Source organism: Amyelois transitella, chromosome 19, assembly GCF_032362555.1.
Source record: "Amyelois transitella isolate CPQ chromosome 19, ilAmyTran1.1, whole genome shotgun sequence".
Lineage (NCBI taxonomy): Eukaryota > Metazoa > Arthropoda > Insecta > Lepidoptera > Pyralidae > Amyelois > Amyelois transitella.
Genome location: NC_083522.1, coordinates 1,300,313 through 1,588,670, shown reverse-complemented (window position 1 = coordinate 1,588,670; position 288,358 = coordinate 1,300,313). Strand labels below are relative to the sequence as shown.

At 37.8% G+C, this 288,358-nt stretch overlaps 21 protein-coding genes across 36 annotated transcripts in view; 9 read left to right on the top strand and 12 right to left on the bottom strand.

The window, feature by feature from the left end:
• LOC106139344 (translation elongation factor 2) overlaps positions 1 to 8,204 on the bottom strand; it is a 14,917-nt gene extending 6,713 nt beyond the window's left edge. Inside the window, exons 1-7 of the mRNA XM_013340772.2 lie at positions 8,049 to 8,204; positions 7,501 to 7,715; positions 6,948 to 7,141; positions 6,375 to 6,572; positions 4,299 to 4,434; positions 1,557 to 1,779; positions 583 to 729 (exon numbers count right to left, since the gene is read on the bottom strand). Coding sequence (XP_013196226.1) covers positions 583 to 729; positions 1,557 to 1,779; positions 4,299 to 4,434; positions 6,375 to 6,572; positions 6,948 to 7,141; positions 7,501 to 7,715; positions 8,049 to 8,051 — 1,116 coding nt within the window. The 5' untranslated portion in view covers positions 8,052 to 8,204. The remainder of the gene's footprint in view (positions 1 to 582; positions 730 to 1,556; positions 1,780 to 4,298; positions 4,435 to 6,374; positions 6,573 to 6,947; positions 7,142 to 7,500; positions 7,716 to 8,048) is intronic.
• A 48,279-nt stretch (positions 8,205 to 56,483) lies between these two features.
• On the bottom strand, positions 56,484 to 58,914 carry LOC106139341 (transcription factor JunD). The gene has a single exon (XM_013340768.2). The coding sequence runs from the start codon at positions 58,793 to 58,795 to the stop codon at positions 58,070 to 58,072; it is 726 nt and encodes a 241-aa protein (XP_013196222.1). The 5' UTR covers positions 58,796 to 58,914; the 3' UTR covers positions 56,484 to 58,069.
• A 9,191-nt stretch (positions 58,915 to 68,105) lies between these two features.
• On the bottom strand, positions 68,106 to 77,352 carry LOC106139350 (DNA repair protein RAD52 homolog). 2 transcript variants are annotated; one of them, XM_060949697.1, is made up of 6 exons: positions 77,301 to 77,352; positions 75,503 to 75,641; positions 75,185 to 75,339; positions 74,263 to 74,640; positions 71,228 to 71,333; positions 68,106 to 68,527 (listed from the first exon to the last, which is right to left on the bottom strand). In XM_060949697.1, exons 1-6 carry the CDS (start codon positions 77,328 to 77,330, stop codon positions 68,346 to 68,348), a joined length of 990 nt encoding a protein of 329 aa, XP_060805680.1. In that variant the 5' UTR covers positions 77,331 to 77,352; the 3' UTR covers positions 68,106 to 68,345. The 2 variants fall into 2 exon arrangements, with proteins under 2 accessions (XP_060805680.1, XP_013196233.2); XM_013340779.2 differs by having other exon boundaries at positions 68,107 to 68,527; positions 77,108 to 77,347.
• A 260-nt stretch (positions 77,353 to 77,612) lies between these two features.
• LOC106139351 (RNA 3'-terminal phosphate cyclase) lies at positions 77,613 to 87,086 on the top strand. Of its 2 annotated transcripts, XM_013340782.2 has the most exons (9): positions 77,613 to 77,823; positions 78,005 to 78,122; positions 79,267 to 79,393; positions 80,245 to 80,430; positions 81,411 to 81,549; positions 82,460 to 82,578; positions 83,200 to 83,323; positions 84,663 to 84,797; positions 85,232 to 87,086. In XM_013340782.2, the coding sequence occupies exons 1-9, from the start codon at positions 77,701 to 77,703 to the stop codon at positions 85,316 to 85,318; spliced, it is 1,158 nt and encodes a 385-aa protein (XP_013196236.1). In that variant the 5' UTR covers positions 77,613 to 77,700; the 3' UTR covers positions 85,319 to 87,086. The 2 variants fall into 2 exon arrangements, with proteins under 2 accessions (XP_013196236.1, XP_060805774.1); XM_060949791.1 differs by lacking the exon at positions 84,663 to 84,797.
• On the bottom strand, positions 86,458 to 96,653 carry LOC106139349 (minor histocompatibility antigen H13). The gene is made up of 6 exons (XM_013340776.2): positions 96,370 to 96,653; positions 93,597 to 93,778; positions 92,727 to 92,901; positions 90,599 to 90,782; positions 89,846 to 90,155; positions 86,458 to 89,144 (listed from the first exon to the last, which is right to left on the bottom strand). Exons 1-6 carry the CDS (start codon positions 96,559 to 96,561, stop codon positions 89,081 to 89,083), a joined length of 1,107 nt encoding a protein of 368 aa, XP_013196230.1. The 5' UTR covers positions 96,562 to 96,653; the 3' UTR covers positions 86,458 to 89,080.
• A 191-nt stretch (positions 96,654 to 96,844) lies between these two features.
• LOC106139347 (WD repeat-containing protein CG11141) lies at positions 96,845 to 111,507 on the top strand. Its single transcript, XM_013340774.2, has 9 exons — positions 96,845 to 97,254; positions 98,546 to 98,709; positions 99,110 to 99,233; positions 99,970 to 100,133; positions 102,236 to 102,377; positions 102,834 to 103,033; positions 103,709 to 103,806; positions 108,527 to 109,013; positions 109,236 to 111,507. Exons 1-9 carry the CDS (start codon positions 97,030 to 97,032, stop codon positions 109,660 to 109,662), a joined length of 2,031 nt encoding a protein of 676 aa, XP_013196228.2. The 5' UTR covers positions 96,845 to 97,029; the 3' UTR covers positions 109,663 to 111,507.
• A 2,733-nt stretch (positions 111,508 to 114,240) lies between these two features.
• Positions 114,241 to 127,714, bottom strand: LOC106139354 (uncharacterized). Its single transcript, XM_060949686.1, has 11 exons — positions 127,570 to 127,714; positions 127,191 to 127,476; positions 125,407 to 125,635; positions 122,033 to 122,184; positions 121,491 to 121,567; positions 120,794 to 120,906; positions 119,964 to 120,220; positions 119,503 to 119,593; positions 118,313 to 118,474; positions 117,089 to 117,328; positions 114,241 to 116,457 (listed from the first exon to the last, which is right to left on the bottom strand). Exons 1-11 carry the CDS (start codon positions 127,630 to 127,632, stop codon positions 116,256 to 116,258), a joined length of 1,872 nt encoding a protein of 623 aa, XP_060805669.1. The 5' UTR covers positions 127,633 to 127,714; the 3' UTR covers positions 114,241 to 116,255.
• A 330-nt stretch (positions 127,715 to 128,044) lies between these two features.
• Positions 128,045 to 128,960, top strand: LOC106140679 (ER membrane protein complex subunit 7). Its single transcript, XM_013342303.2, has one exon. The coding sequence runs from the start codon at positions 128,211 to 128,213 to the stop codon at positions 128,886 to 128,888; it is 678 nt and encodes a 225-aa protein (XP_013197757.1). The 5' UTR covers positions 128,045 to 128,210; the 3' UTR covers positions 128,889 to 128,960.
• Positions 128,961 to 129,769: 809 nt separating this feature from the next.
• LOC106140680 (CD109 antigen) lies at positions 129,770 to 174,207 on the bottom strand. Of its 2 annotated transcripts, XM_060949715.1 has the most exons (35): positions 173,998 to 174,207; positions 173,173 to 173,521; positions 172,261 to 172,441; positions 170,921 to 171,092; positions 170,185 to 170,297; positions 163,855 to 163,995; positions 162,258 to 162,397; positions 161,658 to 161,743; positions 160,980 to 161,158; positions 158,836 to 158,994; positions 157,739 to 157,963; positions 156,369 to 156,546; positions 155,847 to 156,022; positions 154,968 to 155,078; positions 154,313 to 154,456; positions 153,004 to 153,054; positions 152,648 to 152,746; positions 151,478 to 151,617; positions 150,317 to 150,483; positions 148,611 to 148,756; positions 147,484 to 147,561; positions 146,735 to 146,911; positions 145,791 to 145,973; positions 145,095 to 145,331; positions 144,284 to 144,468; positions 143,686 to 143,788; positions 142,779 to 142,937; positions 141,946 to 142,047; positions 140,837 to 141,023; positions 139,371 to 139,597; positions 138,577 to 138,738; positions 137,570 to 137,766; positions 135,901 to 136,075; positions 134,863 to 134,968; positions 129,770 to 132,655 (listed from the first exon to the last, which is right to left on the bottom strand). In XM_060949715.1, exons 2-35 carry the CDS (start codon positions 173,490 to 173,492, stop codon positions 132,450 to 132,452), a joined length of 5,412 nt encoding a protein of 1,803 aa, XP_060805698.1. In that variant the 5' UTR covers positions 173,493 to 173,521; positions 173,998 to 174,207; the 3' UTR covers positions 129,770 to 132,449. The 2 variants fall into 2 exon arrangements, with proteins under 2 accessions (XP_060805698.1, XP_060805697.1); XM_060949714.1 differs by lacking the exon at positions 153,004 to 153,054 and having other exon boundaries at positions 152,648 to 152,797.
• A 2,952-nt stretch (positions 174,208 to 177,159) lies between these two features.
• On the bottom strand, positions 177,160 to 186,197 carry LOC106136176 (CCHC-type zinc finger nucleic acid binding protein). 2 transcript variants are annotated; one of them, XM_060949712.1, is made up of 3 exons: positions 186,022 to 186,197; positions 178,828 to 179,008; positions 177,160 to 178,051 (listed from the first exon to the last, which is right to left on the bottom strand). In XM_060949712.1, the coding sequence occupies exons 2-3, from the start codon at positions 179,004 to 179,006 to the stop codon at positions 177,796 to 177,798; spliced, it is 435 nt and encodes a 144-aa protein (XP_060805695.1). In that variant the 5' UTR covers positions 179,007 to 179,008; positions 186,022 to 186,197; the 3' UTR covers positions 177,160 to 177,795. The 2 variants fall into 2 exon arrangements, with proteins under 2 accessions (XP_060805695.1, XP_060805696.1); XM_060949713.1 differs by lacking the exon at positions 186,022 to 186,197 and adding an exon at positions 185,766 to 185,905.
• Positions 186,198 to 186,593: 396 nt separating this feature from the next.
• LOC106140232 (peptidylprolyl isomerase domain and WD repeat-containing protein 1) lies at positions 186,594 to 197,181 on the top strand. Its single transcript, XM_060949706.1, has 11 exons — positions 186,594 to 186,872; positions 187,151 to 187,311; positions 187,902 to 188,040; positions 188,841 to 188,928; positions 189,353 to 189,680; positions 190,489 to 190,607; positions 191,759 to 191,951; positions 192,577 to 192,811; positions 194,614 to 194,802; positions 195,986 to 196,137; positions 196,991 to 197,181. The coding sequence occupies exons 1-11, from the start codon at positions 186,758 to 186,760 to the stop codon at positions 197,132 to 197,134; spliced, it is 1,863 nt and encodes a 620-aa protein (XP_060805689.1). The 5' UTR covers positions 186,594 to 186,757; the 3' UTR covers positions 197,135 to 197,181.
• A 640-nt stretch (positions 197,182 to 197,821) lies between these two features.
• Positions 197,822 to 212,064, bottom strand: LOC106140233 (homeobox protein TGIF2). Of its 4 annotated transcripts, none has more exons than XM_060949521.1 (7): positions 211,714 to 212,064; positions 205,424 to 205,698; positions 204,755 to 204,928; positions 204,166 to 204,362; positions 203,261 to 203,363; positions 203,019 to 203,143; positions 197,822 to 201,234 (listed from the first exon to the last, which is right to left on the bottom strand). In XM_060949521.1, exons 1-6 carry the CDS (start codon positions 211,862 to 211,864, stop codon positions 203,021 to 203,023), a joined length of 1,023 nt encoding a protein of 340 aa, XP_060805504.1. In that variant the 5' UTR covers positions 211,865 to 212,064; the 3' UTR covers positions 197,822 to 201,234; positions 203,019 to 203,020. The 4 variants fall into 4 exon arrangements, with proteins under 4 accessions (XP_060805504.1, XP_060805505.1, XP_060805507.1 ...); XM_060949522.1 differs by having other exon boundaries at positions 203,261 to 203,351; XM_060949524.1 differs by having other exon boundaries at positions 203,261 to 203,351; positions 204,235 to 204,362.
• A 2,453-nt stretch (positions 212,065 to 214,517) lies between these two features.
• LOC106141065 (lipase 3-like) lies at positions 214,518 to 216,374 on the bottom strand. The gene has a single exon (XM_013342718.2). The coding sequence runs from the start codon at positions 216,372 to 216,374 to the stop codon at positions 214,518 to 214,520; it is 1,857 nt and encodes a 618-aa protein (XP_013198172.1).
• A 3,750-nt stretch (positions 216,375 to 220,124) lies between these two features.
• LOC132902877 (uncharacterized) lies at positions 220,125 to 225,566 on the top strand. Its single transcript, XM_060949728.1, has 2 exons — positions 220,125 to 222,087; positions 222,169 to 225,566. The coding sequence occupies exons 1-2, from the start codon at positions 220,125 to 220,127 to the stop codon at positions 225,564 to 225,566; spliced, it is 5,361 nt and encodes a 1,786-aa protein (XP_060805711.1).
• A 3,860-nt stretch (positions 225,567 to 229,426) lies between these two features.
• Positions 229,427 to 231,326, bottom strand: LOC106141717 (lipase 3). Its single transcript, XM_013343350.2, has one exon. It carries the CDS (start codon positions 231,218 to 231,220, stop codon positions 229,808 to 229,810), a length of 1,413 nt encoding a protein of 470 aa, XP_013198804.2. The 5' UTR covers positions 231,221 to 231,326; the 3' UTR covers positions 229,427 to 229,807.
• Positions 231,327 to 234,246: 2,920 nt separating this feature from the next.
• LOC106135652 (uncharacterized) lies at positions 234,247 to 243,970 on the top strand. 7 transcript variants are annotated; one of them, XM_013336011.2, is made up of 7 exons: positions 234,247 to 234,403; positions 237,107 to 237,170; positions 238,532 to 238,796; positions 239,747 to 239,876; positions 240,614 to 240,666; positions 241,047 to 241,141; positions 242,938 to 243,970. In XM_013336011.2, exons 2-7 carry the CDS (start codon positions 237,114 to 237,116, stop codon positions 243,826 to 243,828), a joined length of 1,491 nt encoding a protein of 496 aa, XP_013191465.2. In that variant the 5' UTR covers positions 234,247 to 234,403; positions 237,107 to 237,113; the 3' UTR covers positions 243,829 to 243,970. The 7 variants fall into 7 exon arrangements, with proteins under 7 accessions (XP_013191465.2, XP_013191468.2, XP_060805451.1 ...); XM_013336014.2 differs by having other exon boundaries at positions 234,260 to 234,348; XM_060949468.1 differs by lacking the exon at positions 234,247 to 234,403 and adding an exon at positions 234,443 to 234,528.
• Positions 243,971 to 244,370: 400 nt separating this feature from the next.
• On the bottom strand, positions 244,371 to 247,186 carry LOC106130042 (THAP domain-containing protein 5). The gene is made up of 5 exons (XM_060949470.1): positions 246,894 to 247,186; positions 246,220 to 246,406; positions 245,618 to 245,902; positions 244,986 to 245,105; positions 244,371 to 244,442 (listed from the first exon to the last, which is right to left on the bottom strand). The coding sequence occupies exons 1-4, from the start codon at positions 246,971 to 246,973 to the stop codon at positions 244,998 to 245,000; spliced, it is 660 nt and encodes a 219-aa protein (XP_060805453.1). The 5' UTR covers positions 246,974 to 247,186; the 3' UTR covers positions 244,371 to 244,442; positions 244,986 to 244,997.
• A 428-nt stretch (positions 247,187 to 247,614) lies between these two features.
• LOC106135653 (uncharacterized) lies at positions 247,615 to 251,645 on the top strand. Its single transcript, XM_013336015.2, has 2 exons — positions 247,615 to 247,772; positions 248,554 to 251,645. The coding sequence occupies exon 2, from the start codon at positions 248,557 to 248,559 to the stop codon at positions 250,921 to 250,923; it is 2,367 nt and encodes a 788-aa protein (XP_013191469.1). The 5' UTR covers positions 247,615 to 247,772; positions 248,554 to 248,556; the 3' UTR covers positions 250,924 to 251,645.
• A 1,249-nt stretch (positions 251,646 to 252,894) lies between these two features.
• LOC106135651 (E3 ubiquitin-protein ligase COP1) lies at positions 252,895 to 258,920 on the top strand. 2 transcript variants are annotated; one of them, XM_013336009.2, is made up of 2 exons: positions 252,895 to 253,214; positions 256,243 to 258,918. In XM_013336009.2, the coding sequence occupies exons 1-2, from the start codon at positions 253,080 to 253,082 to the stop codon at positions 257,701 to 257,703; spliced, it is 1,596 nt and encodes a 531-aa protein (XP_013191463.1). In that variant the 5' UTR covers positions 252,895 to 253,079; the 3' UTR covers positions 257,704 to 258,918. The 2 variants fall into 2 exon arrangements, with proteins under 2 accessions (XP_013191463.1, XP_060805691.1); XM_060949708.1 differs by lacking the exon at positions 252,895 to 253,214 and adding an exon at positions 253,221 to 253,353 and having other exon boundaries at positions 256,243 to 258,920.
• Positions 258,921 to 260,621: 1,701 nt separating this feature from the next.
• LOC106139701 (serine/threonine-protein kinase NIM1) lies at positions 260,622 to 272,927 on the top strand. Its single transcript, XM_060949645.1, has 11 exons — positions 260,622 to 260,826; positions 261,565 to 261,693; positions 262,831 to 263,009; positions 264,083 to 264,141; positions 265,174 to 265,303; positions 265,914 to 266,062; positions 268,969 to 269,120; positions 270,586 to 271,229; positions 271,690 to 271,773; positions 272,229 to 272,289; positions 272,834 to 272,927. Exons 1-11 carry the CDS (start codon positions 260,698 to 260,700, stop codon positions 272,912 to 272,914), a joined length of 1,797 nt encoding a protein of 598 aa, XP_060805628.1. The 5' UTR covers positions 260,622 to 260,697; the 3' UTR covers positions 272,915 to 272,927.
• LOC106136562 (nucleoporin SEH1) lies at positions 267,726 to 281,839 on the bottom strand. 2 transcript variants are annotated; one of them, XR_009657268.1, is made up of 9 exons: positions 281,645 to 281,839; positions 281,076 to 281,232; positions 280,212 to 280,365; positions 279,523 to 279,630; positions 278,330 to 278,443; positions 277,175 to 277,333; positions 276,346 to 276,506; positions 273,653 to 274,772; positions 267,726 to 268,340 (listed from the first exon to the last, which is right to left on the bottom strand). XR_009657268.1 is itself a non-coding variant. In XM_060949644.1 (9 exons), exons 1-8 carry the CDS (start codon positions 281,777 to 281,779, stop codon positions 274,627 to 274,629), a joined length of 1,134 nt encoding a protein of 377 aa, XP_060805627.1. In that variant the 5' UTR covers positions 281,780 to 281,839; the 3' UTR covers positions 267,728 to 268,340; positions 274,622 to 274,626. The 2 variants fall into 2 exon arrangements, 1 of the variants encoding a protein (XP_060805627.1); XM_060949644.1 differs by having other exon boundaries at positions 267,728 to 268,340; positions 274,622 to 274,772.
• Positions 281,840 to 288,358: the final 6,519 nt, after the last annotated feature.

Sequence of the window (288,358 nt, the reverse complement as noted above, 5' to 3'; positions counted from 1 at the left end):
TGATTATATGTCTGTAATTCATTTGTATGTCAGATTCACACGTCGCACTTATCGGAAAGTTATTACGTTTAGAGCTTGTATCTCAACTTTCGTTGCAGAAACCCCACAGGGAGGTTTCCACCAATCCATGTTGAGAGTTAATTTTCGTCCTGGTCTGCCGCTGGTGTATAGCATTAAAGTCTTTACCCAGTATCAATAGGATGATGTGATTAAATTTGTGCTATTATTAGACATAGTGACATGCAGAACTACATTGTATATCCAGCCTGTTATTTCCTAAATTATGTAACAGATAGAATCCAATTTCAAGTACTAAATGTGTGACCAAGAAACTAACTATACATTGAATTAGAAAATCCTTTTTATGCCTTATGAGATAGGAGTATGAAATAGATATAATTTTGTTGTACTTATGTCTATATTAATACCTATCCTAGTGATTTTATATGTAATAGATTGAATTGAAAACAGACTAAATATAATAATAAATAAAAATCCTCATTCAAAGAATTCACTTTCAGGCATCTTACCTACACATAAAGATTAATATAAAGACTATAGTTTTAAAGATGGCAAACTGACCTTGATGCCGATAGCGGCCTCATCGTCATGGGGTCCCTCGTACAACATCTCGAGACGGTACTTCTGCGCCACCACGGGCGACGGCAGGTGGATGGCGATCATCTGAAGCAGGGCTTCTCCGGCCGGCAGCCAGGTACGCATCACCACCTAAGGCGAACATAATGATAGAGATTAGAATAAGATACATATACATACATACATACATAAAATCACGCCTCTTTCCCGGAGGGGTAGGCAGAGACCACCTCTTTCCACATGCCACGATCTCTGCATATTTCCATAAGATACATATAACTTGGGGATTTTCAAGGCAAGAGTGAATAGGCGTTATTTGAACTTGCGTGCACTACCGTAGGCATCATCTTGCTTATCACCAGGCAGATCAAAACAAGTGATGCTTGCAAGAATTCTGAGTTCCCAAAATTTCCAGATTAAAGCTGGTTCAAATTAATAATTAAAAAATACTTTTTAGATTTTATCATTAAAATGTAAAACAAGATTTGCTTGAACATTTGAATTAATATTTTCCAATTTTATGTACAAATTGTATCTGACATTTATGGGGTTCTGAACCAGATTGAGTCCACAACCAATTCCAGAAAGAGTTTGCTGTCAGTCCACTTTGACACCCAGAAACTCATTGTTAAGTAACTGGCAACACTTGGGACTACATAATTGTTAAACAGACAGACAGCCATGAGAATCCCGGCACTAATAGAGAAAAGAGTAGAACCACTCCATCTCTTTCCCATGGATATCGTAAACGACGATGAAGGAAAAGAATTATAAACTTGGGATTCTTCCATAAGGCGATGGAATAGTAACCTGTCACTATTTTAATCACAATTCTATAATTAAACCAAACAACTGAATGTGTCCTTATCTGTCCTTTCAAGACTTGGCTCTATCTATACAGGCATGATTAAACGTATCATGTGTGTAGGTAGACTTGTAAAAAAATATATTATAAACACCTTGAGCAAAGCCTTGCCGTCCTTGTCAGCGTCCTCGTGTTTGAGCGTGACGCCGATCTTCTTGAGCAGACCGTCGATCTCCTCCTTCTTGAAGTTCATGATAGCGTCGAACACCTTGTAGATGGGGTCCAGCACGTACATGCAGAACGAACGCTTGTTGTCGCTGTCCTTCTGTTTCGACCACTTCTTGGTTTTGGCGTTGAAGAAGTTCTCTCCCCACAGTCTGGATAGAGTTAATAAATATAAATATTAAATATAATAAATAAATATATAGGGAATTACACTGATCGCGTTAGCCTCGAAGTAAGTTCGGGACTTGTGTGACGAGATACTAACTCAACGATACATTTTTTATGATAAAAACTTAAACAGATAATCATCCAAGACCCAGGCCAATCAAAAGTTTTTTTCTCATTACGTCCGGGATTCGAACCCGGGACCCCGGTGTCACAGACAAGCGTACTACCGCTGCGCCACAGAGGTCGTCAATAGTCAAAAGAAAGATTGGATAAGATTTGCAATAAAAATATTATGTAGGTCATAACAATTAAATGTCAATCTTAGCCCAGTGAAGCCTTACAATGAAAAGGCTAGCACCTGCACAGATCATTTCGTTTTATTTAAAATGTTTTTTTAATTAAAAGTAAACATAACATTTCCTGTTGTGGGCCTACTGGAAGTAATTTCTCTAGACATAAGTATTGCCCTTGTACTAAATTTCTCTTTAGTTAAAGTTTTATTCTTACTATCATAAGTATATTAATAAATAACTAATCATTTTTTTTTTCATTTCTATTTTAAAACAATAATATCAGTACTTTAGTATCATCAAAACGGTTTTTACTTAAATTTTTAATAGTGTGTCGTTGGATTACTGGTGTGGCAAAGCTGGACTACATTTTATTTCATATTTAAGTCGTCCTGTCGCCATTTTTCCACATATTTTTCGTATTCTAAAATATTTGGAATGTTTCTAACATTTATGGGGTTCTGAACAATGTCAAGTTCACAACCAATTCCGGAAAGATTATAATGTTAGTCCTCTTTGACACCCAGAAACTCATGATTAAGTGACCGGCAACACTTGGGACTGTATGAAATGTTCTAAAAATTTTAAATAAATAATACATTCATATAATCAAGTCTATATCCCTTAGGGGGTAGACAAAGCCAGCAGTCTTGAAAGAATAACACACGTTCAGCTAATTCAGTTAATAAATAATTAATGATTTTATATACATTGAGTAATTTTGTAAATAAACAAAAAGAATGATTTCAAATGTTAATTTTTCAAAGAATTTTTTTTTATCTTAAGTCCAAACAAAGAGTTTATTCATACTATTCTTAAGTTTGAATATTCAATAGGACTAGGTAAATTTTTATATGTAACACATTTTCTACTTGGTGAAGCATAAACCGACCCTGCATTCGCCAGAATCGATAAACTAGTTCCGAGAATCTAAACAAGCGTGTTTATTATGCAACCAGTTTGAATTTCTGCATGTTGCTTTTCCGAAACAGATGAACGGTTTAATAAGCGGAGTAATTAAGCTATTACAAATTTCGTACTGTTTTATTTACTTCATTCATATAATCACGTCTTTATCCCTTGTGGGGTAGACAGAGCCAGCAGTCTTGAAAGACTGATAGGCCACGTTCAGCTGTTAGGCTTAATGATAGAACTGAGATTTTAATAGTGACCGGTTGTTGCTAGCCCATCGCCTAAAAGAAGAATCCCAAGTTTACAAGCCTATCCATTAGTCTTTTTTTTTTATTCAAAAATCAATTATGACAAACGCGCACAAAGATTTCATGACTTATTTTCCATAATGAGATGGCATCCAGACAAAAATATACCAAATATATACAAGTTATAAATACCGAATATTTTATATCGTTATATAAATCAATCTAAATAGGTACTTTACAACGATGATTATGTTAACGATTATAATCATTAAAAACGAGTAGATATATCGAACAGAAAACGTGTAAAACGTGACCATGTTGACACAAGTGGTATTCTTTAGATTGCGGTATTGTGCTAGTGACTTTGTAATTCCGAGGTGTTATCGTGCGTCACCGCTCGTGATATACTTATAAATAATTTGATAACCGAGTGTTTTCTACGATATAAGAGGTCCTAAGTCTAATGCATTATCTGGTAGATTGAAAACTGTGGACTTGTTCTATATCATTTAAATATAATAATGAATCTATGTATTAGAATTATACGATTGATTACCAAGGCATCGAAAGTACTAAAATAGTAAAACACATTTATTCAATAGTAAACATTTTTAAATCATTTTACTCATTGCAAGACAATCACAAACAGTAATTTCTGATAAACTTTTTTAGTCTTTGCATCAAATTAATTTTTTTATTTGCTGAGGTTATATAACTACAACAAAGTAAATTATATAACAGATCTTCAAATCCTTTCGGATATTGCAAACATTTAAATATCTCTGGTCAATAAAAAAAACCAACTGAAATCTAAATTATGTGAAAAATATATTTCCAACTTTTTTCTGATTGCATGGCTTCCCAATATGGGCCGCCAAGAAAGGATCTTTAATGTTTAAACCTTCATTAGCACCACTTACATATATCGCACGACTGTATCCCTCACGGGGTAGACGGAACTAACCGCCAAGTCAAGAATCAGTATACAATAATTTTGTCATTTGTTATTGAAAAAAAAAGAAATTATAAATTAATAAACTTCCAAATCCTCACCTGTTCATCAACTTGACGAGGTCAATCTTGAACTTGTCGGCGTACATCTCGGAGAACTGCTTGAGGGTGAACGCCCAGCCGTGGAGCCCGGAGCCGAAGCCCACGGAGCCCTTGCTGGGGTCAACACGCACCTCACCTATTGAGAAATATCACTACATAGTATAAAACAAAGTCGCTATTTTAGTCTGTTTGTCTGTATGCTTAAATCTTTAAAATTACGCAACGGATTTTGATGCGGTTTTTTGTAACAGGTAGAGTGATTCAAGAGTAAGGTTTTTATGTATAATAACATTTATAATTTTGCACCCGTGCGAAGCCGGGGCGGGTCGCTAGTTGTTTATATAAATGCTGAGTAATAAGCATCATGGTTGATATCAGACTAAAATAGTGGCAATGTGCGCACGGGATGCGCATTTGACCACAATCCAAGATCTCGGGCAAAATGCTCATCTATTAACCTCAACACGTGGGTTCTGTAGGTTTCACAAAAAGAAACTACAAAGAACGAAGTTTACCTGTAAGACCATGGAACCAAGCAGGATTATGTGACCTACTTACTTACTAATGATCTTTTATGTGATTGCAAAGATTCTAACAACATAGATTTAAATGGTTTATTTTGGGACATAGTGCAAATACACAAAATACCTATGCTTAATTTTAGTATATAATTTAATTATTATAGACACAGCCAACACAGTCTTAAAAAAAATTAAAAGGCCACATTCAGCTGTATGGCTTAGTGATGAAATTGAGAGATCAATATGGTGACAGTCTATGACAAGTTGCCCATCACTTTAGTTATCCCAATTATACCTATAAAGCCTACTATCCCTGCTTAGTCGCCTTTTACGACATTGATTAAAAATAGTGTTGGGCCGGAAACCACACGACACGGCAAAGATAAAATATGTAGGTCATAAGCATACTATCTGCCATTACAAGGGGCATAGGTAAAATTCACGAGACCAAATCGAGATATGAAGATTTTGCTGCTAAAACCCATCTATACATGAGATAGGTATAAAGGGTTACGTCGCAAGAATGGGCCACATAATCTAAACAGCTGAGAGACGTCAATGACCTTGCTCGGTATTGTATCGATCGGGCGGCCACGTAAACTCGGTGTTACCGCGGGATTCCATAATGCATTCACTATGCAATCTCAGCTTTTGGCTTGCAAGTAACGATGTAATGGTAATCCCAAAAGGGAACAACAATAATATTTGTTTAAACTTTTGTTATTATTCATTAATTTTATACTTATTTACTTATTTTTAATGTAGACAATGTGCATTCGTCTACGATTTAGATTTAAGAGATAACTATGTTAGTAAATTGACGACCGGTGAAAATGTTGCCGTTTAGTATGTTCCGTCACTTCTTCGACAAATGCGCTTTTAAAGTTGATGTCAAGAAGTGATGCCTTTTATTCAATTTTGAAAATAAATCTATTTTAATCTAGACAACAACAATGTAGGATTGTTTGCAATAAACGGGAGTTAGAAGCCCTTTTTAAAGAAAAAGGTTTATTGACTTGTGTAATTTTCCTCGTGATCAAAATCACCAAATACTAAAAATACAAGTCATGATAAAATTATCTATGGATATCTGATAAAAAGAAAGCTTAAGCTATTTTGTTATAACCTTGCTAATCTTGTAGATTAAAACTTCATGCTTTCATAATTCAAACAAAGAAATTAGGTAGCATATTGTGAAGATTGAAACTTCAAAGTCTAACAATGAGAGACACATTTTAAGCAGGTACTGCATTTTTTTTTTCTCAAATCCTCCTTTTCATTCCTATAAGAACAAAATGGCGTGGCAATAGATTTTTTATGAAACAGTACCATTCAATACTTCTTCAGGTGATTGGGTGAGTCAGGTTTTTACACAAAAGGATCCTCCTCCCTCCTCCATTACTTTACATAACCAGCTTTTATTTTGTATAAAATACATATTCATACGATGATTTCTTTAACCAAAAGGGGTAGAATGGGCTGTCTATCCACAAACCCCAGTGTATGCGATCCACATTGCCATTGTGTAAGTAAATTTTTAAGAAACAACACTCACCCATCGGTCCACCGTCATCATTGTAGGTGGCAATAATTACGTTGACATTCTCAACAATACGCTGGAAGGTCTGGTAGAGCTCCTCTGACTCTAGCTGCAACTCAAGCAGAGCACGGTCCATCTTGTTCATGAAAAGGATGGGCTTGATACGCTCGGCAATGGCCTGACGCAGCACAGTCTCGGTCTGTACGCACACACCTGTAGGAAATTTGTACATTATTACATTGAACTTTGGAAAACATAAATGGCCACAAGCAAATGAAAATATGGAAAACTAAGTCTAGGATTTTAACTTTGGGAAACAAAAAAAGGGCAAGTGAAAACTATGGAAAAAGTTAGTCTAGGATTATATGTCATTAAAGAAATGAGTCAATAGTACTTTTATAAAAAAAGTGCACACCCTTTCTGACACTCAAGACCATTTTCTGGATGAAATATAACTTACTGTACAGGAAGACCAGTGCAAGCTATAATAGAGCTTTTTTTAGTCAACTACAGGTTCAATTTAGCATACAATTTTGTTTTTGTAGTCCTTTCTCTAAAAAAATATGAAATAATTAAAATACAACATACCAGAGACACAGTCTACGACGACAAGAGCGCCATCAGTTACACGGAGAGCAGCTGTTACTTCAGAGGAGAAGTCAACGTGCCCGGGCGAGTCAATCAAGTTGATCAAGAAACCCTTTTCATTCTTCTCACGCTGGTCCGGGTTCGTGATGAAAACTAAATCTTTCTCTTCGAGCTCGAAGAACATAGAGATGGCTCTGTGAAAGGTTTGGACTTAGCTGAATGCATTTCTACTTAGTAATTGTAAAAATAATATGAGTGAAAGTAAATCAGATGGCCGTTCTAAGAATCTTCACTAATTCTCAGTTGCAATGGTAAGAACAATCATCATGAGAAATAATGTTATGCAATAAATTGCAACATGAATAAAAGTTTGATGACACATTATGTGTTTGCTATTGTATACAATTTATTATTGCACTTGAGGCTATAACCTAAAATTCCAGTTATTATGGGATAGACTATCTCTTTCACACACAGTTGGCCACGCGCCTGGAGAGAGCGAAAGGGTCGAACATATGTTAAACAAAGGTTAACTTCACCATGAGGTACTCACGTTGATTTGATTGTGATGCATCTGTCCTGTTCGTCTTTACGGGTGTCCGTGAAGCGAGTTTCACCGGCCCGGGCGCCGGCAATGATACCGGCCTTTGATACCAGCGAATCCGTCAATGTAGACTTGCCGTGGTCGACGTGCGCAATAACGGACATGTTGCGGATATTCCGCTTTTTGTCCATCATGGCACGGATTTCGTCTACCGTAAAATTCACCTGCACAAACCAGAAAACTTGTCGTCAACATATTCCACAACACAACACAGATGGTCCAACACTTATCATAAGCACGAATCATTTTTGAGATTTTATACAATATAATTAAAGCAGTATTATTCATTTTGAACGAGAAATGATGATAAATTTAACATTATCACAAATTTCACTGTACACTTTGAAAACGTCATCGCACGACAAAGACCACGGCCGAGAACATTTCAAGGAAAATTACTCTATAAAACCACAGAATAGCAAAAATAATCACACGATATATTAGCTCATTAACACTGCTTCACTATTAGAAACACTTTTGTGATGTATAATACTCACCATGTTGGATGGTTAGTGATTTTTCTTTCAACAAAATAAACTACCATACGCCAGCAATGGCGTACACTTGAAAAAGGGCCTTTCTGACTTTCGTGGACCGGATGTAGCATTTGCTGTCAAACGACGTATGGCATAGCGGTTTTTAACTCTTTGGTTCGCACCATAGACAAAAAATGTTGCCAGTAAGCTAAAAATAGAGGGCCCACTGACGTGGTATAATGATAGATAGATAATAACAATGTGACAATCGCACATGAAAAATGCATGTAAACTAAGATATGATGTGGTGCTCAATAGATATTTATTCTTGAATTCAAATAAAATCGGGCGTGGCAGATGGCTGAGTAATACTGTAATCTTGGGAAAAGCCTGATAGGAAATAAAAAAAAAACCTAGAAATATTTCCTTTTAGCTATTACCCAAGAGATGGCAGTAGTGCTCATTCATAATTTTTGTTAAGTTATTCGCTAATAGATGGCATTATGTAATTCATTGGTGATTCTCTCTCTATTTTATACGACGAGTAATTACCAACCCGACTGCAAGAAGAATTAAATTTCATTTATAGAAAAATTGTTTGGAATATTCGGATACGAAGATACGGATATAAAAGTACTTATCAGAAGTTAACAGTTAAAAAAAAAACGTTAGCCAAACAGCTTCGCTCGAGGTCAGGTAAATTTTCAACAAACTAATTCTTTCATAGAAAATTCATTTACTGTGCCGAGAACCATACGGTACAACCATCACTGTGACGTCTAACTTAATTATTATTTCGAATTCTATGGCTATTAGGTAGGTATTTTTAGATAGATAGATAGATAGATAATTCATTTATTTGATTTGCTACACACAATTTACAATGAACATACGGAATACAAATTAGTTAGGGTGTGAGTTGCAGCAATACAAAAAGGTCACAACTCAACGAATTTATTGCTATAGAGCAATACGCTGATTTTCAGTTTGTGCATATGATCACTCTTTCTTTATCCATTACGGGGTAGACAGAGCCACTACAATATCAAAAAGACTGCGGAAGGCCACGTTTAGCTGTGTGGCGTATTGTATATGCATTAAAGGGCTCTATAAACATTTTCGCTCATTTACAAAATCTATAAAGTATGCTAAAACGTTACGTAAAAATACCAAACAAATATTATGCTATATCTTGGTTCACTATCATCGCAAATGTGGTCAAAGGAAATAATAAAAATATTTCTAAAATACGAGTTATATAATTTTTTCTATTCTCGTACAAAAAAAAAGTTAAAAAAATATGGATGTCACTACTTATTTGTAATAATGGAACATAATAGAAACAAGCTACTTAAGAATCATTAACATTACAAAAGTACCCAGAACGTTTTTTTTTAAATTATTTTTTGTGAAACCACTTATTTACTTACAGCGTAAACAAACAAACAAATACGTGTGATAAGCGTTATATCTTCGATCTTTAAAGCTTTGGAACCGGGGGACGAAACATAGGCGGTCGGGGCATGGGGCTAGTGTTATTGAGGGTGTCTTTAGGGCTGTCGAAAATCTTTTAAAAATAGGTTGATGATATCAACAGGTACTTAACAAAAGGAAAGATTTGTTTGTAACGTAAAAACTTAAAAAGTACTGGACCGATTTTAATGATATTTGGCACAGAAATAATTAAACATCAGGAGTGGGGTGGTTTTTTTTTGTAAATTTCTACGTCAACAAGCCCGCGGTAGAGACCATTATGTGTCTTTATTGCACTTTAATTATGAGATTTATATTTGTCAGCTATTTTCTAGTGCACTCATATAACAACTACATAAGTACCATAGCATATAATAAATACCTTTGAAAGCTTAACTAAACAGTGTTCTCTAATATACATAAAGATTATTATATGATGAAATTGAGAATCAATAAATAACAAGACATAATAATAAGAACACTCGCACATAACTCACCTTTAATACAAAAAAAAACTAAATTGAAATCTCTGCATGCGTTCGGGAGTTATGATGACACAAACTTATAACACCCCTCTTTTTGCGTCGGAAGTTAAAAAAGCATACCTACAGCCTTTCAATCATTTCGAGACGGTCAGCTCTGTCTTCTTCGCAAGGGATATAGACGTGACTATATCCAGTATATAAAAATATTATATTATTTTCCGGTAATTATACGAACATCCAGTGGGAGTTAATTATATCGAGCGCTTCACTATTTTTACCGAACAATTGCAGGCAGATGTTTCTCCCGAATGTTTCTAGATCTCAGAAAAGCTGCGTCTTTCATCGCGTCCTGTGATTCACGAGCTAAACCTGGATTCTGAGGATCCCTTTACTAAATAGAAAAAAAAGAGAATGTTTTTATTTAAAGATCTTTTGAAACAAATAACAGAATAGAGGTTCAGTACAATGCAAAGATTGAATTATGACCCTCATTTCAATCATAAAATAAAATTCTTGGGTTTTCTTACCTAATTTCATCGATCCATTCCATTCGTATCTGTTCCTTGAGTAGGTACATATATGTAAGTACTTACCTACGCCAAAAATCATCCAACCATTAGGTCCTTTAAAATATAACCATACATTGTACAAGTACAAAAATAAATTCTAGCAATAGAGTTATGACTTGCTTTACATTCCTTATCGAACGTAACGTCAATTTTTTTTGTGTTTTATTAATTGTATACATTTTATAACAATCGATACCTGCTATATCATTGTTATATTAAGTACACATACAAAATTCATAATGCCGTGTGGTTTCCGGCACCAATAGAAAAAAGCAATAGCAATAACTCCATCTCTTTCCCATGGATCTCGTTAAAGACGACTAAGGGATAGGCTTATAAATTTGGGATTCTTCTTTTATGCGAGAGGCTAGCAACCTGTCACTATGTATTTGTATTTAAATTCTATCATTAATCCAAATAGCTAGCTTGGCCTATCAGTCTTTTCAAGACAATTTGCTCTGTCTACCCCGCAAGGGATATAGACGTGATTATATGTATGTATACAAAATACCAAAAAAAACATGTTTTCTTACAAAAAGCAATACTCAGGATTTCCTATGGATTGCACTCGGCGGTAGCCCTACTTAGTTCGCAAGGGGAGCCCCAAGGTCAGGGGGTCACAGCGTGGGAGGACAAATTGACCTCCGGCCCTTCGCACTGCAGTGCAAACGTATCGTTATTACATAATATGAAAAACATTGTAGCTAGGCATAACAAGGTCTGATAATAAAAATCACTATCACTACATAGTATAAAACAAAGTCGCTATTTTAGTCTGTTTGTCTGTATGCTTAAATCTTTAAAATTACGCAACGGATTTTGATGCGGTTTTTTGTAACCGGTAGAGTGATTCAAGAGGAAGGTTTTTATGTATAATTTTTTCCGAATTTTGCACCCGTGCGAAGCCGGGGCGGGTCGCTAGTAATATTATAAAAAAATATGAGTGAGTGCAGATAATATACCAGACGTAGACCCAGGATTTTTTTAATTTTCCATAAGTATAGGTATTATTTATAACACTAAATGAATACCCACAAAGTTTATTTTTCCAGTTCATATTACAAAGTGTCGTGTGATTTTCGGCACTTTAGAATAGAACCGCTCCATATCTTTCGCATGAATGTCGTAAAAGGCGACTAAGGGATAAGCTCACATAGGTACTTGGGATTCCTTTTGTAGGCGAAGGGTCACTAATTTTGAATCTTAATTCCATCATAAATCTATACAGCTGAATGTCTTTTCAAGACTGTTGACTTTGTCTACCCCGCAAGGGATATAGAGTGACCATATGTATGTATATCAAATACGATTTATAAAAACGAAAAAAAATATAAAGAGCAGAGCCTCCTGAGTTATTATTTCACGTTCATAGCTGATGTGGCACAAGTATATCTTTTGATTGGATAATTCTTTTCCTCCAATACTTACACCTATAATCACGATCCCGCACTGGGTAGGTTCGTATTGACATAATTAGTTCTACATTCATTCATGTTTTTTAGTGAAGACAATGTGCATTCGTCTACGATTTAGATTTGAGAGATCTATATTTGTGAATTGACGTCCGATGAAAATGCTGCAGTGTAGTTTGTTCCGCCGCTTCTTCTACACATGCGCTTTGGAAGCGGCAGTAGTTATAATTCGATTTAAGTGATGTGACGCCAATAAGTGATACCTTGTAACCAATTTTAAAAATAAACTTATTCTACACCATGTAATTACCCAAAACGATCTATCGTCTGACCTTTCTGACCCTTTAAAAAAAAACCAAACACATTCTGAAAATCAAAGCTATAAATGAAAGTGCTATAGTTCCCTTTGTCACCACGACATCCACTCGAATATGGTGTGGTCCTAAATTTCCGGGAACCCCACGTAAAACAAACATTATAATAATGTAATGTGTTACTAGATATGTGTATGGGAATTTCGTTGAGTAGGTATGATGAGTCAATGTTGGGTAGCAACGGTTCTCAACAACAGATGACAACATTTCGAAAAACAAAATTAGTGTGGTTATTTTTTTTTTTTTTGCAACTGTCCCTGGAAGTATGCCAGAGTGTCACATCTCAGGAACTTGACTTCCGTGGAAGTGGAATTGGGACTGCTGTAAATATGGAGCAAAAGAAAAATGGTAAAACAAATAAATATCTATCTTTTTAAGTTGCCTTGGCTCATAATTTTTGGTTTGTTAATTTTTGGCGAGTTTCATGTAATGACATTGACAGCAATCTGTCAATGTCAATACCTGACAGTTAGTATAGTAGGCATTAGGGTAGTGACAGGTTGCTAACCTTACATGAAACAACGTACGTAACTATTCCAACATTATGCCATTGAGCGGAATGCCTTTCACTGTTTTCGAGACTGTTGTTTCTGTCCACCCCGTAAGTCACGACAATATGCAAACCTATTACGTAATACCATGATGCTCCCTGGTCGTGTCGTCATCATACGAATCTTAGGACTTACCGGGGAAAGTCAGGACAACACCAGGATTTCTACAGGACAGGTGGCATAACCGCGTGACGTTGACCACGCATCTTACCTCTCTGTCTAACTTGAGATAAACCAAAAAGAAGAGAACAAAAGATCTCACAGGCGAAAGTTACATACATACATATTATCGCGTCTGTACCTATCCCTTGCAGGGTAGACAGAACTAACAGTCTTGAAAAGACCGAGAAGCCACGTTCAACTGTAAGTAAAGCTTTTTATAACGAAATTGATGCGATTTAAATAGTGCAAGCCCATCGCCTACAAGAAGAATCCCAAGTTTATTAGCATATCCCTTAGTCGCCTTTTACGATATCCATGCGAAAGAGATGGATAGTCCTATTCTTTAGTGCTGAGAACCACACGTCGAAAGTTAGTAAAAATAATTTCAGTACAAGTTTAGACTTTCAGTGGTCATCTTTCTGGCAAAATGTCAGAACGATCTCCTCATAAAGACCTTGAAAAGTTTATGGGACGTGTTTTATTAGCACCTTCGAAGAAAACGATTATATATCATGGTTTTATATTGATGGTAACACTAATTTATAATGTCTTCTTTGCTCCCGTTATTATACAAACTTCCAACCGGCTAAGCGGGGTTATTCACGGTCTTTGATTGCCAACCATGCATCCATCCAATAAAATGATAATTTAAAGCAATAATTAAGGAGTTTAGTTTCAATAAATGCCTAAGTAATAAGGTCATATATCCTTTATATCCTCTTTTATCTCTTTTAGCTATGCTTTGGAGCCCGAGGTCCGCCCTGGAACCTTTATTTTTCCCAACTTTATCTGGTTGTGATGTCGTGCCGTGGTCGCCCCTGCGCCTTCTTCACTTCCCGGGGACCCAGCGCCCAGGATCTTCTTTGGTCTACTCCCACGCTCCCCAAGTTAAGTAGCTCGCTATCCTCTGACAACTACCTCTTAGATCTCTTGTCTATAAATATTACCACACCGCGGCACTGCCTAAAAATTTTAACTTGTCCAATAAGATTGTCGTTACTCTATGATTTTTTTCATTATCACTCATCACCCTTTCCCACGACGTTTTACTTAAACGTCACAAGGTCTTGCGCATGCTCGGCCTATTTGCTGTTCAATCATCATTTTTATGGCACGAACATACTTAATGTAGGTATCTAAGTAAATTTTATTAGCGTCCACAGCAAATTGTTGTAAAGTTCTGTTCTTTTTCACTAGCTCGTGACAGGATATAAATTATGTAAATTACTATCTCACATTAGTGTCTGTTAGTCATCTTACAACTGTAGTTCAACGAATTTCTTTAGCAACAAACTTCAATGGCCGCATGATGAATGAAGACGAAAAATCCCAAGGATTGCGCAACGATGCTAATAACGAAATGAGATCTTATTTGTAGAATAGTAAAACATAAATTTCATTGTAATTGACGATCGGTGGTGACAACGGGCCGATTGCCAGCGCTTCGGGAAACTCAACTAAATAAATAAGTAGATGATGCAAGATTCTAGAAGAAATATACTATGCCATCAAAAACATCCTGTAAAAAAACCCAAGTCTCGCAGCTCAGTCTTTCTACCGTAAAAAGTTGTGAGATGTTGTGAGAGAGAAAACTTTGTTTGTTTGGTTGTAATGAATAGGCTCAAAAACTACTGGACCGATTTTAAAAATTCTTTCACCATTCGAAAGCTACGTTATCCACGAGTAACATAGACTATATTTTATTTTGGAAAAATATAGGTTTCCGTAATATATTTGGATTTTTCGGACACAAACTGAAAAAAATCAACCAAAAAGTTACTTATTTTGCGTACGCTGCCTAAACTACAAAAGATTTAAAAAAAAATATTAAAAATCTTGAATTTTTTTTGGTCTACATTTAAAAGCGTTTTTTTTTTTACTTATGCTATTAATCCTTATCAAAATAAATAATTTCATCAATAAGTACAGTTTATGTAGATAATATTTGGTCTTTGAATGATTAAAATTGGACGTTTGGTTTTGAAGTTGTGGTGAAATTAAAATATTACGATTTCTGCTGCACGGCCCGTTGCGAAGTGAGCAAGACTTAGCCGCTTTGCGGGCGGTCCTTTAGTTAGTTCTAATAGAGATATACATATTTAGCATGCTGTGCATCCGTGCGAAGCCGGGTCGCTAGTATTACATAAGTTATTATCATGCCAATTTTAAAAATATTTTACGTTTTAAACAAATAGATCGACTTAGACATTCAAACACAACGATATTATAGGGGGGTCGAAAATAGCCTGAATTGCTTGGTAAAGAAGGTTGGTGAGAAAAGGATGGTACGGCCTTGCCGCTTTTTTTGCTCGACTTGGCGGGGGCACTTCCGTGCCCCCAGATTTAAAAAAAAATCCAAGATGCAATGGGTGTAAGGTCGTGACTGTAAATTTCCGATGTTTCTGTTTACAGTTTTGTTGTGCAATACCTATTTTTGTTTTTGAAACGAAAAAAACAACCAAAAATCCAAGACTGATGTGAAGAATCCAATTTCTTTCGTGTCATCTGCTATGTACTCCTACTAAGTCGTTACGGACATTAATAAATCAATCGGACAATTCCATCATCAGTGCCGTGTGGTTCCCGGCACCAATATAAAAGAATGGGACCACTCTCCATCTCGTTCCCATTGATGTCGAGGCGACTGAGGAATAAGCTTATGAACTTGGCATTCTTCTTTTAGGCGATGGGCTAGCAACCTGTCACTATTTGAATCTCAATTCTATCTTAAGCCAAACAGCTGAGCGTGGCCTGTCAGTCTTTCAAGACTGCTGGTTTTTAAAACTATCCCTTTATCACCTTTTACGAAATCCACGGGAAACAGGCGGAGTGGTCCAACCACACGGCACATATGATTTAATAGGCAAAGACATGATTTATGTCTGTAGGTATAGCACATATATACCCCTAATCTAATTATGTATTTCCTATGTAACTGGACAAAGTACTATTATAATCTATACTAATATTATAAAGCTGAAGAGTTTGTTTGTTTGAACGCGCTAATCTCAGGAACTTCTGGTTCGAATTGAAAAAATATTTTTGTGTTGAATAGACCATTTATCGAGGAAGGCTCTACTCAACTATTAGAAGCGCAGAAATAATGAAAAATGTGAAAAAAAAAACGGAGGCAATTATTCATCCTTGAGAGCTTCAATGATACCCAAAATGTCCACGCGGACGAAGTCGCGGGCACAGCTAGTCTATGCTAATATTATAAAGTTAAAGAGTTTGTTTGTTTGTTTGAACGCGCTAATCTCAGAAACTATTGGTTCGAATTGAAAAAAATATTTGTGTTGAATAGACCATTTATCGAGGAAGTCGCGGGCACAGCTAGTTATGGTATAAATTACTTGGCATGTAATGTGTGAGGGTAAAGTGCACATCTGGCACCACACCAGAGTCTTGTGTGTCTGTTCGTTTTGTTGTTTATTATTAGAATACGCACGATCACGACACATATGTATTACAGAGTTAAGAAACTTTGGAATTGCTTAAATAAGTAGATTAATAAAATATTATGGATGATACAATTGCAATTCTTGTTTAAGGTGATGGGCTAGCAACTGAACTTGGCCTTTCGGTCTTTTCAAGACTATTAGCTCTGTCTACCTCGTAAGGGATAAAGATGTGATTATAATTAGGTAACTATGTATGTATGATGAAATGTTATGAAAGGAAAATGCTAATAGACTTGGGATTATTCTTTTAGGCAGAGGGCTAGCAACTTGTCGCCATAAGAATCTTATCTATCCATAACGCTGAACGTCTTTTCGAGACTTGGCTCTGTCTACTCCGTAAAGGATGAAAACGTGATACATGTGTTGAATACTGGTTTTGAAATGAAAGAAACCATAAATGAATAAATAAGAATAGGAGGAGAAGGTGTCACCTATCCATTTGTCAAGATATCTCTGCATATTTATGTTGCTTCATCCACTTTCGTCAATCTTTTCATGCAACCTCGACTACCTTCATTGTGTACCAGTTTAGTATTTTTGACCTATCACCATAGCTTCCCCGATTTCATCTCAGGATCTCCTTAATTACTATTTATCTATAGACGAAGTACATACAATAATAATTCCCTGTAATTCTGTGTAAGAACAGAATTTATAAATAGAATGTTACTAACTTTGTGAAAGGGAAAAGTTTGTAACTAGTCTGCGCGAGTGTCCGCTATAAATCTAACGGCGCCACTGTCGTGACTCAGAGTTCGGCGCCGGCAATTTTCAGTTTCAGTCTTTTTCAACTTATCTTAGCCTATTTTCAGACCACAGTGCAAAGAAAACAACGAAGAAGAAGCTACAGTGCTCTGTGTTTCTAGGCTACAGAATTAATGAGCGAGTCATTGTTACTTGGTTGTTAAAATAATTTGTTATGAGTGAGTATAGGAAGATTTGATAAGCCTCTGTGGCGCAGCGGTAGTGCACTTGTCTGTGACACCGGAGGGCCCGGGTTCGAATCCCGGCCAGGGTGTGATGAGAAATGAACTGTTTCTGATTTGCTTGTGTCTTGGATGTTTATTTATATTAATGTATATTATGAAATATATTAACGGTGAGTTAGTATGTCGTAAAACAAGTTTTTAACTTACTTTATTTGTCGAGTATAAAATTATTTATTATGAATATTTTTTCGATGGAACAGTAAAGAGGTATACGTTTTTCCTGATCAAAGTAACATGTTATAATTATCAGTACTTTAGCTTTGCGAAGTTTAAAAAAACGATTGTGGTAAAGTAGATCCAGGTTTAAATCGGGGACGTTCTCGTGAAGGTCAGGTCGAAAGTCCCTTACGTCGACGAGCTTTCATGAAGATTTAAAAAAGTAGTCTAAAGCGTACATATGTATCATATGTTTTATGGCAGTTTCATGGCAGTTAGTTATCAGAGAGAGACAAACTCATTATTATGTTGGGATTGTAGGAACTTAATCAATTTGCGTCTACTGGAAGATATTTCTTTCGAAATAAGTAGCACCTTTGTAGTTTAATTACTGTAATAAATGCTCCTGTATATAATTTTATTTACATAAATAAATAAATAAAAATTACTTAAGTTTTAAAAATAACGATATTTGATTGGAAAGTTATAGAGTGCAATTAAACGGAATAAGTGTAAATGGCCTTACGCGTGGATAAGTGTACTTAATAATGCGTCTCCGTCAGGGCTGTGACCTCTACTCTTGGTTTTTATTCATAATTTCTCCATTTGGGTGATATAAATATATATACGGGACGAATTACACAGATTGAGTTAGCCTCGTAGTAAGTTCGAAAATTGTGTTACGAGATACTAACTCAACGATACTATTTTTTATGATAAATATTTATATAGATAAACATCCAAGACCCAGGCTAATCAGAGAAAGTTCGTTTCTCATCATGGCCTGGCCTGGATTCGAACCCGGGACCTCCGGTGTCTCAGACACTACCGCTGCGCCACAGAGGCCGTCAGAATAATAATATAATAAGAAATCCTTAAAACCTTAAAAGTTATCAATTTAAGAACTACGGGTATTATAATAAAGATAATATGATATCTATCTCAAATATTTTAATGGCCCGCAAAGAAAGTTCTCAAAATCGAAATAGAGTAGGACCAGTTTTACAGGTGCATTCCTAGTACAGGCGTCAGCTCTTACAAACTCAAGTAGTTAATTTGGTACTTTAATTTAATGTAATTAGTATTAAGATTTCTTGTTTTGTGGAAAGATATAAACTTTTATTATTATATATTATTACCAACGGTAGGGGCTCCCCCATCAGAGGGCGAAGGCGCCGCGACGTCGCGCCGGTCCCGGCGCCCGGCGGCCGTCCCGCTCGCGGAGTACCCACCTAAAACGATATAACCATGATAGGTTGATACCTATAATTCTTTTTTTTTTATAAGTTTGAAAATTATTACATAGGTAGTGAAATTCGTTGTCATCACTATTTTATTTTTTTATTGTTATATTCAACATAATAACCGACATAAACCTGCCCGCCATTCCATATTATTTTAAAATTGCGATGCCCAACACGGTTCATATTGTACCTATTTTATAAGCAGAAACTGTAATTCAACTGATGTTCTTTATGATACGCAATAAGGATTTTGAATTTGCATTTGAATCTGTCGGATCACTTATTTCGCCGATTTCTTTTCATATAGGTACTCCCATATAATAAGCTCTAAAGCATAACATGAGTCCAACCCTGCAAGCTTTCATATACCTGCTTGAGTAGTGGTCACAGCTCCCCAACACAAGAACTCACCGGGACAATAGTGAAATGGACGATGATCTCGTAGCATCAGTAACCCTCTACGACTGCGTAGCGCTACGTAGCAGGTCTACGTAGTAGTATCACGCTACGTCACTGCTACGCTACACTATTACGAAGTTACGCCAAATATTTGTTCAAAAAAGACGCGGAGATGCTATTCTGCACAATTTGTAACTATGTAAAAAAAAACAATTAACTAATGTTATTTTCCTGAATAAAGTAGGTATTGCATGTTCAATATTTATCTTTTTCCTATTTATAATCGAAATGCGGTCGTCACTTACGCACACGCATTCAATAGCATACTTAATATTACATACATATATCCAATATATTATAATTTTTCAACAAGCTACAAACTACCTAAGCTCTTAACCCCTTTAGGCTAGCGTCCTTTTTAAAGAGGATAAATCAACTTTTTTGGCTCTGTTTTCCCCGCAGGGTATAAGACGTGATGATATGTATATTTTCAATTAAAGTGAAGAGCAAATCACGCTAGCTAGGGTTGCCTTACTAATGCGCAGTAACATCTCATCAAACCCTATCCCTTTTTTGTAAATTTAGGTCACGACGTCATAAGATGCGCAGACCACATTGCACTCGCCACGAAATCTGCGCAATAACACGATAAAGTTACCAAACTAGGCCGAATTATAAAATTTAACTTAAGAATAAAAAATAATATCTAATAATATTTAATAATAAAAAAAACGTTTCTAAATTATAATTTAAAAAAAAACATATTTAAATTTCGAGTCACGGTCAAGATCATAAATAATACCGTACCTATACCTACTGTACTGTACTGTATGCCGTGTGGTTCCCGGCACAAATATAAAAAAAAAAGAATTGGATCTCTTTTCCATGGATGTCATGTAAGGCGAGTAGGAGATGGGCTTATAAACTTGGGATTCTTCATTTAGGCGAAGGGCTACCGACTGTCACTACTTGAATCTCAATTCTATCAATAAGTCAAACACCTGAACGTGACCTGTCAGTTTGTTTTACCTTTTAAGTCGCTGGCAAAAACTTGTTTGTTTGAACGCGCTAATCTCAGGAACAACTGGTTCGAATTGAAAAATTATTTTTGCGTTGAATAGATCATTTATCGAGGAAGACTTTAGGCTATATAACATCACGCTGCAACTATAAGGAGAAAATAAATAATGGAAAATGTAAAAAAAAACGGGAAAAATTATTTATCCTTGAGGGCTTCAATGATGCCCAAAATAACTATTCCACGCGGACAAAGTCGCGGGCACAGCTAGTTCACCATATTTAAAAACACCACACCTTTATTTTGATGAGTGCGTTCAATTTTAAACTTATCAAAACATAAGTACGTAACACCAAAAACATTTGAAGGTCCTATGACGAAAAAAATTTAATCTTAACACATAGATATAAACAGAAGGAAATGACAACGCATTTTATAAGTCTCCTAAATCTTAAACTAAATACTTGTTAATGACTGACTTACTTTTCTACTAGAGCCGTGTGGTTTCCGGCACCATTAGAAAAGAAAGAATAGGACCACTCCATCCCTTTCCCATGGATGTCGTAAAAGGCGACTAAGGGATAGGCCTACAAACTTAGGATTCTTTTTTAGGCGATGGATTTGCAACCTGTCACTATTTGAATCTCAATTCTATCATTAAGCCAAACAGCTAAACGTGGCCTACCAATCTTTTTAAGACTGTTGGCTCTGTCTTCCCCGCAAGGGATATGGACGTTATTATATGTATGTATGTATGTTACATTTCTACACACACTCTTTTTTTATAATATGCTTTTTTTATATATTACCACTACGCCACAGAGAGGCAGCCATCTGTAATTTCCAGCAAAAGGTAAAAAGTTAAAAAGACTCGCTGGCGGAAATGTCTGCTCTATAAAAAATGTATTCAATGTTAATCTGTTTACATTATTTTAAAGCAATTATATGATATTTGTATTTATACTGTATGTAAATGGGAAAGATTAAGTCTGTTGTGATTATTCTTACATGCTATTTAATAGGATAATAATATAAATCGCATATAGATACATTAATATTTAATAGCGTTTTGATCTCTTCCGTTTTGTTCTCGTGTTGAACTAAAAAAAAATTGCTGATTCTAATAAAAATAGCAAGTCATGTTTTTATCGCTATATGGGATAGACAGAGTCACGAACGTTGAGAAGTCGTAATATTTTTTCTCTTTTTAATTTTTTTGGTCAAACTCAAGAAAAAATATGCATATATGCCTTGTCAAACTGTTAAAATCACGTTAAATCAAGGGAAAGGCTCAGTCCATTATAAGTAAATAAATATATTCAGACTAATTACACAGACTGAGTTAGCCTCGAATTAAGTTCGAAACTTGTGTGACGAGATACTAACTCAACAATACTATATTTTATAATAAATACTTATATTAACATCCAAGACCCAGGCCAATCACAATCAGAGATTTGTTTCTCATCATTAAGCCATGCAGGTGAACGTGGCCTTACTCTTTTTGATACTGACTCTGTCTACCCGTAGGAATAAATACGTGTTCTTATGTTATAAGCCTTGTCTCCTTTCGTGAAGGTGCTGGTATTATCTCTACCGTATGCCATACCCCAAACATACCAGTGTAAATTTAGTGTAAAACATTAAATGCTTAACCTTAGTGCATAAGAGATATCTTGATACAAGCTGTGCACCTTGACCCGCCTGTGGCCTTACTTGAAGTTTAACCATGTACAAATCAACTTACACGATTTAAGTTAATTTATATTTCAACTGTTCATTCATTCGAGACAAAGTCTTTGATAAAAATTCAGTAAAATCTATTAGGAAATCTGTTCACGAACAATATAATAAGTAATATTAAATAATAAATAAATATAATTTAAGCAGATTTTTCTTTTCTATTAATGATATAGAAATCAAGAAAAATATAATTAAGCCTCGTTTAATGAGTTCCCGACGATCACACATTCTTCTATATTTTTTTTTTGCGTGTGTTGCCACATTAATAACTATTTTAAGCTACCATTGATGTGTTTATTTTTACTTCCAAGACCAAAACGACACTATAGGTACGGTACTTAAACCCTCCGATAAAATGCATCAGACCACTTCAATCTTGTTTGTAACAGTGATATATGGCTTCTAAAAAAACTTTGGAATTCCTCCGTCATAAAAACTCGAAATGCATCAAGGTGTCAGGATTGTTAAAAGTAATTATAATTAAACATTTATCACGAAGCCATAAGGTTTAAATTTGTGGAATTTTACCGAAGATTTATAAATGTCAGTGTAAAGTGCTCAAAATTCCGAGAGGATATAGAACGTCGGTTAGAAAATTAACAATGATGTATTTGTCGTATTTTTAACTGAGGAATGTGTTATTTGGTTCCATGTTCAGAATATAAATTATTGAGTTTTGACAAGTTTTTGATGGGAACTGGAGACTTATATTATGTGGTCCTGTTGTCGTTGGTTGGACTGTTGAGGGGTTGATAGTTATTACTAGATGTGACTTCGTACGCAATAGGTATGCATACATATATACTTACATCAAATCAAGCCTTTTCCCCGGAGGATTTAGGCAGGGACTACATCTTTCCACTTGCCATGATCACTACATACTTCTTTCGCTTCATCCAAGTACATAACTATCTTCATGTAAGCTCGGCGGTTTCGGGTACTCTTGACCTATGTACGCATGGAAGAATGAAATCATGGTAGATGCGTAGTGTTGTGTATCAGATGTTTGAGATAATAAAATGTTTTGTTCAAGCGTAAAACAATAAAAAAAAAGTTTTATCAAGTTCCATCCGTAGACATGGAAAATAGCGTGTATACAAACAGATCCATCCATCCATATAATCACGTCTTGCCCTTGCGGGGTAGACAGAGCCAGCAGTATTAAAAGATTGACAGGCCACGTTTAGCTGTTTGGCCTAATGATAGAATTGAGATTCAAATAGTGATAGGTTGCTAGCTAATCGCCAAAAAGAATAATCCCAAGTTTATAAGGATACCCTTAGTCGCCTTGAACAACATTCGTGGGAAAGAGATAGAGTGGTCCTATTCTTTTTAATATTGGTGCCGGGAACCACACGGCACAACCAAAACACTTATAAACAGATAAACTTATTTTTCTTGCCTGTGCCGTGTGGTTCCCGGCACCACTACAAAAAAGAATAGGACCACTCCATCTCTTTCCTATGGATGTCGTAAAAGGCGACTTAGGGATAGGCTTACAAACTTGGGATTCTTTTTTTAGGCGATGGGCTAGCAACCTGTCACTATTTGAATCTCAATTCTATCATTAAGCCAAATAGCTGAGCGTGGCCTATCAGTATTTTCAAGACTGTTGGCTCTGTCTACCCCACAAGGGACCATATATATATAATTATTTTTCGTTTTGAGCTTTGGATGATACAAATTTTACTTTTTGACATTTTTCCAAAGGAAATAGGTACGTACCTACCTAACTTTTAGCTGTACTTCTGAATCACCAAGTCTGATATACAAGTGCAAACTATCAGAATTAAAGAGGAAGTGCTTATTTGTTCAGTTTGCTATTGTTATTGACAAATTATGATTCATTACAGGAAACATAATTAAAAACGGCCTTCAGCATGCATTTACGAAGGAATTTTTTTCATATATATTTTATAAATGGAAGTGCCGTGTGGTTCCCGGCACCAATACCAAAAAAGAATAGGACCACTCCATCTCTTTCCCATGGATGTCGTAAAAGGCGACTAAGGGCTTACAAACTTGGGATTCTTATTTTTCTTATTCTCGGCTCTGTCTACCCCGCAAGGGATATGGACGTGACCATATGTATGTATGTACGTTGGCTCAGTTGGCTGCCTTGGGAAAGACCAAGATTGTAACTAAGATAGGTACTAAAAGCAACCTTAGAAACGTAAGTACGTATCTAAACCTAATCTGACCAAGTGTAAAAAAAATATATCTGGATGAATCTGGAAGTGCCGTGTGGTTCCCGGCACCAGTACAAAAAAGAATAGGACACTATTTGAATTTTAATTCTATCATTAAGCCAAATAGCTGAACGTGGCCTATTAGTCTTGTCAAGACTGTTGGCTCTGTCTACCCCATATTTAGACGGGATATAGACGTGACCATATGTATGTATGAATCTGAAAGGGTATAGTGGAAAGCAGAAGTTTCTGCCTACCTCTCAAAGGAAGACGTGGTTTCTTATGTATGTATGAACGCCTTGTAATTACTATCTACGACACTCCATAACAGAAATTGTGTTTTTTTTTTAATTCTATCGTAAACCAAACTCGGCAAAGACGTGAGAAAATGTATTTTATATCTTCTGTGTTTTGTTTTATTGCATCAGACCACGTGACAATGATGATTTGACCTTGCCTGGATGATAAATAAACATGGACAATAAAGTAGTAATAAACGTAGGTACTACTAAACAGCTACTAGTTAGGTCAGTTCTCTTTAAGGTAAGGTGTGTTACTATAATAAATAAGCTGAAAATAATAAAATATTTGCGCTGGTAAAGAAAAGATGATGCACGCTCAAAACAGACTGTCATTTATTTTTCTTATTTTAAATTACAAAATGTTTGTCCTTTACAAAGGAGTTCGGAACACTCTAAGGAGTTCGTAACAGTTTACCATATAGCCAAACTCATATTAGTAAAGTTATGCCCTGTATGTTATATTTTTGTTGTAAAATTTCTATTGAGTTTATTATTGAGTCTAACTCTCACATGGTTTATACATATATACCTCCGATAGGTATTATTATAGCAATTTGACTTCAAAAGGTCAATCGATCGTAAGTTTCTGAGTTTCAAGAACTGACAAAGCTTTTGTCTCGAGTTTTAAAAAACTTCATATGCAGGTCGCAGGTCATATATGACTTATGGAGAACAATTTAATATAACCAAAACTTATTTTAGAAATGTATTTGATACATACATATGTTCACGGCTATATCCCTTGCGGGGTAGACAGAGCCATTAGTCTTGAAAAGACTGAATGACCACGTTTAGCTATTTGGCTTAGTCATAGAATTGAGATTAAATAGTGACAGGTTGCTAACCAATCGCTTAAAAAAGAATACCAAGTTTGTAAGCCTATCACTTAGTCGCCTTTTACGACATCCATGGGAAATGGAGTGGTCCTATTCTTTTTTGTATTGGTGCCGGGAACCACACGGCATTTATTTAATTGTTGAAAAAATATGGAGGTGTATCAAAATTTTACACCCCTTATTTCAGCGTTCCCAAAGAAATGGATTAACTATATGTTCTAAAATATGTTAATTCCAATAACAAGAACAAATGACACACGCGCTTTTTTGTGACAGTTGCGAGCATAATTAAAAACATAATAAATTAACGATTAAATCCGTCATCACGTGTGGAAGTAGCGCCCACTGGTTATGGGACCCCAAGGTTTTTCACACGTTCATGGCAGTTCGCGTGTTTTCACTAATGTAATTATTATTCGTTATGTGTCTTTGTAGTAAATATAGATAGAAATAGACCGGGCTTTAATAAAGTCACGGAAGTCAAACGTGCGTCGCTTTGATTTCTTCTTCCTATATATATATATATATATAGGAACTAACTATTTGACTTCAAAAGGTCAATCGATCGTAAGTTTCTGAGTTTCAAGAACTGACAAAGTTTTGTCTCGAGTTTTAAAAAACTTCATATGCAGGTCGCAGGTCATAAATAACTTTTGGAGAACAATTTAATATAACCATAGAAATGTATTTGATACATACATATGTTCACGGCTATATCCCTTGCGGGGTAGACAGAGCCAATAGTCTCGAAAAGACTGAATGGCCACGTTCAGCTGCTCGGCTTAATGTGGAATTAAGATCGACAAAAAGTGACAGGTTGCTAGCCCATCGCCTAAAAAAAAGATCGCAATTTTATAAGCCTATCCCTTAGTCGCCTTTTACGACATCCATGGGAAAGAGATGGAGTGGTCCTATTCTTTTTTGTATTGGTGCCGGGAACCATCATGCATTTTAACAGGATGCCGTGTGGTTCCCGGCACCAATAGGAAAAGAATAGGACCACTCCATCTAAGTTATGAAATAAAAACAACGATTTGTAAATATGAAAAAAAAGACTCGTTTTATAACCGTAACTTCTAAATATAGCAATGACAACAAGTTATTCGGTTCAAAATATAATAATTCTAAAATATCAGCACGTATTCGCGAAACGCGAATATAATGTGTGTTCTTAGGTTATATGCCAATATTTACGCATCATAAATGTCAGTCAGTCAGTCTATTTATCCTAGTAATAAACCTATTGCTACCGGATAAATTTGACAGTAAAATATCTATATAAATAATACTAATATGTAAGACCGAGAGCAATCAGAAAATGTTCGTTTACCATCATGCCTAGCCGGAATTGGAACCCAGGACCACGCTGGCAAGCACTCTACCACCTGCGCTACAATGAATAAACTTTATCGAACAAAGGTAAGGCCGCGTACCGCACCACTTAGGTAATTATGGTCTAGATTTGTTTATGACTAGCCTTATGACCACAAAGTAGATAATAAACCCCTGCTTATCTTATATCTGCCATTGTCTTCTTTATCATTAGAATATTTAAAACAGGTTTGAATGGAACTTCGAAATTTGGCTTTGATACTATTCTGATAATTTCAACTATGTCAAAATTTAAAAAAAATACCATCCAAGTGATCCACTGTCCGGATTTTAATTTCGTCAAAAGCGCCAAAAGGATACACAACTGAGAATTACAAAATTACATACATACATAAAATCACGCCTCTTTACCGGAGGGGTAGGCAGAGACTACCACTTTCCACTTGCCACGATCTCTGCATACTTACTTCGCTTCATCCACATTCATAACTCTCTTAATACAAGCTCGGCGGTTTCGGGTACTTTTGACCTGACCCTTTACCAGGACGTCCTTAATTTGATCAAGATACGTTCGTCTAGGTCTTCCCACTCCGACCTTTCCCTCCACACTCTCCTTGTATATCTGCTTAGTCATCCTGCTTTCATTCATCCTCTCCACAATTACAAAATTATGTGTTATATTTTTTATCCATAATGCATGCTTTTCTAATAATGCATATTATTATAGCTTCAGTTATTTCCCAGGCATAAAAACTTTATTAACCCCATATGAGACACCATAAGCAGGCACACCTGGCTATGTCACTCCTCCATGTACAGACAGACACGCAATTACAGTCACTTTATATGTGTAGGGTCACCATGAATCAGATAGGATTTTGAAGGATTTTGCGTGTCTGAAGTATAATCTATTTACCAAATATAAATAACAAATATCATGTGAAAATTAAACAAATATGCCATCCCTGATTGTAAATCGTACAAAAGATCTCTAGCGGCATTGGCTCTTTAAATAGCAATTAATCTTACGGTGAGGGAAAACATCGTGAGGAAACCTGCACATTCGGGCTACTGGATCGATACAATACGGATTAGGTTTCCCTGCAAAAGTTGCGGAGGCCAGGTCGGGAGTCGATTTGTGTAAAAACCTGACTAACCCAATCCTGGATCCATGGTCAAAGGCATACACCGCGCTCCTCTCCAGGGTGGTGAGAATGCAACCAGGACTAAAGCCAAATACACGCCATAAAGCCAAATAAAGGAGGAAGAAGGAGAAGAAGGTAGTCAAATACACTTAGAAACTTGTGAAATACACACAAGGTGATTCTTTTTATTCTTTTCTTTGTTGTTGCAATCAAAATTCTTAATGAGCTTGTTTTTGCCAGTGTGGAGTTTTAGTCAGTCCCCGTCCCCAGCTAATACTCAACAGCTGTTCTTAATTAATCTTATTTTGGTTTAATAATAGCCGTGGATACTTTACGTTGCACTTTTAGGTACAACATCAAAAGTCACTAAATCCGTTATTGTAACACTCTCCAACATTCATGCTTATCCATGAAAACTTATTTATCAATAGTCCATTGCAATTTATTTTAATAATTTTAAAGTCCATCAAAAACACATTTAAAAAAAAATATGACAGCACAAACAATATGACGTTTGGGTTCCCGCCAAATACTGGTGGTCTGCCTAACATTTGGTCACCCCAGTGTTGCACATTGTTGCATTCTACTTGCCTATTCTATATTGCACGTGCGAATTCGCTGTTAAACTTTATATGGTTATTGCCACAAGTATCATATATGGCTACTTCCCCTATGTTCATTTATCTACTATGTAGATAGATAGATAAAACTCCTTATTGCACCACAAGAGTAAAATATACAAAACAACATAAATCAGACAGTGATGGTTCCTAATGCAGTCTCTTCCAGTTAACCTTTGGGTCACCTTGTCCAAATTTATAAAGTAATAAGTGTTTATATTTTCTTAGACGTTCAAAAGTTTACATAAATAATAATAAAATGTAGGTATCTATGTAAAATCTTTTGTAACGTTTCAATGAACTGACTGACCCAGTTATTATGTATATGCTGTAGTTCCCTACGCGGAAAACTAAATAACTTTCGTTATTTCCCGTTCTTGAGGGATTTTTTTACATTTTTACCTACATATATACCTGATTTGACCTTCCAAACTTAGAAGTTACGCAATAATTGTTTAATAAATACTACTTTTGCACACAGTTTTGTTCGCGAGCACTGTCTTTAGACGAAAATTCCACGGTAACCTTATCTTTTGACCCTTCTCTGGGATAAAATTCTAATTGTGTATGTAAGTACGTCATAGAGATTGCTATAATAGATAAAGCGTGAAGAGGCAACAAGCTAACAAATAAATTTTCTATTTATAATATTATTATGATTGGATGGATTGATAGTTGATAAAAATTGTTTAGGTAGTAGAATAATGCGGGCCGTAAATTATTTTTCTTTTGTGTATCTATTGATTTATTTGTCCTCTGAATAAAGTTCCTAAACGAGTTAACTACAAGACTTGCTCATTGCTTCGCTCTCAGGAGAATTTCTAGATAAAAACAGCCTTGGTTACTCCAGAGGGTCTAGTCTTTAAAAAATCGTGTAGACGTATTGCCAAAATCAGTGCAATAGTTTCTGCTAAATCCTGTATAATTGTTTAAAACAATCTTATAAAACCTTTTTGGCATAAGTAGGTAAGGTTGCACAAAAAGCAACACCTATTTACTTCAAAACACTAACAAAATCTTCCACTTGGAGACATTTAGTTTCTCTTAAAAATAAAATTATGCACTTATGATTTTGGCGCCCAACGACAATTTAAAAAAATCTGCATGAAAAAGCCGTCCTTATTATAATATAATAGTATATTAGAGATTAATTTTACTCAAGCATTTACTACAAACCGGATATGGGCCGGATCGAGAGTGAATTCTTTGAAGCGTTTCTGAGAAAATGACTCATATTCGAGCGTAACGGGTCTCCACGGACGTATTACAACGTTTTTTTTAAGCATAGGCAAGAGGTATCATGTTTAGTATGGGCGAGGTGCCTTTACTTGCTTTTCGTTGTTCTTTTTCCAAATGATTTTACCTATTTTTTTTTAATTTACAACAACGTTGAAATTTAAACCTTACGCGGAACGAATCAAAAATATATTCATATGGACTTTCGTATGCTATTTTTACAGACGATTTTGATCAAACTCTGTGTGTAGGTAGCTAGATATTTTTTCTGAGTAGAATACGAAGATATTTGAAATGACTTACCTGGCTATTAACATATGGAAATTAATTAAATAAGTTTAAAGATAATCATTTATTACCCGTCATTTACACCGGCCAGAAAAATGTGAAAACTTACATAGAAGTACAAATCTAGATACATTACAGACCCTTGACCATGTGAGAGGAACAGTTACTTAACCGTTATTTTTTTTTTTAATTCTACTTAGAACGTCTACGTTATTATATAACTTACATTATAAAGCTGAAGAGTTTATTTGTTTGTTTGAACGCGCTAATCTCAGGAACAAAAAATACTGGTTCGAATTGAAAAATTCTTTTTGTGTTGAATAGACCATTTATCGAGGAAGGCTTTGGGCTATATAACATCACGCTGCAACTATTAGGATCGCAGAAATAATGGAAAATGTAAAAAAAAACGGGGTAAATTATTCGTCCTTGACGGCTTCAATGATGCTCAAAATAACTATTCCACGCGGATGAAGTCGCAGGCACAGCTAGTGGATAAATAAAAGTTTCAGCCAATTTTAGCGTCGGACAACTAACTCTTATTCGTCCATTTTTTTGCAACCAAATTCTATAGCTACTTTTAACTGTTAGTACGCAATAAATAGCAATTTAATTTAATTACTTTTGGTCCGAGGAACACTCGTAGTTAGCAAAACAACCGACTTCGTGTGTTCAAATTTAGCCGTCCATTAGCAAGTCCGCAGTTTCTACTATTTACAATGCTGTACAATGATTATTGTAAGTTACTGGATATGACACAAAAATATATTTAGAATCAATCTATTTTAGGAATAGTATCAATAGCATTTGAAACAGACAAAAACTATTTCCAGCTAGGGACATATGCAATATCCAAATTTGTTTTAACGGTTTTTTTTTTATTATTACTTTTAAGTACATATTTAATAAAATATATATATATATTTCTGGTTATTATAGGATTATAGGTTTTTGGGTAGGTACAGTGCGTTTGTTTAGTAAGCAATGTAAAATTTTTCGAGTTTTTTTTTTTTAATAAATTCTATTTAAAACGCAACTTACATACTTACATATAATCACGTCTATATCCCTTGCGGGGTAGACAGAGCCAACAGTCTTGTAAAGACTGATAGGCCACGTTCAGCTTGCAAAACGCAACTTACTTTAACTTATTACGTTTTCGCAATGCAAATCAACCGAATGAAATCATCGGCTGTTGAGGACACGTGAACTATTCGCATCACGTGTTTTCAAACTATGAGTTACTACATACATACATAAAATCATGCCTCTTTCGCCGAGGGGTAGGCAGAGACTACATCTTTCCACTTACCACGATCTCTGCATACTTCTTTCGCTTCATCCATCTTTTCGGGTACTCTTGACCTGACCAGGACGTCCTTAATTTGATCAAGATACGTTCGTCTACGCCTTCCCACTCCGACCTTTCCCTCCACACTCTCCTTATATATCTATGAGTTACTTATTATAATATTTATACTCTTCTACCTCTTGGCGTAATACCCTGTTACATCTTACACTTTAACTAGCCAGTGATCAGCCCCAGTAGTAAAAAACGCGCGACGCAGTTTTTATCGCGCGACAAACTATCGCTGTCCTGTTTCACGTCATAATATTTTTTTTTTTTTTATTTATTATCATTCCAAAAAAAAAACATCAATTACAATGGTACACATAATGCATTAGGTTAAAACCACAAAGGTTTGTTGTGTACTAATGCAGTTAAATACATTTCAAAGTTTTGTTGACAGTTACATACGTAAGAAAAAATAAAATAAAATAATAATAAACAACGTTACTAAGGTAGTTAGGTATTTAAAACATTTAATAAAAAGCGAAACAGCGATAATCTCTCGCGCAATAAAAACGGCGTAGTACGTGGTCTGGATGAATGAGGGCCCGAGGCAAGCCTTTTGATCATAGGTACCTATTCTTGGATTGGGACGGATTTTACACGAAGCCAATCCCGTCTAACCTCCAAAAAAATTGTTGGGGAACCTAACCCATACCGGATCATGGTATAAAGGGGCACTAGATCAATGTACCATTTCCCTCAGTCGCCTTTTACGACATCCATGAGAAAGCTACGAAGATGACGATCCTATCTGAAGTTGCCAAGTGTGGTCGCGGAACAATTGTCTTACAATTCTATAATTCAGTACCTAGCCAAATGCCATATCCATTGAGCGATGAGTTAGTGTTGCCAATATTTACAATGGCGGAACGAGGTTGAACAAATTAGCGATGGACTTCAAAATTCGGCACCAAGCCACCGCCGCCGGTTTTCAAAATACACAAATAATGGCGTTAATGTACTCGTATACCTATTTACTGGTTGACCTATCGGTCTTAGACAAGTTATAAAAAAGGAACACCAAAAATGAAGAAGATATGAAGATACTTTTTTTGAAAACCTGTTGGTTATTTTTTGTTTGTATCTCAGCCCGGAAAATGTATTCGGACCTACCTTTAAAAAAAAACAGTTAAAAAATAACTTATTGCAGTTTCAAGCTATTTAGTCAGGTTTTTTTTATAATAGGATCACTCCATCTCTTTCCCACGGATGTCATAAAGGGATTCATCTTATCTTTTAGTTTAGGCGATGGGCTAGCATTGTCTGTCGCTATTTAAATCTCAATTCTATCATTAAGCCAAACAGCTGCACATGGCCTACCAGTCTTTTCAAGACTGTTGGCTCTGTCTACCCCGCAAGGCATATAGTCATGATTATATTTATGTATATATGGGTTAAAATTACAATATTTGTATGGATTGGAGGAATCATTGCTCCACGGGCCTACATTTATTATCATCAAACCCAACATTGTTTCAATTTCACTTCTTGAGCAATTCAGTTACCATAATATCTAGATCTAGACAATCAGGGAGCCATAATACCCAGAAGTTTACGAGTAATACCAGTCTAGAACCTGACAGTAATGGTATTACGAATGTAATCTGATATAGATTTCGCAATCCGACAAATTGGGCTGCTATTGGGAGGCCAAATGGAGGTAAAGTTTATCAATTTGAAACATTAGGTCTTGATTTTTTTTTCTATTGCTGCCGGGAACCACACGGCACACATTAATAATCTTAAAAGTGGTTCATATCAATCTTAAAATTCGTTTAAAAGTATTGAAGTGGAAAGAATAATATGTACATAGTATCTGCCTACCCCTCCGGGTAAGATGTTATTTCATTTAAGTATATGTATGGAAGTTATGGTTAACCGTGCAATGCCGCGTGGTTCCCGGCACCAATACGAAAAAGAATAGGACCACTCCATATCTTTCCCATGGATGTCGTAAAAGGCGAATAAGGGATAGGCTTACAAACTTATGATCCTTTTTTAGGCGATGGGCTAGCAACCTGTCATTATTTGAATCTCAATTCTATCATTAAGCCTAATAGCTGAACGTGGTCGATCAGTCTTTTCAAAACTGTTGGCTCTGTCTACCCCGCAAGGGATATAGACGTGACCATATGTATGTATGATTAACCGGTGTATGTAGGTGTAAGATAATTTAATACCTAAACTATACACGACACCCGACATTAATACACACGTATCCTAATCTTAAAATTGCCGAAGCGAAGCGAAGGCTACAAAAACAAATCATTCACCTTGAAAGTCTCGTTTTTAGGTAAGAACACATACATAACTACAACACATCGCATATTTTAAATGTTTTTATTTATGTGATAATACAATTTTGAGCCGTGCGGTTCCCGGCAGTGGAATCGTGGCAAGTGGAAAGAGGTAGTCTCTGCCTACCCCTCCAGGAAAGAGGCGTGATTTTATGTATGTCTATGTATGTATGGTTCCCGGCACTTCCATATATTAAGACAACTCCACCTCTTTCCCATAGATTTCTAAGTCTTATGTTAAATTCCTTATCAAAGGTCGCGAAGTTCAGACGGTGTTTCTTCGTGTAAAAACTTGACTTACCAGATCCAGGATCATTGATCAACCGTTGGACCACCTCCTCCTCTTAAGAGAGGACTTATGTAACCAGGAATAACCCTAGGAGGAAGAAGAAGAAGAGTACTTATATGATAACTAGCTGTGAACGCGACTTCGGCCGCGTGGAATAGTTATTTCGGGCATCATTGAAGCCCTCAAGGATGAATAATTTTCCCCGTTGTTTTTTCACATATTCCATTATTTAGACAGAGCCAACAGTCCCGAAAAGACTGAAAGGCCACGTTCAGCTGCTCGGCTTAATGATGGAATTGAGATCCAAATAGTGACAGGTTGCTAGCCCATCGCTTAAAAAAAGTATCGCAATTTTATAAGCCTATCACTTAGTCGCCTTTTACGACATCCATGGGAAAGAGATGGAGTGGTCCTATTCTTTTTTGTATTGGTGCCAGGAACCACACGGCAGCTAGGCGGAAGGAAGTCCACGTTGGTTATTTTATATATAATTTTTTCCTTAAAACTAAACCAATTTCTGATATCCACTTACAACAATAATTATTTCTAAGAAAAACATCAAAATTGCGTTTTAATATGGTCACGATCCGGAACAGTAGGTAAAAAATTGTAGCAAGCAAAAGTTAAATTTTGTAGTTAGTTATTTTTTATTATAAACTGGATTAATGTGCATATACATATTTTCACTAACATAAGGTTCTGTAGAAACCTGTGACGTATATCTGTGAAATTCCTATTCTGGTGGTATATCCCGGTAGCACCTGGCAATAAGAAAATTAATTATTAATGCACATAATTTCTATTTTATTAGCTGTCAAGACTGTCAAAGTTATTAATCGTCATTTTTTTCGGCATGCATTGGAAAGACCATAAGCGATCCTTTTCTCAAGAACCGGGTTCCACACGGCACTGCTGGTAACGTAACGGAACCCTAAAAATTATAAATAACTAAGAGCATAAAGGTATAAATAACCTACATTTATAAAATATCTCGTATCGTCCTTGTAGTCTATGGTCAAGGTAATCGTTATAATCAGGAAGCGCTGATTTATGATTCTGGCTTGATTGTCTATGGTCCGCGGGAGATAAAATCGTAGGTAATGACTTCAACACGTTTTGCATAGTGTGTGCAGTAGCGAAGGTCAGACCGACGTTGTATCTTTTGCAAATCAGATAGAGTTTCGTATTTTTTATTATATTGTATTCTGCCAGTACTTACTACACACGTTTTATTTTGGTGTAAAAAATACATTTACAAGTGAAAGTACCCCTTTGTCCTTTTCCGTGGACATTGTATGTATGCAATATTTCATAGAGACCGATAACTTAATTTCACATTTAAAATATACATACATATGGTCACGTCTATATCCCTTGTGGGGTAGGCAGAGCCAACAGTCTCAGCTATTTGGCATAATGATGGAATTGAGATTTAAACAGTGTCAGCTTGCTAGCCCATCGGCTGAAAGAAGAATGCCAAATGACCCTATATAAAGGCTGATTGAAGTCAAACGCACTCATATTATTATATACTATGAGGCCGCCCGCGACTTCGTCCGCGTGGAATCAATCCCGCGGGAACTCCGGGATAAATGTTATTCTGGGTCTTCAGCTACTTACATACCAAATTTCATCGTAATTGGTTCTGTAGTTTTTGTGTGAAAGAGTAACAAGCATCCATACTGACATCCTGACATACGAGTACTCACAAACTTTCGCATTTATAATACTAGTAGGATATATATATATATATCTAAAAATATCATCTCTTCAGCAGCCAAATCAACAAAATACTCCTAAACATACAGAAGATTAATGACTAGTTGTCGGAAGAAAAATATAAGCTTCTTGTGTACTTGTCCTGACGGGTTGACCTCCGAAACTAACCAAGGTCCAGCCGCGCCTACTCAATGTGAATAGTAGATACTTAAGTCTAATTTCAATTATAACTAGCATCCGTCCTCGACTTTGCTCGTTTTAAATGTCCATGGTAATAATTCTGATATGTAAAAGATATGGATACCGCACTTCTACACACACACTATCACGTCTATATGCCTTGCGGGGTAGACAGAGGCAAAAGTCTGGAAAAGATTGAAAGGCCACGCTCAGCTGTTAGACTAAATGATAGAATTGAGATTCAAAAAGTGACAGGTTGCTAGCTCGTCGCCTAAAAGAAGAATCCCTTAGTGTATAAGCCTGTCCCTTAGTCGCCTTTTACGGCATCCAACGGAAAGAGATGGAGTGGTCCTATTCCTTTTTCTATAGATGCCAGGAATCACACGGCACGGCACGGCATGTATAATAATATAAGTTGGGAGTAATGATGATATTCCCTATGGACTGATAAATCAGCCGTCACGAGGCCCTAATAAATAGGTCAAACGTTACAAATTTCAATTTGTGACCACACCAATTTAATTAGCGAAACTGGGTATTTATTGCCATTACATTTGTGACTTTATCGTAAGCCGGTAAGGTTGAAAATTTAATAATTTAATGTCAGCAGCTGCAAATTATATGCTTGGATATTGCGTGACTCATCATAGTTTGAGTTTGTGGATATCACTGGATGGATGTAAAAGTAGAATTTTCTAGGAATACATATATATAGATTACGGGGTAGATTGAACCTTTTTTCGTCTACCCCGTAATCTATAATGATAATTGAAATCCCGATAATCATAATGCCATAAAGCTGAACGTGGCCTATCAGTTTTTTTTTCAAGACTAGCGGCTCTGTCTACCCCGCAAGGGATATACTTTGATAGTGATAGATCCACAAAGTAAATACCCAATCACCTACCATCAAGAATCTCAAATTTAGAACCCTTGACTGAATTCACAATTTTTGTGCACCGTCCATATTAATCTGAAATTATGTTTTAAAGGCGACTAAGGAATAGGCTTATAAACTTGGGATTCTTATTTTAGGAGAAATGGACTAGCAACCTATAATTATTTGAATCTCAATTCTATCGTTTAGCCGAAAAACTGAACGTGGCCTATCAGTCTTTTTAACCCTGTCGGCCCTGTCTACCCCGCAAGGGATACAGACGTGATTATATGTATGTATGTCTGTACTTACCTCGCAGTAGGTCAAGGCGCATAGCCGTCCAGCGCATACGCAAGTAAAGAGACAACTTCGGTCACTTTCTGATCGAAGCCTTACAGTCAACTTCATATCAACCTACCCAAATTCACTGGAAAATTCGCCTCTATATTACTGCGGTATAGAGTTCCATGAAAGATATGCTGTTGAATGTACAGGTAAAACATGAAATACCTATCTTTTTTTATTATAATTGATAGTTTTAATGTTAAGTTTCTGAAAAAAGAAATTGTGGAAGAGTTTTTAATCTATTGGTAGAATAATATCAAAATACCTTAGTAACGAAAATCTCTTACGTTTTAAAATTTATTACATAAACAAAGCATTCATTCATTCTAAAACTAAAATACATTCATACCCTTACGGTTAGACAGAGCCAAACGATAAAGCAAAAATTATGAAAACATTACCCTACTTTAGCTGGAGTCGGTTAACAGTTAATCTGTGTATTGTGTGGCATTACGTGAGTTACCGAGAATATTATAACATATTTTCCTTGTTTTAACTCCCATCGCTTCGCCTTGAAACTCGGCCGTTCAAGAGCATAGCAAGGTTTCCATTATTTATGTACTAGCTTTTGCGTGGGGCTCCGCTCCCGTGGGAAATTCCAGAAAAAAAGGTAGAAGATCTATTTAATATCTATGCCAAATTCCGTGAAAATCAGTTAAGTAGATTTTGAGTTTATTCGTTACAGACATACAAAATTACAAATCTTTTCTCTTTATTATTAGTGTCGATAATAATTTTTTTATTGAAAGTAAACTTTAACAAGACCCTTATTACTAGGTTTACATCCAGTATAGAATAGAATAGATTCAAAATTGGATACAAGGTATCACTTATTGACGTCACATCACTTAAATCTAATTATAACTACTACCGCTTCCAAAGCGCATATTGTGTAGTAAGTAAGAAGGGAACTATAGTACAAACTATAGTTCCCACGGGATAAGCGAAAATCCTGTTTTCTTGTGGCGCTAAATTCACGCGGGTGCAAGTAAACTATGAGTTTAGGACCGATTTAAAAACAGCTCTTATAATTAATCACTTTAAAAGTAAGAGTATATGCTAATTAAAGAGAAATTAGAAGAAACCAAAGTTATTTCTTTCTTGCTTCCAAAAAGGTTTTCACTTGGCCAATAATTTACTAAGAAATGACGGAATGTATTAAATTACAATTCGACGCAATTTACAAAAGGTTACTTGGCCAGATTGCATAATGCGATAAAAAAAACATATTTTGCGCATCTCAGTAATTTATTTGCTGCAGTCCATCCATATTGGACTATCCAATGGCATTAATTCATTTATTAAGTAGGTACATAATAGTAGTGTTCACTTATTATTAATAATTCTACTAATATTATAAATGCGAAAGTTTTTGAGTATGTCAGGATGTCAGTATGGATGTTTGTTACTCTTTCACGCAACTGAACCGATTACGAAGAAATTTGGTATGTAGGTAGATGAAGACCCAGAATAACATATAGGTATACTTTTTATCGTGAGATTGATTCCACGCGGACGAAGTCGCAGGCGGCCACTGGTAATAAATATATACGGGACAAATTACACCTATTCAGTTAGCCTCGAAGTAAGTTTGAAAGTTGTGTTTCAAGATACTCAATAAACGATAGGTACTATATTTTATACTAAATACTTACATAGATAAACATCCAAGAATGGCAAGTGGAAAGAGGTAGTCTCTGCCTACCCCTCCGGGAAAGAGGCGTGATTTTATGTATGTATGTATAAACATCCAAGACCCAGGCCAATCAGGGAAATTAACACTGATTGGCTGGAATTTATCTAGCTCATTGGCCATATTCAATGGCACCTGATCCTGGATTAAAAGTCAAGTTTTTACACGAGGCGACTTCAATCTGTCGTACGCAGAGAACTTTTCAAGAGAACGAAAAGCAATAATAATTATGGTTACATGGTTATTCATTAATTGTGCAGATTCCTCACACTGTAGAGACCTTTCAGCCTCCATAGACAGACAGACACTTTTACTTGACTTTTAGATGAACCAAACTGACTGACATATTAATGAAAAAAGGAGTATGTATCGAATTTTGACTAAGACGACGACGAGACAAGACGCCTTGAACATCCAAAAATCTGACTGACCACCATCCGGCCCTCCCGTTCACATACCGATACCGGTTATCACTTAAACTAATGTATACTAATATTATAAAGCTGAAGAGTTTGTTTGTTTGAATGCGCTAATCTCAGGAACTACCTACTGGTTCGAATTGAAAAATTCTTTTTGCGTTGAATAGATCATTTATAGAGGAAGGCTTTAGGCTAAGTATATAACATCACGCTGCAACTTTAAGGAGCAAATAAATAATGTAAAATGTGACAAAAAAAAACGGGGTAAATTATTCATCCTTGACATGCCCATAAAAATGCAAATCCACGCGGACGAAGTCGCGGGCACAGCTAGTGTACATATATAATTAAAAAACGAGTTGTTGGTAACGCTGAATTAGATTTTGAAGCAGTGCCTTCACAAGTATTAGTTACGCGTTTCTGTCGCTCTGTAGTTAACTATAATACCTATATTGGCTCAGCCTAACTTTTAAGGTTTACATACGTAACATGTATATGTGTGTGTGTGTGTAAACACCTATTTATGAAGCGTGTAAAAGCCGTCTTCCTTCCTCAACACTTCTAAGAAAGCATTAGTGGCCGTTATCAGTGGCCATAATGATAATCTGTACAAACAGCAAAACCTTATCAGTATGTGTGTAGTGCAGTGTTCTAAGAAAGTAATCGGTATGCTCTACATTCTGGGACAAGGTAATTATTTCCATTATTGCTATCACGCGTTATTCTCGTGGGGGGTAGGTGGAGACTATGGATTTTAAATTGATATTATCCGTAGTGATGAGAATTATAAATTGATAATTTTTTCAAAATCCGTTCAGTAGTTTTTTGTGAAAGTCAAAAACAAATCCTAATTTTTGCATTTATAATACTAACTGTCACCCGCGACTTCGTCTGCCTTGAATCTGTATAAACTTGATATTATAATGCTATTCCAATGTCTAAGCTATATATCACTGCAAAGTTTCATGTAAATCCGTTTAGTAGTTTTTGCGTAAAAGTGTAACAAATACGTAGATCCGTACAATTTTTTTAACCTTACATTTATCTTACATTCGCATTCATAATATTATTACATACATACATACATACATATGGTCACGTCTATATCCCTTGCGGGGTAGACAGAGCCAACAGTCTTGAAAAGACTGAATGGCCACGTTCAGCTATTTGGCTTGATGATAGAATTGAAATTCAAATAGTGACAGGTTGCTAGCCCAACGCCTAAAAAAGAATCCCAAGTTTGTAAGCCTATTCCTTAGTCGCCTTTTACGACATCCATGGGAAAGAGATGGAGTGGTCCTATTCTTTTTTGTATTGGTGCCGGGAACTACACGGCACATAATATTATTGAGATGAAAAGATTGTTGATGAGATGCATCTCATCTCATCGCAGAGTATACATGTATCATATATATATACTCTGTCACAGAGTACTCTACTACCGGTACCTAAATGAAGTTACTGCTAATTTTGCCAACTAAGGACGGAGCATAGTAATTACTTACTATCTGTGCATAAATTATTACTAAAACTACTGACAGGAAGGAAAATATTAGATTTGGTAACGTATTTTCCTTTTATATATTTTAATTAATAATTAATAGGTTAAACAATAGTTTGCTATATTGAATCGTTGACCTTCCGGCAAAAGGTCAGGTCAAGTCAAGAGTACCATAATCAGAATAGAATAGAATAGATTTATTTTCAAAATTGGATAAAAGGTATCACTTATTGACGTCGTTATAACTAGGTACTACCGCGCATGTGTAGAAGAAGCGGCGAAACAAACTACACTGCAGCATCTTCACCGGATGTCAATTTACAAATTAGATCTCTTAAATCTAAATCGTAGACGAATGCACATTATCACAGACAAGCTGGCATGAAAAATATAGAAGAAACAAAAGAAGTACCTAGGTATACAGGGATCGTGGCAAGTGTATGTAAAATACCTACAACACGAGGAGAAAGCAAGTTAAGTTACTTGCGCCCACGCATATAGGTATCGTTTATGAACGCGTCCTTATAAGGCCCGGGTTTATGCGAAAATTCGCAATGGTGTCCACTCGACTGTAATAAAGTATAATTGGCTTTTATTACTTGTGGCGATTATAATACTTAGTAATATAAATTATCTGAAAACCTTTATTCAGAGTGTCAATCAAGATAAAGATTAATAAACTCGAGTTAACTTTTTTAAGACGATGGCCTAGTGACCTGTCACTATTTGAATCTCAATAAAATAAATATGTATATACGGGACAAATTACACAGATTGAGTTAGTTTGAGACTTGTCTTACGAGTTACTAACTAAACGACACTATATTTTATAATAAATACTTATACAGATATACATCCAAGACCCAGGCCAGTCAGAAAATGTTCATTTCTCAGCATGCCCTGGCCGGGATTCGAACCCGGCACCTCCGGTGTCACAGACAAGCGTATTACCGCTGCGCCACAGAGGCCGTCTAATTACCTACATTATTAAAAAAAACATAAGGTTTTTGATCAAAATAAGTTTGTCTAGGCCTTCCTATGTCAACGTTCCCATTAACACTCGTCTTGTCTTCTTCCTTCTCACTTTAGTCCCGGTTGCATCCTCATCACTCTTGTGAGGAGCTTTGACCATGGATCCTGGATTGGGTGAGTCAGGTTTAACATGAAGCGACTCCCATCTGAGTTCCGCAACCATTTCAGGTAAACCTAACCCGTATGAGGTATGGTTACACATCCAGTTGTCTGAATGTGCAGGTTTCCCTCATCGTAAGAGCATTACTTAGTATTCAAACTAATGCATAACTTCGAAAATAATCATTGGAAATGGCCGAGCTGGGATTTGAACGTGTGCTTCTTGACATCACGCATTTTAACCAGGCACCTTACCGATTCGCCCACCGACGCCTTGTATATTTGCTTTATTCTAAAACATGTCTAAACATGTTTCAAATTGGCGCCAAAAATACAAATATTTCCTCAAAGAAAAACAACATTTGAAATGCAAATTGGACACCTAAATGCACGCAAACAATCCACTATAAATTAATATTCAATAACAACAAATGGAAACTTCGTTTGTTTTCGAGCCGAGCCTTGCCAAGTTATTTATACATTTATGTTTGTGACTTGAGTATTTAAACAACCTACCTAATTACAGATAGTAGCATTTAACTCACATTTGACCGTAGAAATATGAATAGTAAGTACTGGCCTGGTAGTGGTTGTAGCTCGACATTTTAAAATAAGATCACCTCATTTCTTTCTCGTGGATGTTGTAGCCGGGTGGTTCTCGACACTTTAGAATAGGATCCCCACATTTCTTTCCAATGGATGTCGTAAAAAGCGGCTAAAGGATATGCTAATACACTTGGGACTCTTCTTTTAGGCGGTGGGCTAGCAACCTGTCACTATTTTAATCTCAATTCCATAATTAACCCAAACAGCTGAATGAGGCCTTTTAGTCTTTTCAAGAGTGGCTCTGTCTTCCTAGCAAGGGATATATGTACGTCATTATATGTTTGTAAGTACTATTACAAAAGAAGAATTAGACATAGGTAGAATAAAACTAACAATATCTTATATATAAAATTCTCGTGTCACAATGTTCGTTCCCGTACTACTCCGAAACGGCTTGACCGATTCTCATCAAATTTTGTGAGCATATTGAGTAGGTCTGAGGATCGGCCAACATCTATTTTTCATACCCCTTAGTGATAAGGGTTGTCCACCCTTTTTTTTTAACTAGAAATTACTTAAAAATTATTTATATGGCAAAACAACGTTTGCCGGGACTACTAGCAGCTTTATTGTATTCTCATTTTAATCAAAGCTAAGTACCTACATAGTATAATATGTATTTTCATATAGTATACCCGTCGTAAGAGAAGGCTGGTCCCTGATAATGAGTCTTATGACTTGGACGCCTGATAACTGATAAGCCCCTGATAAGATAATCCGCAATCAGCTCGCCACATCCGAATACTAAATATTATCTCCATTGTTTTCATAACAAAAACTTAAACATCAAAGTTTCTAGAAGATGAAATATATGACATATTTTAAGTAAAGACTTCCCCTTTCTAAAACTGTAATCCTACTAATATTATAAAGTTTGTGAGTATGTCAGGATGTCAGTATGGATGTTTGTTACTCTTTAACGCAAAAACTACTGAACCGATTACAATATGGTATGTAGGTAGCTGAAGACCCAGAATAACATATAGACTACTTACTTTTTATCCCGGAGTCCGCGCGGGAATGTCTTTATTTCTTGCGGGGTAAACAAAGCCAACAGTCTTGAACATACTGAAAGGTCACGTTCAGCTGTTTGGCTTAATAATAGAATTGAGATTCAAAGAGTGACAGGTTGCTAGATCGCCTAGAAGAAGAATCCCAATTTATAAGCCTATCCCTTTAGTAGACTTTTCCGACCTCCGTGGGAAAGATGAGTAGACCTATACTTTTTTCTATTCATCCCGAGAACCACATGACACAAAATTGGGCATTTATGTTAATTTTTTATTTGAACGGGATGTAAATATGATTTTTCGTTTTACACGGACAGAGCTGCGCGCATAAACTGTATGAGAGCCAACACTCATACGTCAAAGAGGTGACCAAGGTGTATCTATTTGTGGTGATAAAGTCACAAGGTCTCAAGTCTACGAGATAAGCCCAAGATGGCTTAAGGACGTAGATAACCGTAATCAAGCTAGTGTAAATAAGTTTAAATGACCTGGGTGTAAGACTTGACAAACAAACTCACGGTACAGTGGACGGCAAATAAATTTGATCCTCTATGGCATTATACAAGGTGAGTGTGGAGGGAAAGGTCGGAGTGGGAAGGCTTAGACGAAGGTATCTTGATCAAATTAAGGACGTCCTGGCAAAGGGTCAGGTCAAGAGTACCCGAAACCGCCGAGCTTTCATGAAGAGAGTTATGAATGTGGATGAAGCGAGTAAATATGCAGAGATCGTGGCTACTGAAAAGATGTAGTCTCTGCATATCCCTCCGGGAAAAACGCGTGATTTACCACCGTTTATACCTAATAGCCAATAGAAAACACAATTGTATACAATTGGATGTGAGTACCTTTGTAATACTCGTATTACTAACGGTATTGCTTTTAAGTTAACTGTTTTGACAAAAAAAGTCTTTTAAAAGTTCATATTTATCATTAATCACAGTAGACAGATTTAATTTATGAGATAATGAGCTATTTGACATTCGAATTAAGAAGCCCAGCCTATACTATGCTATATAACTAACTTAATGACGTCGCAAATTTCGTAAATTGTGGCTTAATAGTGTGGCTTAATAATGGCTATAGTAATCGTATACAGGACTTTACTTGTCATTCATTCATTCAGAAAAAAACTAAGTCTCTTTCAAAAAAGTAAGTGAATGTATTAGTAAATCACTGCGGAACAATTATTAGGTAGTTGTTGGTCACAGCGCATCGGCTGACTAAGGTTGGAAAATAATTACTGATTAATTGTATAAGATTTTATAATAAATTATCAAAAAGTGTGCTAGAAATACGTGATAGAAAATTCAAAAAGTACATTAAAGATGCGCTTTGTAGGAAATCCTATTACAGCACGGCGGATTATATTAATGATAAACATGTGTGGCCCGTTGACATCATGTTCTCTTGAATGAATGTGAATTTTTAACAGGACACATAATTTGTACAGTATTACGTATCTTATTAGTACAGTATTACGTATCTTATTATACTATTTGATATTATGTAATTAGATTTAAGTGATGTGACGTCCAGTGATATCTTGTATCCAATTTTGAAATACATATAATGTGTTCTATACCATTCACGATGCAAACTTATTCTTAAAAAAAAACAACTGTCATTTGTCTGCGGTCGTGCCGAATCAATCTTATGATCCATTACACTGGTCGTTACGAGTATTGTCCGAATTAAAGCCATTAACCGCGACACGGGTAACCGCCACAGGGTTGCCACCATGGAGGTTTCATAAGATAGTTTGTCGACAAAGAACGAAGAAGAAATTTCTTGTGGTCAAATCAGTTTGTCACCGTAGTTTGACCATGCAGAACAAATTATATTTGTTCTTCAGTTATGCAGCTACCTGCATGATAAGAAATAGGCCGGGAATCCAAAAACATAGATAATGTCAATGTTTTTGAAATATGTACTTACAACTTTAGTTCAAGATTTGTCGGATTGATCAATTTCTCTGGTTTTGAGTTGTCTAGAAATGTACATTTACGTAAGTACTTACGTTTTTTTTTTCGTATTATATCTATTCCAAAAAAAATTTCGTAGTTTACATCTCAAATGAATGTTTAAAAATATTTAATTGCCTGTTTTCAACAAAAAACAAACTGTAATCAAACTAACTATGATTAAAATCACGGCATCATTTTTTTTGGCATATCTATAAGAAAAAATCATATGAAAACTTTGTAAGATCAACGATCTTGCCTTTTTTTTATTATATTTTGAGTCTGTTGAATCATTTGAGGTAAAATAATATACATACCAACGTAACGGTATGCGACAACCCTATAACGGGTCAACACACTTCAGTTAATTTTTGTATATGGATTACCGTGATAGGCTCCATACGATTCACATAAAGAACACACTGTGAGTTCAACGACTTCCGAATTAGACGTTGAAATGTTTAATGGATGAATGAAATCTTTATTCGTATTCAGAACTAGCTGTGCCCGCGTCTTCGTCCGCGTGGAATAGTTATTTTGGGCATCATTGAAGCCCTCAAGGATGAATAATTTTCCCCGTTTTTTTTTCACATATTCCATTATTTCTTTGCTCCTTATAAATGCAGCGTGATGTTATATATCCTAAAGCCTTCATCGATAAGCGGTTTATTCAACGTAAAATGAATTTTTCAATTCGAACCAGTAGGTAGTACCTGAGATTAGCGCGTTCAGACAAACAAACTCTTTAGCTTTATAATATTAGTATAGACGAGACATTTGCTTGGTGGTTTGTCTTCCTTGACCGGCCCTGACAGGATAGAAAGAGCCATCAGTCATGAAAAAGAATCCCAAGTTCACAAGCCTTTCTCTTGATATACTTTAACAATCTGTACTAGAAACCAGGATGTCGTAAAAGGCGACTAAGGTATAGGCTTATAAACTTGGGATTCTTCTCAGGCGATGGACTAGTAACCTGTCACTATTTGAATTTCAATTCTATCATTAAGCCTAACAGCTGAACGTGGCCTATCAATCTTTTCAAGACTATTGGCTCTGTCTACTCCGCAAGGAATATAGACGTGACTATATGTTATGTGCTATGTAATGTTATGCTAGAAACCATGCTTTTCCTTTTGTCACCACCAGACGAGCATCATTTTGAGAATAAAGAAATTAATTCAATAAAACAATTTCAACAAAATCGGCCTATTAGTTCGTAGGAGAATTCTATGTGGTCCACTAAACTGTGACACATTACCGCAACAAACAAATATTTCTTTTTTACATCCGTTACCTTATCTGGTTTATTATGGTTGTTCGTATTGTACTTACATTAAGGTGCAATTAAGTTTGAATAAATAAATCAATAATAATAAAAAATATATATATGGGACAAATCACACAGATTGAGTTAGCCTCGAAGTAAGTTCGAGACTTGTGTTACGAGCTACTAACTCATCGATACTATATTTTATAATAAATACTTATATAGATAAACATCCAAGACCCAGGCCGATCAGAAAAAGTTATTTTCTCATCATGCCCTGGCCGGGATTCGAACCCGGGACCTCCGGTGTCACAGACAAGCGCACTACCGCTGCGCCACAGAGGCCGTCAAATAATTAAATAAATAAGGTCTTATCTTTTATAGATCCTCTTTGGCAGTGGACATTACAAAGTTGACCTATTTACCTATAACTGCGGTGGACAGTTGCCAAGCGAGTTTCTTGAAAATAATTTACCCGTTACCATAGTGGTATGCGCAGAGAGTGCCGTGCGGTTTCCGGCACTTTGAAATAGAACCATACCATATATTTCCTATGAATATCGTAAAAGGCAACTAAGGAATAGATTTATAAACTCGTGGTTGCTCTTGTAGGTGATGGCTAGCAACCTGTCACTATTTGACTCCCAATTCCATTATGAAACGAGAGTTATTATAGCATTAGAGCTGAACGTGGCCTTTCAGTCTTTTCTAGATTGATTATATTTCTAACCCACCCTTTTTTATGACATTCCCTGCGGATCAGTGTCCCTAAGTTACGCCCACCCAGCCCCACATATATTCTAAAAATTAAAAAAAAAATTAAAACAAGGGCGAACTGTTTGTAACTTATTTAACTGAACCGTGACGAATTTGACGTTTAGTCGCGCCAAATGTCAAAACGGATAGGTGGCGGCGCCAACCACGAAATTTATGGACGCTTTTAACAAATAAACAATGTAATAACAGTGATCATTTCTGGATACAAATGTTTTACGATCGGTTGTTAGAAAACAACCTTCTTTGGACTACCGCTAGAGAAACCATATACACACACCCACACATTTCTATTAGGTATTTACATTTAAAAAAAATATTGAGTAAAAAAAAGGTTGTAAGTCTTGTTCTCGTTTTTTTTTTTTATTTTGTTTAAAACGAATGAACTCAAAAAATACTGGCAATACTTTATTGACCAATTATATATATGATCCACAATAAACTGAAACATACTGGAATGCTTCTTTGTCAGAAAACCAGTCGACAATGATTATTTCCACTAGGTAATATACATAGGTAAGTAAAGTACCTGTTTTATATACATACATACATGCAGTCACGTCTATATACAACCCAACAGTCTTGAAGAGGCTGATAAGCCACGTTCAGCAGTTTGGCTTTATACAGGTTGCTAGCCCATCGCCTAAAAGAAGAATCTTAAGTTTATAAACATATCCCTTAGTCGCCTTTTACGACATCCATGGGAAAGAGATGGAGTAGTCCTATTCTTTTTACTTTTGGTGCCGCGAACCACACGGCACACTATTTTAAATGATTTTAATAAGAATTTTATTGTAATAGGTATCTTTTATATGTAGGTAATTATAGAATTAAAAAGACATTTAATTTATCTGAGTTACACTTATGACACACTAGCTGTGCCCGCGACTTCGTCCGCGTGGAATAGTTATTAACACGCGTATTAGAAAGAACGCTGGTTCGCCGTATCAAATGTTTCGCTGCAAATTGCTTATAACGACTATATCTCAAAACCTATTCGTCTGATTTATATACTGTAAATTTTAGTCTACATGAAAAGCCGAAAGTAATAAACATATTTATTTGGATTAATACTGAATTAAAGAAAATTGGTTTCAAAATAACTTATGTTTATAATGAAAAAATAATCTTAAAAAATGAACATAAAAGTGGTTATTGTAAGTAAACCTTAAGAGATAGATATATGCTCTCGCGGACTTTTTTGTGGCAAAAAATGAGTACTTCACATCTTTAGTACATTGTTTTACTATATCTTTGTTGGTTTGCGCAGCGTTCGCGTGGAAAGCTCGCAGATGGCCGACTCATTCAACTTTCACCTGCATTGTTGACGTTTCCCGTAGGAAATCCGGGATAAAGTGTAGCCTATAGCCTTCCTCGATAAATAGACTATCTAACAGTGAAAGAATTATTCAAATCGGTTCAGTAGTTTCTGAGATTAGCGCGTTTAAACAAACAAACAAACAAAACAAACTCTTCAGCTTTATAATATTAGTATAGATCCAGTAATAAAATTTGGTAAGCTCTACCTACCTACCACTCGTGGTCATTCTTCTTTTGGAACAAAGATAGGCTAGACCTTAAAAGGTAAGTAAGCATACTTTTGTGCGAAGTCAAGTCCCAGTCAAAAGCTAGTTTATAATAATGAAAAAACGGGCGAAACGACGTAAACCTACCTGTTACCGTTATTAATATTGAACAAGAAACACGTTTATTGCATAGGGAATATCCTTTATATTTTAATTTTTAGTATTTGTTCGGAAATACATAACTTGAGAACTTTTAAGCTTTCTAGCTATCACCGTTTGTAAGATACAGCCTGACAGACAGACAGACAGCGAAGGCTCAGTAGTTTTTATCTTTTAGGTACGGAACCCTAAAACGACTAAACTGTTGACAAAGACAAATCAACTCTTATCAAACTTATCTTAAAAATTGTTTCGGCTAGTCTTATTATGTGGGTGCACCGCTCCTACGTAAAATATATTGGGTGTTAATACGATTGGTACACTCAAAAACACAAAGAAAATGTATCTTTGTTTATTTTTTTTTTATTTATATTACTTCATATTTTTTTGCGAGAGTTCAATGCACTTTTACTAAAATTACCTGTTGTAATTTTTTGATAAAATTTTAATTCAGAGAACCTAACAAGTTAAGTATTTACTTAGCATTTCCTTTGATTGGCTGTTACAATCTGCGCGGCTGAGAAGCAGCTGGCGCGTAGATCATATTGTAAGACAAGACAATTGATCTGTTATGGTACAAACTTGGTTTTTTTTTACTACTACTACTACTACTACTGGACCATTGTGATAACTATATTTACTCGTAATTCTAGTTCATTATGTCCGATCCGAACGTTTGAATTTGGATTGCAGAAAGAAAGAAAAATACCAAATAACTTGTTTAATTATTATTATATTAGTTCTTACTATAACTTGTTTAATTTTTCTTTATATCTGTACCTGTACATATGGAGTCAATCCCCCTTTACAGTGACAATGAAAGATCGGCTTAGAATATTTTCGGAGTGGATGTCGTTGACTCCTGCGCAAGGCCCTACCACCATTTTTCTTGTCAAACAATAAAGTTATTTGCTTGCTTTTTTATTCGCTTTTTTTTGTCAGCTGTAAATTGAAAAGCTAAACAATTATTCTGTATTGCTGGGCTATAGGTACATGAATGTTTTTTAACCTAAACTTACAATACATACATAAAAATAGTCAAGTATATATCCTTTGTGGGGTAGACAGAGCCAACAGTCTTAAAAAGACTGCCACAATAGAATTGAGATATGTCATATAGTGACAGGTTCCTAGCCCGTCGCCTTAAAAAATCCCAAGTTTATAATCCTATCCCGTATCGTCTTATACGACACGCATGGAGTGGTCAAATTCTTTTTTACACGGCAATACATCGACCACCAAGTTATCATAAGTAAGTCGGAACACCACTATATTTAGTCAGTACCTAGGTAAGTACTTAAAGATACTGTAGACTATCATCAGTAGACTAGGTACTGTAATATATATATAGGTTAAATATGTACATAACTATATGTGAAGAACAAAAAGAAAAATCCTTCCATTGTTTATGAAATAAAAACAAATGCAAATTGCAACCGTGACAAAAGGTTTCACGACACATAAAATGTTTTTATTGTACTGTAACGCTAACAAAAGGATTCCCAGTAGGTACTTATTTAGAGAAAAAAAAACAAAGGCATAGACAAAACATGATGGTAAATGACTTTACTAACATACACTTATTTCTAATTTCTTAATAAACTTTTACAATCTGCTCGGGAGGAGAAGCAAGTGACACAATTTTTTTCACTAACAGACCAGCATGGATGATGCAAAAGTTATTATTGACTACCGAGATTTTAAAATTAATGAAAAGAAACAAAGCACTGATAAAAAAATATATACAAATAAATAAAACTTATTTTAAGGTTGTTATGTTCTGTTGAACCGTGTCATTGTCATAAAACAAAACATAAAAAAAAATATACTCTATGGATCTACAAAAAAACTTTTGCGCACCAATAATTCCCCGTCGCTTGTGAATATAATTCAAACATGGAATAGGTATTACTTTTAATTTCAAAATTCGAACAGTTTCCTAATCAGCAGGCGTGTTATGTTTGCGTTACTCGCACGTGTGCACACACACACACACACACACACACACGCACGCAACCCTTTGTCCGTAGAACAAAGAACGCTCCTATCGAATAACACCAACCATTCGTTTATTTTAGCGGTTAGTGGATTGTATTATGGAAATTATAGCTAATTAGGGTTGTGGTCCACTAAACTTGTGGTTTTATTTGTTCTTTTTTCTGTTTCTTATAAACAAGTGCACTTGTTTACTTAACTGAACAAATGTTCGGAAGTTTCCATAATTACCTTCTTATCATGCTGGTCCCGCAATGAAAAAAAACGTAATTCTTATGTTGTCATATGTTAGACGCCAGCTTCTTCTCTTTCCACGCAGCAGATTTTAAAAGCCAATCAAGAGAAAAGCTTGTAAAGTTGCGATTCAAGTTTTAGTTTTGGAAAAATCATTGAAATTAAGACCTCATGACTTAAAAATGCTCAATAATTCTGAATTTTTTTTTGTTTACTCCTCTTATTAATAAATGTCATTAAACTTAATAACTTTCCAAAGAAATCTGCTACTTAAATTTTTATTTTGCGATAATTAATTGCGACATCATGAGGTCCAAAGTTCTTGTGTAAGTAACTGAACTGACTATTCGTTTTAATAATATGAACTCTATGTGAGTAGATAAGCGTCATAGACAACAAAATAAGAAAAAGTGTTTATTCAGAAAACAAAATATGTAAGTGAATTGAGAAATATTATAAACGAACAATGGTGCAGTTATACCTATTTTTCCCAATGTAGGTATTCCATATAACGCTGACGTCATTATGCGGTATATTATAATTAATGTATCCTATTTTGAAAACAATTTTTTTTATGTCTTGACATTTTTATCGGATATATAGAATTCCCGGTCTATCTCACCACCCATATTAAAATAATAAAGAGAAAAGATTATTATTTTATTTTGTAGTACAATATTTGATAAAGTGATAAAGTTGATCGTCAGGAGTAAGTAACATAAGCTTTTTTTTTCTGGAAATTTCCACTAGAGCGAAGCCTCGCGAAAATGCTATATACATTATAGCCCAAATCAGGTAGGTGCTATAATTATGTAGGTGTAGATATATTTTATTATATAGTTCTCTAACTTTCTTTTGAATGTTTATTTTTAATTCCCCTTTTGTCTGATGTTTTTTTCATCTATTAGGCATTCATTTATTATTTCATTTATATTCACTTTATTTCAGTTTTGTTCTACATACAGCTTTTTATCTACAACTAAAAAGCGAAATTGTGTTTACTAGAATTATATCAATATTTTGTTTGGCAAACAAGAAAGCAACTTTCTTGGAACACCTCCAATGACTGACGTGTCAGTAAACATACTACTATGTTAAAATATATCTCTTCACTTATCTAATATTATGCGAATATCACTACTTCACTTCTTTTAGACGATGGGCTAGCAACCTGTCACTATTTTAATCTCAATTCTATCTTAAAGCCAAACAGCTGAACGTAGCCTATCAGTTTTTACAAGACCGTTGGCTCTGTCTACCCCGCAAGTGATATAGACGTGATTATATGCATGTATGAATGTATCACTGCTAGAGTCTTGTTTCACTCAAATAAAAAGAAATAATTATTACTTACTAAGGTAAGTAGATATTGAATTTGGTATCATTTTCCTGCTCCTGGCGTTACAGTTACCTACCCTTGTTACCACAATTCTGAATTGTGTAAGTTTATATAAAAAGCGGCTCTCGTCCGACCTCGCAACCTTTGCAGGAGGACCTTAATATGGATACATACATTAGTACACACATAAAATCACGCCTCTTTCCCGGAGGGGTAGGCAGAGACGACCTCTTTCCACTTGCCACGATCTCTGCATACTTCCTTCGCTTCATCCACAATCATAACTCTCTTCATGCAACCTCGGCGGTTTCGGGTACTTTTGACCTGACCCTTTACCTTAATATGGATAATGGACAATTGCCTGAATGTGCACTTTTCCTCGTGATGTTGTGAACTTTGTTTTAAATACAATACTAATTTAAATCTATATTGAAAACCAATAAATGATTTTAAATTTGGTGGAAAAATCGAGAGATCATTATCCTTTTGCAGCCGAGCCGAGACCCGTTTCGGCTGCGCGTGGGCATGCCCGCTGCAAGCAGTAAACAATAAAAGGAAAGTGTGCCGGCGCAGGATTGCAACCAGCTTCCGCGGTGTTATTGTGAAATTTCTAGAAAGTACCGCGAACATCGCTGACTTTTAGTCAACATGTAGTAATACATACATACACACATATGATCACGTCTTTATCCCTTACGGGGTAGACAGAGCCAACAGTCTTGAAAAGACTGATAGGCCACGGTCAGCTGTTTGGCTTAATGATAGAATTGAGATTCAAATAGTGACTGCTGGTTGCTAGCCTATCGCCTATGAGAAGAATCTCAAGTTTATAAGCCTATACCTTAGTCGCCTTTTACGACATCCATGGGAACGAGATGGAGTGGTCATATTCTTTTTTTTATTGGTGCCGGGAACCACACGGCACTGTAGTAATATGATGTACCTATATACATAATCCGTATATTATACCTTATTGATAACAATTTTAAATATGTACTTAAGCAGGTATTATTATTAAGAATTTGAAGAGAATTTTATGTAAGCGGGATTCCCCGTTAAAGCGGAGAATTATCACATTTTGAATGTTGATAGGTTATTATATCTTTTTTATATAATTAGGTACTATAATAAGCAAAAAAAAATACTACTTATCCCAAAAATATTCAAATATAGTACGGGAGCTTGAAATATTTTGTCACTTTTTTTTAACTTCAACTAAATGACAAATTCGAATAATGCTGCACGTATTTTTTTTAATACAATAAATAATAAAAGCAAATACGATAATCGTATCAAAGAAAGTCTTTCTTCCCCGTGGGCGTGACGGTGACAAGAATAGGGACGGCACAAATCTCTTTAATTACATAACGCGTTTATTTACAGAAGCGAACAGCGGCACAATGGTGCAATGAATCTTCGTGATTTATTTACACGTGGCAAGTGAGAGTGCAGGGCTGCCCCTGACGTATAGCCATAATCTTATAAGTAACTGTTGAAAGAATGTTTACAGATGTCAGTTGAGAATATATTGCTGAGTTGAGATATATTGAGAAGCGCATGTGTTGAATTTCTTGTTTTTTTTTATTTAATAAAGTGACATATTTTGTTCATACGTTTTAAGTAATCATTTCCAATTAAAAATACACATTTAGGATTATAATCAATGTTTTTTTATAGGACTTTGAAATAAATTTTTAATTTATCTTTCTTACCCTAAACATAAGTTGTGTGTACTAAAATTAAAATTTAAGTTTACCTATTGAACTTATCGTTTTAAATGTGAATGCAACGAGGCTCGCAGTGGAATGCACTTCCGATTACCTTTATTATTCCCAGTCGTCACAGAGGAGCTCTTGGAAGATCGAAATCAGCAGTAATTATATTGTTAAACTTAAATTATTTGAATTCTTATGCTGGCAACCCTGATAGCACGTGCGTTGGAGATGGGCCAGTCGATCCCAGTGATTGGTCCGCAAGTCCCACCTGTGCCTGGACTCAGTGGAACAAACAACCAAGGTGACACTCTATGTGTTGACAGATCCAATTGCCAGTTGTTGAACTCATCTATGATGAAAATGATGAGTGAAGAATTACAACATTATCTAGCTCAAACCCGCGTCTTCGTAAACGTTAAATCACATTATTTCCTCCGTTTCTGCAATAATTAAATAGTGCCGCACATTATTTGATTCTCAATTTTAGCTTCAGCGATCATTAACTTGCTTGCATCAGTCCTATTTAACCCTAATTATCTTTTAAAATCCTGTCTGACTTGAATCTCATTGGGAATTTTTTTGTCGGTGAACAAATATTAACAAAGAAATGTTGTCGGTAAATTTAATTTACAGTTAAAAATTCTTCTAAAAGACTCCCAATACACCTTCAGAAAAGCCATAAACAAATCCTCATGAGAATATAGCGGTCGCCTCGCCTCAAAGGCCGGTAGTTCTATGTAACTTTCTCTGTAATATTAGAAAAACCGTACAATTTTCCCCGAAACGTGACCGACTCATTGTCCACCGGGACACAACGACCTCACACGTTGGTTCTTCCTGGAATCGTTCCAACGAAGATCTCACAACAAACAATATTACCCACCGCTTAATATTGTCGCATTGACAGGTAGGTAGACAGGACGTTCTGTTCATTAAAACGGACCATAATTGCCCAACCCATACGGCGAGCGCATTAAAAACATCGTTAACATAAATACGCTTGTTTATATAACATACGAGAAGTATGTATTGCATATAAACATGGGTATGTTAGTAAATATTCCACCGTGTTTGAGGGAGAACAATGCGTTGGCCGTGTGTTTACTGTTCGTCAAACAATTGACCCATATCCAGATTGGTTGTTTGTCCAAGATAGTTTCAGTCTCAACTCGGATATCCGATGGTGATGTGTTGCCATCCTGACCTTCACCTGCCAAGTTTTCTGGCTCACGGATCTTTTTAATATTTTTCTCGGAATGATCTGTGGCAATAAAATTTATTTCGTAGGTGGGTTAAGGTCTTGTCATTGCATTTTATTGCATTAGAAAATTGGTTCAACCATGATGGTCAGTTATGTATAGGATTTAAGTATTTGATTTTATGTAAGAAAAAAAATATAAATTTATGTTTTTTTTACCATCGCATTTATAAACCTAAACTTTTTTTCAACTGCGCAATCAAGATTCTGCAGAAGTGCAACATGCTTCGGGGCGAAAATATCTGGCAGAAATTTCACAAGATGTTGACATAAAATATAACATGTAAAGAAAGACAGGCTTATGGATTTGTTTTTGTGTAAGTTTAATTGGGTACGTGAATTTAAAGCAACGTCAATGTAAAAAAATAACTCTAAGTGTCATTGTACTTTTCACTTACCACCGATTTTAAGAATAAAATAAATCAGCTGTCACGTCTTTTGTAGATTTGATTATGTAACAGCTACCTATATTACTTATGATGAAATCAAGGTCAGGTCAATAAATTTGCTCAGTTTACTGATATAATAATACTATTACGTTGTGATATAAATGTTATAATGCGATTTTCTCAAAGAATATACAAATACTAATATTTGAGGTTAAGTCTGTTTTTAATCCTCAATAGAAACAGTTAGTTCGTTATGTTTCGCCTTTTAAGTTTTAAAACAGTTTTCATATAGCCTAATAACTGTCGTTGTTATAATTATTATCATTTCATTTTACTGCCAGAGGAATCCAAATATAAAAATGATGATCTATCATGTTTTTAATGATTACCTTTTATGAGAAATAGGTAGGTTTCGTAGGTAATGAAACATAGTATAAAGGATATAATAATCTTCGTAATTTATTTTTCTCTTCATTCATTTTATGATACAATATGTTTTCAGTATAAAACAATATACTTTGTTAAATTCATAGAAATATATTATTTTAGTATAACTGTTCTCTATCTTTTATAAACTTACAAATTATTGTTAACATTCTGACGAATCATTTTTTGTATAAAAAAAATACAAATAGGGAAGGGCCGACAATGCGGGTCACTTGGGAAAACTCGCGCCGTCGGCCCTGTCCCTTATAACAATTTACATTTGTTAATTGGTATTACATTACCTATAGTAACCTACAGAAGACAATGGTACAGAACATTATTTGCTGTGTAGCACATTATTGGTAACAAAAACAATAAAATTACAGGCTTTAGTTTACAAAGCGTAGGCACTCGAGATTGCTACTTCATCCTTAATGTAAACATCATCACGCTCACCAATAAATACTTGCGTCTCTCATTCACTCATCTTCATGCACAAACTGTCGCTCATTTCGAAATGCCCTCCCATACTTTTACAAATAATATTTAATCGGACGGCCTCGCGATACAATCGCGTCCTCTATAATAGTAAAGAGCACCGGGTCAGTTCTCAGAAAACATTTTAAAATGTACCTATCGGGAAAATAGGTTGCGCAATACACACGCTTTCTCTTTCACGCAAGGCACACATGTCTCGCACACGATCCCAGACTCTCGCAAGCACATTTTTGTCTTAAGCCTAAATAACAAAGACACCTCATCTCACTACAAAGGCAACGCCATTGTCGCAATTAATAAAATTTAACCTTGTGCAACCAAAATGCTATTGGGAACGTCCGACAAGCGAACACATGGCCGCCATTCCGCGAGGGCGGCGCAGGCGGAATTTTAATTAGCAGAACATCCGCTCGTGACTTCGTTTGATGCGTTGTTGCCACTTTTACAATAGCGCCGTCTCGTTCACACCTATTGCTTTGTCGTATAATCTGACAGATATCTTTGCTCTGTACAATGTAATCATGACCCCGATGAAATTGTCATAAAAAACGGTGCGATTACAATGTTATTGCTCGGTCAATTCGACATGAATATAATAAAATTCAGTGTAAGTGTGGCAACAAAGCCGAAACGGTAAATTCGCCGTAGAACTGGCAACGCTGCGTCCATCTAGCTCAGTTTGCACACTAATGACGTTGCACGGCTATCCTTTCTAGTTTCTACACTATTCTTAATGAGACAATGCAATACTGATACAAGGAAAACAACAATTTTTCAACTTACAATGCAAGCTAAAGCTTTCGAAGTTGTGACTTGCGCTAAGTACATTCATCCCTAAGTAGTTTCATAAACAACATACGTGCACAGTCGGTATGACCGAGCGGAGGTTCTGCCTCAGCGTATCACTGGCATCCTAAACTCTCAAACTTAACGATAAGTCCACAGCATTCTTAACGTAGCGACTTCAACACCTTACACACTAGTGTTCATTAACTATATATTACACAATAAAATTAAGATCACAAATCGCTTTGTATGCTGCGTCCTAGCGGGCGCGACTAGCATGGAATGTGGAGGAGCGGTGGCGGTGGCGCAATCAGTAGTGGGACTCGATGTGGCAGCCACCATTCGCATGCTCCAGCACCTGCTGCTTCAGTCTGTGCACATGGTCTTTTAGTTTTACCACCATCTGCGCGAGCTCCGCGTTCTCGCCCTTCAGGATCTTCACTTTGTCCTCCAGTTTAGAGATACGTTCTAACTTTCGCCGCCGGCATTTGGACGCGGCCACTCGGTTCCTTTGCCTCTTCCGCTCCAGCTTGATACGCTCCTGAGTGTCCATGTCGATGGGTGACAGCGGCGGCGAGCTAGCCGCGCTCGGCACGGTCTGCGGCTCGTCTTTGACTACGGGCGTGGGGTACCGCTCTAGCGGTCGGTCCAGGTCGGCGTACACTCGCCGGCCGATCGGCGTTGACAGCTGAGGGTCACTATGGTGCAACTTATCCAAAGCCTCCACGAAGGGTCTCGCATACATTTCTTGTTCTTCCGTAGGTGCAACTGTAGTAAAAAGCGCCGCATTAGGTGTAGGTGTTGTTGTGATCATTCCGTTTTGAATTATCATTTTCTCAAGTTCTGGTGATCCCAGCTTTAGAAGCTGAAGATCTGGGGATGACAGAACGGGGGCGGTGATCCGTGATCGCTTCCCCCCTCGGCTCAAATCCAAGTCCAGGGTTAGGGAACGTTTCAGGTTCTCCACTGGTACGTTGAGGGGATACTGATCTTCATAAAATGTAGTCTCCATGCCGTGGCCGGAATGGCGAACCATGTGTTTTCACTAAACTCTCCTGTATCACTGAACTCACTGCGCGAACTTCAAAACTTTCCGGCAACGCTGCACACGTCCCGCACTCTCCGCGTTCTACTTGTTTCTAAACATTATTCAGAAACAACCACTGCTTTTATTCCATGACTCAGATAAGCTATTTTTAGCGATCGCGTTATAAAAACAGTGTGTGATTGGTCGCATATCGCGCGATCGCAGTAAAATAAGCGATCTGATTGGTGGACGAATACGAAGTACAACGCGAGGCCTCGGCGGGCTGTTTACGACTTCGTGCGATTACCGAGAATCGACGGATTCGTTTCCATTGTCCCGCGAAACCAACGTTTATCTTTCCCATCATCGACAGTCAACACATATAATAAAACAGTAAAAAATATTTTTTTATACATTAAGTATATTTAAAAAAAATTATTACGATGAAGAAATAGTACCTAACTGAACATGAATTAAAAAAAAAGTCTCTCTGTTTGTATGTTTATATGTTTGATTGTACTCGCTAATCTCCGAAACTACTGAACGGATTTTAATGAAACTTTTTTTGTTGTATAAATCTATAACTGGCCAACATATAGGGTATAATTTATTTTGTAATTTGAAACACCTGATGTCGAACCAAAACAACTAAGCTTAACTATAGAAAATATCGAAAAGACGTCTTCACAAAAGTTGTTCAACCTGATGAGCATTTTCTTTTGGCGATAAAGAAAATGGAAGATCTGGATCAAGTGATGTGGAAGCTAAAGAGACCAGCTCTTTAATATGAACGGATATTTGAGTAAATTTATTTTAATTACTCGCAAACGGAGTTGCGAGCAACAGCTAGTATTAACTATGTCATTAATTTATGAGTTCATTATATTAATTAAGCTATTTTTTCAAACATTATCAAATGTAGGTATGTTTTAAAACTCAATTTTTTTGGAAAGGCAGAAATTTTAAAAAGAATACATGCTAATTACAACATGTATTCATGCAGAACATTATTACTTTCAGGAAAAAAAAAATATCTTTAACGAGTGTAACTAGTTCGAAATTTAGCGGATTTTTTTCCCCCAACAAATTTTGACACTAGCTCTTCGTCTTTTTTATATTTATAACAAATGTGTAAAAAATTTTCACTTGCCGTGCGGTTCCCCGCACCTATATAAAAAAGGATAGGACCACTTCATCTCTTTCCCATGGATAATAGGCGACTAAAAGATGGATTTCATAAACTTGGGATTCTTCTTTCAGGCGATGGGCAAGCAACCTGTGACTATTTAAATCCCAATTCTATCATTAAGTGAACGTGGCCTATCAGTCTTTTAAGACTGCTGGCTTTGTCTACCCCGCACGGGATATAAGTGATTATATGAATAGGAATTTTTCACATAACCCTTATCTAGGTAGATTAGTTGTTTTTGATTTTGAATAAGGTAACAAGTAGACGTCCAATTAAGTGTTGGAATAAATTAAAATAAAGCTTACCTACCCGTTAGATGAACGTTTTGATTTTGTGGCGTATCGTTTGAATTTCGAAAATGAAGAATGATGTCTGCGCGCGCTAGACGCCGGTCCTCAGCACATCGCCGAGCCGATCCAAGTACATCAAGTACATATCGCACGTTCTCGCTTTACTGTATTAAACATTTTTTCATTGATATCTCTTTCAGTCTTATTTTTGTAAGAAAGTTGTGAAACTTAAACCTTAATTCGAGGCATCACAGTCCTTCTACAATTTTGAAACTTTTAACGCGATAGAGTTGCGCCATCAGAGAAACACGTTAAAGCTTAGATAACGGCCATTAACTTCTTTTAGGATTAGGACCATCTAGACTGGTCTGGACTTGGGTATAGCCATACATGTGCTTATTCTTCGCCTCGTTCTTAGATCTCGCGAGCACTTTATTTTTTTACAAAATTGTGAATATCTCGTTATCTATTACCGATTTTGATGCCCTACGGATTTAAAAATGCTATTGACAGATCCATCACAGATTTTAAATTTCTTAAATGGAACAGTCCGAAAGTTACTTTCCAAAAAATTAATTTCGCCTCAAGTTGATATTTTTTTTTTTCACATGAGTAGACTAATGTAAAATAATTTAAACGGAACAATATGTTGTTAAAAATATAGTTGGGCCGTACACTTAGTTGTAATAACACTAAAAATATTACACAGCACAATGAAAACACTCACTGGGCGAGGCAGAGGCGGGGTAGCCGTGCTATAAGATATATATGCGGGCCGTCAGACAAGGACGGACGATACGCGTAACCAGTTGGTGTGAGGGAGACAACCATACCGCTCCACTGACTCCAACAACTTAATAGGAAAACAAAATGCAGCAAAAATTTCGTTAATTCGTGGCCTGGGTGGCTATTCACGACCTTTTATAATAAACCACTAGCTTTTTCCCGCAGCTTCGCCCGCGCAAATTTAGTGCCACCTTCACAAGATTTTCTTCACAAATCCTACGGGAACTTTAACTTTGCCTTTGCAGTTTTTACCGGCATGAAAGAAACCTATGTCCTTCTCCAGACTCATTATTATATATACGCAATTTCAAGATTAGTTCAGTAGATAACGCGTTAAGAGGCAACAAACAGACTAAGTTACTTTCGCATTAATGATATCAATTGGATCTTATCTTTCTTTCCCTAAGTTTTCTGCTATTATTTTAGTTTTGATACTCTCTTACTATAATTATATGTACATACCTACATATACCTAAGTGCCGTGTGGTTCCCGGCACCATTACAAAAGAATAGGACCACTCCATCTCTTTCCCACGGATGTCGTAAGAGCCGACTAAGGGATAGACTTGGGATTCCTCTTTAATGTAAATCCCTGCCAATCTAAGGTCTGCCGCGCCGATGGATGCATGGCTAGGGGCGAGCCTAGTCTCGAGCGTGCCACTTCCGCCATGGGGTTGGGCGACCCCCAGGTAATGGCTAGCCTTACCCTGGCATGCGGGGCTCTGCTGGGGCGGACAAAATTTTTCCCTAGCGTCTCGTGGGAATCGCATTATGAACCTTAAAAAGCATAGAAATGGCGGCGATGGTGTCCGCACCCCATCACGTCTCGTTCCCGGCGGGAGCGGTATGCGGTCTGCTGAAAGCCGCTTTGCGACGATGAATGTAAGAGGAGGAATGAAGGATAAGATTGAGGAAGTATGCCAGATGATGGATGAAAGACGTTTGGATGTGTTGTGCGTGAATGAAACGAAGCGGAAAGGATGCGACGCGACGCAGCACGGCCCTTACACGGCGTATTGGTCTGGAATTTCCAGTACCAGCCGAGGCTGTCAAGGGGTCGGTCTAATTCTTTCTGCACGAATGGCTGAGTGCGTGAATGAGTATGAGTGTGTCAGCCCTCGTCTTCTATGGATTAGGCTGAAAGTTGGAATCACTCGGATCTTCGTTCTAGGTGTTTATGCACCTTGGGATGTGGGTTCGAGGGGTACAACATCAGCAAAAAGCGAAAACGAGGAGTTCTGGAATAGTGTAAGAGAAGTATTGAAAGTTACCAAGCCAAATGAGAAGATTATTATGTTAGGTGATTTTAATGGATGGGTGGGTGTAAAGCGTGATGGATATGAAAAGGTGCTTGGTGCGTTTGGTGACGAAAAGGTGAATGATAATGGAAGAAGTGTATTAGAAATTTGTCTAGAGTGGGATCTTTTTGTGTCGAACTCAATGTTTCAACATAAAGAGATCCACACCTACACAAGAGTGGAAGGTATTTTAAAAAGTATGATAGACTTTGTGATTGTAGATGAAAGATTGAAGAACAAAGTGCTGGATACCCGTGCATATCGCGGTGCTGGCATTGACTCGGACCATTTACTGGTGATATCCCGGATAAGGGGTATCTTCAATCGCTGGCGGCACAGGGTAAGGGAGCAAACCAGCGCTTTGGAAAGAGTAAAAGTGGAAAATTTGCAAGATATGGATGTAGGTAAGAAGTATATTAATAGACTGAAGGATGAATTTGAAGATTTAGATGAAATGAGCGATATTGAAGATGGATGGAAGGAACTTAAAGAAAGAATTGTGAAAGTAGCTGTTGAAGTGTGTGGTGTAAGTAGAAGAAGGAAAGGAAAAAATCACAAAAATGCGTGGATGAGTAAAGATGTGCAAGAACTTGTGCGATTAAAGAAGAAAGCATGGCTGGATTTGTTAGCAGCAAAAGCTAACTTAAGAATGCAAGAGGTTATAGATGAAGATGTGAATGAAGCACGTAAGGAATATAAGAAAATGAAAGATTTGGTTAAGAAAGCTGTGATTAGAAAGAAAGAAGAGTATAAAGAGGATTTTGATAAAAGGCTATCAGAAGACTTTCAGTCAAATCTGAAAGTATTCTGGAAATCCGTAAGGTCAGCCCGAGGAAATACTATAACCAGAGAGCTGACTAGGATCAGATGCCAGGATGGTAGCGTTGTGAAAGGAGAAGAATGTGTACTAAAGATATGGAAGGACTATTTTGAAAGTTTATTTGAAAAAAAGGAAGGAAATAAGAAAGATTTCTGCTATAGCGAAGAAAAAGAGAATGAGATGGAAGGCGAAATTGAAATGTTCGAAATTGTGGAAGCACTTAAGAGTATGAAAGCGGGAAAGGCTGCTGGGTGTGATAGAGTGTCGGTCGAGATGCTTAAAGCAGGAAAAGGCGTAGTAGCTAGTCAGTTGTACTGCCTTTTCAATTTGTGTTGGAGAAGCGGCCGAGTACCAAAAGATTGGTGTAAGGCTGTTATCGTGCCACTTTACAAAGGAAAAGGGTCACAGCTGGACTGCAAAAATTATCGTGGTATAAGCCTGCTTAGCGTCGTCGGCAAATTGTATGCTAAGGTATTGATTAATAGAGTCAGGAATGAAACTGATGACAAAATATGGGATGCTCAAGCGGGATTTCGAAAGGGAATGGGATGTACTGATCAGGTCTTTTCCTTGCGGTGCATAGCCGAAAAGTTTTTGGCCAAGAGTCAAAAAGTCTATTGCACATTCGTAGATCTGGAAAAGGCCTATGACAGAGTTGAGAGGAATGAATTGTGGTCAGCACTTTCTATGCATGGGGTGAGCAGTCTCTTAATACGAGCACTGAAATCCTTATATGAGGATTCGAGTGCTTGTGTCAGGATAAACGGAGCGCACACTGAGTGGTTTAAGATTGAGAAAGGCGTTAGGCAAGGATGTGTTGCGTCACCGTGGCTGTTCAACCTATTTATGGATAGCTGTTTGACAGATTTAAAAGAGTCTAAAAGTGGATTAAGGATGAATGAGTTACTCGTCAAATGTCTGCTCTATGCCGACGATCAGGTTATACTGGCGTCATCAGCGGAGGAGTTACAGGAGATGGTAAACTGTATGCATGAAGCTTTAAAAGAGAAAGGAATGAAAGTGAACGTAAGTAAAACTAAAACACTGGTTTTTGAAATGGAGAAAGAAATGACAGCATGTAATATTTTGATTGGAGGAGAAAAAGTTGAGCAAGTGAAAGAGTTTGTATATCTAGGATCAAAGTTTACATCAGATGGCAAGTATGATAGTGATATTGAAAGGAGAGTGAACGTGGGGAACATGGTGAATGGAGCTTTGCATGCCTTTATGAGCAGTCAGAAACTATCCAAAAAGGCTCGACTGGCTGTGCACAGGGGCGTGTTGGTCCCGACATTAATGTATGGGAGTGAAAGTTGGGTATGGCAAAAGAAGCATGAAAGCAGAATAAATGCAGTGGAAATGAGAGCGTTAAGGAGTATGATGGGTGTGAAATTGAGTGACAGGATAAGGAACAGCGTGATAAGGGAATGTTGTGATGTGAAAGAAGATGTAGTTACAGGAATAGAAAAGGGTATGTTAAGATGGTTCGGTCATGTGGAGAGGATGAATGAAAGCAGGTTGACTAAGCAGATATACAAGGAGAGTGTGGAGGGAAAGGTCGGAGTGGGAAGACCTAGACGAACGTATCTTGATCAAATTAAGGACGTCCTGGTAAAGGGTCAGGTCAAAAGTACCCGAAACCGCCGAGCTTGTATGAAGAGAGTTATGAATGTGGACGAAGCGAAAGAAGTATGCAGAGATCGTGGCAAGTGGAAAGAGGTAGTCTCTGCCTACCCCTCCGGGAAAGAGGCGTGATTTTATGTATGTATGTATGTATGTACCTACATGAAATCGTTGACATAACCATACATACATCTGTATCAAATAGCAGAGACCCATCAACGCTACATTTATCACACAGCTAAACAAAGTATACCTATTTCATAAATAATCTATTGCCCAACAAATAAATTAGCGTCTTAAAAAAAAAAAAAAAAAAAAACCATACATACATACATATAATCACGTCTATATACCTTGCGGGGTAGACAGGGTCTTGAAGACTTCATAGGCCACGTTTAGCTATTTGGCTTTAAGATAGAATTGAGATTCAAATAGTCACAGGTTCACAAGTTTATAAGCCTATTCCTTAATCGCCTTTAATGACATCTATTGGAAAGAGATGAAAGTGGTCGTATTCTAAAATGCAGGAAACCACATATCCGCGAACCACGCGTTACTAAATTAACCCGCCCTTAATCGTCTCTAACGGCATACAAGGGTAAGGAAAATGCCGAATCAAACGACATCTCAACGATTTAAAATAAAATATTTAAAACTTAAAAAAAAAGATGGTACTTACAATAAACAGGTGGACTTAACGCTAATTGCATTATCTACAAGTCAACCTTTAGAAAAAAGCGTACTGCCGGCCTAATTATCTTACCGTAATTTACAAATTCATCAATTAAAATTCTTGTTATTGTTAGTTAAATAATAGGTTTACCTGTTATGTCTAATGATAAAGGATATAATCTTGCTTTATCTGATAACATTACGTTAATCTTTCTAAAATATTCGGCATTGTTCCATTGATAATTGTGATAATATTTACAAGGATTTAACGAGGAAAAAATAGAAATGGTTAGGTTAGGTAAGCTCGTTTTTGTAAAATAAACAAAGATGCGACTCCAATCGATACTTACAGTACTTTTTTGAAGTCGGTTAATTTTCTTTAACCTTCTCCTGAGTGTAACAAACGATTTTCTGAAAACCTCATCAAAATTGGTATACATACGCGAGATGATCGCGAACAAACATACATACAGGTCAAACTGAGAGAGAACCACCTTTTTTAACGAAGGCGGTTAAAAACAGGTTTTGTCTTTTCAATGCAACCATGATAAAATCAATCTAACCCCTTGTTTAATAATCAAAATGCCGTTTTACCAAACATGGTTTGATTGAAACTATTTTATTATAGAAATATGTAGTCTCTGCCTACCCCTCCGGGAAAAACGCGTAATTTTATGTATGTATGTATATATAGATGCTTTAATTAAATCATTAAGCCATACTGACCGTAGACATTCTGTTGGCTCTGTCTACCCCGTAAGGGATAAATACTTAAGTGAACATATTCGGGCCGTCAGACAAGGACGGAAGATACGCGTAACCGGTTTGTGTTCCCGGCTCTTTAGAATAGGAGCACTCCATATCTTTTCCTATGGATGTCGTAAAAGGCGACTAAAGGAAACGCTTGTAAACTTGGGATTGTTTTCGTAGCCGATAAGCTAGCAACCTGTCACTATTTAAATCTCACAGCTGTTGGCTCTGTCTACCTGGTAAGGGATAAAGACGTGATTCTACGTATGTACGTCATAAGTTAATTAGTAATGATGATTTATACCTAAATCGTATTTACCAATTTATTTGATATTTTCACGATGCCAACTGTGACGTAGAACTTACCTAATAAACGACAAGATAATTTAAATTATATGACGTGCATATGAATTATTATCACGTTTGTAAACAAAATCTAATTTTAAAATCAATACTTCATCGTATTTATTATTGCCATTGTCCATGGATCTTCCATATACATACATACATAGTAACCATCAAGCCTGCCTCCCATTGGGGTAGGCAGAGACTACGGATTTCCACTTGCTACGATCCTTACAGACCTCTCCCGCTTCCTCCACACTCATTACTCTTTTGATGCATATTGGACAATTACGGATATTCCTAACATCTCTTTAAGACATTAAAATCGTTCAGTATTCCATTCAAGGATCGGTAGGTCCTTACACAGAAAATCCCAAAAGTTAAAGAATATTAGCCGTCAACTATCAAATATACAGACGAAGAAAACTTTGCTATTTATTATTTTTTTATTATTAACTAACAATACATACATACATACATATGGTCACGTCTATATCCCTTGCGGGGTAGACAGAGCCAACAGTCTTGAAAAGACTGATTGGCCACGTTCAGCTATTTGGCTTAATGATAGAATTGAGATTCAAATAGTGACAGGTTGCTAGCCTATCGCCTAGAAAAGGATCCCAAGTTTGTAAGCCTATCCCTTAGTCGCCTTTTACGACATCCATGGGAAAGAGATGGAGTGGTCCTATTCTTTTTTGTATTGGTGCCGGGAACCACACGGCACTATAACTAACAATTCATTTTAATTTACGCGGGTGAAGCTGAGTAATTATAATATTTCCCTCGCATTTTTGTTTTTGTGACACATGCTGCCATCTAGTATTCGACAGTGTAAATTTAATTTTTTTGCAAAATGTAATATTTTAATTTACATACTTTACAAAATAAATTATCACAGTGTTAAGATTGTCATTCCTAACAGAATCCAAATACTTTTTCTTATGAAACTAATTAAATTTTTGGGGCAGAAATTAAAAAATGCGTTCAAGTAGTGCGTAAGTCAAAACAAATGTTACTTTAAATAGTTGTACTATTCGATAACAGATGGCGCCGTACAGTAATTTGTTTTCGATAAAAGATACGAAAACTTGCATTAAAATAATTTTTATTTTACATATTTTAGTATCATTATCTAGCGTAGCACATTTATCTCAATACGGAAAAGTTTTTGTAGATTCTATAAAAATTATACCACACATCTGAGCCTAGATTTCGAGTCATATGACTATCTGACCCGTAAAGGATAAAGACGTGATGTATGTATAACTCTTACTAACATAACTTATAATCACATCCATATCCCTCGCGGGGTAGACAGAGCCAACAGTCATCAAAAGGCTGAAAGGCCACGTTCAGCTGTTGAGAATTGAATAGTGATGGGTTGCTAAAAGAGGAATCCCAAGTATATAAGCCTATCCCTTAGTCGCCTTTTACGACATCAATGGGAAAGAGATGAAGAGAGATAACTCTTACTACCCAGTCAATTTATTACATTATCAAAAATTTTATACAAATAATTATATTTGTGACATGTACATACATGTATATTTTAATTAACACTTACAATATGTATCCAGATGAGAATGTTTATCCTTCTACAAATTGAGGTATTTAACATTTGTATAACAAAGCAAACAAAAGAAAAGAGGCAATAAATAAGCAGATTTAAAAAGCTACCTTTCTTATGCAAACACAACGTAACAATGTTATCGGGTAACGTTTAAAATTCCACAAAGTAGGTACTTACTTTACAAAATTACAAAACCAAAGTTAACAACTACCCTCAATCGGCAACGATATCCAGTCTATTTAGTACGCTAGTCCGCCGCTTGGCAGCGCCACCGTCTGCTGGGGATTTCCTTTTGCCATCTTCCGTCCCGCTCTCCTCTATGACTATATCCTGAGTAGGAATGTCCATCAGCATCTTGTCTATACTGCTGCCAGCTTTGCTTAGCTCTTTGTCATCTGAAGATAATTAACGGCATCAGGTTTCATTGATAACATACATACATATAATCACGTCTATATCCCTTGCGGGGTAGACAGGGCCAACAGTCTTGTAAAGACTGATAGGCCACGTTCAGCTATGTGGCTTTAAGACAGAATTGAGATTCAAATAGTGACAGGTTGCTAGCCCATCGCCTAAAAGAAGAATCCCAAGTTTGTAAGCCTATCCCTTAGTCGCCTTTTACGACATCCGTGGGAAAGAGATGGAATGGTCCTATTCTTTTTTCTATTGTGCCGGGAACCACACGGCAATCATCATCATCATAGGATAAATCCTAAGCTTATATTATTATTTAATTGACATTTAATTATAAACCTAATGCAATAAAGAGAAATCTACATATCTATCTAACTCTTTGAGTGTGTGTTAATTCCTTTAGAGTCCGGGCTCTACTGCTTAGCCTTTGTGGTGTGATGAATTACTTTGTTATGAGAGATACGAGTGGGGCCTCCGTGACCGTAATTTTTGACCTATTTCAGCGAATATATACAATGACAATACTCATTTCAAAATTTTATTTCCATAAGTTGAATTCGATAAAATTTTGTTACATTATTAAGCCAAGTTGATGAAATAAGTAAAACTTAGATTTTTTAAGTCCTAAATTTCAGACTTCAAATAGGATACTACTTTAAAATTGGAAGATATAAAAGCATTCTTATTATTTCTCCAATTTCTACAGTATTTATTAATTCTGCTCTAGTTGACAAACGCTTTGGTATTTTCTGGAGTTCGAAAACTTCTCTTACTTGGGCCCAAAAAGAAATGTGTATTTTCCTTCTCATTATGACGTAGCAGAATATAATAGAAGATCTCAAGTCGGACAATTATCATCACAGATTTTTTTAAACCCAATTTGTCCCATTTCTGAGCTCCCAAATTTCTTCCCAATTGTGTTTCTATCCTATGCCAATAGGTAGAAGCGTTTATTTTGTAACTGCTTCAAGTTCGGAAACCAACAACTATAACATAATAAAAAATGCTAAGGGAATAAATAATAATATATAACTAAAGTAGCTTATTAAACTTTATTACAAAAAAAGATTAAAAATACCAGTACAAACATAACACACAATTGAAAAATCGGAATGTTTAAATGAATAAAAAGTATTTTTAAGAATTGAGATTATTTAATAAATCCTACCTACCTAGTTATGAAGTAAACACTAAATAACAAACCTTACATAACCGTAGATCACAATAAAATTGTACATCATTATTCCGGCAATAAAAAGTAATTAACCGGTATTAAATTAACACTGTGGTCCACCATGTCCCAACTCGATATGAAATAAGTAGGTACCTAGTAATATAAATATCAGATTAAATTCAGTAAACATGTTTTAGGGCAGATTTAGTATTTACAACACAAATCGATTGTCAGATGCTCAATTTGAGAACAAATTTTTTATCACACTTCGTTACGTGAAAAAAAAATGTCCTTTACTAACCTTTAAAGTGTCATTTGAACCCCAATCTACATTCAAAATATGAATGCCATCATTTTTAGTTGAGTTTAGAACAATAGTCACAACGTTTTCATTTCTTTAAATATATGTAGATGTCTCATATTTTGTAATATAGGTATTGTGAAACCACTCAACCAATATTTGTTTGAGATATAAAATTTAAAAACAATAAAAGATCGGTTCACAGACAGATCTCAGGGCCCTCTCCAAAAAGGACGCAACCAGAGGAATTAGTTCGGGTTTTACGCGATAAAGCGAATCACGAGCACGTAAACGGGAAATTCCTCTTTCGTAAGTCGCCTCAACAATATCAACATCGCAGAATAGCGCATCTATCCACCGAAATAAACCGAATGAAACTCAATAAAATAACTATTTACCTTATTACAAGAAAATCAATTTTAAAATCCAAACAGAAAATGTCGCTTGATATCTCGCTCCTAACAGAAGTTCAATTCGCAGGTTCAAAGGGGCACAGGGGGGCCAGCAACTTAATACACATACATACATACACATGGTCACGTCTATATCCCTTGCGGGGTAGACAGAGCCAACAGTCTTGAAAAGACTGAATGGCCACGTTCAGCTATTTGGCTTAATGATAGAATTGAGATTCAAATAGTGACAGGTTGCTAGCCCATCGCCTGAGAAAAAGAATCCCAAGTTTGCAAGCCTATCCCTTAGTCGCCTTTTACGACATCCATGGGAAAGAGTTGGAGTGGTCCTATTCTTTTTTGTATTGGTGCCGGCAACCACACGGCACCATCAGCAACTTAATGGTCGCACATAACGGCAAGATTCCCGGCACAGACGCGCCGGGCATCGTGGTGAAATACCTGCGATCCCATGATGCCCTCAAAATGGCAAAAAGGACGCACGGAGTGGTTTTAATGGGTAGGCTGGTTCATTAGGTGCCAGGAGTCCCACACTCTCCCGGGTGAAGACCTGGGAGGGAAGTCCGTAAAAAAGATTTCCCCTTCCATAACAAAAAAAAAAGGTTCAAAAGGCGCGCTCTGATTGGCTTAACTGTTTAAATAATTTCGCGCCATACGAAAATTAGACTTCTTGCGCAGGAGTACATCGGTATCCCTTATAAAAGTCGCACTGTGTAGTGCTCGATTCGTTTGATCGAGTAAAACCCACAGGACCAACTACATGACAATGATACAAAAAAAAAAAAAATCTAACCGTTTCCCGCGTTCTTGGCAAGCTGTTTCAACCGGAACTCTTCTTGTGCGAGTCGCTGTCTGCGCTTGCGCTCCGCCCTCGCTTCCTCTTCGCTCATCTCCGCCTCCTGCACGGGAACCGCAGGTATCATGCCTGTTTTATACTACACTAGCTTTTGCCTGCGACTTTGTCCATGCATGATAATTACCCATGACCGTATTCCACATTAATTCTTTGCTTTTCATGGAAATCGGTTCAGCAGTTCAAATGTGAAGAGGTAAAAAACGTAACCTTCAAATTAAGTTTCGTTACGCCCAAAAAATCCCACGTCGCGGGAATTCCGCGAAATCTTAGTACACTTCTACATTACTAAAGGAACCTTAACCCGAAATAAACATACAAAAATTTTGCAATAACCTTTCTCACATCTCCGCGTTTCGATTGCACCTTCCATCACTCTACGAAGCCCCTTTACTCCGCTTACATTTAGGCATCAATATCATTGCAATAGTTATTGGGATTTCCAAATGCATTGTTGAACAATAGGGAAAATGCATTGTTGAACAATTACACTCAAATTCGTAATTCAGCCACGCATCACGAGGTAGTTATCGCTTTATTCAGTACAGCCTGCAACTATCGCACTGGTGAGCGTGCGAGGTTGCGTACGACACCATATAATTTTAATCTCTAATTCTCTCTCTCTTTAATTAATTTTGTGTTTAATAGACCATTTATCGAGGAAGGCTATATAACATAACGCTGCAACTATTAGAAGCTAAAAAAAATAATGGAAAATGTGAAAAAAAGAACGGGGGAAATTATTCATCCTCGAGGGCTTCAATGATGCCCAAAATAACTATTCCACGCGGACGAAGTCGCGGGCAGAGCTAGTCTTAACATATTTGTCAAAACAAAAACAAAACGAACAGGTATTTTTAAACAAAACTAAAAACATAACAAACAAACATGTTGGCATTTCAAACAATTTATTACAATAAAAACATGGGTAGTGTCCTCCACACATTGCTTATTCTACGACCTCTACAAAGACACCTATATACATGGCAATTCCGTGAATATTTTGATAACGTCACAATCTATTTTACTATGGCAAAATAGCAAAATCAGGCTCAATGCACTCTCTATAATACAATTCATAAAACCGACCTACTTCATTAAAATTAAAAAAAAAAAAATGTCTTTTGTATCCGCTCTCCTTTCAATCCTCTCTCTTTTTTTCTCCTGGCGTAAATCCTGGTTACATCCTCACCTCTCTGGATAGGAGCCCGGGGTGCGCCTTTTTTAGATAGAAGATATTTCAGGTTTTTACACTAAGCAACTCACGCCTGACCTACGCAACCTTTTCAGAGAAACCTTACCAATACTAGGTCAAGGTTATACACATATCTATACCTTTACCACATAGTCACCGTAAACCATTCGGTTAGCACTCAAACTAATGTACATAACTCAGAACAGAGTTATTTGTACATATCAGAGGTGGGATTTGAACCTGTGTCTTCTTGCGCATCACACATTTCATCTCGAAAAAGGGCCTAATTAATTCCTTCAATAATCCTTATATGTCTGCTTCTTTAACGCTCGACACCTAAATTTAAACAGCCAATAAATCTTAACACTAGCAATATCATAACTTGGAAAAATTCGATAAAAAATAGTGAATATTTTTAGATTTGCTAAACCTCCAACGAACACCACTACCTACTAAATTATTCTCAGATATTTCCCAATGGATCACGATCAACTGACAACATGGTCTTTGTCCCATACGGGATAGGCAGAAGTAGCAGTATCAAAAAAAATAAAGGTCGCTTCAGCTCTTTGGCTTAATGATTTTATTGAGATTCAAATATTGACAGCTTGATAGATATTTTGAATGGGATAATATCTTTAAGCATATCCTTTCATTATTTTTAATTCTGATAATTCCCACGAGAACGGGAAAATCAGGTTATTCCGATCTACGCCGGCGGTGATGCGGGCGTAACATACCCTTCGTATCACGTGATCAATTGAGACATACCGCCGCTAAAACTTAGAAATACAATAAAGAGGATTTTAAATCAACGTTAGCAACAGTTATGAGAATGCAGCTATCTCATACCTTATTTTTAAATGCTTAAACGTGCCTCAGTTTCTTAACCACCCGGCTTTTATTGTACACCTATGCTCTGATAATACGAGATGAAACTCCAAACCTACAACAAGTAATAAATAGTTCTAGCCCTAAAACTAGTCACAAAAGTGGTAAAAATTCGAATGTGTACTTACATTAATGTTCCTAAACGCAGTCCCGGACTACACATGCTTAGACCCACGGGCAACTCAAATTTAGGACCCCTTATTTAGCACCTTAGCCTCGATCCTACTCTTCAGGACAACGCCATCTGGCGGTTACAAAACAAACCTTATGAATAATCCGGCGCTGCCTATATCTACTAGAATTTAAAAACCACTAAGATATGGCATAATACGTTCATACAGCACGCTCGAATGAACCTTAATTCGTAATGAGATTATGACCGAAAATCAGTCCGGGAGAATTTCATACAAATCTGTTAGGATTTAGTGGTGGGGGGTTCCATCTGCCCGCCGGTGCTAGGAGACGAGACTTTGTTGGACGCTTCCTCCGGGAACTGCTTCTCGACTTGCTCCGCGACCCACTTCTTCACTTTCTGCTCCGTCCAGAAGCCGTCATAGAAAATGGTGGGTTTGATCCAGCAGCCCTGGTTCTGCGGCGGCGGCGCGTACTGCACGGGCTCCCCCTCGTGCGGGGGCCGCACGCCGCACGCGTTCTTGCACTCGACGGAGCCCGAGCGGCTGTTCACGACCAGATTCTTCGGCGGGATGTTGAAATTGAGGTTGACGTTACCGTGGTGGCGGTCGTAGGTCTCGTACGTGAAGTGCCAGGGCCCGGCGGAGTACTCGTAGTAGTTGGGGAACACGTGCGGCGGCGGCGCGGCGTGCGGCGGCGCCAGGCGCGGCGGCGCGTACAGCGGCGGCGGCAGCACGGGCTGCAGCACGAAACTTACGTTGGAGTTGGGGCGCGGCGGCGGCGCGGGGCCCCGGGGCGCGGCCCGCGGCAGGCTCACGGGCATCGGGTGCGCCTTGGCCACGGGCGGCGGCGGGGGGTTCCCCGCCATGTTCTTGATCGCCGGCGGAGGGTGCGGCCGCACGTTCGCGGGTGTCGTGCTCTCCTCTTTCCTTATAACCTTGTTGACAGGAGAATTCTTAGGCTCGATCGGTTTGTTCGGTAGATTCTGGTTGTTTTCGGGCTCTACGGGGGCGGTCGGGACCGGGTTCGGGGCGCTGGGGGCTTCGGTCTTTATCTCTGAGAGTTCCATCAGTTCTGTGGCGACGCTGCCGCCGAAACTTAATAACGTTTCGCGTAGAGCATTCGTAACGGCGCACTGAAACATAAAGTTAATCTATAAATCTTTACTGAAAAATCAATCACTTGTGTGGATGTCTTAAAAGTCAACTAACTCAATATTAATGCCTGTAATGTGTATAACAATTTTGAACATATGCTATTTTGCATATGAAAACCATGTCACTAATATTTCAAGCATGGTCCAAGGATATATGTATAATATATATCAATGTATAATAATCATGATATATCTGATAAATATCATATAATTTTTCATAATATATAAGAATACAAAAACATTATGATTATAAACTAGAGGCCGCCCGCGACTTCATCCGCATGGAAACCTAATTAATCCCAGGGGGAACTCTGGGATAAAAATGAGCCTATGTGTTATTCTGGGTCTTCAGCTACCCACATACCAAATTTCATCGTAATCAGTTCAGTAGTTTTTGCGTGAAAGAGTAACAAACATCCATACTGATATCCTGACATACTTACAAACTTTCGCATTTATAATATTAGTAGGAGATTGGATATTTTCGAACCTAATTTTTTGTTATAAAATGACAAATCATCACCTTTCTAGACTTGTAAATCGCCATTCCCTTGCTGTTAGCAACAGAAGTGGCGTAGCCAATATTCTCCCTTTGGATGTCAAAGCTTTTCACTGTAATAGAGACAAACGCCACCACACCCGCTGTGTACTTCCCATTGCCGGCGGGGTCCACAAAATCTGAAAAATATTCATTACATTGTTTATTTCTGTATTTAACACCTTATTATTGCTCATGCAATGTACTTAAGATTTCCTGAAAATGAACAAATTGCATTCATTTTGATTGGGAACTATCAATAGGAAAATTTCTAGAGATTTAAGACATTATTTTCTATCAAACCTAATTCTTGTTTGGTGACAGTCCAACTCCAGTTGTTGAAGCCCCATTGTGAGTGTCCAAAGTTGATGAGCTGTTGTCTGCGGTGTTCAGTGTCCTCCTCGCAAGGTTGAGGCTCTGAATGGGGCATTATACTGTCAGGCTGAAATTAAAGAAATATATTTAGAAAACAAATTACTCATTTCTGTATGGGCCAGTATGACCATGTTTGAAAATAGTGTTTGTTTGTATAAGTAGGCAAGATAAAGATCACTTGTATCTAAAAGTTTGTTACGTTATTCTTAGCACACTGACATGTAATATTAACTGAAATGTATACATATAATGGCTTCAGCTTAAAGTGTGTTGCGAGGTCAGCGAAATATGTATGGCGGTAAGACCATACAACTTCTGTTATAAATAAAATCATGGTAAAATCGGGGACATTTTAAATCAAGGTTCCTAAGCCCTAAACAGAGGCTATATGAAAAGAGAAACAAAGCAATTGATTTCTGTGAAAAAATAAATTCAAAACATTTACATAGGTCAAAAATATTCTTCTATAGAGAATTGGTTTGAAACCTGTCACATACTCTGAATCCGAATTTCACAAATAAAGACATCCAGTAAAAAGGCTTTTGAGACTCTTAACCCTTCTTTGCATGGTGATGGAAATTTCAATCATAACATTTAGTGAAGAAAAAAAGGTACTCAAAAACTGTAAACTTTAAATTTGTTGTTGCTAGCAACTTTATAAATGACTATTGCGTACAACAAAACCCTAGTACCAGTCTACTAGAAGAAGAATTACAATAAAAAAAAAGAAAGGTCACTTCGGTGTAAATTTCCCAAATGTAAAGGCTATTCCACAATTTCGTGTAATCAATGTGAAGTTAATTTGTGGTTGAATAAAAATAATAATTGTTTTTTAAATTATCATTTAGAATAAAGGAGATTAAGTAAACAATATCTTTTGACTTATTTAGTAATGAGTTATATATGTAACAATGTATAATGATGTAAATTTTCATCACTGTTTTTTAAATAATTCAAATTCTTATTTATACTAGGATTTTTTTTAATATTTTTCCTTTAATCTAGAGCATTAATTACATCAACCTGATTTATTTTAAAAGAAATAGGAAAAATCATGCAATGAAGGGTTAAGGTCTGTGACTAACTGTTGGCTCTGTCTTGCCTTTATAGGATAGCCATAGGTGTGTCATATACTAAAATATTCTGGCCCATTGGCTTTTATAATATTGCCTACACGTAAACATTGTTGCTGATGATTTCAGATTGCCGGTAATTTTGTCGATGATACAAACATTAAATTGGTATTAAATAAACATATACACGTTAGGTACTTCTGACCTTACTTATAAATAAAAATTATATACATTATTATAAAATAATTTTATAATTATACCCCGGAGGCCAGAAATTTAAGCAAAATTAAGTGGTTATATATTCTTTGAGCAAAATCAAGACGATTAGGTTATAGAGAATGGTGGTTACTTACAAGCATTTACCGTCTACTAGTTGGTTATTCCCGTGAACCTCTAAACATTGGGAACAGGGAATGTATATTTTACCAATGTTTACAAGAAATATCAATTAGTTACAAACCATTTTAATGCTGCAATTCGCAACGGGGAAGCCAGATTTCCTTTGCATGGTTCCGACCACTATCCACTTATGCAGTATAATCACGGTCCCATGAATAGAAAACAAATCCTACACACTTCTTTATCCCTTAAAATTAGTAAATACACCAACCATCTATATATTAAATTAAAAGAAGCAGGTAATCACAAATTACGTACGTCCACCAAAACAACACTATTGACATTTTGCGCGGAACGGCGGAAGTTTCGAATATAGTATACAATAAAAAAAATTGAGTACTTTTTTAAATCATGTTAGTTCTGCTGATAAATTTTAAATTAAAGGATAAATATTTTCTAATGTTTAAAATGTAATAATAATCAATTACAGTAAAATTCAAACACATACATAAATAATGAAATAAAAATGATACATTTATAATTGATAAAAATGTTTGGGTGGATACATTGCCTTTGCCCAAAGTGTCAACACCAACGTCAATGTCAATACACAGACTGGCTGAGATTACAGAAATGTCAAAACAAACCAAACTGAACTTGAACTAAGAATTTCTGCTAAAATATAAATCTGAAAAAAATTATGACGATGAGTGCATGATTTTCGAGTCCCTTTTTGTGAATTTGTGTTGTCGAAAGTTGTGCAATTTCAGAAACGCATTAAGAAAAGTTGTAAACATGGTAGAAATTATAGATGTTGATGGCAGTGTTTTAGAGGGAGTAAGTATTCCTTTTTAAATTAATTGTTACAGCTACATATTTGTACATTTTTCATAAAAAAATTGTTCAGACAGGTATAATAAAACACTTACACCATAAAAGTTTTAATTTTACTTTATAAAATTGAATGCATTTTAAGCTAACTATTTTTATTCACCGTAAGAGTTTCTCATTATTTTAGGGTGGGCAAATACTTCGCATTGCAGTGTCCCTTAGTGCCATACTACGCCAACCGGTTCGGGTGTCAAACATACGAGCTGGCCGGAAAAAACCGGGTTTGGCTGCTCAGCATTTGAGTGGTAAGTAAAAAAACACCAGTTGACAACTCAATATCTGTGGTGGAAGGTAATTATCTAGTACTAGCTGTGCCCGCGACTTCGTCCGCGTGGAATAGTTATTTTGGGCATCATATTTAGTTTTGCAAACATCCTCCTCGGCTTTATCAATTATAGCTGCTAATTATTATGCGACTTGGCGACGACTTGGCCCACATCATTACCCGCGACCGAACGGAGACCGTATATATGCGTTTAGGGTGAGAGGTTGTGCGTTTGTTTGTGCAAACCAATGTTAGCATATATCTCCAAAACTACGGGTCCGATTTTAATAAATAAAAGGTCAGGCGGTCACGCGTATTAGAAAGAACGCTGGTTCGCCGTATTAAATGTTTCGCTGCAAATTGCTTATAACGACTATATCTCAAAACCTATTCGTCTGATTTATATACTGTAAATGGCAATTTTAGTCTACATGAAAAGCCGAAAGTAATAAACATATTTATTTGGATAAGGATTAATACTGAATTAAAGAAAATTGGTTTCAAAATAACTCATGTTTATAATGAAAAAATAATCTTAAAAAATGAACATAAAAGTGGTTATTGTAAGTAAACCTTAAGAGATAGATATATGCTCTCGCGGACTTTTTTGTGGCAAAAAATGAGTACTTCACATCTTTAGTACATTGTTTTAGTATATCTTTGTTGGTTTGCGCAGCGTTCGCGTGGAAAGCTCGCAGATGGCCGACTCATTCAACTTTCACCTGCATTGTTGACGTTTCCCGTAGGAAATCCGGGATAAAATGTAGCCTATAGCCTTCGTCGATAAATAGACTATCTAACAGTGAAAGAATTATTCAAATCGGTTCAGTAGTTTCTGAGATTAGCGTGTTTAAACAAACAAACAAACAAACAAATAAACAAACAAAACAAACTCTTCAGCTTTATAATATTAGTATAGATGTGCAGCCATCTGTGGTGTTGAGCAAGCACTAAGTTTACAACCAAAATTTAATGGATGTTCAGTAATTGAAACAGAAATAACATCAATAATAAGAAAATAAGTGACATTGATATTTAAGTAAACTAGATAAGGTGTCAATTTTAAACTTTAACATATCTAATTAAAAAATAACTAAATAAAATTCTTCAATAAACTTCGTCAGGTATCCAGTTAGTTGGGGAGATGTGCAAAGCGAAGCTGAAAGGAGTGTCCATTGGCTCCACACAGATTGAAATCTGGCCGGGGAAGATCCTTGGGGGACATTACATGGCTGACACCAAGACTGCAGGGTGAGATCTTAATTTTGTTAAAAATAACCTCCCTATAGGTATTTTATATAAAAGAAAAGAACTTTTTCTGATTGGCCATACAAGACCCTGTAGACATACAAGAATACTATATTTTATAATAAATAATAATAAATAATATTATAAAATATAGTATTGTTCCCGGCACCAATACAAAAAAGAATACGACCATTTTTTCCCATGGATGTCGTAAAAGGCGACTAAGGTATAGGCTTACAAATTTGGGATTCTTTTTTGGGCGATGGGCTAGCAACCTGTCACTATTTGAATCTCAATTCTATCATTAAGCCAAATAGCTGAATGTGGCCATTGCCAAAGGGAAACTATAAAACAACCCAAAGTATTTTTGTAAAGGCACCCTCACCGTGCACCAAACACGGCAGAAATTTTGTACGAAGGTTTTGCCTGTTTAACTTATCCATTACTATATGATTTCCTATTAAGAATATTCAAATATCTACAACATTTTCCCAATAAAAAATGTATGCCAAATTTCATTATACTTTCAGATTTGTTTACAATAAATGCCTAGTGCCGTGTGGTTCCCGGCACCATTACAATAAAGAATAGGACCACTCCATCTCTTTCCCACGGATGTCGTATAAGGCGACTAAGGGATAGGCGTATAAACTTGGGATTCCTCTTTTAGGCGATGGGTTAGCAACCTGTCACAATTTGAATCTCAATTCTATCACTAAGCCAAACAGCTGAGCGTGGCCTATCAGTCTTTTCAAGACTGGTGGCTCTGTCTACCCCGCTAGGGATATAGACGTGATCATATGTATGTATGTAAATGCCTAGTTGATGATATTATATATGTTTTAACATCTCAGTTCCACGAGTCTCTTGCTACAAGTGGCTCTCCCGGTAGCCCTGATGGCGGACGGCCCGGTGACGCTGGACCTGAAGGGCGGCACCAACGCGGACATGGCGCCGCAGATAGACTACACGGACCTCGTGTTCAAACCGCTGCTGCATAAGTTCGGTGGTGACTTGTTCATCACTGTTCACAGGAGAGGGTAGGAAATTTAGAAGCTGATTAATGAGGATGCCTTGTGGTTCCCTGTATCAATACAAAAAAGAATAGGACCACTCCATCTCTTTCCCATGGATGTCGTATAAGGCGACTAAAGTGTAGGCTTACAAACTTGGGATTCTTTTTTTAGGTGATGGGCTAGCAACCTGTAACTATTTGAATCTCAATTCTATCAGTAAGCCAAATATGTAGCTGAACATTCAGTCTTTTCAAGACTGTTGGCTCTGTCTACCCCGCAAGGGACATAGACGTGACTATATGTATGTATGAATGAGGACGAAGTAGAAAGAAGTATACAGGTGTTTGACAAGTGGAAAGAAATATTCTTTGCTTAGTTTGGAAGTTTTGGAACTTATAATTACTATACTCGTATTTAAGCACTTAGATTATAGTAACACCGCTTTATGATAAAATAAATAAATGTATTTTAATGGATTCAAGTATTGTAGAACTTTTTTCGTTAATCTTCCGCAGGCCTACAAAGTCTTAGTAATATTATAATCTAGTTTAAATTACATGATATTATTTGTGGTGCGGTGTGGTTCCCGGCACCAATAGAAAAGAATAGGACCACTCCATCTCTCTCCCGTGGATGTCGTAAAAGGCGACAAAGGGGTAGGCTTATAAACTTGGGATTCTTATTTTAGGCGATGGGCTAGCAACCTGTCACTATTTGAATCTCAATTCTATCTTAAAGCCAAATAGCTGAACGTGGCCTATCAGTCTTTTCAAGACTGTTGGCTCTGTCTACCCCGCAAGGGATATAGACGTGATCATATGTATGTATGATATTATTTTATGATTAAACTAGGTCCTCGAAGGTTAATTTTCTCATTAACATACTTTACAAACAATTATAAAATATCGGACTCTTGTGGCTCTTTCCGAGAGAGAGAGAGTCCACTCTCACCGGGAACACACTCGACAGAAGTGTAGTAAGTAATAATAATATGGATTTTCCAGATATTTCCCACGAGGAGGAGGCCATGTGACCATTCAGATAAACCCGGTGAAGCAACTCCGATCAGTGAACTTGACCGAGGCAGGCTCTCTGGTCAATGTGCGAGGATCCTGCTTCGTGGCAGGAACGTTGCCCGTGAAGGTATTACATTAACCTCCATCTAGTTCTTAGGCTTCATCTTACTTACCACTAGGCAGATTGTGGTGAAATGCACTCAAATCTATTATAAAAAAAATCAATGCAGTTAAGTAAAGTTATTTTACAGTTAGACAATTTTTCGAAACCTACTTTTGTTTAACCTCCTCCTTTCCATTATGTATTTACACACCTGTCACTGGTAAAACATGTAGGACTCAACATAATTATATAACACAAATGTACATATTTATATGTAAGTTTAACGAAAAAGAAATAATTGTCTTTGTCTCTAAACTTGATAGTTTTAAGAAGCTATGGTAGACCTCATGAGTGAAAAAATTGCCAAATTAAAATAATAAATGTTTGAAGATGTATGATGTTTATATCTAAATTAGAGACCACACTAAGACTACTCCATCTCTTTCCATATCTTTCAAATTATATTAGACCACGCGGAGTATGGCAACCGTTATAAATGACTAGCATTTTCCCAAGTCCTAGCTACTATGATAATGTCTAGAACTAGCCAAATATTGGACCTTGGGTAATCAACTATTATATGCATACAAATTCCATCAAATTCAGTGGTGTTTAATCATAAAAGTTTTAGATCATATAAAAAATAAATGATTTTTTTTTAACATTTATAGTATCAACCGACCGAGATAGACTTTCATATTAATAATAAATAAATATATACGGGACAAATCACACAGATTGTTAGTTAGCCTCGGAGTAAGTTCGAAACTTGTGTTACGAGATACTAACTCAACGATATTATATTTTATAATAAATACTTAAAGATAAACATCCAAAACCCAGGCCAATAAGAAAAAGTTCGTTTCTCATCATGCCCTGGCCGGGATTTGAACCTGGGACAACTACCACTATAATATTTGTATGTTGTCCACAGATCGCATACCAAATGTGTGACGGAGCCAAGAAGCACCTGTGCGACGAGTGCAGCGAACTAGACATCCGTTGCTATAAGGAGCCGAGTGGTATAGCACCTGATAACTGCAGTGGAATTATGTAGGTTAAAGGTTAATTTAATTACTGTGAAGTTGACGTTGTTGAAGAAAATGCTGCAGTGCAGCTTGTTAGCGCTTCTTCTGCACTGAAGCTTTGGAAGCGGCAGTAAATTTAGCTTTAAGTAATTTATTTGACGTCAACCAATAGAATAGAATATATTTATTTTCAAAATTGGATACAAGGTATCACTTATTGACGTCACATAACTTAAATCTAATCATAACTACTACCGCTTCCAAAGCGCATGTGTAGAAGAAGCGGTGCAACAAACTACACTGCAGCATTTTCACCGGACGTCAATTTACAAATGTAGATCTCTTAAATCTAAATCGTGGACGAATGCACATTGTCTACAGTGTTGTAAAACCAAAAGATATGACAATTATTAATTGATATGAAATATCCTATAATAATGAATAAAAATTTTGAATTTGAATACAAATTCGCGTTTAAATGCTCGACGCGTTTGATCGATAGAAAAAAACACGCACCAACCCCTCTGTTGTACATTGTACTTGCGTATTAATAAATTAATTTTAAATAAATAAATGTGGTGCGTAAAGTTTAAATAAATAAATAAATATGGTGGAAAATTGAAAAAAAATAGTATTTATTTTCCAGTCTGTCGTGTTGTTTGTCATCTGGTTGTGTGATCGGCGGCGACGCTCTCTGTAAGAGAGGCTGTGACTCCTTCGACACCGGCCGCAAGCTGGCGGACGAGCTCGTCGACCAGCTCAGGAAACAGGTAGATATGGTTTATTTTACACTAGCGACCCGCCCCGGCTTCGCACGGGTGCAAAATTCGGAAAAAATTATACATAAAAACCTTCCTCTTGAATCACTCTACCTGTTACAAAAAACCGCGTCAAAATCCGTTGCGTAATTTTAAAGTTTTAAGCATACAGACAAACAGACTAAAATAGCGACTTTGTTTTATACTATGTAGTGATATGGATGTTCATGTTGAATATTTAAATTTTGGCGCCTTCCATTACGGTGACTATGTGTCAATGTCATTTGTATCTTTTCTTCCCTTCAAAAATAAACGCTACTATGTAGCGGGAGCGATGATTCGGCTCGACCGCCACCAAAGGGAAGATCTTCCTGTAGGCTGGAGTGACGCCTGGGGAACCGCGCGACAGACGATGTTGTGTCGGAGGTTGTATATAGGTATATATAGCTCCAATCCGTGAAATCTTTGCTTGCGCGATTTAGGTTTTTCGCTTTTCTTTTTATTGATAGCGTCGCGTAATTTAATTTTTTTATACTTGTGACTTGTGGCGTATGGATTTCTATATATATAAAAGTATCACTACATAGTATAAAACAAAGTCGCTATTTTAGTCTGTTTGTCTGTATGCTTAAATCTTTAAAATTACGCAACGGATTTTGATGCGGTTTTTTGTAACAGGTAGAGTGATTCAAGACGAAGGTTTTTATGTATAATAACATTTATAATTTTGCACCCGTGCGAAGCCGGGGCGGGTCGCTAGTTTATTATAAAATATACGAGTAGTATCGTAGAGTTAGTATCTCGTAACACAAGTCTCGATCTTACTTCGATACTAACTCAATATGTGTAATTTGTCCAAAAAATAAAATAAAATAAATAAATACATACATACATAAATCACGCCTCTTTCCTGGTGGGGTAGGCAGAGACCACATCTTTCCCCTTGCCACGTTCCCTGCATACTTCTTTCGCTTCATCCACATTCATAATTCTCTTTATGCAAGCTCGTCGGTTTCGGTTTATTTCCATTAGAAAATACTAAACATCGTATATGACGTGTGGTTTTCGTCACTTAAGAATATAACTATTCCATATCTTTCAAGTTAATGTCGTAGAAAGCGACTAAGGGATAGGGTTGCTAGATGCTTACAAACTTGGTATTCTTCTTTTAGGCGATGGGTTAGCAACCTGTCACTATTTGAATATCAATTCTATCATTAAGCCAAATAGCTGAACGTGGCCATTCAGTCTGTTCAAGACTGTTGGCTCCGTCTACCCCGTAAGGGATATAAACGTGACCCTATGTATGTATGTATGTTTATAATATTAGTATAGATTTGTCTGTAAACAGGTATGCGTAGATCATCATGCGCAAGATCAGATGGTGTTGTACATGGCGCTCGCCGAGGGCAAGTCTGTCGTGAGAAGCGGGGAAGTTACACTGCATACGAAGACGGCCATTTTTGTCGCCGAACAACTTGCTAAGGTACATATATAGGTATAGTTACGTCTATATCCCTCGCGGGGTAGACAGGGCCAACAGTGCTGAAGAGACTGACGGGCCACGTTCAGGTATTTGGCTTTATGATAGAATTGAGATTCAAATAGTGACAGGTTGCTTGCCCATCGCCTAAAATAAGAATCCCAAGTTTAAAAGCCTATTCCTCAGTCGCCTCTTACGAAATCCACGGGAAAAGAGATGGAGTGGTCCTATTGTTGTGCTTGTAAAATTGGGATTCTTCATTTAGGCAATGTGCTAGCAACCGGTCACTATTTGAAACTTAATTCTATCACTAAGCTAAATAGCTGAACGTGGCCTATCAGTCTTAAGACTGTTGGCTCTGTCTACTCCGCATGGGATATAGATATACGACTATATGCATGTGTGTGTTGTTTTAATATTTGTTCTATTAATTTCAGGTGAAATTCAATGTGCAAGACTGTGGCGATCACGCGTTTATTGAATGCAATGGAATTGGTCATACCAACAAGAACTTGCCTATTTAATTACACTGGTTAAAACAAAGATACCCATTCTGGGTTTAGTTCTAGTCGGATGCGCGTGAAAGTGTCGACACGTCTGTTTCCCGTGCGGATGGACAGAGACTCTGGTGTGTGGACTATCAGCTGTTGTGATACAAGGCTTGTTTTTATTTATTTTTTTATTTGTCGTTCGTTATGGACTGGTATATATTTATTACTAGCTGTGCCCGCGACTTCGTTCTCGTGGAATAGTTATTTTGGGCATCATTGTGGCCCTTAAGGATGAATAATTTTATTAGTTTTTTTTCCACATTTTCCATTATTTCTTCGCTCCTAGTAGTTGCAGCGTGATGTTATATAGCCTAAATCCTTCCTCGATGAATGGCCTATTCAACGCAAAAAGAATTTTTCAATCCGAACCAGTAGTTCCTGAGATTAGCGCGTTTAAACAAACAAACTCTTCAGCTTTATAATATTAGTATAGACGTGTGGGAAATGTTTATCTATTGTATTTAACTGAAGGAAACTGAAGTGGGAGGGAGGGAACTTATTAGGGCTCGACCACATAAAGAAGATCTCCCGCCAGCTGGTGCGATGCCTGGGGAACCGCACGACAGACGATTATAATTGCAAAATAATTTTTTTTTATTACTTCTTGAACAAATTAACTAGAAATTTTGCTTATTAAGAGTCTGGAGAAATACATAGGGTACTTTTGCAAAAAATCTGTATTATTTTGTAAGTGGCGCTAAATTTGTAAGAGTAACTTTGTGATATAAATGACTGAATGGTTAATTTATTGTTTATTTATTATAAAACCCGTGCTGCGATTTCGTTTTGAGTCTTAAGATATAAATTTATAAAAAAAAATACTGTTCAATTCAATATTGTTCGCCCTCGCCAAGGCGGTCAAAAAGCGGCCGGCCAGGCGGCAACATATATTTATTTCAAAATAAATCTTGTTGCAAATCAAAACTTTTTTTATTATTGCCTGCATTTGTAATGCACGTTCAAAGAATCTCAAATTTATAAGCCTATCCCTTGGTGCATAGGTATATAAAAAACGTAAATACCTACATCAAGACAGTTTACTGTGAGGCGTTATTGTTATGAATATTAAGATAACAGAAAAAAAAATATTACAATGAATGAAAGAATTTCAATACGTCAAGTTCGTTTATTACAGAATTATATACCAAAATGGCGGATTGAAAATGTCATGTATAGCCGGAGGCTAACCTGTTATAAGATACACCTAATATACGTGTTTACGCTAACATTACCCTATTTATTTTTACCCACATTTAATGTCCACATTATCAAGACCGAAATATTATTACAAAATATAAATTTCCAAAATATAATTGGGCAAAAGTGGTCTATTATATGTAGAGATACAAGTATTATCAAAAATAAATGCCAAAAAGAAAAATACTACTTTCCTGATATATTTTGTTAGTTCATATCATTTCATCTAAAGGCAGAATCGCCTAAACCCGCTAGAAATAACATAAAAAGGTAATTTTAATATATTTTTTAGACCACATTCGCTCTTTAGGGTCACCGACCAAAGTTACAGAAGTTAGATTACAAAATGCGCCTAAATGATAAAAATACAAGTCAATCGGACTGTTGAGGGGATAATAGACCAGAAATTTTATCATTTAGACGTATTTTGTAATATAACTATATTCAAGAACCACAAGTCCCGCTTATTTTCTTAATTCTTCTCTATTTATAATTAAAAAAAAATAGCCCAAATGCAGTCAGTGGTTTAATAACACACACATTTTTCTTTGACAAAAAAATATCCGAGGCAACAGTATAATAAATTGATCTTCGGTGCTCTCTAAAGCGAAGTTCACGCCGATTCCTTGGGCGTTGACCCGATAAAATTTAGAATTTTCGAGGCATTATAAGTACACTATCCATTAGCGGAATAAACAAGTCTGCTTTATATATTGAAAATATTTATTGTATTATCTTAAACATCATAATTAGGAATACGAGAACCCAAAAAAATCATTGATATATAGAAATATTTGTGAATACGACAGTTGGTAACTTGTCTGAAAGTGTAACATAAATAAACTTTATTGCTTATATTTTTACGAAAACAAAATAGTATACAACAGTTTACATTTTAATTTATATATGTATATACTTAAAGTAAGAAATAGAACTTTGAACAAAAGAAAATGTATAAAAAAGATAAGTAAAAAACAAGAGAAAGTCTCCATTAATTTTCAACATCAATATTCTAAAAATTGTAATATACAACCTAATAAATTATGCGATTGCATCGTTATATTATTTAGACATCGCCAAAGATATAAAGAATCTTGAAAACAAAATCATTAATTAACTCGTTTACGAAAATAAGTTTTAAGCATAACTACATATTCTGTTTAATTTACAAATTATAAAATATAATTTTAAACCCGGAGGTAATATTTGTATTTTGTCATTTCAAATCTTAATTTGTCATAGTAAATTACAATAATTGTGGTTATTTTTCTTGCTGAGAGAAAGTTAAAACATTGTTAACTTCAGCCATGTCTAAAGAATAGGCAATTTAAACCTACCCTACTTTTAAATAATCCCAATGGAAGATACGACGAGGAAGTTATACAATGAATCTTATTGGAATGGAATATGGACTTTAATCCATTGAAGATTTTCAAAATGCCAGAATAAACGGGTTTACATGGTCCCGCGTTCGTCGTAGTTCAAATAATAAAATGTACCTACCAACGATTCGCGCGCTGACTTTTACAATGTAATAGCTATGACAAATGAAAAACGCACATTTAGGATAATTTGTGTTGTATGTATATGTGCATAAATCACAACTTCCAATGTGTCAATAATTATGAATGAACATTATAATATAAAACACTTGTTTCCATTAAATTTTGGCGTGCATTTTTGTGTATTTTACCTTTAAGTAAGTTTGGAAAATTGACTTGCTTCAATGATAAGTCTCTTCATTCCGTGTAAGAGCTTGGCTCCTCTCGAATGCAAATGTTTTACAAAACCATAACTTTTCGTAAAGTCAACGCGTGAACCTCGAATGGACGCGAACGGAAAGTATAAAATCATACCCTGTCCAAGTTAATTCCTTATTGACAGCAATTTGCGTTTTATTTCTATTGAAATAAAGTTTCTTTACTGATTTACGAATTATATTATTTAAGAAACTAATACTATTGTAAATAGAATGTGCAATATGCAGCTGTCAAAGATAATATGACAAAAATAATTTGCATGATTGAAGTACAGGTGTGTACAAACGCTACATATCAAGCCACACCAATTTAAGGCGTATTCTTGTTTAAATTTGTTTTTGGTCCTTCTTAAGACGCGGATATTTAAATAGAAGTTTGGTACTCAATTAGGGCATTTTTTTTAAATATGGCTTATATTTTCGTCATTGTTTAAACAGATTTCTTGCGCCTGCCCAATCGCTAGAGATGAAAAATTTAAACGGGCCCTTAGTCCATTACTGAAACGTAACTGACAACTCCTATAAATCGGTATAATAAAGATAATATAAATGACGTAACGTATTGCACTTGAAACTGTAGGAATGATGTATCATCGGCAGTTTTCAACACATTGACGGTGGTTGAAGAGTACTGACTGTGCACTTTCCGCTTTTATAGTCTTAAATTATTCCGAATTCTATGAAGGTATAGCTTGATATGCTGACTGTACATAATATAAGTATGGCGTGTGTGGTCGTGTACTTAAACGCTGGTATGTTGTGACACGCTGTGATGGCGTCTACTCAGTCTTCTTCGACTTCCCGCTACTTCCGGCTTCGGGGATCGCTGGCTGGTCTTCGTAACTGATATGAAATGATAACAATGGACTTTATTTAGCTATTCTTATTAGAAAAAAAAAGAAATTTAGTGTAGGGTTGGACGTTGAATGAAATGGTTTATTTCAATCGTTTTATCTGTCATTAAACAGACTATTTTACAGTTGAATGATTAACTAGTTTATTTGTGATCTCCTCGTTTTCTTAGCCCCAATCATGCGCAACGCGACTAAGCATTCGTTCACGCGTTTACATATATACCGTTGACACTGACCAGTTCACTCATAAAAATTTAATTGGCATTCAATCAACGTTAACCGAATGTGGTTCTTACATCAACTTGAACATCTTCCCTCTACACATGCGCTTTGGAAGCGGTAGTAGTTATAATTAGATTTAAGTTATGTGACGTCACTAAGTGATACTTTGTATCCAATTTTGAAAATAAATCTATTCTATTCAAAAACTCAACGAGCTCGATCGAACTATACATTCAAAGAAGCGAAGTAATACACTCACTTGAACAGCAAAAACTACGAGCTCCATCGAACTATACCAAGACATTCGAAGAAGCGAAGTAATACACTCACTTGAACAGCGCGTTGATATCTCCCCTGAGCAGCGCGAGGGTCAGCGGCGTGGCGAGGCAGGCCGGCATCAGGTTCCATCGAACAATACGAAGACACTCGAACGACAAGACATTCAAAGAAGCGAAGTAATACACTCACTTGAACAGCGCGTTGATATCTCCCCTGAGAAGCGCGAGTGTCAGCGGCGTGGCGAGGCAGGCCGGCACCAGGTACAGCAGCGCCGGCTGCGCGTGCTTGAACACGTGCATCACCAGGATGGTGGCCAGCAGCCCCAGGATGTACGCCGAGAACGTCGCGCGGAAGTAGAACTCCGAGCCGCGTTTCAGCGACTTGTCGAAGCGTAGCAGGAGGGCGATGAAGATGCCGGGCACGACTATGTCGCCGAGACCGAGCATCGCGAAGTTGCTGGCGTTCAATCCGTTGACTAGGAGGTCTTGGGGGAACACCACTAGAAGAGAAAAAAAAAATTGTGAATTTGGGTGAGCGATACTGGCCAGTAAGAAAAAAAAACGTGATTAAAAAAAATTGTAAATTTGGGTGAGTGATACTGGCCAGTAAGAAAAAAAAACGTGATTCAGATACGATAATTCAAATTTAGAATTTGAAGTGTATCGAAATCAAACGATGTTTGATAACTTTTTATTAGTAGTTATTTATTATCAGTATACAAAACATAAGTACAAAATTATACTTTTACACATTGACATAAATATATTATTATATGTGTCAAATTGTGATTATTTTTTTTTCATCTTCAAATCTCCATAGATCTTACATTACGCTATCTAGACATCCAAATCCAAGATACGCCTATGACTTCGATTTTGAAACAGATAAATCAGTTCTCTTTCATAAGCAAAACAAAACAATCAATTCAAAATTTAGACTCACATTTAATCGGCGCTTCGAAAGACTTGGCGACTGTGACCATTACGTTTGTGCCGAAAACCCAGAAGATGTCGTAGAGGAACAATCCGCAGAGCAAGATGCAGCCGGTCACCACGTTGTTCAGGTGGAGGAGCTCCACGCCGTTGATGGCGAACGCTATCCCGAACAAGTTGTTGGCGATCCAGTGCTGTCGGTAGATGGCGCTGTACATAATTATGTACGTAACTACGAACTTACAACGGCTGTTTCTAATGTTACCTAAGAATAGCTACAATAGCACGCGATCCCGAACAGGTTGTTGGCGATCCAGTGCTGTCGGTAGATGGCGCTGTATATAATTACGTACGTAACTACGAACCTACAAGGGCTGTTTCTAATGTTACCTAAGAATAGCTACAATAGAACGCGATCCCGAACAGGTTGTTGGCGATCCAGTGCTGTCGGTAGATGGCGCTGTATATAATTACGTAACTACGAACCTACAAGGGCTGTTTCTAATGTTACCTAAGAATAGCTACAATAGAACGCGATCCCGAACAGGTTGTTGGCGATCCAGTGCTGTCGGTAGATGGCGCTGTATATAATTTCGTAACTACGAACCTACAAGGGCTGTTTCTAATGTTACCTAAGAATAGCTACAATAGAACGCGATCCCGAACAGGTTGTTGGCGATCCAGTGCTGTCGGTAGATGGCGCTGTATATAATTACGTAACTACGAACTTAAAAGGACTGTTTCTAAAGTTACCTAAGAATAGCTACAAAATTACCAAGTACTGAGTCGATAATTTATGTGCGTATTGCAACAACGTCAGATGTTAAACTAGGTCATTTTAAAAAAATGTTACAAAATTACTCATTCGGGTGAGGGCTTAACTTTCAATTCTAGTTTCCAACAGTATAGAATACGTCAATAATAATCACGTCGATAACCCTTCCGGGGTAGACAAGCCAGCAATCTTAAAAGACTGATAGGCCATGTTCAGCTAAAAACTAAAAGGCTTAATGATAGAATTGAGATTCAAATAGTGACAGATTGCTACCCCATCACCTAAAAGATGAATCCCAATTTTATAAGCATTTCCTTTAGTCGTCTTTTACGACATCCACGGGGAAGAGATGGAGAGGTAATGCATGGTAAATTGTATAATTAAAATGAGCAATGACAATTCCCTTGATGAGGAAAACAGCTTTAAACTCTGATATCTTTATGTTCACCATTTGAACCTTTTGTCTCAGTGATAAGGTTGCTTTTATCAACCAATGTCAATTATTTCTTCCACTTTACAAAGGGCTAATTATTAATTAGCAATACATAACTATGGGTATAATTAAAATGTTCACGTTTGTTTCTTTATCAATTGTTTTAATACTCTCACACATTAATATTCCTGCATTGTAGCTAGTGTCTTTTGATACTTTTTAATCGCTTATTAACATACATATGGTCACGTCTATATCCCTTGCGGGGAGACAGAGTCAACAGTCTTAAAAAGACTGAATGGCCATGTTCAGCTATTTGACTTAATGATAGAATTGAGATTCAAATAGTGACAGGTTGCTAGCCCATCGCCTAAAAAAGAATCCCAAGTTTGTGGGCCTATCCCTTAGCCGCCTTTTACGACATCCATGGGAAAGAGATGGGGAAGAGATTAATCGCTTATTACATAATCAATTGTACATACAATGAAGTCGGTGCACCACTTTAAAACCCTATTTTATCAGGATTTAACCTGTACTGTACAAAGCACATGATAAATAAATAAATATATAAGGGACAAATTACACTGATTGAGTTAGCCTCGAAGTAAGTTCAAAACTTGTGTTACGAGATACTAACTCAACGATACTATATTTTATAACAAATACTTATATAGATAAACATCCAAGACCCAGGCCAATCAGAAAAAGTTCTTTTCTCATCATGCCCTGGCCGGGATTCGAACCCGGGACCTCCGGTGTCACAGACAAGCGTACTACCGCTGCGCCACAGAGGCCGTCAAAATGATAGACTGCAACAGTCGACAGCTGTAGGTTGCTACATCGACAGTTGCTTTTAGCAGCATTAACAGCTTCCAATTACTACTCCGTAGCTGCAAGTCAACGGCTCGCTATGAACAAAACCGAACCTACCTTTTTGAAGAGGTACCACCCCCCGAGGCACAGGGAGATGATGAGGCAGATGACGTCATACGACGTAAACTTGTAGTTGACTATGTCCGTGAGGGAATCCCTCGATCCGCGTGTGAAGTGGATGTGGTAGGGCACATTCGGCACAGACGCGGGCACCATGAATGATATTATAGGACTGTTGAAGAACAAACAGTGATGATTGTTTTATTGTGGATACGCCCTATGCTGCCCTGGTATAACTAAAATGCCGTTATCTGCCAAATCCTTGTTTTAAGTAAAACGTCAAAAACTGCGGTAAAAATTTAAACTGATGCCATTCATCAATGAGAATGCCTATTTATGACTTAAAGGTACCAAAAAAGTCGTATATACAGATCGAAAGAGATGTTTTTTTCTGATTTTACTAGTGAAAAAGGTGTAAATCCTTAAAAAAGAATCCCAAGTTTATAAGTCTATCCCTTGGTCGCCTTTTACGACATCCACGGGAAAGAGATGGAGTGGTCCTATTCTTTTTTATATTAGTGCTGGGAACCACACTGCACTATCTTGTTTTTACAAGTGATATTATGTATCCATTTACAATTTGCATTCTAAGCTGCTGGTCTAAACGCTTAATAACATGCTGACCAGTGTTAATTCATAGTCAACAAATAATCAACAGTCAATTTATAAAACTTATCAAGTTTGACAAGCCTATTCTGAAATCAGTATATTATTAATTTACGAAAGAATTATTTACTTGCGAAAAAAAGCATGCAGAGATGGTGGCAAGTGGTAACATCTAGTCTCTGCCTACCCCTCCGGGAAAAAGGCGTCATTTTATGTATGTATGTATTACATTATACAAATAACAGATATATAAATTCTCACCTAAGAAGATGACTGAGAGCCAGGACGCCAAGGAAAAAGAAGTATCCCGTGAGCAGCAGATTGATGTACTCCTTGGAGAAGAATTGGAAGAAGATGTAGAGAGCGAACAGAGCGCACGACGCTATCAGCGGGAACATCAGAGCGTCCTTGTTCGACATCGTCTCTGTGGCTTGCCCCGATTCCTGGCGAAATAATAATAAATAAATATATACAGGACAAATTACACAGATCGAGTTAGCCTCGAAGTAAGTTCGAGACTTGTCACGAGATACTAACTCAACGATACTATCATTTTATAATAAATACTTATATAGATAAAGACCTAGGCCAATCAGAAGAAGTTCTTTTCTCATCATGCACTGGCCGGGATTCGAACCCGGGACCTCCGGTGTCACAGACAAGCGTACTACCGCTGCGCCACAGAGGCCGTCTAATTGTATCTTACTTACATATTATAATGCTACCCTATTTTCTCTGTCTACATGCATGCTTTAATCTCGGAAAATTGTGGAAGGCCTTCGTTCCAGTTTAAAATTTTGTAAAAATGGTTTTCTAAGGAAATTTTACATATTATAAATGCTATCCGTGCGATGTCGGAGCCGGTCGCTAGTATTACATATATCCATAGTGATATTATAATAAAAGATTCGTTATTTTTGTTTGTTACAAATAAACTCGAAAAACTACTGATCGGTTTTTGTTGAAATTTGGCACAATAAGACCTTCAGATGTAACATACTTTGTTACAGGAAATTCCCACGAAAGCGAAATCAAACCCAATAGAGGTAACTAAAATTCTGCATTTCTGGAACAGATTAAAGTTTTCATTGGTTTTCTTTTACGTTTATTTTTTGTCTGTTTACAATTAAAAAATTAAGAACATTCTAAATGGACTTTAGAAACAAACTAGGCATTCCAGTTATGAGACCTAACATGCCAAGAGGACCCTGGCCAGGTTCATATCCTGTCGCCACAACTCCTGTGACTCAGACGCGCACCACTAAGAGAACCCAGTTATCTTGAGGTCATCCTTTATCGTGAGGTCCTTGAACCATCTTTATCTTAATTAACCTTATTTATTAATCTTATTTTGATATAGCTCTTTCAAATGGGATCACTACATCTCTTTCCCGTCTGCATGCTCTCACACAACACATTTACACACTATATAGTAAACACTAGCTGTGCCCGCGACTTCGTCTACGTGGAATAGTTATTTTGAGAATTAAGCTCTCAAGGATGAATAATTTTCACCGTTTTAATTCACATTTTACATTATTTGCTCCTTATAGTTGTAATGTGATGTTATATAGCCTAAAGCCTTCCTCGATAAATGGTCTATTCAATGCAAAAATAATTTTTCAATTCGAACCAGTAGTTCCTAAGATTAGCGCGTTCAAACAAACAAACAGTTTTATAATATTAGTCTATACTAATTTTATATACAGTTTATAATATTAGTTAATCTATATTAACAACAAAAATATATATTTTAATTAAATAAATTCAGTGCTAAGATTAAGGAAACACATTATAAGTTATTCTGAAGGTGGGCGTTGACATCTGCGACACAGGTTCAATAACTTCTGCAGGTGCCATTGTTATATGACATACATACATATCATCACGTCTATATCCCTTGTGGGCTAGACAGAGTCGACAGTCTTGAAAATACATTGTTATACTAAGTGATTTCATTGTACTTTGTCTCCTTTCCAAATAAATATTTTTACATTTTCATCTACGTCATAAAGGCGACAAATTGTGTTAGTTATCTTTATGGTTAATTGTAAATTACTGAAACTATTTGAAATGGTACATAAACAAACATACATACACACAAATACATAAATCACGTCTATATTCCTTGCGGGGTAGACAGAGCCAACAGACTTGAAAAGACTGATAGCCCATGTTAAGTTATTTTGCTTAATGATAGAATTGAGATTCAAATAGTGACAGGGTCCATCATCTAAAAGAAGAAACCCAAGTTTATACGCCTATACCTTAGTCGTCTTTTACAACATCCATGGGAATGAGATACAAAATATTTATATTTTATTATATTTGAAAATAATAGTAAATGTTATGTCCTGGTGATAGCAACATTAATAAAGGTTACTTTATTCTACTATTGTGATAGTTTGTATATATTTTTCCTGGACAGATTTAGATAAAACTTACTACTATTTCAGACTTTATCTAATATGATAGTGTTATCAATTAAATATAATATTTTTTTTAATGCTGCCTTTGTTAATTCAAGTAGAGAAATCTATTTGCAAGTAAAGCTGCGGTCTAGTTAGAGATAAGTTATTTTCTAATTAGTATGTGTGAATTGAACTTAAAAACCTAATAAGAATAGAAAAGATTTCCTTATAGGTTTTGAGTTATAAACACTGGTGGTTTTGATAATAATTATAACTAAAACCACCAATCGGAATGTTTGAAATAATATGTTTTACACCTTCGACCTTGAATTTGTCTCGCTCATTTGAAAAATTCTAAGACTTTTGAATATAATAAATTCGTATGACGGAAACAGTAGATATGCGTGTAACTTTAATTACATGGACCAACTTTCGGACAAGTTAGAATAGATTTAGTGCGCGTAGGGAATGGTTTAAAGACAACTTGAGCCAGGATTCAGGATAAATGTAACCAACAACATGCCACGGTGGAAATACGTGTGCCTATGATAGAGGTCGTTAAAAATGTGTCTCACACTTATTATAAACTCTCACTAAAGAAATAAAACGACGGAAAAACTTACCTTTTGTTCTTTGAGATACTTCACAGATCTAAAAGACCCGAAAAATATGGGTAATATAGCCATTATAACTAAACTCAAGTAAGCTATCGCGATACCCTCGATACTGCTTGGAGGCTTATCCGTAACATTTTTTAATGTTTCTTTAACACTCTCTTGAAGATTTATAGGGATTTCTGTAACTGATTCTGCCATTTCGACGAATGTTTTCTAAAAAAATAAGTACCGAGATGCCGTCGCTTACAAATCTACTTTGACAAGAAATTGACAAGTGTACAGTTTATTCCGAAATGTTGGCACTTTGGTTTGACAAAATGTAACGTTCCGTTACATGTCATCACATCAAATAAGAAAAGATTTTACTATCATTGATGATGATCATTGACTTCTGCAAGCAAAAAGCTTTTTCTTGGCGAAAAGGATTTTCTTGATGAATAGATTTGTGATGTTGGCACTAACAATTACGTCATGTCCATGTAACGTCAAATGTGACATTTGGTCAAATAGTACAAACAGATGTCTAAAAATATTCTGTAGTGAAAATTCGATTCGCAAGTGCTTTGTGCAAGATTTTAAATTTAAATAAGTACAAAATAAAGAAATCCATGCTTGATAGTCTATTATGATATTGTGAATGATCTTGAACTTTTGTGATAAAATAAAATGGAAGTAACAAGCGGCGCTGAAGACGGTTTCGTCAGGGAATGGGCACCTTGCACGCATATTTTAAATTTAATCCCTCCTCGTATTCAGAATGGTTTATTTTCTAATGAACTTTGTTTAACGTGTGTGGACGCTGTCAGCGAATATATTGCGTTAGGAACGAATGTTGGCCTGGTGTATTGGTACGACAGAAAAAAGGGTCACATGCAAAGACTGCGATGCGAGGTAGAGTACCATTACTTGTAGTAAACATCGTCCATATGTTTTGATGGTCACTTTCATTCACCTTGTAACACATTCTTGTCGGATCTACTTTCTAAGCTTTTGATTTCCATGGAATTTTAATTGTACATATGTAGCTTTTTTGTTATATTTGTGTTGTTAACATGCGTAGAATATGTGTGTGTTTACTTAACAGCACTAAAGTGTGATAATGGCCCAATAAAAGTTACCAAACAAGAATGTTTATCACTATCTGCAATTGTACAGCTCTCTTATCTTTGTACAATATTGTGTCAGAAATACTACCTACTGCTGTTTTTAAAATTATGATAAGAAATGCAAAGGAAAATATAATATAAAAATTAATTTGGTCTCTGTTTGAATAAATATAGGTATAGATAAACATCCAAGAAACTGGTCATATTAAATATGATGTTAAAATAGTGTTGCCTTAAAGAAAAAAATGTTCTGAGAAAACTGGAAATTCCGTGGGGTAAATCAATAGGGATTGTCCTATTAGTCATACACTTCCTTTCACAGACACTCATGAATTGATAGTCTAATAAATGATGGGTCTTTATATTCTTAGGTTTTATCTTATTAAAATTTAATATTTAGAATAAATAGTTGGTTTTTAAAATAACAAGGTATGCCTTGAAATCAACTTACAGTAAAGTTATTTATGTAATTAGTTATAATTTAAACAACTAATAATTAAATCTTCTACCAAAGCACAAGTGTAGAAGAAGCAGTGGAACAAACTACACTGCAATATAAAGAATATTTTAGACTAGGAACACTTCTGTAAAATTTCATAGACAATTCCTTTATACATTTATTTTCCCATCTTCAGCTGTAGCTACATGATGGAATTGACAATCAAATAGTGATAGGTTGCCCATCAAATAAATAAGTAATAAAATTAATAAATATATAAGGGACAAATTACACAAATTGAGTTAGCCTTGAAGTAAGTTCTAGACTTGTGTTATAAGATACTTACTCAACAATACTATGTATATACATTTATTTATACCTATATAAATACTTATAAAGATAAACATCCAAGACCCAGGCCAATCAGAAAAAGTTATTTTCTCATCATGCCCTGGCCGGGATTTGAACCCGGGATGTTCGGTGTCGCAGACAAGCATCTACCCCTGCGACACAGAGGCCATAAAAAATTAGAAGAATTAAAGGTTATGGTCAAAATTAGCAACCCAGATTCCTCTCCACAGAAATGATCATGAAATTAGGATAAATCCTGTCCATACAAACTATTATACATTTACAGGCAACATCCTCTCCCATCACATATGTGAAGATTGTGAGCACGGTGGACTTCATGGTGGGAGCCGGCAATGCTGCAGGCCAGGTCACCGTGTTCCAGATACCCAAGGAGCATCCGGAGAATGTGCCGGACACTTTCAAGCCCAAAGTAGAGCCTAAAGTGGAAAGGTATTTAATTATTTTACAGGTTTTCTTTTTACACATGCAAAGTCATGCCTGTTTCCCGGAAAGGAGACTACATTTTTCCATTCTTTCGATTCATCCACATCTTTTCACGTGTCTTATAATTATTGAGAAGTTTGGGTCTATTCATATCACCACAAATTTTTCAGTCTTTGGTTATTAATTAAAGCAGAATTGAACCACGTCATCTGTTCCCATGGATGTCATAAAAGGCGTCTAAGGGATAGGCTAATAAAATTTCTATCATTAAGCTAAATAGCCGAACGTGGCCATTCAGTCTTTTCGGGACTATTGGCTCTGTCTACCCCGTAAGGGATATAGACGTGACTATATGTATGTATTATTATTTTTTCTGTTAAATGAGTAAGTAATTTATTTTTGACAGGTACACTATAGGTGACCTTCACAAGAGTAAGATCACATCTATCGAGTGGTCCAAGAACGGAATGAGACTTTTCTCCGGTGACAAGAATGGTGTCATCATCATGACGGAAATTGATTTTTATATGGTGAGTTTTAATGTGATGTACATACATACATACATATGATCACGTCTATATCCCTAGCGGGGTGGACAGGCGGGGTGCCACTAGTCTTGAAAATACTGATAGGCCACGCTCAGCTGTTTGGCTTAGTGTTAGAATTGAGATTCAAATAGTGACAGGTTGCTAGCCCATCGCCTAAAAGAGGAACCCCAAGTTTATAAGCCTATCCCTTAGTCGCCTTTTACGACATCCGTGGGAAAGAGATGGAGTGGTCCTATGTTTTTTTGTAATGGTGCCGGGAACCACACGGCACTTAATGTGATGTGTTGAAATGAAAATCGATATTGAAGGACTTGATTCAAATATCTTTCTTCATTGTTTCAAACATTGAAAATTTTATCCTACTTCAGCCGTAAAAGTCAAATGGTTTTGGTGTCATTTGGCACAAAATGAATAATGACCTAAAAACTTAACACATGAAGCCTGGCTCTAGAGATGACTATTTTGCCATTCAGCATAAGATCAGTTGAGAAAACTTTTTATCCATAATAAAAAGTTTTCTCAACTGATACATACATACATAAAATCATGCCTCTTTCCCGGAGGGGTAGGCAGAGACTACCTCTTTCCACTTGCCACGATCTCTGCATACTTCCTTCGCTTCATCCACATTCATAACTCTCTTCATACAAGCTCGGCGGTTTCGGGTACTGATCAACTGATCTTATACGTTAACTGATATCATGTCCGTTTTTCACAGCACTTATGCAAATCAATGGAGATTGTGAACGAGGAACACGAGATTGTCCAGATGAGCTACTATCAGAACACGCTGCTGGTCTCCAGCATGTACCGGACCATAGTGTGCGAGCGACTGGACGCCAAGTGGCAGGTGTCTCAACTCGGGAACAAGGAGCGAAAGAGGTAGGTGTAGGAAGTATATATATATATATTGGTCCCGACATTAATGTATGGGAGTGAAATTTGGGTATGGCACAAGAAGCACGAAAGCAGAATAAATGCAGTGGAAATGAGAGCGTTAAGGAGTATGTTGGGTGTGAAATTGAGTGACCGGATAAAGAACAGCGTGATAAGGGAATGTTGTGATGTGAAGGAAGATGTAGTTACAGGAATAGAAAAGGGTATATTGAGATGGTTCGGTCATGTGGAGAGGATGAATGAAAACAGGTTGACTAAGCAGATATACAAGGAGTGTGTGGAGGGAAAGGTTGGAGTGGGAAGACCTAGACGAACGTATCTTGATCAAATTAAGGACGTCCTGGTAAAGGGTCAGGTCAAAAGTACCCGAAACCGCCGAGCCTGTATGAAGAGAGTTATGAATGTGGATGAGGCGAGGGAAGTATGCAGGGATCGTGGCAAGTGGAAAGAGGTAGTCTCTGCCTACGCCTCCGGGAAAGAGGCGTGATTTTATGTATGTATGTATGTAATCTTCTTATTTTATTAGATTTCTTAAAAAACACATCTTATAACGTCTTACATCGTACCACAGGGTCACTATTCTATATCTTAATGTTACCAACGTAAAAATAAGGTTAGCTAACAAAAAGGATTTAATTAAAAACAAAAACAAAACTTCTCCCACATAGGTATATATTAAATCTCTTTTCTCCTTCTATCTCCTGTAGGAATAAATAACTTAATAACTATACTTCCTACAGTAGGTTTATCTTTTTTTGCACTTTTCAGCAGGTTATTATATTCTGAAATCTAACGGGTTATATGTGCCGTGTGGTTCCCGGCCACTTCATCTCTTTCGCCATGGATGTCGAAAAAGGCGACTAAAGGATAGGTGTACAAACTTGGGATTCTTCATTTAGGCGATGGGCTAGCAACCTGTCACTATTTGAATCTAAATTCGATCATAAAGCCAAACAGCTGAACGTGGCCTGTCAGTCTCTTCAAGACTGTTGGCTCTGTCTACCCCGCAAGGGATATAAACGTGATTATATGAATGAATAAATAAACGTGATTATATGAATGAATAAATGAACGTGATTATATGAATGAATAAATGAACTGTTAACTAGTTGGTAAGGACATATTTGTGAAGAGCAAATGAACGTTTATTATAATAACTAGCTGCGCCCGCGACTTCATCCGAACTGTCATCCGAAATCACAAATTGAAGCGCTCAAGGATAAATAATTTTCCCCGATTTTTTTCACATTCTCCATTTTTTCATCGCTCCTATTAGTTGCAGCGTGATGTTATATAGCCTTAAGCCTTCCTCGATAAATGGTATATTCAATGCAAAAATAATTTTTCAATTCGAACCAGTAGTTCCTCAGTGTAGCGGCCGTTCAGCCTCCATGGACAAACAGACTCTTTGGCTTGACAATTTAGATGACCAAAGACTTATGAAAAAAAGGACAATCGTCACTAAGACGAGACGACGATAAGACGACATGTTGAACAGGCAAAATTCTTTTTTATTATATATTTAGACACGACCCAATAGACCCTCGGCCCGTTCACTGAGATTAGCGCGTTTAAACAAACAAACTCTTCAGCTTTATAATATTAGTATAGATGAGACATTTGCTCGGGGTTTCTCTTCCCTGACCGGCCCTGACAGGATACAAAGAGTTATCAGTCATGAAAAAAATCCCAAGGTCACAAGCCTCAGGAGATTAGCTCGTTTAAACAAACAAACTCTTCAGCTTTATAATCCGACCCGATCCCGGCCAGGGCATGAGGAGAAAAGAACTTTCTCTGATTGGCCTGGGTCTTGGATGTTTATCTATACCTATAAGTATTTATTATAAAATATAGTATCGTTGAGTTAGTATCTCGTAACACAAGTCTCGAACTTACTTCGAGGCTAACTCAATCTGTGTAATTTGTCCCGTATATATTTATTTATTTTATTTATAATGATGATTTGTAAACGCAGCATTATGCTGAGGGGGTACCCTTTCGGGAGCACCATATTTTTGTACATATTTTTGTTTCCTTTTTTTTTGTCTATTTGTTATGGTGTTCTTTGAATAAATTCCTTTTGACAGCCTGTGCGCGCTGGGCGCCGTGTGCGTGTACTCGTACGCGCGCGGCGGGCGGCGCGCCGACGGCGTGGTCGCGGCGCGCCGCGGGCTCCGCCTGTGGCGCGCCGACCGCCGCGGCACCGTGCACCACACGCTGCTGTTCAAGGTGACACAGCTTTGTGGTTATACCGCCAGTTTAGCGCTAGATTAGCGCCACCTACAAAAGAATTTTTTGCAAATTCCACGGTACTAGGTATAGTTTCAAAAGAATACAGGGTTTTTGCAAATTCCACGGGAACTAAGGGTATAGTTTTTACCGGGAATTTTCGTGCAGGTAAAACTTATGGTTCCTCCATACTCGCTTTTCAAGAAGAATCGCTCAGTAGATAATGCATGAAAAATAACAAGCACACTTTCCCATTTATAATATATGGTGATTATAATTAATAAATTTATAATATTGTGATGTCAGTCTTTTGATGACTGTTGGCTCTGTCTACCACGCAAGGGATATGACGTGATTATATGCATACATACATACAATGGTCACGTCTATGTCCCTTGCGGGGTAGACAGAGCCAACAGTCAGTGAGTGTTTTTAGTCAGTTTTATAATTTTCCAGGAAGCAATATCGAACCCGCTGACGGTGGCGGAACTCCTCAACCCGTCTCTCCGTAAACACTCGCACTCCGAAGGAGAGTACAACTTCGGCCCGCTGTACCCGTTCCGGGAACACTTCCTGGTGTCCCACAACGAGCACTTCTTGTACATCCTGGACCCGAGGTCCGCCACTGCCGTCGCTGTTGTCGATGATCTGCGCAAGTGTGTATATTACAAATTTTCTCTAAAGAAAGAAAGAAAGAAAGAAAGAAAAATCGTTTATTTGGTACATTAACAAAATAGATATAAATTGGAATCAGTGAATTTTTAAATTACATGCATGCACCAAAAATGGCCCTTTAGTTTATTTTGAAACAATCTTTAGGATAGTTGCATGGGTAACATTTGAAATGGTTTTGTATCTGTCTCTATTTAGGTTATGGGCTCAGCTTGTAATACAAAAAAGTATTTTTTTTTTGTAATTTATTGGTCATAATATGTAAACAAAAGATTTTTTTTAATTTATTGGGTATAAATATTACCAAAAGAAATACATTTTGTCTTATATAAAACCGTATCGTTTAATTGAGACTGTCCTGATTTATGTGCACAGCTCATAATTGGAATTGGAAATTCTTTTTTTGGGACAAAGAAAGTACCTATCTGTAAAAAAATTGTTTCATTATTTCTATGAAAACGTTATTTTTTATGCGTGACAAAAAGTAACTCAATATGAATGGAATAATATTTTAAATAGAAATATATAAGATCACAGAAACAAAATTTCTGAAAAAAAAACAAAACTTATAAGTCATCACTCTTTTGTACTAGAGGACTTCAAGGGTTGTGTATCAGTGGCCGTAATATTTTAAAAAAAAGTCACATCTTCTATTTCAGAATCCTGTCGGTGTCCGTGAATAAATCTGAGATCTGGATATTGGAAGGGCCGCGCTCGCTGCTGAGACTGGCGCCCGCGCCCGACCCCGCCGCCGCAGGTCTGTTCGCGCGGTAGACAGTACATTGCAATTTATATTTATATATACATATATATTCACTCACAAGGCAAATCACTCGCATTAGCAAACTCGGAATTGAAAAAAATGACTATGAATTTAATTTCATGAATAAGATAAATGGGACTTGAAAAAAAATTTTTTTTTTTATAATTAGCATAATTTGAAAGAAATAGGAAGTACAAAAGATCATTCGAGGTCATCTTCATCATCATTTTTTATTTTGATTTAGTTTTCTAGATTGGTTGTACTTGATATATATATAATTGAGATATAAATAGTGACAGGTTGCTAGCCTGTCGCCTAAAAAGGAATCCGAAATGTATAAGCCTATCCCTAATAAAGGGCATAATTCAAATACTTTTATGCCCTTTTCGGATCAGATAAGGTTATTGTTAATACTTTGTGTAGCATATTTTCATTAGGGCATTAAAAATAATGAAAAAAAGATCTTATAATAGAAGATCACATTTAGTTCGCCACGAAATAAATTTAAAAGAAATTCGGTGCTTTTTAAAATACGTGATACGTGTAGGGTACAGTAAGATATTGTCCCTAAGAGATATTTCTCTGCTGGGAATTACAATTTAATTAGCAGTATTTTTAATGAAGATATTAAACATATCAATAAATTCCGTCCCCTTATTGTCATTTTGGATTTTTTTTATAGATATTGTTTGGAAGAAATATGTCATTCCCTTGCATTTATTGAAACATTTGACGATTTTTACACTCCTTGACAAAAAGACAGAAAACCTCGTTTTTTTATTCATGAACAGAATAAAAATAGTGAGAGTTTAAGTTGACATGTGAGATAAGATAAAGTTTACAAATTTTTTAGACCTTTAAAACAGTATCATGATAGGTACATAATATGTTAAAATATATGAAGTATTAAATAAGTTTTTTTTTTAAATTATAATTTACAAACAATTTATAATAAATAAGTACTTAGTGCAAATTACATAGAAATTTTTGAGTATATCTAGTTATCTATGGTGCCTGTAGATTTGTAGTAACAGTAATTTCAGCTTTAGTACTTAGGCCAAATTGCTTAATACTTGTAGTTAGAACAGGGTATCAGAGGCATTAACAATAATGCTGGCCAGAACGAAAATATACCATAACTCTTTAGGTTAAAGCATATTTTGCAATTTACTTAAGATAAATTTTTCGATGTATTATATATTTTTAGAAGATTTTTCGGAATTTGTTGGTTATTATACATTTTGCGTGTAACATATATTTTTAGACATTGAAAGTGCTTTGATCGATATAGGTGCCATTGATAGGATACTTAGTTTAATTCTTTTTAATTTATAATTTAGTGGTAGAATTAATTTTAATTAGTGGTGGTAATTTTTATTTTCTTTCCCTTAATATTAAATACAGGAATGTACGTCAAACGCACATTTCAATTTAAATATAAACATTAGTTTCGACTTTTGCATTTTGAGTGAAAACATGGTTGTTTGATTGTTACAATAATTTTAAGTGTATAGTTTTGACTTATTTATAATGTATTTTTTAATTTTGGTACACACGATATAAAATTGACCCAAAAAAACATAAATATTGACATGTACACGGAAAAAAATAAGTTATTTAATTTATTAGTTACCGCTAGATGATCCTAGTTGAAGGCTGTACCTACCACAAAACACAACATCATACAAAAGACGATTCATATAATGGATGACGACAAGTCATATGCTAACCATTTACGTTATTGCTATCATAATTGCTTATTGTTTTCATTCATAAATTAAAACATTGTCTGTCGCCTATTTTAAAAGTCGTGTGACCTACCATGTTTCCCTAGTTTTTTTATTCACACAATTCGTTCCCTTTGCCATCACATCTGATACTCCTTTTCACACAAAAGTGAAATCAATATCATCACAAATTATATAAATACCAAAGGAGATAGCTACTCTAAAGTTGATACATATTTCATTCATTTTGACAAAATGTGTCGATTTTTATTTCTGTCTCTTTCGCTCTAATGACAAATGTCCTGCTGTCAGAAGTAACCACATATTTACTACATTTATACATTCTTGACTGTGACGTGTACTTAAGTGCCTTGCTTGTACCAAATTAGGACCAATGTAACTTAGGCATAATTTAATTAGTTTATAATTATTGTTAAGACTTTTATTATTATGTATAAATACAGTTTGTCATATTGTAGTACATACTAAAGATAACTAGATTTTGTCTTAAGATAAGATTCTGAGGAAATATTGACTAAGAGCATTTTTTTTGTGGTTCAAAACCAATTTAGCGTTATTCTCATACTGTGACATATCATTTGGATGATTTATAACAGGAATTATACGAACACCATATTTATTGTTGTATTTGTATAGGTATGTTACCGGTATTTCTGGTTGATCGAAGAAGTCGCCATATTTATTTTTAAGTTAAATCTACTACAAACTAAACGAAGTAATTATTTGTTCAATGGATATTTTTTCCAAGGTTGCGGTATGATTGGTAATTGTTATAATCCTTTTGGATGTGTTATTGCATTAAAATCTAGATATTTTCGAATTTATATAGGAAATGTAATGATCCTATTTTTGTTCTATTCTGACCTGAAAAATGTCTTTAAAATTCGGGCTTTAAAAAATAAGTATTATGAATAGTTTTGAATATTGAGATAGATTCCAAATATGATGGTCCAAAATTTTAGGAACTTAAAAGTGGAAAAAAATGCATCATCATGTAATACATCAACATATGTTTTTTAATGGTTAGATCTAAATGAAAAAAATGCATGTTATGCATGCTGCGCAAATTAAATTACTTATTCTATTTCATTTTATGTTATTATTTTTTGGTAGTTAGGAATTGTGATTTTTAAAAAACGATAGTGTTCATTTTACAATTAATGCTTGAATTACAATGGTTTAATGGTTTATTGTTAATTTTTATATGTTCTTGCAATTATATTTCCTGTACTTATAATGTGCACGATTTTGCGCCAAAATCAATACCTACTTAGTTTTTTTTTGCTAGTCATCCATAGTTTTTTTTTATTTGTAATGTTTTTATAAGTACATACAGACTTGGAAGTTGTGAAATATTGATATAAAAACCTATGTACTACGTTTAATAGATTTTGTCATTTGCGGACAAAATTAGTATTTAATATATTAGTTTTTATTAGTATTACATACATCGCCGCTTTATTTCATACGGGTTCACAAAGCCAACAGTCTCAAAAAGTCTGAAAAGCCGCGCCTGTTAAAATGCACTGTGTTTGAGTCAACATACGTACCATATATATACAACAAACTCCCAAGTCTGTGTCAGCCAAAGAAATCGGAATAATATATGAGAAAATAGAAATTCCATATTATACTTGAAACTAAAGCTAACTATAATAGCATTTATGTATTGTCGTAACGTCCTCATAACGCAGAGTGCAAAGTTCAAAAGCTGTCAAATACAATTTACATGTAATATGATAACCCAATTATGACATATGAAAACAAATTTACATGTTACCATTTCTTTGGTCTTACATTATTCCGAATTCTATAGTACCCATTTTTTTTCTTTATTTGCGCGTTCGCTATCATCTTGTATTGTCCATAGCATGGCCACTGTACTTATATGTAAATATACTATATACTATTGCAGTATTTTTTTTTGCATTTTTATTTTTTTCTTTCCGCCTCACCTCCGCTTTGTGCTTAGTATATTTATGTATGAGCAAGGGCTCTTTAACTTTCGCTTGCTTGTGTTTTACAACTATTGTTTTTAAATGTATATAGACTTACAGACATAGATTTAGATAGACAATGTAAGTGTGAAAACAGCGTGTCAAATTTCTTATGCCATACAGGCATTAAAATCTGAACGTGGCCTATCTTGTCTTTTTTAAGACTGTTGGCTCTGTCTACCCCGCAAGGGATGTAGTCGTGATTATATGTATGTCTGTATGTACAGGCTCAATTACTTTATCGGATGAAAAAAAAGAATAAATATCCTTGTTTCGAAAAACTTTAGGTAGATTTTGCAGATATAGCTCAATGACACTTATCATTCAAATAATAATGATGACAATAAATGCTAATAGAGTATAGCGAATGAGACAGTTTTGAAGAGTTTATTTTTTAAATACTTACACTTACTTGGTCTAACTAGATAGGTAGAAACGATATGAATTCAACCCGGATTGGGTTCATTGGCATTGGTGCAACAATACCACAGTACAATAATTAAGATGTTTTAGGAACCATTCCAACATAATAAAATATTTTGCGATAAATCTTATAAAGTACTTTAAAAGTGAAGTAAATGTTCTCGACTAACTGTTTAGATCAATTATAACATACTAGCTGTGCCTGCGACTTCGTCCGCGTGGAATAGTTATTTTGGGCATCATTGAAGCCCTCTGGGGAAATAATTATCCCCGTTTTTTTCTCATTTTCCATTATTTCTTCGCTCCTAATAGTTGCAGCGTGATGTTACATAGCGCAAAGCCTTCCTCGATAAATTATCTATTCAACATAAAAAGAATTTTTCAATTCGAACCAGTAGTTCCTGAGGTTAGCGCAAACAAACAAATAAACTCTTCAGCTTTATAATATTAGTATAATGTAACCGGCTTCATGTCGTTACAATACCAAAATATATAAACTTATTTATAAATTTTTAATACCTACATTCGTAAAACTGTTCCCTACAGACGAGCCGATCAACCTGATGACGAAATCGCTCACCACATCAATCCAGCAGGCCGTGAACACGATGCGGGACCTCACTCTGGACCAGACGGTGCCCTACATCACCAGCGTTCTCGAACAACCCATTTCCATCTTCACCACGAGCGAAGTAGACACCGTAGTAAAAGCAGAGGAATGCTTCGAGCTACCCCCAATCAAACATCTACCCACAGATATATCAGAGAACGTTCTAGAATCGATCATAAACGAGTTTAAGGACGTATCGAGTGATGATGAGTTGCGAAAGGCCAAGTCTGAGGAGTTGCAGAGAAAGTTGAAGTTGTATAACAGTATAATGGAGAAGAAGTGTGATGATGAGTTGATTCACAGTAGGAGGAGTAGGAGAAGGGAGACCGGGTCGGGGAGCAGTACTCCCAGGCTGGCGACCCCGGTGCGCAGGGTCGATGTCAGCTACACCAGCCCGTGTCTCATGAACGTCAGTGTGTACGGGTAAGTGATTTAGAACATCCAATTTTGAAAAGGTGCCTGTATTTTTAATGAATCTTAACTGGAGCTCGTAGCTAGAAGTAAAACTTAAAATTATAACACCACTTATAATAACTAACACTACGAGAATTGTCAGAAGTTAATTTCATTCTTCAATAAAAATATACAAACATGTAGGTATATCAATAATACGCTATTTATAAATCTGTATTTTTAATTTTTCAGCAACACGCCACTAAACGACGAACTTCTTGAACAGGAGATTGAAGAAAAAGAAAAAATACTAGCCAAAATGCTGAACCTCGAGTCCCTGAGTATTCCTACAGCGAACATAGACACAACTGCTGAAGAAAAACCCGTCACCATAGTGCCCACGTATCCGAAACCAAAAACCGTAGAGAATGACTTTCTAGAAACATCCAAAGATGTGACAGATACCCCCAAAAAAGTTAACACCGTCAAACCTGTAAAACAAGAAATAATTGAGACGAAGAAAGATCCTGATCTCTTTGATTTAGTTCCAAAAGTAGTGCAGCTACCTAACACATGGAATTTAGATAATATTCAGCTGAAATTAGAATTGGAGGTTAATAATGCAAAGAGTGTCGTGTCTCCAGATGATAATTTGGATAGCGAGTGGGAGTTTATCTGATGCAACAGAAAAACAACGTGAGTGATCGTTGTTTAAGATATCCTCTAGAGGGCACTTGTATGTAAATTATGTGCGTCACATTGCATCGTTGGAAAATAGTTGGTTGATTAAATCGTGGCGTATCCAAAATTATCATGTTACGCTTTCATTTTCAAGGTAAACACAGAATTTCAATTATATTTTGCTCAAATAAAGATATCATTAATAGCTTATCATAAAATTGGGGTTTACAGTAAAGAAAAAGTTGAACATTTTTTTATTAGACTTTAAAAATGAAAGCGATTACAATTTGTAAGTATATTTATCTATGTAGGCAAATCTAAAGATAAGTACCTTTTATTGTTTAAATAAAATACATAAAATTCTAACATCTGACTGAAAGCATGATGATTCGCAATCTGTGCAAAGGTTGCAGAATCCAGAATCCATGGTCAAAGGCACATACCACGGGCTCTTCTCCAGAAAGGAGAGGACGTAACCGGGCCTAAAGCCAGGAGGAAGATCATTCCATATGATAAGTACAACGCTTCGGGACAAGTTGGAAATAAATTTAACATATGCGCATAGTGTTAAAACAAGCACTAAATTTGTAGAATTTAAGACAATACTGTGTGTTAAGTGCACTTTAAGGCTGAGAATAGATAGAGGAATTTGCCTGTTTCTTATGAGATTTTCATATGCAAGACGCGACATTCCTTGTTTTATTTTTTACAATATCGAACCTGATAATGTATTTATATGAATTATTGCACGATACGCCTTAACAATTTGAAATGTTTTATAAGAAAAACTAAATATTTATATGGATAATGTAGCATGTAGCTGTAAAAATATTTTTTAACAAGTCGTTATGCAGAACAAATTTTAATTACTTTTTCTTTTATAAATATTTTTAGTTATATCAAGATGGTCAATGCATTTATTTTGTTCACATTGTCTGCTTGGCAGAAAATTTTGTTCTTTGTTTGGCTCTAAAGCGAAGTAAACTTAGTTATATATTCTTTTAATAAAGGATCTGAATTACAGGGCTTCTTTTTATTTTATTTATTGTTATTAATTAATAAAGAATATTATTTATAATTACGTGGTAATTAAGAAGTATTAATTTGAACATTTTACTGTTAAAATTGCATATTCCAATTATGTTCCAATTATATTACTTTTAGGTCAGCTATAGATTAAATAATTTTAACTTTTCAAACAAACGCACTGTGCAAATTTCTTAAACTGTATCGTCGGTAATATTTTAATAACATTGAATTACAGGTAGGTCGAATATTTTCAAACTCATTTGTTTTGAAAAAGGTTTCATAAATTATGTGTTACAATCGAATTGTTATTACTTTAGAGACGGCTTTGTGGAGCAGTTTATATCGTAATTATTAGCATTTATTATCAGATCTCTTCTATATACAGTATGTTCGATTTTTTTTTTTGTTGTTAATTCATTTTTGGCAGGTACAATTTTTATGAAGTTTATTTGAATAAGAATAATTATTAATATATTTTTAACATTATAAAACGCTTTTGAATGTACGCTGTAGTATAAGCATTCTGTATGTTAATTTGGGCGGGGTTTGATTTATAAAACCATGCAGTTTATTTAAATATATGTAACTTAATCAGTTTTTAAAGTCGAATGAAACATACTTTACATTTGAAACAACACGTCGATGATGTGGTCCAATAAGGCTATAGTGTATCGCCGACTTTGCCTTACAAATATAATAACTGATAAAAAACCAATGTAAAATAGGAAAGAGTCGGTGATATAAAATGACCCTATGTTTTCTGTGTATAAAAATTGTCCGTTCACTTTGGAGTCAATATTTGTTGTGATATTTTGTGCAGTTTTTTTTTTCTTAGAATAAAATTATTCATTACAATTAATGGTCGTTTTGTTTTATTTGTTTATGGTGTGGGCCCTCAGGTATAGAATTATTACTGATGTCGGCCTTATATTGCTGCAGTATTGCACTGCTGTGCAGTGATGATAATATGCATTTAAATAATTCAAAGATTTGTTTAAATTTTATTTTACAGGCTCTTGTTCCTTTTGGAAATTCGTAGCCGGGGTATTAGGGGGGCGAGTCGCTGGTTAAAATCAAACTACGGTATAGAATACACATACAAACTTTATTTGAATAACACATGCCACCAATGGACACTAAAGACATAAACTAATTAAACAAAACTTAAAAAAGGTTGCGTATACAATTTTGGAAAAGCACGCTCCTTTGCAGTTATTTTTGGATACATTTATAGAAGTATTTTAAGTTGATGAAAAAAAAAGTCCTAATCCTAACTCGCCCCAGTTTCACAGCCATCTTAAATCTTAATTTTACTTTATTTCTTCAAAAATATACAATTCAGTGATTACTGGGTCGTGTTGGATTGTGGTGAGCCGATATAAATAAAATGAGTAGTTAGAAAAATTGATTTTTTTCTTCAATAAAATATATATTGGCGTAGGCAATCTTCAGCAAAGGAGCGTACTTATATATAATGAAAAAAAAAAAACAAAATGTTATTATACTAACACAAGAACTAAAAAAAATATAACAAAATTATTGGAAAGGCTACAGAAACACTGTAAACAAATTGACAAACGCAAACTAACGGAGATACCTCAATTGACGGAAATAGTTAAGTACTTAAACTAAGGTTGGTCGGATTATATAAATGCATAACCGAGTAACTATGTGATAAGCTAAGCAATTATTGCTAAATCGCTAAAATAAACGCAAATACGCTGTTGCGCAAACACTCAAGATTAAAATCGACACTATATTCAATTCGATTTTCTCACTTGAAATTTTTTTTCTAGATCATTGTGCTACAGAATCAAACATTACATCAGCCATATTTGACACGCAAATTTCACCACAAACACGTGTCAAATAACTATTCGACATACGTGGGGTAGACAGAGCCAACAGTCTTGAAAAGTCTGAATGGCCACTGGTTCAGCTATTTTAACTATTCGACGAACAGTTATATAGAAGTCGGCAAAATCAACAAAAGCTAAGCCCGTACTATTACTATAACAATCACTTTAATATCACAACACATTAGCGCAAAAGCCGTATACAAATTAAATAAGCTTACATATTAGGAATTTTTATATGTTACACACCGCATTTTTCTCATAATACTGGTGAGTTGGCCGTCTGAATGCGCTTGCGACGATGAAATACAAAACAGTCTTGTATAATCTGATCGTGGTTCTTAAGTATTTTCGACACAATTGACCCGTGAAAGAAAATGACGATATATTTATGTGCTTTGCCTTTAATAGGTCGCTAGCCAAAAACAAGTACTAGTCATGATCGACTACATTTTAGGTAGGTACTTAAGCTAGAATATAGTTATAGACAGAATAGGAGCAAGTTTGGTACAGTGTTCCGAAAATATTGATACTTGGTAAGTATTGTAGGGCTAACCAAGAAGGCTGCGTTTATAAAGCACATATATGTATGTATATATGTAAGATTAACTGAAGTGATACCAGAGAAAATAAGGGATGGTTCCATTATCAACATTAGTTTATAGCCCAACGGATCGGGTGCAGTGCCGCGTTTTTATTTCACAGTTTCATATTGATAACAATCACGATTTATACCGTACAAATTTGTCATGTCGCGTCGCGTCGTGTTGTGTCGCAAATGCATTCAGAGTTTTAGCGGTGGCTACAATAAATTACCAAAAATTCACTAGTCTTTTCCCTCAGTCTTCCCTGATTGGGAGTTCTTCTATATTAATTACACCAACATATTGAGCTAATACAATACATTCCATCATTCCCCTGAAGTTTGAACCAGTCGATTGCGTTCTCCGTAAGGAGGCAATATAAATAGTCAGGTCACGCTTGACCTCTATCACCTAGGGGAACCTAACCCAGTTCCTAGTAAAACTTTTACGTTAGACCTTTCAATAGAAAGGGACAGTCGATGCCAAACCAAAATTTTAGGCAGTCAGTCTCACTTTTAACATACAATTTCAAACTAACTCTCATAGTTTAGATCGCGCTATTTGACATGGCTAAATACCGTATTTCCGAAGGAAATTACAGAATTTATAAGAAAACTCGTGTGTCTGCCTTCATGTCATATAAAATTGAAATTATTTAGCAAAAACCGATTGGATTTGCTTGAATATGAATGATTCATTATCAAAATATATACAAAACTAACAAACAGACAGACAACGATAGTACATAGTTACATTACAAATATATGTTATGAGACCGTGTAATATAAAAAGTTTCAAAACATTTATAATTATTCTCTCTCTAATTTCCTATTTAGTTAATACTAAATAGCAAAAAATATCTCGTTATACCTGAACACATTCGTTATCTGTCACGAACAATTGATGCATATATTCTAACATTTTCACTAACTCTTAAACCATCAAATCCTAAAAAACATTCGCACGTCTTGTAATTGTATCTAAAAAAGAATAAAATTCAAAATGGCGCCATCAATTCGTTATTTAATACTAAGTCCCTCGTCTTTACAAATAAGGAACCAGAATCGGAACTAAAACCTTAGTATACCGTAATTATTTTCGAAAATAATTTAAATAGTTAAAGAGAACGTAGACGGTTCCTATTTTAATTTTATCTTTTTAAATACAACTCCAACCGTTCTTTGGCGTTTCGATTATACATACGAACTCCTTGACTAGCTCATGACACAATGTCAAGCTCTGAACCCAAACTACTTTAAACACGTTTAAAAACTAAATCGTCAGTTTTTAATACATTATTAATTGTATCTTAATGTATCGCAAGTACATTATTGTGTATAGAAATCTGATCTCCTGCCAATAACCAGACCTCAATACGGTATTTTAAGACCCAAAGTTGTCTCTTTTTTCTTTTGTGAGCGAAGAAGTCACGTGCCCCGTCAACGTTATAGAATATAATTCGTTAGAAATAACTCCAGTTTCACAGAGGTCAGATTTCTATTGTGCTTACGAAACTGACGCGGTCTGTCACAACACCGCATACTCTCAAGTCGACAAAGAATTTTTTATCAAATGAAAGCTACAAAGCAATAAACCAGCATACAGTTTAATAAGAATCTAAGTTCTACGTTAAATACCTAATAACTACGAGTCAATCATTGATCCCTGAATAGGATTCAGTCCAGTACGAATTATTCAACAATTTTTCTTAAGCTACGCCGAATTCGTAATGCAGTACGCCTTAAAATGCAATATTAAATCTAGAATTTTAGATTTTATTTGATATGTCTATATGCGAGTTTTGTGTAAACCTCTTTCATGACGTTGTCTTTGGTAATTCCGCTCAGATATTGTAGTTGTCAAAATAATCAAAAATTTCTAGTAGTTTTTTTTTTTAATGTAGGACAGTAGCGTCGTTGTATATTTGTTTTTTATGAAAGAAATCTTAAAGATTATGTGGCCATACAAATAATTAAAAGCTACACTTAATTAATGGTGTCATATTGAAAAACTGTACAAAAAAATCTTATTTAGGCCGATTTTTGCAACGTCAAACGTGTATATGTTCTATAAAAAATATAATTGGCATCTAAATGTTATTTTAGAACGAAATTGAACACCACATTCATCTTGTATAAAACTAAAATTATTAATTAAACTTTTAGTATAATCTCTATTGTTGCATTCAATCCTTTAAAATTCAATTAATACATTTAAGTTCTAGGCGAGATGAATGATTAAAAACGAATTTTCCACTCGAATTGATGTTAAACGACGTATTATTTTTATAATAGTGACAGTTTGAAACATAAACGCTAGAACATTCAAAACCGTACAAAATGTTTTACCTACATGAACAGTTTTCTGTTGGTAACTTCACAAACTGACCATAAACAACACATTCATTTCATTCAGTTGTTCTTTTGCAATATACGTGACTTATGTATATAAAGAAAATCTTATCTATTTAATACCATCTGTTTGACAAAACAAATAATAAACTGACTTTGTATTTATCGCGCGAAAAAGTACCGCTGTTTCGCTTTTTATTATGACGAAGAACGGGACAGCGATAGTTTTTAACGCGAAATGGTCCCTGATGTGTCAAATAATGCGTAGGGTAAGTGTTAATGCAACACAAAGGTTTGACGCACTTCCGGATATGGTATCCCGTATGCTTATAAGAAATGATTATGTACGTTAACGGCCAAAACCGATTCGTATGGTGTCTGAGTCATCGGCGTCTTCGTAGCATACATCACGGAATTTGAGTCGAGTCCAATGAAATAAACATTTTTGAATCAAAATCAAATATTTCAGAATAATTTCTAATCAAACTAAATCAAATGTAATTACAAATTTTGAATTCCAGTCCAATCGCATCTGACATAAAAACATTTTCAACCGGTAGAAAACACGACTCATTTAACGCACGCAACTTCAAATTCCTCAATATCAGTCTTAACGCACAAACATTTCTTTTTATTTAAATCATCATCAAACATTTCAATCTCAATCCGCATACAAAACTACAAAATTATCAGCGCGCTCAAACCAAACAAACGCTCAATACAAAACAAATTCACGGCACCTACCTATCCATCCATCACTATCCAATTGTTCTACACCCCTGCCACGTTCCTCGGCGACATGACCATGTAGTGGTCGGTGGGGGGGGGCGCCATGGGGAGGTACTCCTCGTCGCGCCGCAGCAGCAGCCGCAGCAGCTCGTGGGGCAGCAGCGCCGCCTCCAGCGTCACGGCCAGCGAGGAGTCTATGGTGTCCAGCTCGTCGTCCTCCAGGCACTCCACGGATTTAGAGCATCTGTTCGGACGACGGTTGTATTGTACGTACATACATACGTGTGTATATCTATACTAATATTATAAAGCTGAAGAGTTTGTTTGAACGCGCTAAACTCAGGAACTAATGGTTCGAATTGAAAAATTCTTTTTGCGTTAAATAGACCATTTATCGAGGAAGGCTTTAGGCTATACATATAACATCATACTGCATCTATAAGGGGCAAAGATATAATGAAAAATGTTAAAAAAACGGGGAAAATTATTCATTCTTGAGGGCTTCAATTATGCCCAAAATAACTATTCCACGCGAACGAAGTTGCGGGCACAGCTAGTACCTTATAATAATCCTATAAGGGATGTGGACGCAATTATATGAATGTATGTATATCCCTTGCGGGGTAGACGGAGTCAGCTATCTTGAAGACACTGATAGGCCACCTACAGCTGTTAGGCTTAATGTTGAAATTGAGATACAAATAGTGACAGATTGCTAGCCCATCGACTAAAAGAAGAATCCCAAGTTTGTAAGCGTATCCCTTAGTCGCCATTTACGACATCCATGGGAAAGAAGAGTAGTCCTATTTTTTTTTCTCTTGATGCCGGGAACCACACGACATTCCTCACTGCACAAGAAAAATCTAAAATCTCACCTATGAGTGGTCTCAACTGGTTCGCTCTCGTCCAAGAATTCACAACTCTTAGTTTCTCCTTTGGCTAGACCGCCAGTTATCTTCAGCCCCTTCATCTTCTTGCCCACTTTGAAGCTCTTGAACATGTCCCTGGTGGGTGTGAACTCGAACCGCTTCTTTTTGGTCTCGACGTCCTTGTTCTCATTGGCGGTGGACGACTTCGGGGAGATCAGCAGGCGGGAGTCGCTTTTCAGTCTTTTTCTGTTGAGAGAAATGGGAGGGTAATTTTTTGTACATACATACATATGATGTGCCGTGTGGTTCCCGGCACCAATACAAAATCTTTTTTGTATGTATATATGCAGAGATCGTGGCAAGTGGAAAGAGGTAGTCTCTGCCTACCCCTCCGGGAAAGAGGCGTGATTTTATGTATGTATGTATGTACAATAATGTACATATATACGTAATTAATAATCTTGAAATCTCGGTAAAAATTATAGTTCCCGTGGGATTCGCAAAAACCTGTATTCTTTTGTAGGTGGCGCTAAATTCACGCAGGCGAAGCAGCGGGCAACAGAAAGTCATTTTTATAAAGGACACTATTTTTTGTCCAATGTTGGACAAAAATGTCCAACATTGGACATACAAATTTGTGAATATTTTCCACAGATAATGTAGATGGACGCACTCAGGGCTGCTCTCCTGAGAGGTGAGTTATAGTCACACGCCATCAACCAATCACAGTGAAGATTGCGACGCGCTCAATCTCTTATTGGAGCATAAATTCAATCTTCCCGTAACCCAGGCATTACATCAGCTCGCAAAAGATCTTCCCTTTGCCGCCGAGCCCGAAACATCGCTTCCGCTACAAATGAATTTACACGAAGAGAAAAAAGTAGCAATAGTTAGTAGATTTTCCAGCTCCCGCTGCAAAGGAATTCACGCAAAGACAAAAAAGTTATAATGTTGTAGCGGGAGCGATGATTCGGCTCGACCGCCACCAAAGGGAAGATCTTCCGCCAGGCTAGGTGTGATGCCGCGCGACAGACGATATTGTGTCGGAGGTTGTATATATAGCTCCAATCCGTGAAATCTCTGAAATCGCGATTTAGATTCTTCGCTGCTATTGGTTGAGCGCGTCAATTTCTTCGCGACGATTGACAGTTGTTATTTGATTGGATGTTGCGACGAGTGGCGTAGAAATGTCGCCACAATGTCAAATTTTCAAGATTTTCCTGGACATACCTGAACACACTGAAGGTCTGCCTGGCCTTGTCGGGCTTGGCCTGCCTGGGCAGCGTGGCGGCCGCCTGCAGCGAGCTCAGCGAGCCGGCGCGTGCGCCGCGCCCGCCCGCCGCGCACGATTCGTTAATGCACGAGTTCCACGACTCGCTCAGCTTTGTCGACCTGCGAGTGTTTTTATACAGGGTGACATTTAAAACAACTGCATCCTTTTAAACATAGACTATACCCATGCTTCTGAGCCGTTTGAGCCTATTTTTATTTAAATTAAACGTCATCATTTTCACATTTAAAAAACTCTCAAAAACTACCTCACACGCTTTATTAAAGACCAATACTGCAAAAAGAAATTAAAACTAAACATGTAAATAAATGTCTGAAAAATAAATTATTGTTCTAGTATCAAGATCAAGTAAAATACAGTGTTGTCGAGATCGCTCAGCTGAATGAATTGTGTCGTTGACCTCTGAATCTTAAACGTCGCTTTTCCGCCGGCTGGGGTGATATGACGTATTTAGGATCGTGGATTTTGATACATTTATTTTTTTTCGTACTTTCTGAAATATGAACCGATATTTTTCGTTTTTAAATATCCTTTAGATGAGTACACTTAACAGTTAAATTTATGCAGTTGAATTAAAAGTCACCCTGTATATAACTAGTCAGCTAATATTGTTTGAACTGATTTTCTATCTATCCTACAAGGGATATAGGCCTGATTATTGTATGTATATATGAGTGTCATATAGATCAGAAGACGGCACCCGATAGACGTAGAAAAAAAGGTGGACGGAGTGTGACTTAATAAAAAGTGAAGCATCGTAATCGCCGCGTTAACCGCATGGGTGAGTGACAGAAAACTTTTTCTATCAGTCACCCAAATTTCGTGAGATAATCTATGACGCATGTATGATATAATAGCGGCCGACTGTCACACTATTGACAAGAGTGTGTGCGTGAGGGGTATGTATATGTCGCCAGAAGATAACAAAACCACAACATAAAATCACGCCTCTTTCCCGGATGGGTAGGCAGAGACATCTTCATACATCTTTCCACTAGCCACGATCTCTGCACACTTCCTTCACAAATAACAAAACCACAAGTTTACAAATTTCCTAAGAAGTTTTAAAAACAGTTTTTTCGCGGTAGTTGTCATTTTCCGGTGACACACATATTCCCGCGCCACTCACCCGCGCGGCGGCAGCGGCGGCGGGCGGCGCGCGCGCGGCGCCCCGCCGCTCTCGCGCACGCTCTCGTACGCCGGCTCCTCCGCGGGGGGCGCTGCCGGGGGGGACATACATTGACGAATAAACAATATTAAGCTAAACAAATTACTTTTGTTTTAATTAAATGTAGACTGTTAGAAAATGTTATTAGCATTCAGTCCGCCTATCCTACTAATATTATAAATGCGAAAGTTTGTGAGTATGTCAGGATGTCAATATGGATGTTTGTTACTCTTTCACACAAAACTACTGAATAGATTACGATGAAATTTGGTATATTGGTAGCTGAAGACCCAGAATAACATATAGTTATTCTGGGATATAATTACCAATTAGGAATTATCATCTCCATTCATGAGTTTCATAATAAAAAAAACCTTTTAAATTTATAACTTAAAAGTAAAACACGAATATAACCCACTTACCTATACTAAGTCCTCTAGTCATAGCGCAGTACTGCGCATCGAGGGAAGTGTCCAAAGGTTTCAAATCCTCAGTCGGAGTGCACATTATTGGACCAGATTCGGTCGGAACAGATGCGACAGCTGAAGTTGTTACAGCAGGTGGCTTAGGAACGTATGTGTTAGTGGTCTGATGAGATTCGGTCTTTCCGTCGGGTACATCGGCTATTTCTTCATAGATACCAGATGCCAAGGACGCTAAGGAGCGACGGTCACACATACTGGAAATAAATATAAATACTTACATTGAATCACGTTTATATCTCTTGCGGGGAAGACAGAGCCAACAGTTTTGAAAAGACTGTGAGGCCACGTTCAGCTGTTTGGCTTAACGATAGAATTGAGATTCAAATAGTGACAGGTTGCTAATTGCCCATCGTCTAAAAGAAGAATCCTAAGTTTATAAGCTTTTCCCGGGAAGTCCGGGAAGAGAAGTAGCTGACACATATAATATATTATGCTAACCTAAACATAGTGATGTTTTTTCTTCGCTACTAGACCTAGCTAGACTCCAAGAATGGACCAAGGAAGCTCGCATACAAATTCTACATTATTAATTGTTCAGAGTCGACAGAGAGAGAGAAGCCGTATTTATCACGCGAAAAGCTATCACTGTCAAGTTTCGCATTATAATAAAAAGCGAAACAGCGCTAATTTATACATACATACATATAAACACGTCTATATCACTTGCGGGGTAGACAGAGCCAACAGTCTTGAAAAGACTGATAGGCCACGTTCAGCTATCTGGCTAACAGCGGCGCGCCGCGTATTTGGGTGCCGCTAATTGGTACCTGTCATCGAGCGCCGCCAGCGAGCGCACCGAGCGGGGCGCCGCGTCCGCCGCGTCCAGGGCTCCGGCGCCGGGGCACCGGGACAGCGGCCCGGGGGGGATGCGCTTCGATTCCTGGTCGAAATGTTGATGATAATGTTTTTTTTTGACAAAACACACATATCGAGTTAGAATTGTAGTAAGTGATGCGATTCGATTCCTGGTCGAAATGTTAATGATATTTTTTTTTGACAAATCACACAGATCGAGTTCATCGAGTTAGAATTGTAGTAAGTGATGCGATTCGATTCCTGGTCGAAATGTTAATGATATTTTTTTTTGACAAATCACACAGATCGAGTTAGAATTGTAGTAAGTGATGCGCTTCGATTCCTGGTCGAAAAATTTATGATTTTTTTTCTTTTTGACAATTCACACAGATCGAGTTAGAATCGAAGTAAGTTCAAAACTTGAACCTGACTGGCATTAATTTATTTTAAGTTCTAATTAAGTTATACATTAAGTTCAGCAGTCGTAAATTGAAGAGTCAATTTAAAAAAAAATTAAAAGCAAATGTAATAGATTATTTAGGCAATTAATTAAAATAAGCATACCAAAAAATAATGTGTTTGTACATGCTAAGTTCTGGACAGATTTTAAGAAAACATTCCCGTGGTAGGTAATGTTTTAAGACACGTTTTTAAACTAATCCAGCTCACTTTGGACATGACTAGCTCGATGTCATCCAGAGACACTTCTGAAGGCCCACTGTACCAGCTGGTGCGGCGGATCTCACCTGGAAAAAAAATGGTTAAATATTGTTTAATTACAGAAAAATACATAGTCAAGCTTTTTAGTTGGATTTTACTAGGCTTTATATATTGCGTTCGTAAGACGTGTGGTTCCTGGCTTTTTGAAAATAAGACCACCACCCCATCACTTTTCCATTTATGTCGTAAAAAGCGACTAAGGGATAGGCTTACAAACTTGGGATTCTTTTTTTAGGCGATGGGCTAGCAACCTGTCACTAATTGAATCTCAATTCTATCATTAAGCCAAATAGCTGAACGTGGCCATTCAGTCTTTTCAAGACTGTTTGCTCTGTCTACCCCGCAAGGGATATAGACGTGACCATATGTACGTATGTACATATATATAAATAAATAAAAGTAAATAAGGTACGTCCGTCCAGGTCATGCCACTCCAACGTTCAGTTAACACTGAAAAACGGGTTAAACACGTGATATATGTATTTGTTTACCGGAGTCGGGATGAGTGCGGAGGTCGCCCTCACTCCTGCTCAGCTTGCTCTGAGACCCGCGACCCTCGGCGAGGAACTGCTTCAAGGCCGCGGCCAGTTCACCAGCTAGAGGGCTGGACAGCTTCAGCTCTCCAGGGCCGTTCGTGAACTCGCTATAATTAGGTAGGTATATCAGCATTATATAGAAATCTTTGGTACATTTGTGTCGTGTGGTTACTGGCACTTAGAGTAGGAACCATCTTTTTCCCATGGATTTCGTGAAAGGCGTCTAAGGGCATGGGCAAGTTTATCTCATGCAGCGTTTACCATGATCCAAAATGTTGCTGTCCACTATACCTAATGATTTTAAAAATATCATAATCACCTTTTTGACAAATAATAAGTTGATATACATACATATCACATATGTTAGAGAAATAAGTCGTATTTCTATACATACATATGGTCACGGCTATATCCCTTGCGGGGTAGACAGAGCCTACAATTTGATAAATACAAGCAATAGTTTTAATTTGCGACATTACTAGAAAATACATGGCATTTATGGCAAAAAACAATGAAATGATAAGCTGCGAAGCACATTCAACATGCGTTATGGAAATGATATGATAAAGGTACCTACTTACTCACAAGAATAGAATAGATTTATTTTAAAAATTGCATAAAAGGTATCACTTATTGGCGTCACATGTGCTTATTCCTACTATTTAATTTGACCTATAATACTTCACTATATCAATAGAAAGAAGCACATACTTAGTAACCTTCATATTTTTAAAATATTCAAACAGAATTTCATAATTTGATAATACACGAATCTTCACATCATTAAAATGGAGAAAAAAAATATTTAGTATCCCTTCACCAAGCACAAATATAATTACAACACATCGACTAACATAAAATTGTAACACCTACCTATACCTATGGTGGTCTCTCATGGCGCTTCTACCGCACTAATGCTAATTGAGGAGAGAATTCCAATAATGGATTCCCAACAGTAATTACTATTAGCAGAACATAAACAAACATACACATGTGAGACGAATGTGGTTTTCCCTACGTAACATTATAACGGTAATTTTCCCTATTCAATATGTTTAAAAATAAAACGTATTCTTGGGAAACAAATATTTGTGTATCAATGAGTAATGTTATGAATCGATGCCGTGTTTGAAATACTACTCTGTCAAGAAAGTAGCAGGAAAAGATCAATAATACACAAACTGTTTGTTATTCATCCAAATTTATTTTATCACCTTCAAAATATGCTCCTTTAGAAACGATACACTTACGCCAACGAATAATCCAATCTTCAAAACATTTTTTAAACGCTGTTTCCGGAATTGAGGTCAGTTCTCGCCGCGAATTCTCTTTTATGTCGTCTACCGATTGAAAACGGGTGCCACGAAGTGGTAATTTGAGTTTAGGAAAAAGAAAAAAGTCGGCTGGAGCCATATCTGGTGAATATGGTGGTTGCTCGATGGTATTTGTTGAGTGTTTGGTTAAAAATTCGTTCACAATGATGGCCTTGTGCGAAGGTGCATTATCATGGTGCAAAATCCAACAATTTTCTTTCCACAAATCTGGCCTTTTTCGTCGGATTTGCTCTCTTAAACGCCGCATAACACTCAAATAATATTCCTTATTTACCGTTTGACCTTCCGGCAAGAATTCCGAGTGCACAACACCGCGATAGTCAAAGAAAACAGTCAACATGACTTTGACTTTTGAACGACTTTGGCGTGGTTTTTTCGGTTTCGGTTCAGTTGGAAGGCGCCACTCCGAAGCTTGTTGACTAGTTTGCATGTCAAACTCGTAAACCCACGTCTCGTCACCAGTAACAATGCGTTTCATGAATGTTGGGTCGGAATTGACTCGTTCTAGCATGTCCTCAGCGACTCTCATGCGATTGAGTTTTTGAAAAAAATTCAGGTCTTTTGGGACTAGCCGAGCGGCAACATGTTTCATACCCAAATTATTAGTTAAAATGGTACGGATCGACTCGTGAGATACAGAAAGTTCGGTGGCTATCTCTCTCAAAGTTGAATGAGGATTTTCAGTCCTTCACTTTTGCGATGTTAACTTCAGTTGCAGACGTTGATGGCCTACCAGAGCGAGGCAAACCTTCCATCACATCTCGACCGCTTTTGAACGCTTTGTACCACTCATAAGCACGAGTTTTTGATAAAGTCGATTCACCGTAAGCCTTCTGTAACATTTTCAGTGACTCCGAACACGATATTCCATTGGCAATGCAAAATTTAAGACAAACTCTTTGTTCGATGTTTTTATCCATTATGAAATTAGCAATACACACTAGATATGATATAACTAAAAATAGCACTGTATTTAATGTTAACAACAGATGCAACTCAAACTCCGCGCCAAAATGGAAAACAGTTGTGCCAATCTAACAACAACAAAAAAAACAAAAATTTGAATTTGGAACCATAAATAAATAATCCATTCCCGATACTTTTCTGACTGAATGTACTGCATTTTAATCTTGTTCTAAGAATTATTTATTGCATAATATGTTAGCATTTAATTTTTCCCAACTTTGTTGAAGAAGGGACTTCTTGAATCGGCACACGAAATGATGATAATATTGTTTTTATATAGATACATATTTAGGGTCCAATCTTAACTGATCTCAAAAGCCTAGGTTTGCGTTGGACCCAGCTCAGAAAACCCGATTTGAAGAGAAAATAGCTGCCTGTTAGATAAATCTTTTTCCTTTTCAAGCCAAAGTTTACTCGGGCCATACCTTTGAGAAATTAAATATATTAGCACCAAAAATAAAAGCATATTGCTTGTCCGCAACAGTGTCATTCAAAATTAAATTAAAACCTCCAAAACCGTTAGACTAACTACTTCATGTCACATTTAAATTTGCTGTCCTTGACTAGGGACCATACTACAGTGAATCATCTCGTGTAGTTCCTCATATTTTTTAAGTAATATCCTAAAGGGTTAATATGAAGATCTGTTATACATATAAGTTTAAAACCTTGTTGTACTCAAATTATCCATATAAAAATTTGATTTAGTTTTCTGGCACTATAAAACAAATACTATAACATTTGAGAGTTCAAACTGAATAAAAACTTTCTTTTAAATTTATAACATTTTTAAATAGAAATTTATCAAGTTTTATTAAGGCTGAATGAAATAAAAGTATGTACAATGTCCATGTCGACTAAGCTACAATGTGTAAGTAATTATCTGTACAATATCTAATAAAAACAATGTAAAAAAAAAAGAATTCCTTATCCTCTCCTTTGGGTTAATAAGGTTAGGCAGACTTAAATGTGACAAGTTCCATTATTAAATCATTTACAGCGCAAATAAACACATTTAAAATAACCAACCTATCCACTGTGAGGACACAGGTTCGATTCTTGCCAGCGTTCTCACTGACCAGTAGCACATCACTGATATGTCTCCAGGCCACCACTGTGCCCAGCTTAGGGCCTCGCGAGACCAGAAGCCCCGTGGGTGACAGTGTTAAGTTGCTATCAGTACTCAGACAGCATTTACGGGACAAGTCCGTTGTGATTATAGTCACAGAGTAGGTATCTTTTTGTGAATTCTCTGAGTCTGAAAATATGAGATGAGGAAGCGTGATGGAGAGAACTTTAAGTAAACCATTTCTTAGATAGAAACCATAGTTTCAACATAACAGAAAATGGTTAACATGTAAAGAAAAATATTTAGATATATATATAAAGTTTAAATCGCAGGATAATACTATAACACCTGCAGAACTTACTTTACATACATACATATAGTCACGTCTATATCCCTTGCGGGGTAGACAAAGCCAACATTCTTAAAAAGACTGAATGGCCACATTCAGCTGTATGGCAACTAATTTTAGTTACTTAAATATATAATCTATGTATCATTCTTTATCTTTGTGAAAAGATGGAATAAGAAAAGTTCTCCCTGACATGAACAATCAGCCGATGAAACAATTAGTACCTATGCATGGAGATGAAACGTAAAACATAGAATGCAAACACTGATAGCTTCCCGATAAACTTAAATTATTTAGGTACCATTTATAAGGTTATATAAAAGTTAATCTCTATACCTATCTAATCATCCTAAGAATATTGTATATATAACCAAAAATAACATAAATTAAAATAAAAAAATGTTTAATTATTATTATATAATCATGGATATTGAGTCATGGGTTTTATTCTTGATTACTGATTGAAACTCAAATTGATATTGTATATCGAATTAAGAAAAAGTAAAGGTTTTGTCTATTGCTCTTCAATTATCATCAAAATCAAACCAGTAGTTTGAGTTTATTTGTTATATATTTTTTTTGTTAACAAATAAACAAAGTGCATATTATCACATCTTTATCACTCATAGGGTAGACAGAGCCAACAGTCTTGAAATTAATTCAAAGTATTTAGTTCAGTATTTCAAATGTTATATCATTCGTGCTGGCACAAATAGCAATGAGTCCACGCTGCCTGGTCATGCGTAGCACAGCTATTACAAATTATTCCTATTTGCATTGAATGTGAGGACGTCAGCGTTGCACATTGATGCCATGGACTAATAAATAGGGCATTGTCTTCCAAACCGCCATGTATGGTGTGCTATATGGTAATTGGTTTTAAAATTTTATTACATTACTTTTAGAAGAAAGGTTTTTGTAACTTTTGCATTCCGCTATAATCCATTTGTTAAGGTACTGAAATAAAGATGAACAATCTTGAAAGATACATCGTTTTTTAAGTAATATAGATTATTACCAATATTTATGTTATTCTTGGTTATCTTATTCAATTTTATCAAATGTTAGAGAATAACTTTTATAATGAGATTTCTTCATAATTTTTTTAAAATTTTAGGTTTATTTCTTACGTATTTAATATGTAAAAAATAAACCAGTCTTATCTAAATCTAACTCTTAATACCAAAATGAAAACACCTACTACTTTATGTAAATATTTACCATAAAATATCAACAAAAAACAGATCACAATATGAGGTAGTTGCATTAGGACATTGAATGAAATGAGTCAATTATCCAATAGTTATTGATCTCTGTTGACCCATTGGGCACAATAGAAACCTTTGAACCATTAGTGGGAATGGTGAATTAATGTGGGTAGCTGTATGTACTTACCCAAAAATTTTGTGTTGTTCAGAAGATTTCTGATCTTTTCCATCCATATGTTAGCGTCATGTAGGGACTGAGCAGCGAGTAGTATGCGCGGTTTGCGTGAGTCGTCGATAGAGAACACGGCGAATGCGTGCGGACGTGTGCGAGACTTCGCACGACGTACTACGCAACCCGACGGCAACTCCACAGTGCCCGCTGGAGCGCCAGCCTCGCTGCAATACACAGCCAACGATCCTCCCCCCAAACACGTCGGGCTTGGACGTAAAATACACCATTGTCGCTTCCATGACTGTTAAAAATAAACAAAACAAAACGGTGTCATATGAAAAATACTGAGTTTGGAGTCGTTAAACCAAAACAATCAACAAGAATAACTGCTTACCTTGAAAGGATTCAATCCTAGATTCGCCTTGAATGGGTACTTAACTTCCAAGTAACCCGACATTATTATATTGAATTTTCACAATGACGGCATGCTTCTAAATTATTATTCTAATAAAAAGCACATGTAGCAGGTGCAACAAAATAAATTGAATTTTGTTTACTAAAAAATCCATAGACAAACAACAATAGGGAAGCCCTTGACAGTTTAAAATCGACATAGGTACTACTATGCACAACATCTTTTGCACTTTTAATCGGTATCGGCACATCTTATGTGAAATCATAGCTCTGGCAAAAGAAAAGAAGGTATGTTCCTGGAAGTATTAAGTAGAAAGATAGGTTCATACATTCTCTGCCTATCCCTCTGGGAAAGAGGCGTTATTATGGAGTATGGAGTGCGTAGTGTGAGCTAGGTCTCATGTCTTCTCCACGAAAAAAAAGTTTCTTATGTCAATGTCAGATTACATATCTCTCTGACATTTATTAATCCATCAATCCATTGAAAGAAAATAAATTGTGGACGAAAAAATGATTTCTATTGTATAATTTGAGGAAACAATTATAAATAGATATCAGTTATTTAAAAAAAATAGATAAATATTGTGTATTTCTCACTAATAACAGTGACAGTTATTAATAATGACTAATATTCTGATTGCGATTTATTTTGTATGCTCTATTCTTGGTACTGTTTTGGGTGCCAACAACATCGCTGAAGAGGAGCTTGGAAATGGTAGATATGTGATCGAAGGCAGAGTATTTCCTGCTGATGATCAAGAACAACAAAACTGGCAAGTGGACACGCGGATACACGTCAACGGTGGGGAGTACATAGGCTTCGTTCGTGACGATGGCACATTCGTCATACATAATGTGCCATCAGGATCTTACGTTGTAGAAGTAATCCATCCAGACTATATGTACGAGCCCGTGCGAGTTGAGATCAATTCTAAGGGAAAATATAGAGCTAGGAAAGTGAATTTTATCCAGACATCACAGATCATCCAGGTGCCATACCCTCTTAGAATGAAGGTGTTATCGAAATTCAGATATTTCCAAGCCCGCGAGCAATGGCGTCTGACGGATTTCCTGTTCAACCCCATGGTCATCATGATGGTGCTGCCTCTGTTGCTCATTATGGTCTTACCAAAGATGATGAATGACCCCGAGACGAAAGAGGACCTGAAGCAAATCACCAACCTGACTAAAATGTCAGATATGCCAGAGATGTCAGAAATGTTCACTAATCTGTTCAGCGGTGGATCAACATCAAAAGCATCCACGTCCAAAGCTAAACAAGTGAAGAAGAGGCAATAGTGAGAATAATTGTAAATTTTATGATCAAACTTTGTTAAGTGTAGATTTTGTTAATAAAACTTGTCATGTAAATGGAGTTATTATTTAACTAAAAAAACAACACTAGGGAGAATAGGTTCTAGCACAACACAGACACATCATAATCTTATACTAGTTATTGCACCAGAGTTCCAGTCCTATGGAACTTACCAGAAATTTTTTTTAACTGCTGTATGTCTATTTTATTTGTGTGACAAGTCACTGGAATACCTAACTGAGTAATTTAATATTGATTTTTATGTCTTTACAGTATACAGTAAGTAAATGCTTTATTGTTCACTAAAGGAGTACATTACAAATAAAAACAGTACAGTACAAAGGCAGGCTTATCCCTAAGTGGGATCTCTTCCAGCCAACCTGATTATAGTAACTATCAGTATATTTCCCATCAAATTTAAAATTTACAGGACAGTTTCTTACTTAGTCTGTCAACACTTGTTCTCTCATATTTCCATGGTAAATCCTCCAATGGTTATAGGCCAATATCTCTTGTCTTATACCTACAAGTCCCTCTCATTCTTGGCTTACATGTCACATAAGCTTACCATCATTAGGTTGTACAGCTAGTCAGTCCGGCCCACTAGTCTCATGCTTACAATTGAGATGATTTCGTCCATGGGAACTGAGTGACACCATATGACTACTAAATGGGACTTCTGTATGTAGCAGCCCCATAAAATGTTAACAAGACAGTTGGCTCTGTCTACCCTGTAAGGGATAAAGACGTGAACTGATTACACACATAATGTATGTATGTAAATCATACATTTTTTACACTTACACAAAATTAAGTAAATGCAAATTGAAACAAGTTTTCTTTCAAATCATTTTATTAGGAAATAAATCTATGAAGAGTCAATAATGAGATTTCACACTCTCCTACATTAATGCTACATTTGTAACAAGTTAAGACAAAATATTACACACAATACATACAAAAGTAAAAAAAAAATCAGTCATTGGTTAATTTTGGACGGAAACTACTTAAGTAACATGTTTACACATTTTGTAAGTATTCAATTTGCTCAGTTTAAATAAAGTTTATTTAAATACCTATTTCATTTCAGCGGCAATTTTTGGACGGGCAATTTTGTACATATTTTGTTAAATCTTAGAGCAAGTTCATACTTTTCAAGTATACACAATATAATATCTGAATTTCCAATGTAAATATACGAGCAAAATATTAAAGCAATCTTTTTAAGAAATAATCCCTTTGCATCTAATACAAAAATTAATATATAAATCTGTATACATAAAAATATTTTTTAATGATTTTTCATAATTTTTTTAAATATTGTCTTTATCTAATAAGGCATTTTGATTTTATTTTGCTCTTCATTTGTATAATTTTATGAAAAATGTAAATCACTACACTTAAAGTAAACATTACTTACACAATTGTAATTAAATATATACAAGTTAATGGTAAATATTATTGCGATACAAGGCTTTAAAAAAAAAATTGGCAATCATCTGTAATATTTTAGTGATATGATGCACGAGATACATATTAAGATATGTAGATTCTTTTACACACGTATAATTGACAGAACGTCGGTGGTCGAATAGGTAAGGTGCCTGCTTAAATTGCGTGATGCGCAGAAAGGCACAGGTTCCGATCCCACCTCGGCCATGCATCATGGCCATGGGAGTCGCTTCGTGTAAAAACCTGTCAAAGGCATACCCCGGGCTCCTCTCAATGTAGTGAGGATGCAACAGGGACTAAAAGCCAGAAATAAGAATTGACAAGCATCTTGCAAACCCTAGTGTTTCTAAATCTAAACCAAATGGCCAGCCGGTATCTTATACAAATAGGTTATTTCAACAAAACACACTCAGACCGATGCTCGATTTATGGATATTATTTAATAAAATAATCCATATTAGCTCTTTTTTTTTAAATATGGGTTTTCTATTATTACAGCAAGGTAGATAAGACATGAGGTTTTTTTTACAGTGAAACATAGGTTTACATGTTCACAGAATAAAAATGTTCTGCTTGAAAATAAAAAAAGGTTTAAAAAAGCACCGAGCAGGAATAAGGTGAGTAGAATACAGGTTTCTTATGATCGCTATCCTTAGCGATATACTTAACATAAAATTACTGAACACGTTCTAACTACAAAGAAGTTACGTCTGGTCGCAAGTAAAGGACTCCCTGAATAGGACAATCTTTGAATGGAATGTTGAAACGATAAAACTAATTGTAAATAGATAAGGAATTACTTGTTACATTTTTTAGTTTTTCAAACGAAAGACGTCGATGCAAAAGGTTTTATAAAAAAAAAATTGTAAGGCAGATTTTTTTTTAATCTAAGGGAAAATAATTTGGAAAGGAAACCACTTTATTGTAGTACATTTAAGAGCAAAAGTCTCAAAATCTATATAACTTTTCCATGGCAAACATTTTTAAAATTTTTATACTCACTTTTGATCGTTACGATACCACAGCAGTATATACCTTTATTTGATACATACTCGTAAGACCTACGACCAAACGTAATGAACTACTACAAACTAATCTGGAATGGAAAAATGGGAACTAAATTTACAGTATAAGTAAAAATAGGATATTAAGAATTTAAATTATTTTAAATGCTTTTATGTAAAGAAAAACTAAATGGAAAGATAAAATTAAATTGATTGGATATCAATGAAAATTTTTGTAAAATGGAAATTTATCAGATCATTAATTCTGAAGAATATTTCAGTGTTGTGTCTCAGTGAAAAGTTTACAAATACCAACTGTCAAAAACTATTTGACTTAAATAAGACTATCGAAGCACTATTTCAAAATTATTTTTTGCACAATTTGAGACTTTATAGTTGAGGCGAATCATTTTCTATAAAGACGTTTATCAGATCAAATAGAATCAGTATTTATAAAATTTGTACACAGCATAAGATTAGTAAAATAAAGGTGAAATGCAGAATCATTAACTACTAAACGGTGGTTAGTAACAACATAACACATAATATAAATTTTTACATTGCCTCGTACATATTTTATTTGTTGTTTTCTTAATTACATAATTCAGACCTAATATTTTCGTACGAAAATAACCCACGAGACTTATACGTACATAATAAAATAAAATTATAATATTGGTGAATCACTTGGAGTTCATATATCAGAAATGTACATGCATAGCAATTTTTTTTTTATCAATTTTGAGATTCCTTTTCAGTTTTGAGAGAGCTATTGATAATGTCTCGCTTAAAGTCAACCAAAAAGCATCCACAGACATAGATCCAACTAGACACCACAAATTCACCTATACGAATACCAAGCGCTTGGTATAAACTTGACATGCTTGCGAGCATGTCTCAAGTTTATTCTTCTTAAAACTTCACACTTTTTGCCTTAATTCGTCCAACCTTTTTGATATTTTTATATGGATAGAACAAAAAAAAAACAGTTACGAAAAGAGGTTCATCTATCGACATATCACCACGCCAAACACTTACGTGGTCTAGCTACATTTATATCTGTGGCTATTATCACTTACCCTCCTACTACTACGTCAGCACGTTTACATCGGGCGTCGGTCGTAAATACCGTGCGAGCGTTACACCGACGGCTAGCAACAGCAGCGGCAACGCGACGGTGCTGCGAAAACCGGCGTTGTATATCGCGCAGTACGGACATTGGGATGAGCCGCAAACCTCGCAGATGTTCAGTAGGTAAGTCGGCAGGGCGTCGAAGATCGATTCGTTATAGCGTTCTGTTTGGATAAAAATATATCATATATTATTTATTTACCAATTTATGTACACAGAAAACATCGAGACTGATAAACACAAGAAACAAAATTACTAAGGTTCAAAAAAACACAAGAAACAATATTATATACTTTATACTAGCTGCCCCGGCAAACGTTGTTTTGCCATATAAATATTTTTTTAGTAATTACTAGTTAAAAAAAAATGTTAAGTTTGGACAACCCTTATCACTAAGGGGTATGAAAAATAGATGTTGGCCGATTCTCAGACCTACTCAATATACACACAAAATTTCATGAGAATCGGTCTAGCCGTTTCGAAGGAGTACGGGAACGAACATTGTGACACGAGAATTTTATATATAAGATTACTAGCTGTGCCCGCGACTTCGTCCGCGTGGAATAGTTATTTTGTCAGGCGGTCACGCGTATTAGAAAAAACGCTGGTTCGCCGTATTAAATGTTTCGCTGCAAATTGCTTATAACGACTGTAAATGGCAATTTTAGTCTACATGAAAAGCTGAAAGTAATAAACATATTTATTTGGATAAGGATTAATACTGAATTAAAGAAAATTGGTTTCAAAATAACTTATGTTTATAATGAAAAAATAATCTTAAAAAATGAACATAAAAGTGGTTATTGTAAGTAAACAATAAGAGATAGATATATGCTCTCGCGGACTTTTTTGTGGCAAAAAATGAGTACTTCACATCTTTAGTACATTGTTTTACTATATCTTTGTTGGTTTGCGCAGCGTTCGCGTGGAAAGCTCGCAGATGGCCGACTCATTCAACTTTCACCTGCATTGTTGACGTTTCCCGTAGGAAATCCGGGATAAAATGTAGCCTATAGCCTTCCTCGATAAATAGACTACCTAACAGTGAAAGAATTATTCAAATCGGTTCAGTAGTTTCTGAGATTAGCGCGTTTAAACAAACAAACAAACAAACAAACAAACAAAACAAACTCTTCAGCTTTATAATATTAGTATAGATAGATATGTTCCGTAAATAATTTGGCAGCAATCATGTGAAACGGCGAGATTGATAAATGTCCGAACAGATATAATGATCGGGACAACGTGATTGTTAGTCTGGCCTTCACCTCCAATAGGATCAATTGATTGAATCATTTTTGGTACTAACTGAGAGACTAAGATTTTTTTTTATATTAGAAATTGACATATTCCATTCCCATGGATGTCGTAAAAGGCGACTAAGAGATAGGCTTACAAACTTGGGATTCTTTTTTAGGCGATGGGCTAGCAACCTGTCACTATTTGAATCTCAATTCTATCATTAAGCCAAATAGCTGAACGTGGCCATTCAGTCTTTTCAAGACTGTTGGCTCTGTCTACCCCGCAAGGGATAAAGACGTGACCATATGTATGTATGTACATATTCCATTTGTAGGCGGACACTATATTCTGATTCCTCTTGTCGTTGATACATGGTGACATCCTTACTTCTCTGAAGACGAGCCCGGAGGGCGTTCAGCTTTCGATCGTGGTTCTGGGTTGGGTAAACCAGGTTTTCACACAAGGCGAGTCCCGTCTCACTTGCACAACTGGCGCCTATTCCCTTAGTCGCCTTTTGCGACACCCTCAATAAAGAGATTGAACGGGCGACTCCCGTGTCACCTTCGCTAAAAGAATACGCCAATTCCCTTAGTCGCCTTTTGCGACACCCTCAGTAAAGTGATTGAACGGGCGATTCCCGTGTCACCTTCGCTAAAAGAATACGCCAATTCCCTTAGTCGCCTTTTGCGACACCCTCAATAAAGAGATCGAACGGGCGACTCCCTTGTCACCTTCGCTAGAAGAATGCGCCTATTCCCTTACGTCGCCTTTTGCGACACCCAAAGTAAAGAGATCAAACGGTCGATTCCCGTGTCACCTTCGCTAGAAGAATACGCCTATTCCCTTAGTCGCCTTTTGCGACACCCTCAATAAAGAGATCGAACGGTCAACTCCCGTGTCACCTTCGCTAGAACAATGCGCCTATTCCCTTAGTCGCCTTCTCCGACACCCATAGAAAAGAGATGGAACGGGACAAATTGCATGTGTAGAAGAAGTTCTGCCGCTTCTTCTACACATGCACTTTGAAAGCGGTAGTAGTTATGATTAGATTTAAGTGATGTGACGTCAATAAGTGATACCTTGTATCCAATTTTGAAAATAAATCTATTCTATTCTATAATATGCTCACCTGGTGCATAGTAATCATACACCCTGACAGGCAAGTAGCGAGACATGTTGGCTACGGGGAACCACCGCTCAATGGTGAAGTTCACGCAGGTCTTCTCGGAGCTTAGCTGTTGACAGGTAAGTTTAAATTACATACATATATAGTATAGTATATCTATATCCTTAGCGGGCTAGACAGAGCGAACAGTCTTGAAAAGACTGACAGGCCACGTTCAGCTTTTAGGCTCGATGATAGAATTGAGATTCAAATAGTGACAGGTTGCTAGCCCATCGCATCGCCTAAAAGAAGAATCCCAGGTTTATAAACCTATCCCTTAGTCGCCTTTTACGACATCCATGGGACCGAGATGGAGTGGTCCTATTCTTTTTTTTTATATTGGTGTCGGGAACCACACAGCACAAGTTTTAATTCATGTTTTTTAATGGAGACAATGTGCATTCTTCCATGATTTAGATTTTAAGAGATCTATATTTGTATATCGACGTCCGATGAAAATGCTGCAGTGTAGTTTGTTTCGCCGCTTCTTCTACACATGTTCTTTGGAAGCGGTAGTGTGTAGCAATTATAATTAGATTTAAGCGATGTGACGTCAATATCACTCGATACCTTGTGTCCAATTTTGAAAATAAATCTATTCTAACAATGGTTCCAAACTACGCAAGCCAATGCCTTTCTTTACATTCTCCAGTCGTGAGGGTGCTGGAAGAAATTTCTCTAGAAATAAGTAGTGCCCTTGTACTGAATTTCTCTTTATTTTCGTTTTATTCTTATTTCCTTCCTACTAATATAATAAATGCGAAAGTTTGTGAGTATGTCAGTATGGATGTTTGTTACTCTTTCACGCAAAAACTACTGAACCGATTACGATGAAATTTGGTATGTAGGTAGCTGGAGACTCAGAATAACATATAGGCTACTTTTCATCCCGGAGTTATGATTGGGTCTCCACGCGGACGAAGTCGCGGGTTGAGTCGCGGAGGTCGGACGGGAGTCATTTTTGTGTAAAACCTGACGGAATTCAGGGAAGTAATAACTCACGTAGTCAAAGTAGAACAGTATCTTGGTGGGCAGATACTTGGCGCGCTGCAGGGTGCGCACGCGCCGCGACAGCACGTAGGCGTCGAGGCGCTGCTGCTGGATCATGTAGCCCGTCGGGATGGCCACGTCTAGGACCGCCAGGCCCGAGCGCGGGGACTCCGACAGCAGCGTCCAACTGCCGATGGAAAATTACATTTTTTACATATATACATACATATAATCACGTCTATATCCCTTGCGACAGAGCCAACAATCTTGAAAAGACTGATTTTTTGTTCAGCTGTCTGGCTTAATGGTAGAATTGAGATTCAAATAGTGACAGTTTGCTAGCTTCTTAAGTGTGACGTCACATGTTAGTATCTTGTTCGCGTCATGAACTTTATTTGTATGGCAGCTACCTTAATTATTGCGTTTATGGATATGATGTCTTAATAAAAGTTACTCCATATTTTGGTTTATTCACTCCTGGCATAGTTATTTTTAAATAATATTGGATTTTTTAAATGGACTTCGCCATATACAACATATAGGGCGTGAAAATTAAAACTAAAAATTCACGAAACGTATTTAATTACGTGTAATGTTATTCATTAATTAATATTGTTTCAAGACCTTGTCATCATCCCTATTCCTTTTCACAGCTATCAAATGCGTACATTTTAAGGTATATTTTTCAGATTTGTATGTATTTGTGTGATTTGTATGTGTTAAGTGGCAATGTGTGCAAACGATGATACGCGTATTTGAGTGATGACTATTTAGTATACTTACCTACTAACAAATTATCGCCCCAATTGATCATCATTGGAGAGGTTTGGCGGTCGGACGATCTTCATCTGTATACGATTGTAACACGCCCCGCTACATAAGAATTTCTAGAATGCTCCACTGACCTGGCACAGCTCTGGAACTCGATGTGCGACTGGTTCCTGCCGCAGTACCGCAGTGGTTGTGCGAGAACCTCTCCAACATCTGGAATGCTCCACTGACCTGGCACAGCTCTGGAACTCGATGTGCGACTGGTTCCTGCCGTAGTACCGCAGTGGTTGTGTGAGAACCTCTCCAACATCTAGAATGCTCCACTGACCTGGCACAGCTCTGGAACTCGATGTGCGACTGGTTCCTGCCGCAGTACCGCAGTGGTTGTGCGAGAACCTCTCCAACATCTGGAATGCTCCACTGACCTGGCACAGCTCTGGAACTCGATGTGCGACTGGTTCCTGCCGTAGTACCGCAGTGGTTGTGTGAGAACCTCTCCAACATCTAGAATGCTCCACTGACCTGGCACAGCTCTGGAACTCGATGTGCGACTGGTTCCTGCCGCAGTACCGCAGTGGTTGTGCGAGAACCTCTCCAACATCTGGAATGCTCCACTGACCTGGCACAGCTCTGGAACTCGATGTGCGACTGGTTCCTGCCGTAGTACCGCAGTGGTTGTGTGAGAACCTCTCCAACATCTAGAATGCTCCACTGACCTGGCACAGCTCTGGAACTCGATGTGCGACTGGTTCCTGCCGCAGTACCGCAGTGGTTGTGCGAGAACCTCTCCAACATCTGGAATGCTCCACTGACCTGGCACAGCTCTGGAACTCGATGTGCGACTGGTTCCTGCCGTAGTACCGCAGTGGTTGTGTGAGAACCTCTCCAACATCTAGAATGCTCCACTGACCTGGCACAGCTCTGGAACTCGATGTGCGACTGGTTCCTGCCGTAGTACCGCAGTGGTTGTGTGTGCAGAGAGAAGGCGGGCACCGGCGGTTGGGTTTGGAACTTGGCGATGTCTACGTTGTATTGGACCGATAATTGCAAGATGGCGTAGCCTGCCCCGCGTGCTGTCACCTTTATTGTGCCCCACGCTTCAGGTATCTATAAACAGAAATGAATAGGGCAAGACTTTTAAACAGTAAACAACTAGGCGCAAAGTCGCATCAGATGATCTCTTTACTTTTTCAGACGACAAGATGTATATCGACTTTTACGGTTACCATTTTTAAATTGAGTGAAAATACACACTATTGCCGTGTGGTTCCCGGCACCAATAGGACCACGCTCGGTCGAATCGGCTCGGTCATAATTAGGTAGACGGGTATACGGGTCTAATAATGCATAAAAGAGATAAATAAATCAGGCCGATGCAGCAGGCGAGTGGAGCCCTTTAGGAAGTGACGTCATTTGGCAGTCACACGATAAGTCTCAAGGGGATTAATTAGAATATCGTCAGTACTGAAGAAGATCGTAAGGTACAATTAAGTCTCACGTCGACGGTCTGCATAGTGACCAGGTTGCCATTCTCCAGATGCAGCAGGCGAGTGGAGCTCTTGAACAAGTGACGTCATTTGACAGTCACACGATTAGTCTTAAGGGGATTGATTAGAATATCGTCAATATTGAAGAAGATCGTAAGGTACAACTAAGTCTCACGTCGACGGTGTGCATGGTGGATTCCCGAGCTTGCATGAAGAGAGTTATGAATGTGGATGAAGCGAAGGAAGTATGCAGAGATCGTGGCAAGTGGAAAGAGGTAGTCTCTGCCTACCCCTCCGGGAAAGAGGCGTGATTTTATGTATGTATGTATGTATGTAAATCGGATCGTTGGTTCGCCAGCTCAGAGGCTAAGGGGATTAATTAGAATATCGTCAGTGCTGAACAAGATCGTAAGGTACAACTAAGTCTCACGTCGACGGTGTGCATGGTGGCCAGCCGGTCGTTGTCCAGCCGCAGCGAGCGGGCGGCGCCGCGCAGCGCCACGGCCGCCACGCTGACGGACAGCGCGCTGACGTCGCGCAGCCGCTTGCGGTTCGTGTACTCGATGAGGGCCCGCGTCGCGATGTAAGTATCCTGTGCGCGGGAGACAAACAGATATTTCACATTATTTGTTGTACGTAGGTATATATTCCGTGTGGTTCCCGGTACCTATATAACTGAAAAAAGAATAGGATTACTCCGTCTCTTTTACATGGATGTCGTAAAAGGCGACTTAGGGCTTATAAGCTTGAGATTCTTCTTTTAGACGATGGGCTAGCAACCTGTCGCTATAAGAATCTCAATTCTATCATTAAGCCTAACAGCTGAACGTGGCCTTTCAGTCTTTCAAGACTGCTGGATTTGTCTGCTCCGCAAGGGATATAAACGGGACTATATGTACGTTTGTACATATCTTATCTATAAGTATCTACATAGACCATGGATCCTAGATTGGGTGAGTCAAGTTTTAACACGAAGCTACTCCCATCTGACACCTCCGCAACCTTTGCAAGTAAACGCTACCTTAACCGTTGTAAATTATAAGACATTGCATTAGGCTCTTTGTCTCTATGTAGTTTCTCAATAAGTCAACTAGCGCGCCGGCCACTCACCTGAGTAGAGGCCCAGCCGTCATCCTTGAGCCTCTGCGAGTTGAGCCACATGACGATGGGCTCGTTGTTGTCCTGATGGTCCGTCATAGGTCAACTAGCGCGCCGGCCACTCACCTGAGTAGAGGCCCAGCCGCCATCCTTGAGCCTCTGCGAGTTGAGCCACATGACGATGGCCTCGTTGTTGTCCTGATGGTCCATGCAGGCCAGCAGCGCGTACGCCGTGGCCGCGATGTTGTTGGAGTCATATTTGTATGGCAGGCGGGGGAGCAGGAACGGCTTCTGGTTCTCCATCTTGTACGGCGGCTGGGGCACCGGCTCCTTGCCCCAGTATTCAAGGCCGCCTGGAATTAAATTTAATTAGGAAATACTGGACTTAGCGAGGGGCTTCGCTCCCGTGGGAATAAATAAATATACATACATACATACATATGGTCACGTCTATATCCCTTGCGGGGTAGACCGAGCCAACAGTCTTGAAAGGACTGAATGGCCATCGCCTAAAAAAGAATCCCAAGTTTGTACGCCTATCCCTCAGTCGCCTTTTACGACATCCATGGGAAAGAGATGAGAGTGATCCTATTCTTTTTTGTATTGGTGCCGGTCAACCACACGGCACCAATGCAAAAATGTTATGCAATGCATGTTTGACGGCCTCTGTGACGCAGCGGTAGTACGCTTGTCTGTGACACCGGAGGTCCCGGGTTCGAATCCCGGCCAGGGCATGATGAGAAAAGAACTTTTTCTGATTGTCCTGGGTCTTGGATGTTTATCTATATAAAGTATTTATTATTTATTATAAAATATATAATCGTTGAGTTAGTATCTCGTAACACAAGTCACGAACATACTTCGAGGCTAACTCAATCTGTGTAATTTGTCCCGTATATATTTATATTTATGTGTGGAGATACCTTTATAATGTCAGTCAATACACACCTTCGGATCTCTGTTTCTGCTTCAACAGTCTATAAGCGTGCTCGGAGCTGGGCGCCTTGAAGAAGGTGAGCGCGTAGGCCACCACAGCTAGCGCGTAAGGCTCGCCAAAATCAAACAGCATCTGTAGATTCCGCTCTAGAAACTCTATGGCGTGCTGTTGGTTCATGCATGCATGTTATGTGTGGAGATACCTTTATAATGTCAGTCAATACACACCTTCGGATCTCTGTTTCTGCTTCAACAGCCTGTAAGCGTGCTCGGAGCTGGGCGCCTTGGAGAAAGTGAGAGCGTAGGCCACCACAGCTAGAGCGTAAGGCTCTCCAAAATCAAACAGCATCTGTAGATTCCGCTCTAGAAACTCTATGGCGTGCTGTTGGTTCATGCATGCATGTTATGTGTGGAGATACCTTTACAATGTCAATACACACCTTCGGATCTCTGTTTCTGCTTCAACAGCCTGTAAGCGTGCTCGGAGCTGGGCGCCTTGGAGAAAGTGAGAGCGTAGGCCACCACAGCTAGAGCGTAAGGCTCTCCAAAATCAAACAGCATCTGTAGATTCCGCTCTAGAAACTCTATGGCGTGCTGTTGGTTCATGCATGCATGTTATGTGTGGAGATACCTTTATAATGTCAGTCAATACACACCTTCGGATCTCTGTTTCTGCTTCAACAGTCTGTAAGCGTGCTCGGAGCTGGGCGCCTTGGAGAAGGTGAGAGCGTAGGCCACCACAGCCAGGGCATAAGGCTCTCCAAAATCAAACAGCATCTGTAGATTCCGCTCTAGAAACTCTATGGCGTGCTGTTGGGCGATCGCCACTCGAGCGCTGAGACCCTAGAAAACATACAAACATACAATCACGTGCCGTGCCATCATCATCTGCCGTGTGGTTCCCGGCACCAATACAAAAAATAATTGGACCACTCCATCTCTTTCCCGTGGGTGTCGTAAAACGCGACTAAGGGATAGGCTTACAAACTTGGGATTATTTTTTAGGCGATGGGCTGGCAACCTGTCACTATTTGAATCTCAATTCTATCATTAAGCCAAATAGCTGAACGTGGCCATCCAGTCTTCAAGACTATTGGCTCTGTCTACCCCGCAAGGGATATAGACGTGACCATATGTATGTATGTACATAATCACGTCTATATCCCTTGCGTGGTAGACAGAGATAATAGTCTTGAAAATGCTGATAAGCCACGTTCAGCTGTTCGGCTTACTGAAAGGATTGAGATTCATATAATGTAACAGGTTGCTAGCCCGTCGCCTAAAAGAAGAATTCCAAGTTCATAAGCCTTTCCCTTAGTCGCCTTTTACGACAGTCATGGGAAATAGATGATGTGGACTTATTATTTTTTCTATTGGTGCCGGGAATCACACGGCACCTAGAAAACATGTTAAATGATAATAATTAAACGCCTATGATATAACAAGAGTTTGACTGCATTTGTATGTTTAACTTGCGAAAAAATACCATTTTTCATGCTTGTCAAAACGACTATTGTATAATGCTGAGGTGCATTTTGTTACCGCTTCTTCTGCCCTGACGCTTTGGATGCGGCAGCAAACTTAGTTTTTTTAGTTGTGTAAACCAAAAGATTTGACAATTTTATTAAGTGATGTTTGAAATGTCCCATAAAAGAATAAAAAATTATTTTCAATTTGAATTTATTTCAGGAATTGTTTTGTTTTTATCATGTTATTTATACACTATTTATTTAAATTTAATGTTAACTCTTGTTATAATACTGACCTCTCTCAGTCCGATATCTTTGAGATTCTTCACAGTTTCCAATGTAATAACAACTTGTGCAGTCAGCGTGATGTTTCTTGTCATCACAGCCGACCCGTTTATCTGAAATAAGAATTTGTGTTTCATCACTTTTACCCAGGTCTAAACACGCAATACAATTGCGTGGTAAGACACACACACACACACACACACACACACTTTTTTCACACTAATTGTAGGTGTAATATATGAATACTAGCTGTGCCCGCGACTTTGTCCGCGTGGAATAGTAATTGAAGCCCTCAAGGATGAATAATTTACCGTATTTTTTTACATATTCCATTATTTATTTGCTCCTAATAGCTGCAGCTGCATGTTATATAGCTTAAAGCCTTCCTCGATAAATGGTCTGTTCAACACAAAAATAATTTTTCAATTCAAACCAGTAGTTTTAGAGATTAGCGTGTTCAAACAAACAAACTCTTCAGCTTTATAATATTAGCTTCTCTTCACCTTTACTATAACCACATTCATTCATGTTTATTAATGTAGACAATGTGCATTCGTCCACGATTTATATTTAAGAGATCTATATTTGTAAATTGACGTCCGATGAAAATGGTGCAGTGTAGTTTATTCCGCCGCTTCTACTACACACGCGCTTTGGAAGCGGTAGTAGGCGCTTTGGGAGCGGTAGTAGTTATAATTAGATACCTTGTATACAATTTTGAAAATACTCGTTAATCTATTTCTATTCTATTCTGTCGCGGGCCTACTGAAAGAAAGTTGTAGGTATCCCTTGATGTATACATAAATAAATAAATAAATATTCTTTAACATCCATAAGCGTATACCTCCTGAGCGCCCATAGCTATAGCGTCATGGTACAGCGGGTGAGAGCGCGGCACGGCGATGGAGTCGTTGCAGTTCCGATCCGGCAGCCACCCCGGCTCGTAGAACGCGCCCTGCGCCGTCTGATGCTGCAGCACCCACGACACGGCTTGCGATATCACCTGTGGCCAAGACCAACAAAAAATAATAATTTAAACTAAATATACTTCGGGTGATCTTTATGAAATAGATAACTGTAGCGAGCGCGTAAGTAGTTAGGTAGTTATCGCGGCCGCGTTGCTAGGCAACCGAGCCCGGCTGAGCGGTACCTCGTATCCCGCGTCACTCCGGACGACTAAGCGTCTCCTCCGCGACTCGCGCGCCAGTAGAGTCGAGATCGCGTTCGCTGCGCACACGTTCATGCATCCATCATACGACCCTTACATAACTTACATATATATGTACATACCTATAATCACAGACAGAGCCAACAGTCTTGAAAAGCCAAGGAAAAATAGGGCCTAAGAAGCCTAAGAAAAGATAGGCCACGTTCAGCTATTTGGCTTAATGATAGAATTGAGATTCAAATAGTGACAGGTTGCTAGCCCATCGGCTAAAAAATTTAATCTCAAGTTTGCAAGCCTTAATCGCCTTTTACGACATCCATGGGAAAGAGATGGAGTAGTCCTATTCTTTTTTGTATTGGTGCCGGGAACCACACGGCACTAGAACAATTTAAAATAAATATACTTCCCAAAAAATAATCTCAAGTTTATAATTCTATCCCTAAGCCGCCTTCATGACATCCACAGTAAAGAGATGGAGTGGTCATATTCCTTCATGCATTGGTGCCGGGAACCACACGGCACATATAGGCAACTCATAATTAAATGAAAAAAAAAAAAAAAACAAAATAACTAAGTGACATACATTAGGATCTATGTAGATGAAGTTCTCCCACTCGTTGAATGACGCGTCCTGGAATATCTTGGCGCAGAATGACGTCAACCAGACGCTCGACGCCGATTGGTTCCTGTGAAAGAACAGTTTGAGAACCATTGGATTCATGACGTCACAAAGGTTTTTTTCAACAAAATTCATCAAATTTTCAAGTTCGCTAGTGAAAAAAAGGTGATATAGGTGGCGCTAAATTCGCGATAATGGATCTAAGTGTAAAATCTAATAACTTTACATATTACATATGTACATACATAGAGTCACGTCTATTTTCCTTGCGGGGCAGACATAGCCACCAGTCTTGTATTGTAACTTGTATCATTTCTTATCATACATACATAAAATCACGCCTTTTTCCCGTAGGGGTAGACAGAGACTACATCTTTCCACTTGCCACGATCTCTGCATACTTCCTTCGCTTCATCCACATTCATAACTCTCATCATGCAAGTTCGGCGGTTTCGGGAACTCTTTACCTGACCCTGTACCAGGACGTCCTTAATTTGATCAAAATACGTTCGTAATTTCTTATCACCTTCAATTATTCAATATGGAATGTTCTAGAACCCACCAATCGCTCCTGAACGTGCTGAAACTCCCATCGGGCTTCATGAACGACAGTTGTCTCTGGTACAGCACGTTCATGTAGTAGAACGCCTCCTTCTCTAAGGTTCTGTTCCGTTGGTTGATGAGGCGCATGTACAATGTTTGGTACATGTTTATGGCGAAACTGAACATGTTCTGTTCGGCCGAGTCCTGTGGGGAATGAAGGCTTTATTAACTGCTTTAATAAAAAAAGTAAGGAATGAAATCTTGTCTTGTAGACCGCCTCAAAAAAAAAGGTTCCCAGTTCGACTTGTATGTATGTTTGCCCGCGATTATTTCGCGTTTCGCTGAACCCATTTCGATGCAGAAAAGTTTTCAGAAAAGTGTTTTAGGTTTTAGAAATTTGACCGTCTTCAAAAAAGGAGGATGTCGATTGGAAGCGGTTCTCTTTTTACAAAAGTTATTTTATTTTGAATAACTTTAAGAAAAAGTGACATTTCGTTATTGATTGGAATCGATTTATTTAATTCTCCTTAAAACATAAATATGTGAATTAAAAAATCTACATACTTCCATAAAATCACGTCAGATTAATAAAGCACTTATTTGTTATTTTACCTCTTGGCGATAACTCAGATTAAGTCTTCACGTCTCTAGAGAGCCTGGGGCGCCGTGGGACTATATTAATGTAACTTTATTTATGTATCTTTCATGTGCCTGAGTTTTGAAAATATTTGGATTCATTCATTCAACAACAAAAAACTCACCACTACAGTTCAGCAAGCTGGACGCATAAACCAACCACTCTAGAGCTATCTATACACCAAAAATCTTACCATAGGCAGGTCCAGTAAGCTGGTCGCATTCACCGGCATGGTAGGGAACAACGCTCCGACCACGTCCCCTACCACCGAAACTCTCGCTTTATTCGATCCGAACACGTAGTAGCGGTCTTCTCCGTAAGGTATTATAGGAGTTTCCGTGACGTTCACGTGCATGTATTGGAAGACGTACGCTCGGTTCGAAAGGTCGAGAAGTACTGACTGGTGGCGGTATTGGGGGATGCCGTCGGCCTATGGAAGAAAAAAAAGGTTAATTAATAGTCTTAGAATTATGCTGAGACCTTTGCAAATCATATTTTCTGGTGGTAAGATACACACTTGATTGACCTGCCTGAAATTACTTAAAACAAACACTAACAATAGTACCTTCCTTCCGTGACAACATGAGCGGGCTACGATCACTATGAGTGCTACGAAACTCGTAGCAGATCGTTTATCCGCTACGCCATGAGCGTTAAAATTTAAGGTAGATAGATTCACACCAATAGAAATAATACTCGTACCTACTGCCTAAATTCAAACATAATCGAGCTACGCCCTCTACAAGTGCTACGCAAAATCGTAGCAAACCGTTTATCCGCTACGGCACAGTCGTCTTATTTTTATAGGAAGATTGCAAATTTTAGCCTCTTATATAAAAACTCTCAATTTTTTTCTTCATTATAAGTCAAACATAAAATAGAAGGTTACCTCAACAGTAATCTTCTTTGTAGCACGATGAGTCCCTTGAAGCGTAGCAGCGTGTAGTTGAACATACATGTCTCCGAGCCTGGTGCTGACCACGGGAACGTGGACCGTGGTGGCTTCTCCAGCAGGGATGTACACGAAGAACTGGTGCTCGCCGAATGAAGTGCGCGGGTTGTAGGACACCACCTAGGTATGTTTATTTATTTATTTGTTGAATAGGATAACCGAAAGGATACATATAAATCATTAATATAAGATAGTTTAGAAGCAAAAGAATAATAATGATATGAATGCTTTTGCCCAATCAAATGCGTGATTCGCATAAAAGCACAGGTTCAAATCCCACCCCGGTCTTGTACCAATGTCTATTTTCGAAGTTATGTACATTAGTTTGAATACTAACCGATGCTCTTACGGCGAGGAAAATATCGTTACGAAACCTCCACATTCAGGCAACCGGATATGTAACCGTGATCGATCCAATACGAGTAAGGTTCCCGCGCAAAAGGAGTCGCTTCGTGTTAAAACCTGACTCACCCAATCCTGGATCCATGGTCAAAGGCACACCACGGTCTCCTTTTCAGAGCGATGAGTGTTTGCGCCAATAAGTTATCTATGCACAATTTCCATAGCAAAAAAAAAAAGAAAATCCGCTAATAAGTAATCTATGCACAATTTCATCCATAGCAAAAAAAAAACAAATCCCCCCTGCCTTTCCTCGAACGCTGACCGAACACACATCTTTTCATCAAATCCAGAGTTTCATTTCGTTAAATATAAAATTCTAAATCAGCACTAGATTTCCTTATCAAAGTTTGACAGTACAAAGAATTGTACTGAATTTCTCTTTTTTTTAAGTTTTTTTTTTGTTAATTTTTCTTGTTGTACATAAATAAATATATAAATAAAATAAATAAATAAAGAATAAGAAGAGGCCGAGGACTCACGATGCCGTTCTCCTCGACGTGCACGAACTGGTAGTGCGGCGAGGCCTCCAGCACCACGACGGCCTCCACGGCGCGCGGCTGGTAGTTGAACACCACCACGCGCACGCCCACCTGCTCGCCCTGCCGGCAGCGCTCCGGCCCCTCCACTTTCATGAAGAACGGCAGCACGCCCACGTACTGGGGGAGACGGCGATGGTCAATTAAACAATATGGAGGGAATGCATGATATATGCAAGGGGATAGGCTTCTATCTTTCCTCTTTGTTTTTTATTATATCTATCTTAGATTTTTTGTTCATATTTTTTACATACATACATAAAATCACGCCTCTTTCCCGAAGGGTTAGGCAGAGACTACCTCTATCCACTTGCCACGATCTCTGCATATTTCCTTATATATATTTCTGCATATTTTTTACAATTTATTTTATTCGAGTGCCGTGTTGTTCCCGGCACCATTACAAAAAAGAATAGGACCACTCCATCTCTTTACCACAGATGTCGTAAAAGGCGACTAAGGGATAGGCTTATAAACTTGGGATTCCTCTTTTAGGCGATGGGCAAGCAATAGCAACCTGTCACTATTTGAATCTGAATTCTATCACTAAGCCAAACAGCTGAGCGTGGCCTATCAGTCTTTTCAAGACTGTTGGCTCTGTCTACCCCGCTAGGGATATAGACGTGATCATATGTAAGTATGTATGTATTTTATTCGATATTCAATTGATGGATGAAAAAAATAACACTTACATGCAAAGGGTTGTGAAGCATTCCGACACCGAGTGTTGGCGACATACTGAACGCTGACACCGTCCAGTGAGCGGGAACCTGAAATGAATGAATGAAAATCAATGACAATTACAAAACCACGCACGCCGTGTGGTTCCCGGCACCAATACAAAGAAGAATGGGACCACTCCATCTCTTTTCCGTGGATGTCGTAAACCAATGGATTGGCTTATATACTTGGGATTCATTATTTAGGCGATGGGCTAGCAACCTGTCACTATATGAATTTCAATTCCATCATTAAACGGCTCCTCAAACATTTGGGAGCCATTCTTAAGGAGTATCACTACATAGTATAAAACAAAGTCGCTATTTTAGTCTGTTTGTCGGTATGCTTAAATCTTAAAAATTACGCAACGGATTTTGATGCGGTTTTTTGTAACAGGTAGAGTGATTCAAGAGGAAGGTTTTTATGAAGGTATAATAACATTTATAATTTTGCACCCGTGCGAAGCCTGGGCGGGTCGCTAGTTTATTTAAAATATAGTAGATATCGTTGAGTTAGTATCTCGTAACACAAGTTTCAAACTTACTTCGAGGCTAACTCAATCTGTGTAAATTGTCCCGCATATATTTTATTTATTTATTTTATGTCGTGCGGTCCCGGCACCAATACAAAAAAGAATAGGACCACTCCATCTCCTTCCCACGGATGTCGTAAAAGGCGACTATGGGATAGGCTTACAAATTTGGGATTTTTTTTTAGGCGATGGGCTAGCAACCTGTCACTATTTGAATATCAATTCTATCACTAAGCCAAATAGCTGAACGTGGCCATTCAGTCTTTACAAGACTCTTTATCTCTGTCCACCCCGCAAGGGATATAAACGTGACCATATGTATGTATGTATATTTATAATTATTTTATACGCGTATATATGTTCGAGGCTAATTCAATCTGTGTAATTTGTCCCGTAGGTATATATTTTATTCATAGTCTCTTCAAGGCGACGGGCTAGCAACCTGATACCATTTGAATCGCAATCCCATCAAGTCATATCGTCAAGAATCATCTCATATATCCAGTCTTTTCCAGACCGTTGTCTCTGTCCACCCCGCAAGGGATATAGACGTGACCGTACACGCACCTGCGGCACGTCGACGGTGAACACGTAGCGGCCGTGCGGCCCCACGTTCACGTCCCGCCACAGCCACGCGTTGTCGTACTGCCTGCGCACGCGGTTGAAGCGGAACTTGCGGAAGTGGCTCAGCTCGAACGAGCTGTCGTGTTCGCCTGGAACATAATGAGAAGTTCTCTGTGAGACCCTGTTAAAGGTTGACTGGTAGATAATGCTTGTAGCATTAAGTCCGTATCTTGTGCAATGAAGTTTATATAAATAGTAAAGTAAAGTAAGTAAAATTAAAAAGAGTTTATTCAAAGAACACCATAACAAAATGACAAAAAAGGAAACAAAAATAAATAAATAAATAAATAAATAAATAAACGGGTTGTATATATATATGTATGTATGTATGTATATGCCGTGCCGTGTGGTACCCGGCAGCAATAAAAAAAAAGAATAGAACCACTCTATCTCATTTCCCATGGATGTCGTAAGGGGCGACTAAGGGATAGGCTTGTAATCTTGGAATTTTTAGGCGATGGGCTAGCAACCTGTCACTATTTAAATCTCAATTCTATCATATAGCCAAACAGCAGAGTGTGGCCAATCAGTCTCTTCAAAATTGTTGGCTCTGTCTACCCGGAAAGGGATAAAGACGTGACTATATGTATGTATGTATATGAGTTGTGACGTCATGCCGTCTCCCCCCTCCTGGAGTCCTATTTGAGTGCGCGCGCGCTTTAAGACTATTTCAGTGCATCACCAAATTGAGCAGCTACTTGCTGGATCTCCTGTCTATAGTTAAACCCACGGCCTCTTGAAATTGTAAAAATAATCCTTAAAAAGACTGTAAATTCTATGGATTTATCTCTTATCACGCTTACCCGCGACGTTTTACGTAAACGTCACAGAGTTAAAATTATTTAGGTTATGGTTATATTTTGTTCCAATTGTCATTCAATGTTACGTAGCTACCAATGTGCTCATTGACTAATCGAAAGTTTGATAGAAAATATGACCATGTAAATGACTACATTATTATTTTCTCTATTACTTATTAGTGCCTTGTAGTTCCCGGTACCAATTTAAAAAAAGAATAGGACCATTCCATCTCGCCCCCATGGATGTCGTAAAGGGCGTTATTTCTTTTTTAAATGTTGGAAATCGGGTTTATTTCTATAAATACTACCCGTGCTAAGTCGGGGCGGGTCGCTAGTTATTTATATTTAGCTGTGCCCGCGATTTCGTCCGCGTGGAAAAGTTATTTTGGGCATCATTGAAACCCTCAAGGATAAATAATTTCCCCGTTTTTCAACATTTTCCACTTTCCGTTATAATTTATATAGCTTAAAGACTTCCTCGATAAATGGTATATTCAAAGCAAAAAGAATTTTTCAATTCGAACCAGTAGTTCCTGAGATTAGCGCGTTCAAACAAACAAACAAACTTTTCAGCTTTATAATATCAGTATACTGCCCTGGTATAACTAAAATGCCGTTATCTGCCAAATCCTTGTTGTTGTTAAGTAAAACGTCAAAAATGCGGTAAAAATTTAAACCGATGCCATTCATCAATGAGAACGCCTATTTATGATTTAAAGGTACCAAAAAATCGTATATAGGGATCGAAAGAGATTTTTTTTCTTGTTCTACTGGTAAAAAGTAAAAAATCGCCCTGATGTAAGATAACGGCATTTTAGTTATACCACGGCAGTATAGATATATTCTCACAGTTAGCCTCGTCCGTCCTGTCAATACAGTCGGCGTTGCCGTCGCAGCGTTGTTCGTGCGTATAGCACGCGCCGCCCTCCAAACATTCTAGGAAGCCAGCCGTAGCGTTGCAGTTACTTGGACGACGGCTCACTTCCACGTCCGAGAACACTACCAGACCGGCGTATCTGGGGGACAGAGAATGTTGTTGTTGTTGGATAACACGGGATTGTCGTGTCATGTCATGTCCTGTCCTGTCCTGTCGAAAGTTCGATAGAAAATATAATCATGTTAATAATAATTACATTATTATTTTCTGTCTGTATGTAGGTACGAGGTAATCTCAGATAGTTTGTACACGGATTTTGTTTATTTTTAAATAGGAAAAGGTTCAGCTTACTAAGCCAAGTGTCAATTGACAAACGAAGAGTGAATCTATAAATAAAAAAAAAATAGCGAATCATTTTTTACGTGACTCAACTTATCAAGATTGGTCAAGTCAAGTGAAATTTTAAGTTTCATTTATCAGAACGTAAAAAATTGACAAAATCGGTTCATAAACGACAAAGTTATCCGTGGACATACATTAAAAAAATATACGGTCGAATTGAGAAACCTTTTTGAAGTCGGTTAAAAAAAACAATTTGATACAAGAGCTACGAGAATCGTATCATATGGAAATCGTAGCACTGCTGTCACTTCATCGTAGCCGATAGTCATCTTTTGTCTCATTTTAATTAGTAACCGAAAGAGTGAGACGTCGAAATTTAACGTACTTCTAGATTTGCTACGATAAATCGTAGCACATAGGAATTGTAGCACTGCCGTCACATCATTGTAACCGTTAGGTATATCGGCTACGATGAAGCTGATGAATTTAAGGCACGTGAAGTGCATATACTTATCTTACATCTCATTCTATATATAAAATAGGACAACATCATCTCCTTCCCATGGATGTCGTAAAAGGCGACTAAGGGATAGGCTTATAAACTTGGGATTCTTCTTTTAGGCGATGGGCTAGCAACCTGTCACTATTTGAATCTCAATTCTATCATTAAGCCAAATAGCTGAACGTGGCCATTTAGTCTTAAAGTCTGTTGGCTCTGTCTACCCCGCATGGGATATAGACGTGACCATATGTATGTATATAAAAAAGGGAGAAGTAAACACAAAACTCACTCGAATGTTCTGTTAGCGTCGATGCCGTAGGTGGAGGAGGGGAAGTATACCAGCTCGTCGGCGTCGCCGGCGTGAGTCCGCCACGTGTATGCGAACGTCCCGTTCGTCGCCTCGTCGAAGTACGACATCTTGGATATCAACTGGATAAGAAGAAAAAAATATATATAAACTACTTTTAAGTATTAACAAATTTTCTCTACAACCAAGGTTATGTTAACTACTAAAAGGTACTTATTCATAATATTCATGTATTCTCTCTGAGGGGAGGCCTGGTATCCTGTATGTCAGGTTCCTTCGGATACCTAGTTCAGGCACCAGATCTCCACAAAAGACCATTCATGCAAAATATGTATATTAGTTATGGTATAGTTAAGACACCAATTGTATTGTTGTGGAGAAAAAAATAAAGTACAATTTTTTTCTTTTTTTTTAAGTATTTCTGAAAATTAAATACATTACACAATAAGATTAATACATACATACATACATATATAATATCTTAAATTTTTACGGGTTGGACAAAGCCAATAGCCTCGAAAAGATTGAAAGGCCAGGGTCAGCTGGTTGACTTAATAACAAAATTTCATGTCTATACCTCACGCGCCCAAATTACAACATGTTTTTATCCATCACAAGGTAAAAAACAGCAAATCTTAAAAAAAGTGGCCAAATTACAGTGTGACTTGGTGTCACCGTTGTCTCCCCTGCGGGTGTTATATCAGCTTTATATATGTACGTACCACAGGCTAATAAAAGTACTGACAAAATTGCGAGTGTTACATCAGCTATATACATATGTACGTACCACAGGCTAAACCGTGGCGGCGTGTCGCTATTGATAAAAGAATAGAATAGATTTATTTTCAAAATTGGATACAAGGTATCACTTATTAACGTCACATCACTTAACCTAATTATAACTACTACCGCTTCCAAAGCGCATGTGTAGAAGAAGTGGCGGAACAAACTACACTGCAGCATTTTCATCGGACGTCAATGTACAAATATAGATCCCTTAAATCTAAATCATGGACGAATACACATTGTCTACATTAAAAAACATGAATGAATGCAGAACTAGTCATTTCAATACGAATTTGATATTTCGTCAAATAAATAAAGATAAAATAAAATATGTACACACTGTAGAAAAAATGGTGGTACACTCACCTTAGCGTACGTAAGTTCGTTCCCGGCTTGCATCGTATAGAAAGCGTTGTCGATCCCGGACAGGCCTACGTAGGCCCCGGGCTCGCCGTAAATGGACACCTCAACCCGCTCCCCTGTTCGGTGTTTACGATTGTTGATGACCACTGTGAACTGCAGTAATGGAATTTTTATGTTATAGTCGCTATGTGCGGACAATACACGGTTCGATAGGAAAAGGGAACAGACACTTCAACCCGCTCCCCTGTTCGGTGTTTACGATTGTTGATGACCACTGTGAACTGCAGTAATGGAATTTTTATGTTATAGTCGCTATGTGTGGACAAAAACACGGTTCGATAGGAAAAGGGGACAGACACCTCAACCCGCTCCCCTGTTCGGTGTTTACGGTTGTTGATGACCACTGTGAACTGCAGTAATGGAATTTATGTTATGGTCGCTATGTGCGGACAAAACACGGTTCGATAGGAAAAGGGGACAGACACTTCAACCCGCTCCCCTGTTCGGTGTTTACGATTGTTGATGACCATTGTGAACTGGAGTAATGGAATTTTTATGTTATAGTCACAATGCGTGGACAAAAACACGGTTCGATAGGAAAAGGGAACAGACACCGCAACCCGCTCCCCTGTTCGGTGTTTACGATTGTTGATGACCACTGTGAACTGCAGTAATGGAATTTATGTTATGGTCGCTATGTGCGGACAAAAACACGGTTCGATAGGAAAAAGGACCATATGTTAAAAGTACACAATTTTTTTTAATAAACATTTCAACATTAATCATTATAAAAAAAAAAACACTGTAATTATTGTTAGGTTCTCCAAAAAATATTCGAAAAATTCAAAGAAAGTAATAACACCCACTCGGTGTAAAAAAGAACTCGTGTAAGTGTTGCCATGTCCGTTTTAAATGCAATCCTTTGTAATAAAACGCAACCAGTACTAACATCTGATGAAAACTCATTAGCAAAGTCAGACTTATCATTCAAGATGGGCATTTGTGTATCATTTCGAGTAAATTATTAAATGTGAAAACACAATGTCAATGCGATATTTTACATAATCAATTTATAAGTAAGTGCCGTGTGGTTCCCGGCACGAATAGAACAAAGAATAGTACTAGTATAGACTACTCCATCTCTTTACCATGAATGTCGTAAAGGCGACTCAGGGAAAGGCTTATAGACTTGGGATTCATCTTTAAGGCGATGGGCTAGCAATCTCTCACTATTTGAATCTCAATTCTATCTTAAAGCCAAACAGCTGAACGTGGCCTATCAGTCTTTCAAGACTGCCAGCTCCGTCTACCGCGCAAGGGCTATAAACATTATTATATGAATGAACGAAATAATTTAACGCAACGCTCATATCGATCAGCGTTTAGTTGTTACATACATACATAAATAAAATCACGCCTCTTTCCCGGAGGGGTAGGCAGAGACTACCTCTTTCTACTTGCCACGTTTCTGCATACTTCCTTCGCTTCATCCACATTTATAACTCTCTTCATGCAAACTCGGCGGTTTCGGGTACTTTTGACCTGACCCTTCACCAGGACGTCCTTAATTTGATCAAGATACGTTCGTCTAGGATAGTTTCTAGATAGATTTTTCTAGTTCTAGTTGTTACTATGATCTTTCAAAGTATAGAGGCAAACAAAACTGACATTGTTCCTGGATATGCCGTTGACGGGGAAGGTGAGCGAGTCGGCCAGCACGTGGCCGCCGCGCGCGGAGCCCCACGCCAGCAGCGTGGCCACGGGCGCCATCTCCGCCGACAGCGACACGGCGAACGTGCGCACCCCCCCCTCCTGGCCGCAATACAACACAATACAATACAACACAATACAATACAATACAATACAATTCAACACAATACAATACAACACAATACAATACATTCTCCAAATTGGATACAAGGTATCACATATTGACGTTACGAGGGCGACACTGAAAGTTTTTAGAACTGGCCATTTGTTATTTATATAATAAAAAAGTCAATTCGGATTTCAAAAATGGAACTCTTTATAGCAATAATAATGAGTAAAAATTTCATTCAATTGTCACTTTTTAAGCGATGGGCTAGCAACCTGTCACTATTTGAATCTCAATTCCATCATAAAGCCAAACAGCTGAAGGTCGCCTATCAGTCTTTTCAAGACTGTTGGCTCTGTATCTGTACAAGCCAATGCTTTTCATTACACTTTCCTGTCGTGGGCCTACTGGAAGAAATTTCTCTAGAAATAAGTAGTGCCTTAGTACTGAATTTCTCTTTAAATTTTATTCTTATTTACCTTGATGTACATAATATTATACACTTACGGGCATGATCTCTTGAGCACTGGTCAGTATAATGCCTTTAGATAATACCACGTAGTTGAACGACTCCATGTAGAAGTTGCTTTGCACGTGGAAAATCACATATTCACCAACCTGTTTAGAAAATACAAAAAAAAAGGAATAAATTAAGACTTTCATCTTTCTCATAACTTAATTTCCAATTCACTTCATATGGCGACAGATGTTTTTTAAAAATGTCTGTATATAGTTAGAAACATACATACGTACATATGGCCACGTCTATATCCCTTGCGGGGTAGACAGAGCCAACAGTCTTGAAAAGACTAAATGGCCAAGTTCAGCTATTTGGCTTAATGATAGAATTATATATTATAATTATTAGAAATTGTATCAAAATCAACCACTTGATTATAATAACGCATTCTCAATGCTTTTTATGTGCGCTGTCTCTAAATTCTCGAACTAGCAACCTGTCACTATTTGAATCTCAATTCTATAATTAGGCCAAACAGCTGAAAATGGGCCTGTCAGTCTTTTTAAGTCTGTTGGCTCCGTCTAACCCGCAAGGGATAAAGACGTGATTATATGTTTTGTTATGTTTAAGTTTAAAGTTGTTATTTGATCCAGCGGCAAGTTGCTCTATAATGCGACGTCGCATATTAACAATAAATAATATACATATTTATTGCAGCTATTAAATGCCATATCACATAAATTAAATTAAAACTATCTAAGGTAGGAGGAAAGAGGTAGTCTCTGCCTACCCGTCCGGGAAAGAGGCGTGATTTTATGTATGTATGTAAAACTATCTAAGGTCTAAATTTCATATTGCCAAGACGATTTTTGGCAATACTAAATTTAGACCGATTTTATTAGAAGTTTTTAAGTGGTAGCACTGACCCTGGCATCAGTGGTGGAGGTGGAGATGCGGATGTGCTGGTGCGTGGGGCTGTGGTGCGCCACCAGCCGCATGTCGGCGCTGGCGCGGTTCCCGCTTCCGTCCGTCAGCTGCGCGTTCAGCCGGACGCCCGTCACGCCGCTCAGAGTCTCGCGGTAGTTCGCGTCGTGTTCCAGTTCTGAGTAATATAAAATTAATTAAAATCTTTATTTCTTTATTATATCATAAAGAAAACTATAGACAAAAGATATAATTTACACAATGGTACATATACAATATAAAAAATAAACACACGTATCCACGAAAAACAAAGTCGACGCTGGCATGTAATTTAAAAAAAAGAAATTCAAATCAAATTTGAATTAGGATTGGCTTAAAAAAAAATCTTCCGCGCGCTTCACAACCGAACCTGACACCGGCCAGATCCAAAAAAAAAAAATTCAAATACCGAAGGTTCAACTGAAACTGGCCGGCAACAAATTTCAAATTGCGAACGCCTCCTTTACCTCACAGTAAACACTCACTCATCAGCTTGTAGAGGTCGAGGCGCACGTGCCACACTGCGTCGTGGCCGGGCACCAGCGTGGGCCGCTGGGGCTCCAGGGCTCCGCCGCGGCCCTCCACCTGCAGCGCCAGCGACACCGCCACGCTGCGCGACATCCACGCGGGCAGCGGCGACCCGTCGTGGTAAGACACCACCATCTGCATCAACAGTTTTTTTAATAAAACACATACATTCATAAAATCACGCCTCTTTCCCGAAGGGGGAGCCCCAAGTTTATTGGAAGACCACACTCACTTCAGTCGCTCGGTCAATAAACAAACGTCATCGCCTTGAGACAAAGGTTAATTACTTGTTTACATACATACATAAAATCACGCCTCTTTCCCGGAGGGGTAGGCAGACTACCTCTTTCCACTTGCCACGATCTCTGCATACATCCTTCGCTTCATCCACATTCATAACTCTCTTCATGCAAGGTGGTTTCGGGTACTTTTGACCTGACCCTTTACCAATAATTTAATTTTAATAAAACACATTCATATTTAAACTAGCTTTTGTCTGCAGCATCGCCCGCGTCAATAAAGCGCCAACTGCAAAAAGCGACGATTTAACGACAACTGCAAAAAAGCGCAGAATTTAGCGCCACCTCAAAAGAAAATAGGTTTTTCGCAAATGCCACGGGAACTTAATGTTATTGTTGTTTATGTATATGTTGTATATCTTCGGAGAATGGGTGTGATTTACAGTATGAAGTATAATTACACAGATTAGATAAAACATCGCGAGACAACTTAATTGCAATTGCACATTAAGGCAACTGAATGTGTAATCACAGTCCAATACGTGTCAAGTTCCCCAACAAAAGCCAGGAGTGACATTTTGTGCAAAAACTGCTCCCCAGACTCCTCACCAGAGAGGTGAAAATAACCGAGATTAAGAACAGGAATTTGAGAAGCCAAATCCTACTAAGCCTATAAGTATAAAACCTATAAGTTTGAAAGGTAACAAGTAAAAACTGACAAAAAATTGGAAATACGAACATTTTAAGCTTGATTAAATATAAGCTCGGTTAATAAAATTGGCGAATATATTGTAAATAACAAACTGACTTCAATAAACAAAGAAACAAATATCGATAATGTATGCGTGCCCTTCGATTTAACTATTATGTTTACCACTCTAGTTTGGTTGCGTGATACATACATACATAAAATCACGCCTCTTTCCCAGAGGAGTAGGCAGAGACTACCTCTTTCCACTTGCCACTATCTCTGCATACTTCCTTGGTTGCGTAATCTTACAAATAATTGAGAGTTCTCCGAAGTACCCTGTAGGTCTTTGCTTTACATCATGTTTTTTTTAAAGAAATATTAATGTTATCTTACTTACATAAATATCAAACGGCATATGAGGCTTGAAGACCTGCGGGGAGCCTCCCAAAAAGTTGATGGCCAGCGATGAGTTGTAGATCCTCGCGATACTGTAGCCCTCTATCACCTCGTCGAGGAACGGGTCTCCCACAGACGCCGTGATTATCACTTCCACGCCGTCCAGAACTGGCACCAGCTGGGCCAACTCCGACATGGGGTATTTAAAGTCGTATGTGCCGTTGAACTGTAAAATTATTATGGAGTTTTTTGTTTCAATTCGAGCAAGATAGATATATAATCACGTCTACATGCTCTAGCGGGGCAGACAGAACCAACGGTCTTCAAAAGACTTGGCCCTGCCTGCCCAATAAAATAAGGCTACACCCAGCTGTTTGGTTTAATGATAGAATTGAGATTCAAATAGTGACAGGTTGCTTAAGACATCGCCTAATAAAAAGGTAAAATTTTAACACTTAAATATGTATTTGTATTTTATTTACAATAACATAAAAAATAACTGTGCCCGCGACTTCGTCCGCGTGGAATAGTTACTTTGGGCATCATTGAATCCCTCAAGGAGGAATAATTTTGCCCGTTTTTTTTTCATTATTTCTTCGCTCCTAATAGTTGCAGCGTGATGATAAATAGCCTAAAGCCTTCCTCGAAAAATGGTCTATTTAACACAAAAATAATTTTTCAATTCAAACCAGTAGTACCTGAGATTAGCGCGTTCAAACAAACAAACTCATCAGCTTTATAATATTAGAATAGATAAAACGTTGCTGCAGCGGCAGCTGTCAGAATGAAAATAGCTCATTGGGAATATGTACATTAAATCTTACTTATGAAATCAAGTTACACATGTATTTTATATCAGTAACATACATACAAACATATAAATACTAGAGGCCGCCCGCGACTTCGTCCGCATGGAAACCCTATCAATCCCGCGGGAACTCTGGGATAAAAAGTAGCCTATGTGTTATTCTGGGTCTTCAGCTACCTACATACCAAATTTCATGGTAATCGGTTCAGTTTTTGCGTGAAAGAGTAACAAACATCCATACAAACTTTCGCCTTTATAATAGTAGTAGGATAATATCAATAAATACTCACGAATCTCAAATACGGCAGTTGATCGTTAGCATGTGTGTAATATCCGCTGTAAGAATTGTACGTGTTGTAGTTGGAATCCGCCGTCTGTCCGTATGTTTGTCCGTACGTCGCGAACTGAGTCGGGTCCGGTTTGGGCATCCAGAACGGGTATTTCTCGTCCTACAGGGTAAAAAAAATAAAACTATTATTTAATAATATATATACTCGTATATTAAAGTTCTAAAATTTGTCTTACAGATTAAAAGGTTCTTCTGTGGTTTTAGGATATTTATTCAACATACATAGATGTGTGGCGACATCTATACGCCAAAAGTCACAAAAATAAAATCACGCGACGTTATCAGTCAAAAACAGCGAAAAGTCTAAATCGCGCAAGCGAAAATTTCACGGATTGTAGTATACACCTGTAGCGACCAATACGAGCGATGTGTTAGCACGACCCAGTTTACATTTAAGCAATACGGTTGTTAAATAAATTAATCCATTCTTAATCTGATACTTCCGAGTCTGATTTATCTCCCTCGTCTGAAGGACCTCAGTCACCCATAATATAGCAACAAACACAATCTGCGACACAAGGGCAGCCGCGGTTCCCCAGGCATCACACCTAGCCTGGCGGAAGATCTTCCCTTTGGTGGCGGTCGAGCCGAATGATCGGCGCAGCGGTAGTACGCTTGTCTGTGACACCGGAGGTCCCGGGTTCGAATCCCGGCCAGGGCAGATGAGAAAATAACTTTTTCCGATTGGCCTGGGTGTTGGATGTTTATCTATTTAAGTATTTATTATAAATCGTTGAGTTAGTATCTCGTAACACAAATCTCGAACTTACTTCGAGGCTAACTCAATCTGTGTAATTTATCCCTTATATATATTTATTATTGCTCCCGCTACAGACGTATGTACAGAGAAACTGGCCCATTCTTCGACAGTAGCAATAATCGGACAGACTACACAGTCTACGTTGCAGTGTAGTTTGTTCCGCCGCTTCTTCTACACATGCGCTTTGGAAGCGGCAGTAGTTATAATTAGATTTAAGTGATGTGACGTCAATAAGTGATACCTTGTATCCAATTTTGAAAATAAATCTACATACATACATATAATCACGTCTATATCCCTTGCGGGATAGACAGAGCCAACAGTCTTGTAAAGACTGATAGGCCACGTTCAGCTATTAGCTTTAAGATAGAATTGAGAATCAAACAGTGACAGGTTGCTAGCCCATCGCCTAAAAGAGGAATCCCAAGTTTATAAGCCTATCCCTTAGTCGCCTTTTACGACATCCGTGGCAAAGAGATGCGAGTGGGGTCCTATTCTTTTTTGTAATGGTGCCGGGAACCATACGGCAAAGCAAAAACAAATCTATTCTATATGTATGATGTACTAACATAGTTATAAGTTCCTCTGTTACTAACACTATGGTCTATGCCTGCAATAAACGATTTTTATTTTATTTTATTTATTCTATTCTACGTGCTACAGAGTTGCCACCACACTCACGAAGTTGTTCTATTCTATTCTACGTGCTACAGAGTTGCCACCACACTCACGAAGTTGTTCTATTCTATTCTACTTGCTACAGAGTTGCCACCACACTCACGAAGTTGTTCTATTCTATTCTACGTGCTACAGAGTTGCCACCACACTCACGAAGTTGTTCTATTCTATTCTACGTGCTACAGAGTTGCCACCACACTCACGAAGTTGTTCTATTCTATTCTACGTGCTACAGAGTTGCCACCACACTCACGAAGTTGTTCTATTCTATTCTACGTGCTACAGAGTTGCCACCACACTCACGAAGTTGTTCTATTCTATTCTACTTGCTACAGAGTTGCCACCACACTCACGAAGTTGTTCTATTCTATTCTACGTGCTACAGAGTTGCCACCACACTCACGAAGTTGTTCTATTCTATTCTACTTGCTACAGAGTTGCCACCACACTCACGAAGTTGTTCTATTCTATTCTACGTGCTACAGAGTTGCCACCACACTCACGAAGTTGTTCTATTCTATTCTACGTGCTACAGAGTTGCCACCACACTCACGAAGTTGTTCTATTCTATTCTACGTGCTACAGAGTTGCCACCACACTCACGAAGTTGTTCTATTCTATTCTACGTGCTACAGAGACACACTCACGAAGTTGAACAGCCTGGTGCGGACCGCCTGCGGGTCGTACCACCAGCCGGGCTGCTCCAGCTGGTTGGGCTGTCCGGCCCGGACGCGGGGGCGGCCCAACTCGTCCGTCTGCCCGTACGGCTCGGACTGACCGTACGCGGTCGACTCGTTGTATAGGTACGGATTCGCGTTCGGACGCACTGTGGAATTGTAGTAATATTTTTTTTTCTGTATGAGCGAGCATGATGAGAAATGAAATTGAATGATTTTTTTTTTTTATATAAGTTTTCTTCCTACTGGCTTTAGTCCCAGTTGAATGCTCAACTCTATGGAGAGGAGCCCGGGATGTGCCTTTGGATAATAAACAAACAAACTCAATTTCGCGTTTATAACATTAGTTGAAATAATAAAAACACCAGAAACCTATATAACTACTTATAGGTAACTAGAGGCCGCCCGCGACTTCGTCCGCATGGAAACCCTATCAATCCCGCGGGAACTCTGGGATAAAAAGTAGCCTATGTGTTATTCTGGGTCTTCAGCTACCTACATACCAAATTTCATGGTAATCGGTTCAGTAGTTTTTGCGTGAAAGAGTAACAAACATCCATACATCCATACAAACTTTCGCCTTTATAATAGTAGTAGGATAATATACTAAAATAATTAAATATTTTCAATTTCATTTTTTTCACTTACCTCTGCCATATTGAGACGTTGCGTATCCCGGCTGCATCCCATATTGTCCTTGATTGTTGAACTGCCCTTGCTGGTAATACTCCGGCCTAACAAACAATAAGTCACTTCTATATCCCTTGCGGGGCAGACAGAGCCAGCAGTCTTGAAAAGACTGATGAGCCACGTTCAGCCGTTAAGCTTAATACATTGTACATACATACATAAAATCACGCCTCTTTCCCGGAGGGGTAGGCAGGGACTACCTCTTTCCACTTGCCACAATCTCTGCATACTTCCTTCGCTTCATCCACATTCATAACTAATAGGCTTAATGATAGATAGATTTGCATACATATAAAAATACTGATGTGTACAAATACAGACAAATACACATGGTTTATTTTTTTTCATATATATATATATATATAATCACGCCTATATCCCTTGCGGGGTAGACAGAGCCTACAGTCTTAAAAATACTGATAGGCCACGTTCAGCTTTTTGGCTTACTGATAGAATTAGATTCAAATAGTGACAGACTGCTAGCCTATCGCCTAAAAGAAGAATCCCAAGTGCTTACAAGCATATCCCTTAGAAAAATAATAAATCTCAAAATCATACCTGTAATGCGGTATCGGTCTGATCGTAGCCTTCAGGGTCAAGTTTCCACGTACGGGGGCTCCCGAGGTGTAGTTGGCCATGATGCGGCCGTGGATGTAGGGCTCCGTGTTGAAGAAGAACGCCGGCATCGTCACGTTCACCTGGTGAGGAAGGTATATACTTATCATCAAATTTCTAACACTTGTTTTGTATAAGTCTTCCGTGGTAAGGAAATTTGGGTCCACTTCCATTATTTATTATACAGGGTGACTTTAAATTCAGCTGCAATAATTTAACTGTTAAGTGTACTCATCTAAAGGATATTTAAAAACGTTAAAAGAAAAATATCGGTTCATTTTAAGAAAGTACGAAAAAAAAAATAAAAGTATCAAAATCCACGATCCTAAATACGTCATATCACCCCGGCCGGCGGAAAAGCGACGCGTAAGATTCAGAGGTCAACGACAAAATTCATTCAGCTGAGCGATCTCGACAACTCTGTACTTTACTTGATCTTGATACTAGAAAAATAATTTACTTTTTAGACATTTTAAGTTTTAATTTCTTTTTGTAGTATGGGTCTTTAATAAAGCGTGTGACGTTGTTTTTGATGGTTTTTTAACTGTGAAAATGATGACGTTTAATTTAAATAAAAATAGGCTCAAACAACTCAGAAGCATGAGTATAGTCTATATTTAAAAAGATGCAGTTATTTTAAATGTCACCCAGTATTTAATTCAAACTTTATTGTACAAAATACAAATGTATAGGACAATTAGGCGGACTTAATGCTAGAATAGTGATAGGTGTGAAATTGAGTGACCGGATAAGGAACAGCGTGATAAGGGAATGTTGTGATGTGAAAGAAGATGTAGTTACAGGAATAGAAAAGGGTATGTTGAGATGGTTCGGTCTTGTGGAGAGGATGAATGAAAGCAGGTTGACTAAGCAGATATACAAGGAGAGTGTGGAGGGAAAGGTCGGAGTGGGAAGACCTAGACGAACGTATCTTGATCAAATTAAGGACGTCCTGGTAAAGGGTCAGGTCAAAAGTACCCGAAACCGGCGAACTTGCATGAAGAGGTGTGTAAGGCATCTCTAGTTGTGCATGTTGTTTTTCAATTGAAACTTGCAATTGCCAGAATTCGCTGTCATTGGCTGACGGCGTGTATAACGTTCAGAGATGTTGCCGACAGAAGATATTGACATAATCATTAACTTGTCTACTCTTTTACTAACAACTAGCGACCCGCCCCGGCTTCGGGCACGGGTGCAAAATTCGGAAAAAATTATACATAAAAACCTTCCTCTTGAATCACTCTATCTGATACAAAAAACCGCATCAAAATCCGTTGCGTAATTTTAAAGATTTAAGCATACAGACAAACAGACTAAAATAGCGACTTTGTTTTATACTATGTAGTGATACCTACTTGTTGTGTTTGTCTTTTTGTGTTTGTACATTTGTTAGACCTTCTCCTTTCAGATCGTATACCGTCCAATTTCGTAACTTCGTGTCTCTTCAAACCATGACATTGGCAGAATCACCGAAAGTCCGGTGGAAGCCATAATATAGAAAAGAAAGAAAGAAAGAAGATAAAGACATGACAACACATACCTCAAACCTGGTCTGATAGTACTCCTCGACCAGGAACGAGGTCTCCTCCACTTGTCCAAGGGCCTCCACCCGGATGTGCCACTCCCCGAACAAAGGCTGGTCCGAGATCTGATACTGCAGGCTGACTGTACCGAAATTACTCTGCGGACAAAATAATCACATTCAAATTAGATACACAAAGTTTTAACCTATTTATAAATAATGAATATTAAATCTTTATTTTTTTCCTCTCTCACATAGAATTACACAGTTAAAAATAAAGTAAGATGAACCATGCAGTTATAATGATCTAATATAAATACGGGACAAATTACACAGATTGAGTTAGCCTCGAAGTAAGTTCGAGACTTGTGTTACGAGATACTAACTCAAACATACTATATATTTTACTAGCTGACCCGCGCAACTTCGTTTGCGTGTATCCCGCTACTTCGACAAATACAGTCAACGCACCAACACATATTGGATACTAATTTTCAATTCACAATAACTTCTCTTTCCCTTAACCGCGTTTAAAATATTAAAATGTTTTTTGGTTTCTGTGACTCTTCTTTGATCGCCCCCCCTATCAGTTTTTGGAAAAAATATTTAAGTAATGTACAGATTTTTTTTGTCTTATAGGGACGCTGCCCCCGCCGCCGCGGCCGGCCCGTACCGTGCCGCAATACTAATATCGTGATATCTCCTAAACTATATGTCTAAATAACACACTGTAAACTGCAAAAATAATCTAAATTAAATGCTCGTGATGATGAACTTACTTATTTTGATAAGGATATATGTATTATTGGTTATATCACCAGTTAAACATCACCCAACGAATTAAATGTTTTTTTAATACAGAAAAGTAGTTTTTGTGACTTAAATAAAAAAGCTGGATATATGTCATCGCGGACTTTTTTGTAGAACTAATAAAGACCAATGTTTTTGCTATACATTGTTCTTACTTGTATCCAACGGTATAAGCGGCGCACGCACAAATGCAATCTTCAATTAGATTTTTTTTCTGACTTCTTGGACATAAATCGCTATAACTCAGCTAATATAGTTTCAATGTATTTCAATTATATATAAAAACCTGTCGGAGAAAATACTCTTTCTATTAGTGAAAACCGCATCAAAATCTGTTGCGTAGTTTTAAAGTTTTATGCATACGAAGGGACTACAGACAAAATGGGCGACTTTGTTTTATACTATGTAGTGATAATAAATACATATATAGATAAACAACAATGACCCAGGTCAATTAGAAAAAGTTAGTTTCTCATCGTGCCCTGGCCGGGATTCTAACCCGGGACCTCCGGTGTCACAGGCAAGCGCACCACCACAGAGGCAGTCAACATTTAGTATTGGAATAGCGTTTTCCTAATTATTGGAAACTACTTTATGAATAACTCTGTTTATAGCTTTTTAGTGCCGTGTGGTTCTCGGCACCAATACAAAAAAGAATAGGACCACTCCATCTCTTTCTTATGGATGTCGTAAAAGGCGACTAAGGGATAGGCTTACAAACTTGAGATTCTTTTTAAGGCGATGAGCTAGCAACCTGTCACTATTTGAATCTCAATTTTATCTTAAAGCCAAATAGCTGAACGTGGCCTATCAGTCTTTTGCAAGACTGTTGGCTCTGTCTACCCCGCAACGGATATAGACGTGATTATATGTACCTATGTATGTTATAGCTTTTTAATAGCTCAGCGGTCGAACGGTTAAAACTCCTGCCTCTGCACCCGTTAAAATCTTACCTCGACCATGTACCAATGACTCTATTCTGAGTAATCAACATTACTTCCAGTGTTAACCGATGCTCTACGATAAGGGAAAACATCGTGAGGATTTCTAATTATATATATATATACATACATATAGTCACGTCTATATTTGTAACGGGGAAGACAGAGTCGACAAACTCGCAAAGACTGAAAGGTCCACGTTCAGCTGTATGGAATAATGATGGAACTGAGATTCAAATAGTGACAGGTTGCTAGCCCATCGCGAACAAGGATCCCGTGTTCATAAGCCTTTCCCTTAATCGCCTTTTACGACATCCATTGATACGATATGGAGTGGTCCCATTCTAACCGCGTCAGAAACAACACATTTCCATACAATTTGAAGGATTAAATTTGCATACCATTATTTTTTTTTCCACAGTAAAATTAACACAAATATAAATCTTTGTGATCTAGAACTCTGCGATTAAGCATCGGAATACAAGCAAACAAAGTTAATGTTGATTTAATATTCATTCACACAAAACACCGCAAAGCCATTGTGATCGGATGACACACACTGACAATAGGTCATACATTGCTGTGTTCGTGTCATATAATGCAATTAACATGTGATATTAATGTGCAATGCACATACATGCATATGATACGTCTTTATCCCTTACGGGGTAGACAGAGCTTTTACTCTCACAAAAACTGAGAATGTTGGCTCAGGAACCTCACTATTTAAATCTCATTTCAATTCCAATTTCCCCGCAAGGGACTTGGACTTGATGTATGTATTTATACAAGGTGTAACGGAAAGGGGGTTATCATAAAAAGTGGGTGGATACTATACCTTAAATAGATTCTTCCTACTGCTACTGCTGGTCCTTATCACCATGTTCATAAATGCATGTCAATAAAATTTCGCAATAAAATGTATTTATTTAAATGTAAACAAACGTGGCAAATCACTATCGGGTCAACATCCCCAATTCAAAACAACACACACACTAAGACACTATCGATGTACACTAAAACACTAACTCCTCACTCGTCATTTTCTCCTGGTACCGTCGGCGACCTAAGTCGTAGGTAGCCGTTTGTCTTTTGCAAAGAGATCGCGGCAAGGCGGCGAACGTTTGACGAAGATTCTAAAACAAACAAATAAGACTCGTTTACTTAATCAATAAGAATCATTTTGCTTTGACAGAGGTACGTCGTTTAAGACATTCAATCGATTTGAAAATATTCGCATGAAATGCAAAAGAAATAATAATTACCTACATACATAAAACCACGACTTTTTCCCGGAGGGATAGACAGAGACTACATCTTTCCACGATCTCTGCATACTTCCTTCGCTTCATCCACATTCATAACTCTTCATGCAAGCTAATAAATAATTACCTACATTACAAAATAAATTGGTAACTAAGTCAAAGAAAGATTGAAAACCTACATACCTTTCAAAGAAAGGGTTCAAAACGTCGACCTCCTTGGATGCACAAGTCAGCTCTCCGGTAAATGGAAACCCAGACATTGCGAAGCATTCCTGGCGTTACAGTATCGCATGCGGTTTGATGCGGGCAACCATTTCTTCGCTCGAAGGGGAATCCGACGCATACACTTTATTTTTAATGTATCCCCAGAAAAAAAGTCAAGTGGTGTGAGTTCTGGAGACCGCGGAGGCAATGCGATACGTCCTCCTCGTCCAATCCATTCCGGGAACCGGGCATTGAGGTGGCTGCGCTCATCACGAGCGAAGTGAGCTGGAGCGCCACCATGTTGGAATATTAGGTTGTTTTCCATCACGATATCCACGTAACTTCTCACTGGCATTACTGTTCCTCATTTAAGTAATTTTCTAGGAAATTTAGGCTGTTAGGCAAAAAATATGGTTCAACGACAACATCTCCGACTATTCCAGCATCCAGCCAACACATTTATCCGCCACTGGTACTGGAAAGATGACTCCGTAAAAACATGTGGATTGGTAGCTAGGTATGCGACCAATAATGTTCATTGTAGTCGTAATAATATTCTGAATTACTCAAAGAAATCACGAAAGAGAACACGTGTACGAAAAAGTCAAAACACAAACACAAACAATGTTGTCATCAGTGCTGCCAGACCAAAAATCCGATTGAGCGCTGTAAGATGTAAAAAAGCGCTCGATTTCTTGGAAATTGTGCTTTAAAAAAGCGCTAGATATCGCGCTAAAAGAACAATTTTTCTTGAATGAAATAAAGCAAACAAACAAAAAAACACTCTATTAGGCTTTAAAATAACTGATGCTGATAGAGCCATAGAGTTTTTTAATATGTCATGATGTAAATTAAAAAAAACACCAGATTATCCGCTAGGTGCCATAATTCTGTAAAGCGCACCAAACACATAAAAAAGCGCTAGATCTAGCGCCCAAAGCGTTAAAATGGCAGCACTGGTTGTCACGCAAATGGATAGCGAACGACTGATTGACTTCTCAAATAATTGTACATTTCCGCTTCCCGATTCTGGCATCCTAGTACAGGGGAGACACGGGCAAAGTCGACCACGGTCACGTTAACCGGCTATTTTTGTAAACAAAGGTGAAATAAAATTATTTTAGTACAAATATGTTTTGTCCCTTTGATTCAATATCTTATTAATTTTACCATAATAAACGGGTTAAAAACAGTATTATTTGATTTCAAAATTTTACCATACTTACTACCACTCTTACCAATAGGAAAAAGTGGCATGTACAAAACGTGTTTCCTAGGTTGACTAAATGTTGACAACTTTTTTATGAATGTGGCGATAAAATTAAACAAAGTAAAAGTTTACTAATCACAAACGTAAATAATCAGGTGGGATCATCATTTTACCCTCACTTACCCTAAAGCGGAAGAAAGGATACGTGTACATCACCTGTCTCGCGGCGTAGCGCCATTGGTCGGCGCTTAGTGTACTAGACAGTGAACCCATTGACTGCGCACACACACACTCTCAAATTTGAATATTGACCTTGAATTAGTCGAATTTAAGAACGAGAGACAAGTACTCTATCTAGTCTTGCCTTCTCGTTTTGGTAAATTAGGGGCCCGTTTTCATTTATTTTTAAGTAGATAAATTAAACCTCTTGCGTATCCATGAAATCCTGGTAGCTAAATGATTAATTCCTTTATTTTATTCGGAGATGTTTTTACCCATGATGCAAAAAAGAGCAGTGTTGTTGATGCAGATGACGCAGAGAGACTGCCGTCTGACGTCCGCAAGGATCAGAGACTTAAAAGAAAACATGTTTCCCTTCACGAACATTTCTTTCTTCCCGGACTTTTAACAACCTATGTAAACGTCATTTAAGTACTAGATCATTAGTAATAGTTTTATTAATTTATGACGATATTCGTTAATCGGCTTCTTAAAATATGAAAAAGAATTTCGTTCGTAATAGAAAATTTCTTAAAATATCCGGAACCATTTTAATACATTATTAATCGACCTTGCTCTTTGCTCCTTGCAAAGAAAAGTCACGCCTATTTCAGGGTTCATTTGGAAAATTTTAGTTAAAACCAACAACAATAGTTTGCTCGGATTTTGTGATTCAATAATAGTTTGATTATTTCTCTTTTTAATTATTATTTCTTTAAAAAATATTTCTTTCATATTTAAGTTTTTCATAATGTTACAAACACGTTCTCTGGTAACTACTACATTGATATTATTCAGTACGCTTAGTTCGTTGTTTTACTTTTACTTTATTACTGTAAAAACGCCAGTCCGGTATTTTAGTTGCTACAATTAATCTGCTAAAATAATTGATGAGAAACTGTTAGTCAGTTTTCTTTTTTGCCATGAGATTGAAGAGTCATATGAAACACTGATATTCAAACAGCCTTCAGTGTAAAGTTGTAATTTTAATGAGATAAAGTAAAAAATCAAGTTTCGCAGGTGGGACTCGTCAGCTAAATAGTAAAAAGTAAAGAAAAAAGCAGGAACACTTAGTTAAGAAAAACAAAAAAAAAAGATATCCGGAACCCTGGCTCTAAAATACTATTTTAAAGTACCAGGAGTACAGACGGGTGGCGTCGACATTAGGCCAGTGGGCCAATGGGTGTGATCGTTAAGATGCTATTGACCTCACAGCTGTTTACTGCTGTAGTGTTGTGCAAGTTTTAATAAAATAACATAAAATAAAATAAAATCGGCTGTAAAAAATAAAAATTTCAAAATAAAAAATTTACTTTTAGGGTTTTGCGTGGCACCAGGCTGTTTGTTACCGGTAACTCGTTTGGTGTACTCAATATGATAACCCCCTTTCCGTTACACATTGTAGATAGATTTAAATATACATACATATAGTCACGTCTTTATCCCTTACGGGATAGACTGATAGGTAACGTTCAGCTATTTGGCTTGATGATAGAATTGAGATTCAAATAGTGACAGGTTGCTAGCCCATCGCCTAAAAGAGGAATCCTATATATATAAGCCTATCCCTTAGTCGCCTTTGGAAAAAACATCCATGGGAAAGAGAAGGAGAGGGGAGAGTCCTATTCTTATTTTTTTTAATATATGCACCAGATATAGATTTAAACCTTAAAGAAAAAAAAATAAACAATTTATTTACCTGTCTGGAGAGCCACCTCTTCATGATGCGACGATTCGGGTCCAATATGAACACGTCTATGGCCCGCCCGAACGCCTTCAACTCGGTGTTTATGGGAATGGCGCGGAATCGAACTGGAAGAGGAAAACAGGTCAATTGGAAAAAGTTAGTTTGTCATCGTACCCTAGCCGGGATTCGAACCCGGGACCTCCGGTGTCACAGACAAGCGTACTACCGCTGCGCCACAGAGGCCGATATAGACGTGACTATACAGCCTTGGCCAAAAATCTTAGGCACCCCATAAATATACACAATGCATGTTTATTGATGCGTTGGTGCGTTGGTTTGTTGAAAATAATATAGAGGTGTTGGATTGGCCGACGCAGTCTCCAGACCTCAACCCAATTGAGCATCTTTGGGATATTTTAAAGCAGAGGATCAAGGAGCATAGTATTTAATCAAAAAGTGCATTAAAAATGCATTGGTTCAAGAATGGAACAGTATTTCTAGGAATGAGTGTACAAAGTTAGTACGCAGCATGCCGGCTCGAATCAGTGCTGTAATAAAATCTAAAGGTGGACCAACTAGATTTTAAGCTTTGCTTGTTTATATTAACCTAATTTTTAAGAAATAAATAAATATAGAAAATAAAAGTTGTTTAACTTCATTATTTTAATAAAAGTTGGGGGTGTCAAAGACTTTTGTCCAAGGCTGTATGTATGTACCTATATATCAATAATTCAGTGTACAGACTCACCAGTCTGCCCCTGCATATAAACAGGCTTGTCCATCTGTATGAATATGGTCATGAACCGCTTGGAGAACACCAGCTGGGTCTCGTTGTGGAACGCCCGGCCTCCAAACGGCGTGTCCATGTATAGGCCTTCCACGCGAAGCTTGTAGTCGCCGGGCACCGAGGTTGCCGGTATCTGTTACAGATTTTATTGTTTACTAGCGACCGCTTGCGACTTCGTCCGCGTGGAACCAATCCAGCGGGAACTCCGGGATAATGAGTAGCCTATATGTTATTAAGAGTGTGGAGGGAAAGGTCGGAGTGGGAAGACCTAGACGAACGTATCTTGATCAAATTAAGGACGTCCTGGTAAAGGGTCAGGTCAAAAGTACCCGAAACCGCCGAGCTTGCATGAAGAGAGTTATGAATGTGGATGAAGCGAAGGAAATATGCAGAGATCGTGGCAAGTGGAAAGAGGTGGTCTTGGCCTACCCCTCCGGGAAAGAGGCGTGATTTTATGTATATGTTATTCTGGGTCTTTAGCTACCTACATACCAAATTTAGTCGTATTAAGTCGGTTCAGTAGTTTTCGCGTGAAAGAGTAACAAACATCCATACTGACATCCTGAGATACTCACAAACTTTCGCATTTATAATATTAGTAGGATATTTTACAAACAACATATTGATATATTCTATGTTATATACTACTCCCTCCTGGCTTTAGTCCTGGTTGCATCCTTATCACTCTGGAGAGGGGCCCGAGGTATGCCTTTGACCATGAATACTAATTGAGTTAGGTTTTTACACTAAGCCACTCCCATCTGACCTCCGCAACCTTAGCAGGTAAATCTAACCCGTATTGTACTTCCAGTTGCCTGAATGTGCAGATGTTTTCCCTCACCGTAAGAGCATTGGTTAGTATTGTAACTAATGTACATAATTTTGAAAAGTCATTGGTACATGGTCAAGGCGGGATTTGAACCTGTGCCTTCCTGCGCATCGCGCATTTTAACTGGTCACCTTCCCGATTCGACCACCGACGATCTACTTTGCAGTTAAATTGTAGCGGTACTTTGTGGATCTCAGTAATCAGGGCTTTTCAACCTTTCGCCCTATATAAATAATATATAAACCTATATAAACCTTAGAAGGCAACTAAGGGAAATTTGTTAGGAGCATAACATTACACTATTAACAGGGCCATGGCGAATGCTGTTTGGGAGAAGTTTTTATAATTGCCTGAATATACTCCTGGTCATAGGTCTCCAGTTAGTTAATTTTTGAGTTTATGACAAAATGCAATACTTATCTCTTCTTATAATAATATAAGAACAATATAAATATGCACTACAAAAAAATACCCTCATGTTGAGTATCTCCGGCACTCCTTCCTTGACCCGTTGCAGAACATCAGCTATCTCCACTCCATCCCTGGAGATGGATGCCCTGATGGTCATCTGCAGACGAGCCTTGAGGATGCTGGCCGATATCTTGTAGATCTGACCTGGCCGCACCATCTTGGAGGCCACGATGAAATATGTGCTAAAATTTCAGTATATATATATTTCTTTTTTACTTAAAGAATAGATTTATTTTCAAAACTGGATACAAAGTATCACTTATTGACGTCACATTACTTAAATCTAATTATAACTACTACCGCTTCCAAAGCGCATGTGTAGAAGAAGCGGCGGAACAAACTACACTGCAGCATTTTCGTCTACGTCAATTTACAAATATAGATCTCTTAAATCTAAATCATGGACGAATGCACATTGTCTACATTAAAAAAAAAAACATGAAAGATGAAAAGTCTGGTTAGATGTAAATTAGGCGCCTTTAATTTTTCAAAATTTTGGTGATAAAAAACTTATTGTATCACTCACTATCTTCTCTCTTGCAAGCCTTAACAGGTAAGGTATATTAGGTAATAAGCCCTCATAATATGACAAATCTTAACAGGAGGCATATTAGACCATGGTCACATTTTGTGGTACCTGAGTGGTCCAGAAATGAGTTAAAAACCATAAGGTTTTTAACTCATTTCTGTCCACCCCTGACTCCTTAATCTTATGATTAATGATAAAAAAAGAATTACTGACATTTAATTCAATTAATTTCAAAATCTTTATTGCATATCATATAGTACATCAGGTGAATTACAGTCATTGCTTATAAGTAATTAGATACAAAATGAACCCTGTTGTGCATCGCAATTTCAAAATAATATGGAACATTGCCATTAACATATTTAAGAAATAAAAACAACTTACGCTTCATTGATAATAAGGTTCTCATGCTCCAAAGCTGGTGTTTTGAACGAACCACCGTAATTCGACCCTCTATCCCATGCAGGCCTCAAATTATCTGGAGCATACTCATTTCTCCCGTAAGGGTCCCGCTCCTGACTGTACCTCTGGTCATATGGGTTACGATTCTCATAAGGGTTGCGGTCTTGTTGTCTTCTGTTTAACTCATTCAAGTCATTTGTGGGAGTTTGGTCTGGATTGTAGGTGGGAGAAGCATAATCCTGTGCTGAACTTAAATGGTAGAGTGCTGTGTAACTTATCCATGTTATAAGTATGAGATTCATAGTTCAGTCTTATATTATATGATTATCTCCTGTAAAAAATAGTTAGGTTATTTATTTTACACAGGAACATTTAATATTAATGAGTGCTCATTGTTCTTTATTCTAAAAACTATATTAGGCTTTATGTTAACATGGAAATCCTTATCCAAGGTGAAATAGTTAGAAGTTCTAATAGTGGTGATAAAGACCCAAAATAGATAGTTGTTAACCACTCATTAACTGACAAAATAAAAAATATATGTACCAAATTATCCAAAGTATTCAGACAACAAATAGATCTTTTAATTAACTTTATGGTTGTTACAACTGACAGTACAATTCATATTAACAAAACAATAATAATAACTTTCAACTGTGTAATAATATTTTAACAGTATAGTATTATAATGAAATCTGTTTTGATATAAAGATAAATATTATGCAAAAAATTCAAAGAATGCGGAGAAAAATAGACCAATACTAGATTAACCCTTTTTCTAATTAGATAAAAACTTAACAACTTAACCTGAAGTTAACGCCCATGGAAACTCTTGTTTTTCTTTTTTTATTACACAAAATGTACACGAGCACTTCACACAGAAAATCTTAAATCGTACTAGGTAAATTATTGCTTCAATTTAGATGTATTTCATTGTGAAAAATAAAATTAAATGAAATAAACAAATACGTTACACCGCCTCATTACTCACTTCATTCAGTAACGCTTGTTTTGTCGTTTCGGTTGTCGCGCAAGCGCACCACGCCCGGCTGTCGTAGTGTTGTGCTAAATATATCCAGAGACAATCGGAAAAACCGATATTACCTCAACCGCGTACACACGCACCGATCCCCCAATCGGTTCTTTTTTATTTATTTATTTAAACTTCATTGCACAAAATACAGATGTACAGCACAATTGGCCGGCTTAATACTATAAGCATTATCTTCCAGCAGTTATTCATGAACGTTGATTGCTGAGGTGGAAAGGCATAATCATTTTCTCTCTCGAATTTTAAGGTTATCCAAGGTGTTAAAAAAGAGAGACGATGAGACATTATGCGTTGTCAATTTGTTTAATAAGCAAGACAGAGTTTCTGAATTTATTTGATAAAATAAAAACAATATCTTTTTGTTTTTATGTACGGATGAGGCTTGCCATCTAATTAAGGGGATACTTTCAAATTTCATCGGTCGCGATTTGTTTTCTCTCTTTTGCACGTTACATAACTAAATTCATTAGTTTTTCTAATCATTCACTTTTAAATTTTAAATACCGGAAGGAAAACCGCAGTTTTAAACAAGCGAAACAATGTAACGGAGCAGACGGCAGTCACTTTACGTAAAAACCTGGGTTAGGTAGCCACACAAGTTTGTGGTCACCTATGCATCAAGATCCTCTAAGCTCGTTGTACTTTATAAATTATTTCCCTCTGAAAAACTATTTAAAAATACTAGTTCTTTACTACATACTACTTCCAAATAAATGGCGTTAATATAGTACTTTTCTTGTTTTTGTTAAAAGAATGTACCTTTTCTGGATATTTTAAATTATAAACTCCTTTTTGGTAAGTAATCCATTCCATAAAGCTGAACGTAGCATCCCATTCTTTTCAAGATTGTCATCTCTCTCTCACTTATCGTAAGTGATAAACACATGTTTATATGTACCTACCTATCTATTGGTTCATTTATTATTTCACGAAGTCAAGAAATGCACAAATTTTTCTTTGTCAAACGCTACATATAATTCCTGTTCCCCTACTGTCGCGCAGTTTCCTTTTGTAGTAATTTTAGAGTATATTATGTTACTTACCTACTCATATGTCTTCTTCCACAACGGATACAGAATAAGCACGAGATGAATAGGCACTGCCATGAAGGCTATTGAACCTTTATTTTCCTCAAAATTTCTTGGTGCCATACTTACAACACCTATTATACAAAACCCGTATTCTGTGCCTCGTATCACTTACATGCTGCGTTTAGCTTTAATGCCAAAAGCTGAATATGCAAGTCAAATTTGTAACAAACAGATTAAAAACTACCCATTTCCATCAATGGATTCGAATCATAGTCGTTTGTCATATTTTGTTTTTTGTACACAACACGAATGTCCAGAAAATAGTGTTGCTGGACTTTATGTAGTTATGACATGTGTATGGTTTTTATGGTTATTGCTGGTGCTTATATACTTGCCTATAGGAGATCGTTCCAGGAACAAAGATCGTTGGTCTTTTTTTGGTTGGTCTACAGGCCATGCCACACAGGCGGATTGCAAGCGTCGAGGGAGCGCAGCGATAGGCTATTTGACAAAGTTCTAAAAACTATCTTAGGGTATTTATTTGTTTATAAGGAGCCCTACAAAAATACTTTTCTGCCTTTATTACAGCTATTTTATTAAAAAATCGAAAAAGAAAATGAAATATTCAAATATGCCGCCAAAACGCGACTTTTAGCAATATGGCGGCCATGGCATGCAGTGACGTAAATTTCGTGTAAATATCATACAAAGCTTGTTGGTGTTTCGAAAAGTTTTGATTTTCTCTTGTTTTATTTAACTTGTGCCACGTCATATGTGTGAAAATTATTAAAATGAGTTCCTATAAATGTTATGCAGTGCCTCAATGCACTAATACAACAATAAAATCTCCTACGAAACTGTTTTTTTCTATGCTGATGGATTTGAATATTCGCAAGAAGTGGTTTCAGATCATGATCTAAGATCAGTGGTTACCAAGATATACTTACATTGATGTTTTCACATTCCTCAGTTCGGCAGCATAGAAATCTGGATTGTCTTTGAAGAAGACAATCCAGATTTCTTCTTCCAACCATTAAGTATTGCGTCCACTTTTTGTAGGTTTAGACTGTCAGCTTTCGCGGAATTGGTTTCCATTATTAAATACCTATGTTATCTGAGTAATCCTTAGCGATCAAACACTTATAAAATCTTGAAAAATAATAGCGAACACTAAGGAACGGTACGATCCACAATCTGTTTATGGATAATTGACGTCATAATAGAAATAGCCAATCACGTTCGTTTTTAGTCACGTGACAGCTGCATATAAAAACCTAATTTTCTGAGACGGATTTTGTTTAAATAATGCAATATTTTTATCTTGCGTTATTACAAATCGCTCCAAAAAAATAATATTAAGACTGATGACATAAAAGAAATGTATATTTTTAATACAGTCAAATAGCCTATTTTACCGCGGAGAAGCGTGGACGCCATTTTGTACACTCGCATACAGAGTGCATCGTACACACAGATCTAATGCCGCTAAATCACCATGTTCGCTACGTGGCTACTCGACTTTGAATCTGTCACTGTGGCAGATCACTAAAGGTTAACGGTAGATAGGGGCAAACTAGCGCCACCATTTTTTTAAAATATTAGTCCTATTGAACCCATGACAAGGGTAGGTTTAATTGTTGCAGTAATGCACAGTAGGTTTTGGAACCTTAAAAACGGCCCCATTAGTATACATTTTGTTAAAATATATTTTAAGCGTGGTGTAGTGTAATGTGTTACTTGAGCTATACAGGTGTAAAGGATAGGTTTTGCCCTCTTGTTCTGTCAAATTTATAAGTTGTGATAAGCCTTGATATTTAACTGTCGGATATAAGGATGTTAGTTGTGTGTCTATTGTCTATATAATTCAGGGCAAATGGAAACTGAAAATCATAAGGCAAGATTTTTATTATCTCCCACTGTAAGCCGAGTAACATTGACGTGTATCAAACACAGGCACAAAGACAGGGATAACAAAATAAAAAATATTGTGATTGATGAAATTCTAATTAACCACTGAATTCTCCACAAGTTACCAGGATCTCATAAACAAAGGAATCAATAAAATTAAATCACCCTCAGTTTCATAATGAAGTCCGACCGCGAGAACGAAAAGACGAACAAGAGAGTCCGGGGGTCCTCCACTCTTCCATTGAAAACTCATAGTACGCCAGCATCCAATTTATCTTTTGACAAAAAAATCTGTACAAAATATATTAAATATATACTCTGTAATGCTAAAAACTGTAACGCTACCTCATCAATAGTTCAATCACGATTATTAAATGATTTAAAACACAATAACTTCACCGTGCAGAACAAACTTTAACGTGCGCGCGCGCAGTACGCGCGAGACTATGTACACGCCGTGTCTCCGTCGCTTCCGGTATTAAATTCCTTTGAACAAATTTCATACGTCGTATGGTCTTACGATCTAGATTCGCATATCGCGTCCTTTGCTTATCGTCCGTGTGTGGCTTCGTAATATACATGTTTTTTATAGTAATATAGTGTTGGGAGCGTGTGTTAATTCCGCTCGGACTCGTCGCAGTCGCGCGAGATGTGCCCGGGCTTGCCGCAGACGTAGCAGGTCTTGGTGCCGTCGGGGCAGTTGCGCGAGATGTGTCCAGACTTGTTGCAGTTGTAGCAGGTCTGGTTGGAGGTGTCCCGCCCGCCCTCGGGGCAGTTCCGCGCGATGTGCCCCGTCTTGTTGCAGTTGTAGCACGACGGCTCGTCGGGACTCTGCGCGCACTCGCGCGCTATGTGCCCCGTTCCGTTACATCTGCAGACACAATGTTGAAATATTAGCACAGAATATAATGTTTTTTTAATTGAATGTTTTGCACATGATATTTATTCTTAAGCAAATATACAAGGAGTGTGTGAATGGGAAGGACTCCTGGCATCTAATGTACCAGTACCAGCCTACCCACTAAAACCCCTCGGTGCGGCCGTTTTGAGGGCATCATGGGATCGCAAGTAATTCTACCACGACGCCGCCCCTCGGGAAAATTAAATCAAGCTCAAAATAGCAACAATGTACAGTTACATACATATACAAATAAATATTACCCACATACATATGTGCATTAAAGAATATCGCACAGAAACTTTTATTAATTATGAATTTATTTGCAAAAACCAGCTGTTATTCATTGATTATACATAACTGTATTCGGCAATAGGAGTTTAATGCCTACTATCTGCGTCGGCGTCCGCCAAAAGAAGTTCAAGGCTACTACGCGATCACTAGTCGCCGAAATAAGTGTATCATATCAATTGTGACCGAAATAAACCGCGGTGATGTATCACTTTGATATGTTGAGGCGACAAGGAGCATGGTACTATTATCAAATCGAGCATACGAGAGTTGTACGCTTGCGTACCTAGGTTTCTAGCATTGCAATGTATGAAAGGACTATGCGTCTGTCATTTGAAATGCTTGAATTCTCTACAAGCGAAAATTTTTCCACTCCGAACAGAACATTTTGAAGTTTATCGATTGCGTGATATCGGGTCCCAGAAGGATACTAAAGTAACAATCACTAGGTCACCTACCTGTAGCAACGGTCGGCTTCTTCCTTGCAATCCCTAGCGAAGTGGCCGGTGCGGTTGCATTTGAAGCACTTCTCCCGCTGACGGCTGAAGCCCGAGTCGCGGCCGCCGACGCCGCCCTGCGTACACTCGCGGGCGAAGTGCCCCGTCCGGTTGCACTTGTAACAGACACTTGAACTCATCGCTGTAACAAAATTGTAACGTCTTTATAAGGGCGTTCGGAAAAGAGCATTTACTAGCCAATTCTTCTATCACCTGGCGATCCCTTCATCTCAAGAGGAACCCGGGGTACGCCTTAAAATTTAATCCTGGACTTGTACTAGCCAATTGTATGGAGTACACAGCTTAAATATCTGCTCTTGACCTGAATTTTCGGCTGCAGATTATCTAATTTAGGTTTGTATGAATAAAGGTCTTGTTTCTGAGCAGTCGACTGTACGTAAATAAGTATGCTAAACTAAACCTTACTTAATACATACATACATACATATGATCACGTCTATATCCCTTGCGGGGTAGACAGAGCCAACAGTCTTGAAAAGACTGAATGGCCACGTTCAGCTATTTGGCTTAATGATAGAACCGAGATTCAAATAGTGACAGGTTGCTAGCCCATCGCCTAAAAGAGGAATCCTAAGTTTATAAGCCTATCCCTTAGTCGCCTTTTACGACATCCATGGGAAAGAGATGGAGTGGTCCTATTCTTTTTTGTAATAGTGCCGGGAACCACACGGCACCTTACTTAATTTGTCTCGCAATAATCAATTAACTACTTTCCCTACGTTTATTTATCTCTGACATTTACCAACTGATTGTGGCAGCCTCAAAAGCGTTCCAATTCAAACCTTACCAGTTTTGCCCATTCCTTGAACTTAATACATACATACATACATATGATCACGTCTATATCCCTTGCGGGGTAGACAGAGCCAACAGTCTTGAAAAGACTGAATGGCCACGTTCAGCTATTTGGCTTAATGATAGAACCGAGATTCAAATAGTGACAGGTTGCTAGCCCATCGCCTAAAAGAGGAATCCTAAGTTTATAAGCCTATCCCTTAGTCGCCTTTTACGACATCCATGGGAAAGAGATGGAGTGGTCCTATTCTTTTTTGTAATAGTGCCGGGAACCACACGGCACCTTACTTAATTTGTCTCGCAATAATCAATTAACTACTTTCCCTACGTTTATTTATCTCTGACATTTACCAACTGATTGTGGCAGCCTCAAAAGCGTTCCAATTCAAACCTTACCAGTTTTGCCCATTCCTTGAATAAATTAAAACATATTGTTACATTACAATGCCATCAGTTGACTCGCCTTGTTTATAGGCAGGTGTAGGATAAAACGCTCTTTATTATACAGTTTCTTGGAATTTAATTAATGCAACTAGGTATATGTGTGTATACAGTCTCGCGTTCATGTATGTTAAATTGACGATTGTTGTGTAACATTGCAATGTATGCTGTTATTGATATAAGGGAACGAAACCGTCCTACGTACATACATATGTAACACATTTTGTTGAATATTAATTTTTTTAAGTTATGTTTACTTGTATTTTATGCTCCAATAAAATTATTTCTTTCTTAATAGCTCTAGCGACAAGGATAATACATATAAATCATAACATGATTAATGCAGTTCGTTTAAATGCGAAATTTTAGATAGATAAAATCGTTATTCACTATCACAAAACATTTGTTGGTTACATAGGTACATAATAAACAGTAATAACAAAGGTAGATGTGCAATGTGTATGAATGAATGTACCACGAAAAATGATGGACAGTGAAAACCCGACATTATCCGATCCGATTTTAATAATTATCCGTCAACAAACAAGACCCACTTTTCTGGATATATGCTATTGCAGCATAATTTTTATATGCCGAACGGGTATTGATTACATAAATTATATATCAACTCTAGAGGCGCCGCGGCTTCTATTACATAATAAAGTTCTCTGTGAACTATTTATTTAACATGCTATTTTGTATACATATATATTTTTTAAAGACAGGATTGATTTCTTTTAATTACAGTGATGAAAACATTTAAAATATAATTAATTTAATGCAGTTCAGCAAGTGAATGCCAAGCGTTCGTCTCAGACACAGTGACCCATCTGCTATTTCATTATAAGCTTTTTGTTAAACATGATTTACCTATATGTATATTATTTTAACAACCAATGCATGTATGATGACTTGTTTTGGCAAATAAATTATCTTTATCTCTATATAGCTGTCGCCAGACATGTTCTTTTGCCAGCGCTGTACCTTGTTTTGTGGTGCATCTGTACTTACAGCTAAATGTTAACTGACTGATGTCTGTACTTGAAATACTTATATTGACAAAAAATCGATGGCCTAGAATATAATATTAATAATTTCTGATTGTCCTGTATGTTTGTAGTCGCATCGCACGAATCTTTTGCACTGATTTGAACGCGGTTTCCTCAAGATGCGTTAGGCTTGGTATTTCAATTCAACAAAAATTCGTCCGCTGTCAGTAAACTTTTACGGCGAAAAATGTCGCGTGCAACAGCTAGTCCATAATATTTAAAAGCATTCTGTAGGTGTGTACGTGTAAGTAGAGATATCTACGCGATGTTATCATAAGTGGCCTGCGTACGTGTGCTTTATTTGCTAAGGAATGAGTCTTAAGATGCAAATCAATTAAAATGTTGATGCGTTCTAAAGGTGAACGCAGTCTTATACAGCGTGCCGACGACTAGCGACTAGTAGTCGGCGGTAGCACGCTGCACTGCGCCGCTTTATTACACACGTTCAATCCAGTCTGCCCGAGTCGGTCAGATCTAGGTCGCACGAAGTCGGCGGCACACTGCACGAGCCCTTATCCGCGCCGCAACTGCAGTGCAGTAATCGCTTTCGTTCAGGTACAGGCAACCGGATATAAAGTTAACACGCATGGAAATCGCGATAATAGAGACGAGTTTACAGCAAGCTGATATACTGTTGACTGTACTGCTGCGAAAGCGGCGCGTGAGCGTTGCTTGCATACAACATCATATAAAATAATTAACCGATTCGTTGCGATGTTTAATTTCACTAACTTTTGACTGTGGCGTCGAACAAAAATAACGTGACACTGATCAGTGCCCAACGCCATACGATTAGATGACACGAATCCGTGTCTTCAGCCATACGGATAAGTATAAATGTATTTGACCATTTTTGACGTGTTTTAAAGCTTGAATACTCTTAGTTTGGATTCGAAAATAACGTGAACGGTCAGGCAAAGAGATATAAGTGATTAGAAGTGTCAAAATAAGTGTATTTCTGGGAAATAGAGAGTAAGTGACTTTTTGATTGCAGTTGTACTAAACCTTTTTAACTTTTTTTGCATTTCCTAATGATTTGATTGATTATGAAGTATTAAATTAGATCTATAACCATTGTTTGGTTTTCCTCATAACAAATTTCAACTGTTTAAATTAAGTATTAACGACTAAAACGATAAATAACTAAACCATCAGTATAAAATATCACTTTGCTAAATATCGTCTTTATATTATGGTTATTTACTGTTCAAGAGTTGCGGCGTAAAAGAAAGTACATTCCCGACACAGAGATTGAAACACAAAGCGACGATGACGAAGTTATAGAACAGAATTCACAAGACTGGGAGGAACACTCACAAAACTCACCGTCAGCGGCAATAGTGTTTTGGATGCCATAGCCAATCGTGGGAACTGTCCAGTTATTTGAAAATTAATCCACAGACAACAGTCTGTGACAACATTCTTTTGTTTTTAAATTGAATTTACATAGTAAGTATATAGAATATATGTTAGTACATAGAATATAAGCTCTTGTAACTAACGCTTTGGATCATGTTGTCTGCTTAATAAATGTTTTTATTTATTGTTTAATACATTTATAATTATTCATATTATGATGGTTAAATAAAAAATAACGCAACTTTTAAAAAGGTTGGTTACCCCTATTTAATATATTTTTTTACAATATCCAGAAACGAATACTACGAGCTTAATATACGTGCAAAATGATGATAGTTTGGTTCTGGGTAAAATTTTTTTTAAGCTAATTTGAAAGAGTTAGCGTCGATTTCAAAATGGCACACATCCGTGTCTAACGCCACACGTAAAAAAAAGTGATGGCACGGATACGTGTCATCCGCAACGAATCGGTTAACTACCCTACTTTAGGAATTTCGACATAAAAAGTTACATGTTATAAACTACCCTTGTACTAAATTTCATCAAAACTTTTAGATTATGCGTGAAAGAGTAACAAACAAACATCCCTACATAACTTTAGCATTTAAAATATTAGTAGGACAGGAATTGAATGTGGTTTAAATTTACTTTTAACAAAAATACAAGCCGTGGCAAGCTATGGTGTGGCCTATCAGTGACTCTGTCTACCCCGCAAGGAATATAAACGTGACTATATGCATTTATGTAAAATTATTTACCTTTTACATGAAGTTTATAAAGCCAAACCATATACGAAGTATACCTACCTGCCTATACTTAGGCACCAATACAATGAGGTTTTTAGAAAAAAAAATATTTATTTCCAAATTTTACTCGAGTATATAATATAACAATAATGTATAAAAATTCCCTATGTAAATAAATGATAAATGTCAGTGAATTAGTACCAAATCTAGTTGGTTCATTCACTTGTGAATGTATGGGAATTTCATTAATTTTTGTAGGTACCTACCTAGTTGCAGGTACCTACTTACAAAAATTAATTTATTTCTCGTGTTTAATTTACACAAATATAACTTTAACTTTTTTTCCCAACTGTTGGAAAAATACAATTGTTTGACATCTAGGGATAAACAAAAAAAAAATATTTTTTTTTGTAAAAAAAAAATTTACTACTACTGGTCCAATTTAAATGAAATTTCGACAGGGATAAATGACTAAGGCAATGTTTATATCTGAAAAATTCCTACAGGAGTGAAGTTAAACAAGACTTTTTAAAATGCTATAAAGTGGATAGGCAGTAGCACACAAGGCTTATCACTCACGATGGACAACTGGACTTTGAGATAGCAGAAGATGTAAATATTTAATCAATTATTATGGATTTTATTATGTACTTATTTCAAACAATGTGATTAAGTAGTAATTTAACTTGTTGATTATAGGCAATGTGTGAGTGGACAATTTTAGTTTTGTGAAATTCATTTTTTCTTTTAAATAAATTTTATACTGTGCCGCATACTTTGTCACTTTAGAATACGACCACTCCATATCCTTATCCCACGGATGTCTTAAAAGGCGACTAAGGGAATAGGTACACAATCATCTAGTGCAAGCTTCCATATAAAAAAATATTGAGGAATAAACTTGGGATTCTCCTTTCAGGAAATCATTGGGTAATACAGCTGATGTTGCCATTCTGCTTTTTGATAATGTCGCCTCTGTCTACCTCGTAAAGTATGAAGAGATGACTAAATGTATGTACTACAAAACAGTAAGATTATTTTATTGATGCAATGAGAAACCTAGCAATTATGTATTGGCACGATAATTAATGATTAGTTTACACAATTTTGCAGAAGGAAGAATGTTGGTCAAGTGAATGTTAAGAAGTGGTTATAATATTAGTCACTTCTGTTTTTTATGATGCTCTGTGTTCTTTCGACATGACATGACTGACTATGACAATGTGCTTGAAGCAAAACAAATAAATGTGATCATGTCTTAGTATGGACAGTAAGTAATTTTGTACCTATCCAAACTGATTACAAATCAATTAAATCAGACCCCTAATGGTTTTAGTTCATTATTACCAATCAACTTGCGAAAATACACTTTGTATGTTAGTAACAAGGCATGTTTCTGGCTTCTCTGGTTTTATATCACTTCAGGTAACCAAAGATAAAGGTAGATAGATACAAGAAAATAACAGAATAGTTCTCTCAAAAGTAGTAAAGTTCTATTGGTGCAAGGAACCACATGGCAAATAGAATAAGACCACTCCATCTCTTTTCCATGGATGTCGTCAAAGAAAACTAAGGGATAGGCTTATAGACTTGGGGTTCTTTTTTTAGGCGATGGGCTAGCAACCTGTCAAATTTGAATACCCAATTCTATCATTATGCCAAACCGCTGAATGTTGCCTATCAGTCTTTCCAAGACCATTGACTCTGTCTATCCCGCAAGGGATATAGACATAATTATATGTATGTACATAGAAAAAGTAGATGAGACATATGAGTTGCCAAGCTTCATACATAGATCTCACATTTCTCTGGCATTGATGAAAAATATAATTTGAAGGTAAATGGCTACAGAGGATTTTGGATCAGCATGTATTGCAACATGGAAGGTATGATATTAAGTCTGATATCTCTAACACTATAATGTGTCACAGTAATTATAGTAAACCAAATGTGCAGTTTTAATAGGTTATTTAGTTTTGCTACCTTTGTGCTACTATTAAAGCAATGAGTATAGTGTTGTGACATAACAAGAAATGAATGTTGAAATTCTTTACAATGGAAAGCAATATTTTCACAGTGGCATGGCAATATAAACCTTATGATTTTTTAGATAATCAAAAGTGCAGAAGATGAGTCTTATAATTTGTTTATGAATAATATTTTTTTGAAAGTTCATCTTCATAGTCTGTTAGGTTGGAACATGTAATTTGCGGAATATTATTATTGAATGTATATTTGTATATTACTAAAATGCGTACAACCAATTCAACATAAAACTTTCCCACAAACATGTCATAGTACTTACAGAAATGCGTCATTGTCTCCATGCAACAAGAAAAAAAAGAGAAACTAGAAGAAGACGCACGCAACCCTTCGCATTGTTTCAATTCCTACTACTAAAGCTACTTGTAGTACTATTTTATGGATAATTAGCAACTTAATGGTTATCATTACATGGGAAAAACAAAATATTTTTTCATTGAATTACCTCAATAAGCTTGTCACTACTAAGAGACTTTTTGTCAAATCTACCACGTTCAGTGTACAACCTAAATATGTCGAATAAAGGTAGAAAATATTGATATACAGGTAATCACACTAAACCAGAATACGATTATGTGAAATATGTTGATAAAAATACAAAAACACCATTGAAGACACACGTACGCGTTGTACCAAGCAAACCACGTGTAGAGATACCGGTAGCCCGCGTTTTCACAATGAATGACACAGTTTCCACTTACCGATTTGTTGTGAAACTTCTTGAGCACTTAAGTCACTAATATTGAGATCGATCAACGACCAAAATTGTGTTGAGATTAACAAATTAACTACAAATTACGACGCTTCGTTTACAAGGAAGCCAGCCACCATCACTACGATTTCGTAAAAGACATTTTGTGCATAGACAACATGGTTTAAAAAGTTTTTAAACGTGACTCAGATGTCGTGGCCGGGATTTTACAAATTTTCTTTATTAACATTTTTTGATAAAAGGATGTTTATAGATTTAATGATCTCCTAATAAAAATGTATGTATGTCTGTTTGTAAAATAAATTCTATAAATATCTTATCTTACAGATAAATATTTATGCCAAAAATTAAAAGTCAAAAATGTTTTGTCTACGGTATACAATTTGAATCATACTGACCAATTGCAGTGAAGTACGATGTAAGTAACAGCCAATCATAGCAAATCTCCGGTTTTTTAAACGAATGAAAAACTATATCCCTAGTTTTCATAAATGATTCGCTGGTTTGATAGCAAGTGATATTGACAATGACAATTACCTATGACATAAAACATGACATGACAGCAGACAATGACCAAAACACATCATCTTTCATATTCATCCGTCTGTTTCTTCTTCTTCATTTCAATCTTTTCAGCTGATTTCAGAGGCAGATTGTTTTGGTTGTTTGGTTATTAATCCTTATGTTGTGAATCAATATAACTTTGCCGTAATAGTTACCAAAAAATGTCTGAGAAAAGACGAAGCAGCGCTGAAAACAACGAAGATGCCCTAGAAGACGATGGTTGGATTGGACCAATGCCTTCAGAGGCCACAAATCCAAAACCTAAAAAGCGGAAAGGTATAAATGAATTTTATAACTTTGGCTCACTATTCTGCTTGAGATTGTTTTGCTTTTCATCATATAGGTAATAATAAAAAAAAACTGGCTCATATCCTCTTTTTATCGTACACACATGAAACAAGAAGGTACAACAGTTTTACTAAGTTGGAAGTAAAGCTTTTTTCCAAGAAAACAATTAAAATATTTATGATGTTAAACTTACTACATATAATTGCATAAATTTCTTCCTCCCTTTACCTTTTTAAACAAATATTTGTTTATTACAACAATTTCAGTGTTGGAGTTTGAATCTATGTACATAGAGAATCTTCCGTCATCAGAAACATACGAGCACAGTTATATGCACCGGGATGTGGTCACTCACATTGCTGTCACCAAAACCGATTTTGTTATCACTGCTAGTCAAGATGGACATCTTAAGTTTTGGAAGAAACAGGTGAAACTCTTTTAAATACTTTTAGATATCAATTCATGGTGCTGCTCATTCAAGAAACTTGATGCGTAACCAATGATCTAACAAAGGTAAGGTTTACCTGCTAAGGTTGCGTTGGTCAGATGAGAGTTACTTCATGTAAAAATCTGATTCACCCAATCTATAATCCCTTGCCAAAGGCATACCCCGGGCCTGACTAATCTCTTGTTACACATCCGTAGTAGCCTGAATGAGCAGGGTTCCTCTCAAAGTTTTCCCTCAGTAAGAGCATCGGGTAGTATTCATACTAATGTACAAAACATCAAAAATAGTCATTGGTACATGGCTGAGGTGCGAATTGAATTCGTAACCTGCACCTCTATGCACATCACAAATTTTAACAGGACCTTACTGATTTAATCACCGACACCCTTCAACATTTTGTCAAACTGTATCCTGTAAATGTGGAACTCCTAACGCATGACAGTCATAAATGCTCCAAGCTCCACTTTTAAAATCATCTGGACAAACATTTGAAAACACAAATGCAGTGATATACACGCGTCAGCTATAAGTTGTTCAAGAAAATAATTATGAAATAATTATGATTTCAGGATGAAGGCATAGAGTTTGTGAAACACTTCCGCTGCCACCTGGCTCCGATCAGCGATATCTCTGTCAACAGCACCGGCACGCTGTTGTGTACCGCCTCGCCAGAGAAAACCGTCAAGGTGTTTGATGTGGTGAACTTTGGTGAGTGTTGTGTTTATTATTGCACTAGCTGCGCCCTGGGGAAACGCTCACGTATGAGTTTTTGGGATATAGAATAAAATTAATAAATAAATATATACGGGACAAATTACACGGATCGAGTTTGCCTCGAAGTAAGTTCGAAACTTGTGTTACGAGATACTAACTCAACAATACCTTTATTTAATAATAAATACTTATATAGATAAACATCCAAGATCCCGTAAACTCTTCAGAAAAAAAGTTCTTTTTTCATCATGCCCTGGCCGGGATTAGAACCCGGCACCTCCGGTGCCACAGACAAGCATACAACCGCTGCGCCACAAAGGCCATCAAAATAAAAGTTATATGTTATTCCATGTTATATCCTACCAGTATACAAAAATTCATGAGAATCCGTTTACAAATACACATCCCTACAGATTTTCACATTTATAATATTGATAAGATAATATGACAGAGTAAAACTTGAACTACGTACATACATATAATCACGTCTATATCCCTTGCGGGGTAGACAGAACCAATACAGACAGAATCTTGTAAAGACTGATAGGTCATGTTCAGCTATTTGGCTTGATGATAGAATTAAGATTCAAATAGTGACTGGTTGCTAGCTCATCACCTAAAAGATGAATCCCAAGTTTACAAGCCTAACCATTAGTCGCCTTTTACGACATCCATGGGGAAAAGATGGAGTGGCTTTATTCTTTTTTCTTATTGGTGCCGGGAACCATACGGCATTATTCAATATTGATATTAATTAAAGTAAAATTTGATTATTTGGAATGAATTTGTTTCAGACATGATCAATATGATCTCAATAGAGTTTGAACCTCACTGTACAGAATGGGTTCATTCAGCCGGAGACCCTATCTCTGCATTGGCCGTGTAAGTACAATACATGCACTCATATTTTCTAATCACATTGTCATCATCATCTTGATGATACATACATACATATAATCACGTTTTTATCCCTTGCGGGGTAGACAGAGCCAACAGTCTTGAAAAGACCGATAGGCCACGTTCAGCCGTTTGTCATAATGATAGTGTTAAGATCCAAATAGTGGCAGGTTGCCTAAAAGAAGAATCCCAAGTTTATAAGCCTATCCCTTAGTGGTGTTTCACGACATCTATGGAAACGAGATGGAGTAATTCTTTTGCTTTTTATTGATGCCGGGAACCAGAAGGCACCAATTTTCTTGATGGTATTATATTATAAATTGAAAAAAAAAATAAAATATATATTTATAAATACTTATGACATGTGAATAACAAACATATATATCCACCTGTCATTTCCTCATTGCAGGTCAGAGAGGAACAGCAACAAAATCCACATATTCGACGGCACACAAGTCTCAGGCACTCCGATGCATACATTCGAGATGTTACATCAAAGCACCGTAGCTACAATTAAATACAACCAGGTCTACGAAACCGCTGTGTCTGTGGACAAGGCCGGTATCGTCGAATACTGGACTGGGCCAAAACACGAGTACAAGTTCCCTAAAGTGGTCAAGTTCGATTCGAAACTTGACACGGATCTGTTTGATTTTGTAAAGAACAAGACGTATCCAAGCGCGTTGGCTTTCTCGCCCGATGGGTTGAAAATGGCGTCTATAAGCTTAGATAGAAAGGTTAGTACTGAAACAGTTGAGCGTTATTCCTAATCACCTTGTTATCATCATCTTGATGAGACATACATACATACATATAATCACGTCTTTATCCCTTGCGGGGTATTCAGAGCCAACAGTCTTGAAAAGACTGATAGGCCACGTTCAGCTATTTGTCGTTATTTCTTAAGCGAAAATTTTTATTGTTCCAGCAGACTAAGGCATAGGCTCAACTTGAGATTCCTCTTTTAGGCGATGGGCTAGCAACCTGTCACTATTTGAATCTCAATTCTAGCACTAAGCCAAACAGCTGAGCGTGACCTATCAGTCTTTTCAAGACTGGTGGCTCTGTCTACCCCGCTAGGGATATGGACGTGATCATATGTATGTATGTATGTTCCAGCAAACATTTTGAGAAATGTTTTATTGAACGGCCTCTGTGGCGCAACGGTAGTACGCTTGTCTTTGACACCGGAGCTCCCGGGTTCGAATCCCGGCCAGGGCATGATGAGAAACGAACTTTTTCTGATTGACCTGTGTCTTGGATGTTTATCTATATAAGTATTTATTATAAAATATAGTATCGTTGAGTTAGTATCTCGTAACACAAGTCTCGAACTTACTTCGAGGCTAACTCAATCTGTGTAATTTGTCCCGTATATATGTATATGTATTTTAATTCATACATCAATACCTTTATAGTTATTGAGAGTTATGAATGTGGATGAAGCGAAGGAAATATGCAGAGATCGTGGCAAGTGGAAAGAGGTAGTCTCTGCCTACCCCTCCGGGAAAGAGGCGTGATTTTATGTATGTATCAATACCTTAGGTGCGTGTATTCCACTTCCTGACCGGGAAGCTCCACAAGGTGCTGGACGAGAGCCTGCAGCGGTTCCAGGAGCTGCAGCATCAGACGCAACAGCTGCCCAACATGGAATTCGGTAGGAGGTAACATTGTAAACCCTGTGTTTTGAAACTCAGTTCTTATCCCCTAAGATGCTTATTAAAAATGAATAGGACCACTCCATCTCTGTCCCATGGATGTCGTAAAAGGCGACTAAGGGGTAGGCTCATAAATTTGGGATTCTTCTTTTAGGCGATGGGCTAGCAACCTGTCACCATTTGAATCTTAATTCTATCTTAAAGCCTAAATAGCTGAACGTGGCCTATCAGTCTTTACAAGACTGTAAGCTCTGTCTACCCCGCAAGGGATATAGACGTGATTATATGTATGTATGTAATGTAAGATTCTTATTCACATAAGAGAGGCACCTACACGCTAAATTTCAAATTTGTAGATTCAGCCGTCTGGGCTGTGAGTTGTCATGTCAGTCAGTCAATGTACTCTTTTTAACCGATTTCAAAAATGCAAGTTCTCAATTCGGTTGTATTTTTATTTTGTTATATATGTTACCGCATATCTCCGGTATTTGTAATATGATTTGAAAAATTATTCATAATGTATGTATTTTGCATTAAAAAAATGTGTATAGTGTCCGATTGGTATCATAGAAATTTGGTTAAGGTCCGCTCATAAATGTGGAAGATATTTCAGGGAACATTAACACAATAAGCTCCGTTATTTTTTTTTTATATGTATTTCACAGCATATTTCTAGTATTTTTAAGTTGATATGAAACATTCTTTTTGCATTTCAAAATTGATGTTACCTACATTAGTTTACCTAGGTATCAGCCGACTAATCGCCTAGATACGACGTATTGTTACTTTAATTTTGAATTATTTTTAGCGTTTTAGTGTCTAATTTTTTTTTACATTTAGTTTCGCATATTATATCTTGCGATATAAAACTACGAATTCTGCGTTCAATGTCTTCCCTGTTATTTAATTCTGCTTACCTTCCCGTCTATATTGTAAAGGTCAATTAAGGGAAAGGCTAATAAACTTGGGATTCTTCTTTTTTCGGCGATGGACTAGCGACCTGTCACTATTTGAATCTCTATCCTATCAGAAAGCTATAAATTTGAACATGACCTTTCAGTATTTCCAAGAATTTTGGCCCTGTCTACCCCGTTAGGGATAAAGACGTGACGCTATGTACGTATGTAGATCCTGACACATCTATTTATTAATTTCAGAATGGCGGCAGAGCGTGACCTCGATAAATCCGATTTCGTCCATCTGGCCAACATTTTGTTCGACGCTAGCGGCCATTTTGTTGTGTACGCCACCATGTTGGGGGTCAAAGTGGTCAACCTGGTCACGAACCGGTGTGTGGCGATGATAGGGAAGCCGGAGAACCTGAGGCCGCTGCATTTGGCATTGTTTCAGGTCGGTTTTGGTCAGTTGTTATTACAGATATAGACTATGTTAATGTTAAACTTTCGTGTTGTATAAAATAAAGTACATTGAGTGCCGTGTGGTTCTTGGGATTAATACAAAAAAGAATAGGACCACTCCATCTCTTTCTTATGGATGTCGTAAAAGGCGACTAAGGGATAGGCTTACAAATTTGGGATTCTTTTCTAGGCGATGGGCTAGCAACCTGTCACAATTTGAATCTCAATTATATCATTAAGCCAAATAGCTGAACGTGGCCATTCAGTCTTTTCAAGACTGTTGGCTCTGTCTACCCCGCAAGGAACATAGACGTGACCTACATACATATGGTCACGTCTATATCCCTTGCGGGGTAAACAGAGCCAACAGTCTTATGTATGTTTCAGATATAGACTACGTTGATGTTTCCAAATAAAATATTTTTCATTTTCAACTTTCGCGTTGCATAAAACAAAGTACGTTACGAGCGCGTTTAACACTTGTAGTATATACAAATTAGTCGTTAAGCCATACAGCTGAACATGACCTTTCAGTCTTCCGAAGACTGTTGGCTCTGTCTACCCCGCAAAGGATATACACATGTGATTATATGTTACGTTGACAAATAATCCAACAGGGTCGCACCAACCAACCAAACGTGGCTTCCACCCTCGAGATGGAGGGCTCTGAGAACCCCGCCCTCCTCAACGTGAAGACCGACCCCACACTCTTCTGCACCGCGTACAAGAAGAACCGCTTCTACCTGTTCTCCAGGAGGAGTCCTGATGACATCAAGAGTCCCGACGCCGACAGGGATATATTCAATGAGAAGCCGTCCAAGGAAGACATTATATCGGCGACGGAAGGCCAAGGTTAGTAATTTTATTAACAAATTTTTTTTTTTTTTTACGCGCGAAAAACTATCGCTGTCCCGTTTTCGCGTTGTAATCAAAAAGCGAGACGGCGATAGTTTTTCGCGATTAAAAATGGTGGTGCCGCGCGTGCCTCTATGGAGAGAAACTTTAAAATGTTTCATTCATTCCTTATCTTTTCTTTCAATACGGGTTTTAGTCTTCTATAAGGCATATTGCTATTTTATTACGATATCCATGATGTGGTTCTATTCTTAAGTGCTGGGAACCATACGATATATCTTATATATAAAATTCTCGTGTCACAATGTTTGTCTCCGTACTCCTCCGAAACGGCTTGACCGATTCTCATGAAATTTTGTGAGCATATTGATTAGGTCTATTTTTCATACCCCTTGGTGATAAGGGGTGTCTACCCTCAACATTTTTGTTTTATCTAGTAATAATATGGCAAAACAGCGTTTGCCGGGACAGCTAGTATATATATATAAAATGCATGCGTACATACATATATAGATAGATTCCTGTCTATATCACTTGCGGGTAGATAGAGCCAACAGTCTTCAAAAGACTGAAAGACCACGTTCAGCTGCATGGCTTGATGATGGAATTGAGATTCAAATAGTGACAGGTTGTTAGCACATCGCCTTCAATAAGAATCCCAAGTTAAGACTATTTCTTAGTCGCTTTTACGACATTCATGGGAAATAGATGAGAGTGGTGCTATTCTTTAGTGCCGGAAACTACACGGCACACGGATAATAAAGCTACTTTATTTAATAATAACGAAGTTACTAATTACAGTTTAATTGACATAATAATATCATAATTTTATTTAGAGTAAATTAATCTGACTTGTTCATCTGTTTGGCTTATTGATAGAATTGAGATTCAAATATTGAAAGATTGCTAGCCTGTCCCTTAAAAGAAGAATCCCAAGTTTCTCAGCTTATCCCTTAGTCGCCTTTTACGAAAGCGACGGAGAAGTCATATTCTTTAAAAGTGCCTTATGTGTAATTTTACAATATTTGCATGCCATAATTAATTGCTGATCAGGAGGAAATATTTTTTATGCTACAGCTTTTGTAAACCCTTATCAAAAGCAAATACAGATTCTATTCTATTCTAAGGATGCATACACAAAAGAATCCTAATCTATCGGTTTCAATATCCTTCTTTGGTCTTGTCTCGACAATTTGTTATAAAAAAAAAAAAAAAAATAATAAAAAAAAATATTTCTTCAACAATATTTGTGTTTACAAACATGGGTGAGGACTGCCTTTTATAAAAATAATGCTTGTGCCAGACAGACCTGCTCTTTCAATAACTTACATAACACATAATATTACAATACATGTTTTTTAATGTAGACAATGTGCATTCGTCCACGATTTAGATTTAAGAGATCTATATTTGTAAATTGACGTCCTATGAAAATGCTGCAGTGTAGTTTGTTCCGCCGCTTCTTCTACACATGCGCTTTGGAAGCGGTAGTAGTTATAATTAGATTTAAGTTATGTGACGTCAATAAGTGATACCTTGTATCCAATTTTGAAAATAAATCTATTCTATTCTAATAGTTTAATAAAGTTATAAATCTTAAAATTAAATATAATAAAATATGATATTTAGTGAATTAGTACTTTCGTTTCACTATAATTAAGACCTTTAAACCGAGAGGATACTTTTCTTTTAACTTCCCGTAAACGCAGAGGGTAAATGTCAAGATTTTGATGTTCATATAGCAAACAATGTTCCTTGGTCCCGTGTGTAAGTCATACAAAATGTGTACATTGTTACAGGCGTTCAACGTATTTACGAGCAAGCGATCCTGCACACTTCTCTCGGAGACATCCATGTGCGCATCTTCGGCAAAGACGTGCCGAAAACCGCCGAGAACTTCTGCGTACACGCAAGAAACGGATATTATAACGGTCACATATTCCATAGAGTTATAAAGGGGTTTATGGTGCAGACTGGAGATCCTACAGGTAAAGATTAATATTAAAAAGACACACACATTCGTTCGCACACACAGATTTTTATTTGATGTTTATATGACAACTCTGATATTTGATACTTATATTATAAAGCTGAAGAGTTTGTTTGTTTGAATCTCAGGAAGTACTGGTTCGAATTGAATAATTCTTTTTGCGTTGAATAGACCATTTATCGAGGAAGGCTATAGGCTAACATCACGCTGCAACTATGAGGAGCCAAGAAATAATGGAATATGTGAAAAAAACGGGGAAAATTATTCATCCTTGAGGGCTTCAATGATGCCCATAATAACTATTCCACGCGGACAAATTCGCGGGCACAGCTAATTTGATATAAAGTATATATATATTTAGGTATGTAGGTGAGTGAAAGAGAAACGATGTTGTTAGTTAGAAGTCGTATATTGCACTTAGTGTAATATGTATGTCAAATTAAAGTGAACGCGCATTCAAGCGTTTGGTAGACAGATTTTATAAATAAGTAATCAATGTGGGGTTTGCCCATAAAGGAAGCGATATTGTCAAGATAACAGTGACGGGTGTAGAGAATTTGCATAAATGGATAGGCTTGTGTTTTTTGCTGACTTATCGATAGTCGACCATTTACACTGCAATATCGATAGGCCTATCGATAGCTCAGTTTGGTACAAATAGCATATAAAACTACAATACTGTCGATATTTCTATCGATCCTATTGCTTTTACTCAACAATCGATAGTGGATTATCTATCGGCAACACTAGTCTGTGTGGTTCTAGTGGAGAAAATGTATAAAAAATTGTCGTCTTTGAAAAGCAACCTGACTAAGCAAATATAAGAAGAGTGTGAATGAGAATGCCTAGATAAAAATATATAAATATTAAATAAGCCAAAATATTTTACTTCCCGTCCCTTCAATAAACTATTGGCCAAAATAGTGTGGCGACTTCACTAAACGTCACACGCCATCGGCCAATCACAGCGACAATGCGACGCGCTCAGCCAATAGCAGCGAAGTGTCTATGGCAACCTATCAGATTTCACAGATTGCAGCATAAACACAACTTCCGCATAATACCTAGCCTGGCTGAAGATATTAGAATAGAATTATATTATTATTGTCCCATTAGGGCACAAGTTTATACTTAATATTAGTTACTTACACCCATTTGATTCTCCGACTTGTATCGGATAGGCAGCGGCACGGGCGGCGAGAGCATCTGGGGCGGGGAGTTCGCGGACGAGTTCCGCGCGCAGCTGAAGCACGACCGGCCCTACACGCTGAGCATGGCCAACGCCGGCCCAAACACCAACGGCAGCCAGTTCTTCATCACGCTGGCACCCACGGTAATTACTATCACCGTTATAACTTGTATTAGTTTATTTTGTTACTAATGTTCAATAGAGCGTCGGTGGTCGAATCGGTAAGGTGCCCGCTTAAAATGAAAGAAAGGCACAGGTTCGAATCCCACCTCGGCCATGTACCAATGACCATTTATAAAAGTTATTTACATTAGTTTGAATACTGACCGATGCTCTTACGATGAGGGAAAACATCGTGAGGAAACCTGCACATTCAGGAAATTGGATGTATATCCATGATCGATCCATTACGGGTTAGGTTTACCTGCAAAGGTTGCGGAGGTCAGATGGGAGTCGCTTCGTGTAAAAACCTGACTCACCCAATCCAAGATCCATGGTCAAAGGCACACCCCGGGCTCCTCTCCAGAGCGGTGAGGATGCAACCGGGACTAAAGCCAAGAGGAAGACTCATTTAAAGCGGGCCTTACCGAATCGACCACCAACGTTCTTGTAAAATGTTTTCTATTATTGACGTGACAACATCTTATAATTCGATTGAGCCGGCGGCACGCACGACAAAACATGACTCATGCGGCGTTACCTCGCTCTGAGGCCATATAAGGCTTGAAGTGCAAGCGAGAGCGCGGAACGAGCGACAAAGAGGCACAATCGGCCTTCGCGTTCGACATCCGTCTCTCCTATTTGATTGAGCGTTGCGTCTGCGTGGACAGATGCTATACTATAGTACATTTACAAGTTTCGGTCGAGTATCAAGTGCAGTGAAAAGTGGATGTGGTGTATCAGGTATTTTCTTAAGACGTTGTCACGTTCAACTATCGTCAGTAAACCGAATTTTTAATAAACAACCGATTTTTTAACAAATCACGTGTCTTTCCAGCCGTGGTTAGACAATAAGCACACGGTGTTCGGGCGAGTGACCCGCGGCATGGAGGTGGTGCAGAACATCGGCAGCGTGAAGACGAACCCCAAGACTGACAAACCTTACGACGATATACGGATAGTGTCCATTACCGTCAAGTGAAGTGTTTATATATAAGTAGTATTGTTAAGGATATCATTAAATTTGTAATAAGATTTGGATACTTTCTTTTATTGCGTGAACGAATGTGACTGCGTATATAGGTCTAAACAAAACAGACACAATATATTGTCAGTGCCGAACTCCTCTAAGGGTAATTACTCTGTTGTGGATAAGAATCTTCACCAATGATAACGTAAATGTCGACTTATCTTTATTGTTCTCCACAATTATTGAAGATTACCTTAGTTAATATGTTGTAGGTACTATATTATAAACTAGCTGTGCCTGCGACTTCGTCCGCGTGCAATAGTTAATTCGGGCATCATTGAAGCCCTCAAGGATGAATAATTTTCCCTGTTTTATTACATTTTCCATTGTTTCTTTGCTCCTTATAGTTGCAGCGTGATGTTATATAGCCTAAAGCCTTCCTCGTATTATAAATGAGTAAGATTGTGAGATACTCCCCACTTAAAAGTCTGATAGGTACAAAGTTTTAACATAATGACGGCGTATAAAATAGTATTATCATAAAATGCTTTTATACTGCACATTTATCCTATATTTCAATACTGGAGGTGTTGCAATAGAAGATCTATATAAATATTTTACTGGTTGCGAAAGGTATGCCGAAGGTCCGTGCAACCCAGTTCAATGTTTGCAAGGAATCAATACAATAAACCACACAAACTAGTGAAATCAATTTTATTCATTTAAATCGCTAACAATTTCGCTCTTACACAAGGTTACATATTATGTACAGACAGTAAATCTAGTCGCTAAGACATACGTGGTACGCCTGAACCTGTTATTGTACTCAGGTAAACTAAAACATTCTTAGGACGAAAACTGAACGAAAATACACCTTAGACTAAAGCAAATAAAATTCCGCGCATTCACAAGAGGCACAATAAACATATTATAGCTACTCAAAACTTCTGAGATGACTCGATTATATCTAAAAAATAACCTAAATTTGCTTGTTCATACACATAGCTTACCTTAAAATAAAAAGCCTTCAAAACTAATATTAATTAATAGACAATCAATTAAAATAACATCCCGTTCGTGCCTGTCACTAATACGCATCCTTTTGCAACTTGTGCTTAGTAGCTTGTGACTTAGTTACTACAAACAACATTGGTTGGAAAGAATGGTGACCAGCCACCGTAAAAATACACGAGTATCATCGTGTATTGCTGTCCTGTTTGACGTCATAATAAAAAGTGAAACAGTGATAATTTATCGCGCGATAAAAACGGCGTCGCGCGTGCTACGGGGACTTGTTTGCCCCGCGGATCCCAAGCTAGCGGTAACTGAGATACACTATTGATAAATGACTCCTGTACTTTTCAATACTGTTGTTTAAAAACATATATGATAAGATTCAGTGTGACTATTCACTAATGTAGCAGTGCACAAAAGTTGAATCAAAATTAAACTCTATGGTATACGATGCGTAGAAGATTTTTTATATAAAAAATTGATACTGCAAATTTCGAATGTCAACTTTTTAGTATTTACTCAATTTTTTGCACCTAAAGTATAATTTTTGGTCAACGTATTGAGTTACACACACTTTCCGACCAAAGTTATTTGCACTAGTGACGTCAAACGCCACAAATCGCCATAATAACAAAGCGCTAAGCCACTAAGCATAAAGAACAAAACAAAAACTATCCCAATACGATCTAAGATCGACGCATAGTGTTCGGGCGTTATCACACGGCACAAATGCAAAACACAACGTAAATACAAAAACAAGCTTCGCCGTGTGAATAAGCCTTTATATTAAAAATCATGTCATAGAAAGCAGAAATGTCGAAAATATAACTATTTGGATTACATTTGCTGAAGATGTGTACATAATGTACGAATTACGTTGAGGTTTATTCAATTCACAGCGAAGATATTGTTGAATAAAATTAATCGCCACGTAAAAGGTTAAAAACTAACTTAAGATTGTGATTTACCGGCGTCTAAAAACCTAATTTTAAGTAATATACATTGTTTAAAGATCAGTTTCAATTAATTAACCGTAATTTTCATGCAATTTTTTTTCGGATTAATTCTCGCGATCTACAATATAATAGAAAACTAAGGAACTGTTTCATATGATGAGAAACCTTACAGTCTTTTCACAAACTTGATTTGGCAAACAAATTGCACAATATACCTACAAAGAAAATATATACGAGTAATTATTTACACGGATAATTTTTCCCTTTTATGATCAATGGTACATCTAAGTTCTATGTTAAACTAGACTATATTCAGACTGATAATATTATATAAATATTAATAGACCAAATCATGCCTCTAACCTCATAATAATTATAAATATACATAAAATACATATTGCTTATAAAACTATTGATAAAATATTTTTCGTCCACTTGATACATATCGATGAGTGTGATCACTATATTTTAAGGATAACGTGCATTCAGGAGCGTTTACAAATCCGCTTTTTATTTGTGATCCCACCACTGCCCCCAAAAATTGGGACTACGGGTAATTTTTTTCCTCATAGCTCACAAGTATTGCAGCGGGACAAATGGCGTCATTCTGAATGAATAATATAAAAATAAAACTGGTATATCACTCAAACTTTTCATACAACATGTGACTTCAATTTATTGAAATAAATAGTCTTAAGCACTCTATGCTAAGGCATGGATTGGAGTTTAACAATATACAGCTGATAAAAACAGGCAAAACCTTAGATAGGTAAAATGTTTATCAACAATAATATTTACCAAAAAAATAAAAATATTTTACTGTTATAGTAGGAGTACCCAATAATTATTTTAGGGATGATTATGACCTTCGTCTCCCATTTCACAACTTATAGGCGCGATTGGTCCAATTCAACTTATTATCAGAGGGAAGATAAGTCAATACCCGTGTAGCTCAATTCGCTATTTTATGGTGATGCGTTATTTAAGATTACTAATAAAGTACAAGCAACTGAGGGGTTAATGCGAGTTTTAATCGATCAAACGCGTCGAGCAAGTAAACGCGAATTTGTGTGTGATTCGATTAGCGCCACCTAGTGGTAACGCGATGGCACTAATGCAATTCCATACAAATTCGTGATTACTTGCTCAAAACGTTTGATCAAGTAAAATTCGCACTAACCTCTCTAGACTGATTTACACGAAATTCGGCACAGGTATAGAATAGACCATCACGAGTAACATAGATTCCTTTTTTTTTTTGGAATTATCCACGGGGCGAAACCCGTGCAAAAGCTAGCTTTACATATAATTTCCAAAATATTTAACAATCGCACCTGATTGTCCTTACTAGATAGGATATAGGTACAAGAAAAATGCGTGACCCATTGTCATAAAAGGTAGCATATATTTTATTGAAAACTACTCACAGATTTCAAGGACGTATAAAGTTTTAAAACTAATGTATGGGCCGATCTAACTAGTTTACTGTGTGGCAGTGGATTTGCAGTTAGGATTATTAGTCGTATTGTATATAATATGACATAATATATTGAAAGTAGATATTGAAACCAACGATGTTTTTCCAAATCAATAAGAAACAAAATTCTACTGTTAAAATTGTATTATATATTATGAAAACGTGTGTTGAAGAATATAAAATTCCAGTGTGTCAAAGAAGTGTATAAAAGAGGGGTTTACAAAAACAAAAGATATACTCTAACATTGCCTTAAGTTTACATAATCATGCAAAAGGTACTTTTGAATTAAGTAAAAATATTTCTGGCACAATTTTGTTATCTTAAAATATTTATACTCAATTACAAAAAATCTCATACAATACGTTCATAATGTGCTTGTTACTCTATTTAGTGGGTTCCGATACAAATTGTTAGCACAAGAGATATAATTATCTCCATTTTTTTCTTTTATATCTTTCTTAGCACGACTGTTTCTATTGACTTTCATTTTATAATAATTTTGACAAAAAACTTTTCCACGTTAGAAAATTTTTCGACGAAGTTTCGTATATTCGCCATCGAGCGACCAACGGAAGTAACGCATTTACAAGTTACCCTTCCTCCGACGACGCCCGGTCTCGTTTCTCGTGTGATCGAGCACACGCTTAGAAAATGGCCAGGAAACCTGAAATTAAACATAAAACATGTTATTTCAAAAGGTGCACTTGTGGTCACTTTCTAGGTATGGTTTGGTCATATGGAGATTTCGTGAGAGGGAATTTGTTGTTCTAGTTGTAACAGCAGGCACAGCCACTAGAACCCCAAGCGAGCTCACCTCTAGCCGGGCAGGTGGTCGGCCTCCTGCTCGCTGCCGCACGGTCTCCACCAGCACACAGCCACTAGAACCCCAAGCGAGCTCACCACTAGCCGGGCAGGTGGTCGGCCTCCTGCTCGCTGCCGCACGGTCTCCACCAGCACACAGCCACTAGAACCCCAAGCGAGCTCACCACTAGCCGGGCAGGTGGTCGGCCTCCTGCTCGCTGCCGCACGGTCTCCACCAGCACACAGCCACTAGAACCCCAAGCGAGCTCACCTCTAGCCGGGCAGGTGGTCGGCCTCCTGCTCGCTGCCGCACGGTCTCCACCAGCACACAGCCACTAGAACCCCAAGCGAGCTCACCACTAGCCGGGCAGGTGGTCCGCCTCCTGCTCGCTGCCGCACGGTCTCCACCAGCACACAGCCACTAGAACCCCAAGCGAGCTCACCACTAGCCGGGCAGGTGGTCGGCCTCCTGCTCGCTGCCGCACGGTCTCCACCAGCACACAGCCACTAGAACCCCAAGCGAGCTCACCACTAGCCGGGCAGGTGGTCGGCCTCCTGCTCGCTGCCGCACGGTCTCCACCAGCACACAGCCACTAGAACCCCAAGCGAGCTCACCACTAGCCGGGCAGGTGGTCGGCCTCCTGCTCGCTGCCGCACGGTCTCCACCAGCACACAGCCACTAGAACCCCAAGCGAGCTCACCACTAGCCGGGCAGGTGGTCGGCCTCCTGCTCGCTGCCGCACGGTCTCCACCAGCACACAGCCACTAGAACCCCAAGCGAGCTCACCACTAGCCGGGCAGGTGGTCGGCCTCCTGCTCGCTGCCGCACGGTCTCCACCAGCACACAGCCACTAGAACCCCAAGCGAGCTCACCACTAGCCGGGCAGGTGGTCGGCCTCCTGCTCGCTGCCGCACGGTCTCCACCAGCACACAGCCACTAGAACCCCAAGCGAGCTCACCACTAGCCGGGCAGGTGGTCGGCCTCCTGCTCGCTGCCGCACGGTCTCCACCAGCACACAGCCACTAGAACCCCAAGCGAGCTCACCACTAGCCGGGCAGGTGGTCGGCCTCCTGCTCGCTGCCGCACGGTCTCCACCAGCACACAGCCACTAGAACCCCAAGCGAGCTCACCACTAGCCGGGCAGGTGGTCGGCCTCCTGCTCGCTGCCGCACGGTCTCCACCAGCACACAGCCACTAGAACCCCAAGCGAGCTCACCACTAGCCGGGCAGGTGGTCGGCCTCCTGCTCGCTGCCGCACGGTCTCCACCAGCACACAGCCACTAGAACCCCAAGCGAGCTCACCACTAGCCGGGCAGGTGGTCGGCCTCCTGCTCGCTGCCGCACGGTCTCCACCAGCACACAGCCACTAGAACCCCAAGCGAGCTCACCACTAGCCGGGCAGGTGGTCGGCCTCCTGCTCGCTGCCGCACGGTCTCCACCAGCACACAGCCACTAGAACCCCAAGCGAGCTCACCACTAGCCGGGCAGGTGGTCGGCCTCCTGCTCGCTGCCGCACGGTCTCCACCAGCACACAGCCACTAGAACCCCAAGCGAGCTCACCACTAGCCGGGCAGGTGGTCGGCCTCCTGCTCGCTGCCGCACGGTCTCCACCAGCACACAGCCACTAGAACCCCAAGCGAGCTCACCACTAGCCGGGCAGGTGGTCGGCCTCCTGCTCGCGCTGCCGCACGGCCACGGCGGTCTCCACCAGCAGGTACAGACACTTGAACTTGTCGCGCTCGCCCTCCGCCGGCGCCGCGCTCGGCACCACCTGGGGACAACGGCACCAGTTATATACCTTGTCCACACATTTAGCGCAAATAAAGTTACTGATGCGATTGATTGTCTGTGTATGTGTTGTTGTGGGTGTGTGTGTGTGTGTACGTACCTGTATCCGGCCCCGCAGCGGGTGCGCGATCTGCGTCTGCCAGCCGCCCTCGGAAGCCTCCGACGTGCGCACCGTCACCACGGCCGCGGTTCTGAAAGAAGACCTGTTTGCGGTCACAATAATGCCTGTATAGAAAAATCCAGGGCACTGTCTCATCACTGCCCAGAGCACTCTGCCACCGACTCTCTTTTGGTGACATATCTACGTCAAAAGTCACAACAGCCAATCACGCGAACTGCCCATGGCTCTATCAACCTTCCAATTATACGAGTCTGATCATGGGAGGGATTCTGTATCAAAGCACCCTTCCACCGACTCTCTCTCTCTCAAGAACAAACGCCAAAAAGATGATTAAATGGTAAATTTTTAACCTAAACGGGAAGAAATGATTGCAGTTTAAACAACAACTTTTTTAATTTCATTAAAAGTTCACTTCAACCATCCAAAACATCAAAGATGAGAAAAAAGAGAAAAACAGCACCGACTTATGGTACATAGGATTTAGGTACTTATATTATGAATAAAAATAAAATGGTTTGGCTATGTTTAAAAAAATATCAAAAGTGAACGTTTAAAGATTATAAAGCTACTTCCTGATTTGACATTAGACATGATTAGTCATTTAATTTCGATATCTCAACACGCAAGATATGTTTTAAAATATTTATATTTGTTTTTTTACTTTTAAAAGTTAACAGCCAGTGAAATCAGGAAATGGCCCAAGGCTAAAGTCCACATGACCGGAGCATCGCGAGGATTCAACAACACGCCGAAATAAAGCAACAAAATAGCAAGACTTGTCAAATTTCTCTGATACTTCAACCGTCAGAAATGCCATACAACTACAACCGCGTACACGAGCCGCGGCCATGTGAACCGAGCCGGTCATGTGGACGCAGCCTTACCCGGCGGCCGCGGCGGGCGCGTCCTCCGGGCCGTAGCGCACGACGGAGTTCCAGTGGGGGGCGCCGTACTTGACGTCCTCCTCGCTGACGTCGTTGGAGGAGTAGCCCTCCTCGCCGTCGCCGAGCTCGTCGCCGTCGCTGCGGTACACCAGCAGCCCGTCGCTGTACTCCTGCTCGCCGGTGCGGTCTTGCTCGTTCTGCAAGTCGTTGGAATATGTTATTCCACAACCAAAAAAAAAAAAACAGAAAACGACCACTCCATCTCCCATGGGTCTTTCCCATGGATGACATTTGGGATTTTTATTTTGGGCGATGAGCTAGCAACCTGTCACTATTTCAATCTCAATTATATCACTAAGCCAAACAGCTGAACGCGGCCTTTCAGTCTTTTTCAAGACTGTAGGTTCTGTCTACCCCGTAAGGGATATAGACGTGATTATATTTATGTATGCCGCCCAAGGACAGGACGTCTCCCGTCCGACCCATTGCCCGGGGCGTCGCCCGCGAACAAAATATCACTGTCATATTCACCCTATGCTATCTAAATAGCGGGAAATTCCTCCTATGACCAGCTCTCCAGCGTACTCACAATTTCCCCCTCGACCCCGTCCCAGGACACGACGACCCCGGAGCCGCTGCCCGAGGCGCCGCCCGGCTGCTTGCGGCCGCGCCGCGAGATGGTGTAGTGCAGCGGGTCGTGGCCCTCGCGCCTTATCATCTCGGGCAGGATGCGCCGGCGCGCGTTTATGAACCAGTTGCATACCTGAAAATTGTTCGTGTGTTATCGAAAATCGATCAAGGTACCTGGGAATTAACACACTAGTGTAAAGTTATTAATTATTTTAAATTTATCACAATATTTTTTAAACTAGACAATGTACATTCGTTCACGGATTTGTACATTTACATACATAGGTACATTCATTTAGTCACGTAAATATCCCTTGCGGGATAGACAGAGCCGACAGTCTTAAAAAAAATTGAAAGGCCCCGTTCAGCTATATTGGAAGAAAATTTGGTGTAAATTGACGTCCGGTGAATATGATGAAGTGTAGTTTCCGCCGCTTCTTGCACACTTGGGCTGTGAAAGCAGTCTTACTCGTATAACCATCTCATGAGAACTTCATCAAGTGTTCAGTCTTAGTCAAGTAGTCGCGGCGTCAGCGCACATCGTGAAGCGGAAATCGTCATTACTAGAAATATATAGATTCTGCTTAGGTACCCCTCAGGAAAGTCGGCTTGATTATGAATAACTTACTTGCAACACAGTAAGATTGGCCTCGTGGCTGAGCGTCAGTTTCTCTGCATCACTCGGGTAGGCGTTGTATCTGTGGTCGTATAGCCACCTCTTGAGGATCTTCACCGAGGTCTTGGGCAGGTTGCCGCGGCGTTTGCGCACGGCTATGATGCCGGGCGGGGGGGTCGCGTGTACCCCATGCAGGATCTGGCGCGCCAGCCGCGAGCGGTCGGCTTCCCCGTCCGTGCCGCTCTCGTTGTCGTCCGTCGATGACGTCGACGGAAAACGTTCGCGGCCTGTCGACGAAGGATAAATGGATCTTACTATACTATATGTAGGTATATTGTCTGTGGCGAGGATGAATGAAAGCAGGTTGACTAAGCAGATATACAAGGAGAGTGTGGAGGGAAAGGTCGGAGTGGGAAGACCTAGACGAACGTATCTTGATCAAATTAAGGACGTCCTGGTAAAGGGTCAGGTCAAAAGTACCCGAAACCGCCGAGCTTGCATGAAGAGAGTTATGAATGTGGATGAAGCGAAGGAAGTATGCAGAGATCGTGGCAAGTGGAATGAGGTAGTCTCTGCCTACCCCTCCGGGAAAGAGGAGTGATTTTATGTATGTATACTACTACTATGGGCTATCATAGTGTAGATTCGTACTGTTAGGGAAAAGATCGTGAGGAAACCTGCACATTCAGGCAACCTGGATGTGTAACCATTATCGATCCAATACGGGTAAGGTTCCTTTGCAAAGGTTGCGGAGGTCAGATGGTAGTCGCTTTGTGAAAAAACCTGACTCAGTCAATCCAGGATTCAAGGTCAGAGCCATACCCAGGCTCCTCTCCAGAGTGGTGAGGATGCAACCGGAACAAAAAGCCAGGAGGAAGAAGTATAGTTTCTTCTTCACTTGGGCTTTTGGAAGCGGTAGTAAGTATATGTATTTGTTTAGAAATCAAAAAGTAATATCCCATTTTGAAACTGAATCTAGCGGCTCGCTTTGGCTACAGTGTCACAATCAGAAACCCATGACCCAAGGGTGATAACTGCGGAAAAGCGGCAAGCCGAAATAAGGACATTACATCAATAATATAATTAAAAATATCGGGGCGCATCTGAATGTAATAAAAAAATCGATATCGATCATATTTATGTCATGAACTTTGATCACGAAAAAACAGCTATGTATGTAAGGAACAAAATAAATTCCAAATATCGTTTCGCAAACATATCACCGCGCGGACGTTTAGGTACATTATGTAAACAACACCATTAGGGTGTGTGCACACAAAGGTGGTTGATCGAAATTGTCCCATATAATATTTACAGAGATATATACTTCTGTATAGTTTTCTAAGCCCGTGTTCTCCGGCTAAAGATGAGAATCAAACTTTTCGCTTCTTTGCAGAAATATAAACGTATGGACCTACGTACGTACCTGGCAGAATAAACGCTTTGATTCATTTCGAAAGTATAGTCCTATAAACTTGGGATTCTTCTTGTAAACGATTGGCTAGCAACCTGTCACTAATTGATTCCATCTCAATTCCATCATTAACCCATACAACTGAACGTGACATTTCAGTCTTTTTAAGACTGTAAGCTCTGTCTACTCCGCGAGGGATATAATATCTTTATGTTGTTTATTAAATGAATATTTTGAGACCCGATTTATATCAATGATTAACTTTGAAACTACATACTGAAATTAATTACGCGATAATTTTTACTTAGCTAAAGCAACGATTGATCGGCTAGTAAGTAATAACTTACAATTTAATATTAAGTGTGCAGTGTGTCCAACGCTTTACGTTGATTTTGAATGACATGCGTCTACAGTATAATCGGGTCACGCATGTTTACTGTGAAAAGCTGATTTTAACGTCGTTCAAAGTTTTTATAATTAATATCCATACCTGGACTGTTACTGAATTTCAATCCCAAAATTCACACTTCTTTACCTAGGTAGGTACTTAAAAAAAGGAATTGCAGATGTTTGTTTGGGAAAGAATTCAAATGTATTTTTCCTTCGTTTTTTCTATAATTTTATAGTACGCAAAATCCACTGGACTGAATTACTTGGTATGAAGGTACCATACATATCGGGGTAACATATAAGATACATTACATCCCGTTAAAATTTTATATTTCCGAAGAATAATAAAAAAACTGATCTGGACTCGACAATTGTACTTTCTACAGATAAAGCGAAAAGCGACCTACACGCGGGCGGGATACAACTAGTAAAAAATAAGACGTAACCTCTGCCTACCTCTCCGAGAAAGAGGCGTGATATTATGAATGTCTAATACAAGTAATTCTATTGCATTCATTGCACCAATTTGCATTGCATTTTTACGATGCATCATACACTAAGATGTATGCATATGCATTCCTACTCGGCAGGGTTCTGCGCCATCGATCGGGGTGAATGACCAGCGCCTGACGCAATCCAAGGGCAAGCTTATTTACTATCTAGGACTGGTATAAGTGATGCCCTATATAACAGCTACGATCCTTAAGAAGTTCCTTGAAAAACATGAATAATATCGTTTAAGCAATGGGATAGCAACCTATCACTATTTGATCTCGATTCCATAATTAAGCCATACGAGTACATCTGATCGTGGCCTTTCAGTATTTTCAAGATTTGGTGGATCCCTGGCACTCCTGGGTCTGTCTCGGCCCGAGGGAAGACGCAACTGGGACAATCGGGATTAACACGAAAAGGGTGGGGACTGGGGATTCACATAAAAATTTATCTACCTAGATAAAGTTATAGCTATACTAATATTATAAAGCTGAAGAGTTTGTTTGTTTGAACGCGCTAATCTCAGGAACTACTGGTCCAAATTGAAAATTTCCGTCGAATAGATCATTTATTGAGGAAGGCTTTAGGCTATATAACATAACGCTGCAACTATGAGGAGGAAAGAAATAATGAAAAATGTGAAAAAAACGGGGATAATATTTAACCCTTGAGGGCTTCAAAGATGCCCAAAACAACTATTCCACGCGGACGAAGTCGCGGGCACAGCTAGGATGGAATATATAATATGGAAATTATGATTACGAAAATAGTTAGAATGGTTTCAGTTCATCAACTCAGCAACATCGTTGGCACTCCGAAGTATTCTCGTATTACACAATGCAACCTGCAGGAAGTGTTACAAAACAATAATATTTTTAAGCGGTGTATTGTTCTTGGTTCATGTGATACCTGATCCTATAGAAATATAAATAACTGTGTACAGTCAGCCGCATGTAAAAATTGACAGGGTAACTTAGGCGCTTTGAACTCTATGTCACGGTAATAGAATCGAGTTTCTAGTGATTTCTGATAGGTTGGGTTGATATACTGTTGACTGTACTGTGTTTTCAGCCGCGGTTTAGTTCGTGTGTAATTTATATCCTAGGTGTCTTATTCTGATGTACCCTATCTCTAGGTTTATATTACGTTGCATTCAAATATGTTAAGTATTTTTTTTTAATCCTACTAATATTATAAATGCGAAAGTTTGTAAGTACCTATATCAGTATGGATGATTGTTACTCTTTCACGCAAAAACAACTGAACCGATTACGATGAAATTTAGTATGTAGGTAGCTGAAGAGCCAGAATAACATATAGGCTACTTTTTATCCCGGAGTTCCCGCGGGATTGATAGGGTTTCCATGCGGACGAAGTCGCGGGCGGCCCCTAGTACGACATAAGTCATCATCATCATAAGTCAACGAACAAGAAAATGGTAGAGTTTTTGGGGAACAGATGTCTGGCCATCAGCCAGGCAGAAGTGGCAGGCCGAAAAGATCATGGCTGGATATCACAATAGATGATAATGGGAGCCAATGGACTGAAATCCGAGAACGCTGAAGACCGGACCAATAGAGAGAAATGTCACGAATGCGGACCCCGGGCCCCAAAACACTTCTGTGGAGGGTGCAACCAGGACATAAGTACTTACATCAATAAAAGTTTAAAATAAAAGGCCGTGTGGTTCCCGGCACCAATAAAAATAAAGAATAGGACAACTCCATCTCGTTCCCATGGATGTCGTAAAAGACGAAAGGATAGGATAAACTTGGGATTCTTCTTTTAGGCGACGGGCTAGCAACCTGTCACTATTTGAATCTCAATTCAATCATTAAGCCAAATAGCTCAATGTGGCCGATAGGCCTAAAAGACTGATAAGTCTTTTCAAGACTGTTTGCTCTGTCTAACCCGCAAGGGATATAGACGTGATAATGTGTATGTATAAAAGGTTAAAGGCGCACCCGCCTGGGGTGATATATTGATATACCCAGGCCCAAAAGGATGTAACCGACAATAACGCCCGAAGTCAGGGGCATATGTATGTATATCAATAAATTACATCCACCCTTTAAGTAAGTACATTACGTCGTCGACAAACACTATCAATCATGTGTGAGACGATTCGAGATGACGTATCATTTTTGGCCAGGCAAGGATCTAGTGGTTACGTTACTGAAGAATAGATTGGCATAGATGGATTGACCAAAAATTGCTTAAAACTCACGTTTGTCATATGGAAACCTCCCTTTAATAATAACTTTCTGTTTTGTAATTTTATTTATTATGAAATGTAATATACAGGTTAATATTCAGTAAAAAATTTAAGCGTCTACCTATTACCTTTATTAATATTGAGCAAAAACATAACACAAAAACTATGTATTTATTGTATTTAATATTTTTTAAGCATTTGTTGTCATAGTACCATAATTTGCATTCATTTCAGCTTTTTCGAAATAGCTATGAGATAGAGCCTGGTGACAGACAGACAAATAGCGAAGGCTTAGTAATAGGGTCACGTTTTTTCCTTTTAGCTATGGATCCCTAAAAATAAGTATTTGTAATCAATGCCTGTACATATATATATATATATTTCATCTATCCCTTATGGGATGGAAAGAATCAGAAGTTTTTAAAAATGGAGCAACCTTCAGGTTTATTTCCTGGAATTGAGATCCAGATAGTGACAGGTTGATAGACCTAACTATCTTTAAATAAGAATCCCAAGTTTATTATCAACCAACCTTAATGTAATTCCACACATCCATAGTTTTAAGAGTATTGAGAAGATATTGTATGCAAGCAAAGTTTCAAGCAGATGCTAGCTCCAAATAGTAAAAAGATTCAAATTTAAATTAGTTTCAAAACTTAAAAAAAATTAATTTGTGAAAAAACATCTCATTACATTCTAATTAAATAAAATTTAAAAAGCCTTGACATAATTAATATAGCAAAAAATAACAATTGGAAGAAATTTGAGGATCTAACTTGAGGTGTCAGTTTGTGAAAAAGTATTGGCGAAGCCATCCTAACAATACAATTAAAAAGAATGTGTTATTTCTGTGAACCTGTAAAGCAAAAAACCTTTTTGAGTAATCTGGGAATTATTATTTTATAGAGATAGATCAAGTTTTCTGGCTGCTTCAAGCCTTCGTACATTAAACTTCTATCTAAATGTGGAATCTTGTGTCTGCCTGTAAAGTATTAGGTAGTAGTATATTTTATTTAATACATAGATGACATTTATGAATGGCTATTTCATTTTAGCTTGTGTACCATTTTTGCATATTTATTTTTCTATCAGCAATATCAGGCTTTATCAACCAAATATCAACAAAGCGACGGTGGCTCCCCCTAGCGCAGCGCGTGATTAAACTATTGCGACGGCGTGACGGCGGCGGCCATTTTGTGAACTTTTCAATAAAATAGTGTCATGTCATTTCACTGTCATTACGACATTTTACAAAAGTCAAATGGAATACAAAAACAACAACAAATAATATAATGAGGTCAGGAAAAATGGGTGCTTACATTTACCTACTCCTAAATATGAATAGAATCATCCATCAATCCTCCGCAAAGGATGATTTCTGATCTGTTCTACCCATATAAATTTGAAAATATCCACGTGCCCTACATATTTCTCGCTGAAGAAATAATTATGAAACCTCTTTTTGGCATCAAATTGAACCTTGCTACATTCGGTCGACAAAAATTGCTCGACATGATCAAAATAGAACAAGCTATAAAATGTGGCGTTGTGCCTACATATAGGTTGGCGCCATTTTACTTTCGAGAACATGGGTTCAAAGCGTGACGTAACAGTCCTAAATATTCAAGTAAACGAATTTACATCGATATATATTGTCAGAAAATCAATTAAAAACGGAAAATAATAATAAAATAGGCGTTGTTATTGTATTGATGTCACCTTGACACATCACGTCATTTTGACACACCATGGCGGAAACGTGGCGTCGTTTTTAACCGGCTCTCTTACCTCCAGGCGACATTGATTGCTGTCTATTTGATACTCGTCCGTCTCTAATGATATCCCTGGTCAATTCTCTAACGTCTCGGCGTTGTTGGAATGCAGCCATGCCAGGCCGGTCGCGTTGTTCTTCTGCTATACCGGCCGTAGGTGGTAACATCGTCACTCAATCCATGCGAATTCCGATTTCCGCACACAGGCGCTCATTAACACAATACTTTTTAACTCAATAATATAAAATAAACAATAGTCAATCAATTGATATAACAAAATAATATTGTTTTCGACACGAACAGCACAGCAAACCGAACAGACCGTGCGCGACTGACGTACGGGGGACGGCGGGAACGTGATGCTACAGCGCCGTCGCACATCTGTCTTCGTCACTCTCCTATAAAATCATATATCTGTCTCTTTTGCACGGAAACGCTTTGATGACAGATAGGAAGTAAAAATGTCAAAACAAAGCGTGGGCTGTGTTCAAATGTCAAACGGCCCTAAATCAAAATACGGTTAAGAAAATAAAAAATTAAAGAATGTAATAAAAGTCAATAAAACTCTGAATGAAAATTGGGAATTATCTTAGTTTATCAACTTGCTTTCGCGACTTCACTCCGGAGTTAATTGTATTTTTAGCCTACCTCTATTCTTAAAATATATGGAGAATACCTATACTCTGTCTACGATTTGCGCGAACCACGTGATGATTTGAAGTAGGTAGGGTAATTGCGCTGGTTTGGCGTCCAGTTCTACTTTTCGTCCATTTCACTTTTAAACGCATATAAAAAGAATATAAACACACCTATGCACGCATGTTGCAACTTGTCACGATCCTTCATACTTAAGCAACAGTTCTAACAACCACAAAATCCAATTTGTCAAGTGAAAACTTCGAAAAAATTAAACTCAGTGGCCAGCATGTGTTCGTGTTTCGTAGACGTCATTGCCGATACAAAAAAAATAGCTGGTGCAGGAACACTCAGTGGTGGGTTTTATGACTATTTCACATAGATTGGGTAATATTTTGGCATGTAAGGATATTTAAGAGTATAACTAACATTATGTTAAGGTTATTTTACAATGTTTTTGTAGTAATCTTAGTAAAAGTTTGCGGACGAATACTGACATGCCAATTTTACCAATTATTTGGTATCCGTCCACGTGGACGGAAACTAAAACAGCAAGCTAAATATTTGGAATGTTCATTTTACTTTTTCAGACCTATAAAAAAATATGTGTTTTCTTTAGATATGAACTTTATTGGCTATTTGACAAGATATTTAGTTAACGTCCAATAATTTCTCAGTATTGCTTGTTTAAAAAAATGTTTAAATGGCATGGACGAAAACTAAACAGCAATTTTTTTTGTATTAGTTTTCGTCCATAATAGTGTGGAATCTACTTCTAACACATTTTCTTGTTAATTCGTACAGGTTTTTCTAGTAGGTACTAAACTTTGAAATTAATTGTTATAGATGGATTCGGGGAAATAAAAAAGCAGGAAATCTACTGCTGAAGAATAAATATTTTTGTTGATTAAATAAAAGATTATAAAGACAGTTTTTATTTAACATTGTACTTTTACTCTTTTTTACATACTGGACGGAAACTAGATCACACCAGGGCGAAAACCAAATTTTTTGGACGAAAACTAGTGAAATCTGCCATTTAACATTTAATTATTTATATAAAAAACAATGTAGTTATAATTAAAAGTTTCTTAATTTTTATCAAAAATAGACTATATGAGGTATATAAACAAATATGAGCTATTTTAATTAGGATACTTTATCATATTATTTTTACGTCTGAAAGCTAGCAACTCCGCTAATTGGACGAAAACCAGCGCAATCACCCTACCTACAAACATTTGTTCAAATCAAATCAAAATTCGTATCCAATAAAACATTTTTTTTTAATTTTACGTTGGTTCCATTTAAAATTATACTAATTTTTTTTTTATAAAATTTCAATTAAATCAATTCGTCATAATAATGTATTTTCTATTTCACATTTCTATTTTTAGTTTTGTTTGGATAATTTTGAAGTTGACGTTATTGAAGAAAATGTTGCAGTTTGTTGATTGGAAACGAATAAAATTAAATATCCCATAAAAATAAAGTGAATGGAATAAAAATTATTTATTAATTTTTTAAGCCTTATCTGAAAGTCGGTAACCCAAAATATAACAGATGTTATGATGAATTACACACATACCTACATAAAATATAGTCTTATCCTTTGCGGGGTAGACAGAGCCACCGGTAATAAAAAGACTGAAAGGCAATGTTCAGCTGTCTTTATAATGGTATTGAGCTTCAATTAGCGACAGGTTTTAAACCCATCGCCTAAAATAAGAATCTCAAAATTTATCCTAAATAAAGAAACATTTTCAGAAAATCATTACAAATGTTTCGGTCACCATTATTAGCATTCATATTAGTACTTATTCTTGTTTTTTTTTATCTCACTCTGACCCCCAAGCTTGATTTTAAAAAAGTATCCCATTACCCTTGAAGATTTGATTTCCTTTTTTGGCCAAATTTCATCACAATCTGCACAGTAGTTTTACGAATTATGCATAGAAATCTTTTTTCAGATTTCTACACATGAAAATGTATAGTAGGTAAGTGTGAGATTTGAGAGATTTCCAATTAAGTTTCTGGAGTTTAGGTTTTGCAAATAAAAAATAATAATTATAAAATGGACGGATTTAATAATTCGTTAATGACCTACAAATGATAGCTTAATTACATGAGGTTTTTAATTTTATATACTATTAAATTCTAGGTATACACATTATTTAACACACATTAATTCTTATGAATATTGCTTTTGATGGAGTCGATGAGCTTCTTGTACACCACTTCGGTGGCCTTCTGTGAGGCGAGGAAGTCTATGTGGCTGAAGTAGTCAACGGGCACTTGGAAGTATTCTGTCACGTTGGGGAGCTGCTCCTTCAGCCGGAGGACGTCCTGGGGGTGCGCCAACCAGTCATGCTCGCTGAAGTACAGGGCCACAGGGGAACGGATCTTGGTGACGTCATATACTGGCGGCTCTGGCTGACCGTACACCTCCTGGTTGATCTCTGAACCGTAGTCGTACATTCTGAAGTCGGTCTTTGCTGCTGCCTGGCCGTACTGCTTCACCTGGCGCGTGGAAGCCCCCGACGGCAAGTGACCCATGATGACGCGGATCGTCTTCACGTCCATGTTCTCCACGTTCAAGCCGGACATCACGAAGTACACGTTAGAGGCGATGTTCTTGCAACCGATCTCTTTCTCCAACATCTCGCCCCCCATCGTGTAAACTAACTCCGTGCTGGGATTGAATTCGCCGTCTTTGAGGTACTGCTTCAGATCCTGGTAAAACGGGCTGTTCGGAGCGATCATCTTCACTAACGGACTGCGGACGTGGCTCATGTACGCCATGGGGGAGAGAGCGTACATCTTGGTGACCTTGTCGTTGTACTCAGGGCGAGTGGAGGCCAAGGCGAAGTAGGCAGTGGTACCGAGGTCGTAGCCGACGTAGAACAGCTTCTTCTGGTTGGATGTTTTCAAGGCGTAGTCGATCATGGCTGGTAGGTCGTGGAGCGCAATCTCATCGTTGCTGTAGCGCCAGAAATCATCCTGAGCGGGGTGACGGCTGACGTGGTGATGGGAGTATCTGTTGCCACGGGCGTTGCCGAGCCATACATCGTAACCCTGGTCAGCTAAGAGATAGGCGAGCGAGTGGGTTGGCCCCATGAGGAGCCAATCGTCGGCGCTTCCGAGCATACTGTGCATCAAGAGAACGACAGGGCGCTCAGCAACCTCCTTAGATTCCTTCTCTGTCTCTTTGACGATGCGGAACATGGTCAGGTAATAACCATCGTCAGTCCTCACGACATGTTCTTCAACCGGGTACTGGTATTTCTTCAACAGCTGAGTAGCGTTCAAATTAGCGTCTTGAGCGTCCTCTTCGGAAACAGACTCGTACATCTCGTGGTATTTCTGTCTTACTTCCTCACTGGGATGCTTCATGGCTTTCTGGGCCTCGTAATAGATGCTTTCGATGTCCTCCTTCTGGACTTTGGATTGGGGTCCAACGGCGATCTTGATTCCTCTCCATTGTACGGCATCGCCGTAGGCGTCTGTGTGTTTGTGGTCTTGCTGGTTCATTAAAGAGTAAGACTGACTGTCCCCATACCGAGGAATGGTGTAATATTCTCCCTTGACCAATCTGAATTGCTTCAAATCTTGGTCATTGGGCATATATTCTTGGTTCGGCCTGGCGACCTTCTTGCTGATGAAGAAATTTTGTTTCTGGTCAGCATACCGGTAGATCGGGTAGTATTCAGAGTTCAAGTATCTCAGTTGGGTCTGGTCTTCATCGGAGGCTTGTTGTTTGTATTTTTTTTGCTTTTTCTGCTTCTTGGTGTGCTTCTCAATATACTTCCCGTTGGGGTAGTATTCATTGTTGACGTATCTGAATTGCTGCTCCAAATCCGACTGGTCGTTGGAGTTATTGGGGTCTACGACGATGGTGACCTGCCTGACCTGAGGTTCTTCCTGTCGGTATGATTCTATGGAGTCTTGTTGGCCGAAGCTCTCCAAATGAGGCTGGTAGGGCCTACGGAATATGCTTCCGCGGGCTAGCCCAAGGCAGAATAATAACCACACTGCCTTCATCATGATGTCTGAATGGTGAGGTTTTGGGTAAATACAGCGTTTTATAATGTTATTTTGCGAATTCAGCGGAGTAACGCTGTAAAATAATGAGTATACAGAAGTGTTACTTGGCTGTCAAAACAAAAAGTTTCGCTTAAATACTTAGAAAGGTATAGATTTGAAAGAAAATAAATTTTTTCTTTTTTTTTCTTCTATTTTCCTTTTAATAATGTCCTATGAAAATTGCGTTAGTTCTCTTCCATAATACATCTTTGTTTCAAGGACGGTAATTATAGAATTCTGCTTAATTAGATAGTACTAGATTTTGCCCGCGACTTCGACCCCGTTGTTTCTTTTTCACAATAAAAGTTGCCTATGTTCTTTATCAGAGTCTTGCTCTGTAACAAATTTCATTAAAATCGGTTGTGAAATTAAGGCGTGAAACCTAAAAGCCAGACAAACAGAGTTACTTACTCATTTATAATATTTATAGGTAGGAATAGTAGGGAAGTAACGACTTTATGTTAATTACCTAAATTGGCAATAGTCATTATCATCCTCCTGGTGTTCATTGCATATAACACTTCTTTATCCCTTAGGCACGGGGTAGACAGAGCCAGTCAATAAGTACCAATAATAATGATTTTATTTTCATCGGAATAACATAACTGATCGTCATTGATTGTATACCTTTGACCAATACCAATATTTATAAGAGTTAAAATTTAAAAAAATCATGCATAATATATGTATAATTTTGCGATTATTCTACATAAAACATCATTTTTAATGTTGACATATAAACTTCAAGTCTTTTCGAGACTGTTGGCTCTGTTTACCCCGAAAGGGACATAGGTATTTATTTATAAATTAATAATCGTTTTTGCAGGCTACAGTTTCCAAAGAAAATATAAATAGCAAAGGGATGATTATATTTACTATTGAAAAATGATCGTATATTTTTAGCCAATTTGAATATAATAAACACTATAATATGCAGAAAGTGGGTGACTGTATCTTAACGAAAACTGCTTTCAAATTGCTACAGCAATTTTTAATTCCATCGCGAGGCCGTGAACGTACAAAAATTCGAAACCTATTGTTTTTGTCTTAGAAAAATACAAATAATGTATATCACATTTCTAAAAACTATTCAATGTACAGACACGACTCATTTATGATTTTATTATATGTATGTATAGAGGTAATTTTTACTGCACGTGGCCCGACATGCTCTTGGCCAGTCTTTTAAAGGGATAGATATGTGTTCTCCATATTTTATACGTTCGGAAATCGCCCGAGCCGCGGTATAGGTTGCCTATGGTAGCAAAATTAATACATGTCAGTGCATTGGATATTTTTTTAAAACTAAATAGGCAACTAAGCTTACTGCCCACATGAAACAAAGACGATAGATAAACTAGAACAATAGGTAGGATTAAGATAGGTTAATACACACATCCATTTCTAAGGAAATACGGGGAAGACACAACCGATAGTCACTGAAAGAATGGAAGGAAAGCCTTCGGCAGGTCAATAAATGGGTCTTCCTAATTGTATATATATATATTTTATGTGTCTTGTATGTATTTATGCATTTTTTCGAAATGCCGTGCCGTGGTGCCGTGTGGTTCCCAGCACCAATACAAAAAAAAAAATTGGTCCACTCCATCTCTTTCCCATGGATGTCGTAAAAGGCGACTAAGGGATAGGCTTACAAACTTGGGATTTTTTTTAGGCGATGGGCTAGGAACCTGTCACTATTTGAATCTCAATTCTATCGTTAAGCCAAATAGCTGAACGTGGCCATTCAATCTTTTCAAGACTCTTGGCTCTGTCTACCCCGCAAGGGATATAGACGTGACCATATGTATGTATGTTTTCGAAATGTATGTATTTTGCAGTAATGCATACTGCAAAATACATACATTTCGCAGTATGCATGTGCAGTTTAGCGCACCACCAACTTAAAGTTTTATTTGTTTGGTCAGCTGGTTGACTGGTAGAGAATGCCAAACGGCATTAGGTAAGTCCGCGTTTGTACTTACATTTTTTTTAAATAAATAAAATGAGGCCACGTTCAACTGGATAGTTGATGAAGCGATTACTAGCCTATCTCCTAAAAGAAGAATCCCAAGTTTTGCCTGTTCCTTAGTCGCCTTTATTAACACAGAAAAAAGTTTATTGGTATGACATGGTATGAGTGGCATTTTGACCTGCTCTCTCACGGTTTGGTCTTAAAGTTAGTTTTACTTAATTATAAAATTATTACTTTCATACATATATACATTGTTAGCGACACATTAAATTTAACATAGCGCACACTCATTAAACATTGTCATATTGTAGCACACTCATTAAGTATTGTATTGTATAGAACAAAAGAAGCGAGATCAAACAATACCCCCACTACGACGGTCAATTGCATTAGATAGTACACTAGAAAGCGAATGAGCACTTTAGAGGCATATTTTAGATATTGTTATTATTATTTATGAAACCTTATTGATAAACGATAACGCAGACCGTCATAGATAAGTGATAACGCTATTTTTATAAAAGTCAAGGACACAAGGTCAATAATTGGATTATGTTTTTTGATGTCAACAAATGTAAGTAAATTTCTCGAAAAGTATATTGTTTATAGAAACGAAAGTATTGTAATAAGAAAGTATGATATGTGTATTTTTGTATAACTTAGAATTTATTAGAATCTTATATTGTATATTCGAGAAATATTTAAAAGTTGACAAGAAATTTTGCTGAAATCATAGCTTGAAGACAAACTTTTGTTAAAATCTCTTTGAGAAAGAAATTGTGATATTTGTAAATTATTTTATATGATGAGAATTTTTGTAAGTTTATTTGGAAAATGGAAATTGTTATGTTTTTATCATGTGAAATTGAGAAAAGTAAATAAATATCACCTAAGCGAAGCTATGCACAACACCAGAAATCGTCACGAAATTTGAGGTTCGCGTTAAGGTATTACTCCGACTTACAATAGTAAAATCGGCGGCAGAGGGCATCGTAGTGCAATTGTTCCAGTTTAAAGTGAAAAATCAAGAAAAAGAAGACCTCAAGAAAGAAAAAGTCCTAAAGAAAGAAAAAGTCTTCAAGAAAGAAAAAGTCCTCAAGAAAATTAAGTCGGAATAATACCTCTTAGTGTAATAGTTTAATAGTGTTAGGAAATTAGTATAAGGTGTTGTGCGTGGTTAGTGGACGGACAAATTGTGTGTATTGTTTTCGTTTTTAATTCTTCAATGAGTTTAGTGGTTTCTAATAAGACTTGAATATAGTGAGTAGGTATTCCAATTAGTGATAGTGCTATTGGATTTCAGTGACTGAACCTTTAAACCGTGAGTAATTCAGACTTTATTAAGTGACATAGACTTTAGTTAGAGAGAGAGAGACTCAATATTTAGTGATCATATAGTGAATAGACACTCAGTGAGTAAGGTCAATGACCCCACGTATAGTAAATTATTGACAATCCAGTGAAATTAGACATAGGCTTTTGGAAGAGGTTGATGACCCTATTTCTACACAACCTACCATCCGAGGATTCTTTGTTGGCCTCACTGCCGCGTCCGCAGCCGTTGACGTCATATACCAGCGGGGGGGGGGCGGACTTCTACTGGAGCGGAATTCGGGACTCCCTATAAGTGAAGGGGAGGCTAGGGGAGGCAGGTACCTAGTCAGGGTTATACTGCCACCTCGACCCGCAACAAAGGCGTGGTCCTTCGAGCCGGATCTTCAATACCTTTCAAAATGCCAGTAACGAGAAGCCAGAAAGGCAAAATGGAACCATTACGTCCACCTACTACAACAAGTGAGGAAACAGGCACAACACATAGAACTCCTACAAGTCGAGGAACTACAAGTGGAACTGAGGACTCCACAAACACAAGCATGCAAACTGGAACGCGAGAACAAGCACTACCGGGAAGCACGATGACATTAGTTCCAATGGAACCGAGAGATAGCGAGCCTACGCAGACAACGCGCTCCCCATCTAGGAGCAAGAGAGCAGGAACAAGCAAGTCAGTGAAAACAAGAAGGAAACTTCAATTGGAAAAAGAAATTGCGGAACTCAAATTGGAACAAATAAAAGCAGAAACCGCGAAAAGGGAAGCAGAGGCGAAACTTCTTGAGGAAGAATCTGATTCCGACCTAGAGGAACCAGAGGACAGGGCGGATCGTGTACGAAGTTGGATGGCTGGCACACAAGACAACGCGTCATGTATGGAAGTTCCATTCAACAGAAATGAAGATCTACCAATGAACAACCTCGCTTCAGCTATAGCGGCGGCATTCGAAAAAGCTACTTCGAAACACAAACCGTTGCCACCGAAGTACATGTTTGAGTTACCAACATTTAATGGAGATAGTGCAGAATGGCTAGCTTTCCTAACAGTATACACCGAAACATCTACTATGTTTTCGGCAGTTCAGAATATGGCTCGACTAAGAAAAAGCATCGTGGGACAAGCAAGAGAAGCAGTGAAAAATATATTGTATTCGGATTCTCAACCCAACGACGTCATGGAAGCATTAAGGAGAAGATTCGGTAGAGCGGACTTATTAGTCACGGCCGAATTAGACAAATTAAGGGCGCTTCCTCGTGTAAGTGAAAATGTACAAGAACTTAGTGCATTCTCATGTAAAGTCAACAACAGTGTGACAAGTATCAAAGGGTTAAAGAAAAACAAGTACCTACACTCACCGGAAATAGTGAAACAAATCACAGAAAAATTACCAGCGTTTATTCAATTTAGATGGTGTGATTATATCGCACAATACGACGAAGATGAACCTGATCTCGAAATATTAGCTAACTTCCTGAACAAAGAAGCCGATAGAAGTGTTGTGCTGCTATCAAACGAAAAGAAGAAAGTGATACAACCAAAGAGGCAGTCAGCACACGTAGCAGTTGAACAACCCATGAGAAGGGGAATTCAATGTATTCAATGCAAAGGAGATCACTATTTTTCGGAATGCAAAGAATTGAAAAACGCAAGTATCGACGAAAGGTGGGAAATGGTAAAAAAGTTAAAAGTTTGCTTCAATTGCCTAAGAGGACGACATCGAAAAGATGATTGCAGGTCTAGACCCTGCCGACAATGTAAGAGATTACACCATGCGCTTCTTCATAAGGAATATAAGAAAGAAAACAGTACATATGAAAAGAAGAAAGAAGAAGCTAGTGTTACTGGAACTGTCAACACTTTGAAAACACCACAAGCGCTATTGAAAATAATGCCCGTACAGCTATACGGGCCAACGAAATCTGTGAAAGTATTAGCACTTCTGGATGAAGGTTCGACAGTCACATTGCTGGACGAAGCTACAGCAAAAGAAATAGGAGCAACAGGACCGAAAGAAATCCTTGCTCTAGAAACAGTTGGTGGAAATACAATAAGAAACACGGATTCTGAAAGAATCAATTTGAAGATTAAAGGCGTCCACCGACGGAAGAAAATGAACATAAATAACGTGAGAACAATTAAAGAAATCCAGTTGTCACCGCAAGCAGTGGATAGGGCGAGATTGGAAGCCTGTCCACACCTGAAGCCTCTTATCGACAAAATATGTTACGAAGACATGCCTCCAAAAATGTTAATAGGTCAGGACAATTGGGAACTGATCGTATCGAGACACACTAGGAAACGCAAGAAGGACGAACCCGTTGCTTCATTCACGAAGCTGGGATGGGTATTACACGGTTGCGATGGTGGGATAACGAAACAAGTACAGTTTATGAGATGTGCGCATCTGAAAAGTTAAGACGACAATTTGGATGCCATAATTAAAGAACACTTCGCAATAGAAGCACTAGGTGTCACTGAAAGGAAGCCATCGTCTGACATTGAAGAGAGAGCAACCAAGAAATTGGAAGAAGTCGTGCGAAAAGTTGCTGTCGATAAATACGAAGCGGGATTAATCTGGAAAGCGGAAGACGAAACTCTTCCAGACAATCGATCAACTGCGGAAAGCAGAATGAGAAACTTGGAGAAAAAGTTGGATAAAGATCCTGAACTGAAAGCCGACTACGAGAAACAGATGCAACATTTATTAGATTCAGACTACGCAGAAGAAGCTCCGAATCAAAGTAAATCCACGAGATTGTGGTACTTACCGCACTTCGCCGTCACTCACCCAACGAAAAAGAAAAGAAGAATAGTATTCGATGCAGCAGCAAGATCCAATGGGAAGTGTCTGAACGACGCGCTCTTATCTGGACCGGATCTGCTTCAATCATTATGGGGTGTGTTAATACGCTTTCGTCAAGGTCCTATAGCAGTCGTAGCTGACATTAAAGAGATGTTCCTGCAAATCCTCATGAGAGAAGACGACAGAGATAGTTTGCGATTCTTATGGAGAGGAGGCGACAGGACAGGACCAATGAAGGAGTATCGTCTTAAAACTGTGATATTCGGAGCGGCCTCATCACCCAGTACAGCAATATTTGTGAAAAACAAAAACGCGAAAGACAACGGACAAGGGCACCATGAGGCCATCAAAGCGATAGAAAAGAATCATTACATGGACGATTATCTACAAAGTTTTTGGAAAGAAGAACATGCGGTAGAAGTCGCCACGACAGTCGACGAAATACATAAGAAAGCAAGTTTCCATTTAAGAGGATGGGCATCCAACCGTCCTAACGTATTGAAAAGGATCAACGGAGACAATAGTCTGGAAAAGGAATTAGGACTTGGTCAGCAAGAAGAGAAAACGCTCGGAATGAAATGGAAAGTGCAAGAAGACTGCTTCTCATTTCGGGTAGCTATGAGAAACGTACCAAGGGAAATTTTACGAGGAGAAAAGACCCCTACGAAAAGACAAGTGGTCAGCGCGATCATGTCAACATTTGATCCCTTGGGATTAATAGCTCCAGTTCTTATTCAAGGTAAGAAACTAATGCAGAATATCTGGAGAAGCGGAGTTGGATGGGACACCGAGATTTTGGCATCAGAAGAAGACGAATGGCGTAAATACTTACAACATATGAAGACAATAGAAGAGCTCACAATACCACGATGCATCTCTCCTCACCACACCGAGGGAGAGCTACACGTCTTCACGGATGCAAGCGAAACGTCCTATGCAGCCTCAGCATATTGGAAAACGATGGAAGAAGATACGAAAACCTCGTTGATCGCAGCAAAGAACAGGGTAACTCCTCTAAAACCGATATCCGTTCCAAGACTGGAACTTCAAGCAGCACTGTTAGGTTGCAGACTAGCACGCGCAATTGAAAAAGAAATGGATCTGACGGTAGTGAAAAAGACTTTTTGGACAGACTCAACGACGGTTCTTTCATGGATCAAATCAGACCCGAGGACATTTAAGACGTTCGTGGCACATCGCTTGGCCGAAATCGAAGAACTTTCGAAACCACAAGATTGGAGATGGGTACCGACAAACCAAAACCCGGCTGACGATGCAACCAGGGATGTGCCCGAAAACTTCAACGAAAGACACAGATGGTTTGAAGGGCCTGAATTTTTAAAACAATCTGAGGAACATTGGCCGAAGCCGAAAGAAATCAAGAGAGAACCGCACGAAGAGGACAAGAAGATTGAAAAAGTAGCAACAACGAGACAGAAAGAGTTTTCTACGCCAGATCCGAAAAGATTTTCAAGTTGGAACAGACTCCTAAGGTCCACGGTAAGAGTGGTTCAGTTCATCGAAATATTAAGAAATAATAAGCATGAAAAAGAGAAAGTCAACGCGACTAAGAAAGATGAACCATGGAGGAAGAACAGGAAAAGGAAGAAGACTCCAATTGTTCTAAAAAAGATTTCAAAAGAGCAACAAAAACTCTTTATTCCGTTGGAAACGCATCAGTTAGCGAAAGCAGAGGAACTATTGATGCGACGAAGTCAAGAAGAGAGTTTCAAAGCCGAAATAGCTACGTTGAGAAAAGGTCAACATTTAACGAAAAGTCAGAAGCTGCATAATTTAGATATAGTCGAAATCGACGGAATACTTCGATTGAAAGGAAGAATTAACGCCGTCGAAGGAACACAACAAGAGAAGAACCCGATAGTATTAGACAAACGTGATTGGGTAACACGACTGCTTATCCAACATTACCACAATGTGTTCCATCACGGAAACCACGCTACTGTCATCAACGAATTAAGACAAAGATACTGGATCGTGGGAATAAGAGCAGCAGTACGATCAATCGCGCACCTCTGTCAATGGTGCAAAGTAAGAAAATCCATGCCGACGACGATACCGATGGGAGATCTGCCTCCAGAAAGACTGTCTCACAACAGTCACCCGTTCACTTGCACAGCTGTAGATTACTTCGGACCGATGACCATTACCATTGGGAGAAGACATGAAAAACGATGGGGCGCACTGTTCACCTGTCTCACAACCAGAGCAGTGCACGTAGAGTTGGCTACATCACTGTCAACCGACTCCATGATCATGGCCCTGAGAAGATTCGCCGCGAGAAGAGGTATGCCAAAAGTAATCTATAGTGACAATGGTACTAATTTTGTGGGTGCCAACAGAGAATTGAAAGAAGCTGTAGAAGCATTGAAGAAAGAAGAGGTAGAGGCAGCCGCGGACAACATTGGCGTCAGGTGGAAATTCATACCGCCTGGTGCTCCGAACATGGGAGGAGCGTGGGAGAGACTGGTACGGTCCGTTAAGACTTCACTGACGGCCGTGCTCAAAGAGAAAAATCCTTCAGAAGAGACGCTACACACTCTTCTGCTTGAGGTCGAGCACATTATCAACTCTCGACCTCTCACCGAACTGGAAGACTACACCAATCCAGAGTCACTCACGCCCAACCACTTCCTCATTGGGCGATCCTGCGGCGCGCCTAGGCTGGGCGCGTTCTCCGATTCCGATCTTGTCGGAAAACCTTCGTGGAAGACTTCGCAGCGGCTAGCGGACCACTTCTGGTCTCGCTGGCTGAAAGAATATCTTCCTGGCTTGCTGCCACGGAGGAACGTCGGCCAGCCAACCCGAGACATCCGATGTGGGGACATCGTAGCAGTCCTGGATCCTGCCTTACCGCGAGGCACGTGGCCTCGCGGGAGGGTAGTGCGCACGCTGCCGGGCCCCGACGACCGGACCAGAGTCGTTGATGTGGCTACCGGTGGTGGCATTCTGCGACGGCCAGCTTCGAAGCTAGTAGTGATAGTGCCAGTGAATAGTGAAAACAAAGCAGAGCAAAAGTGAAATTTAGTGAAAGCAAAAGTGAAATAAAAGTGCATGGACATTATAGCAAAGATGTAATAGCATAAGTAGAATAAGAAACGTTTGATGTCGCTTCAAGAGTTTGTGCGCAGCACGAGGGAGAGTTTGTTAGCGACACATTAAATTTAACATAGCGCACACTCATTAAACATTGTCATATTGTAGCACACTCATTAAGTATTGTATTGTATAGAACAAAAGAAGCGAGATCAAACAATACCCCCACTACGACGGTCAATTGCATTAGATAGTACACTAGAAAGCGAATGAGCACTTTAGAGGCATATTTTAGATATTGTTATTATTATTTATGAAACCTTATTGATAAACGATAACGCAGACCGTCATAGATAAGTGATAACGCTATTTTTATAAAAGTCAAGGACACAAGGTCAATAATTGGATTATGTTTTTTGATGTCAACAAATGTAAGTAAATTTCTCGAAAAGTATATTGTTTATAGAAACGAAAGTATTGTAATAAGAAAGTATGATATGTGTATTTTTGTATAACTTAGAATTTATTAGAATCTTATATTGTATATTCGAGAAATATTTAAAAGTTGACAAGAAATTTTGCTGAAATCATAGCTTGAAGACAAACTTTTGTTAAAATCTCTTTGAGAAAGAAATTGTGATATTTGTAAATTATTTTATATGATGAGAATTTTTGTAAGTTTATTTGGAAAATGGAAATTGTTATGTTTTTATCATGTGAAATTGAGAAAAGTAAATAAATATCACCTAAGCGAAGCTATGCACAACACCAGAAATCGTCACGAAATTTGAGGTTCGCGTTAAGGTATTACTCCGACTTACAATAGTAAAATCGGCGGCAGAGGGCATCGTAGTGCAATTGTTCCAGTTTAAAGTGAAAAATCAAGAAAAAGAAGACCTCAAGAAAGAAAAAGTCCTAAAGAAAGAAAAAGTCTTCAAGAAAGAAAAAGTCCTCAAGAAAATTAAGTCGGAATAATACCTCTTAGTGTAATAGTTTAATAGTGTTAGGAAATTAGTATAAGGTGTTGTGCGTGGTTAGTGGACGGACAAATTGTGTGTATTGTTTTCGTTTTTAATTCTTCAATGAGTTTAGTGGTTTCTAATAAGACTTGAATATAGTGAGTAGGTATTCCAATTAGTGATAGTGCTATTGGATTTCAGTGACTGAACCTTTAAACCGTGAGTAATTCAGACTTTATTAAGTGACATAGACTTTAGTTAGAGAGAGAGAGACTCAATATTTAGTGATCATATAGTGAATAGACACTCAGTGAGTAAGGTCAATGACCCCACGTATAGTAAATTATTGACAATCCAGTGAAATTAGACATAGGCTTTTGGAAGAGGTTGATGACCCTATTTCTACACAACCTACCATCCGAGTTTTTTTGTTGGCCTCACTGCCGCGTCCGCAGCCGTTGACGTCATATACCAGCGGGGGGGGCGGACTTCTACTGGAGCGGAATTCGGGACTCCCTATAAGTGAAGGGGAGGCTAGGGGAGGCAGGTACCTAGTCAGGGTTATACTGCCACCTCGACCCGCAACATACATGCATACATTCTTATAGTCACATCTATATCCCTTGCGAGGAAGACAAAGCCAACAGTCTTGAAAGACTGATAGGCCACGTTCAGCTGTTTGGCTTAATGATAGTTTTAGGCGTTTAGATTCAAATAGTGACAGGTTGCTAGCCCATCGCCTAAATGAAGAGTCCTAAGTTTATAAGCCAATCCCTTAGGCGAATTTTACGACATCCATAGGAAAAAGATGTAGTGATCCTATACTTTATATTTTAAAGCTGAAGAGTTTGTTTGTTTGAACGCGCTAATCTCAGGAACTACTGGTTCGAACTGAAAAATTATTTTTGTGTTGAATAGACCATTTATCGAGGTAGGCTTTAGGCTATATATTTGCGTGTTGTGTTCCAAGTTTAACCTTTCGCCGTTATAGAATGCACTCCTTGTCGATAACAGGAAAGCCCAGACAGACCAAGATTGTAAAAAAAATCTCGTTAAGTCACATTTTACATAGATTAACGAAGTAGCACGCAATAGCTAATTTGGCTTGCTAGTTTACTTAGTTGAGAATCAATTCGATTGATAGTTTTATAATGTTTACTGACAATGGCACTTTGTGAAGGCATCATAAGTATACTCGTACATAGCAGCCTTGGGTCAAACACAAACCATAATTACACGCGAACTCGAGAAGTAAAGTACTTACATTAACTGTGATACTTATTAAATAAACATACATAAGTACATACAAAGAATCACGTCTTTATTACATATACTTATAACGGAGCAGAAAGAGATAGTCTATTAGCCCATCCCTTTATTGAATTTTACAATTATAATTAACTAGCTGCGCCCGCGACTTCGTCCGCGCGGAATAGTTATTTCGGGCTTCATTGAAGCCCTCAAGGATGAATAATTTTCCCCGTTTTTTTTTTCACATTTTCCATTATTTCTTCGCTCCTAATAGTTGCAGCGTGATGTTATGTATCCTAAAGCCTTCCTCGATAAATGGTCTATTCAACACAAAAGGAATTTTTCAATTCAAACCAGTAGTACCTACCTGAGATTTGCGCGATCAAACAAACAAACAAACTCTTCAGCTTTATAATATTTGTATTTTTTTACAAAAATAGAACAGTCATTACATTTAGAAGAATGTTACCTATAGGTACCTATTATTATTCAGCTATCTAACTTTTTTTAGATACTTAGCCTTACTACGTGAGTTTTTTATGCTTAGTATTTAATGATTAAAATTTATCAAAGGTATGTAGTACAATCAACAAAATATCATACATATCCCTTACGGGGTAAACAGAGCCAACAGTCTTGAAAAGATTGATAGGCCACGTTCAGCTGTGTGGCCTAATGATAAAATGGAGATTCAATTAGTGACAGGTTGTTAGCCCATCGCCTTAAAGAAGAATACCAAGTTTATAAACCTATCCCTTAGTCGCCTTTAACGACATCAACAGAATATCAAATTCGTCTATATTACCGCGTCATAGTCATAGTGGTACATGCGGATGCAGGGTAACTTTAATATGTTGTCGAGTGTACTTTTGCTTTTCAGAGTATTTAAATGAAACATGTCTTTATTGTCGAGCACTTATCTTACTTCTATTTTTAGAGTTTTACACATTAAAACAATGTTTAATGTTAGTTTTCCATTACACAAAATTCATACAAACATTCATACATATCACGTCTTTATCGTATATGGGGTGGAGAGGGACAACGGTCAGCAAAATGGTTAGGAGAGCTCCAAGTTGATGTCATTCATTTTAATTGACTTTTAAATATGTAGGGGAGATCTTCCGCCTGGCTAGGTGTTACGAGTATGCCTGGGGAACCGCGCGACAGACGATGTTGTGTCGGAGGTTGTATATATGTATATGCTCCAATCGGCGAAATCTTTGCTTGCGCGATTAAGGTTTTTCGCCGTTTTTGACTGATAGCGTCGCGTGATTTTATTTATTTTCTATTTTTGTGACTTCTGGTTTAAACAATTAGACATGTCACCACAAATATATTGTATAGTGTCGTGTGGTTCCCGGTACCTATAGAAAAATAATATGATCACTCCATCCCTTTCCCATGGATGTCGTAAAAGGCGATTAAGGGATAGGCTTATCAACTTGGGATTCTTCTTTTAGGCGATGGGCTAGCAACCTGTCACTATTAGAATCTCAAGCCTATCATTAAGCCAAACAGCTGAGCGTGGCCTTTTAACTGTTGGATCTGACTACCCCGCATGGGATAAAGACGTGATTATTTGTATGTCTTTTATAATCTGCGGGAAGGGAAGCTATTGGCACATTGGTATACGTATGTATACCTAAAATCACGCCTCTTTCCCGGAGGGGTAGGCAGAGACTACCTCTTTCCACTTGCCACGATCTCTGCATACTTCCTTCGCTTCATCCACATTCATAACTCTCTTCATGCAAGCTCGGCGGTTTCGGGTACTTTTGACCTGACCCATTTTTTTGTATAGGTACACTCATTTTTTTTCTTCGCTACCAAACGAACTTTATACTACCAGACATGCAAGTCAAAGTCGGGAACCACACGGCACTTAATAATTCCTTAGTAGAATATGACAAAGTTTTCCATGAATATTTCGTAATGGTGATTAGTTAGGTTAAATTGATACCACATAACACGATATTGTTTCAACATCATTTAATTTACCTCGGTTAGGTAATATCAAAATGCTGCCAACAATTTCCTGAGCCTTTCGTAAATAAGTGTCCTGAAATGTTTTGCCCAAATGAAGTCTATATGGTTGAACTGTGGATGTGGAATCTTATGGATGTCTATAGCGTTACCCAGCCTTTGATACAGAGCGTCCACATCGTCAGGATGGGCCATCCAGTCATCAGCACTGTACATCAAGGAAACGGGGGCCCTGATTTTTTCCAAAGCATATCTAGGAGGCACCTCGCTGCCATACATTCTCAGATTTCTCGACCTACCATAGTCAAACTGTTTAAAATCTCCAGAGTTGAACCCTTGGCCGTAGTGCACGACCTGCTTCACAGCCGCTCCGGACGGCGTGTGCCCGTGGATAACAGGCAAGTTTGTCACATTCAGCTCTGCAAAGCCGAAGCCACTAGTCAGTAACAAAGGATTGATGCATATTATCTCCGCCACAGGGCTGCTGCCGCACATAAGCATTTTGATGGTACGTAATAAATTATTATCTGGAAGAAACTCATGCACTCCGAGACCATGCATGATCGAGCCAATATATTCACTCGCGGGCCCCGCCAGCCGAATGAAAGGAGATTTGGCATGGGACATGTACGCCACAGGCGACAAAGCAACCATTAATCCCACTTTGTCATTATACTCTGGCCTTTCAGAGCTCATGACGAAGAAGCTGGTAGTGCCTTGCGAGTGGCCCACGTATTTGAGTGATTTTTGGCTGGTGTAATTGAGCACGTAATCAATCATAGCTGGGAGGTCGTAGTACCCAATTTCATGCCAGGAAAAATCCCAGAACTCGGCATCAGAGGGTTGTAATTCGACATGTCGTCGTGAATGTTTGTTTCCTCTAGCGTTACCCAACCACACGTCGTAACCTTCTTCAGCGAGGAGGTAGGCCATGCCGCTCTCCGGGCCAGCGATCACGAAGTCATCAGCGCTCCCAAACAGCCCATGCATCAGGAACACGGCAGATCCATTCCGGGGGATTCTGAACATCCCCAACGCGTATCCATCTTCGGTCACGATTTCGTGTTTTTCAACTGGATATCCATACTTCTTGATGAGTTTGTCGATCTTGAGGAAAGCGTCTTCATTGCCCAAACCGGCATGATATTTGGCGAGAATCTTGTCGGCCTTGTCTGCAATGTTATTTTTGTTGATGAGGACTGGGCGGGTGTCGGAGACGCCAAGGACTCGAGCGATGGCCGCAGGAAGTCGGGCGGCGTCGTATACCGTTCTGGCTATGAGTTCCCCGGCGCCTTGTGCCGCGGCTTGGAACAAGGGCTGGGTGACCACAGCACCTGTGATTTCTCTCGTTGTTTGAGCTAAGGACGGCAGGAATCCCTCGGGATTTCCTCTACAGGACACTATCACTATGCTTAAGAGAAATAGAGACGTGAGGGGAACCATAGTCACACGAGTGGCTTAACATAAGTTTTATTGTGAACTGATCACGTCTCACCGACCTTGGCGTTCGGTTTTTGTCATTAAGTGTGAAGCTGATTGTTTTGTGATGCCCGCATCCGGCAATAGTAGGCAATGACTTAAAATAAGCATCCAAGTGTTAATAATAAAGTCCAAAGTACAAACCCATGTAGGTATACATATCTTAAAAAATTACAAATAAAAAATATTTCTTAACTCAACCCCTGAGGCCCTTACAAAAGTGACTTACCACACCGTATAGACCTATACTAAATTAAAATAGTAGTTACCGCTTGCGGTTAAGCTCGTGTGTTAATACATATATATAATCACGTCTATATCCCTTGCGGGGTATACAGAGCCAACAGTCTTAAAAAGACTGATAGGCCACGTTCAGCTGTTTGGTTAAATGATAGAATTGAGATTCAAATAGTGACAGTTTGCTAGCCCATCGCCTAATAAAAGATCCTATTCTTTTTTTTATTGGTGCCGGGAACCACACGGCATAATGGGTACACACCCATTATGCCGTGTGGTTCCCGGCACCAAGAGGTAGCCATAAAGACTACTGTAAAGTTTCTCCTAAAAACATATTTAGTTACACAACTATATACCTACTCGCCAATCTTCACATTTATTTTACTTACTAGCTTTCGCCCCCGGCTCTGCCCGCGTGATTTATGTCCTTCTTTGAACCTGTGTCTTTATGCTCATCACAAATTTTTAGTAAGTACAACATTGGGTATAAATAATATAATCAAAGAACAAGTTGGAAATGATCACCCTATAAACCTCTACTACTTCTTGTTGGCATTATTCTTACTTGCATTATATCATACATGCTTTTTACAGTATTTTTAAAAATATATATATTTCTATCACATAATTATTAACAAGAGGACGCCCACGTATTCAAGGGAATCCTTCCTTAATACACGCCTAGACCCACAGACCATGAGACCACATATGGAACTTCAATGGAAAATTTCATAGCGGTATATTTTGTGCGTTGTTATGTCAGTTCCTTTCGCATAAAATGAAAAATGCTATTAATTTCCCTTCCCAGAAAAAATGCAGATAATCCTCATTTTGTGCACGCCCAGACCACATAAGGCACCCAAGTATAATTTTTTAAGTTGGACCAAGCCTAAAACATCAGAGAAATTCGCATTCAAATAGAACAATAGTTTTCGCGTAATGCAAGTACCTACAACTAGTTATACAGACAGAAATTAAAATAAAAACATTTTTTTAATGTACTTCTTTTTTTTAAGTTGGTTTAATTTCTAAAACCTTCTCCTAATTACAAAGACTTTCCTGGACATTTCATCAAATCAGTTTAGTGAAAAGCGAGATAATCGCAGACAAACATACTTACTAAGAAATACTTACATAAAAACTGAGAACCACCTTTTTTTAGGCGGTTAATAATGCCATTTTTGGCTTTTTTGTCTTTAAATATTGATACCTAGGGATTTTGAAAAATATGGACACATAAAACAATATTCGCTTAGTTACATAAACGTTTAAAAATGCAACGTAAGGTTAACGAGTAGTTTGACGTCAATTATAATTGGAAGTATTCGTTTTTCACCTAAGTATGCAATTGTTCAAGCAAAATGCGCACTTCGTGTAGATTAACGTTAAAATAAAAGTAGGTAGGTAGGTACCTACCAAATAAAAACGTTCGAGGTATCCATATATTTTGATTGTAACTGAGCGATGTCGGCTAACGAAATCGCGGTCAACAGCTAGCTTCTTATAAGTAGGAATACCTATGTATCTATAAATTGTTGTCTTAGTAAATTCTATAAAAAAAAAGAGTTAATATGTAAGTCAGTACCTATGTGAATAATGATTATTATTTTAAATATTAATAGTTTTAATATTAATAGTTCCCGGCACCAATACAAAAAGGAATAGGACCACTCCATCTCTTTCCCATGGATGTCCTAAAAGGCGACTAAGGGATAGGCTTACAAACTTGGGATTCTTTTTTTAGGCGATGGGCTAGCAACTTGTCACTATTTAAATCTCAATTCTATCATTAAGCCAAATAGCTGAACGTGGCCATTAAGTCTTTTCAAGACTGTTGGCTCTGTCCACCCCGCAAGGGTTATAGACGTGACCATATGTATGTATGTACCTATGTATTATTATTTTTTGGTTAGTTTAGTTCAATGACAAACTAGGTTCTTTACTAGACTAATTTTAAAATTGAGCAGATACAATAAGCTTCGAGTGTAAGTGTAGGTTAAACTTTTTACAGTTAGATGAAAAAGCAATTTTTCTCACTGTTTAATTCGATTAGCATCTTTTGTAATCATTCTTCCTGGTCTAGGGATAAACTACGAAAGGATTTCCAGAAATTCCCACGTGTATACAAATAAACGGTTTTTTTTATTCCGGAATTCCCGTGTGAGTAGGGTTGCCATCCGTCCGGGTTTCCCCGACTTTGTCCTATTTTAGAGGGCATTCGGGGAGCGTCCGGGGAAGGTTTCATTTGTAGACCGGGCTTTAAAAAAATCATAAATAAAAAAAAATTATTATTTTGTTTTAAAATTTTAATGCCCAATGTAACTTACATTGTTGTAGGTCTAAACGTTAAAAATGTTCTGATTTGTTGTTTAATATTTAAGAAGACTGAATTTAGTTTATATTCTGCTAAAATAGGTATATTTTGTAATATAAATGACTGCTGGTAAAAAGTTAAACAGATAATAATAATAGAACTAAAGCTAAGAGAGTTACCTCAAAAATTTTAAGACTGAATACTAGATTGGTCTTATTAGGTATTTTTAAGATTTTAATTTATTAAATATATGTTTTTGATTAATATTATAATAAGGTGTTGTTTTCTGATTTCAAGAATTAAAAAAGGTGATTTATGACATTTCTAAATGTCTTTTATTGCATTGTATTATGTTTAAAAGATCTTGTTGACATGTCCGGCTTTCGGACTCTAAAATCCGGGGTTTTCACGCGTCTTGTCCGGTTTTCCAAATTTAAGAGATGGCAACTCTATGTGTGAGCGAAGCCCGACACAGCTAGTTTTGTATAATTTCGTTACAATAGTCGTTCTATTTGCGCACTCTATCGGTAAAGATTGCAAGGTGTGTATTTGTTTTTTGAAGTGCACTTTGATCCTGTTGTTCAGCTAATAAATAGGTAGGTAACTTATATTTATAAGACAATAGGCAATTTAAATGTTATTTGAAACTATGTATATGAATGTGTCGTTGTCTCGCAATCTTCCGACTCAACCCTGGTTTTACCTTATGCACGGTATGTAGGTAGGTACCTATGTATTAAATATTTTCAGTTTGATATCGTAGAACCGTAGCGTAGTATTGTTTAAATTGTATTGGCACGGGAATAGGATACTGTAGAATAAGCTATAAGTAGGTACATTATAGGTCTGGATAATTCTAGTTTACATGGGTTAAACGGAAAGCGACTTGCATGCGGGCGCAGCCGCAGGCAATAGCTAGTTAGTAATGTGAATGGTATAGAGATCAGTACCAATACCAATAATAAGATAGCATTAAGTTTGTAGTATTATAGGTAGTTATAGTTCTTAATCCCAGCCTGCTTGCGGATAATGTCGACGATAATTAATGTTGCCAACTTAGTGGATTTTCCATTAAAACGTGTTAAACAGAGGCCTTGTTTTTAAACGCTGTCGAATAAAAAGTGTGATAATGATATTGAAAGTAATGAATGGAGAGTGAAGGCGGGTTACATGGTGAATGGAGCATTGCATGCTTTTATGAGCAGTCAGAAGTTGTCCGGAAAAGCTCGTCTGGCTGTGCATAAAGGCGTGGTCCTAACATGTAAGGAAGTGAAAGTTGGGTGTGGCAGAAGAAACACGAAAGCAGACTAAATGCGGTGAAACAGAGGGCGTTAAGGAGTATAATCGGTGTTAAATTGAGTGACAGGATAGGAAACGTGTAATAAGGGAATGTTGTGATGTGAAAGAAGATATAGTAACAGGAATAGAAAAGGGTATGCTAAGATGGTTTGAACACGTGGAGAGGAATGAAAACAGGTTAACTTAGCAAATATACGTTCAAGGAGAATGGCAAGGCCAGATGAACGTCTAAGATCGAATTAAAGACGTCTTGGCAAAACTTTAGGTCAAGTGTACCCAAAACCGCCGAGCTTGCAAAAAGAGATCTAATGAAGGAATGACTTTTAATATAAAATGTTTGTAGAAATTTCTGAATCTGTATTTTTAGTATTTAGGTACTTATTATTATTTCATACATAAAGTGGAAAAGTGATGCCTTAGCTAGGAAAAACCTTTGTTTCACCGCTACCAGTTAAGCAATTTAATAGTGAGGAAAAAACATCTAGATACAAACAAAAATGAAAATAGGTATGACAATATTATAAATTCACAAGTAAGTACCGCCATTTCATCATAAGTCCAGTCCAAAGACCAACCTTAATAGAAAATAGAAATTCTATAGAAAAAATGTAAAATTACGATTAATTAGAAACCGACCACTTTGAGTTGGAATTTGAATTGGTTAAGAATACACTTCTGATGGGATTTTATTAATTTACTATCCTATCACACAGATAAATAAATGTCTTCAGTTAAAGAAAATAATAGTTATTTGTAATCCTTAGGTACATTATATTTTATGGATGTAGGTACCAGTAGTGTAGGTTAAAGTTGGTTTCCTGTGGGCAACACTGACGAAAATGACAAAAACTACCTACGAAAATCTCAAAGTACTTTTAAAAAATAGTTAAGTTAGGTAGTTGTTTTTAACAGCGAATGAGAAGAATTTATTTGGTACATAGGTACTCTTTGACTCTGTGGAGCTCATGATTTTATAAATATCTAGTTTTACATTCACTTTTCAATTTAAAGTGTAAAATTACGAATCTTTATACATTTGAAGTAGGTAAGTACCTACATCTTATTACTACGAATAAAACATTTCAACTTCAGAGATGTTGATTGCAACCTACTCTGTAACTTAAAATAGTTTATTGAATCGATATTTATTAGGAGTAGCGAGCGCTTGACAACTATTCTTACAGATAAAGTTGGTACGTAGGTACTTCGGTGGTCAGTGAGATAACGCGTTGATAAGAAAGTTAACAAACAGTGGACCTTTTGCGTATATTATCTATTAAAATGTTTATTTGTGGTTAAAACCCTAGATTATTAAATGAAACAAGTGCTATTGAAACTGTGAGTATTGAAAAGTACGTATTAACAAACTAACAAGGTAGGGCTTATGAACTTGGGATTCTTTTCTTGGGCGATAGGCAAGCAACCTGTCACTATTTGAATCTCAATTCTGTCATTGAGCCAAGCAGCTGAACGTGGCCTGTTGGTCTTCTCTGGACTGCGGGCTCTGTCTGCCCTGGAAAGGATATAGACATCATATGAATGAATGAACTAGGTACTATGATAGGTACCCCATCATAAGTACCACTTTTCCATTTTTTACCATCTTTATTATCCTTACAGCAAATGCCCTGTCACAACTTCGAACAGGTAGTTTTTATAGATATAAATAAACCTCCCTCAGAAAACCCTTTTTTCAACAAAAACAAAACTTATCGAGATAATTCCATACAGACAGAGAAAGTAGGTGGACTTTAAATATGCCTCTCCCGGACAATATGTATATTTATTTAAATTTTAACACCATTGTACCTACATGGCCTTTAACTTTAACATACATACATACATATAGTCACGTCTATATCCCTTGCAGGGAAGACAGTGCCATAAGTCTTGGAACTTTCTGGCCCAGTCTACCCCATAAGTTATGAAGTCTGTTTCCTGCCTTTCAAAATTTATTTATTTATTTAATAGATTTTAATATTTTAATAATTTGTTCTCAGGTTCAACATGGCAACTACTGACCTCAAATATGACCCTCTTGAAGTGGATGTGGAGCTGGCTAAGGTAATTATAAAGTTTATTTTATATGTATTTTTGAAAGATATCTTAATTCATACTTTCATTATACAGAAAAACTTATTTGATATTTGTTCTGTTTGTATGGAGTCCCATACAAAAATAAAATCAGTTGATTTTGACAAAATTTTGCACAGGGCAGAATAGATCTTGAGAAGTATATCATAGGCACTTTTTTTCTTATTTTAATTAGATTTCTATGTCAAATAAAATTAATTTTCCAGCTCTTGCCATTCTGATGTTCCCATTCATGCACTTTTTGTTTATTTATTTATTTTTTCATTCATTTCACTCTTTCCATGATCAAACTATTTAAGTTATAGTCTTACTAGTTATAGTCTTTTCTCGCTAACTAGCGACCCGCTCTGGCTTCGCGCGAGTAGGATTTATATACAAACCTTCCTCAAAAACAACCGTCTTCCAACATTTCAAACAGGAACAAAATTTGTCGACACTTATTCGAGACTAGCTGTTGCCCGCGACTTCGTCCGCATAAATTTCGAGTTGAATCTTGATCATACAGTCAGATACAGACAGACAGACAAAAATGTAAAAAAATAATTCTCTATCCGTTTCAGTTAAAATATTAAATGTACAGACATAATATTTTTACCGTTTTATTATATGTAGTATTTTGATTTTCATTTTTTTAAAATTAAATACTCATACAACACAAAAAAAAAATATTTTTAATAAAAAAAAATATCTTGTTTATGTTCGGTGGTGACGAAATTAGACTACATACATACATATGGTCACGTCTATATCCCTTGCGGGGTAGACAGAGCCAACAGGCTTGAAAAGACTGAATGGCCGCGTTCAGCTATTTGGCTTTTACGTGAGAATTACGCATGTTATGTGCGGCAGAACCAGAATATTATCAAACTGATTTTCACTTATATTTAAATATATAATAGGTATTATGCTGTCGTACAATGATAAATGACTTTGAATTTTAAATTTCGTAACTTATTTGCAGGCAAACTCATGCCTTGAGTTCATTCAAATGTCGATAACTTTTTTTTTAGTTAACCGATTTTGATGAAACAAACTTTAAATGTTCTTTTGAGTTAAAACAAAGCAATTGGTAAAAGTTTGAAGTAAATCGGTTCAGTACTTTCGGAGATAATCGTGATCATACATACAGACAGACAGACAAGAAATTCAAAAAATATATTTTTGCTTTCTATTATTCATTCTAAGTGTTCCTCTATCCATTTTAGTTAAAAATACTAAATGTACAGACAAAATATTTTGACTGTTTTATTATATGTATAGATTTGCTTATACACACAGACAAGAGAAAGTAGAGACTTCTTAAATATTTAGTGATTAAATTTTATTTTCAGTCATACTTAAAGAATAATGAACATGATATTCAAAGACTGGTGTTGCCTGAAATTAGTGGTGATTGTGGAAATCTTAGTTATCAATTTGCCAAACTAGTGAAAGTCAGGAAATTAAAAGAAAAAATCACTGAAAACACGTCATTGTTTTGCCAATTGGAATATTTGATGAACAACACGCCCATTGATGTCACTGAGAAGAATATACAGTTAATTGTACAATATCTCTCCTTACTTCATCCAAAATATAAGATAATAGATGATCTGAGTAAGTTTTTGACACAACAAGTTTTTTTTTTTCTATTTTTTAACTGGCATAAATCAGTTGGTGTAGCAGCTTCATAAAGAAGTTTCAGTTCTCGTTGTTTTCATATCGCTCTTAATGAAAACGCCAAACAGTCTCCAGAACAAATAATTTGAATTTGCCCTCTGTGACAATTGCTCACGCAATTTTATGTTCGCCAATGCGCAGAGGAATATTGGATGGAAGTTTTTTTTAGATCTCACCATAATATACTGGTCAAGTTCCAACAAGACTTGGAGCAAGTATTCAATTTGCTCAAGCTGAGGGGCGTGGGTTTTTGGGGAAGTTGTAATTTAAAGTGACAGGTCGATGTATGCGCGTTTAATACCTGTATTATATACTAGCTGTGCCGGCGACTTCGTCCGCGTAGAATAGTTATTTTGGGCATTATTTACGCCCTCCAGGAAGAATAGTTTTCCCCGTTTTTTTTTCACATTATCTATTATTTCTTCGCTGCTAATAGTTGCATTAAGAGCCATTTACTTTAGACCCATTAACTTCCTAGGTACCTACGCCATATTGCTAATTTAATTTGCAATTGTATTTGGCTTTTTAGAGTTAATTGAAGTCTGTTTAATTGCAGTGTGGTTCCCGGCACCAATAAAAAAAAGAAAAGGACCACTCCATCTCGTTTCCATTGATGTCGTAAAAGGCGACTAAGGAATAGAGATTCTTCTTTTAGGTGATGGGCTAGCAACCTGTCACTATTTGAATGTCAATTCTATCATTAAGCCAAATAGCTGAACATGGCCTATCAGTCTTTTCAAGACTGCTAGCTCTGTCTACCCCGCATGGGATATTCGACTTGATTATATGTATGTGTATGTTTAATTTTCTTTTTCAAACAATTTTGCAAATATGGTTATATATACAATACAGTTATATATATTCAAATATATCTTTTTTTCTCACAGAATCAATTAAATTAACTAGATACATACCTTTGGCGGCGCTTGCACCAGTAACAATATATAGAGAGGTGTGTTGTTGTGAGGAAAGATCAGCAGTTTGCCATCTTTTTGTGAAACTTTGTCGGGAATCAGGGTATGTAAACTTAAGTATTCCTACACCTGGCTGTAGTCCCTGTTACATCCCACCACACTGGAGAGGAGCCCGGGATATACCCTTAACGGATCCTGGATTTGGTGAGTCAGGTTTTTAGTTTACACGAAGCGACTACCGTCTGACCGCAACAGTTGCAGGAGAAACTTACCTGTATTGGATCATGGTAACACATTCAGTTGCCTGAATGTGCAGGTTTCCTCACCATGTTTTCCCTCATCGAAACCCAAGAGCATCCGTTAGTGTTCAAACTAAAAGTAGTCATTGGTACATGAATGTGATGGGATTTAAACCACTGCTTTTTTGCAATACGCATTTTAACCGGGCACCTTACCGATTTTGTCACCAGCACTCCACGATTTGGTACGGTTTGTAAACTAATCATTTTTTTCTGTAAACTAATGTATATTATATCCTTACTTATATTAAATAAAGAGAAATGATTTGTATTTTTGTTTGTTAAACTCAAAAACTGCTAGACCGATTTCGATAATATTTTGCACAGAGACAGACAAATCCTTCAGAAGTAACATAGGCTTTTTTTAATATTCCATGGAAACGTTTAAAAACGGCGTGCGGCGGCGCGTTTTTTCATATTGGTGCATTGCATAGCCATGATTGGATTCAAACCTAAATTGATTCGAAGTATCTAGAAACAAAATCACTCGCATTTCAATTTAATTTGCTCCACCATTAACATGTTTCTTGGAATTTTTCAGCTTTAACATATGTATGAAAAGAAAGGAGGAAATCCGTTTTCAAACTATTATCGGTAAGTGACAATCTTATGCTAAAATCATTTATTTAAGTATGTAGGTAGGTATTTAATTTATTCATTAGAGGGCGCACGTGGCTCCGGCGGCGTCTCTTACTGCCGTACCCGCGGAATCTTCCGATTTTTATACCAATATGCTCATAACGCTGAACAACATTACTATCATCACCATCTTGGTTCTTCGTCAAGTGGTCCAGTTTATCTATCCGTTGAAGCTATAGCTACATAACGAAATTGAACAAAAGAGCAAAAAAGAAGAAAAAAACAAAAGAGTAGATGTAGAAGGTTTTTATCCTCGGTAAACCACGACGGGTGAATTTGATGATGATGTGTAAGAATTTATCGTGTTGTTAATTTTTTTTTATTTTTTATTACAGAACCGCCTGATATGCTATGCACCGGAATTATTGCTGAAAAATCTGACTTGGATTCAGCAGTGGATATATTCCTTTCATCTTCATCTAACCCAAATGTGAGCAAATTACGTACCCACATGAAAGAAATCACACCTGTCCCGAAAGGGTTGGCAGAGACTACATTTTCCCATTTGCCACGATCCCTGCCTACTTCTTTCGCTTTATCCGCATTCTTAACTCTCATGCAGTCTCGGCGGTTTCGGTTACTCTTGCCCTTTCGCATTTAATTTGTCCTAATTATGTTTATCTAGTTCTTACCACTCCAATTTTTGCATTTAAACTCCCTTTGTATAGGCCAATATAAGTCAACCTGCTTTCATTCATCCTCTCCACATGACCAAACCACCTTAGCATTCCCTTTTCTATTCCTGTCACAATATCTTCCTGGCATCAAAACATTCCATTATCACGCTGTTTCTTATTCTGCCACACCCATACATTTGAGTTGGGACTAACACACCTCTATACACCGCCATTTTGGGAAAACACTGTCTGCTCATATTTATTAATCTGTGAAAAAAATATTTTGTATACAAAATTATCTGTTAACCCTTTAACCGCCAAGAACGGATTAATCCGCCAAAAATTTTCGGGCTCGAATCGCCAAGGACGGATATTTACGTTCAAATACCACACTACTCATTTAATCTGCCTTTTTGTTTGATAGGTTCTGTATTATATAAAAATAGGTGTCATTATTTGATAAATAGATGATGAAGTAATTAATTACTATTGATTACACGTTGATTGATTGATTACAAGTTTCATAATAAGAAGACTTAAAATTAATGTCTGAAGTTAAAGAAATTACTGATTGTATTTATAGAAAAGTGTATTGATGTCCAACGCCAAAGCCGGAATATTCCGTTAGTAGGGATGGGGCATAAACGATAATTGATTGACACAAAAACCCGCATAAATTAAACTACTACCGTTTATATTTACTTATTTATTATAAAACAAATAGAGCTGTTACTGTAGAAATAATGAGTTTATTACGTAATTGTTTTCAAAACAATATTTTTTTTCATATATGTTTTTATTTAATTGTGTTATCAAGGTACCTACCAATATTGGAAATAAAATTACAATAAATAACAAAGTAACGCTTTCTATCTATCTGTTACGATATTTACCTAAAATAGTAAGTTTTCGAACGAGACGCATGGCCCTTTCGAAAGAAATATCGATATCTATAGGTAGGCACTACTGAACATCTCTATTTGTTGTAGGTATTTATTTGTCGTTCTGATGTGCCTGGCGCTGGTTGCACGACAACTAATATTAAGTGTGGCGGTTAAAGGGTTAATGTAACTTATGACATCCTCAATTGGCGGTCACCAGTGTATGGAGAGATATCAAATTAGACCCTTATAGTAGCACAAACGGGATTTTAGGAGAGTTAAATAGTTAATGGGTCAATAAGGTTTTTTTTTTACTCCAAACATAGCAATCGAAACTACATGGCTTCTAGTATTAAAAACGTCATTCACAAGACAACTTTGCAACTGCTCCAAATTAGAGGTGAAAAGTTCCTATATATATGTCGTCTAAAGAGTCACAATATTTGACATTTGCCCCTCATATAGATTTTTTATTTATTTATTTTCTGTATAGTTTTACTCGCACATTTTCAATAGATTTAAATATACGGTAGCCATCTTTCATCGTCAACTGGATCTTCTTCAATTTCATAGCTCATGCACGCGGCTTAGCTCGCTCATATTTATCGGCGTTTATCAATCTATCCGGTTTCACTGAAGATTTGTCTAAAAGTTCTCATTTGCAGACTTTTAAGGCACTTGGCTCTCAACATTATTTTATCCAATTTGTTTTTAATTTTTTGTTTCAGTGCTTTTGGAGACTACACCGTATCTACGTGCAAGAAAGTGTGTACGACTCATTCAAAAACATTATAGATTTCAAAACCAAATTGAAGGGCGAAAATATTGTAAAAAATGTTGAACTAAAAAAGTCGTGTTCCGACTTGTTTCATTACGAAGACAAGTACTTTTTGTGCGACTTCGTCGGCGACGTCGCCGACCGTCGCTTGGTTGGAATTGCAGCCATCTTCGTCGAAGCCTACAGGACTAATAAAGAACTTCTGTCTTTAATACGGAAGGCTGGAAGCGTCTCCCTGTGGTCTGCTGACGTTGCCGAAGCAAACGAGATAGCTTACGGTGTGGCCTCAAATTTTGTATGGATTAATGACTACGGAAATTTCGACGGACCTCCAGATATATGCACCCCGTTTTATTTGCAATGGAATTCTATTGAATGTGATGTCCCAAAACATTTTTGGGAGAAATATCAAACTTGGAAAACTTACGACTGTAATCAACGTCTTAGTATCATTCAAAAAGTTTTTGAGGAAATAGAGGAAATTAAAGGAGAACATAATGTTTTGTTTGACAGCATATCCAAAGTAAGTTTTAATTCTGTTGATGTTGCTGATGGAAGAATATGTGTGGTTGTAGAATCACCAGTCGGTATTCACCTCGAGAATCGAATAGAGGTCGAAACGTTTCATAGCTTAGTGAAAGGAAACGCGGTCTTATGCAATAATTTGTTCGATTTTCCGTGTGATAAATTTTTACAAGCTGGCGTGCCCTTGATGTTATATCTAGGTTTTTCATTTGGCCAACCAGTTTGGAAGAAAGAAATGGTTTCAGTAAATATACATTATTACCGGTATCAAAATAAAGTTGTTGTGACTAATTTTGGAACTATTTTCGCCAATTAATAATGTGGTCTAATCATAAAAACATAAAATTTTTTTGAATGTTAATTTACCTAGGAATAATGGGTATCATAGATTTTAATAATAAATGACAGTGAATCAGTGAATCTGTTGGAATTTTATATTAAAAGTGTTAATATTTTAAGTGTTGTTTATTGATTTATTTATGTAAAACCACACTCAGGTGCTTTATATTAAAATAAGAACAAAGATGCTACTTAATAGAATAATTCTTTTCAAGACCTAGACCAAGTCTAACCTGCAAGGGATAGAGATGTGGTTATATGTATTTTTTTATTGATAATCTTTGTTTTATTTATAACATTTAGAATTTTAAATATATGTTTACAAAGGAATTTAATAGATAAATTATCAATGGAAGAATAACCACATAAGGTAACCAGACTTATAAGACATCAACATGTCCAAGATAAGGAGTGGTGCCGAGAACCACATGGCAAATGCTCGTGACAAAGGAATCAACATTATTTGAGGGATGATGTGCAGCATATTGGGGAAAAGGTTATGAAATAAAATATTGATAGTTCAGTTACTTACATTATTATATTTAACAGTATGATAATAAAAATAATTGAATGGTAGGCTCCTACTGTGACCTGAAAAAAAAAATATACTATTAATGTTCTATTTTCTGAACAAGTATCATTGGTGCTGGATTCATTTTCAATCAGCTTTCTTTCATAAATATGCTGCTAAATAGAGTTGAATCAACAACATTGTACCTATTCAATGATTTTCTGGGCTTCCATATTTTGTTAAGGAAAGGTTTAATTATTTAATTAAACCAGTCACATGATATGAATATCAATTCTATCACTTAGCCAAACAGCTGAAGATGGCCTATCAGTATTTTCAAGACTGTTAGCTCTGAAGACAGAGCCAATAGTCTCACGAAGACTGATTGGCCACATTCAGCTGTATGGATTGCAGATGGAATTAAGATTCAAATAGTGACAGGTTGCTAGCCGAATGCCTAAAAGGAGAATCCCAAGTTTATTCACATATTCCTTAGTCGCCTTTTGGCAAAGCAATAAGGAAGATTATGATATGGACCTGTTTTTAAAGAAATTATTGTTTTTACATCACAACACTCGTTTTGTCCGGCATAAGTTTGTTAGGTTATTAGGTACCATTCTTACCTTCATTTTGTGCTATTTGCGTTTATGTAATGGTAGAGAATCACTAGCAGAAATATCGACACGCCCAGAATGTTGGAGAATACGGCCAACTGGATGTCCGTGATCATTTTTATGCTTGATCTAGAAGACAATTTGATGTTCGTAAGTATATTGACAAGTGGATAAACGCAACATAACTTTGTGAAAAAGTATTTAGTTAGAATAAATTCCATTCATTTGGTACAAGTTTAAGCGTAGGTACATCGTCAACAACAAACCTTTTTTACACCGGTCTTTTCTTAATCAAACAAAATCTCTTTATTTATACAGACAGGTAGAAATTTAGTAGACACGTCACTTTCTTTCAAAATCAGATCAAATTCAAAGACCTCACTAACGTCAATGTCAGTCATGGCTTTGAGTGTTGTTCTGCTCATCGATTTGATTTCTTATATTTTTCAAATCGATTATTGTACAAAGATTGAGGGTTTATTGATAATCTATCTCCGGGCTGCGACTAATACACGGTGAAGAAGATACCACCATCACAGCTATCTGACGAGTCCACCGTACTAACGTGAAGGTATGTATAACAGTCAGCTACACTATTTAAGACAGATTTTAGACGTCAGTTTAACGTTCGAAATACTAACCTTTTTAGGTTTTAGGTACTTTTCCATATTTTCAAGCTTTTGTCGCATCCTACGATTTTGAGCTTGCAAGCGTTTGATTTGTAAATCCTTTTTTATTATAAGTATTCTTGTTCTACGTAACATACCAGCGAGCACGGAGGAGTCCATTGAACTACTTTTATTAGTAACAGGGTCAATGTTTAGTGGATCTGTTTTAACGTAAGCTTTCCTTTTTGGTGTTTCTGAATTTGACCCATCCTCATCTAAATCTGTGTTGGAAGAATTTTCTTCTTCTGAGGATTCATTCTAAAATGAAACGAATTTGAAATATGTTGAGTCTTTTGAGTAAGAGAGAGAGAAGAAGATAGTCTCAAGACCATAGAAATCAGAATAATAGAAGATAACAGAAATGCCACATTGTACGTAGTTATGTGCAATTTGCGTAATACGTATAACTTTTGAACAAATTTTGAATTAAGTTGCAAACGTTATGGTGTCCAAAACATCAGTTGTGACTTGTGACATTACATTTATCAGAAACAGCCTCTTTTAGTCTTATTATATTAATCCAAATTCTATTACAATACTTACAAAATTTCTTCAAAATGTGGGCGAATACTTACTTGATAAATCATAATTTTTTTCGTAGGAACAACATCAGGATTCAGATACCTATATCCCTTGTCTGTTAAGAGAATCTCTTTTTCTGCAAAATGTTCCGAACAAATGCAACTTGTTTTCGTAGGTGTCCAATTGATCCTACCGGTAGCAGCTATCCACTTATCTCGTAAATCAGAATCTTTAGGGAAACTAAAAATAACATTTATTCCACAATTAGACTTCGCGCACATTTTAAATACAAAATTATGAATATCTCGAAACCTACTTGACCTATTTTGTAGCCCCACAAACTTAAAAATTCCATTGACAGAAACCTTTAAATTTCATCAAAATCAGACTAACGCATCGAAAGTGAGTATTATACCTACATTAAAAAATATGTTTTCGCCCACAGATTTAAAAACATTCTTTATATGTCTGTGGTTGTCACTCAAGTTGACTGGTGGAAATAATCTATGCTAATATCGATTCAATTTGAAATATTTTACAGCCCTAGTAGAAGTAAAATGCAAAATGGCGGACGGACGGTGATCCGTCAAGCTGGCGGTTGGTTGCCGTCACCGTGTGTCATCTATTCTACAACTAGGTACACTTACCTACCCAAAGTAAATAAAAAATATTACTACCTATTTGTATTTTTTACTGATTTGAACACATTTAAAAAGGTGAGACTTACCGATGATATGAAACCCCTGATCGTATTAAGTTGCTAGTTCGGCTATTATTTCTGCACTCAAGAATAGAACACCGAGTCATTTTGTTTTTATTTGTTGAACACGCAGGTACACAATAGAAAGACGTCACGACTCATAAACAGACAACGTACTACTGTCCTAAGTTATGACTAGTGAGTCTTATTTTTAGCACGCGGATCAGGCATATACCTTTAAATTAAAACGCCGCTCCTATGTAGATCGTCAAGAACAAAATAATTGAAGTGAGTGCGGCTGTGACCTGTAAGAGACTCAACCTCAGGCTGTAGGTGACCGAATGAAATGAATGAAGTGTCTACTCCCTGACGTAACGACGTAACGTAACCAAAGAAATTGTAAACAAGTACACGTACGTGGTGATGTTTCCAAATGTAATAAACTTAGATACAGTAACGGATATGAAAATCGTTACTCGCATTTTGTTTATTAACTGCTTATGGTGGTTACGATTCGTACATAAACTAGTCTGCTTACGAGTATAACAATAACCATCAATATCAGAATCATCAATATTATTAGGTTACAAAATTTTTAGCTAATTTTTTGGGTGAAACTCCTTTTTTTAGGTTTTTGTATGGTTATATTATATTGGCGACACTGACTTACTGATAGAGAACGCCTTATGGCTTTAAGTCCACCTGCTGTACATTATTTTAGGTGCAATTAAGTTGAAGTGAATAAAATGCTACCGTCAATGTGCCTTACTTGATACTGCAGGTTAACTTGATACAAATAACTGGTTTTTTCGAACGCACCCATATTTTTTTACACATGGTAACATTACTGCTGGCAAGTGTCATGGCGACAGGAGAAAAGTGTGTGCAAGATAAATAATAACTAAAGTAAGTCTTTTCAAGCCTATTTTATGAATAATTAGAGTTGAAAGTTTTCACAATAAATTGTTAAGTTCTGTGGTTCATAAAACTTCACATGTTACTCGATCTGTGTTGATCTTTGTCAAAATCTGGTCTTTGCATAACCTAACCTTACTATTTAGCTACAAACTATCAAAGGTTTCGTGAATTTTAAGTTAAAACGACGGCTTGTGTGCCACTCCAAATGAAAATATTTCGAAGTGGTTGTAATTTGATACATTTGTTTCATGTTATCTACTGTCTCATGTTACCTACTGTTTCAAGTTACCAACTGTCTCAAGTTATTTACTATGTCTCAAAATGGCTTAATAATTGTTAAAACTTTCTTTTTAATTAAAAGCTCGTTTTGCGGCCATTTTTTTCTGTCAAAAATTTAATATTTCAATGAAATCATAGAAACCATAGATTCATGTAAACTTGTTGTCAAGTATTTTAAATATAATATGAATGTGAACGAAAAGGATTTTTTTTGCGATTAATGGATAATCTTTTCATAAAAATAACAATGGTGTAAAATGTTCTATTCTTATTAATCAATCCTATAAAAATTATCTTTTGATGTATGTCACAGATATAATAACATTACATTTAATGTAATGTTTTTATATCTGTGGTGTATGTAATGAATTTTCATGTCTACTATGGTTTTGAAGATTTCAATGGAAGGGTAAAATAATTGACAAGAAAATTTGCCAAGAAAGACAATTATCTTGGGCTTACCTAAATCTTCATTTCGATTTTTTGACAGAACATGGGAAGGTATCGAAAGAAAATTGGGTCACGGCCATACCGTAACTACTCCAATGAAGCGGTTGAAAATGCAGTGGCTTCAGTGCGAAAAGGTATGTCGATTAGAAAAGCTGCAGAAAAATATAATGTTCCACCAGCCACTGTACAGAGAAAAGTGCGTTGTAAGCATATGAATAAAGTTGGAAGACCCACAGTTTTTTCAAATGAAGATGAAAATATAATTGTAGAAGCCTTAATTCTTTGCGGGAAATGGGGATTTCCTATAACAGCCTTTGACTTGACGCTTATTGTGAAGCAATACCTTGACACGAAGGGAAAGACAGAACCTAGATTTAAGAACAATTTGCCAGGAAGATTTTGGTTGAAAGGATTTTTAGACCGAAACAAACATGAAATTTCGTACAAGTTTTGTGAAAACATTAAAAGAGCAAGAGCTGCTGTTAATCCTGAAATGATATCTGATTATTTTGATAATCTAATGATTAGCTTGGAGGGAGTAAAACCAGAAGCAATTGTGAATTTTGATGAAACTAACTTTACCGACGACCCTGGAAAAACAAAAGTATTAGTAAGAAGAGGTTTCAAAAGTCCAAAAAATATCATTGACGCTTCGAAATCGAGCACATCGGTTATGTTTGCAGGATCAGCATCAGGAGCTTTATTACCAATATATGTCGTATATAAGGCTGAGCACCTTTACGATTCTTGGTTGAGAGGAGGGCCAGCTAATACATTCTACAATCGAACAAGAAGCGGTTGGTTTGACAGTACAACGTTTGAAGACTGGTTTTTCAAAGTGGTTGTACCTTATTTCAGTTCGGTAGGTGAAGGTCCGAAAGCAATACTAGGAGATAACCTGGCAAGTCATCTGTCTGTAAAGGTTATACAAAAATGTGCGGAATCAGATATTCGTTTCATATTTCTCCCTGCAAATAGTTCACACTTAACCCAACCGCTTGATGTCGCTTACTTCCGTCCACTTAAAGCAATATGGCGAAAAACCTTATTAGAATGGAAGCAGAAAACCAGGGGCTGCATTCCCAAAGATCAGTTTCCGCGACTTTTAAAACGATCGTTAGATCAACTGTTGACATCTTCAGAGAATTTAAAGTCAGGGTTTCGTGCAGCTGGGATTTGCCCTCTCAACAAACAAACAGTTCTGGCCAAGCTTCCCGTTGAAACTCCAGAAAATAACAGCACATCTAAAGAATGGGCGAGTGCATTCGAAAGTTTTTTAAAAGAAAGTCGTCTTAATACATCAGCTCCTCTTAAAGTGAGAAAGAAAAAATTGCAAGCTTCGGCAGGTCAAAGCCTTACAGTCTCCGATATTACAAATCCTTCAAATACTCAAAATATTGAAGAAGTAGACGTGGGAATTTGTGATGCAGAAGAAGATTATTTAGAAGTAAACATAGATTCAGATCCATTATTTACGCAACCGAAAACAGCACGTGAAGAAGACACGGATACTACAGTTTCTAGCAATTATTCTGTACATGATACATCTGATAGTGATAATATATCTGAATTACAAGATTTCGATAATTTGATAGAAAAAACCACAACCCAATCAAATATCATTCCTAACATTAAATTAAAACAACAAAGAAAACATGTATATTTAGATTCTGAAGATCAAGAAAATATATTTTTCCAGCCAAGAGTCTCTAAATCACGAGAAAAATCAAAAGGTGAAGAGGACATAATTTCGCAATCAAAAATATCTAAATCAGTACAGAAACTGTCTTCTTCCACAAAAGATCAAAATAATGTAATTACTCAGCCAGAAGTATTTGCATCACCACAGGAACCATTATCTTCCACTAATCAAGACGACATTATTACGCTACCAAAAGTATATGAACCAGAACAGCAACCATCTACCTCTAAATCTATTGATATAAAACGCAAACCTAAAGATCAAAACGATATAACTTCGCAGCCAAAAGTATTTAAATCAACACAGCAACCATCATCCTCCAAATCTGCTAAAATGAAACTGAAACAAATTTTAAGTGAAACCAAGAATGAACATATAGAAACCGAACCTACTTCTGAAGTATCTGTAAAAATGTATGACTTTGTAAAAATTCACTTAATATATGATGGCTTTAAAAATAAACCAATGGTAAAAGAGTTCTTTGCTCAGATAACTGAAATATTAAATGAGAATGAGTATTCCTGTAAGTTTTTGAGAAAAAGCACAAATAAAGGAATTTATGTATTTCCCCCTGTTGATGATATTATGACTGTTGACTCTCAAAAAATTATATCAGTTGTTAAGCCAGTATTGTTGAAAAGAGGTCGTTACAGTTTCAATGTAAATGTAAGTAATATAAAGCCAAATCTTATTATTAATGAAGACTGATTGAAATTTTAAGACTGAAGAATATTGTTTATTAGTTGTAAGTTCAAGTACTCACTTAAGTGTTGTCAATTTGATACATGCAGTCAACTTGAAACGTCTCATTTTAGAAACTGATTTATCTGATTATTTTTGTAATGTTTAATTATTGTAATGATTAGCTTATAAAGCTACCAAAAACGTGTATTATTTTTTTAGTTACTATAGTACCCACTATATATGAAAATATTGGAGTATGATTGTTATAAGTTTTTGAGTTATGTAAGATTAAATTCTTGTTTCATTATTTTCTCCTTATTTTACTTTAGAAAAGTATTTCTATTTGTTTTCACTGCATTGCCAAATAAGCGAACAACGTTGATTTAAACTGATTGTAATGAATATTAATAAAAATTGAGCTATACGGAACTTGTTTCATTTTTGGTACTTAAAATTTAGTGCAGCTGCCCAAAAAAAAAATTTTCAGTTGGTCATGTAGTTTTTGAATTTTTTTACTGTCTCAAGTATTCATTTAAATTCTATTCATGATACTTTCATATGTTTTGTGTGGTGTATCAATTATGGCACTTCATGATGGTAACATGAGACAGCAAAAATAAAAAAAATAAAAAATCTGTGATGTACCTATGGGCTTGGGGAAGCATTTTTTGGATAAAAAAGGTACAGACTATATTATAGATGTGAATACTGTCACTATTCGTTGACACAGTAAAAGTTTATAAACACCTGAATTCCAAAACTGTCTCAAGTAAGGCGCTATGACGGTATCTGTAATAATAATAGCCTAACTTTTTTATTTTTTTGTGACTTTTGAATAAAATGTAAAGACGTGATATTTTATTTATTTGTTAACTTATTCGTTACTTAATACTTTCTCGTTGACGTATGTTATTGGTACATTCGGTGTAATCGTTGGTTACGCCTTTAAAAGAGTGTTTACGCTTTATCAAAAATAAGGAAAAACAATGGACTCATATTCAGATAGTATTAAGTTTATTAACTACCTAGAGAAGTTCATTGAAAACTTTTCATTATTTTCAATGTTCAATGTGCGACACGATTTAAAAGACATCCTGTAGTATAATATAGACTATCTTACAAAAGACTACCAACTATTAAGGTGTACTTACGAAAAAATCCTACGTTCTTCAAAAATGTTAACCAATTTGCTACCACTTTTCACCGTACAGGTTTTGACTCCAATTCTATCGCTGTTAGGCTCTGGAATTCTCTTTCCGAGTCCACCGGGTATACCCAATCTATCTTTTTATTTTAAATCGCAGGTATACAGGTTTCTTTCGAGTCGCGAGGGTACTTAATACCTTTATGCCTTTTCACTCGTTGCGACAATCGCGGCACCTATTTATTTATGTATATTGTAAGGTTTTATGTATGTTATGTTTATTATAAGCTTTTTATTTCGTACCTACACCAAATACGTAATACTTTGTTTGACCCCATATGAAGTTCTCTGCCAAACCCAATGGTTACAATAAAATTTTCAATAAATAAATATGGATAAAATGTAGGTAGCTTCGCCCGTGCGAGTTTAGCACCGCCTACAAAACAATGACGTCCTGGTAAAAGGTCAGGTCAAAAGTACCCGAAACCGCCGAGCTTGCATGAAGAGAGTTATGAATGTGGATGAAGCGAAGGAAATAAGCAAAGATCGTGGCAAGTGGGAAGAGGTAGTCTCTGCCTACCCCTCCGGGAAAGAGGCGTGATTTTATGTATGTATGTACAAAACAATATAGGGTTCCCACGGAAACGATAGTATTCTTCGCGATAAAAACTACTCAATGTCTTTCTCATTTCAGTGTGTGTGAAGTGAAGAGGTGACAAAAAAAACGGAGTCACTTTTGCATTTATAATTATTGGTATGATTAATAAGCATAACGTTAAACTGTCGTTCATAACTGAACTATGTTTGTGACATCGTTTTTCACTACACTACTCGCAACTTAGTGTCAATCAGTCAGTTGAGTGTCAAAAAAAGTTTAAATTCCGTCTTGAATTAAAACGAAATTGTTGTTGCAATTTTCTGTTGATCTTTTCAGTGTTTTATTCACAATATTTAAGCTCCGGTACTGTATATAAGGCATAAAAAATAATTGTGAGCAGAGCTAGAGCGATAAATGATACGCGATTAAGTTCACAATATGTATTTCTCATCAATTAGTTCACGATTATTACTGTATGATATCAACAGTTGGGATCTAAAGAAGTCATATGGGTGCTATGATGGTCTTCTAAGGGATATATCTTGGAGTGATGACAGCAAATATATTTTGCAAGTATGTTCATATTGTATTAAATTAATCCAGTCACTGCTCTCCTGAAAAAACATCTTATGATACAAGCTTAAAAGTACTTGGTACTTATTCACACTACTATTCACATAAAATGAGCACTCTGAATAATTCAAAGTAACAGGTAGGTACTGTTGACCACGGCTAGTGTGCCTGTGTTGATGTTTGTGTCAAAATATGTGAACAGTGCTTGTGGAGCCAAAGGTTCAAATCCCACGCTAGTTGTGTAGTGTACCTACCATACATACATACATATAATCACGTCTTTATCCCTTGTAGGGTAGACAGTCTTGAAAAGACTGATAGGCCACATTCAGCTGTTAGGTTTAATGATAGAATTGAGATTCAAATATAATTACCTTAGACTCCAAACTAACAGGTGTTACTCACTTAAACCATGTTGTCCAAAAAGCTGAAAAGGGAGTTAATGTCATGAGGTCTCTCTCTGGAGTCCGCTGGGGCTCCCATCCCTATAGTCAAAAATTAATTTATAATGCCCTTGTACGTAGCCATTTTGACTACGGTGCCTTCTTACTAGAACCATGCAACAAATTAGCTTTGGCTAAATTAGACAAAATTCAACATAAATGTCTCAGAATTATAACCGGTGCTATGAAATCTTCTCCGACAAATGCCCTTCAGGTTGAATGTTTGGACCCTCCTCTTGTATTAAGGAGACAATTTTTAGCTGATAGATTTCTTTACAAAACAATCCAATTATTTTCTCACCCCTTATTAGAAATACTTAACTCTATCAGACTATTGTCATACTTCTTCTTATTGGGTTAACAAAGATCACCCGCCTTTGGTTAAAAGCTTCGATAAAATAGATAACCTTCCCCACCCAGTTGCCCAATTCTCCAAAAATCCTATCTTTGATATTGACTTCCTCCCTCTCATCTTCCAACCTAATGTTCTTCTAAACATAGGACTTTCCAAGAATCTTCCTGGTGCTGATAGGATATTCAACCTGATCATTTCTGAGAAATGGTCTGATTGGACACTCATTTTTACGGATGCTTCCAAATTATCTCAGGACTCTAATGTTGGTGCAGCAGTTTGGATACCTAAATTCAATCTTTTATTAAGTTTTAAATATTTTTCTAAATCCTCTATATTTACTGGAGAATCCATTGCTCTCTTTGAAGCTGTTCAATTTGTTTTATCTCACAATTTGGACAAATCACTTATCCTATCAGACTCTTTGAGCTGCCTCCAAGATATTTTGAAACGACCCTTCCATGCAAAGGATAACTTTCCAATTACCCTGAAAATAAGAGAAGCCTTATATAATTGTCAATCTTCCAGTATTAATGTAGTTATTGCTTGGATTCCAAGCCATTCAGGAATCAAGGGTAATGAAACAGTAGATATGTGGGCTAAACAAGCTTCTACTTCAGGTTCTGACTGCCACAAATTTCATTACTCTCGAGACCTTAGACTTCTAGCTAAACCACAGTTAATGACTAATTGGAACAGACAATGGCAACATTCTCGTCAGCAAAAAGGTGTCTGGTATGGAAATATCCAACCTAACTTACCCAAAGTCCCTTGGTTCTTCCGGCATCGAAACTTGGAGAAGTGGGTAACGTCAGTTATAATCCGAATGCGACTTGGCCATGTATGTATCCCTGTCTTCCTCCATAAACTGCGAATTAGAGATACTTCTGTCTGTGAATGTGGCCTGGATGAAGGTAATCTAAATCATATAATTTTCAACTGCCCCAAACTTGTGGTCCATCTTCGTAACATAATTCCGACGAACATTCCCCATCTAAATTTAGACATTAATTCATTTCTTTCTCTTGTCCACACTCGGTTCTGTTATATTATTGCAAAGTTCATAACTAAAAATAACCTAAAACTATAGTTCCCATTACAGTATTTTTTTTTCTCTCTCTCTCTCCTACTTCCGAAATCTCTTATTAGGTATATGCCTTGTTTTACATAACTTTTACACCTTACACACTCACTTCACATTATAATCATTAACTTGTCTTCTCTTTTACTAACAATACCTACTTGTTGTGTTTGTCTTTTTGTGTTTGTACATTTGTTAACCTTCCTTTCAGATTGTATACCGTCCAATTTCGTAATTTCGTGTCTCTTCAAACCATGACATTGGCAGAATCACCGAAAGTCCGGTGGAAGCCATAATATAGAAAAGAAAGAAAGAAAGAGATTCAAATAATGAGAGGTTGCTAACCCATCGCCTAAAATAAGAATTCCAATTTATAAGCCTATCCCTTAGTCGCCGTGTGGTTTCCGGCACTTAAGAATAGAACCACTCCATCTCTTTGCCATGGATGTTGTGTGATTGTTATCAAAAGCTATACTTTGAGATTTCCAGTTTACGGCGTCACCTTTTAATGGAATTAAGATGGTCACTGACTGGCATAATTCTCTCACTTGATATAGATATATGTGTTGAAATAATGTGCTTTTATATTAAGTAATCTTTAAGTTTTTATTTATTTATATACCAATTCAGGTATGCAGAAAACAAAGGAATTATAAACACAGGAAACAATAGTACAAAAGTTCTCCTCTTTTTTTAAATGATAGTTATTTGTATTGGCACCCAATATATAACAAAATGAGTGCCAGTCATGCAAAGTTTGCAAAAACTACTCATAATAGAATAGATTTATTTTCAAAATTGGATACAAGGTATCACTTATTCACGTCACATAACTTAATTCTAATTACAACTACTACCGCTTCCAAAGCGCATGTGTAGAAGAAGCGGCGGAACAAACTACACTCCAGCATTTCCATCGGACGTCAATTTACAAATATAGATCTCTTAAATCTAAATCGTGGACGAATGCACATTGTCTACATTAAAATACATGAATAAATATTTCATCAAATAAAATTAAAATAAAGATAAAATAAAATATGTACATACTGTCAAGACCATGTCAAAAATGCACAAGCATTTAAGAGGCCATTATATCAAGCTCGGGCCACACATGTTTATCATTGATATAATCTTTGTTATTTTTTTCAGGTTAATTCAAAAGGCCTTATAGAAATCCTGAGCCCCGCTGACCACGATGTTCGCAGTTTGCAACATATCCCCATCAGGGACACATGGTCGGCCAGTTTTCATCGTGACGGACACAGGAACATCGCTGTCGGCACCAAAAATGGCAACGTCATGATCTGGGACACAAAAAACAAAACGATCACCAAAACATTCCCCACACCAGTTCAACAGTCATGCGTCAATTATTTAAGTTATAATGCAAAGAACACAAGTCTAGCCGCTACCACGCAAAATGGGGATACAGTCATTTACGGCCTCGTTTCAAACATACCAGTATTAACTGTTAAACTATCATGTTCTAGAAGTATATCTGCCATGAAATTCCACCACGAATCCAGATCGCTGCTTGGTCTGACCACTGATGAAGGGCATGTTGTTCTACGCGATATAACCACAAATAAAGACAAGGTCTTCTTCGAGAATGTTCACGCTTCCCCTGTTAGTGATTTCGCATTTTCTCTTATCAACAAAGATGTTTTGTTATCCAGCGGTTATGACAAAGTGATGCATGTTTATGATATAAGACTACAAAATGTGGTGTCAACAATCCGTACTCCACATACTTTAACCTCTTTGGCTATAAATAATGAAAATCAGGTGGCTCTCGGAACTAAAAATGGCCTAGTTTTAGTTTATGATTTAAGGGACTTGGCGAACCCTTTTAAGGTTCTCAAAGGACACGAGGAAGAGGTACGCAGAGTTGCATTCCAGCCTAATAAACATAAGACTGTATCCGCTGACGTCAGTCTTCGGGAAGATATGGAAACGCTTTCACCCCATAAAATCAATTCTCCAGTCCGTGGTAGAGCTTCGGACATGTTTTTCACTAACGATACACCGCCTAAAAATGTTGAGCTGTCCGTCCAAGGGGATGCTAAAGCGGACTCTTTTCTCGTTATGATGGGTCTGGACAAGTCCAATGTAGATTTCGATGAAGAAGGTAACAAGTCTGAGAGGAAAAGTGATAGGACCGAGTTAAGGTATCGTCAATTGGATGCTGAGAAGAACATCAGTAAAATGTCGACACCGCTCAACAGCAGGACAGCTGAGACCCTGGGCTTCCCGTCTCCTATAGGAATAACGAATGGTGTTCCGGACGACGGTCGGGGGTCTCACTTCAACTTGTCCAATGTGAAACAAACAAATTCAAATGTGAATGTTGCAAATTTAGATACGAAAGCTTTGGAAGAAATGAAGGATTTTGTTAAGTTGACACTTGCCGATGTAGCGGATGATAACAGGAATTATTTCCTTCACATCATGATGGCTCTCACGAAACAAAAGTTGTTTTTGGAAAAGCAGTTGGTGGGCATGAACGAGCAAATACAACACTTGGTACAAAATCAGAATGCACTCGTCGAGATTAATAGGAAGCTGGCCATGGAAATTGATCAGTTGAAAATTCAAAGGAATCCTTTCTAATTTGTTATTATTGTTGAGCAAAAAAAAAAAAAAATTATTTCGTTTAAATGAAGTTGAATCTCGAAATATATTGGTATTTTGTCTATGTTTTATTTTGTTTTTTTTTTTTTACGATTATGGAATGAATGGAAGGTCATGTTACTAAAAGAGCCTTAAATATGGAAGTGGAAGGTTTAAGGAATAGGGGAAGACCGGAATAGAGATGGATCGACAGCATAAAATATAGTATTAGTAGAAAGGGAGTGACCAGTGAGATGGCAAGTCACAGTTGTAATTGGAAAAAACTAACATACTGGTGCCGACCCCACGTAAAAAGTGGGAAAGGATAACGACAAAGAAGAATTATGAAGATTGAATGTCTTTAGATTTAGTCTAAGACTATAAAATAATAGTCTTCAAGGGTTTGTCTGTAAAGACTTCGGAATGACTGAACCGATAACGAAAATTATTTCACTGTTATAAAGGTGTCATTCAGTTACATGCGGGTGTTATCTATAGACTATGCCTATACTACGGACGAAGCCGCGCCGGGCCGCTAGTCGTGGTTATATTGTTTGTCCGTGATTTATGCTACATGTTTTAAATTATTTATCTGTATTAGTTTTATGCATGACAAGCTGTGCCCGCGACTTTGTCCGCGTGGAATAGTTATTTTGGGCATCATTGAAGCCCTCAAAGATGAATAATTTTCCCCGTTTTTACACATATTCCATTATTTCTTCGCCCCTTATAATTGCAGCGTGATGTTATATAAAAGCCTAAAGCCCTCTTCGATAAATGGTCTATTCAACGAAAAAGAATTTTTCAATTCGAACCAGTAGTTCCTGAGATTAGCGCGTTCAAACAAACAAACTCTTCAGCTTAATAATATTAGTATAGATATTAAACAGAAGTCGATTAAAGACACCTTTATTCGTTGTTGATAAGTTATTTGTTGAAGAAATACATAATTATAATAATAAATTTATTGTAAAATATTCCACTTCGATTGTGCCAAAATAATATCTACTTTAATTATTAATAAATACCTTAACCGAAATTAAATATACTTACCTATCTCTTAGTCGCCTTTTACGACATCCAGGGAAAAGAATTGGAGTGGTCCTATTCTTTTTTGTAATGGTGCCGGGAACAACAAGGCACAATGACAATATAGATATATAAGTACATAAGTAGAATCAGATACATATAAATTAAAATAACAAACAAGATAATTAGTGAAATTTATAACTAAAGAAAGTAGAAAATTAGCTGTTTTTAAATGTTCAATCAATTAAAGTGTATTATTTTTGCTGTACATGCAATAAATACTTATTGTCTCCAAAATCGCATGCCTTTTTTTTGGTCAGTTACAATGTGAAGAAGTAGATATTTATTGCCTATAGAATTATAACTACCCGAAAACGTGTCAGTGTTTTTTAAACGTAAGTAATGTAACATGTGCAGGGATCGTGGCAAGTGGAAAGAGGTAGTCTCTGCCAACCCCTCCGGGAAAGAGGCGTGAGTTTATGTATGTATGTAATGTAACAGAGACTAAACATACATACGTATAATCAAGTCTATATCCGTTGCGGGGAGGACAGAGCCAACAGTCTTGAAAAGACTGTTCAGTTGTTTGACTTAATGATAGAATTAAGATTTAAATAGTGACAGGTATTGCTAGCCCATCGCCTAGAAGAATAATCCTAAGTTTATAAGCCTATCCCTTAGCCCTTTAGAGAGATGAAGTGGTCCTATTCTTTTTTGGTGCCGGGACGTAATTCGTAAAAACGTCTTTTACCCTTTACGGGGTAGATAGAGTCAATAGATTTGAAGCCACATACGGGTGATAATGATGGAATTGCATTCAGATAATGACAGTTGTTTGTCAATCGCCTAAATGAATCTTCAGCTAATTTACTTAGACTGATATTATAAAAAGTTTCATATTTTTATTTCTAACGAATAAACTTAGTTACATTTCTTTTACAGTTAACGCACCATCCGTACATCCATGTCAGTTTGTGAAATTGACGTTGTTGAAGAAAAAGCTGCATTGCAGTTTGTTACCGCTTCTTCTGCACTGACGCCTTGAACGCGGCAATAAACTTAGTTTTTAGTTATTTATTTGACGTCAACCAATGTTGGGAAACCAAAAGATTTGACAATTATCAAGCGATATGATAGTACCTATCCTATAATAATGAATAAAAATTTTGAATTTGAATTTGGTCGTAGGTTCATCCATGTAGGTCGGACTGGCAGAGAATGCCTTGTGGCATTAAGTCCACCTGATGTACATTTTACGTGCATAAAGTTAAAATAAATAAATAAAACCTACCTACTCGTCCATACTTACATAACATACATACAAACATACATATAATCACGTCTATATCCCTTGCGTGGTAGACAGAGCTAACAGTCTTGTAGAGACTGATAGGCCACGTTCAGCTATTTGGCTTTAAGATAGAATTGAGATTCTAATAGTGACAGGTTGCTAGCCTATCGCCTAAAAGAAGAGTTTCAAGTTTATAAGCCTACCCCATAGTCGCCTTTTACGACATCCATGGGAGAGTGATGGAGTGGTCCTATTCTTTTTTTCTATTTGGTGCCGGGAACCACACGGCACTTACATAACAATCACGTCTATATCTCTGTCGGGGTAGACAGAGTCCACAATCTCGAAAAGACTGGAAGCCCACGTTCAGCTGTAGGTATGGCTTTAACGGCGAACGAAGTAGCAGGCAATAGCTAGTTACATATATAAAAAAAGTATTATATACGAATCAATTGCACTGGCGACGAAAATAGACCTCGCAAATGTCAATCTCAATTGATCGTTCCAATTTTGAGGCACAAACAAATGATAGCACAGTGACAAGATAAATTAATATAATGACTTTAACAATAACAAACAATCCTTTCAAGTTCGTGGTTTTGCCGAGTGTTGTTTAGTTTTTACGTGTCTATTATAATTAAAATGTATCGAAATTAGTAGTTAAGACAACTAAGATGAGCACTAACGCGCGGAGTAGGAACCAGGTGTATAGTGTTGGGAATTATCTCATGACCGGCAAAGTACTAGGGAAGGGACACTTTGCCAGAGTTGAAGAGGCGACGCACAGGATTATTGGGAAAAAGGTGAAATTAACAAATGTTTTTATTATACAATCTATATTATTTTACGTTTCCGAGGGATCCTCGCGTAGCGCTCCCATATATGTGCCTGACAAAATCCTCATTCGCCTAGTATCTAAGTATAAATACCTATACCTATATGGGACAAATTACACAGATTAAGTTAGTTTCGTACTTAGTAAGTTCGAAACTTGTGTTACGAGAAAGTAACTCAATTCTATATTAGGTAAATAATAAATACTTATGTAGATAAACATCCAAGATCCAGGCCAATTAGAAAAAGTTCGTTTCTCATCATGCCCTGGCCAGGAGTTGAATCCGGGACATCCGGTGTCACAGACAAGCGCACTACCGCTGCGCCACTGAGGCCGACAAGCTCCTAAGTATTTTCGATTGCGTTGTCGGCATAATGGTTATCTGTCAAATAAGTTTTTTTTTTACTTTCGGCGTTACACCTATATTGTTGTAGACATGCTGCTTGGTACAATTTTGGCAGCTGAAACTATAATACTAAATAGGAGAAGTTGGAATTGTTGTATAGGATATTATAGAATTAAATATAAGCCTATTATAGTTTTCACAGGAATCACGGGCAACAATTAGTACATATATGTATATATAATGACGCCATTCTCCCGAAGGGAAACGGCAGAGACTACGTCTTTGCACTTGCCACGATCCATGATGATCCATCCATTCATGACACACGTTTTGTGTATAATGTTTTTTTTTTTTAACTAGGTGGCTATAAAAATAATAGACCTGACATGTATAAAAGAGGAGTACGCTCGCCGCAATCTCCACCGCGAGCCGCGGGTGATGGCCAAGCTGCGACACCCCTGCATCGCCGCTCTCTACGAGACCATGATGGTGAGACCATAACACATACATACATACATAAAATCACGCCTCTTTCCCGGAGGGGTAGGCAGAGACTACCTACGTATTTCCTTCGCTTCATCCACATTCATAACTCTCTTCATGCAAGATCGGCTGTTTCGGGTAGGTACTTTTAACCTGACCTGACCCTTTACCAGGACGTCCTTAATTTGATCAAGATACGTTCGTCTAGGTCTTCCCACTCCAACCTTTCCCTCCACACTCTCCTTGTATATCTGCTTAGTCAACCTGCTTTCATTCATTCTCTCCACATGACCGAACCATCTTAACATAGGTACCCTTTTCTATTCCTGTAACTACATCTTCTTTCACATCACAACACCAAACTTCTAAATACATAAAAAAAATAAGGCTGATGATGAAATTTGAAGATCGGCCTTATATCGCGTACAGTTGAGATAAGAAATGATTTTTCAAAATTCAACCTCTAAAGGGATAAAAATGGGGGACAAAATAATATGAAGATACTGGCTGACACAACGTAAAGCCGTTGGGACTAGAGAGATATTAAATTTGGCTTTGCATATTGATTCCTAATGTGGGCTATGGGTGAATGGAATGAGGTATTTCCAAAATTCTCGCGGGATTTTTCGTGTCTAGCGGGCGTTCTCTAGTGTAGTAGCGTCAGTTCAAAAGAAGCGGTAGCACACTGCACTGCAATATTTTCTTCAATAACGTCAACCTCGCAATAATCCAAACTTACAATTTGAATAGAAATGTATACCAGATTACAGACCTGAATTAATTGCATATACTTAAATGAATATTCTAACTGATACCAAATTAGATGTATCATACATACATACATATGGTCACGTCTATATCCCTTGCGGGGTAGACAGAGCCAACAGTCTTGAAAAGACTGAATGACCACGTTCAGCTATTTGGCTTAATGGTAGAACTGAGGTTCAATAGCGACAGGTTGAATCCCAAGTTTGTACGCCTATCCCTTATTCGCCTTTTACGACATCCATGGGAAAGAGATGGAGCATGATGGAAAGTAATTAGATGTATCCTACATCTAATTTGGTATCAGTTTGGATAATCATGTATAAAATAAGTTTTGTATCTATCTATCTATCTAAAAAACGTAAGTATTTACCACAGCACGGCCCGCGCCTATACGTGGTGATGGAAGCGGCCGGTGGTGGCGACCTGTGCACCCACGTGTTGTCGCAGTCGGGTCGAGGCGGCGCCCGGGGCCTGCCCGAGGCGAGGGCGAGGTCCCTGGCCGCCCAGTTGGTGTCTGCCGTCAGACATATGCATTCACGTGGCGTTGTACACCGGTAAGTTTTTTTTTTTTTTTGTTTTCATTGTACGTATGTCTGTGATGCCTACCCGGGAACCCCCGGAAGATCAGCGCTGGCCGTGTAGCATATTGTTTACAGCCAGCATTATGCTGAGGGGGAGAGAAGCATACTACATGTTTGTTTTTGTACATATTTTTGTTTCCTTTTTTGTCTTTTTGTTATGGTGTTCTTTGAATAAATTCTTTTTACTTTTACTTTAAGTGAGGATATGCATGATTAGCATAAAGGCACATGGTCAAATCCCAACTCGGCTAAAGTACCGATGACTATTTTCGGAGTTATGCCCTGAGCACATCTGTTTGAATACTATAATGCTCATACATACATACATACATATAGTCACGTCTATATCCCTTGCGGGCTAGACAGAGCCAACAGTCTCGAAAATACTGACAGGCCACGTTCAGCTTTTTGGCTCGATGATGGAATTGAGATTCAAATAGTGACAGGTTGTAGCCCATCGCCAAAAAGAAGAATCCCAAGTTTATAAGCCTATCCCTTTGTCGCCTTTTACGACATCCACGGGAACGAGATGGAGTGGTCCTGTTCTTTTTTTTTTATTGGTGCCGGGAACCACACGGCATATGCTAAGTGCTCTTTCTGTGAGGGAAAACATCGTAAGGAAACCTGCACATTCAGGCAACTGGGTTTACCATGATCGAATATAAGTTGAGGTCAGATGGGCCGCTTCGTGTAAAACCTGACGGGGTACGACCTTGGGCAAGGAGCTAAGGTGCAAGGTACCGCGTTCTCCTCTCGTGGTGGGAATGTTACTAGGACTAGAGTCAGGAAGAGGTAAAAAAGAGTAAGTAGAATATGGGAACAGTGTTCTTGGAGTTTTGATTTCGATTTCAAATGTGTATTGGTTTCAGCTGTTAGGCTTGATGATAGAATTAAACAGCTGAACGTGGCCTTTCAGTCTTTCAGGACTGCTGGCTCTGTCTGGCAAGTGATAAAGACGTGATTATATATATGTATGTATGTATTGGTTTCATAGAATTTAGTTTCTAGGTTTGATTATTAAATTAAAAAAAATATTATTTTTACAGTGACCTCAAAATGGAGAACATAATGTTGGACAGTTCCAAGCAGTACATAAAAATTGTTGGTAAGTTTCCTCTTACTTATATACAACTAGCGACCCGCCCCTGCTTCGCACGGGTAGCATTAGAAGATAAAAACCTTTCACAGAAAATCCTCTTTCCAATATTTCAAACACGGACGAAATCCGTCCACAACTTCCCGAGATAACACATAAGACAAATAAAATAGCGGGACTTTATAATATGTAGCGATGGAGTCGTGACGTTTTAACTACATTTTTCTTGTTTTTCATTCACCTAGCGTCAGTCCTGGTCGCGTCTCTCTGGAGAGGAGCCGGTCCGCTTACATCCTGATATATTTATAGATATTAATAAATATTCATGCCATAAAACCACAGGATAGCTTGGACACGAATGCCATGTATTTCAAAGATGCGCGCGCATGGGACGCCGCACCACAGATAAACAAGAACATAACAAGGAGTTTTTATAACATTTCAAACTTCTTTGAACATACATATATGTATATATCACATCCGCAAACGAAAAAAATTCACACCTGTCAACCAAACTCCTGTCTGTCATGGGATCAGTTGCCCAGAAAATTATGGCAACCATGTGCCTTTTGTGATTAGGAGATCCTCAGTAAAAGAATTTTTCATACGAACCAGTAGTTCCTGAGATTAGCGCGTTCAAACAAACAAACTCTTCAGCTTTATAATACTAGTATAGATATTGAGGAGTCCGATAGCCCAAACAAATGCTTTCATCTATCTATCTACATACATACATATGATCACGTCTATATCCCTTGCGGGGTAGACAGAGCCAACAGTCTTGAAAAGACTGAATGGCCACGTTCAGCTATTTGGCTCAACGATAGAACCGAGATTCAAATAGTGACAGGTTGCTAGCCCATCGCCTAAAAGAGGAATCCTAAGTTAATAAGCCTATCCCTTAGTCGCCTTTTACGACATCCATGGGAAAGAGATGGGGTGGTCCTATTCTTTTTTGTAATAGTGCCGGGAACCACACGGCACCTAATGAAATATTGCTTCTAATCTTGCTATCTATCTATAATGAAATATTGTTTTCAGATTTCGGCTTATCTAACATTTGGAGCGCAGGGGCTGCTTTGCGTACTCCGTGCGGTTCGCTGGAGTACGCTGCGCCGGAGTTGTTTGTCGACGGCAGACGTTACGGGCCCGAAGTGGACCTTTGGAGCATGTAAGTTTATCCAGCATACGAGTGGAACCAGTGAATAGAATATTTATTTGCTTTTGACTAGGGTTTACAAAAGGTATAAAACAAAACATATTTCCTCCTGGTCAGCCATGAATTATAGCATGCAAATATTGAATGCTGAGTCATGGCAATTAAATGGCTGGGCTTTTCTTCAGATTGTGTGGGGATGTAATTCATCAGAGAAGAATGCCTGTTACATCCTTTTTCGACTAACTGTAAAAAATGTATGTCGAGTTTTTTATAACAAACCAATAACTATCACCCAATTCAAATCTGTGTGTTTTAAACATACGATCATAAATTCACGTCATCATCCCTTATAGGGTAGACAGAGCCAACTGACTTAAAAAGCTATTTGGCATAATGATAGAATTGAGATTCAATTAGTGACAGGTTGCTAGTCCATCGCCTTAAAAAGAATCCCAAGTTTGTAAGTCTATCCCTTAGTCGCCTTTTACGACTTCCATGGGAAAGAGATGGAGTGGTCCTATTCTTTTTTGTATTGGTGCCGGGAACCAGACGGCACTGCCGGGAACCACACGGCACTAAGCTATACGGCTATGAATATTCATTCAATTTTTATCCCCAACAGAGGCGTGATCGTGTACGGAATGGTGACCGGTGGGCTGCCGTTCACGGGCGGAGACGGGGGCGACGGCAAGTCGCGTCCTCAGCTCCGGGCGGCCATAGCGCGGGGATTTACGAGGAAGCAACGCGCGGCGCTCGCTTGCGTCTCCTCTGGTAGATAAATAAATAAATATATACGGGACAAATTACACAGATTGAGTTAGCCTCGAAGTAAGTTCGAAACTTGTGTTACGAGATACTAACTCAACGATATTATATTTTATAACAAATACTTATATCTATAGATAACAAATCCTACTACTATTATAAAGGCGAAAGTTTGTATGGATGTATGGATGTTTGTTACTCTTTCACGCAAAAACTACTGAACCGATTACCATGAAATTTGGTATGTAGGTAGCTGAAGACCCAGAATAACACATAGGCTACTTTTTATCCCAGAGTTCCCGCGGGATTGATAGGGTTTCCATGCGGACGAAGTCGCGGGCGGCCTCTAGTAAATAAATAAATATATACGGGACAAATTACACTGATTGAGTAAGCCTCAAAGTAAGTTCGAGACTTGTGTTACGAGATACTAACTCAACGATATTATATTTTATAATAAATACTTATATAGATAAACATCCAAGACCCAGGCCAATCTGAAAAAGTTCTTTTTTCATCATGCCCTGCCCGGGATTCGAACCCGGGACCTCCGGTGTCACAGACAAGCGTATAACCGCTGCGCCACAGAGGGCATCAAACCATTTACCAATGACTATTTTCAAAGTTGTGTACATTAGTTTGTATACTAACCGATGCTCTTACGGTGAGGTATAAAATCGTGTGGAAACCTGCACATCCAGTCACAGGTTCAAAACCCACCATCAACACCATGTACCAATGACTATTTTCAAAGTTGTGTACATTAGTTTGTATACTAACCGATGCTCTTACGGTGAGGGATAACATCGTGTGGAAACCTGCACATTCAGGCAAGTGGATGTGTAACCATGATCGATCCAATACGGGTTAGATTCACATACATACATACATATGGTCACGTCTATATCCCTTGTGGGCTAGACAGAGCCAACAGTCTTGAAAAGACTGAATGACCACGTTTAGCTATTTGGCTTAATGATAGAATTGAGATTCAAATAGTGATAGGTTGCTAGCCCATCGCCTAAAAAGAATTCCAAGTTTGTAAGTCCCTATCCCTTAGTCGCCTTTTACGACATCCATGGGAAAGAGATGGAGTAGTCCTATTTTTTTTTGTTTAGCTGCACCACACGGCACGGCATCACCGGTTAGATTCCCCTGATAAGATGGCAGAGGTCTGATGGGGGTCGCTTCGTGTATAAACCTGACTCACCAAGCATCCATGGTCAAAGGCAGGTCCCGGGTCGAAAAAAGGAAATATTTCATGGGCTCATCTTCAGAATGGTGAGGGATGCAACCGGGACTAAAGCCAGGAGGAAAAACTAACGCTTACAACAGCTCATACGTTTTGTTCAGAGGCAGCTCGTACCAGTATAAAAATATAACATACAAACATACATATAGTCACGTCTATATCCCTTGTGGGGTAGACAGAGCCAACAGTCTTGAAAAGACTGATAGACCACGTTTAGCTATTTGGTTTAATGATCAAATAGTGACAGGTTGCTAGCCCATCGCCAAAAAGAGGAATACCAAGTTTATAAGCCTATCCCATAGTCGCCTTTTACGACATCCATGGGAACGAGATGGAGTGGTCCGTATTCTTTTATTTATTGGTACCGGGAACCACACGGCAGATAGGTATAAAAACGAACAAATTTTTTTAAATAAAGACACAATTTATTCGATTGAAAAGATGCAAAAACAATTAGTTACTTCGAGTACATTAAATAAAGGTCACTTTAACATTTCGAAACCTTAGTGAAACATAATAATATAACAACAGAAACATATGTTTTGATGATGAATGAAACATTGGTGATTATAATTCAGAAATAATAATGACAGAGGTGGGTTAGTTTCCTTACGAGGTTGTGGAGGTCAGACGGGAGTAGGTTTGTGTAAAAAGTTTTTACTACATACATATAATCACGTCTGTATCCCTAGACTGAGCCAACAGTCTTGAAAAGACTGATGAGGGCCACGTTCAGCTGTTTGGCTTATAAATATATATATATATTTATTTATAAGCCAAACAGCTATATATAAATAAATATATATTTCGGCAACGCTAGTTCTCATTGTCGAATGATTTGACACACACTGAGTATGGAATCTGTTTTTTAGCAATACTAACCATATGTGCAGCTCTCTCACTTCTTAGAAGTATAACAAGGACAGGAAACTTAAATAAAATAAAAAAATATATTTACAATTAACAATATTTTCAGTCCTTTACAACACTTAGGCTTTGTTTTGATTGCGCTTGGGTTTGTCTGAAGATTACCTGAAAAGGAAACATTATTCTTTGAATATGTATCTATACTAATATTATAAAGCTGACGAGTTTGTTTGTTTGAACGCGCAAATCTCAGGTACTACTGGTTCGAATTGAGGAAGGCTTTAGGCTATATGTAGCATCACATTAAAACTATAAGAAGCAAAGAAATAATGGAAAATGTAAAAAAAAAATGGGGAAAAATTATTCAATTTTGAGGGCTTCAATGATGCCCAAAATAACTATTCCACGCGGACGAAGTCGCAGGCATACCCAGTCTATTTATAAAATACCCTACGCAAGTTTTTTTTTATTTCGGGTGTGTCAAATTATCTGTGGTTATCGAGCCTAGATATAATAAAGGTCTACTTTAAATGCACGTTTAATACCTGTATTGTTTATAAACAGTTTAATGCAACTTGGGATTCTTCTTGGGCGATGGGCTAGCAAACTGTCACTATTTGAATCTCAATTCTATCATTAAGCCAAACCGCCGAACGTGGCCTATCAGTATTTTCAAGATTGTTGCTTCTGTCTACCCCGCGAGGGATAAAAACGTGACATACGTATGTATATAAATATATAGTATAATGAAACGCGAATGTTTTAAATCAGTTGTAGCCATTTTGTATGTCAGAATGCAAGACCTTCATCCAACAACTCCTAGAGCCTGACGTGGAACAGCGAATGAAGATCGAGGAGGCTGCGCGGCACCGCTGGATCAAGAAGCCGGGCATGCGCATGAAGACTCACCCCCTGGGCGCCGTCGACCCTAAGGCCAATAGAGAGGTAACTGCTAAGTAAGGATAGGACCCTGGGCTCTGAAGCAATATGGCAACAAGGAGGTGAGAGGCTGCGCTGGATCAAGAAGCCGGGCATGCGCATGAAGACTCACCCCCTGGGCGCCGTCGACCCTAAGGCCAATAGAGAGGTAACTGCTAAGTAAGGATAGGACCCTGGGCTCTGAAGCAATATGGCAACAAGGAGGTGAGAGGCTGCGCTGGATCAAGAAGCCGGGCATGCGCAGGAAGACTCACCCCCTGGGCGCCGTCGACCCTAAGGCCAATAGAGAGGTAACTGCTAATTTAGGATAGGTTCCTGGGCTCTGAAGCAATATGGCAACAAGGAGGTGAGAGGCTGCGCTGGATCAAGAAGCCGGGCATGCGCAGGAAGACTCACCCCCTGGGCGCCGTCGACCCTAAGGCCAATAGAGAGGTAACTGCTAATTTAGGATAGGTTCCTGGGCTCTGAAGCAATATGGCAACAAGGAGGTGAGAGGCTGCGCTGGATCAAGAAGCCGGGCATGCGCAGGAAGACTCACCCCCTGGGCGCCGTCGACCCTAAGGCCAATAGAGAGGTAACTGCTAAGTAAGGATAGGACCCTGGGCTCTGAAGCAATAGGCAACAAGGAGGTGAGAGGCTGCGCTGGATCAAGAAGCCGGGCATGCGCATGAAGACTCACCCCCTGGGCGCCGTCGACCCTAAGGCCAATAGAGAGGTAACTGCTAAGTTAGGATAGGACCTTGGGCTCTGAAGCAATATGGCAACAAGGAGGTGAGAGGCTGCGCTGGATCAAGAAGCCGGGCATGCGCATGAAGACTCACCCCCTGGGCGCCGTCGACCCTAAGGCCAATAGAGAGGTAACTGCTAAGTTAGGATAGGACCTTGGGCTCTGAAGCAATATGGCAACAAGGAGGTGAGAGGCTGCGCTGGATCAAGAAGCCGGGCATGCGCATGAAGATTCACCCCCTGGGCGCCGTCGACCCTAAGGCCAATAGAGAGGGAACTGCTAATTTAGGATGGAACTCGGCATCTGAAGCAATATGGCAACAAGGAGGTGAGAGGCTGCGCTGGATCAAGAAGCCGGGCATGCGCATGAAGACTCACCCCCTGGGCGCCGTCGATCCTAAGGCCAATAAAGAGGTAACTCCCAGGTTAAGTAGGACCTTGGCATCTAAAGCAACAACGTTACAAGTAGAATTTATTGCCAAATTAGAGAACCGCTACAAGCGAATGAATGTGGCGATTTCTGCGAATGAGGTCCTTGATCTTGGTCATCATTATGATGAGGAGGAGTGGACCCCAGGCTCCGAGGCTTAATGGCAGAAGATGCAATTGGGAACACGCCAAAATGAGAGAGAGCGAGTGGATCCAGGATTTTATTCGAGGGAAATCGTAGCTGGTTAAAAATTACGAAAGTCTCTTAATCGTACTGGTTCCTACTACGTTCAATAAAAACTTGTCCATCATGCAGATATACAAACAAATCGCCGAGCTGAGCGGCCGTACTGTGATAGACGTCATTGCCGAAGTAAAAGCTGATCCGTTCGGCGCCATCGCTGGCATTTACAACATCAAGACTCACCTGCACCAAACTCAGGTGCCTGGCGACCTGTTGTGGTCCGCCAACATGATTGAACCACGCCCCATTTCCCCACCGGAGTATCAAGCGAAAGACCACTCTGTGCCGCCAATAACTAAGCCCATTTTGCGACGAAGCACCTCGCCTCAAAAGGCTGCCAAGCCGAAATTGGAGCCCCCCAAAATAGTGAATCGTGTGCTCAACCCAGCTATACCGAAGCCAGTTAAGCAAGAGCAAAAACCTGTGATAAAGCGACCGCCACATGTGGTCCTCTCGCGACCTCCGACAGCGTTTTGCGATAAGAAGCCAGTTTTTAAGATGAACGACTATGGGGACTGTTTCGACCCTCGCCTCCCCAGTATAACTGAGCATTCCAGTACAGACGTGAACGAGCCGAGGAACGCGAGGCGGTACACCAGGACCTCGTGCATGAGGAGTGTCCCGGCGGAAGAGGAGAAACGCCTGAGCAGCTGCCCGGCCAGGGGGGATGTGAAGAGGACGGAGTTTTATAGGAGGGCCGGCGATGGGCTGCCAAGGTATTTATGTCTTAGATTCATGTTCATGTACAGTTACCATTATTATATTAAATTTCTGTGCATATGTAAAAATCATGTGTGGGGAACGTTGCAACTGGGAACCCTGGGCTATGTAAAAAACCCTGTTCAAATGAGAATGACTTTGTAATACCTAAAATCCCTGGAGCGTGGTCGTTGGCGGACTCTGGAGTTTGTAAGATGACGTAACGGGTACATCGCTAACGGGGCTGATATTGGAATCTGTTATATTTGCATACATACATACATATGATCACGTCTATATCCCTTGCTTGGTAGACAGAGCCAGCAATCTTGAAAAGACTTATAAACCACGTTCAGCTTTTTGGCTTGATGATAGAATTGAGATTCAAATAGTGACAGGTTGCTAGCCCATCGCCTAATGTGATATTTGCAGTTAGAAAAATGACAGTGGAATGAACGCTGAATGTTTTGTTGACAGCTGGAGGGCGACAGGCGTAGTGTCGCCTCCCACCAGAATACTGCTGCAGAATACCGCGACCACGATCAAGCGAGCTTCGCTGGGGTATGTTGTTTATTTTGACCAAAGCATTTATTTATTTTGGATGACCTACAGCGAGTTTTACAATCACTAATAGCCTATATACATTTAAGAGCCAATTACAGGTCTTCATATATCATATATATATATATAAACTGTTTTCATTAGTGAAGACCTGTAATTGGCTCTTAAATGTATATAGGCTATTAGTGATTGTAAAACTCGCTGTAGGTATATACGAGTATGTATATATTGCACCAGTTAAAAAAAATTATAACATTGAAGCGAATGCTTAATTGCATTTATACTATGAATAATTAAAGACTTAAAGAAGATAAAAATATTAATCACTAAATAATTTTTCATACAAGAAAGAAACGTTATTAAGACGTATTTAGACACGGTATTAAAACGTTTTGAACGCAGGTTTAGTATTGAAATGAAAAATGTATAGATAAATGTACGTATAATGTTCGCAGGAACATAGTCAGCCCGCATTCGTCTTCAAACAGTCATTGTAAGAGCGAGAGAGCTATGCCGGTAAGTTTTTGCCTTTTTAATCGCAGGTTTTTTCCCGCTCTGTCATATGCCACATTTATTTCATAGAAGAGGCCGCCCGCGACTTCGTCCGCGTGGAAACCCAATCATAACGTAACAATCGGTACCGCGGGAACTCCGGGATAAAAAGTGGCCTATATGTTATTCTGGGTCTTCAGCTATCTACCTACATACCAAATTTCATTGTAATCGATTTATGTTTATCGGTAGTTTTGGCGTGAAAGAGTAACAAACATCCATACTGACATCCCGACATACATACTTTCGCATTTATAACATTAGTAGGATGTTTATATCTCTCAAATAATCTGAATCCGATCATAAAGCCATACAGCCGAACGTAGCCTGTCAGTCATGGCTCTGTCTACCCCGCAAGGGATATGGACGTGACTTTATGTATGTATGTTTGTTCGTTTGCTTGTTTGTTTGCCGATTATCTCGCGTTTCGCTGAACCGATTTTGATGCGGTTTTCAGATATTTTTTTTGTCAGAAATGCAGTTTTGAATGTAACATGTACTCCACCAGGTGGGCTGGTTCACTTCCCGGTCCAAGGACACCACTACTCCGCACCTGCAGAGGCTCCGAAGAACCGCCCCCATGAAGTGACGTCACATTTTGGAAGATTTACAAACTTTTTGTTGAAACTCTTTTTTTTTTTTTCGTACCATAATTGTAATCTTAAGCGAATAAAAAGATGAGAATGTTACACACAACGATTATATGTTAGACATGTTTTTGTACGCGTTCTACATTTTGTTAGTTTTACATTTTTAGATGCAAGCTAAATAATAATAGAGTGATACATTAATATTTTAATATTTTATTGACATGATCTAGTTACTGAAACAATATATACATTCGTTTATATCCCTTGTGGGGTAGACAGAGTCAAAAGTCTTGAAAACACTGAATATGCTATGTTCAGCTATTTGGCTTAATGATAGAATTGACATTCAAATAGTGACAGGTTGCTAGCCCATCGCCTAAAAAATAATACTGAAACAATGTCGTAAAAAAACTCTTCAGCCTTTAAACTATCGCTGTCTCGTTTCGCGTCATAATAAAAACCGAAACGGCGATAGAAACGGCGTCGCGCGTGCCATGCTACGGATTCAACTTTGTAATTCAGATTGCCCAAAAACATTTCAATAAAACCACTTAAATAATTCACAACTGAAAAGAAATTATCCTAATTCCGTATGTAAGTTGACGAACGGCTTAACGTTATAAGGGAATTGGCCTGTGCCTATATTACATACATACATAATCACGTATGTACATATATACGTGGTCAGTACGTGTATCAGTGTTGCGGGGTCGGCGATGGCGGCCAGGCGCACGTACGTGTGTCAGTGTCGCGGCATGAGCGCGGGGTCGGCGATGGCGGCCAGGCGCACGTACGTGTGTCAGTGTCGCGGCATGAGCGCGGGGTCGGCGATGGCGGCCAGGCGCACGTACGTGTGTCAGTGTCGCGGCATGAGCGCGGGGTCGGCGATGGCGGCCAGGCGCACGTACGTGTGTCAGTGTCGCGGCATGAGCGCGGGGTCGGCGATGGCGGCCAGGCGCACGTACGCGTGTCAGTGTCGCGGCATGAGCGCGGGGTCGGCGATGGCGGCCAGGCGCACGTACGTGTGTCAGTGTCGCGGCATGAGCGCGGGGTCGGCGATGGCGGCCAGGCGCACGTACGTGTGTCAGTGTCGCGGCATGAGCGCGGGGTCGGCGATGGCGGCCAGGCGCACGTACGTGTGTCAGTGTCGCGGCATGAGCGCGGGGTCGGCGATGGCGGCCAGGCGCACGTACGTGTGTCAGTGTCGCGGCATGAGCGCGGGGTCGGCGATGGCGGCCAGGCGCACGTACGTGTGTCAGTGTCGCGGCATGAGCGCGGGGTCGGCGATGGCGGCCAGGCGCACGTACGTGTGTCAGTGTCGCGGCATGAGCGCGGGGTCGGCGATGGCGGCCAGGCGCACGTACGTGTGTCAGTGTCGCGGCATGAGCGCGGGGTCGGCGATGGCGGCCAGGCGCACGTACGTGTGTCAGTGTCGCGGCATGAGCGCGGGGTCGGCGATGGCGGCCAGGCGCACGTACGTGTGTCAGTGTCGCGGCATGAGCGCGGGGTCGGCGATGGCGGCCAGGCGCACGTACGTGTGTCAGTGTCGCGGCATGAGCGCGGGGTCGGCGATGGCGGCCAGGCGCACGTACGTGTGTCAGTGTCGCGGCATGAGCGCGGGGTCGGCGATGGCGGCCAGGCGCACGTACGTGTGTCAGTGTCGCGGCATGAGCGCGGGGTCGGCGATGGCGGCCAGGCGCACGTACGTGTGTCAGTGTCGCGGCATGAGCGCGGGGTCGGCGATGGCGGCCAGGCGCACGTACGCGGTGGAGGCGCGGCCCGGGGCGCCCGCGGCCGCGCCCGCCGACGACTCGTTCTTGAACACCGCCACGCATTTCCATTGGTTCAGGTATTGCACTGGAATGGAAAGATCAAAAAAAAAAAATCAAAAATCAAAATTCGTTTATTCAGTAAAACAGTTTTACAAAGCCAGTTGTTGAGGCCCTCTAGTAAGTATAGAATACTCGTGTCAGAGGACCTCGCTGCTAGCGCATCGCCTAAAAGAGGACCAAGAATACAGAAGCCTATTCTTTTACGACATCCCTGGGAAAGAGCAATTTATTATCTGGTGAAATTTTGTAACCAGTAAGCCACGGGTTAAAGTTAGTAACGCTATAAAAATATACATCTTGACCATATAGACGGCCTCTGTGGCGCAGGCTCCCGGGTTCGAATCCCGGCCAGGGCCTAATGAGAAAATGACTTTTTCTGATTGATTCTCAACTTCTTGTCTTGGATGTTTATCTATATAAGTATTTATTATAAAATATATTTAGTAACGTTGAGTTAATATCTCGTAACACAAGTCTCGTACTTACTTCGAGGCTAACTCAATCTGTGTAATTTGTCCCGTATATATTTATTTATAGTTAGCCGCACATGTGATTACATTTTATGGCAACCGATCCGACACTGGTCCCGGCCTAAAGTTGCTTAACCTATCACTCACTCCTCCACAGCCATATACGGATTTTTCGGCGACCCATCCAACCCTGGTCCACAAAAAAATTGCTTAACCTGCGTTACTCACTTTTCCACAACCTGACGCAGCAGTCGTCTCCGGAAGAGGCTGCCTAAAGCTGCTTAACCTATGACTCACACCTCCACAGCCATATACGTATTTTTCGGCGACCCATCCAACCCTGGTCCACAATAAAATTGCTTAACCTGCGTTACTCACTTTTCCACAACCTGACGCAGCAGTCGTCTCCGGAAGAGGCTGCCTAAAGCTGCTTAACCTATGACTCACACCTCCACAGCCATATACGTATTTTTCGGCGACCCATCCAACCCTGGTCCACAATAAAATTGCTTAACCTGCGTTACTCACTTTTCCACAACCTGACGCAGCAGTCATCTCCGGAAGAGGCTGCCTAAAGCTGCTTAACCTATGACTCACAACTCCACAGCATTATACGTATTTTTCGGCGACCCATCCAACCCTGGTCCACAATAAAATTGCTTAACCTGCGTTACTCACTTTTCCACAACCTGACGCAGCAGTCGTCTCCGGAAGAGGCTGCCTAAAGCTGCTTAACCTATGGCTCACTCCTCCACAGTATTATACGGATTTTTCGGCGACCCATCCAACCCTGGTCCACAATAAAATTGCTTAACCTGCGTTACTCACTTTTCCACAACCTGACGCAGCAGTCGTCTCCGGAAGAGGCTGCCTAAAGCTGCTTAACCTATGACTCACAACTCCACAGTATTATACGGATTTTTCGGCGACCCATCCAACTTTGGTCCACAATAAAATTGCTTAACCTGCGTTACTCACTTTTCCACAACCTGACGCAGCAGTCGTCTCCGGAAGAGGCTGCCTAAAGCTGCTTAACCTATGACTCACACCTCCACAGCCATATGCGTATTTTTCGGCGACCCATCCAACTCTGGTCCACAAAAAAATTGCTTAACCTGCGTTACTCACTTTTCCACAATCTGACGCAGCAGTCGTCCCCGGAAGAGGCCAGCAATGTCCCGGTCACGTTCCAAGAGACTCGCCACACGCATGAGTAGTGGTCTTCGAACGCTGCCAACACTTCGGTCTTGAAACGCACTCCGCAACCGTTGTTTGATGCGTTCGAATCTCTGAAACGATTACATACATACACATATAATTATGTCTGCCGTGTGGTTCCCGGCACCAATACAAAAAAGAATAGGACCACTCCATCTCTTTCCCATGGCTGTCGTAAAAGGCGACTAAGGGGTAGGCTTATAAACTTGAGATTCTTCTTTCAGGCGATGGGCTAGCAACCTGTCACTATTTGAATCTCAATCTGATATTAAAGCCAAATAGCTGAACGTGGCCTATCAGTCTTTACAAGACTGTAGGCTCTGTCTACCCCGCAAGGGATATAGACGTGATTATATGTATGTATGTATGTATAATTATGTCTATATCACCTTCGGGGTAGACTGAAGCAATAGTCTAGAAAAGACAGAATGGCCAGTTTAAAAATAAGATAAAATAATAAAGTACCCGAAATCGCCGAGCTTGCATGAAGAGAGTTATGAATGTGGATGAAGCAAAAGAAATATGCAGAGATCGTGGCAATTGGAAAGAGGTAGTCTCTGCCTACCTCTCCGGGAAAGAGGCGTGATTTTATGTATGTATGTATATCCCTTGCGGGGTAGACTGAAGCAACAGTCTGGAAAAGACAGAATGGCCAGTTTAAAAATAAGATAAAATGAGAGTGCCGTGCAGTCGCGGACGGATGTATGTATGTATGTATGTATAAAATGAGAGAACTCACGTGACCGGTTCAATTTTGATAATCCTAACATCTTTGGTGGCCACTGCTAACAAATGGAAAGATCTTCCTAAGTTGGGGGCGAAGGCTATGTCGTTAACTGGCTCCTGTACCGACGACAGGACGTCGGTTCGAGTCCAGCGCCGGGACGCGTCGCTGTATCTGTTGGGATAACAAAAACATCACGTCTTCAAACCTTGTGGGGTAGACAGAACCGAATTATACTATCATATTATTCCTCCTTATTATTCCTTATACCGAATTATATTATTCGTCTGTGGCGCAGCGGTAGTGCGCTTGTCTGTGTTACCGGAGGTCCCGGGTCCGAATCCCGGCCAGGGCATGATGAGAAACGATCTTTCTCTGATTGGCCTGGGTCTTGGATGTTTATCTATATAAGTATTTATTATAAAATATAGTATCGTTGAGTTAGTACCTCGTAACACAAGTCACGAACATACTTCGAGGCTAACTCAATCTGTGTAATTTGTCCCGTATATATATATTTTAATTTTATTTCATTTATCATTTATATATATAAAAGCTAATCACAAAATATGTTTAGAATTGAGATTCGAATAGTGACAGGTTGCTAGACCACCGCCTGAAAGGAGAATTACAAGTTTATAAGTCTATTAAATTAAGGACGTCCTGGCAAAGGGTCAGGTCAAGATTACCCGAAACCGCCGAGCTTGCATGAAGAGTTATTAACGTGGATGAGGCGAAGGAAGTATGCAGAGATCCTGGCATGTGGAAAGATGTAGTCTCTGCCTACCCCTCCGGGAAAAAGACGCGATTTTATGTATACATGTATGTATGTATAAGCTTATTTAGTCCTTATTAGACGTTTAAGTTTAATTCAAGTCATTAAGAAAATTAGCCGTGTGGTTCCCGGCACTAATACAAACAAGAATAGGACCACTCCATTTCTTTCCCATAGATGTCGTAAAAGGCGACTAAGGGATAGGCTTACAAACTTGGATTCTTTTTTAGGCGATGGGCTAGCAACCTGTTACTATTTGAATCTCAATTATATCATTAAGCCAAACAGCTGAACGTGGTCATTCAGTCTTTTCGAGACTGTTGGCACTGTCTACCCCGCAAGGGACATAGACGTGAACATATGTATGTAAGTTCAATTCTGGCTGGAAAACTTACTCGTATATGAAGACTTTTCCGTTACAAGAGGTGCTTTTGTCTGTCTGTACGCTGACCACAGCGTTTGTTGTGTTCGGTTCATCGCTGCCCACTGCCAGCATTGGGGGGTTTACTCTGAAATAAAAATAATATTAATGTACTAGAGGCCGCCCGCGACTTCGTCCGCATGGAAACCCTATCAATCCCGCGGGAACTCTGGGATTAAAAAGTAGCCTATGTGTTATTCTGGGTCTTCAGCTACCTACATACCAAATTTCATGGTAATCGGTTCAGTAGTTTTTGCGTGAAAGAGTAACAAACATCCATACATCCATACAAACTTTCGCCTTTATAATAGTAGTAGGATATTTCTATTGAAATAAGTAGCACGTCTACATCCCTTGCGGGGTAGACAGAGCCAACAGTCTTGAAAATACTGATAGGCCACGTTCAGCTGTGTGGCTTACAGATTGAATTGAGATTCATATAAAGTGACAGGTTGCTAGACCGTCGTATAAAAGAATAATCCCGAGTTTATAAGCCTATCCTTTAGCCGCCTTTTACGACATCCATGGGAAAGAGATGGAGTGGTCCTATTCTTTTTTTCTATTGGTGTCGGGAACCACACGGCACATGTAGCACCTTTGTACTACAATTACTGTATTGAATGCTCCTATATAATTTTGTGTACATAAATAAATACTTAGAAATTCTGTCTGTCCTCATGTTTATAACCGCATAACGCGAAAACTACTGCTCCGATTCGAATGAGGTTTTCTCTCATGTGTTAGGCCTGGTCAAACTGAACACTTGATCTACTATTAAAAAATTTCTCCTCCCATCTCTCTATACTAAAAAGGGTCAGCTTCTATGTACCTATTGAGAATGTCGGCAAACAAATACTAGCCTTTATCCAGCTAGTGTTAAATCTATACTAATATAATAAAGCTGAAGAGTTTGTTTGTTTGAAAGCGCTAATCTCAGGAACTACTGGTTCGAATTGAAAAATTCTTTTTGCGTTGAATAGACCATTTATCGAGGAAGGCTTTAGGTTATATAACATCACGCTGCAACTATTAGGAGCGATGAAATAATGGAGAATGTGAAAAAAAACGGGGGAAATTATTCATCTTTGAGGAAAATGCAAGGCAAGATGCAAAAATAACCATTCCACGCGGACGAAGTCGCAGGCCCGGCTAGTATTAAATACTTACTTTGACAGGGAAGGGTTCCATGAGAGGCAACTGACTGAGACTTTTGTAGGAATCTCGTGCTGCAGAGTCCACTGCGCTAGATTCATCACGTCTGGTGCTTCGTAAATCCTGAAAATTACATTGTCATACTAAGAAAATGCTGGGGTGAAGTTTGTTACTGATTATTCTGCGCTGACACTATGGAAGCGGCAGTAAACTTAGTGTTAAGTTATTTATTTGACGTAAACTAGTGTTGTGACACCAAAAGATATCTCCGCAACGGATACAGACATGACATATACGGCCTCTGTGATATAGAAAACATATATGGCCTCTGTGGCGCAGCGGTAGTGCGCTTCTCTGTGACACACTTGGTTCCGGGTTCAAATCGTGGCTAGGGTATGATGAGAAATAAACTTTTTGTGATTGCTTGGGTCTTGGATGTTTTTATTATAAAATATAGTATTGTTGAAGAACTTCATCCTTGTGAAATATAGTAATTACGTATGTTGAGTTACGTATCTTGTAACACAAGTCTTGAACTGACTTTGAGGCTAACTCAATCTATGCAATCTCCGCAAGAGATGAAATACATAATGTTCCAAACATAAAAAAAAAATCAATCTCTAAAATACTATTATGGGGGTTGAAAGTTTGTATGAAATGAATCATAAATACTACCCGTGTGAAGCAGGGCGGGTTGCTAATACCTTATAATTCCATCAGCCGAGCATGTGACCAACAGCAGACCTAGATGTTTAGGCCCAAACTTGACATCCGTTACAGAAGTCCTGGAGTCAACGAGGTTGGATCGTTTCACCCATGTGCGGAGGCCTTTCTCTGAACCCATTGCGTTTGTGTCTCCTGTGGAAAAATTAACCAATGATCTTTTTTAACAATAGTGTCTCATAGTTGCGACTACAAGTGTAAGAATACAAAAAAGAAACTACTAGCACGAAAAGCCTTTGGGACCATAATGTCCACTTCCCAAAAAGAAATTTCTTCTTGTAAGATTCCTTCAGTCAATTGTTTTAAGAATTGGCTAGACAAACTTTAAAAATCTCCAAGCATCAAAATTCACACGCATCAGCTTAATGAGCTGCTAGTGTGTTTAAAGTATATATAATAATAATGACAGCATGTAATATTTTGATTGGAGGAGAAAAAGTTGAGCAAGTGAAAGAGTTTGTATATCTAGGATCAAAGTTTACATCAGATGGCAAGTGTGATAGTGATATTGAAAGGAGAGTGAACACAGGGAACATGGTGAATGGAGCTTTGCATGCCTTTATGAGCAGTCAGAAACTATCCAAAAAGGCTCGACTGGCTGTGCATAGGGGCGTGTTGGTCCCGACATTAATGTATGGGAGTGAAAGTTGGGTATGGCAAAAGAAGCACAAAAGCAGAATAAATGCAGTGGAAATAAGAGCGTTAAGGAGTATGTTGGGTGTGAAATTGAGTGACCAGATAAGGAACAGCGTGATAAGAGAATGGTACCCCTACGGGAAAGAGGCGTGATTTTATGTATGTATGTATGTATAATAATTCAACTGATCATATGATGGATTCCATACCAACTTCCTCCCAAATAGCAGCGGTTCTGTCGAAGGAGCATGTAGCAAGCACTTGTCCAAACTCCGGATGGGCCCAGGTGACCTTCCACACGGAGCCGTGGTGGGCCTTCCAGCTGCCTGTGAGCCTCCAGCCCCCCTTTCCATCTGTGTCCCACACCTGGAATATGTTTATTTTTATTGAATAACCTTAATAAAATAGACATAAGGCAATAGAGCTTGTATGAAGAGAGTTATGAATGTGGATGAAGCGAAGGAAGTATGCAGAGATCGTGGCAAGTGGAAAGAGGTAGTCTCTGCCTACCCCTCTGGGAAAGAGGCGTGATTTTATGTATGTATAAGGCAATAGAAATGCCACATTGTACATAAATGATGTGTCGTTGTAACAGTATAAGGTACAAGCCAAGACCAAATGCAAGATCCAAGTTGATATTTAGAGTCTTATTAGATTTTAGGTTTACCCACATAATAGAGTGGAAGTTTATCTAATATTACCAAATAACAAGTAACTAAGGGAAATAACTATTTATAAAGAAAAAGAAACATGTTTTAATCATATAACCTGAACAAACCTTAACATACTGGTCGCTTGAACATGTAGCCATTCTCTCGCCGTAGAAATCGTATGCAACATCGTGAATAAGATCCTTGTGGTCTGCTTGTATGGTTTGTGATTCGAACATATTAGTAACAGTTAATTCTCCCATAATAGTAAAGTTTTAGATTTAAACAAAGTTGATAACACTCAGCGGCAAAATAACCAAACATTGATAAATGTCAATGTCATTTCTAAAATACGTTTCGTTATACGTATCTATGGCGCATGGCGCCATGGGTAACAATAACGAGGATTACACAGTTATATATTTTTAACATGGAAATATTCATTTAGCAGATACATACAGTAAAGGTAATAGCGCGGGACCACATGTGTCCTACCATCACTCACAATTTTATAATTTCGCCAAAGAGATAGAGAGAATAGAATTTCTTGAAACGACCTCCTGGGGACTTATTCACGAAAGTTAAAAGTTAAATATACATGTTCGGTTCTATGTTGTCCAGCATTATGTATATTCTGTCTTATTTAATATCTCATGTATTAAGTAAGTATTATCGGTTTAATGTTTCGCCTTACGGACAATCATTCTTAAGTTTAATGTGTCACATGTGAAACCGGGTTATGCACGGGTTCTTCAAACATCCATCTGCAATGACAAACTCACACTTTTTAAAATACCTTTCGATCTTGTATAATTATACATCTTCTTATGTTGAAAGATTGTGCTCGACGCAGAAAGATTAATTTTAAATATGTTAGTCTTCCGTTACTGAGTAACTGATTTACTGACAGACAGACAACGTACAGCCGAAACTACAGGGCGTAGGCAATTGAAATTTCGCATGTAAGTACTTATATAGAATTTATAGAATATCTGAGAAGTATGAGAGGGAGATATTTGTCTATAAGTATACGCAGGCGTCGTCAAGTCCACACTAATTATAAAGGGAGAAAATTTTGCATTTTTGTAATGAATAAACTCATAATCTACTGAACCGATGTTGCTGCAATTCGGTACACAGATTCAAAAGACCTTTAGCACTAACTAGGTTACTTTTCTTGGAAATTCCCACGAGATCAATTATCGCGTAGGTAAAAGCTAGTGTAGAATAAACTTAAAATCTACTCGACCGATTAATGAAATATGCACTTATATTTTTTTGTAATGACTCACAAAAGCGAAACTCCGGGCAAAAGTTAGTACTCCTAGTTATATATAATGACTTTACCTATTTCTATCAGCCATTAACACTTGCAGGTACACTTAGCGGCAATAACAATTGAGATAGCGTTATTGCCTCGCGACAATACAGCCAACTTGCAGTCTGTGTAAATTGCGCGAAGGGTACAGTCAGCTGTGAATAGTAGATATTTGTCATACATATACACTGTAACGTTTATTGCCGTGTGGTTCCCGGCACCATTAGAAAAAGAATAGGACCACTCCATCTCTTTCCCACGGATGTCGTAAAAGGCGACTAAGGGATAGGCTTATAAACTTGGGATTCTTCTTTTAGGCGATGGGCTAGCAACCTGGCTAAAGACTGGTGGCTCTGTCTACCCCACTAGGGATATAGACGTGATCATATGTATGTATGTATGTACGTTTATATCCAACAATCTTGAAGAGACTGGTAGGTCACTTTCAGCTGTTTGGCTTAATGATAGAATTGAGATTCAAATAGCGACAGGTTGGTAGCCCATCGCCTAAAAGAAGAATCCCGAGTTTATAAGCCTGTCCCTTAGTCGGCTTTTTTACATCAATGTGGAAGAAATGGAGTGAAGTCCAATTCTTTTTTCTATTAGTGTCGACATTTGTTATTCTAATCTGCTTTTTCTTTGATTTTTCTTACTATTTTAACAATTTATAGTTAGTTGAGCAACATTTTTTAAGTGTTAACTTTTTTGAATATTTTTGTAACTACATACATACACATACATATAATCACGTCTATATCCCTTGCGGGGTAGACAGAGCCAACAGTCCTGAGCGGACTGATAGGCCACGTTCAGCTATTTGGCTTTAAGATAGAATCAATTCTATCGATTCGAATAGTGACAAGTTGCTAGCCTATCGCCTAAAAAAAGAATCTCAAGTTTGTAAGCCTATCCCTTAGTCGCCTTTTACGACATCCATGGGAAAGAGATGGAGTGGTCCTATTCTTTTTTGTATTGGTGCCGGGAACCACACGGCACATTTTTGTAACTATTTCAAGCAAATTATATTGAAGAGGTTTGGACAATTACCATTCTTCTCAGAAATAGAGTAATCCTTTATATTTAAAATCCTAAACCTATCTAAATCAGAAAATGTACGCATTTCATTATAACCTCAAACTCAAACTACTTAAAAATAATTACCTATTGCTTAACTGTGTAGACATGTTGACCTGACCCGGTATCGAACTCGTTACATATAGGTAGTTCAAACGCAAGAATACTAACACTGTCTCGAACTTTTATCTTGATTAATCTGAAGTGATAGAAATAGTCGCAGAGAAATAAATAAAAAGTACATTTAAAATTAGTCGCGCCATATTTGTCGTTTCGTTTATTATTATGACATGAAACGGGACAGCGATAGTTGTATTTGTTCTTCTTTTACGCAAACACCTAGCAACCGTCATTATCTGAATTTCAATTCTATTATGAAGTCTTCCAGTTGAACGATTGTGGTTCTTTCTACTCTGTTAGAGATTAAGAGGTGACTATGTATTTTTTAAATGTAGAATGACTTATGTCATACAACTTTTGTTTTTTTTTTTTTGTAAAATAGAAACTTATGCGGCTGAGTGTACTATCTTCAAGTTGAATGCGGGCACGGTATTTGGTGCAAGTTACGATGCAAGTGTGCCTTTCCATTAGTATTGCAGTGTAAGATAATATAAGAGATAACGTCGAGCGGAAGATTGTTTTAGAAATGGCACCGAATTAATTACAATGAAGGAAGCGTGTCCATTGCTTTTTATGCTTGACTTGTAGCAAAAAAAATTATGTTGCTTCTCTTCCCGCGTAAATTGATGAAAAATTGATCAAGAGAAAAGTTCATGAACTAACTTGTAATAGGTAATTTTAGGCTATGGACGAGCAACCTTTTATTATCTTTGAATCTATCATCCATCAATCATATCTACTAATATTATAAATGTAAAAGTTTGTATGTCAGGATGTCAGTATGGATGTTTGTTACTCTTTCACGTAAAAACTACTGAATCGATTACGATGAAATTTGGTATGTAGGTAGCTGCAGACCGAGAATAACATATAGGCTTTTATCCCGGAGTTCCCGCGGGATTGATAGGGTTTCCATGCGGACGAAGTCGCGGGCGGCCTCTAGTCATTCATATAAATGTGCAGTCTAGCCCGTAAGGGAACACAACGTGATTATATTATACTTAAAATTGCATTCTTAGGTCCCTCATATTTAGATACCATTGCTCCGGAATATACGGACGATCACAAATTGAAATACGATAGGTATACTCAGTAGGTATCCAATCCGAGCCATAGACAAACCGGCATCTCGACCGTTAAATTAAAAAGAAACCGTAAACCGAAGCGTCGGCGTTCGGAGTTTAAAACTTCAAAATTGGGTATTGGTGGCGCTAGCGTCGCTGCTAATTTCCCTCGAGACAACTAAGGCGGGCCGCAAACTGTGGCGATAAACAACAGAACGGCAAAATTATTAGCACTTGTATACCAGTCAAGTCTTTGCAGTTTTAAAAATAATACAATGCGTTATTTCGGTAGTATTTTAGTTAACGCTACTTCTTGTCCGTAGAGATCCAGGCTCTTCCCCAGGGACGCTCCAACCTGACAAGCGCCAGGAGATTATCTACATTAAATACTTTACATGGATCGTATACACATTCATTTTGAGTTAGCAACTTTAGTTGCGTCTTCACCACTAGATAGAGGAGTCTGAGTTAAATCAAGATCCCGGATTAAGTAAGTCAAAATTTAACACAAAACGACTCGTAACTTTTGCAAAGGAACCTAACCGATATAGATGGCGGAATATATATTTTTTTAAGAACAAATCCCGCCAATTTAGCTGGTTAGTCACCTCCTATATTATAGTTTATTATTCTTAGATAAATCGTTATTTTTGTATAATAATAAAAGAACGAGGACATTAGTAAGTACAATAATGTTTAAAATCGACTAAAGGGCCACTACGGGCTAGGCTTTTAAACTTGGGATACCTCTTTTAGGCGATGGGCTATCAACCTGTCAGTATTTGAATCCCAATTCTATCATTAAGCCAAAAAGCTAAACGTGGTCTCCCAGTCTTTTCAAGACTGTTGGCTCTTTCAACCCCGCAAGGAATATAAACGTGATTATATGTATGTATCCATATATATATATGTTTATCTATAGAAGTATTTATTATAAATATAGTATCGTTGAGTTAGTATCTCGTTACACAAGTTTCGAACTTACTTCGAGGCTAACTCAATCTGTGTAATTTGTCCCGTATATATTTATTTTATTTATTTATCCATAAAGCGAAAACCATAATTATTTCCAACTATAGCTTTCCCCCCTAACATTGTTGCAGGCACGGACGCACCCGGCCGGGACCTGTAAACATGTTCGCGCATGGATTGATTAAAAAACTTTTTTTATGATCCCCAATATACATTCGACTTATTGCTAAACTTTCTTTTTTATTTTCTCTCTTGTACTTACCTAATGTTTGACATAAAATTAACCGTTTAATGTGACCGTTTTCCGAACGGAAAATTGGGTACAGTTACGTAAAAAGAGAAAGATCGGAATTAGTTAATTCTTTTCATAGATCCGTACTTATATTATACTTGTACCGTGTGGTATCCAGCACTACAGAATATAACTTTATTCCGTTTACAAAAAACTCCTAGTAAAACGACGAGCTGTCAACTAAACCGCTATACTATATATCTCACATTTCTGTCTCTTTTCTAGTACAGAGCTAACACTCTCAGAAAGATTAAAAGGCCGCATTCAGCTGGATGGCATATCAATGGAACTGAGATTCATAAAGTGACAGCTTAGTAGCCCACCGTTTAAAAGAAGAATCCCAAGTTTTTTTTATATACGGGACAAATTACACAGATTAAGTTAGCCTCGAAGTAAGTTCGAGACTTGTGTTACGAGATACTAACTCAACGATACTATATTTCATAATAAATACTTATATAGATAAACAATCCAAGACCCAGGCCAATCAGAAAAAGTTCTTTTCTCATCATGCCCTGGCCGGGATTCGAACCCGGGACCTCCGGTGTCACAGACGAGCGTACTGCCACTGCGCCACTGAGGCCGACAAGTTTATTAGCTTTCTCTATAAATATCATAAATGTAGGTACTATTTTATCAACATGGCCGAGGTTATTGTATACGGCTGTACCTTTTATTATTTGCAGGCCACAGTACATTAGTTTTCATATCCCTTACTTTATATCAGTACTTGCCCAGTGACCCTTTGCCGTTTTATGATTGCCCACAAACAACTGCCCAAATAGGTATAAATTAAAAAGTATGTAGAAGTTTTTCTAACTAAGTCATAAAAAGTTTCAAATTTCGCGAGAAATTTCCGCGGTGGCTTGGATTTTTGAGGTGATTCTATTCGAAAAGCGTAGCGTAGGTACATAATAATAGTATCTTCGTCATTTAGTTTAAAGTTGTCGGTGGTTGAACATAAAAAACGTGATGCCCAGCTTCAAACTGAAATGTGTGGCCATGACACTTTTTTGAGTTGTGTTCTTGCTAACCTAGTGAGGTAAAACATCGTGAATAAACTCGCTGTATGATCCAATATGGGTTAGGTACCTTTCGCGACGCAAAGGTTTAGGCGGTTAGACAAGAGTCGCTTCGTCTTAAAAATCTAATTTTCAGAATCCATGATCGAGGATATAACCGTGACAATGAGAGAGATAGACGGATAAAATGAAAGGTGGGGTAGTAACCTCTAAGAAGTGAAACATCTGTAATAACTTTATTGTGCATTATCGGCCAATGTCCCGCACTGAATAGAGCAAACTTTATATGCACAGATATATTCATCGGGTTTGTACTTTGATAAAACATTGTGGGACATAAAACGCTGGCTTTATGGTCCAACTATAGTCCTTTGTCATAGACAATGAGACAAATCTAGCAATATTAGATAAAATTGTTTTTGTTCACTATAATTTCTACGGGAAAAGTTAATGCATAACGAATTACTTTTGTTAAAAAAAAAAACAGAATTGGCTGTAATCGAGATTCCTCTTTTTTTGAAGTAGGTCAAATGCCTGAAACCTCCTTCTAAGTGTAACGGACACTTCCTTGGAAACGGCATCATAATCGGATCAGTGAAAACCGAGATAATCACGGACAAACATACATACTGAGCACGACCTTTTGTTGGGTTGGGTATAATTTCTATTCTGTATAAATTTTTTGTACTTTTATAATGCAATATTTTTTTTTCAAATACGATTTTTACTGATAAACTAAAATTTTTCTTAATAACACACTGGATTGTTTGACTCAACCTGAAGACTCAATGAATACTTTTCCATGTCACAGCCACCAAATAAAAAATAAGAAAACAGACCATAGATTAAAAAGTGCATAATTTGAAATTTTCGAATAAAAAAAAATTGCAATTTTAAAGCTCAAAAGGAACAGATAAAAAATACACTCAAGTCAAATAAAAAAAAAAAAAGAATAAGGCACAAAGCGACGGTGCGCGGCC

Coding starts and splice junctions, on each gene's coding strand:
- LOC106139341 (XM_013340768.2), bottom strand. CDS start 58,795: ATGGTTCGCCATTCCGGCCACGGCATGGAGACTACATTTTATGAAGAT.
- LOC106139350 (XM_013340779.2), bottom strand. CDS start 77,155: ATGCAAAGGAAATCTGGCTTCCCCGTTGCGAATTGCAGCATTAAAATG. Junction 74,641..75,184: donor CGATTTACAAGTCTAGAAAG/GTGATGATTTGT, acceptor TTTATGTTTCAG/TGCGCCGTTACGAATGCTCT. Junction 71,334..74,262: donor CGCCGCGCCCCAACTCCAAC/GTAAGTTTCGTG, acceptor GTTCCCGTGCAG/GAGGCGGAGATGAGCGAAGA.
- LOC106139351 (XM_013340782.2), top strand. CDS start 77,701: ATGATTTTCGAGTCCCTTTTTGTGAATTTGTGTTGTCGAAAGTTGTGC. Junction 77,824..78,004: donor ATGGCAGTGTTTTAGAGGGA/GTAAGTATTCCT, acceptor TCATTATTTTAG/GGTGGGCAAATACTTCGCAT. Junction 82,579..83,199: donor GATAACTGCAGTGGAATTAT/GTAGGTTAAAGG, acceptor TTTATTTTCCAG/TCTGTCGTGTTGTTTGTCAT.
- LOC106139349 (XM_013340776.2), bottom strand. CDS start 96,561: ATGGCAGAATCAGTTACAGAAATCCCTATAAATCTTCAAGAGAGTGTT. Junction 93,779..96,369: donor AGTATCTCAAAGAACAAAAG/GTAAGTTTTTCC, acceptor TTATTTCGCCAG/GAATCGGGGCAAGCCACAGA. Junction 90,156..90,598: donor TTTCGAAGCGCCGATTAAAT/GTGAGTCTAAAT, acceptor TTTCTCTTCTAG/TGGTGTTCCCCCAAGACCTC.
- LOC106139347 (XM_013340774.2), top strand. CDS start 97,030: ATGGAAGTAACAAGCGGCGCTGAAGACGGTTTCGTCAGGGAATGGGCA. Junction 97,255..98,545: donor TGCAAAGACTGCGATGCGAG/GTAGAGTACCAT, acceptor ATACATTTACAG/GCAACATCCTCTCCCATCAC. Junction 98,710..99,109: donor GTAGAGCCTAAAGTGGAAAG/GTATTTAATTAT, acceptor TATTTTTGACAG/GTACACTATAGGTGACCTTC.
- LOC106139354 (XM_060949686.1), bottom strand. CDS start 127,632: ATGTCGGGTTACTTGGAAGTTAAGTACCCATTCAAGGCGAATCTAGGA. Junction 120,221..120,793: donor CTGGCGGCGCTCGATGACAG/GTACCAATTAGC, acceptor ATTTATTTCCAG/TATGTGTGACCGTCGCTCCT. Junction 116,458..117,088: donor CCAGTTGAGACCACTCATAG/GTGAGATTTTAG, acceptor TCGTCCGAACAG/ATGCTCTAAATCCGTGGAGT.
- LOC106140679 (XM_013342303.2), top strand. CDS start 128,211: ATGACTAATATTCTGATTGCGATTTATTTTGTATGCTCTATTCTTGGT.
- LOC106140680 (XM_060949715.1), bottom strand. CDS start 173,492: ATGAATCTCATACTTATAACATGGATAAGTTACACAGCACTCTACCAT. Junction 162,398..163,854: donor ACTATCAGACCAGGTTTGAG/GTATGTGTTGTC, acceptor CTTCCTCACCAG/GTGAACGTGACGATGCCGGC. Junction 156,547..157,738: donor ATATGCCGTTTGATATTTAT/GTAAGTAAGATA, acceptor CTGTTGATGCAG/ATGGTGGTGTCTTACCACGA.
- LOC106136176 (XM_060949712.1), bottom strand. CDS start 179,006: ATGAGTTCAAGTGTCTGTTACAAGTGCAACCGGACGGGGCACTTCGCC. Junction 178,052..178,827: donor GAAGCCGACCGTTGCTACAG/GTAGGTGACCTA, acceptor TTGTGTCTGCAG/ATGTAACGGAACGGGGCACA.
- LOC106140232 (XM_060949706.1), top strand. CDS start 186,758: ATGTCTGAGAAAAGACGAAGCAGCGCTGAAAACAACGAAGATGCCCTA. Junction 187,312..187,901: donor TTAAGTTTTGGAAGAAACAG/GTGAAACTCTTT, acceptor TTATGATTTCAG/GATGAAGGCATAGAGTTTGT. Junction 188,929..189,352: donor CCTATCTCTGCATTGGCCGT/GTAAGTACAATA, acceptor TCCTCATTGCAG/GTCAGAGAGGAACAGCAACA.
- LOC106140233 (XM_060949521.1), bottom strand. CDS start 211,864: ATGTTACCACCTACGGCCGGTATAGCAGAAGAACAACGCGACCGGCCT. Junction 204,929..205,423: donor CCAATCTTACTGTGTTGCAA/GTAAGTTATTCA, acceptor AACAATTTTCAG/GTATGCAACTGGTTCATAAA. Junction 203,144..203,260: donor CGCTGCGGGGCCGGATACAG/GTACGTACACAC, acceptor CGTTGTCCCCAG/GTGGTGCCGAGCGCGGCGCC.
- LOC106141065 (XM_013342718.2), bottom strand. CDS start 216,374: ATGAAGGCAGTGTGGTTATTATTCTGCCTTGGGCTAGCCCGCGGAAGC.
- LOC132902877 (XM_060949728.1), top strand. CDS start 220,125: ATGCCAGTAACGAGAAGCCAGAAAGGCAAAATGGAACCATTACGTCCA. Junction 222,088..222,168: donor GGTATTACACGGTTGCGATG/GTGGGATAACGA, acceptor CCATAATTAAAG/AACACTTCGCAATAGAAGCA.
- LOC106141717 (XM_013343350.2), bottom strand. CDS start 231,220: ATGGTTCCCCTCACGTCTCTATTTCTCTTAAGCATAGTGATAGTGTCC.
- LOC106135652 (XM_060949468.1), top strand. CDS start 234,467: ATGTGTCGTTGTCTCGCAATCTTCCGACTCAACCCTGGTTTTACCTTA. Junction 239,877..240,613: donor AAACTTTGTCGGGAATCAGG/GTATGTAAACTT, acceptor GGAATTTTTCAG/CTTTAACATATGTATGAAAA. Junction 240,667..241,046: donor CCGTTTTCAAACTATTATCG/GTAAGTGACAAT, acceptor TTTTTATTACAG/AACCGCCTGATATGCTATGC.
- LOC106130042 (XM_060949470.1), bottom strand. CDS start 246,973: ATGACTCGGTGTTCTATTCTTGAGTGCAGAAATAATAGCCGAACTAGC. Junction 245,903..246,219: donor AAAAAATTATGATTTATCAA/GTAAGTATTCGC, acceptor GTTTCATTTTAG/AATGAATCCTCAGAAGAAGA. Junction 245,106..245,617: donor AGTACCTAAAACCTAAAAAG/GTTAGTATTTCG, acceptor ATTGTCTTCTAG/ATCAAGCATAAAAATGATCA.
- LOC106135653 (XM_013336015.2), top strand. CDS start 248,557: ATGGGAAGGTATCGAAAGAAAATTGGGTCACGGCCATACCGTAACTAC.
- LOC106135651 (XM_013336009.2), top strand. CDS start 253,080: ATGTATTTCTCATCAATTAGTTCACGATTATTACTGTATGATATCAAC. Junction 253,215..256,242: donor ACAGCAAATATATTTTGCAA/GTATGTTCATAT, acceptor TATTTTTTTCAG/GTTAATTCAAAAGGCCTTAT.
- LOC106139701 (XM_060949645.1), top strand. CDS start 260,698: ATGAGCACTAACGCGCGGAGTAGGAACCAGGTGTATAGTGTTGGGAAT. Junction 260,827..261,564: donor ACAGGATTATTGGGAAAAAG/GTGAAATTAACA, acceptor TTTTTTAACTAG/GTGGCTATAAAAATAATAGA. Junction 263,010..264,082: donor TCACGTGGCGTTGTACACCG/GTAAGTTTTTTT, acceptor TTATTTTTACAG/TGACCTCAAAATGGAGAACA.
- LOC106136562 (XM_060949644.1), bottom strand. CDS start 281,779: ATGGGAGAATTAACTGTTACTAATATGTTCGAATCACAAACCATACAA. Junction 276,507..277,174: donor ATCAAAATTGAACCGGTCAC/GTGAGTTCTCTC, acceptor TAATCGTTTCAG/AGATTCGAACGCATCAAACA. Junction 274,773..276,345: donor CTGCGTCAGATTGTGGAAAA/GTGAGTAACGCA, acceptor TTTCCATTCCAG/TGCAATACCTGAACCAATGG.